The sequence below is a fragment of the Diabrotica undecimpunctata genome, chromosome 9 (genome assembly GCF_040954645.1).
Source record: "Diabrotica undecimpunctata isolate CICGRU chromosome 9, icDiaUnde3, whole genome shotgun sequence".
Lineage (NCBI taxonomy): Eukaryota > Metazoa > Arthropoda > Insecta > Coleoptera > Chrysomelidae > Diabrotica > Diabrotica undecimpunctata.
In genome coordinates this window covers 91,646,370-91,887,840 of record NC_092811.1, presented here as the reverse complement: position 1 = coordinate 91,887,840, position 241,471 = coordinate 91,646,370, and the positions used below count along the sequence as shown (strand labels likewise).

The 241,471-nt window shown below is 32.9% G+C and overlaps 2 protein-coding genes across 12 annotated transcripts; both read right to left on the bottom strand.

The window, feature by feature from the left end:
- Nucleotides 1-12,283: 12,283 nt before the first annotated feature.
- On the bottom strand, nt 12,284-206,554 carry LOC140450289 (uncharacterized). Of its 11 annotated transcripts, none has more exons than XM_072543823.1 (9): nt 206,447-206,554; nt 73,247-73,385; nt 38,437-38,607; nt 27,156-27,476; nt 19,767-19,969; nt 19,292-19,689; nt 15,584-15,858; nt 13,570-13,825; nt 12,284-12,568 (listed from the first exon to the last, which is right to left on the bottom strand). In XM_072543823.1, exons 2-9 carry the CDS (start codon nt 73,295-73,297, stop codon nt 12,462-12,464), a joined length of 1,782 nt encoding a protein of 593 aa, XP_072399924.1. In that variant the 5' UTR covers nt 73,298-73,385; nt 206,447-206,554; the 3' UTR covers nt 12,284-12,461. The 11 variants fall into 11 exon arrangements, with proteins under 11 accessions (XP_072399924.1, XP_072399923.1, XP_072399922.1 ...); XM_072543822.1 differs by lacking the exon at nt 206,447-206,554 and adding an exon at nt 187,159-187,307; XM_072543821.1 differs by lacking the exon at nt 206,447-206,554 and adding an exon at nt 168,661-168,836.
- A 12,831-nt stretch (nt 206,555-219,385) lies between these two features.
- Nucleotides 219,386-220,231, bottom strand: LOC140451231 (zinc finger MYM-type protein 1-like). The gene has a single exon (XM_072544965.1). The coding sequence runs from the start codon at nt 220,229-220,231 to the stop codon at nt 219,386-219,388; it is 846 nt and encodes a 281-aa protein (XP_072401066.1).
- Between the last annotated feature and the right edge of the window lie 21,240 nt (nt 220,232-241,471).

Here is a 241,471-nt window from a genome sequence, read left to right as displayed (position 1 = left end):
GCACTGTTCCAAGCCACATCTGTGATCTATAGGCTACTGGAAAGCAAAATCGAAGAGGAGAGGACATTCTCAAACCTCCTGCTGTAATTGCTTACAACAAAGCTAAAAAGGGGGTAGATATATCAGATCAAATGTCTGCGTATTATACTTGTTTGAGAAAATGCCTAAAATGGTATAAAAAAGTATTTGTGGAGGTTGTTTTGGGCACAGCTATGGTAAACTCATGGATCATTTTCAATGACTCAAACCCAAACAAAAAACTTCACATGTTGGAATTTAGAGAAATAGTTGCACGTGGGTTATTGTCGGATATTTATGAAACTATGGAAGCAGTAGAACCCACACGAAAAAAGTCTCGCAGCAGTATGACTATTTATAAGCTGGCAAAATACGAGGGAAAAGTGCGTAACAATCGTAAAAGGTGTGTCTCTTGTTACGAAAAATTGCAGGAAGCTGCTGGTAGTGCTTATGCCAGAAAAAAAAATTAAACGTGTTACAACTTTTCTTTGTGGATATTAGTAGGCTTGTTACCATTTTTTGTTTTGGTTACTTAGTCGTTAGTCGTTAGTACCTATACAGGGTGCGTGCAATTAAATATATATCATTGTCGCTGCGTAATCGATCAACTACTAGAAAAGTCATTCTCCTATATAATTTTGAAGAAAAAAGGGAGATTATTGAAAATGACCTATTTTAAACAATTTAAAAAAGAAATAAAAAAAAACAGTTCGATATTTTAAATTTAGTTGGTATAGTAAAAATTCTTGGTTATGTGGTTGCAAGAAAAATATATTGTATATTTGGCCATGTCTTCTGGTTTCTACAGAAAAAAATGGGTCGACCAGCGGCGGAGTCCACGATTTAAATAGTTTCAGAATTTTAAAAAGAAGACATGAAGTTTCTCCGTTACATGTAAGATGTGTAGAAAATTTGATCCAGTTTGGCAAAACAAGAATCGACAGTTCTATTAACCAAGCTTTTAAAGCAACTATTGCTAAACATAATGAAATTGTTAAAAAATAGATATATCGTTAGCACGCTTATAGATGCCGTATGTTTTTTGTCCAAACAAGAATTAGCGTTTCATTTTAAGGGCGATGACTCTGATAATAGAGGCAATTACAGGGAATTGTGAACATTAATTGCCAATAAGATCAAAAATTTTGCCAACATCTAGAAACATCAACTTTTGTTCGAGAGTTTCAAGTGATTAACAAAACGATATTATTGAAGCCATATCTACATTTATTATTAATGAAATTTAGTCAGAAATTACCGAAGCAAATTTGTAGATGTTATATTGGATGAAGCACAAGCATAAAAAGTGTAAATTTAAAAATATTTAGTGTACACTCATTAACCTCATTATTAAGTTTCAAAAAAGTTTTGTTATTTGGTGAATCGGGTGACGTAATACTGTTCAATCACAAATTAATCGCTTAATTTGTAATCTCACATTATTCTTAACTTCTTAATATTTTATAGTTTCACCGTGTATAATTGAAACATTGTGAAAACATATCGTGTAATATTTTAATAATTAGTTCATTTACCTACAACGTAATAAATGGCCGAATAATATATTTTCCAATTGAACTTCCTAAGTGTTGCAATTACGGCCTAGATTAAATTGTACTGTAAGCTCATAGTTCAAAGTTTGCTAGTATGATAGAAGCAATAACCTTTGTGCTGAGATATACATTATTTGTGAAACTATAAATTGGAGGTTTGAGCTCATTTGGGCGCAGTCTATTATAGAAAGTTGCCTAACCAATATCTATAGTGAAATTAGTAGTAGCTGTCAATAAAACCATAATTTTACTCCACGACTTCAACATTTTATTGTATTATGATCGTCGATCGAGAAGAATCGGACAAAGGGGCATTCTAAAACGATTTGATCCTTATAAGTACGTTCGAATCTGTCCAAATACAAAGAAATAATGCAACACGTAGAGAGAGGGTCAGAATTTGACTCATTGAAATCGACACGCACCGACTTAACGCGTTCGGTTAACATTGTAAGCATCAATTTCCATAACAACCCACTAATACATCAGTCACTTAAGTTTGCAACTGCATTACAAGTGGATACCACATTAGTCAAACTAGCTCAAGCAGTAGGATTATTGAGAGAAGGCCTGAGCTAGAGGGCCCTGCTAGAGGGCTCCGCCGATAAGGAGGAGACCGCCGATTAATTTTTTTATAAAGAAACTGTATGTGATACTTATCCGTAAAGAGTAAGCGGCCACTATACTACTCGCGAAGTTGATCGAAGTTCAGCGAATAGGAGAGTGTAGACAGGTACCTCATGCGACTTCGCTTCGCCTCGTTCTACTTCCGTTCTGTGTCGGTTTTTCGCGTCCGAGTCATCAAACGTCCCGAAGTTCGAATGCGAAGTGTCACACTACATTACTCGACTTCACGAGTATGTAGAGAGTCACCTCGCCTCGATTAACTTCACTTCGACACTTCGTACAAAGAACTTCGATCGAGAGTGTAGACGGCGTTTTACGAAAGTTCTATCAAACATGTATCAATCTGTTTATTTTTTGTAAGCATCTCAAATTTCTTAATTATATTATAATGGACGAAACTGTTTATAGATTAGATATAAATTTTATCATACCTATTTATCGCCTTCACAGAAAACTTTAAGTACATTCCTAATACCAACAGTCTTGCCAAAATCACTCACATTTTAGTCACTTATTTCGACTTTCTACTTAATGAAATTTAAGTTACAGTTTTGTAAAAACTAGAAGGTAACAAAATATTTAATTTTTTTGATAGGACAATCAAAATAGCACACAAATTTAATCTTACATTTGTCGACTTTATTTTTTACGATTCCAGGTATTTTTCTGCTCTGTTTGTTTGATTACTGCGTCCAGAAATAAGTGTTCTATTTAGATTTTTTCCAAAAATTAGCAAAAATAAATTAGCTTTTACATTTTAATGTTTTTAAATACATTTAATTGTCTTATTACTGGATGCAAGAACTAGTATTTACCATGACATCAATTTGTATTTTATGCTTTTTCCTATGATTTTTTTTTACTTTTTTTTATAAACATTCGTACCCAACATGTGAAAACAGATAAAACATTGTGACTATTCAGAACTCTAGAAGTTAAGAAATACTGATGATAATTTCTATTCTTTAGTATACAAGTGAGATTCCTGAATACTCCTCACGACAAAATTCCTTTTTTTTATATATCACTAACATTTTTTCACTTTTTTCACTTGATGGTATAATTTTAATAATTACTCTATGTTTGTTTCTATGGCTCCTTGTTAGGAGGCGGCATTTGACCGCCTCTTGACGGGTCGACGCCGACAACGGGATAGAGGCACGAAAAGAAAAAAAAGATGCCCCCATTGATGATTAAATTTAGCTTCTATAAACGTAAATGCCTCATATACATTACAAATGTATGTTCAAAACCAAAAATACAAACTTTTTCTTTGTATCAGCTATAGTTTTCGAGATATAACATAACCATCAAATACTTAAATAGTCTTACATTTCTCGATATTCCACCACTATAATTGCAATATGTTTATAAACGAACTTAACAAATTCTAAGACAAATGCATACTAATGGCTTCTAATTAAATTTTACTTAGCGCTAATTGCTTCTTAACTATTATCCGATAAGTGAATAGTATTTTCTCTGAAAATGCGTTAATAAGTTCTTATAAAATCGACTGCATTCCATTTTAAAAATTAGTTTGAACTTAGTTTCTTGGCAAGAGTTTGTTATTGACAACTGAGAACCATGGCTTCTACAAGCAGGCGTTGTTGTGTGAATAACCCGGACGTTTTTTGCTACATATGTGGCGAGTACGTTGTAAAGGAAAGTAGAAAACAAGTTTATGATTTTATAAAAAGGGCATATCAAGCCTATTTTGGTGTAAATTTAGGAGATAAAGATAAATCCTGGGCTCCACACGCAGTACTCAAAACTTGTCCTAAAAACCTGCGACAGTGGACGAAAGGACAACGAAAATGTTTAAAGTTTGGTGTTCCAATGGCATGGAGGGAAACAAAAAATCATTTTGACGATTGCTGTTTCTGTCTTGTAAATATAAAGGGCATTAATCGTAACAATCGACATACGTGGACATTTCCTAACCAGGATTCAGCAATAAGACCAATTCCACATTAGCTTGAGCAGATACACATTCCAATATTGAGCAGTCTACCTAAGTTACCAGAGGATAATGTCGAAACGTTATCTGATGAACTACAGACTAATAGACTTGAGAAAGACGACAGTGATTTTGAAGAGGATTCAACACGTCCTGAGCGCTTTACTTAGGAAGACCTAAGCGGTCTTATCAGAGATTTGAACCTTCCAAAGGATTTTTTCGAGTTGCTTGCGTTCAGACTAAAGGAAAAGAATCTTCTTCACCCAGACACCAAAAATCATACTACCGTAATAGAGAAAAAGATTTTTTCCCTTTTTTGTCTCAGCAATTTGATATGTGTTTTTTGTAACAATATCAAAGGACTGTTAGAAAAAATGGGTGTATCGGAGTATACACCAGATCACTGGTGTCTTTTTGTCGACAGTTCCAAACGAACTTTAAAGTGTGTCCTACATAATGGCAATAAATATGGAAGTATACCAATTGGGCATTCTACAAAAATGAAAGAACAATATAAAACAATATCGCTGGTGCTAAAAAACATCAAGTATGACCTACATCAGTTGGAGATCTATGTTGATTTTAAGATGGTGAACTTTCTCCTGGGACAACAAGGCGGCTATATAAAATATCCTTATTTCCTGTGTCTTTGTGATAGTATGGCTAAGGACCAACACTGGAGTAGAAGAAAATTGTGTTCTAGAGATTCTTTACTTCAAGGAAAAGCTAACGTAGCTAACGAAGAATTATTTAACCGAGAGAAAAGAATATTACCTCCATTACATATTAAACTAGGTCTAATGAAACAATTTGTAACAAACAATTTGGCCCTAGACCAGAATCCGACCAGAAAGAATACTCGTCCAGCAAATTCTCTGCACTTAGTATAAAAATTGAAAGCCGGAATATTTGTTGGGCCTCTAATACGACAACAGATTCGCATTTTACAGAATCGATGACTGAACTTGAATGTAATGCATGGTGCCCTTTTGTGAAAGTTTTGGAAATTTTTTTTGGAAACAATAAATCGGAAAATTACCAGGATATAGTAGAAGAAATGCTTAACAATTTTAACAAACACGGTTGTCATATGAGTATTAAAATTCAGTACCTCCACAGCCACCACATACCGTTTCCCAGAAAATCTTGGTGACCTTAGTGAGGAACAAGGGAAACGCTTCCACCAAGATATCAAAACGATGGAAGAGAGGTATCAGGGGAGATGGGAAACTAACATGATGGCGGATTATTGCTGGAGTCTTCAAAGGGGCCGTCCTTTTAAAACGTCCGAAAGCCTTTTAACTAAAAGTTAAGTTTTTTTGGCAGATATGTGTGATGATTTTTGTAAGTATATTGTTGTACAATAAATATCCTACTTTTTATTCGTGTTTTGTTCATTTGATGGGTAGCAGCATTACATATAGGTGGGTAGTGCTGCGTTAAATTACCCTGTATGTTGGACATGTGATATGTTGTCGTATTTTCTGAAAACGATATGATGGAGCAAATCTGGTGGCATTTTTGGATTAAGCAGACCCAAATTACCTAGAAACAGTAAAAAAAATTTCGGCAGCAAACTGTGTTTACCAGTGAATCGTAATTACTTGGAAGTTTTTCTACGTTCCCCAATTAGTTAAATCGATTCACTGGTCTGCAAAGAAAATCCTCCTTTCACAAATTTTAGCATACATTTAAAGATATAAATGTTCTAAACCTATCTCTGTTGACCGATTTTTTATATCATGACTAAATTTTCTATTATTAATTTTTTCTTCAAAATATTTAAAATTTATGATTTTTTAAATTTGTTTTTTGCAGCAACACTATAAATGGTGTATATACGTACAAAATGGGATTTAACTAGTAGTAAAATAAAGATAGATAGAGTTGTGAGTTTTATAGTGATACATTTGCGCATGCGTAGTTTTTGCTCAGCTAGTTTTTTGACTTGATAGCAGCTAGGTAAAAACTTATCTTCTTTTTGTTTACGTTTTGTATCGAATATTTTGTTAAAGTCCATATTTGTACACAAAGTCCATGTTTTTTATATGTAATTAAAATATTTTATTTGTACTTTATGTATTATTTAAGAGCTGATCCAATAAATCTATAATAGATATATCAAAATTATTATAAAATATATTTTTTTAAGTTATAAAATGCAGCGAATTTGTAAAAATTCTGCCGACTGTTTTTGAAAAATTTGTAATGAAATTACCCTGAAAACACAAAGAATTGTAGTAGATATGGTAAAGAGAAAAAAGTTGGTTGCCAAAATCAAGCTGTACCGGTTGCTCAAGAACGTTAAGAGGTTGGCTTAAAGGAAGTCACAAATATATGCCGTTCGCAATGTCAATGATTTGGAGTAAACTCAGATTAAAAAAAATGTATGCTACTTTTGTATAATATCAACAGGAGAATTTTCGATGCAAAATAAAAATAAAATTATACATCAGAACATCACATCTGTAAAAAGACCAGTTCCTCATAGTAAAGGTCCTTTACATCCAATGCGTCCAAAAAATTACGAGAATTTACGAGAAGATGGATGGAAAAATATTTCTGGTCTACAGACTTAATCGGGTTTTCCTTCTGAATGTACTTCTTCATATTCTTACACTTTATCTGGATTTTCAAGTTCATCAAAAGATCCTTACTTTCTAAAGCAATCCGATTTGAATGACCTTCGAGTTTGAGTTTTAAAGCTATCAAAATCTAGGGATTAATTACTTAGATCAAGATTAAAACAGTGGAATTTATTGAACAAGAATACGAGAATCTCATGCTTTCGCACAAGGTAAGAAAATTTTACGAGTTAGTTTCCAAACAGGATATTTGGTGTAATAAAGATGCTGCAGGGCTTCTTCAAGAACTGAATTTCCCAGAAGAATTTGAAGAATGAAGACTTTTTAGTAATGCTTTTAAGATTAGTTTGAAAGCTATTTTACTTCACAATGGTAATAGATACCTTTTAGGGTCGCTTGTGCATACAACAAACATGAAAGACAATTATACAAATTTGGAGGTATTACTTAAGAAAATAAAATATTCTCCATACCTGTGGAGTTTATGTGTTGATCTGAAAGTTATAGCTGTACTTACGGGCTTACAGGGAGGATATATTAAGTTTTTCTGTTTTTGTGTGAATGGGACAGTCGTGCAAGAGATAGACGTTACGTAGTGAAAAATTGGCCAAAAAGAAAAAGTTTAACACCTGGAGTTAAAAACGTAACTACAAAACCTCTAGTAGGCATTAGACTAGAACATTTCCTGCCACCACCTCATATAAGGATGGGACTCATAAAAAATTTCGTAAAAGCTATAAACAAAAATGGTATCTAAAGGATTTCAATACCCTAAATCTAAATTTCTCGGAATCATTGAAAAAAGGAGTTGAAAAAAGGAATTTTTGCAGAATGGAGCAGAAAAGAGAGCTTGTGAGGCTCTAATAGTAATGTGTCATAATTTCCTTGATACGAAAGCTGACAACTACCGAGAAATCATTCAAGAACTTCATTATGTTTATGAAGATCTAGGATTCAACATGTCACTCAAGATTTATTTTTTAGATTCGCAGTTAATATTTTTCCTGAAAGTCTGGGTGCCGTATGAGATGAGCATGGTGAAATATTTTATTAGGATATATTACACATTGGAAGACGCTACAATGGGAACTGGCCAGCAGCAATGCTCTTGATCGATTCTTTTTTGTCTATTGGTCGATTTGCAGAGAAACTCCAATTGAAGAAATATAAAGAAAGAAAACTACAAAATAACTTGGATATAGATAGATTTAGTGAAATTTTCATGACCTGTACCTGAAAAAATAGTATTTTTTATTGTAAAATTTAAAAATAGTTCTTTATAACTTTTTTTATAGTTAATACTCTAAAAATATCATTTTTTGATTAAATGATTTAAATATAAATATAGATCTGTAATAATTTGTTTATAATTAATTTTTGTTATATTAACATATTGTTTTCACGAAGATTGTGTAACCCATCAAATGCTTCAAATATTTTGTTACGCAACTTTATAATGTATACAAAAAAATTAATTTTGAAAGACTACATTTACTATGTTTGCTAAATCGTAATACTGAAACATACATTTACATTTGTACTGTGTACCTATTTTTCCTACAATATTTGGTAAATAAAACTCTGGCATGGAACATTAATTTTGAGAAAAATCTGCTTTTCAATTAGGGGCTCTATCACTATATTTTAGAATTCATAATCTGGATGTTAGTATAAGTATATTTATAAAGCTATTAAGTCCAAACAATAAATATATTTAATAAACTTGTCAAATATTGTTCTCTTAAAACATATTAATGGTACGATGGCATTTTTAAATTCATAGTGCGTACCATCAAACGTTTATTGCAGTAAATGAAATGACAAACTAAGCATTTGAAGTACATTTAAATCCTTGACTGTTTCTAAAATATTGGCATTCTTGGTATGATAACATACCGACTTCCGAAAAAGACGAAAAGTTTCAACCGTTACTAATTTGCTGAGGCAATTTTCCTTGTGTCCTCGTCTAAACCAACTTTTCACCTCAGTCTTGCCTGCCATTATTTTTTCTCTGTCTCATTTCCCTCAGAAATTAATAATAGCCGAACCCTATTACGAGGTAAAATCAACGGTGGGGATTACAAGTACAATAAACAAACTACTTTGCTAGTAGAATCAAGATTATGAGAGTATAAGAGAATCGGTAAAGAAATGGGAACATATTTTTTTACATAGTATTTAAAAGCTTGCTATTCTTTCTTATATAAGGCAGACTGTTATGGTTTAGTTAAGAATAGTAAATTACTTATTTGTTAATATAGAACCAGCTGTGTCTTGGTTTAGGAGTATTTAGGATGAAAGTTAAGGAACTCGCATGAATCAGTTGAACAAGAAAGTCAAGCTTGACAAAAATCCATATCACATTAGGATCAAGAGTAATGAAAGGTAACGGTGACCAAAACGAGGTCCGAACTAACCTTCGTGTGACCACAACCAAATTTGTGCAACTAAGTAATTCTGAAAAAAGTCTCATCATCATCAGCCCATAGTCGTCCACTGCTGAACATAGGCCTCCTCGAAAAACCTCCATTTAGATCTATCTTGCGCTGCTGCAATCCAGTTGGTACAAATCCTCTTTATGTCGTCAGTCCATCTTGTGGGTGGTCTTCCCGGGTTTCGTCTATCCGCTCTCGGTCTCCACTCCAAGATTTTTTGGTCCAACTATTATCCTTCATTCTAGCGACGTGTCCTGCCCACCTCCATTTAATTTTGGCTATCAGAAAAAAGTCTATCAGATCCTAATGACACAGAAGTGGAAGTGTAAGCAGGCTACGAAGCTAATAGCAAAATCAGATTCAAGTTGGATGATGTGGTTGCTTAGCCGTAACAGGAGTAGCCTGAGAATGATCATTAAAGTGTATATGGGTTTACCCCTTATTCAACAATCACTTTGAAAAGAAAGGTATTTTGTAAGATTTCACTTATCCTAGATGTCTGGAGAAAGGAGGCTTAATTTTTCAATTTCTCCTCTCTGTGGGAGGAAGGATAATTTAAATTTTTATCTACATCAATTCAAAACAAAATTAATACAACTTCTCTTCTTCCTACAAAAGAATTCTCCTTTTGTTTCTCGTTCGTTTCCAATTACCAGTGGTTACGAAATCTCTAAGTCAGTCTGTATTAAATTATACTTTGTCTTTTAGTTTTATCTTCCAAACAAAATACTTGTTTTGTCTACTCTGTATTTCTCATACATGTCTATCATTTATCTGCATCTTTCTATCTTGTTAAAACCAACCGGTTGAAACTCTAAAATTAGTCTGACTCTTTAGACAACTTAAATATTTAATCTGTATCTGACTTTTTATACAACTTTATTCTAAATTTTCCAGAGTGTTGGTCTTCATATCTAGTATCTTTGTTTCTTAGAGGGAAGAACATATTTGATAATACTCCATCAGGAAATGTAATCCAGGTTTTGGAAGAGCTAATTACCATAAGTGAGGAAAAGGTTAAAAAAGCAAAAACATTGTTAAAAAATTGTCGTGCTACTGGTCGTGAAGGAATACCTCCAGAATTGAATGAGAAGCTTGTACCACAGACATGGAAAGAACGATAGATAAAATTGATACACAAGCAAGGTTAACAAGACTTTAATAGTTACAGAGGAATAAGCGTAACCAGTACGCTAAGCCGACTATTTGGAAGAGTGTTAAAAGAACTCATATGCGAAGAATATAATTCGTATGAATCTGAGTAGCAAAATGGGTTCAGAGTCGGTAGATCCACAATAGTACAATAGACAACATTTTAAGTATAACCCAACTAATAGAAAAAAGGCTTTCAAGAGCACAAGAAGTACATTTACTAATAGTGGATTTAACGAAAACATGACACACTACCTATTAATAAACTGTGGTAAGTCATAAAGAAAGGCTTTTAGTCACTAAATCACTCAGAGATTTAGTATATCTCCAGTTTTATTTAACATTCATATTGATGAGACCCTGAGACAGTGAAAACTGTTTACTCTACACATGTAATTACGCAGATGATCAAATTGTTAGTACACAGAGAAAGGAAGATTTAAAATATAGGTCAAAGAAAATAGTGAAATTACTTTAATACAATGCAATATTAAGACCAGTATGGGACATGGGTAATCATATAGGATGAAAATATGTCAATTAACCGAAAAATATAACGCTAAACTATTAAGTACTAAGATGGACTTTTGGAGGAGAGCCGCAAGAAGATTTCGGTCAGAACATATAAGAAATGGGGGTATTAGGAAATAAATGGGATTACATAGGAATAAAATAGAAGACATAGAAAAACAGTGACTTGTATAGTAGAGAGACGTCAGAAGAATGGAAGAAAGCAGCATCTCCAAAATATATTAGACTTGACCCCAATAGAAAAATAAAAATGGGGAAAGCGACAACAACAAATATTAGGGAAAAAAGACTGCCAAAATAGAAGGGAGTGACGATTAGTAACAGAAAGGCGTATTACGCTGTAAAAACCGTTTTAATATAATATATTTTTGTTCTTCTGTATCTGTTGGTAACTGTAAAACATTCATCATTATTTTATGATTAGTACAGTGGAAAGCCATACAGTTTTTCGCTTTCCCCTTAGCATGTTAGTTTTCTCTTCTACTTTTAAAACTGGATCATTCTTTTCTCTTTAATTTTTTTATCATAAATGAAACTATAATTCGTCTGATATATTGTTTTTCTACTTTTGAAAATCAGGCAATATTTTTATTTCTTCCAAAATTATTTCCCACCTGTATGGGCATGAATATTATTTTGAAAACCATAAAAAATATTGCTTTTTATTACACATTCATTCTTTTCCACTTGATAACCTTTATTTAGAACGTATTTCAAATTATACGTTGTCTTTGTAGTCTCTGATGCATCAGTGTTTTTCTTGGTATCATTTTTAGTTGCTAGAGCTATTTTATAATTCTTACCTTTCACTATATTGGCACATCCATTATCACAATCTTCAGGATCAATATTTGTGAAATTTAATGCAATACATCCAATATACTTATCTTTACCCTTTTGAACCTTTCTTTATTCCAGTTTTCCGAATTTGTCTTTAATATTTTTAGATTTTTTTGCTGAGGATAAGGATTTTAAGGGAGTCAAGTTCTCCAATGGGCAAAGATTACGGTTGTACTATCCTCCACCTTTACTACTAGTTCTATTAAGATAGTGGATTATGAAATATATTTGTCATTCATCTTTGGTTATTCGGACGGCTTGCCTATCTTCTAATATCTTGTTGAATACAAATTTGTCTATACTATAATTATTAATAATATTATTTCTTCAGCGTCCAGTGTGGAATAATTCGCTATTCTTATTACTTATTTTGTTCAAACAAGGTCGACCGTTCTCTAATTTTACAAATACTTCAACGTTTTCATTAAGAGCAGGGATTGAGCCTGAATCATCTGGTTGGTAGTTTAATATCCCATCTGTCGGGATACCATGCTAAATATAAATGATTATAAAGGTTGATTTTTTCTCAAAACTAATATTCCTTACGGTAATCAGGTATTCGAATTTACTATAACAAATACATATTTACTAAAAATATATTTTTATACAAAGAATTGTAAAAAATGAATCAAACAAATAAAAAATACCGGGATCAAGAACCCAACTAAACTAAACATACTCTTTGGCATCTATATAATAGTAATAGAAAATATATGTGATATTATAGAGTAAAATGGACTTTTTTCGGACTTTTCGTACGTCAAGACCTCGGTCTGGGCACGTTTTCTACAAACTGTCCAATATAATTTCCTCTTGGAGAATAGTTGGCCACGACGTATGTCTGCCCCCTTTTGTTCTTTGCAATACCTATAACAAAAATATCATTTGTATTAAGTATTACCATAAAAGAAATCAAATATAGCTTTTAAAGACATTATCATCATCTGTCAGCCTCTTGCATCCACTATTGGAGATAGGTCTGTACCATCCTATTCTGCTTGTGCTTTCTGCATCCAATTTCTTGATGTTTTTTGTAAGTCGTTCATCCATCTTGTTGGTGATTTACCTTGGTGACTCCTGTTTTCTCTACGTCTTCATTCTATGAGTCTTTTGCTCCATCTATTATTATTTAAACATGCTATTTGGTCAGCCATCTTTGCTATGGCATCTGTTGTTTTAGTCCTCTCTGTTACCAAACTGTTTGCTATCAGATCTCTTCTTATTATCCCCAGTATCTTTGGATTACTCTTAATTTACTGGAAAATAATTTTAGTCAATGTTAATGTTTCGAAACCATATGTTAATTTTCGGAACCATATTTAAATTTTTTATTTAATCAAATCGCTACCGTTCTTTTCAGAATATATCGCATTTTACCAAATGCTGCCCACCCCAAATCTATATCAGGTTTAATGGCTTTTTCCTATTCTAATTTCATGTCCCAAGTAAATGTAGCTAAAAACCTGATGTAAGTACGTTGTTGCCACCTTTTCTCATAACATCTCTTGAAACTAAATTGGTCATGCATTTTGTTTTTTTTGAAAGTTTATGTTCAGGACGACTTATTCTGTTGCCTGTTTTAGTATTTTGTTATTGCATATATGTTTTATGAACTTGTTATGAACTTGACGTGTCTATAATCTACTTGACTTTCTTCTAATACTTTTAGTATTGCCAGCAATTACACGATATCAAAAGCTTTCTTGAAATCAACAAATATCAACATGAGAGGTTTATTATACCCAACGCGCTATTTCAACAACATTTTTAGTGCTTGTATGTGGTCATTTGTTCCATAGCCTCTCCTAAACACAGCTTGCTCTTTAAGCTGATACAAATCTTAGAAATTTTAAAAAGATACAACTTACCTATTCCTAACTCCTTACTATCCTTCCATATGACTTGAGTAAAGTGTAAAGATCCCTGGTTAACTTTTTCGACTCCGAAGGTGTGGCGTTTGACTTCATCGTACCATTCCTTCACTGCGTCTCTGGCACTTGGTGTGTGGCTGTAATCTGAAGAATACACAGAGAAAATGTTTTCTCCGTATTGAGAGTTGGCTCTATGTTGTAGACTTGCTGTTCTCGCACAGGTATCAGCCCATTCTTGGGCATGTTTGCACATCTACATAACAGAAATATTATTTTGAGATTGGAAGTTTAAAAAATCACAATGTATTAAAAATTTAAATATTAATAAACAAAACTGGTAACAAAAATATTAGAAGAAATGAGAAGAGATGAAAAAATGAACCTATAATAGAAAATATGCAATAAAAACAATTTAGTTGGTACGGAAATATCATAAAACAATTCAATATTAAAAAGAATCTTGAAAGTATACAATATTTAAAAGGATCTAACTACTCAAGACGATATGGTCATACAGACTGACAAATGTCAAAGTTCTGTCCATTGTTTTGATTCATGTTTTTCCTTATTTATAATATTGGGGCATTTAAATATATGTATATATATATATATATATATATATATGTATATGTGTATATATATATATATATATATATATATATATATATATATATATAACCTAGAGTTAAGATTAATACTATTACAAGAATTACTATTACACTCAACAGTATTCCGGGTTTAACCGCGTCCATTATCATTGCGCCGAGCTTTCGATATCCTCTTTGATGTCTTCTTCAGGGCTTCCGAGGTTTTAGTCTTCCGAGCCCCCAGAAACTACTACACCGACCACTAATCAATGCATTACAGCTACTTTGGGGACAGAGGACGGTTCATTTATATATCGATGGTAACATAATTTGGGTGGAGGTTGGCGTGGGACTTAGCGTAGTGATTGGTGCGGGGATTAGCGCGGGGAATGGCGCGAACATTTCTTACAGTCGGAATTTGATTGGCGGGTGGAACGGACGATATTTTCTTTATGAGAGGTCTTCATGTCGAAAGTAACCGTATGCCATCATCTCTTTTATTGAAACAATTTGGCTTTTTTCAATTTCTATGGCTTCTCGGATAATTCTTGGTTTATAGAAGCGGATAGGGGCTATGGTTAAGGCAACCAGGCTAAGGTTAAGGTTATTGAGATATTAAACTTTTTATGTACTGTTACACCATTACTGCTACTAGAAAATCTGGACTGGAAGATTTTCAGAAGCATGCTTGAAGTGATCTTCCGAGAAACCAGCGTACGAATTACTGTGTGTTGCATTAACCCGATGAGATCGTATCCTTCAAAGTCAGTAGACTGTTATTTCTTTCTAAAGGGTTCATGCAGAGCTGAAGAGTCCTGTAGATTCCGCCATGCTGTGCCTACATATAGAGTTGCTGATCGGGACGGTCAGATTTAAGAGGGGAGCAGTGTTACGAACATGCTTTCGACATGGCCCAGGTAACGCTTGCATTGCATCTCTAATACTCTTCGAGAAGCTTCGTGATGTATCGAGTGCGAGAGAGAATAACCGGTCACGTAGGGGAATTGGTGGGACTACGCCAGAATATTCTCGAAAATATTACTTTTGGTATATATAGGTAACAATGTTAGAAGTAGAGTTTAGTTGTTAAGATACTATCGAACTGTAAACTTATAAATAAATATATGTATATAAATTCGAACCGCTCGTTTTATTTAATCTCGCTACAGTACCATGGATATTTTGGTTGAGTTTTTGTTTAGTTGAGATCAATTCCTTCGTAAATGACGTAAAAATGCCTTCGCTAGGTTCCTAATATAAAACATTCTCGCTTATTAGCATAGTAATTAGGTTAATGTTAAATCTTATATGTGCAATATATAGTAACCCTGTCAATATTACGATATTTGCTGAAGCAGAAACAATATTATGCTCCACAAAAAACAAGAGGATGAAAGAGTAGCAGAATTAGACAGCATGCTTACCTCTTCATTTAATAATAAATCCTGGGTCCCGTGCCGTCTTCTATACTCGTTATGAACTTTAAGAGCTTCAAGAACGAAATCGGAAAAACTTCCTTGAGTGGACGAACCAGAAGGAGAAACAAGAGATTTGGATGATGTTCCCGGACTGGTTTCCTTCTTCGGCGACGAGGATCTACCTCCTGAAAACCAAGTAGGCTTTACAGGAGGAACATTTTCTACGTAGTGACCTACAAAGTTTCCGGCTGGAGAATAATTGGCAACAACATAGATGCTACCTAAAAGAAAGTATTTTTGTAAGTGTTATAGGTCTGTACATACATACACATACACACAACATAAAAGTATAATTTTTTTATAGAATAAATATCTTAATAATGTAAAAATTATAGACCAATTTTCATGCTATCAACCATTCCTAAATTGTTGGAAGCTTGTCTCGGCTATTGTAAACATGTTTTGATGAAAGAATAGCATGGTTTTAAATCAGGCTGACTTCAACTATACTATAACAATTTCTAATTGAAGGTAATTAATCTATAAATTGAACTAAGAATGAACGGCAACAATGCTAAATGTCAGGTCAGAAGTAACTTATTACCGGCACTTACCGGGGTTACTTTTATTGTGTACTCTTCGCCAATGTGGATGAGCGAAAAGTAGCACGGTCCCATAAAATTTGCCCCCGTAACAATACAACAAAGGCCTAAATATTTTCAGTATATAGTAATCAACCATAGAGTGTAGTTGTGAATTGCTGGCTTTAAAATATTTGGCGATAATATTGTGATAAAGTTTACAGTTTTTATAACATGGTCGAATTCGGAATACGATTTGCTAAGTAAGTAAATATTTGTTATAATGTATACAAAAAAAAATATTCTTTTTGTGTTTACTTGTAGAAAACAAATTTATATTTCAATTTAGATTTATAAATTGGATAAATTATTATTTCATAACTAGAGTTAGGCCATTTGATTTTAGTGTACAAAATATTGTACGACAGGAAAATACCATACTATTTATTTTTAGGGGCTTGTCATTGCAGGATGCGCTTAGTCTGTTAGAAGACGATGAAAATTTAGTAGCAAATGTAGATAGTATTACTTTGATGTTTCCAATAAATGCATGTGATGTCCTAACAGACGAAGACTCTGGTGATGAAGATATAATGTTGATGGATAATTTACCTGGGTCGCAATTACGAGCTTCTGCTGAAATAAATGTGCAAAATAATGACGGTGACCCATTAGTAACCGATTCTCAAGATAACATTTCATTACCAGAGCAGGGAGAAAAAAGAACAGTTAAAGGGTCTAAGAAAAAAAATCTACCACTGGGTAAAAGAAGACATTTAGATGGAAGACCAATGTATCATTGTAAACGAACTTCCAGAACAACATGATTTTAAGAGTCCCCTTGAATGGTTTTCCCTTTTTTTTATGAAGAACTCATACACCTGATAACGTCAGAAGCTAATCAATATGCTTCACAGAAGAATCGCCAACAAGAAGTTCGAGAATATGAAGTCAAAGCTTTTCTGGGAACTCTCATATTGAGTGGGTATGTAAACATTCCTCGCAGGAGAATGTTTTGGCAACGTGACAGAGATGCTAACAATCAACTTGTGACAGAAGCTCTTACGAGAGATAAATTTGAATTTAGTATATCAAATTTTCATCTGACAGATAACTGTATCTTAGAACAAGGAGATAAATTTGCAAAAGTCAGGCCTTTGTTTGTAAATTTGAATAAGAAGTTTATGAAGTACGGACCTTTAATGACAACGCATTCTGTAGATGAAGCAATGGTTCCGTACTTTGGAAGCAATTATGGGTTGGTACATCACGTCTTGGCTATATTTAGTGGTTTAAACCACACCAAGGATCATCAACTAATATTAGTAAAATTTATACCGATTATGGAATATTATGATGTGTTAAGGAAAAAATGGCTAAATGAAAAGTTCCACTTGGTTTTTGATAACTTTTTTACCTCTATTCCCTTCATGGAAAAACTAACAGAAAAAAGCTTTTTAGCCACTGGCACGGTTAGAGAAAAATGTTTCCTAGGAGTACACTTACAAGATTCAAAAATTATGAAAAAAGAAAAGAGAGGGACATATGACTACAGAAAAATTGCTGATCAAAATATAATTGCAGTAAAATTGCATGACAATAATTTAATAACGCTCTGTTCAAACTCAGCAGGACTTCAACCAATTCATCTTGTAAAGCGGTATTCACAGAAGGAGAAGAAGACGATCCAGGTGTGAAACAAATCAGACAATCTTCCTCTGTAATACTAGTAATATTTATCATTTCAGGTAGAACAATCACATCTCAAAAAATGGTATTTTTCATTGATCAATCAATGCATTGGCATGGCTGTTCAGAATGCCTGGCAACTTTATCGTTTGCATGGAGGAAAACTGGACCAGTTATAATTTGGAAGACGCATTGCAACATCATTTTTACAACAAAATAAAAAACCTACTTCCTATTCTCGAGGTCGTCCATCAGCCAATGAAAACATGGATATTCGCTATGATCGACTAGACCATTTAGTAATTCCACAGGAAAAACCAACTCGATGTGGTTTGTACCAATAGAGCAAAGATGAGGTGTTCAAAATGCAAAGTAGGCTTACATGTTAAATGTTTTGTTTCATACCACACTGAAACATAATAGTAGTTTATATGCCTGGTGTACCATATTTTGTACAGTATTTTTTTTTACTTATTTTTCATAAATATGAAAAGCCAATGAAAACATGGATATTCGCTATGATCGACTAGACCATTTAGTAATTCCACAGGAAAAACCAACTCGATGTGGTTTGTACCACGATAGAGCAAAGATGAGGTGTTCAAAATGCAAGGTAGGCTTACATGTTAAATGTTTTGTTTCATACCACACTGAAACATAATAGTAGTTTATATGCCTGGTGTACCATATTTTGTACAGTATTTTTTTTTACTTATTTTTCATAAATATTTTGTTTTTACGATAAATATGTTTTTGTTAATTGATATAACACGTAAATTTGGAGAAAAATATTAAAAAATATTTTCATGTACGTTTTAGGCATATCTGGGTTAATAAATAGATTTTATTATTTTTATTAACTTAAAATAGTTTTTGAGGTAAGTAAACAACAGACAAATAGCAGAATAATATTATTGATGTTTATTTTTTGTATAGCATTAAGAGGGATGCCGTAGCGGATCTAAGTAATGTAAAAAGAAAGAGGAAGATTATGTCGGTAAAAGAAAAGCAAATTGTTTGTAGTGTGTATGAACATTTAAAAAATTCAGTTCGTACAGTGGAAGCTGTAGCTCAATGTTAAAGAAAAATTTTGTGTGCTTTATTATTCATTTTTTCTTTTTTGAGAATAAAGCGCCAACCCTCGAATCCATTAGGATAAAGATAATGAAGAATGATCTTATGCCAAAAATGAGCAATGAGACGTTAAGCATAATAATAAAAGAATATTAAAATTTATACATGCCAAACGATTTTGTAAATCTGTTTTAATAGAAAGAGAAGATTTAGTCTCATCGCGACGAAGATATCTTCCATTTTCATGGAATTCCAGGAATAAATAAATATTTATTACATAAGATTCATCAAGTCGATTACTTTTACAGTATGTTTAATGTTATAGAGAAATTGTAGAAACTGCACAATCGATCAGAAAAATTATGCTTACCTTGTGAGTTTTTGGCGACACCAACTCCTAAAAATTCACTAGACTTCCAGATTACTTGGGAAAAATGTCCCGATTTTAAGTTACTAGGTTCTCTTCCAAATGGATGCTCTGAAACTTCTTCGTACCAAGTATCCACTGGGGTATGCCCATTGACAGTAAAGTTCAGATCGGAAGAATAAATGCAGTAAATGTTTTCTCCATAGTTACTGCCAGGTCTGTGTTCGAGTATATTTCGTTGGGCTAGATAGGCCGCCCATTCTTGGCTATATTTACAAAGTTTTTTGTCTAGTTTAAGAAGTGGCACTCCGTGGCGTTTTCTATAGTTGTTATGCGCTTCGAGGAAATCCTCTTCGAAGTTGCCTTCTGTGGGATTCTGATTTACCTTTTGTGTGAAAGACCTACAAGAATATATCGTTAACAAAGGAAAATATCAAGGTAACTATTAAGTTGTTAGTAAAAAGATATAGGATTTTACCTTGTTGAACCAATTGACAATTTACCAACGCTTTCTGATAGATCTATGTGATTGTTATTACTTCTGAAACCTCCCACAGGTGGGACATTTTCTGCAAAGTGGCCAATTACGTTTCCAGCCGGTGCATAGTTAGCCACTACAATGATCTTTCCACCAGATTTGGCAAATGCCACTCCCAATTCCCTAGATTCTTTCCACACCACCTGAAATTATGAATTTTATGATAAAACGATTAAGCTATAATGACTTAATATGAAAAAATTACATCCATAACAGACGGAAAAGAGCAATGGATAAGTTATTTTTTTTATTTTCCAAGTAAAGATTTGCAATCTGTCCTGTTTGGACAATATTCAAATTTGATAATTTAAACCGAGAAAATAACATGAGCGAAGAATACCTGTCAGTGCTGGTACCTTCCTTATTAATTTTAACTAAAATTAATATTTAATTTTTTTTCTTATATTCTAAACAATTTACTTATGAAATCGATCTGGTAAGTCGAAGGGTTTGTGTCTCTTAAGTCTTCTCACTTTCCTGCTGTTGTCCGGTAGGTTTACCGCACTAGAATTTGGGTGAATTTCTAACCGCTTTAAATGCCTATCACTACACTTTTTTATTTCTTCGCGCACAATACTCACTGAGAGATCACGATGTATGACTTCATTAGGGACGTAGTATGGTGCATTAACAATCTGCCTAAGGACCTTCGATTGGAACCCACGATTTCAATATTGGATTCGCTTGCACACTCCCACAGTTGAATGCCATAGGTATAGATGGGTTTTAGAATTACGTTATACACTAATAAGTTATTTTCCAGTGATAGTTTAGATCTTCTTCCAAGTAGCCAGTAAAGTTGTGTTAATTTTAGTTCGAGTTGTTTTCGTTTATTGAAGATGTGGTTTCTCCAAGTAAGTCGTCTATCAAGATGAATACCAAGGTTTTTTGCACTATCGGATTGCGGTATATCTTGATTGTTTAGTTGTACAGGTGGACATATCAGAAGTTTAGTTGTAAACACATTAAAAAAAAAGCAATGGTTCTAGTCGGTTTTACCATTGCTTCTGACCATTGTCAACCTTTGACAATTTAAAACCTCGATTTTTCTAAGTTCTCATACACCTTTCTTACACCTCAGTTGTGACTACTTCTATTTCTCATAGAGAACAGTAATACGTTTGTTCCTCTAAAGTCTAAGACAATATTTTGCCTTCACTCATGACAGGTGTTCCGCCCATCTTAGCATATTTGTCTTTATGAAGCATATTGTTTCTTGCAGACCTCTATGTTATATAGATCTCTCCAGGTGCCCTTTAATATATTACAAGCAATCTTCGTAAGTTTCTTCATATATTTGGGAAATAGTCCATGGGTCCGATCCAGATATTGGCAATGGTAGACTATTGTTAGTTTGGTTTTGTAGCTTAGATGTGAATAGCTCTATAGCATTAGCTCTAGTATTCGGAATTGATCATACTATGCCTTTTTCTTTGTTTATTGATGCCCATAATTTTTGCGGCAGTTGAGAAGATAAACATTTCTTTTTTTTTTCGGTCGATGCGTGCGATTAAGTCCAGATGATCAATATACGCCATAATTTGCGTTGACTATTAAAAGCAGTTCTATTGTATGGCTTGGCATCTCTCACAAACTTCTTCAATGTTATATTAAAAAAACTGGATGACTTTTGTCACCCAATCTTTTTAATCTGTACTCTGAAAAAAATTTTCGAAAGGCTTTGGATGACAGACAAGAGACAATAAGACTAGGTGGAGAAGTAATCAACAATATCAGATACGCTGACGATCTTCTTCTACGAGTTCTTGCAGAAAATTTACAAGATCTCCAGACATTAGTAAATCTAGTCAGTCAAAGAAGTTATCGGAGAGGCCTTAAAATTCACATTTTAAAGACAAAGTGAATGGCGATTGGAAAGATTAATATAGATCAAGGTCTGCTTTTGCTTAATGGAGCGACCATTTTAAATATCTTGGCAGCTGGTTAAAATTAAATTGCGAATCTGATGAAGAGATAATAACCAAGATCGAATTATCACGACATGGATATTAAAAACCATAATGCTTAATAAATTATAAGCATTCGAATTGTGGTGCTAGCGACGGATCCTAAAAATATCATGAGTTTCGCACACTTCCAATGAAGATGTTCTTAAAACGATGAATTCAAAACGTCTGCTCATAAACATAATAAAGGGGAGAAAAGCAGACTTCGGCCATATAATTAGAGGACCCAAATACTATCTACTTTGCCTTATAAAACAGGGAAAAGTAGAGAGAAAGAGATGGATTGTTCGAAAGAAACTTTCATGGCTGCGTAATATTAGATAATGGTAAGGTACCGCAGTAGAAGAATTATTGCAGCAGCCGATAGAGAAAGGTTTCAGCAAATTGTAAACATGATGACGGCCAACGTCTAAATAGGGACACAGCACTTAAAAAATAAGATATTAAAAAGGAGACATACGTCTCCTTCGATACTCCCTACATCGTCCCTTTATACTTTTTCAATGCGTTTCAAAGGTTTACAAAAAATCGCTTTGTATGAATATCCTAAAAATAACTAACTAACCTAGTATTTGAAAACTGGTGTACCTTGGTTATGTAATGAGAGGAATCCTAAGAAAAAAAAATTAAATCAACTAAAAACGGGAAGCTATTGGAAGAATGAGATTGTAAGAATGAAAATTCCTTAACTTAGACATTCAAGAGAGTGGCTTAATATGAGCTCCAGTGTATTATTTAGGGAATATAAGTAAAATGCAAATATTAACATCCCATATACTATTTTTCCGATTTTTACCGAGAAAGAACAGTAAGGTATTTTTTTTACTGATTCCCCAATATTATTATAATCATTGGTCTATTATAGCTCTTAGAGGGCCTTAGCCTTCTCAAGTTTATAGTGTTACACTATCCTTGATTTTCAAGTTAGAAGCACCTATCTTCTCAGCATCACTCAGTATCACTCCATCTTCTTCTGAGCTTTGGTGTACTTACCAGTTGCGCAGTTGCGATTTTTTTTATCATATTTGAATATAGTACCTGGGTTACATGGATACATATACTGCCCGTTGCAAACAGATTTTTTTGATTATTGAAATATAGTTTTCTAATAGATAATATATTGCTATTATTGCAAAGAACAGGAAAATGATGAAAGAAATGCTAGAAAAATAAGAGAGAAAGGGGAGGTAATGAGACTAAGATTAGATCAAGAAAAGACAAAAATATTAGGGTTTGGGAAAAAGCTAATGAAAGAAAAAATCAAAATAGAAAGTTCTGAGTTTGAAGAAATAGAATACTTCAAATACCTAGGAGTTACAATAAGTAAAACCGGAGAAAGGAAGTCCGAAATAAAAGAAAAAATATTAGCAGCGAATAAAGCTTATTTTGCAAACAAAAGATTACTTAAAAGCAAAACACTGACTAAGAAAACTAAAATGAACGTTTACAACACTATAATTAGGTCAATATTATTATATGCAGGAGAAACAATGACGATGGTTAAAAAAGATGAAGAAGACTTTAGAATAGCAGAGAGAAAGATTATGAAAACCATACTGGGATCAATCAGAACAGAGCAAAATAAATATAGAAGCAGAACAAATGCAGAGATTAAGGAAGAACTTAAAGAAGACATCGTGACTAAAATAAAGCAATGCAGAAATAGGTCACATTTAGCGAGCAGGAGATGAGGCAGTGACATACGCAATGATAGAATGGAATCCAGGAGGAAGAAAGAGAAGGGGAAGACCAAGATCAAAGTGGCTGCAACAAGTTGAAGAAGACCTCCAACGGTCAGGAGTCAGAGAAAGGAGAGGAAAAACTAGAGACAGGAAAAAATGGAGAGATATCGTCAAGAAGATAACATAAACAAGAGGGACTAATCCACCCAAGAAATATGATCTAGAAAGCATCCGCTGTTTAACCCCACGCTGGGGTGTAAAGCCATTATATATATAATATAGTTTTTACTAAACTTTTGTTTTGATACTTTCAGTAACTCAAAGTTGTACTTGTTCCATTTTCATAAACCACTTCAAAAATTTTGCGTAGTAGTCGTTTTGCTTTCAAAGATAAATATATGGTTTCATTAAATTTAGTTAGGATCTATGCCTATGATCCATATATTGTGCTATCAGAATGCTGTACAGTCTTATTCTTGTTTTTTGAGATAATATGTCTACGAGTAGGATAATTCTTTTCTGATATTTTTCCTGATACGTCGTGATGGGTATGGGCACAGATAGATAAACTTCCTCGCAGCATCAAAGTTTTTGTCATTATTATTTACTGCAGTTTACTGATTAGTATTTAAAAATCTTAAAAAATATATACGAAATAGCTGACTGCGTTGTTTCAAAATATAGAATAACATTTGTAGAAAAATATTGGCCTCTAGTTTGTAACCTACATAAGTGGGAGCCTCAAATCATATCACATTGGAATGGATATTCAAGGAAAGTATGTCACCGAAATTGAAATCGATCCTCAAATGTTTAAGCATGCACGTGACCGTATTCATGAATGATATAAGCAAAACTTAAATTTAAAAATGTTTTATAGAAAAAGTGTCACGTTTTGTTACCATCTTTTAGTATGAATCTGCAAATAAAAGTTATAATAGAAATTAATAGCAGTACACAGCAAATAGTTCTGACATTAACTGTTATTTATGCGGCGATATGGTAATAGTTTATAAGTTTAAATTTTTTACAAAATTTATTTAGTCGAAATTGAAAAAGGTTTTTATACCTATTTATTATACTTAATGTGTCAAATATTTGGTTTCAGAAAGCGACAAAAACATAATATTTTTAAATATGCAAAAGAGCGAGAGAATATAGCTAAAAATCAAGAATAGAAATCATAGAAGTAATTGAGAATGTGCAACAAGAAATAAAAAGAGCCATATAACATAAAAGAACAAAAAATCGACAGAAGTTAACCAAAATTAATACATAATACTTAAGAAGAGAGGGAAATAATTACATAAGATTCAAGAAAGCGAAAACGTTTAATTTCCTAGAATTATTGATAAATACAAAAAATAAAAACAAGAACTGAAGATGCTGGATGACGGAAAAGTATATGAAGCTATGTAGGGTGTTCACCGTATAAAATGGGCAGCTTGGTTAAGAAGACTGCCTTCCATCATAGAAGTCTGTCTTAGGTTCTACAACTTAGGAGCAGGGCTTAGATATAACGGAATATAGGAGGCTCATGACACGAGTGGACAGAACAAGTCTATTGCGAGTGGCATGCGTCTACAGGACTGTGTCTGCGGCAGCCTTGTGGGCCATCATTGGATGTGTTCCGTTGCATGTTTTGGCGGAGAAAATAAAAGATCTCTTTGAGAGAAGAGACCCAAACCTTACTATGGCCGAGAGAAAACAGGAAAGGGAAAGGTCAATTGAAAGATAGCACAGCATGGAGGATGTGGCACAGTGGACAAAGATGCTGATCCCAATCATAAGATATTGGGTCGACTGTGGCCACAGGCGACTGGATTATTTCCTAACGTAGGTGTTCACAGGACACGGGTGTTTTAGGGCTTACCTCTCTAGGTTCGGAAAGGCTGATACAGATGAATGCCTATACTGTGGACACTCAGACACTGTGACACATACGATGTTAGAGTGCAACAGATGAGTAGTAGAAAGGAACAGAATGGAAAGAGAGACAGGTGTGAATTTTGTTACAGGGAGAGACGGTTCCCCAATAGGAAGAGGATGAGTAGGAAAACCACGAAAACGATGAAACGACAACTTACTGGAGGCACATTGAAAAACAGACAGTCATGTCTATATAAAAATTGGAAGAAGAGAAGAAGAAGAAGAAGGACATGCACAATGAGATTAAGAACCACAGAAAACCAGTCTTCCCCATACTTTTGCATAAGTAAGGGTAGGAAGGGTAGCTTAGCTGACTCAAATGGATAGATGGCTAGGTGCTTAAGCCAGGGAGCGCTAAATGTATATATATATATATATATATATATATATATATGAAGTAAATGTCGATAGCGTCTTCTTCTTCTTTTTTTTATGTAGACATGACTCTGTCTGTTTTTCAATGTCCTCCAGAAAGTTGTCGTTCCATCATTTTCGTAGTCTTCCTACTAATCGTCTTCCTATTGGGGAACCGCCCCTTGCGGTCTTTACTACGTTATTTGTTTTTTCTTACCCAGTTCTTGATGTTTTCCACCTTGCATCTACGTCGTATATCTGTACTTCTAGCTCTGTAGTGCGTAGTAAATGTCGATAGCTTCTTCTTCTTCTTTTTTTTATGTAGACATGACTCTGTCTGTTTTTCAATGTCCTCCAGTAAGTTGTCGTTCCATCGTTTTCGTAGTCTTCCTACTAATCGTCTTCCTATTGGGGAACCGCCCCTTGCGGTCTTTACTACGTTATTTGTTTTTTCTTACCCAGTTCTTGATGTTTTCCACCTTGCATCTACGTCGTATATCTGTACTTGTAGCTCTGTCCCATAGTGTCTTACCATAAATTGATTTAAGTGTTTTCATCTCTGCTGTTTCTAACATCCTTTTTGTCCTCTCTGTGTCAGGTCGTGTTTCTGCCGCGTATGTCATTATTGGTCTGATGACTGTTTTGTAAATTCTGCCTTTCATTTCTTTCCCGATATTTTTATTTCTCCATTTGTTTCATTCAGGCAACCTGCGGATCTGTTTGCTCTATTCACTTGATCTTCCACTTCAGTTTCGAGATGTCCATAGATGATGTCTAGATATTTAAATTCCATCGTTTGTTCTATTATCTGAGCTTCCAGCTCCAAATTAGATCTTAGTAATTTTGCTGTTATAACCATGCATTTTGTCTTTTTTGGGGAAAATTAACATGTTAAATTTTCTGGCGGTTATATTAAATTGGTGCAGCATACGTTGTAAATAATTTTAACTTTGAGAGAGTAGTATTGCGTCGTCTGCTTAGCAGGTTGTTCTAAGCAGCACCCAAAATGGGTCTTATCGTAGAGATAAACTGAAAAATTTTTATGGCCAAAAGGTGCTATTTGGGCTCAATTCGCTTTTTAAATCCTCAAATATATCAAAAAATACAAAAGTGAGTCTTTACAAAAGAATATTACACTCAGTCCTAATATACGGCTCAGAGACTTGGAGTCTAACAAAAAGTAATGAACAGATTATAATGGTTTAAAAGGAACGTACTGACGAGAATTTAGGTGATTGAGAGTGGTGTGTGGAGAAGACGACAACTTCTATAAACTGTGCAGAATATACAAGGTGCCACACAATACCAATTACATTAAAATAGGACGTCTGGATAGAGAAAGAAAAATAGTGCAGTTCAGCGTATTACTTAACAACTCAAATTAATTCGTTACTAACCTGTGTGAAGTGTCCTGATGCTAAACTATTCGGTTCAACCCCAAACGTATGACATTTGATCTCTTCATACCAATTTTCCACAGCTTTCCTTCCGTTAACGGTAAAATTAGGATTAGATGATTGGATACAAAATAAGTTTTCTCCGTAGTCTCTATTATTGCTATGTTTTAAGACACTCTTTTTTATCAAATTATTCGCCCAATCTTGGCTAACTCTACACATTTCCTTATTGAGCTTTAATGGAGGGACGCCGTGCTTAAGTCTATATTCATTGTGAGCTTGAAGGCACTCTTGCTGGAAGTCCATTTTGGAATTCTTTTTCTAGAAATGAAAAAATAGCAAAAGTTAGTTATAAGCTATACCAATAATTTAGAACATAACTAAAAAATATTTGTGTTCTATAATGAATTAACGAGTGAATCAGATATAAACGAAATAATTTTCTTTTAATTGGTAACGGTTTTCATAGTAGGCAAGTTACAAGAATTTTTGATTAATATCTTTTTGTTATTCAAAATTTGTAGTTATAGAAAGAAAAGTTAGTACAAAAGACTCTTCTGGTAAGGTCGTAAAAAAAAATCAAAATTAATATCGATTAATAGTTCTTTTCTTCTTCTTCTTCAGGTGCCATCTCCGATACGAAGGTTGGCAATCATCATAGCTATTTTAATTTTTAAGACAGTAGCTCTAAATAGTTGTTTTGAGCTGCATTTAAACCATTCTCTCAGGTTCTTAAGCCATGAAATTCGTCTTCTTCCGATGCTTCTTCTGCCATCCATCTTTCCTTGCATTATGCGTTGCAGGATGCCATACTTCTCGCCCCGCATCACATGTCCGAGATACTGTAGCTTTCTTTCTTTAATTGTAAGTTCAACTTCCTTCTCTTTTGTTAGTTAGGTTTGTTATTAGCCTTAAATCTCTTTCATCTAGGTTTTTATTTTTTAGAATTTCCATGAGTCGGTCATGTTTTACTTTATCACAAGCTTTATTGTAGTCTATAAAACAGACGTAAAGAGGACGGTTAACATCCAAACAACTTTGTGTCAGCACGTTGAAGGAGAATAGTATCTCTCTGGTACCCATACCATTGCGAAACCCATATTGTGTGTCCAGCTAATATCCAGCTCCAGTTTAGAGTGAATTCTGGTGTGGATAATCTTCAACAGAATTTTCAAGGTATGTGACATTAAGCTTATGGTTCGATAGTCACTGCACTCTTTGGCATTCACTTTCTTTGGCAAACACACAAATTTGGCAAAAAATAGTTCTTTTGTCTTTGCATAATGGCAAATGACAGAAAGTAATCAAAATGCTCTTAGGGTAAGTCACTCACTATATATTTTTAAACAAATAATTAAAAATCCAAGGGGATCCTTGTGAAAATCCTGATTTTGAAAAGGAATCATAAAATATGTCGTTTATCTTCTGCTCGTGAGCATATTACCTAGTAACTTCCATGGTAGACATTTTACTGTCCACTCAAGATTTCATCCTACACATTGTAATAAACGAGTACGTGTTTACAGATGTCCCGGAGAATGACAATAAAGTTTAAACTCTTACTGTTACCTAATAATATGTTAAAGGGGATATTGTACCTATAGCTTGCGATATTTTTCGTACTTCATACTAATTTAAGATAATTCGAAACTACACACTGATCCACTTTCATAAATGTTGTAGAAGAGCCCAATCTAGCCGTTTTGAGAACCACTGACCAGGTGCTCTGCTACTCTACGACAGAGTAAGCGAACAATGTAGACTAACATTAGGCTCTATGAAGTTTACTTTTCTTTATAAAGCCGCCGTTTTTACTAGCCCCACTGCCGCATAAAACACATGTATTGTACAACGGGGTTTGCATTAGTGTATAATAGTTAGCTAGGGTTTTGCACTTTTGGTCTGTCAGTTTCTACTCGACTATTCAAGTAACTTTTGTGAGTTCGACAAGTAAATTTATTTTCCTATTTTTTGTGAAGTATAACCTACATAGAGTAAGTATCTAGTAAGTACACTAATCTTCTTATGTTTATTAAAACCATTTTTCTAAATACAAATCACACACAACTAATTTTTTATTTTTACTTGATAAAAAATATATGATTTTAAAATACACCAAAAATGTATGATGAATGTCGACATTCACCAGAGGATATTAGAAAATATGATTTTTAACTTATAATTCGAACATGCGCCATGCGACTTGGCGAATGTTGACATTAACTGGTGTTTCTCGACATTCACTAAATTTCAGGCTTTCACTGTAACATAATATACATCTTAAAGAAACCCCTTGCCTAGACATATATATATATATATATATATATATATATATATATATATATATATATATATATATATATATATATATATATATATATATATATATATATATATATAGGTACTCATTTTTTGAAAAAAATAATACTATTACCTTAAATTTTTATTGATATTAAAATCGTCATTGATATTCCTTTTAATACTTGAACTGTAAGTAGTAGGTTCTAGAAAGTGCCTGTTACCGATAAGTACAGAATTATAAATGCAGCTATTGTTATATTTATGCTATCACTTAACTGTCTCCGGAAATACCTAATAAAAATTATATTTATTGCCAGCGATAATAAACAAATATACACTAAGAAACGTACATTTGTACTGGTTTCTCTTTCATTTAAAATTGTAGATTATATTACCTTTCTTTTGCTTTCAAAAAAACGAAAATTTTTAAATAAAGCAGCATTAAAAAAAGGTCTGTAAGATAAAATATGTAAAACGGACATATACCACAAACAACTCGAAAATGATTTTGAAAAATGGAGAAAGTAAGAAAAATTCCAGAAAAGAAAAAAAATCACCAACGTAGGAAACAGGTGAGGAGCAGATTCTAACTCAAACCTTTGTTTAAGAGAATCCCCTTCGGTAATTTTTAATCAAACATTCAAAATAATTGCAACGTGTAACATAGAAATGCAGGAATGTTTTTAAACCAACGTCGATGCTTCTATTGTTCAGATGATAACGTTAATAGCAACAATAGCAAAATAAAAGGACCCTTAAAGAACAAAAAATATATTGTATTAAAGGAAGCAGAGATATTTGAATTGAAATTAAACCAAGAACAGACAAATTATACGGTCTGGAAGACACGCAACAAACAATCAAAAATCAAAAGTAGTTTGGAAGATAACTAAAAAAAGATACTGATTTCAGATCCGAAGAAGTGGAGGAGTTTGAAAGTTAATTATTTGGGAATGAATATATCAAACAAACATGAAGAACGTTAAATAAAGGCTAGACTAGATGGAAACCAAAATATGAGCAATAAACATGTTAATGAAGTTCAGGTGTCGAGGAAAACAAAAAGAAGAGTTTACAAGATATTAATCAGACCAACATCAACATACGGATGTAAAACCTGAGAGACCTGGTTATCGAAAATACCTGCAATAGATCTTAAAAAGGTTGGACCGATAAATGTTAAAATCAATTGACGGAGAAACTAATATAGGAATTGGTATAAAAGAAGAAGTAACTAAGAAAGAGAAACTATATACGAAGATGTCACATTATAAGCTCCATCAACTTCTAAAAGTAGATCAGTTAGAACTTACGATTACCATATATTTACTATATTATATTTTGATTATAATTTTGGTAAGTCTTTTTTTGCAGTATTTACTTTGAGCTGTGGATTTATATATGAAAGTGACATAATTGAACCATTAAAGTTCACAAAGATAAACCATATCAACATAATAAATGGCGTTTCTGATATCCAAAGACGATAAGGGTAGATGTGGTGATAGAATTCAATGAGGTGGAATTCAATGAGCCTTGAGGAATTCTATGAGAAATTAAATATGACTATTATAGCCAGGGCTGACAAAGCAATTGCAAATAAAATTAAAAAAAAAAAACAAAAACGATTAGTTGACGGAATAAATACTTGATCTAATGAAGCAATGGAGACAGTACAAAATACATCAGAACCAACAGAAATACAAGGAAACGCAACGTAACATAAGAGCAAAAAATTAAAACCGCAATGAAAAGGTGGATGAAATATCATTGTGAAAAATTGGAATCATTACAAGAAAAAGGGACAGCTCCAACCTACACAAAAAGGTTAAAGAAATCTCGGGTGCACACAGAAAATACACTAACCTAAAGAATGATCAAGGAGACTACGTACATACCCAGTAAGAACTAACTAAAATCTGAACAGACTATAATTCGTCTCTCTTTAACACTTTCGCTGATGACTTCTATGATAGATGAGTTGCCGGGTGCGGCATTTTTTTTCTAAAAATTTTAATATTTTGGGGTTTATAATTGCTTTAGTACTAAACTGAAGCCCATATATAGAGAGTTTAGTTGCTTTTTATCAATGTCACGCATGCGTGTCGGGCGCACCTAGGTATAAATTTTTTGCCGTGTGCTGACTGACACGCATGCGTGTCAATATATTTTTTACTACTTTAAAAGTTTATTAAAGACAATTTTAAGAAAACTAAGTAAAAACAATTAAAAGCAAAACAAAAAGTAATAAAAACTTAAACACTACATGAACAATAAAAAAACTTCAAATTCATAACATACATAACTACGTAATTTGTTTATATGTATAACACAAAATGTTGCACTATTGATGGTAATCGTTAAAACATTCGACGCATAATCCGGGCTCTTCTGTACATTTTTGCCAGTGGTAAAGCGTCATTTTACGGATTTTCTTGCCAGAGCACACTCTACATCGCTTTCTTTCTGTTTTTCCTTGTTTGTCCTTGGCCAAAATTTTGGTAATAATGTGGACTGTTTTAATTGTCGGCCTTAGCTTGTTATTCATCCCAATGTTTAATAGTTTTTCCAAAACTGACAATCGGTAGTCATAAAGGCTCATCGGACGTAAAACAAATTGTTTATGTAGCAAGTACGAATTCATTAGCATCAAGTGTATCTCATGTATGCCCAACTTCTTGTACCATCTTAATGATTTCACAGGGGTAGTAAGAGTTTAGTTGGTCTTGCCGATCGACACCCCCATATCTCTAATTAATTTGGAAATGACATGACCAAATTTGTTTATAGAAGGAATAGACCCAGAGAAAAACCTACTGCAATTTTTAATTATAATAAGCATATTATGCATACTCTAGCATGTCCGAATGCCGAATGCCGTCTCATTGGGAAATTCTGAAAACGACAAACATATTTTAAATACTTTGTGCCTTAGTAACACGCTAACAAGATGTGAACTATCTGCTGCATACGCTGTATTTAAAATGCTCTGTTAAATTTAACTGGTCAGATGTCACGCAAGTATGTCGTCAGCAGCTGGCAAAATAACTTAAAGTCACGCATGCGTGACTTTAATGAGGTGAAGGCCTTAGCGCAAAATAGAACCCGATGGCGCGTTTTCACTGAAGCTATATGCTCCACTTAGGAGTTCAAGAACCTTATATATATATATATATATATATATATATATATATATATATATATATATATATATATATATATATATATACGCATCCGTGACATCAGTAGTGAAAGTGTTAAAGATAATAGACCGAATTGCTCAACTACTCTGTTACACCTGGAGAATTTCTCCGGCCCTTCCATTATTTTTGCCGAAGTAAAGTACGCTGTAAAAGTAGCAAAGCTGAGAACAGTTGCTAGACAGGAAGCTATAAAACTGTTGGAAGATGACATCAACATGTTGGTAACAAGTTTTAATGCCATTTATAACACCTATCATATTCTAACAGATTAGTTTTATTCAACATTTATAATGATCCCTAAGTCACAAAGAGCTCCAAATTGCAAAGACCACCGACTAATCAGCTTAATGAGCCATCTCCTTAAATTATTTGTTTGCACCCTCCATACAAGAATGTTCAGAAAGCAGGGAAAGCTAAGCAGCGAGACACAACTTGTTTTCAAGAGCGGAATAGGTACACATGAAGCATCTTTCCGCTTGAGTAAAATACACGTGCCAAGCAACTTCACAGGTAGAGTTATTTAGTGTCAGTTTTAACTAGTCTGATTAATTTTTTAGTATACACAAATGTTCTATTGCTCGGTACATTTTAACACTATCGATTTTATCGTATGCTTGTCCAAAATCCACAAACAAAACATGCAGATGAACTTTACCTTCGTCACAATTTGTCTGTATCTCTTTTAAGGAGAAGACTTGGTCTGTAGTAGATCTGTCCTTTCTGTAACCGGCGTGGTACTCTTGCAAGATTCTTTCCGAAGAGTAATTTAGTCTTTTTCTCAATATTCTTGCCAAGCTCATTTAAGGATAAAAAGATCAATTTTCATAACTGCGTTTTTCTAAGAATATCTTGTAGTTACTTTGTACTAATTAAAAAAACTGAGCTTGTAATAAAGAAATGAAGACATTTAGGAAAATTTAGGAAAAGGATATATATCACATTCCTTGATTATAAAAAAGCGTTTGACTCCGTAAAATACGATGCAATCATAAAAATGCTACACAACGCCAATATTGACAAAACAGAGTTATCAACAACTTATATTGAACCGAAAAACCACGAATGAGGCTAAACAAGTCAACCAATACAGAAAAAATTGAAATTTTAATATATATACGACAGGGATGTATTTTGTCTCCTGTGCTGTTTAACCTCTACATGAATAATGTTTTTGCAGAGGCACTTGAATACTCTCGAGTGTGGTATGAAGGTCAACGGGTACCCTATAAATAAATTTGTTACGCTGACGACAGCTTCTGATTTATATTTTTCTATTTATTTATAAACGCCAATAAAATATATAATGAGTGTTTTTTTAAAAATTTTTAGGTTAAGTAGGTAACTATGCCAATTTTATAAGATTGTTAACCTTTTTATAATTTGCATATTATCTATACACCGATATGAATCACTTTAGACATATACTATGTATTTTCAATTACATACTTTTTCATCCACTTAATTTTTCAGTTTAGAATGATGTGTTTACAAGTTGTTATTTTTCACTAACAACTGGTTGTCGTTATCGTAAAATTATCAAACAACAACCCAATTAAAAACTGTTTTTTATTGTTATCTTGAAACATGGATTTTCATTATAAAACATGCTATTTTAATCATAACAAGGCTAAAAATAAAAAATAACGCAAAATTATATCATTGATAGGCGAAAAGGGATTAGTTATATACATTTCATAATGCTTGTAAATCCGAGTCAAACGCAACGAATAAACTGTTAAAATTCGAAATTTGGGTGAATTTTTATGGTTAATTACAATTGTTGAAGATGTTATAGGCACCATGTGCTAAATCGCACAAACTTATCTTGCAGAACAAATTGCTGTGTGAACTTGTTACCCATAGGTACACTGTACATTTTCCGCCATCACACGTCAAACACAACAAATACACTGTAAAAATCAACACAACAAATACAAATGACATTTGGCTGAATTGTTGTGCTTAATAGCAATTGTTAAATATGTTATAGACCCCATATAACTGCGGTTAAATCGCAAAAACTTAACTTATAGAATAAATTGCTGTGTAAACGGGTTAACCATACATTATACATCTTTCCGCGATCACACGTCAATATAATCACTAAAAGAAATCAAAATAACCAATAGAATTTCACAAATCCAAACGGTGGATATAAAAAGGTCAGAACGACGAAGTATTCATTGCCAATATAGAAGAACATGAGACATTAGGCTCAGAAAAAGAAGTCAAATGTATAATAGATCAGAGCAGAAACGTATTTCTAAAAATTAGGCAATTTTTTACCACACGAGATCTTGATCTAACTCTATGATATCACATGATAAAGTGCTATTTACACAGTATCCTACTACGTGGCATAAAAGCTTCTTCTTCTACGGCACTACAGCCCAAATTGTACCTTGGCCTCCTTTATATGTTACCTTCACCATTGCTTGTCTGCGGCTGATCTTCTCCATACACGGACTCCTAAAAGGGTTTATGCGTCGCTGTTTACTGTGTTTTCCCAGCGCTTTCTTGGCTTTCCAACCGGTCTCTTTTCCTGCAATCTAGCATTCAGTGCTCTTTTTGGTAGCCTATCCTCTCCCATTCTTATCACATGTACATTGCAATATTTGTATTCTAATGAAGTCTGACAGTGGTGCTTCCATATAAAGTTGGTAAAGCTTGTTGTTGTATCGACTTCTGAAGATTCCGTTTCCCTTCCCAGGTCCTAGTATTCTCCTCAGTACTTTCCTTTCGAATGTGTAGAGTTTGCTTCTGGATGTTTTTTTCAGGACCCATGCTTCGCTGCCATAGCAGGCTATTGGTCGAATTAGGGTTTTATAGATTCTCATCTTTGTATTTCCGTCGATATTTTTAGACCGAAATATATGGGAGAGGGCAAAATAAGCTCTGTTTGCCTGCGTTATACTCTTACGTATTTCTCCATTTTTTGATCCGTCGTCATATATTTCTACTCCCAGGTATGTAAACTTTCCAACCGTTTCAATGTCATATTCATGTATAATATTTTGTGGGACTATATTTCTTCTAGTCTGTATCATTATTTTTGTTTTTTCTGTGTTAATTTCCAGACCTAGCCTTCTTGTTTGCAATTTTAACTCTGCGTATTTTTCCTGTGCTTCTGTTGATGTTCTACTCATAATATTAATGTCATCGGCATAAATGGCCAGTTGAACCGTTCGGTCGATGAGCAGATTTCCTCGGCCAGTTTTCATTTGCCTAACCGCATACTCCAGTGTCAGGTTAAACAAAGTTGGGACCAGCCCATCTCCCTGATTTAGTCCCTGCGAAATTTTGAAGTCTGTCCGGTGGTTTTGTATTCATACACATGCCTGAGTTTCATCCATTGTGGCTTTAATGAGTCTAATTAGCTTGTGTGGTATTGCCAATTCAGCCAATATATTGTAGAGTTTTTTCCTTTTGACTGAGTCCTATGCCTGTTTTGAGTCTACAAACAAGTTGTGAACATCAATGTCATGTTGCCATGATTTACTCAAGATCTGTTTAACTGTCAATATTTGATCCAGTGTCGATCTTTCCCATCGAAAGTCCGTCTGATACTCTCCAATAATATTTTCTGCTAGTGGTTGGAACCGCTGGTTTATAATATACGTGAGGACTTTATATGCTGAACATAGTAGAGAAATTCCACGGTAGTTTTTGCACTGGAGTTTGTCTCCTTTTACTTTTGTTTACTTTTTTTCCAGTCATCGGTTATTTTCTCTTCTTGCCAAGAGCGTGTGGATGTGACTTGCTAGGTGGTCGCCACCTGCCTTATACAATTCTGCTGGTATTTCGTCAACTCCCGTGGCTCTATTGTTTGTCTGAGCCTTAATAGCTTCGAAAACTTCCTCTATGGTTGGAGCTTCTACTCCATTCTCTACTTCATTCTCTTCTACGTAGTTCGAACCCATTTCATCTTCCATGTCTTCTTGTTTACCAAGTAGGGTCTGAAAATAATGCTTCCAGGTTTCTGTGACTTTCTGTTGGTCACTGATTATTTGCCCACTTTCATCTTTACATAGACTTGTTTGAGGTTTATACCCACTTTTTATCTTTTTTTAGGTATTCGTAAGCCCCTTTAATTGCGATTTTTTCTAAATTTCCTTCCATCTTTTCTATTTGTCCATTTTCATAGGCTTTTTTTTATTTCTACAGATTTTATCTGCTTTCCGTGTTGCGACTTCAAATGATGTTCGTCTTTCCCGTATTCTTCTTATTATATACATTTTGTGTACTTAATTTCTTTCCTCTATTGCTTGTCTGCACTCGTCATCGAACCATGCTCCTCTTCTCGCCTTTTTCTTGTTTCCCAGAGTGGACGCTGTTGCTGTCAGTACTGATGTTTTGATATTATTCAATTTGCCCTCTATAGAGTGCAGTTTTAGCGTCCTTTTTTAGCGTAACTCATTTGCGACTTCTTCTTCGAACTTCTCTTTATATTCCTGAATCTTCAGTTTTTTCAAATCCAGTTTGTTTGTTCTTTGTTGTCTTTCGTTTCTTTGTTTGTTAACTCTGCATCTAAATTTGGTTTGAAGTAAAAGATTGTCTGATCCACAGCATGCTCCTCGTCGTGTTCTCACGTCTGAGATTCTACTGGTTGCTCTTTTGTCTATCAGCACATGGTCGATTTGATTGGTTGTGGTTCCATCTAGTGAAATCCATGTCATGTTGTGTATGTATTTATGTGGGAAACATGTGGAACTTATAATCATGTTTTTGGTTATAAGTACATAAAAAGGGCATAAAAGCTTGGACGTCGACAAATAACCCCTTTGCGACGTCTGGACAACTTTGAGATGTGGATATTCTGCCGCATTCTAAAAATTCCATAGACTGATCATGTTAGAAATGAAGACCTATAAATAGAGACCATGAACTTGTGGATATTAAAACATGTTACCTTAGATATAATATTCAAAGGAGAAATATAACTTTAATCAACTGAAGAAATGAAATGAAAAGTAGAAAACAAACATTGTTCTGGAAGACCACAAATCACATGGTTGCTTAACATTGAGGAATTGACAGAAGTAGACCTCTACACCTTAATAACGAAAGCGCAAAATAGAGATGATTTTAAAGAAGTTATCGCCAACCTCCATTAAAAACGACACCTAAAGAAAATAGAAGAACAAATGAGCTAGAATGTAAAATGCTTAATTTTGCTTCCCCTCGTTTCAAGACTTTCTTTGATCTCTGATCGCCATAATTGATATTCTCCAAGTTTGTGCTGGGCGTCTACTCTTTATTGTTTTTTGGAGATTTTTAGGGCAGTCTTTGCAATAGATAAGTTATTTTTGTGAAAGGTGTGGCCGATTCAATTTCACTTTCTGAACTTTATTCATTCTCTATACCCTTATGTTCTGTTAAGTATATTTGTTAATAGAGACCTTCAGTTTGTCTATAAGGATTTTTGTCACTTTCCAGGTTTCACATTTATATAGCATATGCTGAAAGCTAGCTGAGCTTTTCGTACTCTCATACGAATATTACTGCGAAAATTATTATGTTTATAACTAGTTCTTTTTACTTTTTACTCGTAAGTATCTATGGAATATAAATTATAAGCCTATATTTGAAAATTTGAAAACATTTTGGTATTCAAATATTATGGAAAATGTAACGATGTACAGCAATTAGTTATGGAAACTGAAAAGCTTTAATTTTAAACATTCCCCACAGATCCTATATTCGCATATACGTTTATTTTAGATTTATGTTATAGTAAAGTAGTAAAAAAAACCAAAGATCTATCGAAAAGAACTTACCTTTACGCTAGGTTTTGTGTTTGACCTTAAAACTTTATCTGTTAAAGCTTCTATTATGTCTGGAGGGCACTTTTCTTCCGTATCTTTCTTTTCAGTTGTGATTTTGCATTCAGTCCTTTCTCCCCTGAAAGTTTCGATTGTCTCTCGCGTGATAGTCTCCAATTTAGGTTCCTGAAAATGATGTTGGTTGTTAAATACTTGATTAAGATAAACAGATATGTTAAATTAAAGACATCCTCTTTTCAATACTACAGAAATATTGACTAGAAAAAAATAAAAAAAGTTTAAGGTCTAGAAGATTATTTATCATCTTCAGATTAGGACAATTAATGAAAAAACTTCTACATATCAGCCGAGAGTTCCCGAAGAGTGTTGTCAGTTTGTAGGGTTTTATAATGTTCTAAAAACTTTACGATAACTTAACATAAAAACTTAACAAACGAAACGAGAAAAAAACCACAAGAAAAACTGAATAAGAGCAGTTATGTTCATTAATTTATTTTTTGGGTGATTTTTATTTTGACCGATGTGGGATGTATTGTTTAAGCATTGGTATGTATTGCTTAAGCTCTTTCAAGGACCAAACGACACTAGTATACTTTCGGTTATTTGCTGTCCAATGTTGTGTCATGGTTCCACATGAGGCTTGCTTTCATACGTGTGTTTTTTTGGAATGCAGTACGATTATCGAGGAAATTGGTGAAAAAAAAAAGGTTTTAAAAAAGGATTTAAAATTTTTTTTATAGTTTATTCGGAGAATGGACCACTTAAGACTATTATTAAAAAAAATAATAAGGGATACGAAACTTCTTATTTGTCCTCTATGGTGGTGTTTATTTGTTCTGTATGATGGGAGAGTGATATATCTGGCTCAAGTTATCAATGTCGGTTCTTTTATTTAGGGAAGTGGTATGTTTTAGAATTTGGCACATTTCAAGGAGGGATTGCTTATGATAATTTTGTTGTTATGTGTTGTGAATGCACAGTATTTTGGCATTCGTGAAATCGATATCGATTTAGTTGAAATGGCATGTTGTACAAGGGCACAAGATGGTTTAGAAATCCTAATGTCGCTTTTGTGTGACGTTAGTCGACGTTGAAGAGAGCAGCTGGTCTGGCCAATGTAGTAGGAGTTGCTCTCTGCACAGGGTATATGATAGACGACATCAGTTTCTTCTAAAGGGGCAAATGGAGTTTTTGTCTTCGAAAATAACTTTCCTACGGTTCTGGTGTTTTTTAAGGTTATTTTGACAGGTAAGTTTTTAAAAAGTCTGGTAAGCTTGTACGTGAATTTTGGAAAGTATGGAAGCGAAACATATTTTGTGGTTTATTCAAGGGTGATCGGGGAATTATTTATCTGTATTTCATTAATAATAGACCCTAATGTTAGCTCGTTGGGTGTTTCAGTAATAGACTGCCCATAGCTTTTGGAATAAAGAAATGTATTGATGAAGGACGCGGGATAGGAGTTATATATGAGAATGGACTTCAGTAGATTGAGAGATTCTTCTTTGTAAAGAGTGAGTCTCAACGTGTGTACTCTAAGGCTGAGGGCTTGTTTGGAAACAACCTGTAACATTCCATTTATTTGTGGTTAGGTTTTTATGTAAATAGATCGATCTTAATTTAATAAAAATACATTGTGAACTATGGATACTTCTCATCATGTATCGAAAAATTTGTTAAGTATCTACACAGATAATACTTTCTTTGTTTTCCACCCGTCACTGAGTTTTTTGTTATAATTTGGTTTACTCTGATGATGTCAATAATCATTGACGAAAGCTTAGTTTTATTTTGCTTCCTCAGGGATAAAAGGGTATCTCCCAGCATTATCACCTTTTCACTGCATATGTATATATATATATATATATATATATATATATATATATATATATATATATATATATATATATATATGTAGATATATAAATATATAGCAAGACATCTGCTGTCAAACGTTATAAATATGATTATTAAACGAAAAATCAAACAGCTCAAATTTCTGTAATAACACCTCCTAAGGTTATGATTATTTTAATCTTCGTCACGTCACGGTAAAAACCACATTGGTGAAAAAGCCGTGTAACTTTAATCAACAAATCAAACTACAATTACGTACTTTAAGCATGACTGTCAGATCATCAAGAAGTTCTCACGATTTTGTGTAATAGACAGTTAATTTCTATCTCGTGAAAGTAATTTACAATTCGTATAGGAAGCTGGTCGAATTTTTTGGTACAGAAACTATGTCCTCGATCAATCAAACATTTGTTTCAGATAACGAACTAGAGTGTCGTAACAATGACATTGTTTTTGGTCTAGCGACTGTAACAAAGTTGTAAAAAGTGTGACGTTGGTAGTTTTTTGCACTTATTTAGTATAGAATTAAAAGAAATAAAAGTAGGTTTAAGTGTATTCTAACAGCTGCATGGATTCTTATATAATTTTTATTGTCATTATTGCCATGTTCCTTCATAAAATTCAATATGAAAATAAAATTAAAGACCTAATAACAAATGGATCTTATACAAAATTAACAAACGATCCAACGAAGCCCTTGAACAACAGAATCTATAGAACTTTATTTAAGTTTAAAGATTATTTAACATATTATTAAAGAAGATTAATTACACCTCATTACCGCAAGAAGGCTGATTTTTATGGGGTACCGAAAGTTCATAAAGGGAATACACCACTAAAGGTGGGTACACATATGCGAGCCGAACTGTTCGCGAACTGCTCGTGAGCTGTTCGCGAACAGTTCGTTGAAAATATGTTTATGTTCGATTATCCAATACCCTAAGTATCTAATAACAAACCGAGAATTAATTTACTTCGTTATTCTAAATATTTCGGTATTTTGTTTACATTATCTGTTATTAATTTCTCTCGTTACTTTTGAATAAGCCGCGCTCGTTCAGCAATTTTGTTTAACCGAATGATCTCATCGCACACACACACGCGGTGATCAACCCTGCCCCTAGGAACATGTGTATACCAATGTAAGAATGGGATCCACATGTCCGAAGATCAAACCGGTACACTTCGCTAGTCGAAGTGGTACCTATCTGACCCCCAGGCTTTTCCTCCACCCCTCCTCATCGTGTGACTTACGTGAGGAGGCTTATGATCTGAAAGTTACTTAAGGTGCCCTGGGTAATGGAACATCCTCTGTTTTTATTGACTATGGTTATGCCACCTAACTGTAGGGGTAGCCACATGTAGGCTTTTCTCCCTATTATGATCTCATCGCACACTTAGCAGAAACAATTTATAGTTTCGAACACCGTCCAAATTTAACTGCGAACATTCTTTGTGTTCGTCCCAAAAACCGACAGGCCGTGGTTCCTGACGGGCAGCGACGACAACCATTTGCAAGACAAAATGACACATATATAAAAAATACTATTTTTACAATACATTTTTTAAATAAATTAACAAATATTGAATTTAATTCAAATGATATTTTATTTTAGTAAGTTTTGACATAGTTTATTTACAAATGTGCCATTAGATAATATTTTAAAAATAATTACAAATAATAACAAAATTACAGAATGATGATACTAGAACAAGACTAAATTGTATTTTCTACTAAATAAAGAATTCTATAAACAAAATTTTGGTCTAGCAAAGGGCTCCGTTCTTTTATATGGTGTGGAGTCATGGATCTTAACTGAAGCATCACTGAAGAGACTCGAAGCATTTGAGATGTGGTGCTATAGACGCATGTTGAGGATTTCCTGGATAGACAGAGTTACCAACGAAGAAGTACTACATAGAATGGGTAAAGAGCACGAACTAGTCATAACCATAAAACGTCTCAAACTAGAATACCTGGGCCATATAATGCGCAATGAACAACGATACAACCTACTTCGGACCATACTTCAAGGTAAAGTCCATGGGAAAAGAGGTCCAGGACGAAGAAGAATATCCTGGCTGCATAACCTGCGAAAATGGTTTAACTTAACCACTACCGGACTTTTCAGGGCAGCAGTCAACAAAGTCAGAATAGCCATGTTCGTGTCCAACATCCGTAACGGATAGGCACCATAAGAAGAAGGGGCTCTAGTTTATCTCCATTATTAGTTAATATATTTATGGAAAATTTTGAAACAAATATTATTTCTAAACAAAATTTAAAACCCACAGTATGGTGGAGATATCTAGATAATGTATTCTCAATATGGCTTTATAGATCAGAGATATTGGACACATTTATAAATTATATAAACGATAAAGAACAGACAATAACATTTACCATGGAAAAGGAATATAATAACATACTACCTTTAGGCACTTTAGGGTAGTAAACCACAACATCAGTATTAAAAAGGGAATCAGTAAATCTCAAATATATAAATATGTATATATGTATGTATCGGAACATAAACATAGGATTCAATGGAAGGGTTTAATTATAGTCCAAAAAAACAGATGGTAAAAAGAAAAAAATCAAAGAAGCGGCACTAATTATGCCAAAGAGTATATATATATATATATATATATATATATATATATATATATATATATATATATATATATATATATATATATATATATATGAATTACGTCGAAAATTCCTTGGCAGAGTGCAGTAGGATCTGGTTACCCATATTAAAAGAGGAAATTAATAATAAGAAAATGCCACTATTAGTAAGTCAATAACATATTGAGGATATATCATTTATGTTTATAAATAACATACAAATAAAATCAGAGTCGGAAGTTTATTGAGAGTAAACTAAATATAGGATAGAAATAAATGAGGTTTTTTCCTAGTTTTTCTTCATGATATAGTATTTTTCATATAAAAATCCGTACACGTCATTCAAGATTTACGACGTCAGAATCCCACAGCGTTGAAAAAAAATTCGGGATAGTTAGTAAGTGAGGAATTTTTAAAATGTCACCTATTTGTCAAACTATTATATTAACAGTAAATACACTTAGTTTTAAGATTACTGCAACACACTTAAATACATAAAAAAACATTTTAATACAAAATTATATATTCTAAATTTTAAACTTACCACTTTTAGAACATTAATAATAAAAACGTCCCGCCATTATGTCTTGTTCAAAATATTCTACCTTATATGAAAGCCTATCAGCTTTCTACAGACTATTTAGTTGTTTTGGCATAGCACAACCACAATACCCAACAATAATTAGTTTTTAAGGCTATTAATCTAAATTTAATATGTATTTATAAATACAATTTATTAATATATAATATATTATGATCAAATTGTGTAAGAAATCAAAACATAAACAAAATTCTTACTCTAAAAAGCGGCAACATTTTAAACAATTTTACCACACGCTGAACTGTCAATATATTTAATTAAAATTATTATTTTGTGGAATATTAGACTTAACGAGTTATTTCATAAAATTTATATTATTAATAATGACAAATGTATTTGATTATTTAATCAATATAATTATAAAATTCCCAATATAATGATGATTACATTTTTCTGATTATTATACCATGTTGACGCCTATGATACTCAGTTTGGGTTCCGCAAGGGACTGGGAACGAGAGAGGCATTGTTTGCTTTTAATGTCCTCTCTCAAAGATGCTTAGATAGGAACCTAGATATTTATTCCTGTTTCATCGACATCGAGAAGGCATTCGACAGGGTCCGACATGAAAAACTAATAGAAGTACTGAGAAACAAAGATATAGACAGACGAGACTTACGAATCATTATCAATCTGTATTGGAATCAAAAGGCCAATATAAAGATAGAAGAACAAAAGTCCGAAAATATAGATATAAAGAGAGGAGTAAGACAGGGCTGTGTTCTGTCACCATTACTGTTTAACGTGTACAGTGAAGCCAAATTCCAGGAAGCGATAGCGGATCTGGGTGATGGAATCTCTGTAAACGGAAGAATAGTAAATAACATAAGATTCGCTGATGACACCGTTATAATGGCAGAGACCCTGGAATCGCTACAAGAATTGGTAAATAGAATTAACGATTATTGCATTATATACGGACTAAAAATAAATAAGAGAAAAACTAAATTTATGATTGTCTCAAAAACGCAACATGGAAATGAAAGATTAATGATAGAGCAAACCCAAATGGAAAAAGTAGAGACATATAAATATCTGGGAACCTGGGTTGATGACAAAAATAACCAAAGCAGAGAAATCAAAGTCCGAATTGAAACTGCAAGGCAAGCATTTGTGAAAATGAAGACAATGCTTACCAACAGAGACCTTCAGTTGCATCTCAGATTGAGGGCTCTAAGATGTTACATATTTTCTATCTTACTATACGGAATGGAAGCTTGGACATTGAAGAAACAACACATAAGAAAAATAGAAGCGTTCGAAATGTGGTGTTACAGAAGAATATTAAAAATTCAGTGGGTTCAAAGGATTACCAATGCTGAGGTACTACGACGTCTAAATAAGGAGTTAGAAATTATGAACAGCATAAAAAGAAAAAAACTAGAATATTTGGGTCACATAACCAGAGGAGAAAAATATGAGCTGCTGAGAATTATTATGCAAGGAAGGATCCAAGGAAGAAGAAGCATAGGAAGAAGACGCATCTCCTGGCTGAAGAACCTTAGAGATTGTTTTATCTGTAGTTCACTACAACTTTTCAGAGCAGCAGCCAACAAAGTGACCATAACCGTTATGATATCCAACCTCCGATAGGAGATGGAACTTTAAGAAGAAGACGCCTATGAAAGATCGAGCAGTTCCGTATGGGTTTCGTATTATTAGCTGTGTTAGGAAAATTTGAACTCTAACGTTGACGTTCTGGAAATTTTAAATACAAGTGACGTGACTTTATATAAATTGTGACGTGCACGCATTTTTATAAGAAAAATACTATATACAATGGAATCACTAACGGGAGAATTTTACTGTTATCATTGCATGTGGTTGTCGTTTTAAAGACAGATCACATGCTACGATTTTTCTAACGGATATTCTCAAGTTAAAGTTGATTTCATGTAATCGAATGAACTATCTTACAATAAAGTCGTTCCAGGAACGCAACTCAAGAATATTAGCAATATCATTTTAAAGTCTTCTACTTTAAAATGTATAATATTATGTCTGAATTGTCAATATGAATGAGTCAAATAAAATTAAATTATTAGTAGAATTTTTCACCAAGTAACAAAAACAAAATTTGTTTAATTTATTAACGTTTATATTTTGAGAACAATTTCCGAAGTGGAAATGGAAACATTAAAAATTAATCCCAACTTATTCCCAACGAAAATGGGAACTGCATTAAGATACCACAAGAAAATAGCTTCAGAACACTATTTAGAATAAATATAGGTATGATGTCTAGAAACAAATTGATCGAGAGTAGTGAATCGATGTGAAGGACCGCTATTTCGTGACGCTACCTGTGAAGCTAGTTCCATGACACGTGCCTCTATCTGAATTTTAACATTGGGAAAAAAGTAATACGTCAGTATAGAAGCTTCGATTAAAAAATGTGATAAAGACAAACGGAAAACTACAGAGGTATGAACATGTTAAATACAAGTCAGAAACTTACAAGTCTGAAAGACTTAAAAAAACGTTAGAGGGAGTACAGCTATGTAATTAATATTTTATATAATATACAAATTCTCCTAGACGTCATAAAAACTAGAAAATATCTAACGAAACAAAAAGAAGAAAGTCAGAATAGACGAGCAGTTTACATAACTTATAGACACTGGTAACGGAATACGACGGGTTAAGCAATATGCTATTCAATTTAATGGTGGATGAAGTCATGAAAAGCTTATAGAAATAAAAATAATACAAAATGGGATACAAAGAAATTAAAATACTGTGTTATACAGACGAAGCAATATTGATAGCCCACGATAAAAACAGTTTACAAATAGTAGTCCAGAAACTTAACACAAGATCAAAGTAACTTAATATAATAACTTAATATAAGAACTAACCAGATACAGATTAGAAATTAATGACGTCAGCATGCAGCAAGTGACAAAGAAAAATATCTATAATAATACTGTCTAGCTTTGGTGAGGTGAATAAAAAAGTAAAAAATCAAGTATAAAAGATTATAGTCCATTTCCATCATATTGATAGCACATTATGTATGCAAATCCCTAAACTGTTGATACGGGTGACACAATGAAAAATAGATATTTGTCAACAAGTTTACAGAAGTATATAGAAAAACAATTTTAAATTGAGTATGACCATCAGGTATAAAGGTTGAAACAGAATAGAATACAATAGTTTTGAGGGTTACTAATCCCTAAATAAAGTTGCCAGTGTCGGAGTGATGGAGATTAACAGGTACTAATGAATTTGCAAGAAATGTAAGATGTTTATTTTATTGGTTATATATAGACTTCGGCAAATATGCATATTGCATATTTTGCATATTGTGCATATTTTATGCAAATATTTCATATTTTGGCATATTTGTATAAAAGTTTGCATAAAGTGCATAAAAGTTCAGATTTTTATAGTGTATTTGAAAATTTTTAAACATACCAATTTATTTCAATTCTTGTATAAAATTTTGTAGTCATTTTAATCAAGAAATGATCTAAGTACGTAATCTCTACAGGTACAAAACATTTACAATTTCAAAGAAGATCAATTTAAGTAGCCCTCAACATTCTTAGAAAGTCTCGGTCACTGAGGCATTCAGTTATTGGATAATCGCTAAGGGTTCGCTCATTTGCATTTTATGATCTAATCCCCAAATCTATCTACAATTTATTGTATCTTAACAGCAGGTAAACGGCTAATAGTTTTGTTCCTAATTTAGGGATTTTCCAAAATCTCCCAGTTTATTGAATTAGGTACCTAAACATTTCTAATTTGATGCTCAGATTTGTAAATCATTTTTGTTTTGATATTCAAAGCGTAAACACTCGTTGTGCGTAACAAAAAGGAAGATTGTGATTTTATAATGCCTAAAACAACCAGTGTTTTAACTTGGATTAAACCTTATAAAGAGCTGTCTATGGATATGGGAAAAATCTACTGTTCAGTCTGTGGCAAAATTGTAAGTATCTAATATTTTCTATTAAATATCTAATATTTCATACATACAGGGTGTTTCCAAATGACACTTACAACGTTTGACTGTAGATACTTCTCGAAAAATTGAACAAAACGATATAGTTAATGAGGGGTCAAACTTATTTACTTTTCGAGATACAGGGTGTTAAAATTTAAAAAAATTAAATTCTTTTAGTTAATAACAATAACTTTAAAACCAATAAACGTATTTACTTGAAATTTAGTACTCGTAGGTTGTTTTTAAATGAAAAATAGCTTCCTTTAGTGAGAAAAAATTGTCCATGGTACAATACAATGGTGTGTATTTAGAAAAATTTTTCACCTTTACTTTTTTTTATGAAGTCAGCTATTCTAAAACATAATTATTTTTATTGTAATTGAATTAACAAAAAAAAACTTTTGTTGAATTTTAAAATAAGTTATATGATGTACTAATGGTTAGTAACAAAAACTAATTTGTGGATTAATACTGCATTTAAAACACTTAGCGAGTGTTTTTTTTTCCAAACCAGTTATTTGATTAACCAAAAACACCTTGTATATTTTTATATTTTAAAGGTTGGGTTAAAATAAAGGTTTTTATTTTTATTTATAGATAGCATGTGAGAAGAAATTTCAGATAGACCAACATGTGAGAACTGCTTCACACATTGCAAAAAAAGGAAAAATAGGAGGAAAACATCAAATTTCATCAAGTTTCCAATCTACTTCAAAAAAATTAGATGAGCAAGAAACTTTTAATGAAGACTTGTGTCGCGCATTAGTGTCTGCAAACATACCGCTTTCAAAATTAGCAAATGTAAATTTTAGTTCTTTTCTAAAAAAATATTGCAAACTTAATGTTCCAAGTGATCGGTCTCTAAGAAGAAATAATGTGAACGGGCTATACTCGTCGGTGTTAATTAATATTAAGGAAGAAATTGCAGATAATTATTTTTACATATTTGTAGACGAAAAAACTGATTCCTCAGGAAAGTATATTGCTCATTTATTGATTGGTGTTCTTAAAGAAGATACCTTACCAAAATCTCATCTTATTTCATGCCAGCAACTTGAGAAAACAAATGCTTTAACAATTTCGCGTTTTATACAAGAAACATTAGCAACTTTTTTTCTTCCGACAACTATTCCTTCTAATAAATTACTGCTTATTTTATCGGATGCTGCTCCTTATATGGTGAAAGCAGGACAAAATTTAAAAATATTTTTCCCAGATTTAATACATGTTACTTGTGTAGCGCATGGATTACACAGAGTTGCAGAGGAAATACGAAAAAAGTTTCCTCTTGTAAATACCATGATATCCAGTGTCAAAAAAGTATTTCTTAAATCTCCTATAAGAATTCAACTTTATAAAGAAATGCTACCTAACATTCCTCTTCCACCACAACCTATTTTAACGCGATGGGGAACATGGTTAGAAGCAGCTAATTTTTATGCAGATCATTTTGTTAAAATAAAGAACATAATTGATACGTTAACAGATGAAAGTTCCCAATCTCTTATGGATTCTAAACAAACTTTTCAGAGTAACTTACTTCAACAAGAACTTTCATTTATAAAATCAAATTTTAGTTTTGTTCAAAAAACAATTACTCAGTTAGAATCACCAAAACTATCATTGTTCGAAAGTACAGCATTAATAAAAGAATTTGCGTCATGTTGTCGGAACGTTAGAGGTAATATTGGAAAAGATATTTTAAAAAAATTTGAAGCTACTATGGAAAAAAATAAAGGTTACCATATTCTTTCTGAAGTAGTCAGTGTTCTAGCTGGAAATATTTCGGAAACAATTAATTTAGAACCAAATGTTTTGGTTAGTTTGAAAAATGCTCCCGTTACATCAGTTGATGTTGAACGAAGTTTTTCCATATATAAATATATGTACTCAGACAGAAGCCACAAGTTTTTGTTAGAAAATTTTGAACACCACTTGGTCATTTATTGTTACCATAATTCTAAATAAGTTTATTCATACTTAAAAATGATGTAGTTACTTAAAATAAATGTAAATCTTAATGAATAGTAGGAAATATTTAGTTATGTACACTTTTTTTTTAAATAAAATTGTTACTATTTTACGATTTTTTTATTTATTTGTATGCATATTTTGTAAAATATTTGCATATTTTCGGGTAAACACGTGCATATTTATGCGCATATTTTCTACATTTTTATTTGCATATTTGCCGAAGTCTAGATATATAAAATAATTTGTGGCCGTAACAGGGGCCGATTTATAAAAAAATGAATATTATTTTAATCAAATTCCATTTCAGATTCACTGCTTTCTTCAGAATCTAAGGAATCTTCAACTCCAATGTTAATTATTACTGGTTCCAGCATTGCATCAGTCATATTATCCAAATTACACATTTTATTTTCTTCCTTGTGAGCATGACTAACAGCATTTTTCCAATTTTCTGGAGTTACTTTTGATAAGGAATGTTGTAATAATTGTTGTAAGTCTTCTAATTTAAAAGTTTTGTTGTTGCGTCCGACTTCACCCTTTACTTGAGACCATATATTTTCTATCGGATTCAGATCACAGTGGTATGGGGGTAAACGTAAAATAATTACATCACGGTTTAATGCCATTTCATCAAATATATATTTTTTATAAGCTGCTTTATGTTGCCTTACAATAGGTAATAATTCCTTTTTTGTCGAATTCTCCTTGTACTCAATTGCGTGTTTATCCAACCATTCGATTATCTCTCCTTTTTTCCATGCCGTTGTTGGCAATTTTTCTGCTAGTCTTGAATGGTAACCAGCATTATCCATGACTATGGCAGAATTTTTTGGAATTAAATCCAACATTTGCTCAAAATATTCTTCAAAAACGTCAGCAGTCATTTCCTCGTGGTAATCTTTGGTTGATTTTGAGGCAAAACTTAATAATCCACCATTAACAAAACCGTATTCGTTTCCAATATGGGTTATTATGAGTCTGCGTCCTTTTCCAACGGGAATATTGTTTATTCCAGTAGATACACCTTCGATGAATGCCTGACGGGAACTTTTCACATTTGTATCAACCCATAGATATGGTACAGTATGACCTTCATTTAACCAAGTCTCGTCCAAATAAAAAATTGTTTTCCCTTCTTCTCGGTACTTTTTAATAGTTCTTAGATAATCTCGTCGCCAACATACAATGTAATCTTTTTCAATTAAAACGGATTTTCTTCTATTCTTTTGCCAACGAAATCCCATCTCTCTCAATAGTCCCCATAATTTCCTGTTGCTTATGATTAGTAACTCTTCGTTTTCTCTAATCAATGTTTGGATTTTGTCCAATGTTGGAAATTCTTTGTTAAAAAAAATGAGTGGACGCTGCGTCTGATCATGTTTTTATGTATTTCTTCAATTTCCAAGGGTTTACTCCCTCCACTCTTCTTGGGAGATGAAACAGTTCCTCCTTTTCTTTCTTTTAGGAATCTATAAATTGTTGCTTCTCCAACCCCTGTCATATTTGAACACATGTTAACGGTTTCACGAACATTACTTAAAGGGCGTTGATGTACAAGTGCATAGTGTACATTTAATATTATATTTTTCTCTCTTAGACTGAAGGCACCTTTAAAACTACACTTAACCGGGATAAAACCTGTTGTCGACGTCATTTTTAAATGCAAATAACAAAATATCGACACCAAAAACGTAGGTAGGTAAGACATGAACAATGTACATCTACAAACTAAATGGAAGATGCAAACAATTTCTAATTTATATTATTGGCATAAGCTGTAATGTGGCATAAAAACTACTTAAACTATCATTAGTGAAGCCTTATCAGTAATTCCAGGTAATCGTTCAAAGAAGGTATTCTTTTTGTTTGAGGCGATAACTTGTATAGAAAACAATAATCACCTTTAAATTACTGTTTACATTAATTTATTTCGTGAAAAATTGAATTCTCTCGTTAATCACCCTTGTATAATTAACAATAATCGTGTGGCATATATACCGACGTTTTTTACGCACAAAAAAGGTATAGTGAGATTAGTGGACACTTATTTTACAGAAGATCACTCTCTTTTGCTTGGACGTTTCTACTACTAAACTGTGTTTTATTGTAAGAAATTACCTAACCCATCAAAATGGAGAAGAACTGCAGAGAAAACTTCGAATGGGCTGGTCGAAGCCCTCTGCAGAGCACCTAGGGAGCAGATATCGGTTAATTCTTGCCAAGCCCCTAACCTTGTTAAGGTGACACTTATAAAAGAGAATGAAATGAATGAAAAAAAATTTTGATAACGAGTAGAAATTTTTATAACGATTCTTTAAAAAAAGATCTTTTAAATTTTTGCCGACTGAATAAGTCATATACGATTTACAAGAAAATTTAAAATTAGCAGTGTCTGACTTGAAAACTACTCCCTGTATTTTGTCCAATAAGCACGCTGGTAATATAAAGTTTAAATGCCTTTTATAATGCATTTCTTAGAAAATTAAATTCTTGTTATGTTATTAAAATTAACATACTACGAATGTTCGACGGTATTGTCCATAACACGACGTTTTTCGTTGGCAGTTTCCACTTATTATCTTCCAATCAGGCGTAAAAATGTAATGCTCTTCATTATATTGATATTCAAGGTTTCATAATTATAACCTCATCTATTTCAACCATACAAAATTTTCGCGACATTTTTGAGTAATTTGCGAAGTTACAGCTTCCTGTGTCTTTTTTTTCTTTGCATCCCTATATCTGAAGTATCCAAGGAAATCAAACTAATTGAATTACGTTCAGAAAAATATTTAAGAAATTAAAGGGATCTGTTTAAAATTAAGGTTAAAAATAAGCATTTAGCGTACTCCAGTAAAAGTTTATTTTTAACAATTAAAAGTGATTCTACGAACGATCAGTTATCAATAGATATGAAAGAACAAAATCGGTATAATCGGTATATATAGATTTTGTGGAACAATGAATAATAAAATTTAAAATACGGTTTCCGATTTTCTTCATAGTATTACATATTATTTGTATTATGCGATTGCACCAAGAGATAAGTATGTAGTAGGATTCTTAGTCAGTAATTTACATAATTTGTTTATAAATAAAAAGGAGAGATTGGTTTCTAAGACAACTGATAACAATAGTTTCACTTTGGGGTATTCCAAATAGATGTATGACGTCCATGTTTGTTGTCAATCAAAAAGCGGGTGGTATGTTGTATGACTAATAGAAGCGGTAGGGAGGAGACAGAGAAAGAGTGGGAAAGATATGTTTTTTTGTTAGAGTGTGTTGATTGGTCAAGGAAGAGATTCTAGAAAATGGTATGAAAGAAAACGAAAGGTTTGGTTTTGACAGGAAGGAATTTAAAACATGAGTTCGATGCCAGTTTTGGAAGAGAAAGATTGTTTTGATTTTCTTCGTAAAATTATTAAAGTAAAATAAATTTTGGTGTTTGCTGGTAAAAAGTGAAAAGTGAAAAAAGTTGTTAAATTTTTGGTAGCAGCCACGCAGTGCAAAGCAGATATTTTCAAACACATTGTAAGGATTTTTTTATTAAATACAACAAATTATTTAAGGCGAGGCTGATGATGTCTTTTTAAGAGGCCACCAGAACCAGAAAGTACGTTGGACTAGGGTTGAGAACAGGAATCCCTGTAAATTTGCAGATTAAATTTTAATTTAAAATTTTCAAAAGATAATAATATGGAGATAGAGATATTTGAAAACTTATCGGTTTGTGAATAAAAACGATTTTGCTAATTTGATTTCTAGAATTGAAGAGCACGTTAGAAATATACTGTATGTTTTTTTTTGGATGTTTACAATTTAGATGTCACATTTACAGTTTTGATCTAGTAGAAAATTTTATTCATTTTATATAGCAGGTATATGAATTGTGTATTGATTAAGTATATTGATGTATCAAAAATTCCACTTAATTTATTACATCCTGTCACGACGGTAAAACTCCCTTGTTAATACTGGTGTAAGTTTCTTTCGAAAACTATCTTACCGATTTTTCTATCAGATGTCGCTATTGCGTCCATAACGAAGCCATTTTATTGTTGCTTCCTAAAAGACAGAGAAGATTATTTTTCACGTTAAGAACGGCTATAAATAACTGTTCTGATGAGACTTATTAAGTCGAAATACGTATCAACAGATACATAGACGCTTTGAACGTGAAATCAAATCTTTGCTGTCTTTTTCATTTTATTCGGATCTACTCTGTATGAGTACAAGAAACAAATTCGTTATGGATTTCTGCTTAGTTGATAGACATGTCGTGGAATGCAAATTTTAGATTTCCCATGTCTCTATTAACATCTTTATCAACGTCTGTTATACCTTGCATTTATCGAAGGTTCAGATTAAAGCAGAAATCTGAATTTGTTTCGAAACTATCTTACCGATTTTTCAAAATTTTACTTAAACAGTATATCAAAAATTTATAGTGTACTTTCTTTATATTGTATGTATATTAGGTTTTTCTATTTAAATAAAGATCTATCGATATTATCATTATAAATGAATAGAAAATAAACTATTGGAAGAATAAATTTTTTATTTCTAAGTAATAAAAAAAAACTCTTTAATTAGGTAGCGACTAAAAGAAATTAAAAATACTAAGAGGGAAAAATAAAGGAAGGGATCATAAGAAAACAATGAAGAAATAAAGGAGAGAAATCAAAAAATAAATTAAACAATGATGTAATGATGAAATACCAAAACTGAGCTAAACTTACCGACTGATAGTTTATGAAACAGTACTATTATTAGTAGGTAACTTAGGCAACGCACTTGAATTCAACTACGAGCAAACACTTCAGAACTACGTGTGACAATAAAATCCATATTGGTGAGTTATAAATTCACTATTGTTATCAGATGAAGATATCATAAGTAATAAAGTTACTAATTGTTTTGTGGAAATGATACGTACGTGTATTACAAAAGCTTAATGAATCATTCATAATAATAGATGAAAAGCCGGTGAGGAAAAACGTAAGAAATAACATTAAAAATTCTGTATGTTTTAAAAATAAATCTAAATGAAAGGTTATAACTCTTCAATAGGTCCTGAATTAGATTTTTAATGAATTTTGTTTTATGAAAATTTGGCTATCATTTTTTATCGGAACGGAATTATCATATTTGTAATAAATAAAAATGTTGTTCGGTATCAGTAATTTGAGAAAAATTTGCAATTTTTTTTAATTAGAAGGATGTAATTGCTTACTAAAACATAGTTTTTAATTCCAAACAACTTTCCATTATAACAATTTTCGATATTGTTGAGTATACTCTTGAGCAAAATTCAAATCTTTTGATATACTATCAGATTGAGAAAATTTGATATCTGATGGAATGTTTGCAGCTTAGTTTTTAGAACGTGCAGAGATTTTTATAAAGATTAACTTTTTTTCGTAAAATTAATGATAAAAAGTTTCCTACGTGATTCCAAGTTACGCAGACACGCTGTATATATTGTTATGATCCCCAAATGTAAAATAAATAATAAAATATAGAGAAAGGGAAGAAGACGAGCAAATTATAAAATTATGTTAGTTATACATCTAGATATACGGTTTTATTTTGTGTTTGTGTGAAATGCCATAGACTTTTTGAATTTTAGAATTATTGTGAATTGGGACTTTCCGAATTATGTAAATTAGTATATTTAAGATTAGTTTTAAGCAATTCCAATGAAAAGAATATGTTTTATTGAAATAACATCATGGGACATATCTTTACCTGTTTTTCAAGGATTACTTTTTGTAATCAAAAAACAGGTCATTAAAGGTAGAAATTTTCTTTTTTCTTGTATGTTTTGTACAAAATTATGGAATTTGAAAGTATATTTTTGAGAATTAGGTTTTTGTGTTTTGAATGGGAAAGAGAGAACGGTTTGGTTGGTTAAAAAGAAATAATGGAAAGGAAGTCGAAAGGATCGTGATTTGCTGTTTGACTTTAAGCGGGAGAATATCGAATCCAGGAGAAGAAATATAGTGCCGATTTTTTCTTGAACGGTGAAAGAAAATTTTAATTTGTGAAAAATCGTGTAAATAAAAGTGAGGACAGTGCTACTATTTGAATCCTGAGTTGGAGAATTGGCAGTATAAAAAGTTTACAGTATTTGTAAGTACAAACAAATTACTATTCCTCAGGAGATTAAGAGATAATTAGAATTTAGCAGTCAAAAGAAAATAGAAACGTTTGTTAGGATTTTTTTTTATTAATTAATATTTGAGGGGGAGACATTACGTAATATTTAAACTTGCTGGGACTCACCCCCCGTATCATCACTTAAATATTTTTAAGTTACTTCCACCTTTTTTTTGATATTTGGATTTTCCTCTTTTTACTAATTTCAGAAATTTATAACACATGATCCTTAAAGTGATTAGTTTATGAGAAAAATAAATACAAAAGCAAGAAGACTGGATTGAAAAAAATTTATTTTTTTATCAATTTTAGTACAAACATTTATAATAAACATTTCGCTACCAAAAACTATTACAATAATTGTTTAAAATGACTGCCATTCACTTCCATACAATAGTACAATCTATTTTGAAATTCTTCTCTGACATTGCTTAACACGTTTACATTTAGTTGTTGATATTCATCCTCTATTCTTTGTTGTAAATCATCCAGAGATGGTTGAGTAGCATAAATTTTTGTTTTTAAATACCCTCATAAGAAGAAGTCTAGGGATGTTAAATCCGGTTACCTAGGTGGCCAATTCATCACATATCAAAGGAAAGATACAAGAGAAAACTTGAGGCAACGAAAATGGATTTCTGGAGACGTTAACTGGAAAATCTAGACTAGAAAGAGTAACGAACAACAGAATAAGAGAAATTATGAAAGTAAAAAATACAATAGTAGACGATATTGGTACCCGACAACTCAGATGGTACGGTAATGTACAGAGAATGTCTGAAGAACGTCTCCTAAAACAAGTCTTAATTTTGACCCCTGACGGTTGAAAAAAAAAAAAGAGGAAGACCCCGCCTTAGTTGGAGAGAAGGCATCAATAGAGAAATGAAAGACAGATATATAGAAGAACACTTATGGACGAATCGAGAGGAGTGGCAACTGGGTATCGGAAGACGTAGGAGAACGTTGTAAATATATATATATATATATATATATACATAAGAACTACTGGATATTAGTGACTGTCAATATAAACAAACAACACAGTTTATTAGGGTTGCAGTCAGAAAATTGGCCGAGATGTTAATGAAACACTCTTATGACTTTTTGTCTAGCTTTCGGAATGGTTTTATTCCTTTTTCAAGACACTGTAATAAGAAAAAAAATGTAAAAATTTATAAAATATCACAAATCTTCAGTGCAACTTACTAGTCGTTGAGATTATTTATAATAGCATAGACACTCAACAGTATTAACACACATATAAAATATAAAATAGTGGACAAAATACATTTTAAAATTCTTTAAAATTTAGGTACAGATAGTAAAAATTTAGTTTGTCATCTTTTACTGGTGTGTTTTAACTCTGACACATAGAGAACAAAAAGAAAAAATCCTATGATTAAAAAGTAATTAGGTGTACTTAATATTATATTTCTTTTTAAGAAATACTAGAGGCCCATCTTAGGTGATTTTAATTTTTAAACCTGTCTTAATGGTACGGTCTCTCTCAACCGTAAACTTTAGGTGTTCACATTGGGCGTTAAAGGTGTTTAACACATCAGTTACTTTGTTTTCAGGGACCGATAAAATCAAATCATCAACATATCCTTAAATAAAAGGTATGTGAAAAGGTATCTTTTCTTTACACGTTGTTATAAGTTCATCCAAAACAAAGTTACATAGTATGGGGGATATTTTGCTGCCCATTGGAGTGCCAAAGATTTGTTTAAAGAAATTACCATTGAATAAAAAGATGTTAGAGTCAAATATAAATGTTAAAACTCTTAAGAAATCATCTAAACTGATCTTGGTATGAGATACGGAGAGATGCTGTTGCAGTTATTTTTGATGCTGTTAAGAATAGAATCTAGTGGTAAGTTTGTAAACAGTGACACAACATCTAAACTAATCAGTATATAATTATTCGGAACTTTAACATTGTTAATGAAGTTACTAAACGGTAAAGAATCTCTAATATAGAATTCATTGGATTCGTTGTAGGCAATTGTGAGGATATCTGTAAGGTGTTTAGCAAGTTTACTATTAGGAGCATCAATGGAAGAGATAATGGGTCTCATTGAAATAGTGGGTTTGTGAACTTTAGGCAGTGTATAAAACCTGGGTGCAACTGCATTGTAAATTTTCAAGGATTTTGCAACTTCTGTTGTTATGGATTTGGAAGAAGCTAAATCTGACACCAGTTTGTTTGCCTTTTGTTGGAGGGTGCACACCGGACTATTCTTAAGTTTGATGTAACTTTTTGTGTCATTTAATAAACTATTACTTTTTTCGATGTAATCATTCTTATACATTGCCACTGTTACATTTCCCTTGTCACTCCTAACAATGTAAATTTCTGGATGTGATTTTAAAAATTGTTTACACTCATTGTATATTGTGTTCAAAAAATGTCCTTCTTTACTTGTTTTGTGTAAAAAGTTAGTGATAACATTAGTGCTTTGAGAAACTCGATATCCGAGAGAAGAGAAGACATTTTGAAATCTCTGGTACTAGGAAATAGGCAAAATTTTGGACCCAAAGACAAAAGTTTTTTGACATTATAAGGAAAAGTGATGTCAGTTAGATTTTTGAACCATTTTTCTTGAAATGTTATTTTTGAAAATTGATCTACTTTTATTTTGTTAAATTTTTTTTGTTGTTTTTTCTAATTTGGAAAAAAACTTTATTGTATTTAATTTTTTGTCTTCTATAGAATTCTTGTGGTAAAGGAACATGTAAATGCTGCTCTATTATATTTTTTAATTGATGTAATTTCTTTTCTATGTATGTAATATCATTTATTGTTACTGAAATTTCTAAGTTAAAGACTTTGGTTTTTAAATTTGAATTAAAGTTTTGAATTTTACTACCTAATTTACCACCTTTATGATGTAATAAGTTATTGATGTTAAACTTTCCATTCTCTATGTGTCCAGGAAAACAAAGATTTTTTCTACATTTCAGAAGGAAAATCCTTCTGTTGTTGAGTAATATAAGCTTAATGTTGAACTTGGCCCATTGTTTAAGGAAATCTACGCTAGCAGAACCATATCCTCTCCGGATGTTCTCAAAAAACCCCATCATGTAAATACAAGAATGAATTACTGGATATTAGTGACTGTCAATATAACAATTGTCTTCAAAAATTGTCTTTCTCATAAACTAATCACTTTAAGCCGATTGTATTATACATTTTTGAAATCAGTACAAAAAGGATAATTCAAATATAGAATAAAAAGAGGGGGAAGTATTTAAAAGGTCTCCCACTTCAAGAGCACTGTATGAAACTGCATAAAAATAGTATCATACAGATTATTACATTATACCAAGTAAAGAAGGTATAAGTCACTGTAAGGGCAGTAAGATAGTGAGATAGCAAGAAAACAAACGGAGATAAATATACGTACTCATTAAAAAAATTATAATTTTAATAGCCACCTGAACCAAAAGTACACTTTATTATAAAAGAAAAATATAAAATTGTCGATGTAAAAACTTACCACCCCACAGAAAAATTTGAGGAAATACATGTTATTAACTATCCAAAATTATTTAACAATATTATTAATCTGACACAAACACATGCAACGTACACGACTAAGTCAAAGAACTAAATGACAATAATTATTGTTTTATTCGGTTTGCTACAATTTCGTGATTCACAATTTAATGGGCATGGGAAAACAACAGTATATAAATTATTGTTTAATATTTCGTGTTTTTGCTACATTCTTTAAAAAACATGAGTCTCCCCTTAGTACCCAATAGTTTGTGACGATTCCTCGTAAGTGGGAATAACGTTTAAGAAACTCCATCGGAAGATTCATAATATACACAATGTTAAATAATGTAATATGAGTCAGCCAAAACAAGTTTATTTGCATATGAACTAGACCGAAACGAAATGTTTCTATTTTTTGATTTAATTATCGTTATTCTAATATATTAAAATATGGACGAAAACTAAGTGAAAAAATAGAATAAAAATGTGTCGTAAATTGCTATGTAAAAAATATAATTTATATGTGAAAGATACAGGGTGATTCAATACTGTAATGAAGCTCAGTGGACCCGCTATACCTAATAATACACTGAACGGCAAAAAAAGTGGCCACCCTATTAATTTCCGAAGAAAGCGCAGATAAAAGGTGGTAAAACTTGGTTTCGAAAATTAGTTTACGGATTTATTTATCAGATGTCGCTATTGCGTCCAGATCGAAGCCATTTTATAGTTGCTTCTAATATGACAGAAAAGATTATTTTCACGTTCAGAGCGGTTGTGAATAGCCGCATCGAAAAATCCTTTTAGGGTGAAATACGTATAAGCGGATACACAAACGCACTGTACGTGAAATCAAATCTTAACTGTCTTTTCTTTTTGTTTATGTATATATCACGAACGCGTGTTTCTTTGATATTTTCTTTGATCGTTTTCGCTTAATATTGCGCTTCAAATAAACATAGATTTAGATCGCTGAGAAAGTATTGCGGGGAAGAGAATTACATCACTCTCGGTAAGGCCGGCCGCTGTTAAAGGCGTTTAGTTTTATTGGAGTCGGAATTTTTCTTCAAATTCGTAATTTTTTCGTTTTTCGTCTTTTGTTATGGAAAATATGTGGTTTGGTGAGCAGTTAATAGTTACAGTTTAAGTGAGGTTGGGGAGAATCTTTGAAGAGACAACACGCGGCATGGGTCGGTGTTAAGAAGCCAGCAAAATTTGTTGAAAAAAGTGAATTATACTCAATGTAATGTGTCAGTTTTGAAAAGAGTAATCACTGTTTTTGTTTTTATGCCATCTTTCAACTGAGAAATTTGTAAAACAGCGTTTCCAACAAATTTGAGAGATATCCACATGTGTTCCAGTTTTTAAAGAAGCCGAGTTTTCAAAGTTTGCATCCCAGGGCCCAGCTTCCATCCTTGTTTTGTTTGTCTTAAGTCATTCCCGGCTATTTCGCAGTGAGAGATGCAGGGAATCTCCAGTTACAACCCCAGAAATTTTAAAGAAAAAAATTAACACTTAGTGAAATCTACTTTTTTTGTTGAACTTTTAAAGTAAATATAGACATTTGCCATAAATAATTGCTTTCATAACAGGTTAAGAAAATGTAATAATTAAAATTATTAATGTTAGGTTGTGGTTAAGCTGTCATATTAATTATTCCCAAAGTTTAGAATTTAGTATTCACATATGACAGTTAGCTTTATTTTTTATTTGACAGTTGATACATCTAATCATATTTGAGAGTTTGTTTTGTTTTTTTTTAAAGAAGGTTAACCTCCATGCACAGTTTCATTTAAAAAGATATTTTTCATGTGTAATAATTTATTTCTCCTACAAAATATTGCCCATTAACAATTGTAAGTTTTTGTAGTATCTCCAACTTCTAGAGTTTGTAAACGGATAGAACATAGTAAGTTTATTTTTTTGTTATTTTGTATTTATTTTTGTAACTATTTATATAGTACTTTTTGTACTATTTATAGTTCTAACTCTTCGTGGTGAGATAACAATAAATATTAAATTTTTTCCCTAAACCATTTTGTTTTTTCCTTAAAAAAAAAAGTTTCTAACCCCTTTTTGTGTTTTTAGGAAGGAAGAGCTTTTTCTTTCATCCGGGAGGAAGATTCTTTTAAGCGGCGTCTTTATTTTAAATAGCTTGAGAACCTTCTTGTGTTTTGTTTGTCTAGGAGACTCATGTAAGTACCCCTTTTGTTTTATTTGAGTAGTTACCCCATTCCAGTCCCCTTGTCATTCAACTTATCCACGATCCAGCTCACCAAAAAAAAACCTGAGTAGCCGTTCACAAACGTTCCGGATTGTTTTGCTTACCCTATCTCTAGCCCCGTAATTTCTGTCCCCAATTTTCAACTTATATATATATATATATATATATATATATATATATATATATATATATATATATATATATATATATATATATATATATATATATATATATATATATATATATATATATATATCAGGACATATTCGCTGGCTTTCCGTGTTTGAGTTTGTACCTTCCCGACTGTCTGAAGACGTAGGGCATACAGAAATAATGTTATAACAGTTTATTGATACACATTCATACACGGAAAGTTTGACGAATTGTGTTCGTTTGCTCAGGTGTCAAATTGTTTTTAATCACAACTTCTTCACATGCAGTTCGGAAGGCTCCGATGTCGTCGGCATTACTCGAAAGTTTCTTACCAGTAATTTTTAGATGTCCAACTCCATGATGTCGTTCAAGTTGTGCAACCAACCCTTACATGCGCTAAAAGCGTAGTGATTTGGTGACATTCCACGATGGAAATGACGGGTTTTTTCATACAAGATTTCACCACTCACCGGAACATGCTTTCTCCGCTGTTGTAGAAACCACATGAATAACGGACTTTCTACTTTCGGATATTTGGGGGGTTTGATGATTTTCCTCTTCCCTGGACCGCTTTCCGTTTCGGTGACGAACTTTTCGATTTTTTCTTTGTTCTTCTTAATGTCCATAATGGTAGATTTGTCAATACCGAACTGTCTTGAAATGAAACTAGCTAATTCCTTGCTGTATCAACTTGAGAATTTTGGTCTTTTGTTCGATAGCCAAAGTCATGTGTTTACGTGGAGCCATCGTGTTACGAAATCACTAACAGAACTAAATAATATGTAGGTGGAAAAGAAAAGTAAAAACCGATGTTTGTCATGTTGATTCATGTCAATTCAATCATGGGGGAGGCAGGGGGAGTCGTACGACCTTGGGTTCGGATTAACGCGACCGTACTGTCTGTGAAGTACTTCTAAACAAAGAGAACTAACTGACTACTCTGTGCAAAGAATTCTTGCAAAAAAACAGAATGCACCCTTACCGTATTCAATTGAACTAATAATTAATTCAGGAAGATTTTGAAAAGAGAATCGTATACAGTGAATAGAGATAAAATCAATCAACAGAGAGATTTCTTCGATAATGACTTTGTTCACCGGGATTAATCTGTTTACGCTTGGTATACTAATCGCTTATTTAACGCTTGCTAACACAAAATTTTAAATAGTATGCCACAAGGCCAGTGGTCAATTAAAGAAGAAGGAAACATTACAGTATTAATACAACCTCAAATTATTATTAATCACTTCTCCTTAAATTGGTTTAGCATCGAAGATGAAAAATTTTATTGGAAATGTTTTATTTGGCGATAATGAAATTATTCCGCCGGTTATAAATACACTCTTTGATTTATGTGAATTTCTTCGTTCTATTATTTTATACAGCATACTGTTGTATTTATATTCAATTTCAATATATGCCTTCATTACAAATTAAAAAAAATATCAGTTTTCAGCGGAGATCAAGCGATTCAGTGTAACAAAGTCTACGATTAATAAAATGGCGATCGCTTAATCAGCTACTGATAGTTACTGAACACTGGAGGTGTGCTTATTAGTTCTTTTAGACGAACTAGTTCAAGAGAACTATTTCACAAAAATGAACTAGTTCGCGAAAGAACTATTTGTAAGACCGAAATCGAAATCCAACCCTAACATAACTGGTTGGCAGATGTCTTGTCTCAATCATCACACAAGCTCGTTTTCTTCGGTTTTCAGTCAGTCTTTCACTACCGTACAAGTAGTTTGGGTTTGGAACCATTTCTTTCGATCGTATGTTTAGTTTTAAATTATTATATGATTAGTTAGTTTTTCTTTATAATAATTTATTTTCTTAATCAATCCCAAAAGATGAGTAACAGATGAAATAGAAGTGAAGTTTTTTATGGGATTATTTTGAGAAAAACGATAAAAATAAAAAATCTGCACAATGTAATTACTGTTCATGTGATATTAGTATTGCAAGTTTATGTTATTGTCACATTCATAAGAATTATTATCTGTTATCTGAGGCTAATCGGCATTTCTTTTTTTAAACTAGTCTCATTCTCAATCTCATTCACAAAATAATAAATATATGATCTCATTTATTCATTATTTTCTTCTTTAGAAGTTAAGACACAATTTACAATGCAAATCGTTCGCAGTGAACTAGTTCTATGAAAATTAATGAACTAGTTCAATTAGTTCAGTTGAAAGAATCGTTCATTTAAACTATTTCGATGGTGAACTGCACATCCCTACTGAACACATAAAATAATCGTTCCGGGTTACATGTACTATTTGAAGATGAAGCTACGTTTCACAAAACCGGTTTTGTTATAACAATAGACATATCTTTCATTATTATGTCAGAACTAATCCATACCACATACAATCAACCTAGATGGTCGCTGAACGTGTGTGGAAGTATTTTTGGTAACCAGGTCGTGGGACCATATTTTTTTGAAAAAAAAAACTACTTAAATAGCCGCTGCGCTATATCTTAAAGCAGAACCATCGAAACCTACAAATCTGAGTGTTCTACTATATTTTCTTACTGCAACTATACCAGTAATGACGCAATGTTGAGGCAATACCTCTTATAAAAAACATTGCGAACCAAAAAGAAATATAAAAAGTTGGTTGTTGTGTCTCAAATTAAATATTTAAAGAATATATTAGGATTTACCAAATACAACAAAAAATACAGATATTTTAGAAGAGTCCCAATAATAGAAATATTTTCGTATATAATATCCATCGAGCAAAAAGAGAGAAGAGGGAATGTAAAGGTAGTGGGGGCAAAAATGATGTTAGACGGGAAGTGCCATTTTGAGAGGCCACATTAAACAAGGAAAGAGAGTCATTTTCCTTGTTTAAGAAATCAAATTTAGTTGGGTTATGTTATTGTCAAATGCCACATGAAAGCTTATTTATATTGAAGTTTTTTAACAATTGTGTCACATTTTGGACTTATCGTTATTATTTAATTAAAACTTTCTCGTCTATGATTCATTCTGAAAAATATTTTATAGCTACTTTAAATTTGGCGCCTTTGCATTCCCGGATATGTCCTCTATATTAAGAAACCACTTTTATGAATTTTGGTCTCCTTTTCATAACGATTAGATTCCCTCTTTTCTCTTTTTGCTCGATGATAATACATATCATAAGAGAAAAATGTTGCCTGGCAATTTTCGCGAATTAAATAATTTTGATAGTTAAATCACCAGACGTCAGTCGAGTTCTGAGATTTTCGATCAACTTCTGGTGGTGACTGGAATCCAGCTGCAGATATGGTTTTAGAGAGCTTGAATTTGAGTGACCCGTTAATTTAATTAACTCCTGTTCAGAAAAACCTTGCTTGAACAAGGCTGACACAGCTGAAGATCGATGATAATGGTTTGTTATTTTATGTTTTTGTGTCTATTTCAATTTTTTCAGCTGACATTTTTATCCACTTAGATACGGTGTTGATTCCAATGTTTGAACCAAGATCCATCCTTTCAATTGGGGTGAGCGGTAAGAAAGAGTCTGTGCAATAAAATCTTTGGTCCCCTTTTTTCCATTAATTTCAAAAATAATCTAACTGGGCATACATTTTTGTTTGATGAATTTCTTACCAGCCATTTGCTGCTTGCCAAACTCTTCGAACCGCCTTGATTTGTTTTGAAAAAAATGCTGTTGTATTCAATTCGTCCCGTAAATTCTACTCCATCGGGGGTTTCCTCGACGTAGCTTTGCTTGATTTTTAATAGTTCTTCGGTGGATAATGCTTTTGAACTGAGTTTTCTTTTTTCTTGAACACTTTGAAGCTGCCTCCGCTTGGTATCTCTGGCCAATCTTGCAAACTTGAAAGATATATCTGTGAAAGGGTCGATTTTTATGCCTTACTCCATAAAATATTTTTCTTGTACCATTTTTGCTGTAGTATTCCAGATTGACTTTACAGTCTTCGCTATTGCCTTTTTTCATGTTAAAGGCATAATCTTCGAGAATTTTTGTTAGTTCCATTATGGTAGCATATCTTTCAAGCGTAAAAATTCTCACCCGTAAGAACTCCGAAAATTGGGTCCAAATAGAGCTTCTGGACCTCTGCCTGTTCAATAGGACATTTTCCGAAACCAATTTTTTGATTTCTTCACCTGACGCATCCAAATCTTGATGTTTCGTCTGAAATCATTCCATCTGTCTAAAATTGATTACGCCTTAATGACGTTTGTCAAACTGACAACAATAGAATTACCAGATACCTTCGTGACGGATCTGTCATAATTTTGTCTCTGAGAAATCACTGACAGGAAAGAGTTTTGTCAGTAGGAAACGTGGCGTTTGACGTTTTATCAGTTAAAAATAGTCTAGTGAAATACTCTTTATTATTTTTGGGCCATTGTTCCGTTATTCTATTATAGGTAAAAACAATACTCAAATGATGAGTTAACAACAAGGCATAAAATATATGAGAGCTTATATGAAATATGAGAACAGAATAGACCGTTGCGTAGATTTTTTAAAAACATTTTTAATAAAATAAAGTTTGATCTCTTTATAGCAGGAAATTAAAAAAATATATATATCTAATGCGAAATAACCTTAATTGTATCTGATAATATTACAAAAAAGTAATATTTTATACGGCGTCACATATCTTAGTTTACGATCTAAAAATAAAAATGTACTAATTGTGATTTGGCGACAATCCGTTTTATTAGGAGGATTAACCCTAGTATGCTACCTTCACGTACATATTAATCTTTATCTTTTTTGTATTTGGTAATATATCAATAAAGGATTATTACCATAATTGTCGTGTCATTAAGCTGATTTCATTTGTTATACATGTGTGCACGTGTACAAATTGTGGAATTCGTGTATAACTTAAAAAATTGGAAAAGTCACAGGAACAGGATAGAGCTACGATAATAATCATTCATTTTAGTCATGGTGCATCCCAACTTCGTTTCTCACGCGTCTATGAATGACAGCGTGTGTTATACTGCTCAAAATCATTTTTAATGCACTGCTTGAAAATAAATAGGAAACAATTTTCGTAGTACTCCTGGCGACCTAAAATTGAATTAGATTTTCGGAATGACGAACACTTTTCTAAATTTAACGTTTACGAAGCTTTCGACAATTTATCAATAGTTTCCCAAATAACTACTACTTACTAATGGTTTTTCAAAACGTATTATTAGGTGTTACAATTTTGAGTTGTATAGAAGATTTGGAGAACCTGACGTTGTAAAATTCATTAAGGTAGCACGCCTCAGATGGATAGGTCATGTAATCAGACGAGAGGAAGATGCCATAGTCAGAAAAGTTTTTGACCGAAGAGGGCCGATCGGACAACGAAGAAGAGGAAGACCGAGACTTAGGTACCAAGACAACCTAGAAAATGATTTGAAGTCTATCGGAATTAGAGCATGGAGAAGAGTTGCCAGAGACAGGGGCGAATGGAGGATTGTTCTGAAGAAGACTTTGGCTCATAAAGAGCTGTAACGCTACTGATGATGATGATGATGAGTGTCATGTGATATGTCGTTTGTGCTGTGTAGCGTCCTTTTGGTAGTCGCTTTGTTTATCTTAATATATTCGTTAGAATATATTAGAGAAGATCGATAAAGTAAAATACGCAAAAAATTAATCATATAAGGAATTGGGGTACACCTAGAAGATGGAGAGAGACTAAGAGAAGACATACAAAAAATGATGGAATAAGAGCTTAAACTGAAAATAGAAATTAAAAGTGCGTTTATGATAGGATACTCGAAATGTATAATAAAAACAAAGGGCTGGGAAGACAAACAGAAAATACTGCAAGAAAAAGGTAAAAAGGTATACCAGAAATTTGAAATAGATGACAGGGTGCTGAAATGGAATGCAAAAGAATAAACTCACAGAAATTGAAAATATCCAAAAAACTAGAAAAAGAAGAATGGATGGATGAAAAGGGAACAGACAATGCAAACGAAGAGAAAAATGAGTCAAGGTATATTCAGAATAATAAAAAAAATACAAAAAAAGAGAAAGAGAATTAAGAGAATGACAAAAAACATTGGAACATGGAACGTGAGGACGCAGCTGGAAATAGGAAAAATGGAGGAACTAGCGACGCAGTTAAAACAATACAAGTTATATATCGCAGGAACTCTGCACACCAGATAGGGGGGATATGGAAAAATCAAAAAGGAAAATTATACATTATGGTATATAGGCGAAGAAAAACAGGGATGGAACATGGAGGAACGGCTTTTATGGTGATAGGGGAAACGAGACATAAAGTTATGGAATTTAAACCCATAAGTGAAATAATATCATACATAAGAGTGAACAGCAAACCAAACAAGTTGTCCATAATAAATATCTATGCACCCACAGAAAACAGTAATGACTTGACAAAACAGCAGTTTTATGAAACACTAGAAGAAAATGCAGAGAAAATTCCCGGGAGAAGATATATGAATACTTATAGGAGATTTCAACGTCCAAATAGGCAAAGAAAATTGCTTGAGAGAGGTTACAGGAGAAAACTCAATACATGACACAACAAACAATAATGGAGAAAGACGATGGAATTTAGCAGCGGCATTAAACATGGACATAAGTAGCACGAGATATAAACACAAAGACATACACAAAATAACATGGATGAGACCAGGAAGTTTGGATGAAAATCAAATAGTCACACAAACAATCGATAAATGACGTTAGATCTCATAGAGGGACCAACATCGATTCGGACCATATGCTAGTGATTACAAAATGTAAAATAAAAAAAAAAACAAAGAATAAAAGGCGAAAAGCACAAAGAAAACGGAACGTAGATAAATTGAAAGTGTAAGAAGTAAGAAAAAGATTTGTTCAAGAAGTAAATACAGGGATGCAGTTCAAAGAACAACAAATGGAGGAACAGTGGAAGAAATCAAACAAGGAATAAACAATGCAGCAGAGAAAGTGATTGACAAAATGCAAAATAAAAGAAGAAATAATTGGTTTGACGATGAGTACAAATTAGCAGTGAAAGAAAAGAATAAAACAAGATTGAAATGGTTAAGCACAAGCAAAGAAGAGGAACGAAAAAAATACAAAGATCAAAGGCAAAAGACAAAAAAATTATTTCAATAAAAAAAAACAATCAAAAACTAGAAGAAATTATGAACGAGATAGAAGCAGAAAATAAAAGATACAACTCAAAACAATTGTAAAAATATTTAAAACTAGGTAACCGAAAACGGACAGCTAATATAGCTATAAAAGCAAAAAAATGGCAGAAGTATTTTGAAGAAATATATCAACAAACGTATATAGAAGAAGAAAGAGAAACAATAACGAACACGAAACAAGATGATGAAGAAGAAGAATTGCCCTATACAGAAGTGAAAGAGAAAATATGCAAACATAAAAACGGAAAAACAGCGGGAGAAGACGAAATATGTGCAGAACTTATAAAATACGATAAGAAGGCACTATACAGAAAGATTTTTGAACTAATACAGAATATATAGAGCAAAGAAATAATGGCCGAAAAATGGGGGAAGGGAATTATAGTGACAATCTTAAAACAAGGAGACCATAGAATATGCAAAAACTACCGAGTAATGACTGATATAATTAAAGACATATTAACAGTATATACAGAACAAAGCTTAGGAGATTACCAATACGGTTTTAGAAAAGGAAGATCCACGATAGAAGCTATACATACCCAGAAATGACAATGCGATATTCCCAAGCAACAATAGACACCGGAAGAGAAAGAATGGACATAAAAAAAAATAAAAAATGGAGTAAGACAAGGAGATGAGCTCTCAACGGTACTATTTATTCTATCACTAGACAAGATAATAAGAAAGTTATCAAACGCACTATAAACAAGAATGCAGTACAAATAATAGGATATGCGGACGATATAACCATAGTAGCAACAGACAAAAGAACATTAAAGAAAACCTTATAACAAATAGAAAACGAAGCCAAACTGATAGGAGTGAACAACAAGGAGTGAAAATAAATAAAAATAAAACAAAATACATGAATATAAGCAAGATTAGGAACCTATCTTATGCTGCTGGTTTATCTTCTCGAACTAGAGTAACTGGACCGCTGCTTTTCCGCTAAGACCGAATTGTCAGATTAAATTTTACACAAGAACATTTGGCTTGGACAATACAGGACTGAAGTCGTGTATTGTTTCCGATAAATCGAGATTCTGTCTTACGGGCTCAGACACGCGTGTGGCGAAGTCCATGCAAGAGATATGCTCAAGCATGTGTTGCCGAGTGACTTCCAATTGGTTGAGGGTCAGTTATGCTATGGAGAGGCTTATCGTTTCACGCTCGCACGAAGTAAATCTTTATCGAGAATGGAGCAATGACTGCACATAGGTACCTGATACAGGTTCTAGAAGACTATGTTTTTCCGTTTATGGTTATTCTTGGAGACAATGCAACACTTATGCATGATAATGCCCGGTCCCACACTGCTCAGATAGTGACTGAGTATCTTGCCGAGGTTCAAACCACACGAATTGTTTAGTCTGCTCGCAGTTCAGATATCAATCTCATAGAATATGTTTGGATGAGATAAAGAGTCATGTGCCAGTCCCCAAAAATTCAAGAAAACTTCGCGACATATTGGTGCAAAAATGGAACAATCTTCCGCAGAATGTGATCCAAAATCTGATCCAATGTATACCTCGTCATTTGCAAGCTGTTATCACTGCCAGAGGAGCGAATACTCGCTACTTAAATTTTTTTTTGTGCCAACAAAAATCACATCAAATTAAAATTGTGTCTTTTCAATATTTAGTATGTCAAAGGAAGATTGTTTATTTTCATTAATTTTAATAAATTTTGAAGGACAGTAATGCTGTTTTCTTTACGCAATTCATTAGTAAACTATGTTACAACTAGAAATTAGTTAAAACAGAATAATAATTTTAAAATAAATTACCGGGTTTTAATAAATAAATAAAATGCCGATCATAAAATAAATTTTATGCTCAGCAGTGTATGTATATATATATATATATATATATATATATATATATATATATATATATATATATATATATATATATATATACAGGGTGAGTCATAACTATTGGGACATAGAGTAAGGACAGGTTAATTGGACCAAAATATGGCTATTGGGCCAAATATACCTTAATAAAATGTTGCTGAGAAAAAAGCTACAGGGTGTTAAAGTTAATTTTTGTTTTTCGTTTTTTGCTAATAGTTTCCCTGTATATTTATAAATTGCTATCAAAATTGGCACAGAGTCATAATCTTAGACAAGAAATAGTATTTTATTTACAATTCCACTATCAAATACCAAACTAATAAACAAAGTTGCAACTAATGTAAGGTTTTCGTTTTGACGATAAATCAAAACTTAACACACTTTAACTTTTTTCGGACGTTAAAAAAATATTATTCTGTCCCCTTATAAGATTAGCTGCATTTTGAATGTATCTCCAAAGTTCGTCTCGTGTATTAATTTCATTCTCGTGGGGACTTCATATGTCCCCAAAAATAAAAATCTAGCGGGTTGTACTCAGGACTTCTTGGTGGTCATTGAAAATCACTGCCACTGCCAATCCATCGTTGAGGAAATACGTCATTAAGATGATTTCTAACAGCTAATGAAAAATGAGGTGGCGCTCCATCCTGCATAAACCACATTTTTCTGCTTACATCCAGTGACAAATCATCTAAAATATCACTAAGAGTATTTTCCAAAATAATAAATAAGAATCTCCATTTAAATTCGGAGGAAGAACATAAGGCCCTAGTAGTTGGTCGCCTATAATGCCACACCAAATATTCAATTTAAACTCATGCTGAAAATGTCTAGCTTTAATAGCATGCGGGTTTTCTTCTTCCCAATAATGACTATTTCGCAAATTAAAAACCCCTCGTCTGGTAAAAGTTGCTTCGTCGGTGAACATAATATTCTTAATAAAGTCTCTGTCATTGCGATGTTTATTCAGAATACGTTGGCAAAACTGTAACCGTCGTGGAAGATCTTTTGGAAGTAAATTTTGAACAGGAGTGAAGTGATAAGGATGGAGGTTCTCTTTTCTTAGAGAACATTAGAATTCTAACAATAGACCACTGACCTGTTGCTGCTGATAGATGTCGTGAACTTATTTCAGGATTTTCATCTACTCAAACCAAAAGTTGATCTTCTTGATTAGGTGTGATTTGTTTCGGTCGACCAACCCGATTTTTAGTATGAAATGACCCAGTTTCACCTAAACTACGATATAATCTTGCAAAAGTTTTGTAATTTGGTTGCCTTCTGTTTGCGTATAACATTCCATACCTTCTGGCTGCCGAGCGACCGCAAAAATTTTCTTGTGCGTATACGCAAATGAAATCTCGCATTTCTTCATTAGTAAAATGATTGTGACGAGGCATTTCAATAAAAAAAAGTAATGATTACTTTTAAAAAATGCAACATTACACTACACTGTCACATCAAAAATAATTTACTCTGAACAAATGACATTTACCAACAACAATTATCTGACAGTCCAAAGCATACTTTTCATAAATGAAATAATATTTGAAATCCTTTTTTAAGACTCTAAGCAGTTCGACTGCATTTTTATCGAAAACGGTTGAAATTATCATGTTTAAACAAGAGTACCAATTTTACGTAAAAATGATGTTTACGTCATATTTTCTAATAAAAATTACTAAAAAGTTTCATCAGAAAAAGTTTAGACTCAATTTGATCATTAGGAATAATCCACGTGGCGCCCTCTATGAAAAAACGTAAAATTGTAAATTAAATACTATTTTTTGTCTAAGATTATGCCTCTTTGCCAATTTTGATAGCAATTTATAAATATACAGGGAAACTATTAGCAAAAAACAAAAAACAAAAATTAACGTTAACACCCTGTATCTTTTTTCTCAGCAACATTTTATTAAGGCATATTTGGCCCAATAGCCATATTTTGGTCAAAATAACCTGTCCTTAGTGTATATCCCAATAGTTATGACTCACTTTGCATATATTATTGATATTTTTTAAACAATAAAAATTAAGTTTTCAATTTCTAGCTAGTCACATATTACGTAAAAGTGAAAAACGAAACTTTTACCATGTATAATTTTTTTGTAGGAGCATTATCTTTCGAGTTATAGGAGAAAATATGTGCGCGCGAAAAAATTCTCGATTTTTTTCAGATTTTGTTTGCAACTCACGTATATCGTAATTGTTGATACAAGGTAAATCCTGAAGTGATTCTAGCAAAAAAATAGACTCGTATAGAAAATGTCCCTTATGGTCTACTTTTCGACAGATTCCGCCAGGACTAAATAGTAAAGAAAAAATAAGAGATGCTACTGGATTTTTACGATCTGTGAAGAAAATGAACGATGTAAGAATAAGTACGAGAAGTTTAATCTGAATAAAAAATGAAACAGATAACTAAAATATAAAATTATGAGACGTACATTAAATAAAAAAAATTTGCACATATTTGATGAATGTCAAAGTTCTGAATGAAAACAACCATTTAAAAATAAAAGTAAAGTAAACTCTTAAATTAAAGTAAAAATTCATTTTTACCTTAATAATATCTGTAACCTGCAATATTGATTAATGCCAATAAAAAAAACAACAAAAAACAACCGAGAATATAGTTTATGTTCATAAATAAAATATTTAAAATTAAATTTTAAAAAGAACTGTTTAGCTTTTATCAAAATCTATAAATTTTTTACTAAAACATGATGTAGCTAACTCACCTGTCCGTCTTGTATGGAAGCAAACGTCCTTTGATCAGTCTTCCTTACCATAACAATCCTACTAGAGCCATCATGGCCATGTGCGGTTTTTCTGAACCTATGGAGGTCTGTCAAAGATCCAGGATATGTAGGCTTCCTCCTGGACAAAGAAATTTCCATTGGATAAAGTCCGCACATTTTAACACCAAAATAATAGTCATTAAAGTTCATTATAACAATTTTTTTTTAAATTAGTCACTCACGTAAATGAAGAAAAGCGTTATAATTTTGATGTATTTCTAAAAATGCGAGTACCTAATGTTGTTTACATAGTTGGGGACAAAGTATTAGAAACTATTGTCCGTAATAGTTAACTGAGCAATAATATCACATTTGACACCATTTTAATTTACTAAACCAAGTACTCCTATCTAGTTTTAAAAAGTTAAACGAAGAAGAAAACAAGAATAACTTGTCATATAATGACGCAAACTATCTATCTATCCGTCTTGTAGTCTATGGTGTTCATTGCTTAACGTATATTTCATAGTTTCATTTATGTACATATTCAGAAAACGTCTACTTCCGTAATCGAATACAGGCAAAGATAAATGTAAAACTAACACAGTGTGTACCAGCACAAAGCGGAGTCAGACAGAGTGACTCGTTAAGTCCACTTCCCTTTAATATAATAATGGACGAAATAATACAAGCAGTACGTAAAGGTCATGTTTGCAGAACGGGGAACAAAGAAATCAAAATATTATGTTATGCATATACAAGATTAACACACATCTTCAATACAACAGCCAAGAACTACAATATGATAATATTAGCAGAAAAAACCAAATGTATAACACCATCTAACATACCCACCACGATGTAAAATCGAAATTGATGGGAAAATAATAAAGCAGGAAGCAAGGTTTAGATACCTGGGAATAGGTATAACTAGTTACGGAGATGTTGAAGAAGTACGACAACAAAGACACGACACAAAAACAAGAATCTATAAAGCAGCAATTAGACCTATGTTAACACATACGGCGGAAACAAGACCTGACACATTTAAATCGAGACGACTACCAGAAACAACAGAGATGAAAATACTTTGATCTAATATCAGAGAAAAGTCTGTTGGATAGGGAGAGAAACGAAATAAGAAGAGCATGCACTATAGAAGACATAAATGGATGAATTACAAAACCGAAACAGGAGTAAAACGAACAGATTACTAGAATGGCAAAGGATAGTATAGTACGAATAGCACGAGATAAGTCATCAAATGGACGAAGAAGTATTGGCAGACCAAGAAAAACATGGTGCGATGATTTAAACAATTTAGGAGGCTAGTATTGAAGAAGAAACAGACTTTAAAGTATACATAAGAGCAGGAAGAAGAAGAAGAAGAAGTCTTTTACTTATTTTGTATCTTTTTGTTTATGTAATAATCTCTTTATCTAATGATATCTCTTAGAAATTGCAATTCCATTTGTTTTTTGTCACCTTCACTTTTATTACCTTTTATTGCATATTTTATTTTTGTAGTATCTGTTTTTCTATTGACTCTATTAGTTTCTTTGTTTCTTTTACATACATTTTCCTGATCTATTTTTACATTACTCTTTGCTTTAGCAGTTTCTTTATTGATTGTTTAATTATAATTGCACGATTTTATCAAATATCATTCTTAAACCATCAATCATTCTTCTTTTCCTATCTGGTGAACAAAATATACTAACTTTTAATAAAGCAGAATTTTTAAAAGTCTATAAAATTAGTTAACAAAAACCTATTAACAATAGTTTGTGAACTTGATATTTTGTTAAAAAGACATTGCAAGAATAGACATGAAAAAGAGCAAAGTCAAAGAGCAGGTCTCGTCCTACTTATTCAAGAAAAATTATGTAGCATACCCAACAGCAGAATGTAGGAGGCGTTGATTGCCAATACTAAATAAAAAAGAATATAAATTGATATAAGGTTAAATGCTCGAATAAATGAACTTTAATAAAATAAAAGGCAGATATCGAGCACAGTTTATTAATTAAATCTTGCCCAAGTACTTTCGCTTCCTAGAGGCTACATTATGGTTGGCATCAGGAGAGAAAATGAGCATCATTCTCTCTCCTGCATTGCAAACACCACTGTCATTAGAATACAAAGATTTCAATAGGCCTGATATGTGATAAGAATGGGAGAGGATAGGCTACCAAAAAAAACTGAATGCTAGAATGCAGGAACGAGACCAGTTGGAAAGCCAAGAAAGCGCTGGGAAGACACAGTATACAGCGACGCATAAGCCTTTTTAGGAGTCCGTGTTTGGAGAAGATCAGCCACAGACAAGCAAGGGTGGAGGCAAAAAATAAAGGAGGCCAAGGATCAATTTGGGTTGTAGTGCTGTAAAAGAAGAATAAGAAGAAGAAAGAAGACCTTGGAAGAAAACCAGCATCTCAAAAAAGTGAAAAATGAATGAAATGTTATTAAACAGGTTTTAAATATTCTATATTTTTTTGTGTGATAAAGTCATAAAGTTAGTTTATGCGTATGGCCGTCAGTTGATAGAATTGTTAATCGAAAAGTTTGTCCGACATTTTGTCATATTTTGAGATATGCCATCTTTCTCAAAAACACGATAAGAGAATACAATACGTTCTGTGAAAAACAATGCATTATTTTAAATTGTGTCAGCCTTGTAAAGAAGTTGAGGTTATGTTTAAAATGAGTTGCAGTATACTTTTGAGTTATGTGAGTCTTTTAAAAAATAATTAGAACTTTTTGAAGTTTGGAACCCAAATCTACAAATTATTTCGACCTATGACGTTCTTAAAAAAATAAATCCAGTTGAGATAATGACAGATTATAAAAATGTTTCGAGTTAGCTGAATTAGCTGGGCAAATTATCCCCTGGGATATTACCCAATCAAGGAAGAAGAAGAAGAAGAATGTTTCGAGGATTTGGGGGTAGACTCATGATATAGTTGACTTCTGTTAAAAACAATGAAGAGAGTGTATTATGGTAAGCTAAAAAACGAATTTTCAAATGAAGTCAATTATTTTTACATTACTTGTCTTCATTTGACTATTACAACTATAATTTACTACAGCTTCTTTGTTCTTAGTTTTATGTGACAAATCTATATCTGTAAAAAAATACGTAATACAATTTTAATAAAGAAGTGAATTATCTCCTCCCAACACTGAACATATATTTGTAGAAAAAAGTTTAGGAGCCAGGGGGGGGGGGGGGGGGAGTTTGAGTATGCACTTTTATTTCTCGTTACCTTGATGTTTTTTTTATGTTTTTTGGTGTGTAGCTTAAATTTTTCGATGGTACCAGGCTGAAAACGCGTTATATAATTCGCTATTCAGCTATTCACAATTTAATTGTTTAAATGATTGTATCTCCTAAAATGTTAGAGATATTTAATTTTACCAAAATGAGAATTGTTCCTTAAAAAATGTTGCTACCTAGGACCCCATAGAGAAACTTTGTCTCAGGGTCAGCAACCCTTGGGAGTCCTACGCTACCATGCAGTAAATCTGTTTAAAACTTTAACATCATTGAAATTTATCAAGAAATATGTAATAATTAACAGATTTAATATCATTTAATAATGATAATAACAAGAAAAATGGCAGAACAATTAAGAGTAACTCAACGGGCCATGGAGAGGCCATGTTAAATATAAGCCTCAGAGACAAAATTCCTAACACCGAAATACGTCGAAGAATTAAAGTAACCGACATCATGGAAAAAATAGCGACACTGAGATGGCAATGGGTAGCACATGTAGCAAGACAAGACACCAACAGATGGTCTCACAAAGTGACATTCTGGAGAGCTCGAGAAACAAAAAGAAGCGTGGGAAGACCCAAAAAGAGATGAATAGACGATATAAGTGCTGTAGATGGAAAGCAGTGGATGAGAATTGCAAAAGATAGAAAAGCGTGGAAGCAATTGGAGGAGGCCTATGTCCAACAATGGATAAATGAAGGCTGAAGAAGAAGAAGAATATCATTTAAAGGGTTTTAACCCACATATTTAGTTGCTTCACTCATATATACCTGGCAACTGCACTAACGATAAACTTATTAGTCCGAAAACATTCTGTGATGTAGTCCAAAAGAGTATTTTTAGAATTTAATATATACCTTTTATAAAGGAATTTTTTTTAATAAAAACTTTTTAGATTGTTAAAACACTATGGGACATAGCTAGAAATACAGATGTACGACGTAGATGCAAGGTGGAGAACATCAAGGGCTGGGTAAGAAATAGAATAGTAATAGAGTAGTAAAGATAGTAAGAGACTGTTCCGCGTCCCCATGCCCAAAAACTTATATTATCGGTCAAACTGGTAGAACTTTTATTAAATGTATAGCAGAACACAAGAGGGCTTTCAATAATAGAAAAACAGATTCTACGTACGCACTTTACCTTCTAGACCAGTGGCGCACTCATGGGGGGTTGGGGGTTGGGGGTTAAACCCCCCCCCCCTCCACCAGGATCCTATTCCGACAGTGGTACTCACACATTTTAAGGAGTCCAAATGGTGGTAACATTATAAAAAAAATTTCGGTGACCAACCAAAACCCCCCCAGAGGCAAATTCTAGGTGCGCTATTGTTCTAGATCACAATCAATCTTTTAATGATGAATTTCAAATTCTTCAAATTCAAAATAAAGGCTTTAAGCTATCTTTATTAGAGTCTATAGAAATTAAAAAATTAAAAAATACAGACATAACTGAATGACCAACTTGAGACAACCAACAGCTCTCCTCTTCAACTAATTTAAGGCTATATAAGTAAACACATACCAAAAATAGATCACTTGAGAAAGGCACTCTGCCAAAACAGCTGTAGTGATAATAATTTATAGTTTTGTGAAATTTTTAAAACAAGTGTTTATAGTGTTTGATTGTTAGATAAAATGAATTTCCATCAAGTAACGGTCGAAGGCACCACTTATATTAAAAAAATATGCTTACACTGAAAAAAAATATTTTTGACATATTTAAAAATGCCATCTTTTGCTCATAAGAAGTACAAAACTATCTCAAACGCGCAAATTTGGTATATAACAGAATTTTTTGTAAGAAATCAAAACTTTTTGTCATATAGCAAATTTTACAGATCTTCGATAGTTTTGTAGTTTCTCTGAAAAAAAAAAGATGGTATTTTTAAAAATGACAAAAATATTTTTTTATTGTAACCATAATTTTTTTCAGAATTATTCACGAATATTATATTAAAAATATAAATAAATTAAGAATTTTTTCAGTAAAATTGACCTTTTCCCTGTTATTCCATGTTAAGTTTTTAAAAATTTTCGTTAAATATGAAAGTTAAGTCTAAAAGTATTGATTTTTCGAAAAAACTCTATAAAAAAAATTTTGCTTAGGATATATTTTCCATCGATTCTTGAGATTATTTTCAATATAAAAGTTATAATCCCAGGTAGCCCAGTCTGGTTAAAAAAAAGGTGGAAAAATGTTTCGCAGATATCTGAAGCTTTTAAGACATAGGTGGGGGATACTAGATGATGAATAGATGAAAAGATACTCCTAGTTTTACCTTGCGTCTTTTTAAGCAATAATTTATGGTCACAATTTGATTTTTTGTCTATAAATTTTTTCCCTTATATTTTAAATAAACAATATTTATGTCGTTTTTTTATGTCAAGAATATCTTTATTTTCCCGTTTTTTTAATTAAACTTGATAAATAATTTACAGAGATATTTGCAAAAAAGCAGTTTTTTTGCACTAATTTATAAATTTTATTAATTTTTTTATTAACAAAATAAAATGGTATTAATACATTTAAACATCAAGGAATTACCATCTTTTAGATTTGTGCGAAATTTCCCCCCGATCAGTCAAATATTTTATTAGTTATTTAATTTGTTTATCCCTAAGGCTAATTATTTAAACTATTGAGCTTGCCCTATGCATGATGCTAGACATATTCAGCAAATTTTATAGGATTCTTTAAGACTTAGACTATCTCAGAAGTTAAATGCATATTGAGTTTTCATCGAAATTATTTACAAAATAAACGTTTGAAAAAGGGGTATGTTTTTTACTTATAAACAATTGTAATAACTTCTATATTTTTCAAGCTACAGACTTGTACGTACAACCATTGAATAGCTGGTAAAAAAGCTCACATTAAAAAATAAAAAACCTTCTATGACCAATAGGAACGAAGTTAGTGACTATTTTTAAAAAAATCATATCTCCATTGGTTCTAAATATTAAGAAGTAAAATTTGCACAAATTTTGAATGAAAATCTAAACTTTACACTGAAACTTATAGCTATAAAATTTATCTAATTTTTCGAAACGACGGTACTTTCGAAAGATCGACATAGGAAAGTGGAGAGGATATCTGTTTCAGCTCCGTTTTTTTTTTCGGCATCGGAACTTCAAATTGCAACACGTAGGAAAAATTTACATTATCTCGGCTTCCTTTGCAGCTGCAAGCCTCTTTTTTTTTATTCTGGGTTAGCTCGTCGAAATATAAATAACTACATAGTTTTCACTGGCCGGAAAATATGAGAAAACTCGGAAAAATTGAGTCCATTTGAAATTCACCCTAAATAATTACTTTTTTTAATTTGCTCGAATAGTCTGTCGCAGTATTAATAATGATGACATAATTTTCACCTCCCATAAATCTCGGAAAATCCCGGAAAATCAACATATGTTTTTTCATTTTATATCAATGATGTAGTAATACTTATATATTTTATAAATTAAATTTCAGGTAATTTTTTACACCTTATATTATTATATTCCTTATATTAATTATAATTGTTTGTATTTTTATAATTAACAATATTGATTTTTATTCTATTTTTCTTACAAATATGATATACAATATTAATCTAATCTGCCTTACTGCTTTGATAAAGTAAGTCGATTTTTTCATCACTTGCCTTATTAAATTTTGCAATGTTTATTGAACTTTACTTTTTTTTATTTTCTTTACATACATTGGTTTAAAAGTTAAAATTTGGTTCATTTATTCGACTTCACTGTCAGGTCTGAACCTTTTTGTTGCAGGTTGTTTGTCTTTACTTATTAAGTCAGTCTTTCCATACATTAACATAATAATGGGCGATCTTAATACCAAGGTGGGTCAAGGTAAGGTAGGAGAACAAGTAGAAAAATATGGGCTTGGAAACAGAAATGACAGAGGAGATCGATTGATTCAATTTTGCCAAAGTGAAGACTTCGTAATAACAAATACCTTTTTCAAATTACCTCCTCGACGGTTATATACATGGACATCTCCACAACATACCAAAGAAAAAATAGTGAGAAATCAAATAGACTACATTATGATAGCAAGGAGGTATCATAATGCTGTTAAATGTACTAAGACGCACCCAGGAGCTGATATAGGCTCAGATCATAACCCGGTAGTTACTGTGATAGAGGCGAGACCAAAAAAGATTAGAAGACCACACAGAAAAGCACTATCTTTAAATAAACTTAGAAACAAAAATATACGACAAGAAACAGGAGAAGAAATAAATGAAAACCTCCGTTCAGTGCAGCAACAAATTAACGATACAAACAACGTTAACCAAAAATTAAAGTACATAAATACAGCTATACAAACCGCAGGAAATAAACATCTTACAAAAACAACAACAAAGAATAGGGGGTGGATGACACAAGATATACTAGACTTGATGGAACAAAGAAGAAAGATAAAGAATTACCCAGACAAATAAAAGAAAAAAATAAATACATAAAAAAGAGAATAAAAGAAGCCAAAGAGGAGTGGATTAAAGAACAATGTGAAGAAATGGAAATGAGAAAAAGTACGATGCGTTCAATATGCACAAAAAAGTAAAAGAGATAACAGGAAGCATAAAGAAATGCTAAATAGGTAAACTTAAAGACAAAGATGGAAATCTTATTGTAGATCTAGAGAATAAAATAAAAAGATGGACAGAATACCTGAATGAATTATTTGAAGACGATAGAAACAACTCAGATAATAAATCCAACTGCCCAGACATATTGAAAGAAGAAGTAGAAGTAGTACGCAATAAAAAACGCTAAAAATGGAAAAGCAAATGGACCTGATGAAATTTCTACAGAACTGTTGAAGCTTTTAAATGATAACTCCGTAACCTAATATTAAATTTTGCAGCGAGGAGCTAAAACAGTTTCCCCTCCACTTTCCTATGTCGATCTTTCGAAAGTAACTCCGTTTCGAAAAGTTTTAAGTTTCGAAAAATTTGATGAATTTTATAGCTATAAAATTCAATATAAAGTTTAGATTTTCATTCAAAATTTGTGCAAATTTTACTTCTTAATGTTTATAAACAATGGAGATTTAATTAACAAAAAAATTGTCACTAACTTCGTTCCTATTGTTCATAGAAGGTTTATTTTTTTTGTTAAATGTGAGTTTTTTTACCAGCTATCTAATGGTTGTACGTACAAGTCTGTAGCTTGAAAAATATAGAAGTTATTACAATTGTTTATAAGTAAAAAACATACCCCTTTTTCAAACGTTTATTTTGTAAATAATTTCGATGAAAACTCAATATTCATTTAACTTCTGAGATAGTACAAGTCTTAAAGAATCCTACGAAATTTGTTAAATGTGTCTAGAATCATTCATAGGGCAAGTTCAATGGTTTAAATAATTAGTCCCAGGGATAAACAAATTGAATAACTTTTAAACTATTCAACCGGTCGGGGGAAAATTTCGCACAAATTTAAAGGACGGTAATTCCTCAATGTTAAAATGTATTAATAACATTTTATTTTGTTAATAAAAAAAATTAATTAAATGTATAAATTAGTGCAAAAAAACTGCTTTTTTTGGAAATATCTCCGTAAATTATTTATCAATTTTAATTGAAAAAGCGGGAAAATAAAGATATTCTTGATACAAAAAAATGATATAAATATTGTTTATTTAAATTATAAGGGAAAAAACTTATAGATAAAAAATCAAATTCTGACCATAAATTATTGTTTAAAAAAAACGCAAGATAAAACTAGGAGTATCTTTTTATCTATTCGTCATCTAGTAACCCCCACCTATGTCTTAAAAGCTTCAGATATCTGCGAAACATTTTGCCGTGAAATCGATGATTTTTGTATGGGCTAAGGGTAAAAGCACACTTTGACATAGGTAGATTTTGTTTATTAAGGTATTTCCTAGCTACTGTTAAAATTTCAAGAAAATCTGTGCATGCTGATGGAATTCGAAGCTAAACATCTTGGTACACTGTACACTGCACACTGCACTACAAACTTGGTGTCATCTAATGGTAAGCGAGTTTAAAAAAAAGTAATTTTATATTATTTTTTGAAACTGTGATACCCAAAGGTTAGACAACAACAAAACAAAGAATGGCAAACTAGATAAGTGTCACTAGTAATGTCACTTACAAAGCATAAATGAAGATGAAGATGATGATAGAATCGTATAATTAAAAATTGGCTTCTATATGTAAAAATCGTAGATAAACAGTAGCAAATATTGCTAAATACACTGTCAGTGTGGATAATTACAAAAAGCAACTTAAAATTCAAAATACACAAAATGCTATAATATTCAGCTAATACCCGAAAACGTTAATGCAACAGTGCACAATTCAAAACAATTTAAAAATTTAATAACGCAACCACCTAACATATAATATTGTCCATTACAGAACTAATTAATGAAAGAAAAATGAATTACACAATAAACTATTTGAAATAAAGCAAAAACACAAAAAACACAAAAATACTAACATTATCAAAACATAAATAAATAGATAAAAAACAATTTTGTTTTTTTTTTCAAACTACCACAATTACTTTTATCCTCTAACTATGCAAACAACATTTTAAATGATTTAAAAGTTAAATCGTAAATTTCAGCATGACAATGAATTTTTTATAACGAAAACATTTCGAACTACACTTCGAATCGAATTCTTCACCGAAAACAATCTACTCTTTTATTATTAGACATAGTTGTGTGTTACACCGAAGCAAGTCTACACTCAAACTGTGCATAAAGTGTGAACAACATTAATACTTTTCCAATCTTTGTTCCATTTTAGTGGCCAAGTGTAACCAATATCACAGAATAGCACGGCAGTTGGACGGTACGATGTTTGTTATTAGACAATACAGGAGTACTGCAGAAAGTATAATTGAAATAGGTATAAGTACGATAAAGTTTTATTACCTGCTATTTATATTTAGTACAATTTTCTGAAGCTATTAGTGCCATATTATATGGTTCAATGTAATTTAATTACATTAAATTAACTAAATTTCTGAAGTATCAAAATAGGCTAGATGTTAATTTAAATAGAACATAACTTGAAAGTATGGAAGAGAAATATGAATACGTAAAAAAATGCATCTACAGCTGCAAAAAAAACCTAATAGACTACAAGCCCATGTAGTCTATGTTGTGAGGATGTGTTGTAGTCTGTGTTTCTTTGCGGATTCTTGTTCAAAAATCTTGATTTTCGGTGATTTTTGCTATAAAATCAATGTTTAAACAATGACGTCGTTATTTCAAACTCATACTTTTAACATAAATCCATATTTTCATACCAAAATTTCAATTTTTTTAAGAATTTATTCTGAAACGAATTACTTAACATTTTATTTTTTGTTTGTGGGACTATAAGGACCAGTATACAAAAAGTATAAAACAGGTTATTTATTCAGGATCTAAGAAGGTTTTGTCGTGCCAGGAACATTTTGATCAATAGACAGTAGTTCCAACAATAGGGATGATCCACAACACTGTTCAACAAACCAATCTGAATGGTATACATCCTAGTATCCAGTTCACGATGGAGGTGGAAACTAATTCATTCCTACCGGTTTTGGACGTTATCATAAAGAAAATCCAATCCCAAGGGTTTTATCACTCTATTTATCGAAAACCCACCCATACCAATCGTTACTTGCATGCCAACTCTCATCATCCACGTTCACAAATTAATTCAGTCATTAATACCCTTGTCTCCAGATCAATAAGCCTTTGTGATGGTGCAAATAGAACCGCTGAGTTCTCTAGTTTAAAACAAGCCCTTATCTAAAATGGTTACCGTGAAAATCACATCAATAGGAGCATCCACAGACATCTGCTACTTAATTTCAAACAAAAGACTCAGACCCTCATCATACAAAACCTTTCCTTCCTTACATCAAAGGTGTCACTGACAAAATCGACAAAATTCTTAAATCGAGAGGAATAAAGACAATATTTACCACTCAACAAAAACTTTCATCTCTTGTCCGATAAATCAAAGAGAAACAAACAACACGGAGTTTATGAAATTCCTTGTGCCGACTGCCCCCGATCCTATATAGGCCAAAGAAATCGTAGAATCTAAAATAGGATTTATGAACATTCCATTTCTATTCGCAATTCCGACTCAATGTTAGCTCAAATTGATTTTGAAAACTCCAGAACCATAGCCCCATCCGCTTCTATCAACCAAGAATTATCCATGAAGCCATAGAAATTGAAAAAAACCAAATTGTCCACTTGGAGACCTCTCATAAAGAAAATATAATCTGCTTCACCCGTCAATCTAAATCTTACTGTCAAAAATGTTCGCGACAACCCCCGCGCCAATCACCATGCTAACCCCCTCGCCAACCTCCACCCAAACCACGTCACCATCGACGGTATAAATGGATTGTCCCCCAGTACAGTTATGCATTGGTTAGTGATCATTATAGTAGTGTCTGAGGGCTAGGAGACTGACACCTCAGAAGCCCTGAAGAAGACATCGAAGAGAATGTCTAAAGCTCGGCGTAATAATAATCGACTCGGTTTAACCCGAAAGACTGTTAAGTTTAATATTAATTGACGACTTAACACAACCAAACTTGGAAAAAATAAAATCATATCCTTAAAATGTAAACCCAAAAAAGCATAACAAAAGCCCATCCTCAAATTCCAAACCCAAAAATAATTTTAGGTGATATGAATTGCCATCATCCGGCATGGGGAAGTCATAAAACTGAAAATTGAAAATTTTCAATTAAGCAGTGACATAAACTCTGACATTAGGTCCTTAAATAATATTATAACAGAACAGAACATTAACTAATATCGGTAAAACTAAACTCTGTAATAGACAACCAGTGCCTTGGTGGATCAGCGAAATCGCACTAGCTCGATCTATAACAAAACGTGCGTTTAATAAACTTAAAAAGCATAATACGGAAGAAAATTTACTTAATTTTAAAAAAACTCAGAGCACGATCGAGATACCTCATAAAAAAAAGTAAAAGAAATACATGGGAAAATTACGTCTCTTCTATAAATTCATCGACCCCTTCAGCTGTCATCTGGTCCAAAATTCGTAAACTCAAAGGTTCCAACTCTTTTAGACAAATAAACTCATTAACTCTTGGTCAAACACTAACTACTTGTAACAAAGCTATTGCAGAAACATTTGCTGATATTTATCAACAAAATTCTAGCAATAATGATATACCTCAGGAAATGTTATCACACAAGGAAACTATAGAATCCTCTATTATCACAATAAACGATACCAATGATCCTTTAAACATTGCTATAACTCCTCAAGAATTAGAATTTGCTATTTCTGATTTAAAAAAGGCCTCGGTTGGACCAGATGACATACCACCAATATTTATAAAAAACTTGCCATTTACAGCTATACTAGTTTTACTAGATTTATCTAATATTTGTTTTCTAAAACATAAATTTCCTGATCTTTGGTCCCAGGCAGTAATAATTCCCATCATCAAGCCAAATAAACCTAAAGATAAGCCTACTTCTTACCGCCCCATCTCGCTTATCTGTGTAAAATCTTAGAAAAAATTTTAAATCTTCGTCTAGTATGGCACCTGGAAAATAATAATCTCCTTTTCCCATATCAAAATAGCTTTCGAAGAGGTAGATCGACGTCAGATAACCATGTTACTTTACAAACCTCAATTAATGAAGCTTTTGCAAACAACCAAAAATTGATTGCTATTTTTTTTGACATAAGCCAAGCTTTTGAAAGAACCTGGAGACACTGCATTTTAAAAAATCTAAGCGATAAAGGGATTCAAGGTAATATACTAGCATTTGTAAACAATTTATTAAATAATCGATCAATAGAAATTAGGATAAATGGCCTTAAAACCTCAGCAAGAACATTAGATAATGGAATCCCTCAAGGTTCCATAATAAGTCCAACATTAATTTTAATTTCTATCAATAGTGTTATTCATGAAATTAGAGCACTAATTAAAGCAAGTCTTTATGCAGACGACATCGTCGTTTATACTAAATCAAACAATATAGAATTGGCTATTAAAATTTTACAAAATTTTTAACTTGAATTGAAAATTGGACGTTAAAAACTGGGTTTAACTTCTCCACATTACATCATTTTTAATAAAAACAGATCTCGGTATTCAACTTACCTAACTTTAAATAATTTAGCATTAAAACAATCAGAAGAAGTTAATTTTCTAGGTTTAACTTTTACCAGAACCTTAAATTGGAACTTGCATATCAATAATCTACAACATTCCTGTCAATCTAGCTTAAATATACTCAAAATTATGTCTAATAAAGTTTGGGGCGCAGATACTAAAGTATTAATAAATATAAATCACTCATTAGGAGTAAACTAGATTACGGTTGCATTTGTTATAACACCGCAAGCAAAACTACCTTAAAAAACTTAACAATATTCAATCTACAGCTTTGAGATTGGCACTTGGTGCATTTAGAACTAGTCCCACTAGTAGTTTACAAGTTCTAGCTAAAGAACCACCTCTAAACATACGACGACAACAATTATTACTAAACTATATTACCAAAATTTCAATTCAAAAACAACATTCTCTTTTCTCTTAAATTTTCCACCCTGGCATCCTCTCTTTTAAAAAGACAACAAACTGTATTCCTCTAATAGAAAGAATAAAAGTCATAAATTTTAACATGGATCAACTTAGTCCATTGCTATATACAAATGCAATCTCTCCTCCATGGACAACCCGCCTACTGACCATTGACCTAACACTAAGAAAATATCCCAAATCATATACAAACTTCTCGATAATTAAACATCTTTTTGCAGAAATCATATCCCGTTACCCCAACTACTTACAAATCGTTACCAACGCCTCTAAAACCCCAGATGGACATGCTGCGGCTTACTATCCTGACGAAGAAAACTCCTACGGCATCATACACTTACCTACAAATTGTAGTATACTCACAGGCGAGACCACAGCTATATTAAAAGCCTTAACTTTTTTAAAAACGAGTAACACGATGAAGTGCGTCATCATTACAGATTCACTTAATGCGTTATTGAAATTAAAGCAAATTTTTACAACAAATCCCATTATACAAGCAATAGAAAATGAATTAGAAACACTTCATTCCATGGGAAAGAACATAGCTTTCAAATCATGAATGTGTTGCTTGTGTGAGTCCATTTGGGTACCATCGCACACTGGAATCTGGGGAAATGAAAAAGCAGATCAACTAGCAACTACAAGCCGTATCAACTTAGAAGATATTACAAAAATTACAAAATATCCTTATTGTGACATGAAACATCTGACTAAAGATCATTGCAATATTATTTGGCAAAATTAGTGGGAAAATTCAGTAACCAAATTAAACCCAATAAGCCCAAAGGTGAACAGCTCTTTGAATAACCCCACAAGTAGAGGAGATCAAGTAATTATAAACCGTTTAAGAATTGGTCATACTGCTGTCACACACAAATTTTTATTCAGTAAAGATCCACCGCCACTTTGCAATAACTGCTTCACTTCATCGACAGTGAAATACTTCCTGCTTGACTGCCCATGTTTTCAAAATCAAAGAAGAATGTATAGAATTCTAGACGACCTCAAATCCATCATGACAGATAAAAATTTAAATGTATTAAATTATTTAAGAGTTATAAAATTGTATTATACCATTATGTACATAATCATATTAAAACTATTGTGTTTGTCATCCCACTAATAACCCTGCGTGGTTGATGTGGTATAAGTGTTTTAATTAAAAAAAAAGCCCATCCTGTGTAACAATATAACACATAAAGGTTTGGAGACTATTCTGGCTATATATATTTTCCTTAATTTGTCTTATATCTCCCATTATCATAAAATGACACACACAAGTCCTTTTCGTTTATTTGTCAACTAAACATTTTGGCTCATTTTTCCTTAATTGCTTTCACTTTTATTGCGAGTCAGGTATTTTGAAACATTTTATTTCATGACTTCATTTTTTTTTAATTATTAAATATCGTACTTCTCTTGTAACAGGACGAACTAGCCGCAGGTCACTTTTTTAAATATCGATATCGTGCAATATGGGAATTACAATGTTATTACTTTCTCACATGATTCAAGAAAATTGAAGTATCAGTTACAAACTGGTGGAGTCATGACATATAAGTTGGATATAATCCACATGAAACCTTAAACCTAACACTGTAGAAGTATAAAGTGATCATTATAATATACATTGCTTATTCTATTCTTAGCGATATATTGTTCCCGATTTATGAATTATTTGCTAATATCTTTGTGGCAAGTTTGTTTAATATCTCATAAGAATATAACACACATTTTAAAATCAATTTTGTATGAGACATTTTCATTTACAAAAATATAATTTTTAAAGTCAACAAACTATATATATATATATATATATATATATATATATATATATATATATATATATATATATATAATTAAAAGTAAAATGTAATGGATTGTTTCGCAAAACAAGAAAACAAAAGTGGTATATCGAATACAAAATAGTATTTCTGACTATTGGTCGTCTTCAGTTCGGTGCAGTTAGAAAGTTAGAAAAGAAGCATGTTAACTTGGGAAAAGATCACTACAGGAGCAATGCGACCAATTTGTGACATTAGAGTTAGAAGACCCTGATGGTTTCCAAAGCAACAACTAACAATATCCACGTAGAAAGCTACAGCTTCCTTAGGAAAGAAATACCAAACATTAAAACGTTTAAAACAAATGGCAAAAGGTTAATGCAAGTGAATATTAAAAGTAAAATGTAATGCCATGTCTCGCAAAACATGCAAACAAAATAGGTACAAAAAAGAAAAATATGTATACGTCAGTTGACTACCATTTAAAACTGGGCACCATTTTGACTATCCAAATGTCAAGGCAAGAAAATAGTTACAAAAAAGAAGAAAAAGATGTGGTATAAATAAAAATAAAAATCATACGAATTTGATAATTACTAGTCTGACAGGAATTATGTCAAGATAATTTTATGTAGTCTAATGAACTATCATCCTCCAATAAAGTCGTTCCAAGAATGCATGTCAAAAATATTGAGTCCATCTTAAATTCTACCATCTGGAAGTAAAAATTTTAATGATAAATACGTGGTTTATTTCCCAAAACTATTTGAAAAAATAATAATTTGCTTAATCATTATTTTATATAAATAAATTAACTTACAGACAATTTACACTTATAATAAAAAAACAGAAACAAAACACGTGATGTGAACTAATCATTGTATTTAATGCTTCTGCTATCCTTAATAATGGATTGTTACCAATTGCAAAATAAAATTATTTTTATTTCATAATTATATATTTCATATTTGATACAATTAATACAATATGATCAAATTTATTGCATTAATTTAATAAAAATTCAGATTTATGATACGCCTCCTTACTATTTCAAGATTTGAGTTTTTACAACAGAGGCGGCACCTATAGGACCGCTGTAAGAATTTTTGCCCCCTTTGCCTAAAAACTACACCTTACAAATTTGAAAGAATGTTTTAATTATAATTTAAATATTGGGTTTATATGGGATTAAGCCCCAACTGACTGTAATGAAGATTACATTTTTAACTACAAATTTGACGTTTCGATTTCAGCTCCGGAAATCGTTTTCAAAAAAAGTTTATTTAAGAATTGTGTTAAAAAGTGTGTATAACCGAAAAACTTGTTGAAAAGATTATAACCAGACTTAAAAAAAGTAAAAAATATGCTCATAGGTATGCAATAATTTACAGAAAAATATGCATTAAATATGCATTTCTTCTAAAAAGTGTGCATTAAATATGCATTTCTTTTAGAAAATATGCATACTGCCAATGAAAACATTTTACATTTTAATAATGGTATGGTAGAGAAATAAGGACACGCATTGAAATTGCAAGACAAGCATTTATAAAAATGAAAACAATGTTTGTCAATCGAGACCTTCCTCTGAATCTGGGGATAAGAGCCTTAAGATGCTACGTGTTCTCGACGTTGTTGTATGGAATGGAAGGCTGGACACTAAAAGTTGATAATATAAAGAAGTTGGAATCATTTGAGATGTGGTGTGGTGCTGTGGTGTGGAGCTAGAAGGATTTTGAAAATACCATGGACCCAACGAGTTACAAACGCAGAAGTGTTAAGAAGGCTACAAAAGGATTGCGAGGTCATAAAGCACATCAAAACAAGAAAGCTGGAATATTTAGGCCACATCACCAGAGGTAAATACATACGGAGCAGAAACCTTAACTCTCACAAAAACATCAGCCGAAAAATTGAGAAGGACACAACGAAAGATGGAGAGATCAATGCTTGGAATAAGCTTAAGAAATAGAATAAGAAACGAGGAAGTTCGTAGACGAACCGGAGTGGAAGACATTATCTAACATATTAATGCAAAGGCAAAAATGGAGATGGGCAGGGCATGTTGCAAGAATGAAAGACGACACTTGGACAAAAAATTTGCTTGAGTGGAGACCACGGGCTGACAAGCGAAGCCGAGGAAGACCCCCAACGCGATGGACCGACGACCTCAAAAGAATCGTGACCAATTGGATAGCAGGGGCGCAGAACAGAAGCAGATGGAAAAGTCTAGAGAAGGCCTATGTTCAACAATGGACAACTAAGGGCTGATTGATGATGATGATGACCAGAGGTGCGAAATATGAGATATTAAGGCTCATAATGCAAGGTAAAATCAAGGGTAAAAGATCCATAGGAAGACGAAGAATTTCCTGGCTGAGAAACCTAAGAGAGTGGTATAGTTGCAGCTCAGTAGATCTTTTTAGAGCAGCCGCCAATAAGGTACGGATAGCTGTGTTTTTTGTTGTGTGTGATTTGTTTCAGAGATTCGGAATTTTCATCCGTTAAAGCGTCAATTATCTTTTAAAATCTACGAAATCCGAGTCTACAAAGTCTGAATAGTAAAAAGCGGCTTCCAACCATGTTCCCCATCGTGTTAGAACGTGTTCTGGTGAAACTGAAATATGTGGAACCATTTCTTTATAAAGTTGAATTCTTATATGTAGAAGATTTGGGGAATACCATTTTTATGCTTGATATCAGGGTGTTTAAAAAAGAACACGTTCTTCTAATTTTTTCCACAACTCTGTTTATTCCATGTACTAAACAAGTAACGTGTATTAAGTTGGTATTTTGTCCTGTCTTGACCATAATATGATCAAAAGCAATAATTTATATTGAGTAAGAGAAACGTACACGTGTTCATTAGAATATATTAACAATTATATGTATTCAGAGCGATAAAAAAATTTTTTGTTGACATGGGGTTAAAGGAAAAGTACAGTTTCGTTAAAGGTTTTAAATTTACGAAAATTGAAATGTTACTAGGTTGGGGTTGAATATAGTTTAGGTCCTATTAGCCATGGGGACGTGCCGTATCGGAGATGAGAACTTCCTAATACAGTCTGTTCTGTGTTGAGTGGCAGCGAGCTCGGGCTTACAGTCTCAGACCGACACAGATTTACCTGTTTTAGCCGAAAATAGTTTCAAAAGTTTGGGAATGATTGCCTTGTATGTATATTTTATATATTGTAGCCTTCGCCAGTCTTATTCGTTATCCTTTATTGTCAACGATGTTAATTCGCCATTCAGTATTTGCGATTATCAGTATTCATAAAATTTTGAATAATTTTTCAGTTAACTGAGCAAACTATTTTCACATCAGTCGACATATCGAGGAAGCTGTTTACTGTTGTTAATCTCAACAGATCTGGTTTTTACAAATAAAATTTGAAGAAAATTCATGGCGTATACATACAAACGTCGTCACAAATTGTTTGAACATCCCTTTTTTGTTTTTGTGCCTCCATTTATTTTAGTTGATATTTCTTCTTGTACGAAACGTGATGTTGTTGCAGAGTTGGCTTTTTCTAATTGTTTGCATGATATTCAATAGGATATTGGTAAGATCTGATCGCTTAGAACGCCAATCATTACATGAGCGATATACAGTTGACATAGTTTCTCTTTAGGGTCTGTTCATTTGGAGCATTTAATTTACAACATTTTTTTTTTAAGTTAAGTTTTCATTGGATAATTTTTAAAGCGGTATATTTGAAGAGATTAATGCACGGTACAAGTTTTCATTAAAATTTAAAGGATTCTGTTGGTTTCCTTCTTTCGAACTTATCCGAAAAGACTTTTAAACGAATAGATTTTTTAATATAAATAACTACACTTAGAACCGATTTCATTATAATCTCAAACTAAAGGCACCAATAGAAGAAATTCAATTTAAGTATTTATTTTATAATAAAATATACATAAATAGATATAGATATTATATTAAAATATAATTATATTGTTCTCGTTTTTATCAACGGTAATTAATCATTAAAATATTGTACATAACATCTCAAACATAATAAAGTATTAAATATTTAGTACTTAAATTTTTGCTACAAATTGAACAATAAACTTTGTCCATATCCATAGATAGCTCTTTGTAAGGTTTAAGTTTAAGTAATTTTCGGTATTTTAAAATCAAAATATTTAACAAATTAAACAAGCCCGATTGACGATGCAATTCTATTCATACCCCACGTAATTATAAATATATATATATATATATATATATATTTATGCATTTTATCCAATTTTTGTATAAACATGCAAAAGCCCCATATATTTGCATAAAATATGCAATTTATGCATTTTGAATACTTGTTTAGTCGAGTTATGACCTTGTTATTCATAACCTCTTTAAAGCTTTGGCGGTTATACACTTTTTGTAACTGTAAATAAACAAACTGTGGTTTGAAATCTAAAAAAATACATCATAATAATTATAATTGACCTTATGCGTACTGATAAACGTATCGATGGACAATAGTACACAACATACAATACCGCTATTTAAATTAAACTAAAATTTTTTAAAAACTAGCCTTAAATGACGATTACTAGGAATGAGAATTAAGTAAATCCTTCCGTATTGAATATTTTCTGTTTACCAGTGAAATCAGACTCAGTTGCCTGGAAAACATACGTCCGTATTAAAAACTCTAACTTGCCTGTATCTCACAGAGATATAGCTCTAAATATACTTTGAGTGTGATTTCATTCGTCGGACAAAATCCGTAAAATTAATTAAACAAAAAATTATCATAAACATTTTATTATGGTAAAAAATGAGATTATCAGAACAAATCTAATTTTAGATTCCTAAAATTTTTGATAAAACACTTCAATTGATGATAAGATCATTCCAATTCGGTAGAAATTATTACTATGCTGATAGTTTTCAGCCTATTATATTCAAAAGTAACATAATTATTTTCAAATTTACTTCATACAGATGCCGCTTTATTTATTTGCGATGATACATTTTACTACTTACTAATTGAGAATAAGTGAGTAATACTTTATCGATAAATCTTTATCGTGTCAGTTAAAAATTATAATTTATTTAGAATTATGAAGGAATTAAGGCTATTGGAGAAATATTATCGACATTTTAATATTTTGATAAATATTTACCACAAACATTTTTTGATTTGGCCGCTGTACGTACAAATCAATATTAAGTACATAAAAATGGTAATCTATTAAAACCACATGTAACTTCTAAGGAAATTAAAAAAAATTTTCGAATACATGCAGGTATTGGAGGCTCCAACTATCCAAGAATACGTATCTACTGGCAATCAAATGTGATGTCTAGAACTCGTTTTTTACACTCCGCACAAACTTCCACGTTGAAGATGAAAACAAAAAATAAAAAATTAATTAAAATCCTTTGTAAAAGGTATATATTTAAAACCCAAACTTGCTATGTTAGACAAAACGTTTTCGGAATCCATCATTCCATCATCAGTGTCTAGGAGTACATGAATGTAGCCACTAAATATATGGGTAAAAACCCTTTAACAAATAATTAGTTACATTTGGTTGACAGTATTTCTTATAAAATATTAAGATGTTAAAGTGCAAGAAATTGGAATTGACAACAGAGATCTTTGAATTATCAGAAACATTTACTACAATCAAACGGCCAAAATCAAAATAGAAGACCAGTTAACTGATAAAATTGCAATAGAACGTGGAGTACGACAGGGCTGTATTTTGTCTCCATTGTTGTTCAACAGTTATTCTGAATGGGTATTTAAGGAAGCTTTAGACGGTTGTGCGAAAGGAATACTAATAAACGGTGAATGGTTGAATAACATTAGATATGCAGATGACACTATAGTTTTTGCCGATAATCTGAATGACTTACAGATATTAACAAATCGCATAACAGAAGTCAGCAACAGATACGGACTAGCTCTTAACATAAAGAAAACCAAATTTATGACAATTAGTAAAAAACCAATACTAAACGCTCATCTTACAATCAACCAACAGAATATCGAAAGAGTCGAGCAATATACATATCTAGGCACCAATTTAAATAGCCAATGGGACCACTGAACAGAAATTAAACAGCGAATAATAAAAGCAAAAGCAGCATTCGTTAGAATGAGAACCATTTTCAACAGTCGAGACATATCATTAAAAACAAAATGCCGTCTATTGAACTGCTACATATTCACAGTTCTGCTCTACGGAATGGAAGCATGGACACTGACTGTTGCATCTATGAATCGGCTCGAAGCTTTCAAAATGTGGTGTTATAGGCGCATCTTACGTATATCCTGGGTTGACAGAGTTACTAATGTGGAGGTCCTGCGTAGAATGGGGAAAGAATGTGAAATTCTCATGACCGTCAAAACTAAAAAGTTGGAATATCTAGGACATGTAATGAGAAATCAAGAACGTTACGGCCTTCTCCAGCTGATTCTCCAAGGGAAAGTAAATGGTAAGAGAGGACCGGGAAGAAGACGCATTTCCTGGCTTCAAAATTTACGAAAGTGGTATAACACGACTACCACTGAACTGTTCCGCGCTGCAATAAATAAAGTAAAGATAGCCGTGATGATCGCCAACATCCGGAACGGATAGGCACTTTAAGAAGAAGAAGAAAGTTACCGTTGGATTAGGTAACATGGCGACATATGACTCCACGTTGAAGTTGCTAGTCCTGAGTCGGTGTGTCTACGAGGACTTCATGAAAGCAACTGACCATAGCTTCTTCTTTCAACTGACCTTCAGATTAGCGATGGGAAATAGAGATAACAAGAAAGACTTTTCACTTTTATATTGGCAAATTTTGTACAATTAGGAACTGCAAGTCTCATTGTCTATTAAATAACAAAAAGGGATTTTCTATTGTTATTTTGTCCATTTTTAACTTAAAATTATATATTATTGAGATCTTAACGAAACATTTTGATATACAATATATAATAAGTATACAGATCACGACATTGTTTTATTGACCATACAACACAATGGCAATTGCAGTTGCCTCAAATCTAAACGGGCTCAAATATTTACAACTTTTACAGAATGAGATCATTCCGGCAGTTCGATGCCTTCTCGTTGATTTTCAGGAGGTTGATTTCCAACAAGATGGGTGTTCAGCTCACAACTCTAGAGCAACTATTGACTTTCTCAATCAAACGTTTCCTGATCGACTGATAATTACACGTGGTACAATTAAATGGCCCGCTAGATCCTGTGGCTTAGCGCCTAGCGATTTCTTTTTTTTTTGGGGTTTTCTCAAAGAAAACATTTATAGGCATCAGTTTGAAAGGGCCACAAACCTAGTCGAATTAAGGGCAAAAATACTTCATTTCTCTGCAAGCATTACACCAGTCCTACTCCAAAATATGAGAAGAAATCTGTATGACAGATTTGGTTACTGTTTAGCACAAGGAGGTGGAATATTTGAGCCCTTAATTCATTAATCTGCTTTCCTAATATTTATTGTTTGTTAGGTACATTTTACGAAGTTTGTAGGTTCTTAATTAGGTAGTATTTTTTATGTTTAAGTTTTGAAGAATTTTATTGTTTTTTTTTATTTCTTATTCTGATTCTTATTCTGATTTTTTTTCTTCTTTTTTGTCTTATTGTTATAAGCTTTGTCCATAAAATTTGTACAATTTTCAGTGACAATAAAGCATATTACTTATTTACTTACTTATTTATTTGTATTGCTATAAAGACTAAAAAATAACCAAAAAATTTGTTTTAGAGCATTATAATAAATATACTCTAGAGATGGGATTGCAATAAATCTTAATTCCTATGGTCAACAAAACAATGTCGTTATCTGTATATATGTTTGAATTATGTGTTAAGTTATTCAATAAATCTGCTGTCAACATTTTTGAATAAAATATCGTCTTTATAACACTTATTTTTACTCAGAAGATTTTAAGTCCCAGAGTATACAATTGTGACTATCTAACAATATTTTTGTGGTGTTTTTTATGACACCAAAGCACACAATTGTGAGGATCTTTGAAAAATTCTGAAAAAAAATGAGTGTCATTTGCAACACAAATACACTAAAAACAAGACATTGATATTCTCCTGCAATACCTAATCTTGTCGTGGGTTTTTTATTCATGCAAGGCAACGCTCGTCCTCATGTGGCTCGACAGGTTATTGGTTACCTAAATGATATTGATATTCCATTATTAAAGTTGCTACCTAACAGTCCGGACATGAATCCTATACAGTATCTATGGGACTATCTCAAAAAAAAGATTCGAAGTCGTAGACCCCTATTGCCACTCACAACCAACTCATTGAGACCGTTATTGAAGAATTGGAGAATATTCTGCAAGCTTTTGTTTAACATTTGATGTCAAGCATACCTCGACGCATAAATACAGTCATAAGAAGTAGATGAGGGCCTACACGGTATTAGTGTTGACCCAGATGCATTTTATTGTGTTACTTTACTGATTTTTTTCTTTTTGCGATTTGGAGTTATGCTAGCTTATTTACGCATTTCCGGCAAAAACAAATTTTTAAAGAAACAATAAGGCAAATTAAGGTCATGATAAAGTCATGTTGGACTTATTTGTAGGTGTTTATTATTAGGTGAGTACAAAGTGCAAAAACCTATCCAAGCGCAGATGCAGATACGGACCATATTCTATTACTAGCAAACGTCAACATTAAACTCAGAAAACCGGAGAAAAAAGTTAAAACCACCAAAATAAACATCAAAAACCTAAAAGACGACAACTGCCAACAGCAACTAAACGCAGAGATAAATAAATTAACTGTAGGAAGCGTTGAATGGACAGATATGAAAAAAGCCATACATAAAGCAGGAAAGGAGGTCTTAGGCGAAGAAGAGAAAACCACTAAAAAAGACTGGATGACACCGGAAATAGTTGAGCTAATAACTAAAAAAAGAAAATACAAAAATAAAGATGAAAATAAATATAAAACCATCAAGAATAAAATCAAATATGAAATCAGAAAGGCTAAGAAGGAATGGATGAACAAAGAATGCCCGGAATTGGAAAAACTCAGCAACAAACACGACACCTCAAACTTACATAAAAAAATGAAAGAACTTACAGGCAACACCAGACAAAGAAGAACACTCATAACAAGAGATAATAATGGAGGAATACTTACTGAAGAGAGCAAAATAAAGAAAGTATGGGAACAATATATAATCCATCTGTTCCATGACGAGAGGGAAAATGAACAAGATATAGGTGAAGAAGAACAATACCTACAAATTTTACCCTCAGAAATAAAGAATGCCCTACAGAATGCAAAACAAGGAAAAGCACCGGGTCCAGTTGAACTGTTAAAAGCCTTAGATGACGGTAATATAAAGAGACTCACCCGAATTCTCAACCACATATATGTAGAGGGCAACATCCCGGAAGAATGGCTTAAATTGATATTTTTACCTCTACCAAAAGACAACAATCCCAAATCATGTAATGACTATATATTGATAAGCCTAATGTGCCACCCTTTAAAGATTCTCTTGAAAATTGTTTAAAACAGAATTTATAAGAAATGTGAGGAGCAGATAGATGAAACTCAGTTTGGCTTCAGAGGAGGCATGGGTACAAGAGAGGCATTATTTGCGTTGTTGCTGAGGTTTGTTTCTTGCAGAAATGTCGGGAATATAACAAAAGTGCATATGTATGCTTCATAGACTTTAGGAAGGCCTTTGACCGAGTGCAGCATATGAAGTTAATAGATGAATCAAAAAACATCAATTTAGACAAAAAAACATTGAGTTTATTAAGGCTATATACTGGAACCAGAAAGCAGTAGTAAAGGTGAACGATATAGAAACAAATAATATACCGATTGCGAGAGGGGTTAGGCAAGGGTGCGTCTTGTCTCCGACGCTTTTCAACGTGTACTCACAAGTCATATTCAGAAAAGCCTTATGGGAAAGAAAAGAGGGAATAAGAATTGATGGAGAAATCATAAACACCATGAGATTTGCAGATGACACGGTAATTATGGCTGAGAGTATAGAAGAACTACAAACTTTACTAGATGCAATAAATAGTGAATGCATTCAAATGGGACTTGACATCAACACAGATAAGACCAAATTTATGATAGTATCAAGGAGTCCAATAAATAATGAACAACTAACTCTTGGTGGACAGCAAATAGAGAGAGTGACAAAATATAAATATCTGGGAGCTAACATCAACACAGAATTAGATCCAGACCAAGAGATCAGGGTACGAATAGAAATGGCAAGGGCAGCGTTCTTAAAATTCAAGTAATTGTTTTGTGACAAAAATCTGAATACTGCGCTGAGACTGAGGTTGGTTGAATGTTACGTCTGGTTGCAACTATTGTACGGGGTAGAAACATGGACATTAAAAGCGCAAATAGTTAAGAAGCTTGAAGCCTTTGAACTTTGGATATACCGGAGAATGTTGAGAATTCCATGGACTGCCAGGGTCACCAATGAGGAAGTGCTGAGAAGGATGGGTCGAGATAAAAAATTGTTGAGAACAATAAAAGTACGCAAGACTGCATACCTTGGACACATACTGAGAAATGATAAATATAGTCTTCTGCAGGTCATCATGCAGGGTAGAGTCGATGGCAAAAAGGGAATAGGTAGAAAGAGGAAGTCATGGCTGCGAAATATTCGAGACTGGACAAACATGACTGTAGACGAATTATTCTACGTTGCAAAAGACAGAGAAGCTTTTAAAAAAGGGGTCACCAACCTCCTTTAATGGGGACGGCATAGGAAGAAGGAAGAAGAAGAAGAAGTTTATTATTATTTCAATGTAACTTAGTTTTATTTTGTTTTCATATTGTAAATATTTAGATTAATTAAAGTTGTGTGTTAATTTTGTCCAGGAGTTTATGATACAATTCCCAAAATTGTACAATTGTATTAATTTTCTATCTAAAATTTAGAAAACATTTATAGAGAATGGGGGTAATAAAACAATCACTTCAAATTGGTTCGTGATCAAACAATATCGTTTGGAACAACCTCACAAATTACAATAATTAATAGAAATTTTTTCATTACTTTTACTGCTTAAAAGTGACGGTGAAATATGCATCGTTATTACAGTTATTAAATAATTATAGTAATAAAAGTAGGATCCTTTAACTCCCCGGAGAGCTTCAAATTATAACAGAAAGAATTTATGTTATTATCTAGAGGTAAATTTTAATATCTTAATGTAAGATCCATTATTGCAGAGGAAGTATCTATTTCTATAGATCTGATTTCTTTTAATTAACTTTTGTTGCTATTTCGTGAACATTATTACATGAAAGGCTATATCTTTACTATGAAAATCTTAAATTTAATGACCTATGTCAATTATTAAGACATTAAAATACTACAAAATAAATAAAGAAAGTGTGACAAGCAATAAAATGTATTTTTAATGAAAAAAAAAATATTTTTACATCTCCTTTTCTGTGCCACTTTTCTATTTACTTTTATACAGTTATACTAAAAAATTGTTAAAATTCCAAATAGGTAAAGTTAGTTACAAATTTTTAAAACGATCTTTAAAAATTTTGTTCAAAAACTTTTTGTCTTCTTCTTGTTTAAAATCTTTGGAGGTAGATTGGTAATTATAGTACATTTCAAGAATTTGCTACTATTTTAGATTGGAGATAAAAGCTTTGAATTAAACGGTCCCCTGAGCTGAGAAAGTTAATAACAAAATCTCTCAATATTTGAAGAATTTGTTATTGTTGTTAAGAAACTGTTTTAACTAATAAACTATTTTATATCCATTTAGAGCAGCGTTTCTCAACCTTTTTCCACTTGCTACCCAATTTTCCATAATTATTTTCACCGTGCCTCCAGTCGTACAATAACAATATATGTATGCAATAATAACGTATCTTGAGTAAGCACAAAATGACCGTACTCCCCGAATAGTCACCCTTAGTTTTTCGTTACATTAGGTTTAATTTTAAATTCTATACAAAATTTAAAGGTACTTTACTAAATGATGGATGATCTTGGAATTTTATTTAGGTAAAGACATTTGGAAACGTCTAAAGATCTTTAGAGACTGGTGACCAGAATAGCAGAGTATGGAAAAGAGTATGGTCTAACAATGAATGTCAAGAAGACGAAATTTATGAGAATATCGAAAACTCAAAGAAATAACGGGAAGCTTCTAATAAACGGAACCAACGTCGAACAAGTGGAAAAATATACATACCTGGGAACAATGATTAACTCCACAAATGATTACAATCAGGAAATCAAAATAAGAATAGAAAAGGCTAGAGCAAATTTCAACAAAATAAGAAGAGTGCTATGTACCAGGGATTTAAAACTGGAACTAAGAGTTAGGTTGGCGAGATGCTATGTTTTTTTCGACTTTATTTTATGGAATGGAATCTTGGACCTTGAATGCGACATCAATGAAAAAACTGGAATCATTCGAGCTGTGGGTGTACAGAAGAATTCTGAAAATATCATGAACAGAACACGTCACAAACAAAGAGGTTCTGGTAAGGATGAACAAAGAAATTGAAATTTTAAATACAATAAAAACAAGAAAATTAGAATATCTTGGACATATTACACGTGGAGAGAAATACATCTTGCTCCAACTGATTATGCAGGGAAAGATACAAGGAAAGAGAAGCATAGGGAGGCGTAGAATGTCATGGCTGCGTAACCTGAGAGAGTGGTACGGATGTACATCAAATGAACTTTTCAGAGCAGCCGTCTCAAAAGTCCGAATAGCTATGATGATTGCCGACCTCCGCCGCCGAGATGGCACTTGAAGAAGAAGATTTGGAAACGCTTCATAGTGAGCACATTAATAAACCCCGAGAATTCTTCCAGTTGAAATTAAAATCACATAAGAAGCAAAAATCATTAAAAAAAAATTTTTGACTGTGAATGAAACAGCTTTACTTGCCTCTTATAAAGTCTCATATCAAATACCCAGAAATAAAAAACCTCACACTATTGGTGAAGAGCTCATTTTGTCAGTTGTAATTGAAATTGTATAAACTATGTTTGGTTAGGTTAGATTAGGAGATAACTTTGTCAAAAAATTTGAGTATATACCTGTATTACATGATACTGTTGCCCGTCGAATCAAGGATAAAGCTGAAGATGTACAGGATCAGCTACTCGGGAAGTTGCGCTTTTTCGGGAACAAACTCTTTTCGATTCAGCTACGTTCGATTTTATGATGGCATATCAGTAGTAGAAGAACTACTTTTCTCCAAATCAATAGAACTGAAAGCAACATCGCTCGCATTATTTGCTATCTTAAATGATTATATAAACGAAGCAAAAATGGAATGGAAGAATTGCGTCGAAATATGCACCGATGGTGCTCGTGCAATGTCCGAAAAATTTCAAAGTCTACAAACGCTTGTGAAACACAAGTCTCCAACGTATATATAGACATACTGTATGATCCACAGCATCCTGTATAAAGAAATACAATAATTAGGGAAAAAATCAAAACAGCTAAGGAAATCTATTTTAAAAAATGAAACAATGTAAATAGATAGAAGAACTAGAAACAAAATATGATATGATAAAATATGATATGAGAAAAAAAATAAGAGAAATGACTGGAATGGGTCGAAATAGACAGCAAGGACACATAAAAGACAAAAAAAAACTACTAATAGATTTACCAGAGAAATTAGAACGATGGGAGGAGTACGTTATAGAAATTTTCCAAGATAATAGAGGTGAAACGCAGAAAATGCAAGAATTAAATCCTTTAAAGAGACATAAGATTACGATAGATGAAATCAAATATGCTATTAAAAACTCTAAAGACAATAAGGCAGCTGGATTAAATGAAATACCAGTAGAACTAAAACTAGTGGAAGAGGATAGCTTGGAAATATTGGCAGATTTATTTAACACGGTGTACGATACGGGAATAATACCACAAGAGTGGCTGAAGTCAGCATTTATAACCATCTCTAAAAAAAAAGCAGCAAAAGAGTGCTCTAATAATTGGACACTGAGCCTCATGAGTCATACTTTAAAAGTACTCTTGAAAGTAATACATAAGGGAATATACGAAAGGCTAGAGGAGGCTATTAGCGAGACACAATTCGGGTTTCGAAATGGAATGGGTACTCGATAAGGACTATTTACCATCAACATATTGATTCAGCGATGTCGGGATGTAAACGTTGATCTACACGTGTGCTTTGTTGACTAAGAATCGATAAAGTAAGACATGAAAAACTAATATAAATACTTATGAACAATCTGTAGAGTAGTTAGACAGGCATGTGTTTTATCGCCACTTTTATTAAATTTTATTCTGAAGAAATTTTCCAAAACACGCTCAATAATAACAAAGCGGGAGTTACCGTTAACGAAAAATTAATTAACAACTTACGATATGCTGACGACACTGTGATCATAGCAACGAGTATGGAAGGTCTACAACATATTATCGAAAGCTGAAGTATGAATAGTGCTGAGATGGGAATTACTATAAACGTTAAAAAAAACGAAATACATGCTAATTACAAAAAGACCACAAAACATACATCACCTATTGAGAATCAATGGTAACGTGATAGAAAAAGTAGAACAATATCAGTACTTGAGACCTTTGGTCAATGAAACCAATGATCATACTGCAGAAAGAAACAGGCGAATAGTGATTGCCAGATCAGCATTTATACGAATGAAGCCACTCCTAACGTGCAAAAATCTAAATTTGGAGATCAGACTACGTACCATTCGGTGTTATATATTTTCAATATTATTATATGGAGCTGAGACTTGGACATTAAAAAATGCAATTTAAAAAAAAATCGAGGCTTTCAAATTCTAGTTATACCGCAGAGTATTAAAAATATCATGGACTGATAGAATTACAAATAAAGAAGTACTGGAGAGGGTTGGTAAAGGAACAAAACTTATCACCACTATACAAACCAGAAAACTGGAATACGTAGGTCACGTGATGAGGGGACGAAAATATGAAATTTTGAGACTCATAATACAGGGAAAGATTAAAGGAAGAAGATCTGTTGGCCGAGGCAGAACTCATGGTTGAAGAATCTACGTGATTGGTATCAATGCAGATCGATTGATTAGTTTAGAGCAGCAAGTTCAAAAATAAAAAATTATGATTGCCAACTTCCGTAGGTAAACGGCACTTTAAGAAGAAGAATGATCCACAGAGAACCTCTGGTTTTCAAAGAAATTGATTTCAGGTACTTTCAGACAAGAGTCTGCAGCTTAGTTCTCTTCATTGTAGGCAGGTGTATTTTGACTGTAGTATATCCAATAAAGAATCTGAAGAGTCTGAGCTGATTCCTACTTTCCACAGTACTTAAGCACTATTAGTGCATGTTCGTCGTCATACTTTCCCAGTGTTACGATTAAGGATTCTCGATCTCAGACAGTTATTGCAGTGGCTGAGAGTCTACCTTAGGGCTCCTAAGAACCCTTATAGCCACGTGACTATCTGTGTATATATTAATTTGCCGAAAGTTCGAAAGCACTCACGTTGTTTCTCTTGCACAATGCCAATGCAGGATTTTATGAATACACTTCTACCACTACTGAATATTCTTACACCCAACCCTTCCGCAGTTTTAGACTCCTCTGTATACCAGGCATACCTCTGTTATGAGCGTAAATAGACAACAAGATTTAATAGGGAGTATATATTAAACCAGATTTTCGAAAAATATTGGGGATTTGTCCCTACGATACCGCATGATAAAGTGTTATGTATATAGTGTACTGTTACACGATATGTCAGCTCGTTACGACGTTTAGAGAGCTTGGAGATGTGGGTATTTCGTTGTATGCTGAAAATTCCATGGGCTGACCGCGTTAGAAATGAAGAAGTTTTAAGGCGTATGAATAGAGAACGTGAACTCACAGAAATTGTCAAGAAGCGTAAAACGTCTTATCTTGGACACATATTTAGACACGACAGGTATAACTTCCTTCAGCTTATTATAGAAGGGAAAATAGAAGGCAGACGCGGCCGGGTAGATGCCAAATGATCTGGCTGCGCAACATCAAAGATTGGACAGGATTAGACTTTCAAAGTTTAATAAGGAAAGCCCAAAATAGGGAAGACTTTGCAGAGGTCATCGCCAACCTTCGCTGAAAAGACGGCACCTAAAGAAGAAGAATTGGGGATTTAACCGAAAAACAAAATGAGGACAATTTTTTTATATGACAGATCTTGAACCCTTCTCGCCAACGTCTAGTAATTCTGATATGGCATATAAAGAAGAAAAACGCGTTCATATGATTAAATTGCTATATTTTTGTCAGCTTTGCGAAGACCTTGGTACCTTTATTTTATAGATGGTCATTGAGGATTGAAATGCATTCATGCTTATTTAGAAATGCAAAACTCAGAAAACGATTCACTGAAATGATCTGTTTTACAGCTTAATATTTTAAGAAAAATTTATCTAATTTTGGAAATTTTTCCATTTATTGAACATACAATTTCGTTTCCACATCTGCGTCAGTTTTAACCGCCGTTGCCATCCACGAGCATGTCATAAATATTAAAGTGTTCATTTGTACAGAATCTCTTGAGGATAAGAGTTATATTGCGTAGTTAGCGACTTTACATATGAGATAGACGTTTCTATTATGGCCTTCATATCTATACAGGTGTAGAAAAAAATACAATTTAAAGAATGTTGTAAATTACAATTTATTTTCTGTTCCGAATGATAGTTTTTATTAAAACAAAAATCATAATTAATCTTGTCTTAATTGTTACAGAGCAGTCAATACGTTTTGATAAAAAAAAGATAATAAAATAAGCGCTAGGAAATGTACGTGAAAGATGTATATGAAAGTGACAATTCAGAATGGTTGTACGAAGAAATAAAAGAATCAAAAGAGGGACAAAGAAAGCTTATCAAAAGTGGCTAGTTACTAAGGACTGCAGAGATAAATATAATGTAAGACTAAACAGAGAAGTAGAAAAAAGGAAAATTGAAGAATGAGAGGAAAAATGTGATAAGATAGGGAGATGGTAATAAGGAACAAGGGTTTCACAAGCGTGAACACCATAAAGATCTAAGAAAATATGGAAATATACAATTAATAAGTAGTAAAAAATGGGAAAAACACTATAAAGCGCCATTAACAGAGAATATAAGTCAATTTAAAGTAGAAATCGGCGAAATAAACTCAATGGAAGAAGAAGGAGTAAAGAAAATAAGGATAGATTAAAGGAGATTAAAGTTATATTAAGAGGAATGAAAAATTGCAAACCTTCAAGAAAAATTCCCGTTGAACTGGTAAAATATGGACCAGACGTTGTACTGGAAATTTTAGCATATTTCAGTAGTAGTAGCAGTAAAGCAATAAACAGCCCAAGACCTACCAAATTTTTGCAGTGGGATGGATCTCAAAGAAACTTCTTGCATTCGATTCGTATGAGTGTCAGGAAATTTTGTGGACAAAAATAATGATATGGAAATGAAAATTGCATTATTGAACAAGAAACACGTATTTTTTAAAATGCATTTCAAAGTGATAACAAATGATAAATTTGTAATTCAGAAATAATTGACGGAAATGAGTTTAATAATACTTCTCAGGAGTTTTTGGGGTCACTCACTAAACACAAATATCATAACAGCAATGGTCTCCGAGATACCTGATGCACCTGAGCACCGTCTTTTGGAGTTTTGTGGAAATTCGATACTAAATCAGTGCAAACTTCTCTTCACTCAAGGATTTTTGGGGTTGCAACACTCTAGTATTATGTCGGCGATGGTTATTGAGGCATCTATTGCCCTCTTTTTTTTAGTTTTATGGAAATTCAATACAAAATCAGTGCACACTCATTACTCGGTGATTTTTGGGATTGCTGATCACGAATATTATGACGGTGATGGTCGCAGATGCCCTTGGTGTTCAGGACGGGCCTCGTCTCCGGGATTTTTGTGTAAATTTAATACAAAATGAGTGCAAACTCGTTACTTGGGGGTTTTTGTTGATTAGCTTGCACAGATTTTATATTGAATTTTCAAAAAATTCCAGGAGACCAGGTCCAGGTACACTGGGTGATTCGGGGAATAATATTCATGTTAAGTGACCCCAAAAAACCTAGAGTAGTAATATTGACCTTATTTCCGTCAATTATTTTCGATTTACTTTCTAATTTTTCATCACTTCGAAATGCACTTTGGAAAACGCATTTTCCTTGTTCAATAGTGCAATTTTCATTTTTACATCATCATTTTTGTTTACAAAATTTTGAGACTCATACGAATCGAATGTAGAAAGATTTATTGAGATCCATCCCACTGCAAAAATTTCGTAGGTTTATTGCTTTATTGCCTCGCTTACTTAAAGAAGTTATATATACATATATATATATATATATATATATATATATATATATATATATATATATATATATATATATATATATATATATACATATACATATATATTCCGCCAAAAAAGTTTAATATAAATTATTTCTTTCTGGCCCTTAAGAATATTAAGGCTAGAATAAATATTAAAAAGAAATTTGTAAATACAGCTTACTGTTTAAGAAAAAAAATGTTAATTGCTATTTTGTTTTTACTTTTGTAAAAAGTATACAGTTTACGTTTAATTTAAAATTGCGTATTAAATATTGAGTATGAAAGGTCGTGACAATATAAATTTAAATTTAAAGAGAGAACAAGTGGTTAGAATAATTTCCCTCATTGAAGACGGAAGGAGTCAGAGATATATGGCAAATTTAGTGGGTGTAAATCAGTGGACAGTATCACGAGTGGTAGTAAGGTACCGAGAGAGTGGTCTTTATGAAAGACGAGCTGTAACAGGTCGGCCAAGAGCAGCTACGCATGTGGACAATAGATTTTTAGTCCTTCAGGCTTTGCGTCAAAGACATGTGACCGCAAGTCAACTTCAACATGATTTAGCCGAGACTCTAAATGTAAGTGTGTCTTCAGAAACTATTAGGCACATCTTAGACAGTCTGGAATTAGGGCCAGAGTAGCTGCCACTGCCACGAGACTTTCTCCGTTTGGCTCGCGGAGATAAGAATACGGTCGAGGTCAGAAGGCCCTGCCTGTCGTAAGAGGCGACTAATGGGTAGGAATTGAGAGGTGGAGAGCCATCGCTTGAGGTGTCGGGTTTGTAGAAACGCACACGGTCGCTTAGGCGACACGGTCACCGGTCTACATTCCTAGTATCCGAGACAAGACTCTCGTGGGACCACTCTACTCTTATTCCAAGAGAACCTGGCGAGGTTGAATGAGCTGGGCCCGTACACACCTCTGTTGGCCTTGTGTCAAGCGTGGTGTTGGTGCCCCGGCACGTACCCGTCAGGAGATTTAAGAGTGGTAGAGGAGAGATCCTCGGCGGCGACCTATCCACGTGCGAGGTGGAAATTCCTCTGCCTGCGTCGCCTACCCGCCCGTTGGTGGGATAACGGGTAGGTGAGGTAATCGCAACACAGGTACTACTGGGAAGGTGGAGCCCCACGAGATGTTCCTTGTGTACGCAGCGTGGCACCTTCATTTTGGTGTCGGTCTCGTAGGGGCAGTGGAATCGTTAACGTTCGTATAGCCGGAAGGCCAGGTAGACCAGCGTCCTGCCAGTTTTTAAATTGGAGGGCACAAACGCTTAAAACTCTAACCATACCGTCTAACATTTGCAAGAGAGCACGTAAACTGGAATATCGACGACTGGACAGTCGTCGATAACATTTTCAATGTAACCTAAGATCGGCGACAAACTTTGGAGGACGATCTATTATGCTCTGGGGCGGAATATCTCTTAGGGGTCAAACCGAATTGGTACAGCTAGATAAGGATCCTTAAGTACTGATAGGTACATTAGAGAAATTTTGGAGATGCATGTTGTTCCTTACGCCCCATTTATTGGTAATGACTTTGTTTTAATGCATGACAATGCACGCCCACACGTCGCAATAATCGTTACTAAGTACCCTCAAGAGGTAAATTTACAAGTTTTGAGTTGGCCAGAGCACAGCCCGGACTTAAATCCTATAGAACATGTTTGGGACCATCTTTACAGAAGGGTGAGATCTGGTAATGTGACTCCAGCTAATCTTTAGGACCTGCAACGGTTGTTTACCGTAGAGTGGGATAATATCGATCAAGATTATCTAAGAAGATTAATTGGAAGTATGCTACAACGTTGTCTAGATGCTATAAGAGCTAGAGGAGGCAATACGTTTTACTAAATTATCATTACTTTTGATTTTTATTTTTTGTTTATTCAATGCTGTTTGTGCGCTTACTTCTAATTTATGAAATAAATTAAATAAAACCTTTGTTTTTCGTACAGTAAACAGTAAAAAATCTATGTTTTAAATTATTTTTAATAAAAAATTTGCAGTTTCATAGGTGATGCGATACTTTTTTGACGAAGTGTATATATATAATATATATATATATATATATATATATATATATATATATATATATATATGTATATACATATATATATATATATATATATATATATATAAAGTAGTTAGGTATTATTGACTGACACGTTATGTAAAATAAAGTTTTATTTTGGGGTTGCAGATACCATATTTTAGCATATCCTGAAGAAGCAAATAAATTTTGCGAAAGCTAGATAAAGAACAAAGAGTTTCACTTTCCTGCCCTATTAATGACTGCAACCCCAAAATAAAACTTTATTTTATATATATATATATATATATATATGTATATATATATATATATATATATATATATATATATATATATATATATATATATATAAAGAGGCGCAAAGTGCAATAAAGAGGGGTCAAAAAGTTTTAGAACCATGCAAGATCACAAAAGGCTTTAAACAGGGATGTTGCTTATAGTCTACCCCTACAATATTTAAAAATATACATGTAAGAGGCATTGGAAGGCTGTAGAAAAAAGTGTGCAGGGATGGGGATAAACTTTAAAGATTGCTGCTTGAAAACGTTATTTGGTTACTATTATTATAAGAGGACATTGATTATATCCTACGAAAGCTTAAACAAGAATATGAACTTTGAAAATTGAATATCAACATACAAAAACAGGGTATCTGAGAATAAGTAAAGAACAAGAAAAACCAGATCTAGAATTAAGAGATGTAAAACGTGAGAAGAATATAAATATTTAGACAGCATAATATCAATTCAAGGAACATCAGAAAGAGACATACAATATAGAGTACAGTAAGGACGGAAATGCAAAAGAATTCTCAATTCACTTCTTTGCTCAAACCATATTAAAATGAAAAAAAAATCTCAATATATAGAGCAGTAGTAGAACCAATACTAACTTATGGATTCAAATGTTGTCAAATGTCAGTTTAAAATAGTAGAAAAGAGAATACTGTGGAACTGGATTAAAAGACGCACAAATAGGATTAATTCAACATCAGAAAGGATAGAAACAAGGCAATTAATATGACATGGATACGCGAAGAGGATGGGGGATGTCAGATAGCCGAAAAAGCGATTAATTATGAACCTACTTAGAAAAGAAGGCGAGGAGGACCAGCATTAATAAAGATCAGAGAAATAAAAGCACCAATGAGTCCACAAGACATAGTGCAGAGTTATACATTTTTATGCTTGTCTATCCTTGTGTAATGACGTTTTTACCAAACTGATTATTTACACTATATTTGCATTATAGTATATTTCATAAGTGTAAACAGTTACAAAGGTAAATGTTGATAATGTCGCAATAGACAACTATAAAACTAAAAAAATGAATGTATTAGAAAAGTAACTAAGCTATAAGGAGAAGGTACATATATTAGAAGAGACATATTATAAAGCCAGTGAAGAAATATGAAAAAATGAATAAAACCTGACAGGAAATATAGAAGTCTTTACGTACCCACCATTAATTTCTTCATCATAATATAATCCTTCACAACACTGGATCCGTATCATCATCACGATAACTACACCAAAAACTTTAATTCTAATAACCTAAATCCTAATTCACTCTAATATTTTATTGTTATATTTTGTATAAACAAATTTTATTGACAAAAAATACACAATGATATCATTATAACGGTAAATCTATCGATAAGGGAGATTACTTGACAATTACATTTTCTGACGAATTTGACAAAGTCCTTTCCACTATCGTACTTTGGATTAGAAATAAGCAATATATTAGTCATTGGATTATTTCTAGTGCCTGTGATTGTTATCTGCTAGTTTAGTTCAAACGAAAGATTGCAAGTTTTCGGAAAATCGAATATATATATATATATATATATATATATATATATATATATATATATATATATATATATATATATATATGTAATAAGATAAAATTATTACTGATTACTAGACATTATTTTTTTATTTAGAAAATACAGTGCGTCCATTATAACGTGTTATTACCGGTGGCTACAGAATTACAAAATTAATTTTTTAAAAATGTTCCCTAAGATATAAAAAAAATTACAATAATATTTGCTGAAAAATTAGCGCCTTATAAATTACTTATCCTGTTTCACATAAATGTGTTCACATTACATGTTTCACATATGGGTGGATCACTTTTAGACAATAAATATGAATGAGTAAGTCTCGTATGTCCAATTCGTAGTCGAGTTATTACCAACTGAACTGTTTTCTTCTGTTCCTAGTTGAGGGTTCCCAAGCTGCAACACCATTTTTAATTTGCTTCAATGATGTTTGTGTTTATACAGAGGCAGGAGAATCCGATGATATAAAAATCAAACTTGAGAATATATTAATAACATCAGACACGCGGACGACACGGTTGTATTCGCTGACAGTTATGAAGAATTCCAGGAGTTAATGAATAGGATCACAGAAGTAAGCCAGATATATGGACACTAAATATTAAGAAAACAAAATGTATGATGAGCTCTAAGAAGAAACATTTGAACGAATCAGTCAAACGGTCAACAAATAGAAAGAGTTAACCTAACGTTAGTGTGGTGGAGTCTAATAGACCCACTAGTTCAAATATCTAAGCGCTATTTATATATACCTACTCCAACTACGCTATCGCCACGAGTATCTGCCTGCACCTGCGTTGAGTCGAGATAGTCAATACAATTTTAACCATCGAGCAACACCTGGGTTCTTAGACCCCACTAGACCAAACAAGAGATATATTTTTTGTGACTGGTAATTTTATTTTTTTTTTCATATTTAAGTAATTTATTAACTTATTTGGTCTAATATGTACGAATAAATAAAACAAATTATTATTAGTTAGTCTAATAACCTTAGTTAAATAGTTAAATAGTTAAATATAAATTAGTTAGCCTTCTAAAAATTGCAAGGCAAAACAGACGTTGATAAAGATGTTAATAGAGACATGGGGAATCTAAAATTTGCATTCCACGACATGTCTCCTCAACTAAGTAGAAATCCTTAGTAGATGTCCACGTCAGATTAAGGCAGAAATCTGAATTGTGTTTCGAAACTATTTTACGGATTTATTATCAGATGTCGCTTTTGCGTCCATATCGAAGCCATTTTAGTGTTGCTTCTTAAAGACAGAAAAGATTTATTTTTCACGTTGAGAACGCCTATGAATATCTGTTCTGATGAGACCTATTAGGGCGAAATACGTATAAACAGATACATAGACACTTTGTACGTGAAATCAAATCTTGACTGTCTTTTTCATTTTATCAAGTTCGTTTTACCAACTACAAATAGACTTATGACTTATTTAATCGTCGAATAACTATTTGCTGACTTATTTGTTATTGTTGAATATGGTCCTTATTCTTTTATTTTTTATCTAATAATTAATACTGATATAACAAAAATTATATTACAGGTATAAGATGAACGATTGGAAAAAAAATAAGCTAAGCTTTTAGCTCTCTATGAAGAATGTGTCTACTAAGGCTGATACAATAAGCTCAGGGAACCGTATAAAGTAGAAAGCGCACAAACTGATGAACCTAATGGTGATGGATTCATTGAAGAGGATGCGCATTCTTCTTTATATTATCTTGGAAAAGACAATAAGGCCAAGTGGTACAAAACTCCAAAAAGAACTTGTCCTAACCTAAAGACACGTAAACAAAATATTGTAATACATGTGCTATGCGTTTGACCACAAAATTGGAATGGAAAGTCAACAATAGAGTGCTGAAAGCATTTTTTAACTGATAATATGATCAGTGAAATTGTCATTCACACCAACATGAAGATTTAGGAAACGTTCTTAGCATACTCGGAAAACAATAAATATAAAGTAAAAGAACCAAATCGTCAAGTATTACGTACTTTATTTGGCCTTCTTTATTTAGTTGGTTTTTATCGTTCTGGTCGACAAAATTTGGACAACTGATGACACACGAGTTATGTTTTTTAGAAAGACCGTGGCACTATATAGATTTCGAAGCCTGCCTACGTTTTGATGACGTCAAAACTCGTGCCGAGCGAACAATAATAAGATAAGCTTGCTCCGATTAGAGATATTTGGTCAGTTTGTATCAAATTCGAAAGCTGCTTTTTTAGCAAGTGAGTATTTGACCATCGACAAAAAGCTTGAATCTTTTCGGGCAAAATGCTCTTTTCGCCAATATATTGCGCCCTATCGCCATTATCGCCCTATGGTATGCTCCGTATCTGACCACCGTTGACTTTGATGGGCTTTTTACAAAAGGTCGGACTGTGCCATCTAATATGTTTGGTTTCCAGAATGATTAATCAGTAGTGAGTTATATGGGCAAAAGAAAAACAAAAACTTCATTCTTTTTTCCACGTTCCACCATGATGATTCCATTGATAGGAATACAGGAGAACAAAACAAGCCACATATACATAGTTACTTTTTATAATCTAAAAAGGGAGGTGTAGACATTGTCGATTAGCTGTCAGCAACATGTGATATATTAAAAAAATGTCGCAGATGGCCACTTACAATTTTTTTCTCCGTCGTAAATACGGCCGCTATAAACGCTTTCAGATTTATCGAAATAACACAAACAATCATAAAATGACAAAGCGTACTTTTATTAAATTACTTGGAAAGAAGTTAATAGACGAGCAACAAGAAATAAGACTACAAAACGAAAGACCACCTCGTTCACTGCATAAACTTACCACCAGTAGGAGTGCGCCTGTAAACAGTGAAGAAAAACCTAACAAACGACGATGCGAAATGTGCCCATAAATATCGGATAGTGTAATGTAAAAAAAATAATTTTTTAGGGAGAAAAGAGTTTTTAAGCCCCTTATTTCAGTAACGTTAAACGTTATACGTTATTCTGCTCATGCGCATTAACAGAAAAATAAGGGATTACTTTATTAGCGGATAAGGTATTCCCTTATTTAGGTAGAAATAAGGGTCACGTTATTAAGGAATTACGTATTTGTAATGTTGTCAAATGCCATATATCTAAATCGTAAAAAAACGAAAAAAAAGTCATATGAGCTAAATGTCATATGATTTGGAATACGTAAGGACCGAGTTAGTCGAGGAATATCCCTTTTCTTAAATCGAAAATTTAATTCACCATATTTGTCTTTAAATGTTTCCACAAAACACAAAATGTGGTCTTGTTGCAAAAGGTATTACAGGATCAAAAATATTGTGAAGAATTAAGCCTCCTATCAAATTGTGATCTATTAGTTCTCCGTGTTTTCGTCGTCTTAATCTATTTTCAATATATTCTTTCATTATGGCAAATACTTAGGTGGCAAATAAAATAGGTTATCGAACTGCCGTTTTATAGGTTACGTTTGTCAAATGTCAATTAACGTTAATTTGTGTTAGCGTAAGTTCTGAAAGCATTCAAAAACGATTTTAAGTAAAAACGATATCCCTTATTTCCTACTCAATGCGCATGACAAGTATATCGTTTTATGTTTAACCCTTAACCACTGACATGCGGTATGCCATACCGAGCCGAAAATATATTTTGTTGTAAAACGTGTTTTATAAAAGATTCTTAGAACACCATCTGTGTACCTTCAAGTGGGGTTTAATTGTACCTGCTCTCAACTGCTGCAGTTTTAGTACACGTTTAGTCTTTGAGCTACGTTGACATAAAGTTTTCTTGCGGTATCAAGTACCGCATGTCAGTATTTACGTTTCTATAGTTAAAAGCAGTGTAGTGTATTCTTTTGCTGTTAGTATGGCAGCAAGTTCATCCAGTTGTTCTAAATTTAGCCGCAAAACTGTAAAGCTTTCAGATGATAATTTTGAGGCTGTTTTATCTCAATGGGCTGACGAAGTACCTAGTGATTTAGAATATTTTAGTGATAGTGATGTTGAGGATGTAAGCGAAGAAGTATGTATTGAAAGTTCACACGACACCGGAAGTGAGCAGTCGGAAAGTTCTGAAGACGAATATCATTTAAATGATAATGGTAAGTCATATTTTTATGGCAAAAATCGTTTTAAGTGGTCTACTACAGCACCCTCAAAAAATGTAAGAACTCCGTTACACAACCTTGTAACAAAAGTACCAGCTGTGCGGTCCAGAGATGTAAGAAACGAAACTTCATCATATTTTTTTAATTTTCTTATTTCTGAGGATATAATACAAGAAATACGTAAATGGACAAATAATAAATTACGTGCAATTCGTGAAAACTATAAAAGAATGAATAGACCAGAACTAAATGAAATTGATGAAATAGAACTAAGAGCCTTTTTGGGATTGCTTTTATACTCATCAGCTTTCAAATCCAATGACGAAGATATAAATTCTATATTTGCTACAGATGGCACTGGTAGAGATATATTTAGATGTGTTATGTCAAAAGAAAGATTTGCAATATTTCTAAAATGTTTACGTTTTGATAACCCTCTGGATAGAGAAGAAAGAAAAAAGATAGATCCAACAGCAGCCATTAGTAACATATTTAATATATTCATATCAAATTGTCGAAAACTGTATTCCGTAGGCACATGTGTTTGTATTGATGAAATGTTGGTCGGCTTTAGGGGAAGGTGTAGGTTTAAAATGTATATGCCTAATAAGCCTGTGAAATATGGCATTAAAATAATGTGCCTGACTGATGCACGAACAAGTTACTTATACAATGCCTATATATATGGAGGCAAGGACACTGACGAAACTGGGTTATCTGAGGAAGAAAAGAAGATGAATAAACCAACTCAATCTGTTCTTCGGCTTGCTAAACCTATTTATGGAACTAACCGTAATATCACAGCTGATAATTGGTTTAGTTCTATAGAATTAGTAAAGCAGTTAAAAGTAAAGAAGTTAACGTATGTGGGAACCCTCAAGAAAAATAAACGGGAAATCCCTCCGGAATTCCAGCCACACCGATGTAGGCAAGTAAATTCAACTACTTACGGGTTTACGAAAAGTTTATCCCTAATTTCCCATGTGCCAAAAAAATCGAGGGCTGTTTTACTTATTTCTTCGATGCACCATTCAATAGGCACGGATCAGATTACTGGAAAACCAGAAATTATAGCTCATTATAATCGTACAAAAGGAGGTGTCGATACTTTAGATGCCAAGTGTGCCAAATATTCTGTAAAACGTCGTTCTCGCCGATGGCCACTTACTATTTTTTACCGCATCATTGATATAGCTGCTGTTAATTCGCATGTTGTGTACCAATCACTACAAGAAGATAATATGGAAAGGCTAAACTACACAAAGGAGTTGGCGAAACAATTAGTTTTACCTCATCTACAAAGAAGACTCGAAAATCCCAGAATCCCGAGAGAATTATTATGTGGTATTGAACGAATACTAGGACAAAAACGCCAAAAAGAAGCAGATTTTGAAGAAAGGCTAGAGAAAAAGAAGACGTGTTACTTATGCCCAAGTGCATTAAAGCGAAAGACTTTTTATGTGTGCTTTTCTTGTGGAAAACCAGTGTGCTTACAGTGTACAAAGAAAAATTGCGGACCTTGCGCGCAAAATGACTAGTTATTTTATTGTAATTTTTGGTTATTGTCAGAATTTTGTATTTTAGTTTCTCATTAAATTTAAATCATTAGTCTGTTTCTTTTAACATTATTTTACCATTTGTTAGTCACAAGTAATCAATTTTTCTTGTAATTTAGTTTATAAACGATTTTGTAGTAACGTCCACCATTTTTTTAAATATTATGCATGCATTCATAATATTCTTGAAAAAGTAAAGTTTATTTTACTTGTAGCAGTATATTATGCTACAGCAATGTGAAGAATCATTCCCTAGTTGATATAAAAACAAATACAGTGATATAAGATAAATTCATATTAAAAACAAAGGAGAATAGGCAACGGTATGACATACCGCATGTCAGAGTCTACGTCCTGAAACATCCACGTCAGTAGTTAAGGGTTAACGTACATCAAAAAGTAGAGGGCCTAAAAACTCTCTAATATGTATTCCGCATTCCGTTATGACATGTAAAGATTGCAAAAATGGACAAGCCGCAGATAATGCTACCAATTAATTTGATCTTTCTATTCATTTGTTTATTTACAAATATAACGTTTTTCATAGTGATTTGTTTTATTAAAGTAAACAAACATACAATTTTCAATATAATTTTGGAGCTACAGCATTTCAGATAGTTGGGTCTACAGACCTAAGTCGCTGAAATCAAGTACCAGACTAACCCAGGGTTAAAGAATATGTAAGCAACCTCAATAAAAATTGGGACCATTTCCTACCATTTCCTACAAATTAAATGTAGGATATAGAAAGGAAGATCTTCCTTTCAAAAAATAGCTAAGCTATTCAAATGTCATGATTATGAATACCTATAAAAATCAGTTTACTACGATGTTATATATTTCCTATATTGTTGTAGGAAGTTGAGTCGTGGACTATCACAGACGCTACCTGCAAGAAAATTGAGTCTTTCGAAATGTGGTTTTATCGTCAAATCCTAAAGACATCTTATACCGACCGTTTTATTACCTAAGAATGTAAAAAGAAAAAGAATTGCTAGGAAGACGAAGGATTTCCTGGCTGACAAATCTAACGTACGTGGTTTAACACAACAACCACAAATCTTTACAAAGCAAAAGAGTGAAAAGTGCAGATTCCCATTATGGTCGTCAACATTCGAAACGGATAGGCACTACAAGAAGAACATGTTTGAGAAGATTGTCACTCGTTTTTCCACTTGTACCGGGTGGTTCAACAAGCCGATCTCTCGGCTATATATCAGAAAGCATTCATGTTATAAGTTTAGGAGAAAAAATTCCTTAGTAAAAGTGGCCAAGGGAAATCGCTAGAAATAACTTTCAAGTTTCTGGGTTAGCCGCTAGGGGGCGTAACCTGTGAAGAAAACTTTGAAAACCAGTTTTTTGGGAAATATGCCCGATTATACCAAGTGTTGAATAAGTAAACTAGAAAGAGGCCTAAATTCTGCACAAAGTTGTTTAAGTACTTTTTTTTATTTTTTTAAATAAAGGGTGGGGAAGAGTGGGAAAGTATTTGTGGATAAATACCTATAACGAAATTAGTGTCATTAGAACGAGTGTGGATAAATTAATTTACATCTACTATAAAATAATTGCATTTAGATTTAATTGTCATAGGTAGAGGGTACTTTCGAATAGAAAAAATTAAAATTTGTTTTTCTTTAAAATGTTTAATGGAAACTCCTATTTATTGTAAATTATAATGAAACTGGATTAAATTCGTAACAAAATGGCGCAAACCGCATGTTAATAGCTTTTGTCGAACTCGAGATATGAATGAAAACGCATAAACATAATTAAGTATAGTATTGACTCACCCTGTATTATAAATTAAATTGAAAAATAAGTCAGTAGGTACTTATAGCAGAACAATCTTAATGTTGATAACTATTTTGACCATTGTTATTTCATATGATTAAAAATAAATTTTTCGAAACTAAGTTGGCTACGACAATGAATTTGACGGGGAGTTCATATTGTTTATTTATTGACAGCAGTCAAAACATTGTTAAGAAGTATTATATTATGATTCGAATTGAAGATTGCACTTTTTTTAATAGATATTAATATTGGTAATATTAGTAATTAATTATCAGTACTAATAATTCGTGCAAATGCAGAATTGTATGATATGATTGGAGTTACGTATATTTGACGTATATATTCTGTAAGATATCCTGGCAGGAGACATTATGACAAAGAAGTATTTGAAAGAAAGGCAAGAAGATTAAGAGCGACTGGTAGTTTTTATCGTCCTTGTTTTAAACGACGTAGAAGAGGTATGACCGAAGATAATTCAATCAATGTTCTTGCTTTAATTCAACAGAATCTACATATAAGTAGTCGGCAAATCTCTATAGAATTAAACATACCCAAAACTACTGTTCTAAGGATTTTAAAACATCACAGGTTGGTTTTTCACATTATAAAGTGAACGTTTAGGTCAGAAACTTGGAATTCCCTTTAAACTTTAGATTCGACTGTTATTTTAATATTCCGATAAAAACGGCAACACGCTTTTATCCATTTATCCATTTCTTAAAAATACTTATGCACGATTTATCTTGTGAAACAATTTTTCAAGATTTTTCGAGTTTTAATAAATATAGTGGTTTCTTTTTCACCAATATTTGTTGTTCTGTTTTGTAGACAGCATCCTTATCATGTAGTTCTCCACCAAGCTTTACATGAGAGAGATTTTTTACATATCACGTCAAAGATTTTGTGGACAGACGAGGCTACGTTTAATAGTGCGGGTGGTGTTAATCTGCATAATATGCATTATTGGGCTGAAGAAAATCCGCACTGGATACATGAGGTGCAGGTTCAAGGTAGATGGAGTCTTAATGTTTGGTGTGGTATAGTTAATGGAAAGATCGTAGGTCCCTATTTCTTTGATAGAACTTTAAATGGCGAAACATATTTGGATTTTCTGGAAAATCAGTTTTATTGGAAGATATTTCCTTACAAACAAGAAGACGGGTGTCACAACATGACGGGTGTCCTGCGCACTTTTCCAGGCGAGTTCGAGATTATTTGTATGCAAGTTATCCAAATAAATAAATTGGAAGGGGAAGTATATTTTATGAGCAGCTAGATCTCCAGACTTAACATGTCTAGATTTTTATCTGTGGGGAAGATTGAAGGACTTAGTGTACCAAACTCGACCAACCACGCGAGACGACATGAAACAGCGCATTATAAACGCAATAAATAGTATATCAACAGCTGAGATTGAAGCAGCTGTTATGTCTACGCGCGAAAGATTACATCTTTGTGTGGACAACGATAGAAAACAATTTGAACATTTAATTGGACATTAAGTATTAATGATCGAGATATTTGTATGATCTTTCACATATTTAATTTTCAGTTATAATAAAGGGTGAGTCAATACTATACTTACTTATGTTTATGCGTTTTTATTCATATCTCGAGCTTGACAAAAGCTATCAACATGCAGTTTGCGCCATCTTGTTACGAATTTAACCCAGTTCCGTTATAATTTACAATAAGTAAGTGTTTCCATTAAACATTTTGAAGAAAAACAAGTTTTAATTTTTTCTATTTGAAAGTACCCTCTACCCATAACAATTATAACTAAATACAATTTTTTTATAGCAGATATAAATTAAATCATCCACACTCTTTGTAACGACACTAATTTCGTTAAAATCGGTTGATACAAGCCAAAGTTATAGGTATTTATCCTTTCCCACTCTCCCCCACACTTTATTTGAAAAAAATTAAAAAAAAGTACTTGAACAACTTTGTGCGGAATTTAGGCCTCTTTCTAGTTTAATTATTTAACACTTGGTATAATTGGGAATATTTCACAAAAAACTGGTTTTCAAATTTTTCTTCACAGGTTACGCCCCCTAGCGGTTAACCCAGAAACTTGAAAGTTATTTCCAGCGATTTGTCTTGGCCACTTTTACTAGGGAATTTTTTCTCCTAAAGTTATAACATGAATGGTTTCTGATATATAACCGAGAGATTGGCTTATTGGACCACCCGGTACAAAACTCATTCTTAATAAAAGCTTCGATATTGCTCGTGGTATCTCAATCGGAATATAAAGCAATTTCACTTACGCACTAGTCCGCTCTTTCATTGCATGAAATGCCAATATATGATGGTATCCATATAAATCTAATACGTCTAGAATTTTTTTCAGCCTGATTTTCAGCCATGAGTTTCTCAAAAGAACCTTGGGATAGATCTGTTTAAAGGTTTGAAGATCGCTTAGTGAGTCACTGAAGTTAACTGAGTTAGGAATGTCATGGAATTTGTATGTAGGATAGCCCTGAGCACTGCTTACAGCTCAGCTGAGAAAATCGTAGCGTAGGTTTAAAGACGAAATTGATATCGCTTACGAAGATATTATTTTGAGATTTAGGAAACGGCTTATGTTCTGTGACCTAAAGAAGATTGAAGTGCTCTCACAGAAAATAACGAGATACTTAAAATACATCGACAAGACTATTCGGAGCTTAAAAAAGGAAATTTAAAAACATTAGGGAATAAGGAGTTCACATTAGTAAGGTCGTCGTACCAAGTTAACCTTCAACTACTTCTTGAACTCTTTTGACAGGCTTTTAAGTGAATTGCGTCTACCAGAAGTATTTCTGACGAGAAAATTACAAACACGAACAAATCTACAATTACTACAAAAAACAGAAAGTCATTGGTACAAGACGGAATATTGAATAAGCTCTTCAAATATGAAAAGAAAGTATCACCATCGAGATGACAAAACTTGTCTAAAAAATAATATTATAATGCAAGATACCAGATGCATGGAGAAATGATACAAATATTCAAAAAAGAAGACAAAGGACAACCCAACAACTATAGGGTATACATCTACTAAACACTACATTCAAGCTTTTTAAAAAAGTTTAAGCAAACTGAATTACACAATAACACTATTGATAACATTATAGAAGATCGTGCGTAGACGCGTAGATGTCGTATTTGTACTAAGACAAATAATTAAAATGGCCATTGAATATAATAATCCAGCATCTTTATACTTCGTAAATCTAATAAAGGCTTTCGATCGCATTAAGTCGAAGATGGCTTATATCTATTATATGAAACACATATACCTTTCAATATTATGCAAACCATAGAAAACATCCACTCCCATAATCTAATGTAGGCACATATAAATGGAAAACTAACACAGCCTGTACCAGTATAAAGCGGACGAAATAATATAAGCAGAACATCAAGGCCATGATTACAGAATAAGGTACAGAGAGGTCCAAATAATATGCTATGCAGACTACGCTGTACTAGTTGCCAAAACGAAAGAAGATCTCCAAATATTAACGCACACTTTCAATACAGCAAGCAAAAATATAATATGATCCACTACGATGTAATATCTGGGAAACCAGATTAGCTATCAAGATATTAAAGAAGAGGTCCAAAAAGAAGTCTTAAGAGCAAACAATGCGGTGGGATCTTTATGGATACAATCTGCAAGAACAAGCACTTAAGAAAAGACATACAAACAAGGATCTATAAAACAGCAATTAAACCTATAATGACATACACTGCAGAGACGAGATCTGACACATCCGAAACTACTATTACAAATGACAGAGATGAGAATACTCCAAAGTCTATTGGATGGAGAGAGAAGCGTTAACATAATACAAAACAAATCATCAAATGGTTGAACATCTGTTGGAAAACCAAGGAAGAGATGGGGTTATAATTTAAACAATACACGAGGTTAATATCGAAGAAGAAACAGGCTTGGAAGTCTATTTATAAGAAGGAAGAAGAAGAGCTATATTTATGTTAAAATATCCAAAATGATTCTTTATTCTACTTGGGTTTATTTGAATATTTTTACATAAAAATCTTTCAACAAAAATAATACAAAAATAAGTTTTGGTACTTACACTTTTTTTATTTAATATAATGGTATTCGTACATAGCCAACCACTGGTAATTTTCTTATGGTATTAAACAGTATAGACAATAGATATTAGACAAATCATTTAAGACAGATTATAATTTGTTAGAATTTCCAAAATATTCAGGTTTGAAAATTGTGGTATTTTATATCAACTGTAAACTGATAATAATAGGTACCTACTTGTATACTAATATCAGAAGCCCATATCTTATCTAATTGCTCTCACCTAAATCGCTTTGAAAAGAGTACCAAATAACAGTTAATAGTTCTAGAATTGTAAGAAACTTACACTTAATGTACTCTCTTTTGTTATTTAATTAATTAACACAGCAACCATCATGAACGATGAAATGATTCGACTAGAGACGACCTTCCGCAACTAAACATTTATAAATACTTTGTGGTTAGATGATATGATTAGCGATATAACTATTTAAAAAATATGTAACATATCTTTACAGGATATTACGCCGATAGCTATGTCCTGAAAATAAATAAACTGATTGTTTGTATTTTGGTTTCTGCTAAGGGAAAATTTTAATGTTATTTTGATTTAGATAAACCACTGTTTAAGAGCATATTTAACGTTGTCAAAGCAAGTAATTGAAAATATATACTAGATAGAAAGTTCTAATAAACTATAGGTGTTATCTTTAGAGTTGCTGCTAATTCTTGTGATCGGCAGGATTGAATTCTTTCAAGAATCAGGAACTTGGTCCTCGAGAACTTCTAAGAATCGAGAACTTTTTGGAAAACTGAGAATCAATATTCATTTTAACGTTATTTTAAAATGTATATTGATTTCTTCTTTTTCCTCTTATTATTTTAAGACAATGTCTTGTTTTTCAAAGTTGTAGCCTAAGCTGGAATTCAAATGTCTAACTTTCACACCAGCATATTTTTCCGAGTGGCCTGCTGATGTCTGGTTTCTCTTCCTTTGCAATCTTTGCAAGTCTATTATCACAAATAATATGTGATAATATACAGGGTGTTCCTTCAAGGTATAGATAGAAGGCACCACGTCGAGCAAAAAAGTCTTATAATATTTTTTTGTAAATGCAACCGTTAGACCAAAAAACGAAAACACATTTTGGTAGTGCAGTACGAAAATTTAAATATAGACAGTCACAACTATGATAAACAGATATTTTGGAACAATCATGTTTAGTGTCACCGCGAAAAGGCGAACTCCTAATGCTCAAACTTTTGTGAATGTTTCTAAAAAATTATTCGAAATGGGTTCTGTTATACCCAAAAAAAAAATTAAGAGCAAGAAGGATCTATCGATTAAATACCGAAGACGACATTTTAGATGCTGTGGAGATAGCCACCAACGGTGGCTAAAATTGTTGGAATGTTGAAAAACGTTCAGAGAACATATTTTTAAAGCCTAGATAGTATTGTCTTCATTTGTTTTACATACATTTTTTGGATATTCTGTAGCACAACGGAATTATCGACCAATGTCGCACTAAAAACTCACCCTGTATGTCTTACTTCGGTGATCGCCGTTGGGCAATTCTACCTATTTTATTATACGAACATTATACACATAGTTTGTTTGTTTCCGAACAGATTACAATAAACATTTAATGTCAATGAAAAAAATATCTAAACAACCCTTTTGGAAAATGTTCCTTTTAATTTTCTTAATGCTTTTATTCTCGACTCTTTTTCACCCCCTTATCTTTATACTTTATTTCCATTCCCTTACTTAGATTAAAAAATTATAACTGTTTATTTCTTTGGTTCAGCTGTTTTTAAAGTAGAATAACCGCGAAACGTTAAACGTTGAATTAAGTTTTATCCTTTTAAATACAACAGCTTACATCACCTGTTGAGTTTTTGTTTCAGTTTGTAATAAAACTAAGCATCTGCTGCATGACGTTGAACCTAATGAAAAAATTTCTCTAAATCAGTGACTATTTCAGTGGGTATCCATCTAGCGTGTAATAAGCTTGGAAAACAAACTTTATTGTCGACGATTATAATTAATCAACACACTGAATGAATGCAAGAAATAGGTACTAATCAGAGTAAAATCTAAGCTAGGGGAAAGTGAAGAAATCCAGACCCTCTTTAAAGTGATAATCAACTCCAGTGATAAATGATATGTAGATAAGATAACTTTGCATGCCTCTAGCTACTCTTATTCTTAATATTGTTTTTTGAAAATCGCAGAAAAACAAGTATAAGAAAGTAAACAAACAGCAACAATTTTTAGAAAAGGAAAAGCATAAAGAAGTGTTCGACAAAATACCAAAATTTAATAAAAATATTGTACTAAGAGACATTAGAACTAAGTTAGGAAAGAAAATAAGGTAATAAATCATTCATTTTATTGTTTTATTTTACATTTTCTTCGATATATGACAAAAAAATGGATTATTGCTGAAATTATGTTAAGAAATAACTCACTTTAAGAAATTTCGTTAAAAACCATTGAAACTGTTGAGATTGACAGTTTGCTTTTTTCCTATAAATGGTTGGATTGGAGCAACACTGAAAGCATTCTATAATCGAATAACAAGCCAGGCAGTACGCCCCAAAAGGCATTATATATTCGCGTCTCAAAACGTTCTTCATATACAGCAATAAAATAACTTTTGAACAAAGTATTTTTGTAATTGTGCTACATAAAATAAAGTGCTTTAAAATAATAAAATATTATTTACTACAAGTTCGACTTAGAAAAAATACTTTCGACAAAGGATACTTCAATCCAAGTCTTCTTATTCAGCCAGTCCCATCCTACGGCTCGCTACTTATGTTGTAGAAAAGATACAAATCACAACAAACGGTATCAAACCCCTCTTCTTATGTATAAGCAAGACAATAACCCTCACCAAAAAATACGATCCAGAAGACATAAAAAAAGAGGAAATGAAAATAATCAGAAAAATCATCGGTTCTAGACAAAGATATATATATAATTTCTGGTCTAGAAAATTATATCTGGATTACAGCCCCAGTTACTTTTGTTTTTGTTGCGGAATATTAATATATATATATATATATATATATATATATATATATATATATATATATATATATATATACTCCACTGACTCAGGATTTAGCATCAAAAATAACAACACTATTGTGGCAAAGCTAAATCATCTGTTGTATATGGATGATTTAAAATTAATAGCTTCCACTCGAGACTACCTAGATCAGATGCTAAAAACTGTAGAAAATTTCTCGAATGATATCAGTATGCATTTTGGACTAGACAAGTGCCGTATACTAAATATAGTCAGAGGAAAGGTTCAGCCCGGAGGTTTCGATATGCAAGATGGCCAAAACCTCGAGGCAATGGGTGAAAATGATATGTACAAATATCTCGGAGTAAAACAAGCGCGGAAAATTGACCATAAACAAATGAAAACTGAACTAACTTCGGAGTTCGTGCGAAGAGTAAGAGAACTAAATCGGTCATATCTTAATAGTAAAAATGTGTTTAAGGCATTAAATAAGTACGCCTTTTCCGCGCAGAGCTACTCGTTTGGTATAATAAAGTGGTCAAAAACGGATATAGAGGGTCTTCAGCGGAAAGTAAGAACACTTCTCACAAAGGCGCAAAACATCATCCACGCAGTGCAGTATAGAGAACAACATTACCGCGGTATCAAGGGGGAAGAGGACTACTTATGAATATAGGTGAGCAATTGGATAAACAAATTGTTAAATTAAGAATAACAATAACGATAAAACACTGAAAACTTTGTTTTCAAAACTTCCACAAAATTTATTTTAAATTCTTATCACTACAGCTGTTTCGGCTAATTGCCTTTCTCAAGTGATCTGTTTTTGGTATGGGTTTACACTTTATAGTCTCTAATGAAATAGGTTGAGGAGGGGAGAACTGTTTGTCTCAAGCTGGTCATTCAGAATTATATCTGTGTTTTAAAACGCTTCTCTCCTCCTCAACCTATTTCATTAGAGACTACAAAGTGTAAACCCATACCAAAAACAGATCACTTGAGAAAGGGAATTAGCCGAAACAGCTGTAGTGATAAGAATTTAAAATAAATTTTGTGGAAGTTTTGAAAACAAAGTTTTCAGTGTTTTATTGTTACATAAAATGAATTTCCATCAAGTAACGGTCGAATCCATCAATTATTTAAGAACTTATTTTCAGGTACAGGCTGAGACATCTAGTTTACATCGAGCACTTTGCGCAGTAGATGATACAACGTCGCTTACACTAAGGTAACAAGAAATGCGCATAAACCACCTGGCTCAACAAGAAAAAATGCGCACCTGGATGAGTAAACCTCTGCATGGGCGACATCTCAATGAGATCAGCCAATTATATGTCGACAATACAGCGTCGAACTATTGGTTGACATCAGGAAAGATGTTTCCCAAGACAGGGATTCCTACTTGCCATTCAGGATCAGGTTATTCCAACTAAAAATTACCTGAAATATTGTAAAAGATCCTCAAGTTCAAAATAAAAAATGCCGATATGGATGCCAAGCCCAAGAAACCATACAACATCTTACCGGTGGCTGCCAGGCATTTGTCGGTACTGATTATAAAGAACGCCATGACTCAGTAGGAAAGATTATCCACCAAGTACTAGCTGGTGGCGCATAATAGACCGGATCTCATACTAGTTAATAAACTTACTAGGCAAAAAACACTTATTGATGTGGCGATACCCAACACCAATAATTTACGTGTTAAATACAACGAAAAGATCGCCAAGTACAGAGATCTAGAAATACAAATCAGGAGACAATGGAGAATGGAAAGTACCCAGACAGTACCTATTATTCTATCTACTACTGGTGTTATTCCCAAAAACCTCACAGAGAACATAAAACAGCTAGGTCTAAATGAACATCTTTATAAGGCCATGCAGAAAGCTGTACTCCTCGTGACCTCCAGATGTGTACGAACATTTTTGGGAGATACTCCAGCAAACCAAGTCACCTAGGCCTCGATAACACGAAAAGAGTCCCACCAGAGCTCAATCCTTTTGATAATGTAGGTGTCTTGGATGAGTGAATTTTCCCCTTAGAGGGAGTGTGAGCCATATGGCTAAATCTCGAGTACTCAAACAATGAAGATAATTATTTTGAAACAGTGGATCTTAATAAAAGGTAATTTGTTTTCAATAATATAATGGAATTTACACTTCTGTATCCAAATAGTAATACCATTAATGAAGCTAAGAAAAAAGTCTTCATTTAATGGAACTGATACCCACTATATACCATGCATTTTACAAAAACCTGAGATTTTCAGCTAAAGCAGCCAAAGGTGAAATAATTGGCCCATTTGACGACGAAGAGAATAATTAGAGATTCTATAATTGGTTTCAAATGAGTGTAGAGTAATAAATCATGAAGTGTCATAAAATTTGCCTGAATTTCGGTGTCGTCATGGGCATAGGCAAATGGACGGATGTCAACTTCGTCGTCAAAAATTGATGTACCTCAAAATATCATATTTTGGATATTTTGTGATAACCAATTTTATTTAATTTTTCGATTAACTTATTCTTCAAACTCGTATTCCATTATATGGTCATTAAAGCTAATTACATTTTTATTTATAAAAACAAATTCACTTCCTTACTGAACGAATAAAAGCATTAGAAGAAACTGATAAGGGTATGACGCACCTCCTAATATTACTAAGAACTAAAATAAATCAACATGAAGGCTAATAACGCGTAATGAGGTTTTACTTACACTTTCATTATAATCCCTCTTTTATTTTATTATTATCATTCGACATTCGACATTCGAGTTAGTAATTGTTACTACACCAATTAAACGTACAGTAATATTGTGATATAGAAATAGTGAAAAAGTTATAAAATGGCGACATTTACTCCAAAGAAAAGAGGTGTAAAAAATTCTCCGCTATCTGTTAGTGAAAAAGTTATAATTTTAAATGTATATGATTGCATAAAACACGATCACCCTAGTTTGTCTGTGCAAGAAAGTGTTGAGCGATGTGCCCGAATGACTGGAATTGGACAGTCCACGATTTTTAAATTATTGCGAGAAAGAAAGATATCAGGCCAGTTAAGTCCATGCAAGAGAAAATCAGGAAGACCAATAAAAATCTTAGGTGAAGACACCAAACGTGACATTCGAAGAAAAGTTCATTCGTTTTATTTTAAAAAGGAAATACCCACCCTTGACAAAATACTAATGGAGATAAGCCAAGATAACGATATTCGTTTGATATCCAGAAAACTTTTATGGAAAACTTTAAAAAGTATGAATTTTTCCTGGGAAAAGCACAATCGAAAGGCACTATTACTGGAAAGTGATGAAATCATTTGCTGGAGACGAAAATATTTGAGAACTATAAAACAGTACCGCAGAGAGCACAAGAAAATTTTTTATCTTGATAAGACGTGGATAAACGAAGGTTATATAGTCCAAAAAATGTGGCAAGATAAAAATGTAACAAGTGCTCGCCAAGCTTTCATAGAAAGCCTTTCGACGGGTATTAAAGTGCCTTCGGGAAAAGGGAAAAGGCTTATAATTGCTCACATTGGAAGCGAAGAAGGATTTTTAAAAGAAGGTTTGTTAAGCTTTGAGTCGTGTCGGACGGGAGATTATCATGAGGACATGAATTCGGATGTCTTCGAAGACTACTTCGGGGAAATGTTAAAATTTCTTCCAGCTGATTCGGTCGTGGTTATGGATAATGCAAGCTACCATTCAAGGCGCATAGAGAAGGTACCAACTTCAGCTTGGAGAAAGCAAGAAATTATTAACTGGCTGTCAAATAAAGGTATTCAGTTTGAGACGAATTCAATAAAGAAGGAACTACTAGCCGTAGTAAAACAACATAAATCTCGCTTCATAAAATATGCCGTAGAAGATGTAGCAGAAAAGTATAAAGTAACTGTGCTACGCCTACCGCCATATCATTGCGAATTAAATCCCATAGAACTTATATGGGCACAAGTTAAAGGATATGTTGCAAGGCACAATACCACATTTAAAATGAAAGATGTCAAGGTATTGTTTGATCAAGCCATTATGGAAATCACATCAGAAAACTGGCAAAAAGCAATCCAGCATGTTTTAAAAGAGGAAGATAAAATGTGGGAACTGGACAACTTGGTCGATCAGGTGGTTGACCCTATAATTATAACACCAGGGGATGATGACAGTTCTTCGGATGAAGACTATAGTGATGTAGAATTGTAATAACGTATCCAGTAAAGTTTTTGTAGTTTTTGTGAATAAATTGATTTAAACTCCCCACAAGTGTTTCAATATGTAAAGTTCATTCGTGTGTGTTTGTGAGTATTTCCCGATTTCGGTTCGTATATATTTTATTGTTACATTTTATATTTTTTTAATAACACTGTTCTGCTGTATTACATTTTTATTTCCTTTAATATGATTTTTAAGAATGCATATTCTTTTGTCAATTAACCCACTAGCGCGCCTCTGGCTCAGTGTTTATCTGTCGATAACAATGGACTAATCCCTTAAAACAGGGTGATACCTACCTGCTCTTTATGAAACGACAGAATTTTGCAATGCGGACGGAATTTATTGACGGATTATTGACGGATTACCCTGTAGCGCTTTTGAATACTTCATGAGATTTTATTACTCTACACTCATTAGAAATAGATTATAACTTCTAATGTTTTTATATACATTCTGTTGTAATAAACTATTTGATGTAATATCGATTGTATTATTTTGTAAGATAACCCATTCACTAATTAAAAATAATTTAAACGCAAAGTAAACCACTCCACCTTAAAAAATCGAATATAGTTGTTTATCCGAAATTTTGAACCAAATTTATCGAATAAGTAATATCTAACATATTTCCATTTATAGTGGATTTCCTAATTTTCACTTTTTTCAAACCTACTTTGTAACACTAATATTGGCGATAGTCCATTATTGCACTTTTAGCCTCAATTTACTACTAAATTTATATTTCACTCTTTTTTTCTTCGTCTATACTTAACAAATATTGTTTATTTATAATTATCAATTGTGTTCATATAAATTCGTTCAATACTGTATCATTAATTGATCACATTTGAGTCCTTAATTTTTATCGTTCATAAAACGAAACCATTCTTATACAGCACTACTTCCCCCATTTTTTATGATAAAAGTTTTTCAGAATCCACTAAAAAACATTGACCAGCTAACCCAAAAAAGATCAGAGCGTAAATGAGGGGAGATTAAAATTTTGTCATGCTGAATTATTCAAAGTGCGAAGACGTAATATAAAAACAAAAATAAAAAGATCAGCTGTCATTGATTAACATTTTAATTTGGTTTTTTGATTGAGATGTTTGTTAGAAAGTCTTATCAGATTATTATCTTCATTTAAAGATTAATGAAAATAAAAGAGAAACAATGGTATATTTATATAACAACAGTTAAGAGTTTTAAAAAGAATATTCTTCTAGAGGAAATGGCAATTGTGCAAGAATATAAAAAATAGTCATTGTTCAATGAAAACAAGTTTTAATTATAATATTTTTGATTAATAAATCCGCCAGATAACATTATTTAAAGTTATATAGCGCATCCGTTTTCCTCAAATGTTTCTTCTTCTAGTCACATGTGTTGTCAATACGTTAACCGTTCATTTTTCGTTGATTAAACATACGCTTAAGCTTCTTTGAAATGTCAATACTCCCTTACACTCTAGTAAGGGATATAGTAAACCGCTCAACACGTGGTTTCAGTATGATACTTCTTTTTTCGTGCCTGCTCTTTTCAAGACCTTTTCGTTACTAGCATGCTCTTTCCATAAATTTTAAGTAACCTGCAGAGAGTTCAGATTCAGAACAGTTTCTGCAGATTTTAACAAAATGGGCCAGATACAGCATTTAATAAATCCTTATCGTATCTCCAAGTACCGGTTTTGTTGCATTAATTTTTTAAGTCTAGCAAACGTTATTTCGGATGTTCTGATCAGAATAATAACCTCCTTGTTTAAATATTATTTGAAATAAATGTTAGCGTGTGTACACTTAAACAGCAAAACTTGTTCCAGTGTTTCGTTGTTTATGTGCAGGTTGACAGCCACAGAGTGTCGACTGATTACCATTATTTTGATTCATATTTATGTTTAAATTTAATATCTATACTGTTATTCGACGCCATCTTTCTTATTTTATAGATGATGCATGTTATTTATAAGGTTTTCAATAATGGTTACCAACCAATATGGTCTGCAATAATGAGAGAGTCATAAATACAGAGAGACAAGTTTAGATATACCGAAATAAGACCGAAAACAAAAGTCAAAGATATAGCGAAGAAGGTGGTAAAAATGAAATGGGATGGTCACATAGTCATATATGATGATAACAGATGGACACAGAGAACCCTGGAGTGAAGACCAAGAGACACGAAACAAACCACATGGAGAACTCCAATGAGATGAGTAGGCGACGTTAAAGCAGTGGTGAGCAAACATTGGATGAGATTGGCTTAGTAAGGAGAGAAATAAAATCAATTGCGAGATATCTATATTTAGGAATGAATTAATATCGGTTAACGAAGAAAGAGGAAGACAAAAATATTTCTCGTAAGAAAAATAGGAGTTAGAATCTGGAATCTAGAAAAGTTAGGTGCTAGAATCAAGTAAGACCAGCAACAATCTATTTATGGCATAATTTGTGTTCTGGGCGGTACAGTTATCACTACACAGGTACAATTCACCAACACTAGATACCATTGTCATTGGAATACACATTATTTCTTCTGAACTGAAGAACAGAACTCTATAATTCAGCGTGTGGGTATTACAACTAATATTTGACAAGTGAATACACATTCACGAAAACGTTACGCCCCACAATCGATACACATTGAGATTTTTATTGCAGATTTTCCCAATATTTAAAACTTTACTGTCTAACTAACCTGCAAAGATTAACTTTTTTGCTTTCTATATATATATATATATATATATATATATATATATATATATATATATATATATATATATATATATATATATATATATATATATATAATGTATTGTCCAGAAGAAACACACATATAAGTAGAAGACGTAAGAGTGTTAATAGGACTGGAGTGCGGAACTGACCACTATATGGTAAGATCAAAATGTTACCACTACACCTGAATGACAACCAACCAGTACAATTAAAGCTGAAAATAAATCCACCCAAATAAATATTGATGCACTGCGAAATGGCCACTGCGAAATGGCTCAACATCATTTTTATATAAGTTAAGGCTTAGCCAAAAAGTATCAAACCTGACCTACACCTTAGCCCCGAATACCTATATATATATATATATATATATATATATATATATATATATATATATATATATATATATATATATATATATATATATGTATTCAGGGATTCTACAGTATTCACTGCCTTCCCTCGCTTAACCGTTTCCATCTCTCTCTGTTGTCCCATTCTCCATCGTTTACTCATACTTCGTTCGTCCAGGATTTTCGGGGACTCTTTTCCTCTATCCTATGGATCTCCATTCGGTTATTCTCTTTATCCATCTGCTGTCGCTAGTTCTTTTTACATGTCCTTCTTCTTAACATGCTATACACCAAAGTGCGTAGGCGACTATCTCATTACTAGAATTCTGTTCTTGGCGGCGTGACACAGCTCGCCTGTATTGTGTATTCCTGTCCATTCTTTAATATTTCTTAACCAGGATAATTGTTTGCGGCCGGCTCCTCTCCTACCTTCGATCTTCCCTTGTAGGATTAACTGTGGTATTTCATATTTTGCTCCTCTCAATATGTGCCCAAGGTAACCAATCTTGCGTTTTTTAATTAATTTAAAGAGTTCTCTTTCCACGCCGGCTCTCTTAAGGACGTCATCGTTTCGAACTCTATCCACCCAAGGTATGCGCATCATTCTTCTTAATGTCCTGTCATGTCCATACCACTTTAATCTTTTTTGTTCTATATATATATATATATATATATATATATATATATATATATATATATATATATATATATAATATATATATAATATATAATATATATATATTATATATATATATATATATAATATATATATATATATATATAATATATATATATATATATATATATATATATATATATATATATATATATATATATTAGTATGTCTGTTTCTATTGATGTTCTTTCATTCTTGTTAATCTGCAGCATCTTCGCAGGCATTCCATATCTGTTGCTACTATCTTACTGCTGTTTTTCTTGTTTATAATCCAATTTTCAGCCCCATATGTCATAATACTTCGCACTAATGTTTTATAAATCTGTGTTTTTGTCTTCATATTTAGGTATCTATCCCACAATACTGCGTTAAGTTGTCAGATTGCTGTTCTTGTTTGTCCTAATCTTTGCTTAATTTCTTCCTCTGTTGTTGCCTTTTTCGTGAATATAAACCACAAGTATTTGAATTTATCGTTTCCTTTGATTGTTACATTGTCGTCAATCTGTAGATCTTCTATGTCGTCTTCACTTGTAGGTACTCGGTTTTCGCGAAGTTAATATCTAGGCCAGCCTTGGTATATTTTTCTTCTAGTTTCTTCATCATGTAACTGAGGTCTTCTTGGTCTTGTGCAATCACTACTTGATCGTCTGCAAAGCTTAACGTAGCCGAATACCTATCAAGAGATAATAAATAAAGTCAATGAAGCAGCTTATGAAGCACTAGGCACGATCTAAAGAAACAAAAAGGATACTCCATTGTGGTGGACAAATTACATCTCTTTTGCAGTACACAACAAGAAAAAAGCATATCAAAAGTGTGCAAAAAAATGACCCAGATGAAAGACGAACGTACGCAAGATCAAACATAGAAGTAAAAAATCTAGTAACTAAAGCAAAAAATGTTTCTTGGAAAAGTAAATGCGAAGGTCTCAACAAATATATAGGGTCAACAAGATAAAGACAATCATGGAAAACGGTAAAAAACGTGAGAATAAAACAGAAAAAAAATGACTAAGATAGATTTAATAGAAGAAAGATCTTGGATCGAACATTAATCACAACTTTTGACTGAAACAAGACCGCAATTCACGAACACCATTACAACAACATATGAAGGGGAATACGATGAAATAAAAGTACAGGAAATCGAAGATGGAATACGAAATTTAAAAAATCGTAAAGCAGGCGGACAACAAGGTACACCGAATGAATTATTAAAATATAGCTCACAAGTATTGCGGAAATTACTAGCGTATATTTTCACCTTATTCTATAAAGGACATGAATTACTACCGGAGAGGACAGAAGCACATATTAACAACATCTACAAAAAAGGAGATAGAAAGAATTGTTCAAACTACAGGGGGCTAAGTGTCATAAATTCACTCTTAAGACTCTATGGAAAAATAATAAAAAATACAATTAAAAAAACGTGATAGATGTACAAGAACAAAATGGCTTTCGTGCAGGTAGATCCTGTATAGGCAGCATATTTTCTCTAAAGCAGGTTATGAAGAAAAGATTAGCCTACAATATTTCAACTCCTGTAGATTTTATAGATCTGACAAAGGCATACGATAGTGTACCACTTTCAATGCTCTTGGTACAAGTGAAAAAACATGGAATAAATAAAAAAAATATAAAAGCAGTATTTTATTCATAAGCAATTTATTCATCCTAAAAGATCATTTACATGATATAGGACAAGTCGAGTAAAAAATATAAATATTTGTAAAACATCACAATTTCAGAATTGAAAGATAGAAAGTACATAGGATTAATTATTTACATCACCCAGATATTCACTTGCACTAGAAACAATTTTGCAATGGAAAAGATTTTAATTTACTTCGAAATTTATTTAAATTCGTTTCAGATTTAATACTGCTGGGAAGATTATTGAAAAGTCTTATACCCATATAATACTGGGATTTTTAAATCGTGCTGTATTATGTTTTGGTACTCTGATGAAGTCATACTTATAGTTGAGTACTAGTGATAATCAGAGTTTAAATTAAAAGTAGTTATATTGACTTTTATATGTAGTATACATTTAAAAATATATATAGAGGGTGCTGTTAAAATGTTGTATTTTTTTAAAAATATTGTCGACATAAAATGCCTATATGGTAAATTAAAAATTAACCGAATTATCCTTTTCTGAGAGATAAACACTCTTGTAGCATTCACAGCACTACCCCAAAGATTTATATTGAAGGCCAAGTGAGAATACATAATTACATAATAAACATTCAATAACTGTTCCATTTTAAGAAAACTTTTTAATTGCAATATTGCGTAATAACTACTATTTATTATTTTGCAAACATGATTAATTTGAGATTCCCAGCTCATGTTACTATCAAGATACAAACCTAAAAGTTTGGTGGAAGTTGTAGAATGAACCAGGCTATCATTTACTTTTATAGAAAACTGGTAACTTGAATTTGATCTATAGGAGAATTGTATGCTTGTGGTTTTTTTAGAATTAACGATCAAAGCATTTTTTTACACCACTCTGTAAAATCTTCTAATATAGCAATAATTGTGTCATCTGCATACATAAATATGTTATTTGAACTAATATATCTGGGCATATCATTAATATAGCATAAGAATAATAATGGCCCCAGTATTGAACCCTGAGGAACCCCAATATCAATATCACCATAATCTGATCGTGATATGCTTAGAAAACTGGAGGAGGAGTACACCAAAACATCATGTTGCTCATTATAGCATTTTTGATGTAAGACTGTAACGAGAAGGGTATTTCTGTGATCGTTACACATTTAATAAAATCGAATTATGTCTTGCCATTTTTTTTTCTTTGTATCCTCTAGTTACTTTGGTGTATTAATTAAAGAAATCTCTGTAGATCGTGGCTTATTAAGCCAATTATTTTTCACTTATATATTTTACATAGATTATCTTCTATTATTTGATTTTGGTCATCTACTTCTTAACTTTTTGTAATACTTGACTTTTATCTAGAATTTTCATTTATTCATACTGCATTAAAATTCCAAGTAAACACTTGGAACTTGGATAAAACAAACGAATTTAAACGATATTTATCAATAAACTGCATAAATCAAGGTTAGGTCTTACAAGAAACTTAATTATTTGCATCATTACCTCTAACAACCAGAGCTTTTTCAAATCGTTTCTTTTAGTGATCCGATGCATTAATAGTGGCTCAATACTCTGGATCGACTCCTTTTATAAGTATAATTTCACTATTTGAGAGAGTGAGTCATCGTTTAAAGGCCCAGAAATGCGGAAAGCTGTTTGGAAATCCAGTGACGTACACTTACTTTTATTTTAACGTTAATTATATTTTATTTTTCAAATATTAATGTTCGAAATAGGCCACAATATATTTATTTACAAGTTTTTACTGACGTTTCAATCTCTATATCCAAAGACCGCTTTCAAAGATATAAATGATATTTATATTTATTTTATTTGTTTATTATTATATATTTTTATAATCTTATATTGTTTATTTTCTTTTTTTTTTCTATCTTTAAAAACGGAATAGAGATCGAAACGTCAATGTATTAAACATGTAAATAGATATATTGTGGGTTATGTCCAACCTTCTCCCTAAAAATACAGAATGCCACAAACAAGCAGCTATAGAAAAATAAATATATCTGTCATTTGTATGTTTGAAAACGGTCTCCTTATAGAGATCGAAACGTCCGTAAATTAAACATTTGAATAAATATATTGTGGCTTATTCAAAACATTATTTCTAAAAATACAGAACGACAAGCGAAAAGCCATAGAAAATAAATAGTACTATCATTTGTATAATTGAAAACGTTCTCTGGATATAGAGATCGAAACGTCAATAAATAAACATATGAATAAATATTTTGTGGCTCATTCCCTACATTCCCCTAAAAATACAGAATGCCACAAACAAAAAGCTATAAAAAAGAAGTAATTTTGCAGAAAGTTTACTGATACCAACCGGCTGTCGCGGAAGTTACGCTAAAACGTCTTTTGACGTGACCCGTCCTTAAAGAGTTACACAATGAAATTGTTTTAAAACAAATTTTAAGACAGTTTCCACACCACCCCAGAGGTATGTCTTGTGGCGCGATACTTTTTTTAAATGGGTGTTCGCCAAGAGCCATATTGTCTTATTAAATAAAATGAACAAAACACTTAAACAGTATAAAATAAAACAAAATAAAATCCTATAAAACAAAATAAAATTCTATAAAAACAAAATAAAAATAATGTTTGATGTGTTTAAACACAAACACTATACACACTTACTATGTTCTTCTCGTTTTTTTTTTGTTTTTGGTTTTTTTTTATGCTGATGTTCTTATTAAACTATTAGAAAATATTATTCGCTGTCTAAACCTGAAGATGCAGTGCTGCTATCGCTGTCATTATCTTCACCACCTGGTGTAATTATAATTGGCTCTAGTAAAACTTTGATATGAGTGTCAAGTTCCCACATACGATGTTCTTCTTTAATTATGTGGCCTATACATTTAGCCCATTTCTCTGGAGTTACATGGAGGATTGCTTTAATCAAAAGTTTCTTAATTTCGTTTAATTTGAACGTTTTGTTATTGCGTGCTACTTCTCCTTTCACTTGCTCCCAGATAAGTTCAATGGGATTAAGTTCGCAATGATAAGGTGGTAGACGCAGAACTTTGACACCATAATCTTTTGCAGTTTCATCTACAGCATATTTAAGATATTTAATTTTCCTTAACCGTGCAATGTCAAGTAGCTAAATTTTGAGCATTGATTCTTCGTATTCAATCCCCTTTTCTGTAAGCCATTCTTGAATCCTCCCTTTCAATTTCTTTAATAATCACCTATTTTTTTCGACTCAAATTGAAGAAAACCATCATCAAGAAACCCTGTATCACTTCCTATATGGGTGACGATTAAACGCCGTCCCTTTCCTGATGGAGCTTTTAATCCTGTATATCAGCCTTTTATAAATGCTTCGCGTTTACTTTTGACATTTAAATCTTGCATAACTTTTCCAATTGTATGACCTTTTCCAACCTTGGTTAATCCAGGTTTCATCCAAATAACATATTTTGCGTCCAGTGCTGCGAATTTTGCGTATTTCTTCTAAATATTTTCTTCTCCGCACAATAATTTTATTTTTTTCTAATAGCATACTTTTTCTGTTGACTTTTACATATCGAAAGTTCATTTCACGCATGGTCCTGGTTAAGACTCTACGAGATACCTTGGGTAAGGAGTCATCGTTTTCGAGCTCTTGAGAAATATTTTTCAGTGTTGGAATTTCACTCCGAAAATAAAATGAATGAATTTTTCGACGTATAATATTCCTTGTCTCGTCATCCAAAACAATGCTTTTCCTACCTCTAGTTTTACCTTTTTCTTGCTTTTTATTTTCCGATGTATTTTTAAGTACACGATAAATACAGCTAACGGATACTTTTGTTAAACTGCTACAAATGTCGACCGCTTGGCTTTAATTCCATTTTTCTGCCGACAATTCCTTCATAAACGTTTCATATTATTACCTTCTCTTCGGACGTTAACATTTTCCGTCTCTTTTGCGGCATTTCATTTTTGGAATCAACATCAGAATTTTGCAGTCTTCTCTTGGAACAACTCGGTTTTTCGTCCAACTCCAATAAAACTCAAACCAAATAATCACAGAATATAACTAAAAATTTACTATAAAACGACAAACTATAACACTCGTATTATCAATAACACGTTTTATCAATAACACAAACTTGTCGCATAAAATATCCTACCCTCAGAAACGCCAATGTAACTAACCTATTGTTGATGGGCACTCGCTCGACAAAAACTAGTTTTACGGTTTTCTGTGGATCTGAATTGAAACGGGGTTCCGTCGCTAATTCCAAAGTTGCCAAACGATTGAAAAATATTGTTTTAAAATATCGATTTTTATTTTATAAATTTAAATATGTAACGAAACGGAACATATAAATAAAATTTATTTCATTACAATTTTGTGCTTAATTTTTACTATTGAAAAAATAAGGTTTTTTGTATTTTTATGACGGTAATAATCGCTGCGTGGAAGAATATAGGTTTTGTATGACCATAATTACTACTTGTGAACAAGAATTGGCTACACTGTAAGACAACTTCTGGTCAAGTCTACTATAGAGAAGCACAAATAAATATACTACTTTATATATTCTGTAATTTCTTATGAGGAAACGCAAATTGCAATCGAGAAAACAGGCAGTTTTCGAGGGCCGCTGTGTACATTTAAATTTGAGGATATTCGGCGTTTAAACTATAAAATCACTCTTCTAAATTGAGGGTTTCTACTTTAGTAATTTATTGTGTCGTTCCAATTTGGTACGTTATGTGATACAATTTATATTTTCTGACCACTTTTTCCTTTTATTCTACTTAAGATTTAATTTTAAGTAGTGGTTTCACCTAATTGATTTAAAATTTTATTAAAAATGTTATCTTATATTTTTCAAATCTTATGTTTTATTCCAGTCTCGTGTAAAGAAATAAATTCTTCGATTCCTGTGAAGGAATCGTTTCCTATGATACCAATCTTTCAGTTTTAGCTCATCTCTACTCTAAACTAATAAAATTGGATGCAATTATCTAAAAATAACATTGTTTTCTTTACAAGACAACATGATGTTTAACTTTCGTAAACAAAATAATTATGGATAAAATTAGTCAAGCAAAAAGTAAACTTTCAACATTTTTTCCTGTTTTTCCTAAGTTTATTAACGTGTATTAATCTTTATTATGTTTGCATTGAAATTTCTTTTTATGGCGCATATGCTTACAATAAATATTGATAGTCGGAATGTGGCAAATTTGAAAATATACTTAAGATTGTATAAAGTTAGTTTACCCAGCAAAAAAAAAAATAAGAATCGGGGCAATATTAACTACAAAACGTTTGCCATTTTAAAGATTCTCTGGAGATTTTTACACAAAGAAATTGTTAAAATGTAACACCAGCAGCCAAACTGACATCGTCTGAAGTCTCTGGTATCTTTCCATATAGGTTAGATGTGTTCCATGCTTCAGTATCTTTTAATTAGCTTTTATAAATAAATAAAGTAGTTTGAGAAGCTCTCCGTTAGGGAGATAATAGAAGGGATTAGTTTTGGCAAAAGTTACATATATGTATAAGAACCTATACCTACATGTAACTGGTGATTCATTTAGAGGTACTTTTTTTGGTGTGGATTTAATAGGATATTCTGCATGAATCGTGCCACCTGATATTGCGATTTTTTCCAGTATTGTTGCATTTCTTCAGGGAAATACTTAGACCAGCACAGCGTCTAGAAATTATTCAGCTGTATTACGAAAATGTGCGTTCTACGAGGAACGTGTTTTGTGCGCTGAGAGCAACTTATGGTCCACATAATCGGTCTACTGAACGCACAATTCACTATACCATCAGTAAATTTGAAAACCAGTTTTTCTTATTGGATAACATGCGTCCAAATAGACTACATTCAGCACGTACTGAAGGAAGTATAGCGGCGGTAGCGGAGAGTGTACATATTTTACGTACGGATCTTGGTTTAAAAGCATACAAAATTCAATTAGTGCATGATCTGAAGCCGACCGACCTTCCGAGTCGTCACCGTTTAAGTCGATGAGCTCTTGATAAGCTTGTAGAATATCCTAATCTGTTTTCGAAAAAAATTGTATTCCAATGAGGCTCATTTTTGGCTTAATGGGTACGTGAATAAACAAAATGCCTATATTTAGGGTGATGAGCAACCCAAGAAGGTTCAAGAGTTGCCATTATGTTCAGAAAAAACAACTATTTGGTGTGGTTTATGTGCCGGTGGAATTGTCGGTCCATCTTCTTCTTTAGGTGCCGTCTTCTTAACGAAGGTTGGCGATGACCTTTGCAAAGTCTTCCCTATTTTGGGCTTTCCTTATTAAACTTTGAAAGCCTAATCCTATCCAATCTTTGATGTTGCGCAGCCAGGTCTTTTGTCGTCTACCCAGGCCGCGTCTGCCTTCTATTTTCCCTTCTATAATAAGCTGAAGGAAGTTATACCTGTCGTGTCTAAATATGTGTCCAAGATAAGACGTTTTACGCTTCTTGACAATTTCTGTGAGTTCACGTTCTCTGTTCATACACCTTAAAACTTCTTCATTTCTAACGCGGTCGGTCCATGGAATTTTCAGCATACGACGAAATACCCACATCTCAAAGCTCTCTAAACGTCGTAACGAGCTGACTGTTAACGTCCAAGCTTCCACACCGTGTAATGGTACACTATATACATAACATTTTATCATGCGGTATCGTAGGGACAAATCAAGATTACGGGTAGTGAGTAACTGTTGCATCTTTAAGAAGGTGTTTCTTGCCTGTTCTATTCTACATTTAACCTCTTGTTCTTGGTCTAAGGTTTCATGTATCCAACAGCCTAGATACTTAAACTTTTTCAGTTGTTCAACTAGATTTTTGTTGACTAGCATGTTTATAACTGGTGTGTGTTTTATTCAAATTACCATTGTTTTGGTTTTTTTTACATTCACCTTAAGGCCGTATAGTTCTCCTTCTCGCACTACTTTGGTTAACAAAATTTGTAGTTCTTCTTCACTGCCAGCAATCAGTACTGTATCATCGGCATACCTTATATTGTTCACGATTTTTCCATTGACTTTTATTCCTTCTTGTGCTTCATCTAGAGCATGTGCAAAGATGTCCTCTGAGTACAAGTTGAATAATAATGGTGATAGTATACAACCTTGTCTAACTCCTCTTTGGATGTTTATGGTTTCAGTATCCATATTTCTTTAAAACAGAGCCGGCAGAATGTTACTGTGGATGTAGACCGTTATCGCGCCATGATAACGGACTATTTGGTGCATGAAATTGACGCTCGTGGTCTTGACGAGATTTCGCTCCAACAAGATGCGTCAGCCATACAGCCCGTAAAAGCATGGCTTTACTGCGAGAACGATTCGGTGAACAATTTATTTTACGCTTCTCACCAATGAATTGGCCGCCTAGATCCTGTGACATCACACCTCTAGACTATTTCCTTTAGGGCTACGTAAAATTTAAAGTCTACATAAATAAACGGACTACGACTGAGGCATTGGATGCCAATATAAACTAGACTCATTAGTCAAATACCAATCGAAATACTCGAACGGGTCAGCGAGAATTGGAACTTCAGAATTGACCATTTTAACCGCAGCCACGGCCAACATTTAAAAGAAATTGTCTTTAAGAAGTAATTTTACAGAATGATTGTTTTGTATGATACTAAAGATTTTCAAATAAAATTAATTTTTTCATTTTTTTTTTTTTTTCGAAAAAACTACCTCTAAATGAATCACCCATTATGATACCTACAACTTGAAAATAATGGATTTAGAATTTTTTGAAAATAAAAACTACGTTTTAGTGCCATTCATTTTAAACATCTGCTAATAAAAACACGATTACAATGTGAGTAATATTATTTGATAAAACGGTACCAGAAATAGTTCACATTATTTTTGTGATTACCAATGAATCGCCCAATTTGGCTGGATTATTTATACATAATCTGAATTAAATTTTACGATTCTATTTTAATCAGGGCATAACATTAAAACCTTTTTATCTTTTATTACTGTTATTCGTTCCTTGATAATACAAATATGTAATACAAATTAGAATTAAATAAGCAGTAAATTTCTTTTTGATACCATAAATCAATTGAAGTGGTCCTTTAAAAAGCTATAAAGTGTTTTATGAGTAGTTGTTAGCACCTAATACACAAGTGTTACACCTAATATAAAAGTGTTTACCTTTACTGGTCGATAGTTTCATTACTTATTACAAAACATATATGTATACAATAGGGAGCCCATATTTTTTAATATTTTTTAAATCTTTTTACTTCTTTTAATATTTGTTCTATAGTTACGAATAAAGTAAAATAAAAAGCCAATTATAGTGATTTTTGTACGCAGATTTTAACAGGACACATTTTAAATACATCATGCACCATGGCATTTTCACCCTATAGTAGAAGCCACATTTAGAATGCAGTGTTGGTCTTACGGCGCGCAGCGATGCCGCTTATGTCTGCACAGTGGTAGGTGTGTGGTAGTTTGGCGATAGACTAAGAAATCATGACCGTACGCGCTTCGTTTAAAAAATTGTTACTCGTTTATTTAACTTAGTTGAATAAGAGAATAAACAAAACAAACAATCATTAATAATAAACAGTTATTTCTATAAAAAATGCCTAATAACATATTATTGAGATGTGTCTAAGAAAAGCAAGGGAATGTTATCTTTTTTAGTTAATGAAAATTAATTATTAAAATAGGTTAGTTGTTAATGGATATATCAGTCAAGTTAGTTATCTGTGATGTTGTATTGTTCTTGGTATCTGATTTAAGTAAGAAGTGGTATATATCGCTTAGATTCTTAATGCCACTCTTAACATTGATGGAGAAATCGTTAAGGAAAATATAAGACATTTCAATGAACTCTCTTTTAGATTTATTGTTCTCACGGTGGAGAATTGTAGTGTTAGTATAGTCCATGAGATGAGACTTCACCCTGACCGCTGTGCATTAGTCAAACATGTCCATTCCACTGGTCATCTCGGATCTCTTCCGGAAATTTCTTATAATCATACGTTTAGTTTTGTTGGTAGAAATGGTTATATTTATTTGGCGACTTATTTGAAAGAAATGAAAGAAATGTCTCTAATGATCATCTTCTGATTCGGCAATAATTGCTGTATCATCTGCGTAACATACCATACCAATTCTTTTGCCCATTTTGTATCCGAGATTGAGAGATGTTACTTTGTTTATAATTTTGCCCATGAGTAGGTTAAACAAGAAGGGGCTTAAACCGTCGCCTTGTCTAATTCCTCCCGGTGTTGGAATATTTTCAGTGAATTGGTCTCCTGCTCTAACTTTGGTTACATTGTTGTTATTTAGGTTATGGACTATCTTTGTTATGTTGGTCGGTGTTTTATTTTCTATTAATATATTTAGAATGTCTCCCAGGTGAACCCTGTCAAACGCCTTCGTCAGATCAATGAAGTAAGTATACGCTGACATGCCGAACTCTATAGCTTTTTGTTTTATTTGTTTTATTATGAATACTGCGTCTGTTATAGACCCTCTTGTAAAACCTTGTTGTTGTTCAGCATTACTGATTTGCCTTTTGAAGTTTCATCGTTATATTTAACAGGGTTATTCCTCTGTAGTTTTATGGTCAAGTTTTTATTCCTTTTTTATATATCGAGATTCTGGTGCTCTTATGCCATTCCTCTGGTGTTTCTGTGTCGTTTAAGATTTTGTTAAATAGTTGTGACAGTTTACTTGCAAGTTCAGGGCCTCCATAGTTTAAGAGTTAAACCCATTAACCTCCATTGGGTATACCATCTGTTCCAGGTGATTTTCTGTTTTTTAGCTTCTTAATCTTTGTTTCTACCTCTTCGTCATTGATTGTAGCACTTATATCTGCTTCGTATTCGTTTATATTCAGCGTTTCTTCAGCATCATATAGCTCCTTAAAATGCTGTTGCCATGTCTCTATAGGTACTCCCTTGGTCTGCACGAACTCGTTAACTGGTTTTTTCCTATTCCGAAGCATTTGCCATACTTTCTTCTGGGCACCATGTAGGTCGTAGTCCATGTCGCTGGTGAATTTAGCCCAATGTTCTCTTTTGATGGATTTTAGTCTTGTGTTTGCTTCGTTTCTTACTTGGACATATTCTGCGAGAGCTTCTTCCGATTGTGTGCTTTTATGTCTCAGGTAGCATTTGCGTTTTAATTCAGAGAGTTCTTTTACCTCTTGACACGGTCAAGGTGTGGTTTATCGCCCTCGTGTTAATTTTCCGCTTTCCAATTGCTTCTTCTGCTGCTTGGTTGATGCATTTCCTGATTTTTTGCCAAGTATATTCTACTCCCCATTCTGGTTGTAACTCGATCTCTTTTAGTTTACAGGTAATCCTGTTCTCATAAAGGAGTTTTGTACTCTCTGTTGCTAGAGACTCTATATTGTGTTTTTCGATGAGCATTGGGGGTTTTCTGTTTCGTTGTGAACGTTCTAGTAGCATCTTGCATAAAACAAGGTTGTGATCGGTCCCCAGGTTAGCAGATGTTAGGGCTCTGACATCAAGTACTTGTGACGGTGTTATCACTCGATTTGTATTGATGATGTGATCTATTATTGATCGCTGGCCTCGATTGTTGTTAAAAGTGTATTTATGTTGGTCTTTATGAGGAAAGTATGTATTGTTGATTCTCATTTCATTTCTAGGGCAAAAGTCTATTAGCGCTTCGCCGTTTTCATTAATTATTTATTCGTTGTACTTTTGTTTTATACCTGGTATGACATCGTTTCCGATCCGTGCATTCCATTTACGGTGTTTTGTAGTTGCTGATAGAAATTTTCAGTTTCTGCTGTGGGCTTAGATATGTCTGGGGCATATGTGCTTATCAGGTGTGTTGTGATGTTACGCATTTTTATAGAGATGCTGAATAACCTATCGTTGATGTATTCGATATCTTCGATGCTTTGCGTAAATTTATCGTGCAGCAAAATTCCGACTCCTGAATGTGCTCTTTTTTATTTAGCTTTTCCGCTGTATATGAGTGTAAACTCTCCGTATTTTGAAGTTCCCTGGCCTTTTTTCTTTGTTTCGGAGATTGCGCAGATGTCAATATTGTATTTCTTCATTTCTATTATGATCTCCTGGTCTCTTCCGTTCCACGACGTTATGTTTCAGCACGCGATTCTTGTGATGGGGTGTTTAGGTTTTCGTTTACCAATTCGTTTTTCCGTTGTCAAAGAGCGTGTCGTCATCTGATAGTTCCGTCCGGTATCCGAGGCTGTATCTTCAGTTCTGTAAGCCAGTACGGATACTACCTACGAAATGTGATTTTTAAAAAAGCTGGTAGGTCCTTATCATCCTTCACTCTATTTATTATGCTATCGACGGTTGGTGGTATGTTTTCCAAAAAAAAATCATGGAAAATTTTTCTTGTTCGAGATGTCACTTCCTCACAGTAGGTATTCTGACGTGAATTGGACTGGAAACTGGCTTTCTTTCTTTTTTGTATCGGTTTCAGTTCGCTTCGTCTGGCCTCTTCGCGAATGTCATAGATTTTGTGAACACCCACACCGCACATTTTAGAAACTTTTTCCACAGCAATAATAAAGCTATCACCATTTTTTAAGCTCAGATGACAGTTTTACTTGCACACTAAGGGTCATATCCAGTTTGAAATTCACGACAGATACTGGTAACGGCTCCATGAAGTAGGTCTCTGATATAGGAGATTTTTCGATACTGTTTGTCCTTAAGTAGTAATCAAAAACAAACAGTTTCCAAACCACACAAACTTTTTCGTGTTCTGTCAATGTTTCTTTTACAGTTTGTCTCTCGATCTGTAAGAATCGTATGCTATCGTTTCAATATATTTGCGCTTAAATATTCTAGAGATTTTCAGTTGGTTAAAGATAAGTGTTTTTCAAGAATATCGTCTATATTGCTTTATATCACAGTTCTTTGGCATATCAAAGATATCCCAAGATAAAGTTGTAGGTTACTGTAGGTGGTTTGTTACTTCTTCTCACTTCATCCTACACAATACTTATACCTCATCCAGAAACTAATGTATTTCGGATGTTTCCGTTCATTTTTCTTTCAGCATTCTTTTTTATTATTCCGTTTTTGCTGTACTTCTTCATACATCTTTCTATACAAGATTCTTGAACGTCCCTTCGTTAGTTATTCTATGTTAATTCTTTTTATGTGTCATGGTTTATTTTCCATTAAGGGTGGTCTGTTATGTCTACTTTTGCTTATTACTGATCCATGATCTGATTAGGCGAGCATTAGATATGGCGATTGTTAACATATTCTTTCAAAAGAGACAAACTTAACATACAAACGTGGGCAAAATCACTATCAAATAGATTATTTCATGACAAGAATAGAAGACATATGAAAATATAAGGACTGCAAGATAATACTGTGAGCTAACAAGATAAGTTACTTGTGGTGGACATCGAAGTAAAAAAAGCGAAACGGAACCAAAATATCAGAGGGAATCATCAAATGGTGGATGTTAGAAATTAAGAAAGATCTATCCAGGGCAAAAATAGTGCAAAAATGGGCTGGAATGTAAAAGAAAGTCATAATGAAATTTGGAGGAATATGGTTAGTATTATTAGAGATACCGCTATTGAAATACTTAAAAAAACTTTACAAAACAAGTTTGAGGATAAAGGGAAAAAATTAAGGAGAACAGATACCTATGTACACAGTACAGTAATGTACAAAGGCAGCAATTTATTATTTGTAAAAGCAACTCTTTGATTAAATACTATTTAAATGGGAATAAGCCACAATTAAAGGTTAAAATACGTTTATTGACGTTTCAATTTCCACTTCGGAAATCGTTCTCAAAATACAAACATTAGTGAATTAAACAAATTTTGTTTTTTAATTTAAACAACAACAAATAACAAAATTTGTTTAATTTACTAATGTTTGTATTTTGAGAACGATTTCCGAAGTGGAAATTGAAACGTCAATAAACGTATTTTAACCTTTAATTGTGGCTTATTTCCATTTAAATAGTAATTAATTTAAAATGCCACAAGAAAATAGCTTCAGAACAATATTAAGCAACTCTTTAGTTATAGGTCCAAAGTTATTTATTTCTTCTGTTCGTATTTCGTGAAGGGCAGCCACTGTATTATCTTTTATATGATGCATCGTGTCTTTCAACTTCTATAGGCAAAAAGATTTACCTAAAACATCCTTTTTTTCGTCGTTGTTTCGTTAGACTCTCACTTTGTTCGTCCTTGATATACCTACCATATCTTCCTACCGTTCTTCAGTAGACGGTGAGCGATCTGATCGGGTGTGACTTCTGTCAGGTTGGGTGCCAGGGTGAAGAGATCGCTGCCAAGATTCCGAGTCAACCTCCAAGTAGGTCTGCTGATTGGTTTTATGTCCAGACTCGTCACCAGCTTGCACCAGCAGATATCGCATGTCGCACATCCTCATCCTGGTTCTTCGCCATTGAAAACTGTCTCATTATAACCTCACGCGACGTTCTGACTGTTGAAGTCACCCAGTATGAGTTTTATTGATTGTGGCTTAAAGATATCCGGTTCTCCAAAGGAAAAGTCAGCATTTGGCGGTTTATAGATAAACATTACTATACAGGAGTTAAGAGAAAACCTCGTCAGAACCTCGGTGTCATCTCAGTTTGTTAAAAATCTGAAAGTTACATCGATATTTCGTCTGACAAAGACTGCGCTACCATATCAATCGTATGGTTTCTCCAATATAAGCTTTATACCACCAATTCTTGCTCTGCATGATGCAGTACCTCGATGGGTTTATTGAACTAGCAGGACATCGACACCATGGTCTCTGCAAAAATTAGACAACACACCTTCTTTATCTGCCGATAGGACTAGCTAAAACGCATTAGTTACGAGAGGCCCATTTTAGAACACATAATAGCAATTATGTTCACTTCTCTGGCAGTGAAACTATACAGATGTTGCCATTTTGGTATCACCAAGATGTCTGTGTACAAAAGTCTGTCGACGAAGACCACTTGAGAAAGGCACTCTACCGAAACAGCTGTAGTGATAAGATATTAAATTTTGTGGAAGTGTTGAAAAAAAAAATTTCAGTGTTTTATTGTTATATAAAACAAATTTCCATCAAGTAACGGTCTAATCTATCAAGTTTTTATCAGTTTTTTTTTTCAGTATAACATATTATTTGCCAATATTTTGTTAAACTTTTGCTATGCTTATTAGGTGCTGTATTTTCGATGTTACCCAGTATATAAAATAATTATATATCCTTAAATCTTAAAATTTTTGACTGTTTATTTACGTTTCAAAAATTATAATCGAGACACATTTTCTTCCGACCTTAAAGAAAATTGCTATTCTTTTAAAACACACTGCAATTCAAATTTTTCTGTTCCAAAAGTTGTCACTTTAGTGTCCTTTTGTTAAATACCTCTTCTTCATATCTCCGGGTTTTTAAATTAAATATGACAGTAAAGGAAACTTGTATTATTTAGCATATTGAGGAGACAGGCAGTCGCATTTTCCTCCCTTCTAAAAAGCTTTCATCGCGAATATCTACCCTCGTTATTGTGCTTTTCCGTTAGACCGGAAATAAAAAAGGAATTGAATGACTTCTACTGTAGCTATAGTCTGATTTATTTATTGTTTCGGAATAAATGCTAAACATCAGAGAGCTTCTTTCTATTAGAAGAGCTAACGCTGCGAAAGAGCACAAATTTCTATACTTTTCAGTTTTTATAATACAGGCAATAAGAAGAAAATATTTTTTAATAAGTTAAAACATAACAAATGAAGATACATTTCTAGAAACTGCAATTTCTGCGATAAATGACCGCACACCAAAAACGTACCAAAAGCTTTTTTCTCAAAAGTACTTAAAAAAATTTTAACGTTGTTTTATAAACACAGAAATTTTTCGGAAAGGCGTTAAAATTTAGCGATAATATTTAATATTATCATGTGATCCATTGCACTTTCTTGTACATTAAGTAGTTTCAGCTTTCTCGACGCAGTGCTCTGTAATACGAAAACATGTATCTACATTTTTTGAACAAGGAATTGCCGGAATTATTTTAAGTAGTATACGTGAGAAAATGAAGATATCTTTCACGATTTCCAGAGTTAAGAAGCTAGATTTTATTTTCTGGGGCTAAATATTAACAGATTAAGGATCAGTCTACATAATTATATATTTTTTTATGGCCAACCTAATAAAATTTCACCTAATTTTTGTGGTTAATGATTGGCTCAAAGAATCACGAATAATTTACAAATTAAAGCAATTTTTTAGTCCTCCCTTGAGAATAACATAACAAATAGAAAAGTTACTATACTGGCGAAAAAGTGGAATGGCTTAAAATTTAACAGATAATGTATCTTAAAAACGAACCAAAAAAAATATGTAAAATATACAGCACAGGACATGGGTTTGTTTTTTGAGGCTGATTTAAGCAAGAAAACCAAGGGCCGCCCATCATGTAATGTTACATTTTTTTATCATAAAAATTGTATTTTTTATTTAAAGTTAACTTTGACATGATTTATCACAAAAACTTGACTTTGTGGTTTATTCACCTTTGCCTTTGAGCTACTCAATTACCTGTTTTATGTTAAACAAAAGCCCATAAAGGTCATAATTTGTTATTAACCAAGGGTATAACACCCCTGCAGTTCTAATTTTGGTGAATTATTTTTAGTATATACATAATATATAAAAATACATATAAGAAACAAAGAAATATAGACTTAAATTTAATATTCTTTTAGAACAAAACAGATATTTTGAGAACGATTTCCGAAGTGGAAACCGAAACTTCAAAATAAACGCATTTTATTAAACTTTTGGTTAATTCCCAGTAAAAATAATAAGCTATAGTCTTTAACTATAATCGGGGTTCTAATTTGTTTATATATTGTTTATAAGTGAAAAATGACAGACAATCTTTTGAATATTTTATATATCATATACTATCATAACTAAATTGACTAAGAATAACGCCTAGATATCTGTATGAATGAAAGTCTTCGGAAAATTTTAATTTCCTTGGTCTAACTGAGAAGCGTTGTTTGATAATGACGCTTTTTGACTTGGACATGGAAACGGTGCATAATATAATCAAGAACACAATACTAAGTTATTAGCACGTACTTCATTTTAATAGGAATGTTGAGGTAATCTAGTCATTTAGTGTTTAAAACTGTCTTGCCTCCTTGTGGTGCATTATGGGTAAACTAAATTAGCAACAACATTGACCCACCAGACCGTCTTTCAGATCTCCTGTCGAACACACAAAAAACAACCATGCAACAAACAAAAAACGGTTGTCCTCAGAACCATCTGTTAATGAGTATGCTAAATAAACATTAAAGGCTTAAGCCGAAGCTAAAGCGAATAGATCAACAAGCATTTTGTAGAAAACAACAATAAAATAGCCACAGTTTAGGAAACACATACTGCTGACGACTTCCAACTGAACAAACAAAGTCAAATTTCAGGATATAGATTAGGAACCTCATTTTATCACCCACAATGTGCGATTGCCACCAATTTCTCCACGGTAGCAACATTCAGCTTTAGAGTTATCAACTATTTTATTATAATGTCTTTTTTGTATAATGTTAATCAATGTATCAATATATATATATATATATATATATATATATATATATATATATATATATATATATATATATATATATATATATTATCGACCGTCTAATAGGTATATAAAAACTAGTGAGAGGGGTATCAGGGTTTCGGCCCAGGGCCCATTGAAAGGTTGAAAGGATCCACGAATGGGGTGGAAGTTTTCTTAAATCAAACATCCCATATTTTGATCTTGTAATGAAAATCATTTTATGATACTTTATTATCTTTTATTAAACATTCCCTATACCTAAATGCTTTAGTTTGTGAGTTATTCGTAGTATTTTGAGCCAAACATTAATTGTAACAAAAATTTGGGGAAATTTTATCAGGGTGGTCGTGAAAATATCTATCAAAAATAATTTTTCGATAAAAAAAATACGTAATAATTTAGACTGATTTTTTTTTGTTAGTATTGGATGAAATATCAAAATACCTAAGTAGTTAAGATTGTTGGTGTGTAAAATATTAAAAACTCAATGTTCTACCTAGTAATTGGCTATGACTTTTGACACTGACCCGCTTGGCTATCTGACCGACGTATTTTTACACTTAACTTGCTTAAAATGTTTAATATTACATTTACATTTAACAAAATTCCTGTTGCTTTGTTACCATTATTAATATGAATTTTTTTAAGAATTGGTATGGCTTTTGTGTCAGGGTATAACAAAAATGTGCTACTGGCATTAAGAATTTATTATTAGCAATTCCCAGATAGACGATAATCAAAAAGAAAAGTTTACTGAACAGGTTCAACAGACTGGACACGTAAGTTACGAAAATTCTGATTGACCAAAAACTATTGTAAATTAAGGAAATGAATTAAATGTAATCCTTACTATCATTGAGAATCCACATATTAGGACAAGGGAAATTGCACATTCTTTTCAAATTAGTAGTCATATAGCCCAGTCTGGTTAAAAAAAAGGTCGAAAAATTTTTCGCAGATATCTCAAGCTTTTAAGTCATAGGTGGGAGTTACTAGATGACGAATACATAAAAAAGTACTCGTATTTTTACCTTGAGTTTTTTTTAAATAATAATTTATAGTCACAATTTGATTTTTTGTCTATAAGTTTTGTCCCTTATATTTTACATAAACAATATTTATATCATTTTTTTATATCAAGAATATCTTCATTTTCCCGTTTTTTAAATTAAAATTGATAAATAATTTACCGAGATATTTGCAACAAAAGCTGTTTTTTGCACTAATTTATAAATTTTATTAATTTTTTTGTTAACAAAATAAAATGTTACTAATACATTTGAACATCGAGGAATTACCGTCTTTTAAATTTGTGCGAAATTTCCTCCCGATTGGTCAAATAGTTTAAAAGTTATTTAATTTATTTATCCGTGAGGCTAAATATTTAAACAATTGAATTTACTCTATTAATGATGTTAGACACATTTAGCAAATTTCAGGGGTGGGGTGGTTGGCTAAAAATTATGTCATCATTATTAATAATCAAAAAAAAATAAGTTTTTACGGTGAATTTCAAATAGACTCAAATTTTCCGATGTTATCCAAAACTATGTAGTTATTCATATTTCGACGAGCTACCCCAGATTAAACAAAAAAAGAGGCTTCTGGCTGCAATGGAGATAATGTAAATTTTTCCTACGTGTTTCAATTTGAAGTTCCGATCTCGAAAAAAAAACGGAGCTGAAACAGTTACCCCTTCCAATTTCCTATGTCGATCTTTCGAAAGTACCTTCGTTTCGAAGGGCTGTAAGTTTAGAAAAATTGGATTAATTTTATAGCTATAAGTTTCAATATAAAGTTTAGATTTTCATTCAAAATTTGTGCAAATTTTACTTCTTAGTGTTCATAAACAATAAAGATATGATTTTTTTAAAATTAACTCTTAAAGAATCCTATGAAATTTGCTAAATGTGTCTAGCATTATTAATAGAGCAAGTTCAATAGTTTAAATATTTAGCCTTAGGGATAAATAATTTAAATAACTTTTAAACTATTTGACCGATCGGGGAGAAATTTCGCTCCAATTTAAAAGACGGTAATTCCTCGACGTTCAAATTTATTATAATAATAACATTTAATTTTGTTAATAAAAAAATTAATAACATTTATAAATTAGTGCAAAAAAACTGCTATTTTGCAAATATCTCTGTAAATTATTTATCTATTTTAATTTAAAAAAACAAGAAAATAAAAATTATCTTGATGTAAAAAAATGATATCAATATTGTTTATGTAAAATATAAGGGAAAAAACTTATATACAAAAAATCAAATTGTGACCATAAATTATTGTTTAAAAAGAACGCAAGGTAAAAATACGAGTACTTTTTCATCTATTCATCATCTAGTAACCCCCACCTATGTCTTAAAAGCTTCAGATATCTGCGAAAAATTTTGCCGTGAAATCGATGATTTTTGCATAACCAGACTGGGCTAATAGTCTAGGAAGGATGTATCTATATCATGCACAGAAAATGAATAAGGTGCATCCATATTATGCATAAGTGATTAAGGAACTATAATAAAAGAGCAAAATTTTGGAGGTGGGCGCACGAACAAACTCAGAATGGTGCATATTTCTTGGAGTTTATTTCTTGCATTTTATTTTGAGATACTACTACTCAGACGCTACTTTCCACAAGAATAGTATACAGACATAATTTCCACTATTACTCAACTTCTAATCCACATCAAATTCTCATCCAGAGTCAAACAACACGATCATTAAATGTTTGGGCTGCAATTCCTGAAAATTTACATTTTGTATGATCATCACAAATGTATGATCTACATTTTTTGAACAACGAATTGTCGGAATTATTTTAAGTGGTGTACGTGAGAAAATGAAGATATTCTTCACGATTTCCAGAGTTAAGAAGCTAGATTTTATTTTCTGGGGCTAAATATTAACAGACTAAGGATCAGCCTACATTATTATGTATTTTTTATGGCCAACCTAATAAAATTTCACCTAATTTTTGTGGTTAATGATTGGCTCAAAGAATCACGAATAATTTACAAATTAAAGCAATTACGTATAAGGTATCCTTAGTAAATAATAAAGTATCATAAAATAACATTCTATGACAATACTAAAATACAGGGTATTCCATTTAAGAAAACTCAGAAAATATTCATTCCAAGTTTCTACCAACCTTGTATACAAAAATTTAACATTTCGCTATTTTAATACTTTTATAAAATAGTAGACTATATTAAAAATCTAAAAAACTTAAATACATTTTTTGATGTCGAATATCTACAACTCTATATTGTGTTAATTTGCTACGAAATTAATGAAAAAAACGAAATTATCTTTTTAACTACCTCGTATAACACTACCAAATCGTTTACTAAAAAAAAAAAATCGGTTGCCTGTAAAGTCGGTTTTACGGGCGAAGATTTTACGTGACAACGTCTTTTTCTCGGTAGAATATTTATTGATATGAATATTATTAAATTGCACAATAGGAACAAGGAATTGAATGAAAATAAGAATTGCACAAATTTTAACTATAGAAATATATTTTGTTTACTAAAACATTGTACATGTAAACTTAAACTTAACTAATTTCTATTTGAGTGATTTTGTTGAGGATAGGATGATGATAGGAGAAATATGAAATGAAAGGAAGTGTTTCTGCTGTAATGTGTCTTGAACGCCAAGAACGCTCGAGAAAGACAGAGACACAAGCACGCACCGATTCAACGCGCCTAATTCTCTAGTGCTGCGCACGCAGCGGACCGATTAGGTTTGAGTGGGAGAGAGACGCAAGGCATTCGCCGGTCCGGCGGGCCTCTCTCTCGTTCGGTGACTCATCGTAACAGACGTGAGCGGGCGTTACACTTTTTCATGAATGACTCCGAGCCACAACCTAATTTAAGACGTTGTCACGTCAAAACGAAAACATCAAGAAGAGTCCAAAAATGTAATTTTTTTTTTCGTATCTCTTGCGATAAATGACTAAATAGACTTCCTTGCACTAATCCTGCACTGTATATATAAATCAAGCAAGAAAAAAGAAGAATAATAAAAATTGAAAATCACATAATTAAATAAAAATTCGTTACAATGATTTTAAAAATTCGATGAACAAAAACTCATAGGGAAGTATACAGAAATTTTTAGAGATCAATTATTATATACTTACTCAATATTAATTTTAAGAATTTTATAAATTTCGTTACAATGTAAAGTTAACCCTTTTTTATGAAGTAGTTTTTAACATCACTACTAATATTACCTACTATCTTTAACGGAAATTAACTACAATTTCAGTATCAAATAAATTAATTTTGAAGTTTCGATTTCAATTTATGAAATAGTTCTAAAAAACAGAAGTGGAAATCTAAGCCACAAGAAAATAGGTTCAGAACAACACCACTCATAATAAACATGTTTATCAACCCATAGTGGTGAATAAATTAAAATCCGTCATTTGAAAAAGATGCGTTGTATCGAAACTATCGTAAATTTTTAAATAATTTTCGTGTAAATTTAGAAAATAATAATGTTCTCTAATTCATTCATACAAGGAATTACTAGTGGACCAATTGCAGGTAGAATCTATTAACGACTTAAAAAAGTTTGTTTATTAAAAAAAATCCGCTTTATTCTATTTCTCTAAGCACTCCTTTTAAACAAAAACTGAAAAGAGTAAACTTCGAGGTAAAGATAACCTGAAATTAATAAACTGATACATCAACGTACATTTACCCTCATTAGTAACTCCATCAATATCGTTTTATCACCGAATTATTTAAGAAGCCGCATACACCGGCTTCGCTTCCGCATATAACCCACGTTAACCCTCTTCACGTCATTCCGACCACCCGAAAACCGGAATCCAAAAAGGACAAAAAACAACTCACTACGTATAGAAAAAGACACGAATACATACCTCGGAGTACTTGCAGCTGACATGCTCCCGTTTGTGTGTTCAACGATCGATGTTGTTGCAGTAAATACAGTGATTTGGGAGTCGAGCGACAGACTAAGGGTTGGAGAGCTTTGGAGAATTTTCTTCCACGTTATGTGGGGACGCACGCGCTGCTATTGTGACGCAACGTCGAGAGGAAGTTTCTTGCGGACGCAAAACGGGGTTGTCGTCGCTTTAGGATGCTCGGTGAGATGATTTGATGACCGATAAGGTGTTTGTTTGGTTATTTCACCTTGGGGAAACGAGATTTACCGGAGAATGATTCAAAAATACGTTATCCGATAAGTTATACACAATTTATAACACTTACATACGAACTTAAGGTCATCGAAAAGATATATTTATCATGAAATATACGAGCCCTAACAACTATATATTGGGAAAAATTAAAATATATAACAAATTAAGATGTTTGACTATGTAATTTACCTCATGGACAAAAATATAGCATATTTTGGAATTTTCAAATTTTTGTTTTTTCAAAATAAATTCTGGTCAAACAAGTCGTTTATTGGAAAATAGAGTTTATTTTAACAATGTTTAATGAACAATTTTAAGTTTTTATGCGGAGAAAATTGTGGCAAATAAGGTTATTTTACTCTAAACTTAAATGATAATTTAAATTGTTTAAAGTCGTTTTAACTGAAAGAAATGCATGATCAGTAACGAGTATTCGGGACATATTAATTTTGGACATATCCTTGGGAAATTGCATTTCATTCATCCTGTGCAGCAAGCCGAAGCTGCTCTATCGTATTTGGAACGGTATTTCTTTGTCGTATGCTGCGTTTTAGGTGATCCCACATGTGCTCTATTGGATTTAAATCCAAGCTAAACGGTGGCCAATCCAATCTTTGACTTGGACCTCATCAAGATAATTACTCCTTATGGCTGCGGCCTGTGGTCGAGAATTATCGTGCATTAACGTAAATCTTTCATATCCAATGTAACCAACATATGATAAAACATAATCTTGCAGGATGTTTTAAACGTAAGAATCACTAGTCATCCGTCCAATCACTTCCACAAGTGCGGTACGTACCTCCCAACTAATACCTTCGCAAAAAATTATGCCATTAACTCCAAAACTAACGGTCTGGGCGAGACTGCGGCTGGCGAATCGTTGTCCAACTCTTCTGTAGACGTAGTTTTGACCATCTGGCTTCCATAATAGGATTCTGGTCTCATCAGTGAAAAGAACGGTTTTCCAGTGGTCGATATTCCACTAAATATGTGTTCTTGCAAATTCCAAACGACGAGCTTTATGATTCTGGAGAAGACGTGGAACTTTGGCGGGGCGTCTGGGCTTTAAGTTTGCTTCTTTTGATCTTCGTCTAACTGTTTGTGAACTCACATTAACTTGCCTAACATTGAATAGCTCATTTCTGAGGTGCATCGATGTCAATGAACGATTTCGTGTAAAATTAAGAACCAAAAAACGGTCATCAATTGCGGTTGTTCACCTTGGACGTCCTTGACCAGGCCTTTGTATAAAATTTTCTGTTTGCGGTACCTTTGTAGAGTATTCGAAACTATAGATTCAGTTCTGCTGAGACGTCGTACGATATCTTTTTTTGTACATATACTTCCTCGTACAAAATTACAATATGTGCTACTTGGGCTTCATCGCAGTGTCGAATTGGTAGAATACTTATTTTAAACTTAGTTAAATAAAAACAATATTTAATTAAACTTAATAAATTAAACTAAAAATAAACGAATTAGTATAATTTTTGCTTTACGTGAAAAAGGTTTTTTATGATAAAATGTACGAATGACAACTAACCAGTTGAGTATATCAGCCTACTATATGAGTATTATCAGTAGTCTAAAATTATTTTGAAATAACAGTAACTACAAAAAAAAAATTGGAAAATTCCAAAATATTCGATATTTTTGTCCATGAGTGTATAATAATTATAATAATAATGCTAAATAAACAGTATTTTAAATGATAAATAATCATAAAACGTAGTTAATATTGTTTTATACAACCCTTCGAACGCATTAATGTCATTAGAATTATTAAAATATATAAAAATTATAGTGTATTTTTATGTATGAGAGAGTAATAAAACAATAAATTATGTATGCAAATCCCTAAACTGTTGATACGGGTGACTCAATGAAAAACAGATATTTGTCAACAAGTTTACAGAAGTATATAGGAAAACAATTTTAAATTGAGTATGACCACCAGGTATAAAGGTTGGAGCAGAATAGAATACAATAGTTGTGAGGATTAGTAATCCCTAAATAAGGTTGCCAGTGTCGGAGTGATGGAGGTTAACAGGTACTAATGAATTTGCAAGAAATGTAAGATGTTTATTTTATTGGTTATATATAACCAATAAAAGTTTAATAAGTACCTACCTATTTGCAAAATAAAGTTTAATTCTTTAGATAAAATAAAACGTTTTATTTTATCTGAAATGAGTGCATTCCACGAAGTAAGGGTTTCAACAATCAAAGATTTAATTCTTTAATTCCAGGAATCTACGACAGTAATTGACTAGATAATTACTTTCTAAACTTATTCCACAGAAAATGTGATAGTGGGTTTTTCCATTTTGTAGGAAGGTCCAAGTGGCGTATTCAAAATTCTTAACAGTTCACTAAAAGTAGGTACTTCAGTTGCAAGGTGCAGTTTATTGTGTATACTAGTGTTATGGAAAATTTGGAAGTGACGTGTAAACGCCGAAAAATTGGTCCTCTAACAGTTAATGAAAAAACATTAATATTTAATTGTTTTAAATCATTTACAGACAAACGTTTATGTGAAAGTGTTGATGAGACCGTTGAGTTAGTTAGCAGTACACTTGGTGTTGGGAAATCTACGATTTACAGAGTTATTAAAGAAGAGAAATGTGGTAGTTTTCAAATGCCACGTAATGCTCCAGGGAAACCAAAATTTCAAATAGAATATCATTTTAAAGAAGGACTTCGACGGAAAGTGCATGAATTCTTCTTTAGACAAGAATTTCCAACATTGGATAAAGTTCTTGTCTCAGTTCGAGATGATAAGGATTACCCAGAAATGAGTCGAAGTACGTTATGGAAACTTTTAAAAGAAATAGGCTTCCGCTGGAAAAAGAATCCCAGAAAGTCTATTTTATTAGAAAGAAGCGATATTGTCATAAGGAGAAGACATTTTCTAAGAACCATAAAGGAAATGAGAAACCAAAAAAGAAAAATATTTTATCTTGATGAAACATGGATCAAGAAGGGTCATACACCAAATAAATTTTGGCAGGATGAAACTGTTACAAGTCAAAGGCACGCTTTTGTAAATAACTTATCTACTGGTTTAAACCCACCATCAGGAAAGGGACGCAGGCTGATAATAGTACACATTGGCAGTTCAGACGGTTTTGTTGAAGGTGGTTTATTAACTTTTGAATCAACTCGTACCGGTGACTACCATGAAGACATGAACGCTGATGTCTTTCAAGAATGATTCGAACAAATGATAGATCTTCTTCCTAAGAACTGTGTAATAGTAATGGATAATGCAAGTTATCACTCCAGACGTATAGAAGGACTGCCCACAACCAAGTGGTTAAAAAAAGACTTGCAGAATTGGCTGAGTTCAAAAAATATTACGTACCATCCCGGATCTATAAGAAAGGAACTTTATTCGTTGTGTGCCCTTCATAAAGAAAAATTTAAAAAATACGAAATTGATGAAATTGCCAAAAATCGTGGAATGACAGTACTTAGATCCCCACCATATCATTGTGAATTAAACCCAATTGAACTGGTATGGGCACAGATAAAGAGTGAAGTTTCAAGAAAAAATACCACTTTTAAAATTCATGATGTTAAACAGTTGTTTTTGGAGGCCGTAAATAATGTAAAACCTGAAAACTGGGAAAAGGCAGTAAATCACACTATTAAAGAAGAGGAAAAAATGTGGAAGCTGGACAATATTACTGATAAAATGATCGAGCCAGTTATTATAAATCTTGGTTCTGAAAGTTCATCTTCTGAATCTGATTTGGATTTGTAACAAGTAGCTGTAAGTTTTATATTAATATTTTTATTTATCTATTTAACATACCTTAGACGGTTTTAAAAACTCTTTTTCTCTTTTGTAATTTTTAAAAATTAAAAAAAATGTGAATTTTTTAAAACCCTTTTTAATGTAGGCCAGTCAGTTCTAATATAGTGTGTGATAAAAGAGGTCACTTTTGTTTACATACACATAACACTTTATAACACTGAAATAATTCATTTATTTTTTACAATTATTCAAAGTAATTTTTCAATTAATCTTGAGCACGCCCATGGAGTGGTCGGAGCTACCAGTTAAAATTATGCTAATTACTCTCTCGTTCATAAAAATAAACTATAGTAACAACTAAATAGTGGGACAGTATGAAGTAAGTGCGAAAAACCAAACAAGACAAGTATGCTGCGAATACAATGCAGCGGCGCAGTCCAACAAATTTTACTATATTCTAGTTAATTGAAAATTATTGCAACAGACTGTGAAGTGGCAGATGAATTTAATATTCTCAAATTTACAGTTTGAACTATAATTAAGTATTATTTGGAAACAGGAAGTATCTTAGATAAAAAAGGTAAAATCCGAAACTAATTTCTGATAGAAATAGGAGAATACTAGTAAAGGTTTGCAAAAAACGTCGGAGAAATACTCTAAGGCAAGTTACAGCTGAATGGAATTATGAAACTGGATTAAATCTGTCAAGAAAATGTTGTGTGACTCACCAAGCTTAAAATATTTAAATGAAAAAATTACCGATTTATCAAAAAAAAAAACAAATATCTTTAAAAACTTTGAAGCTGTAATTCAAGTTACTAAAAAACTAACTGATAATTTGCCTGTTTTCATTGAGACACAATTTATTAACGAAAAATGAGGGCAAATTGGACTATCTCACAAAAAAAAATGACCAGATCCATAAAATAAATAACCTTCCAAATCCTGACAATGTTTTAAAATCTATAAGGCAGATGGAACAAGATATTTTTAATATATGGTCAGTTTTTTTCGGCTGTTCTGATGACACTATCAAAGTTCAAATCCAAGATTCAAATTCAACTGAGATTAAGATGGGGATAGAGAGGCTCTCTTCAAACGTTAGTAAAATATCTAATCTAATGGGTAATAATACCAACAAATTATCTACTATACAAACGAAAAAAGATGTATTAAAGAAAAATACATTTTATGCCACCTCAATTACCCAAACTGAAGCCCCTCAATATTTCGAATTAACAGAGAAAAAGCCAAAAATTACAGAAGATAAATGCCATTATTTGGTTATAACCAACTTAACCCCAATTTACACCCCTATACAAGTTGTTCACTTTATTAAAAAGAAGCTGTGTATCAAGGAATATATTCAAGATGTCGACACAACGAGTGGTTCCTCATTCAAAATAGGAATACAATCTAAAACCTCCATTGACTTATTATTTAATAAGGAAGTTTGGCCTCCTGGTGTAAACATTAAATGGTCTACAGAATCTTTATATTCCGAACCAACGTATTCATCTGAGTCAAATATGAGTCCGAAGAACATCAAAATACCGGTTAGCTTGGGAAATCCAATTACCATTTTAAGCAACAACAAAAGTGAAGCGGAAAATACAAAAATAGTTACAGACAAGCAAGCCATCGAAATTTACAAATCTAAGAATGCTTTACATTCTCATATTAACTTTATTAAGAATTATACTTTGGAACCATCGATAAATCTGGATCCTTTGACCCCACCAAGAGTTAGATTAACCAATAACTCAAATAGTCGATATCTTTTAGCAAGATTAAGAGAACCGGATATACTACATCTTGCTTTTGTACACGACCAACCTGGTTCAGTATGTTAACAAGGATTCCCCAACACAAGCGTTAAACACTTTTTGGCTTCCGAAGAAACTGCTCCTCCCACTAAAACTGGAGATCTACGAAAAATCCTTCTAGGATTTAACGGATTTAACAATTGCTAGGTATCATCGTCCAAGTTCAGCTCATGGTGGCACCCTAATTATTTCTACAAATAATCATTTCTCTCCTATGACAAAATATGACTTTCTGTTGAATGAGCCCTTTTTGAGTTTTCATTGGTTCAGGTACAACAAGACTCTTAATCTATACATTTTTTGCATTTATAGATCACCTGATTCTTCCACGGAACTATTTTTTCAGAACCTGTTAAATTTGTTAGACGACCTTGTCCAATAAAAGCAGAAAGATTCTTCTATACGGTGACTTGAATATTAATTACGCTATTGCATGTGCTACCCAATTATCCTTGGTCAATATATTCGAATCGTATGGTTTCACAGTGCACGTTAATTCACCCACAAGAATTACTAAAACAACATCTACCATAATTGATTATATGGTCTCAGATTTCTCACACCTTGATGTACGCTCTACAATTATTAATACCAAGTTTAACAATGTTAAAAAACAATCCTCGAAAACTCAAAGTTTAAGTAGCATTTTTACGCTCAGAACTTTCGTAAATTCCAAAATTTGTGCTTGACTTCTGGGTGGCACTTTCCCTCTGTGGACGTGGACTACAATTTCAATAATTTTTTAGATAAGCTCTTTTCAATAAGACATTTCCTTTAATTTCAATTAAATCAAGACATCACAAACCCTGGACTACCAAATGTATCCGTACATCAGCCAAGAATATGCGTTCACTATTTTACATTAAGAAATTTACTACCAACATCTTTGTCACTAAATATATCTCCAAGTACAGAGGAACCTATCTAAAATTTATCAAAACAGCTAAAAAAATGTACTACCAGAATCGTCTGTGAAGCTCTAAAAATGTTGCAAGAGAAACTTGGTCCATAATAAACGATCTTCGAAATAAAACTAACACAGCTTACACATTTTCTCTTCCAAACCCTGAAAATCTAAATGAATGCTTCGTTAATATGAGTAAAAATATAACATCAACTATTTCGCCACAACAAGATTTCCTATTTCCTATCTCCCCAATTTATAAAGGTCTCGAATTCATTCTTTATAAGACCAAAAGATAAATCTGAACTGATCCAAACAATCAGTAGTATCAAAAGCAAATCTTCCTGTAGTACTGATGGACTATCCATAAAAATTTTCTTAAATATCCCAAATAATGTGTTGAAAGTCGTGGTCTCACTAATTAACGATTCCGTTAAAAAAGGTATATTTCCAGAGTGTTTAAAGACAGCCATTATTACTCCTCTTCATAATGGTGGTGAAAAATCTAATGTCTGCAACTATAGACCTGTTGCCTTACTACCAGTCCTATCCAAAATTATTGAGAGAGACTTATAAAAGCCCGACTTATGTCCTTTCTCGTTGAAAACAACATTTTATCACAAAGTCAGTTTGGATTTTTATCTAATAAATGTACTACATTAATCTTTATACTGCCACTGTTTTTTATGACTATGCCAAAGCTTTTGACTGTGTAAATCACGACATTTTGATAAGAAAACTAAATTTTTACGGAATTCGAGGTATTTCTTTGAATTGGTTCCAATCTTACTTGAGGAATAGGAAGCAATTAGTTAGAGCAAATGATACTGACTTTAGTTACAAAAGCATTGTATGTGGAGTACCACAAGGTTCAGTACTGGGTCCTCTACTTTTTCTTATCTTTATAAATAACATCACTAACTTAAAAATCGATGAAATTTTTTTTCTTTTTGCTGATAATACCAGTATTACCTGGAGTAACTCTAATATTGCAACTCTTCATGCAATAACTTTTGATCTACTTAAAATAAAAACCTGGTCCGACTCATTAGCATTATCCTATAAAGGAGCTCTTCAACCCTTGTTTCTTAATAACAGCTAGATCAGTATCGTTGATTCTGTAAAATTTCTTGGTATTTTTATAGACAGCAACCTTAAATGGTCCCTCCATATCGATTTGTTAAGTAAGAAACTAGCGTCAGCCTGCATTGCAAAAAGATCGATTTCGAAGAAAATCAATTTAGCATCTTCCGAAATAATATATTTTTCTTTGTCAGAGTCTCATCTTCGATATGGCTTTCCTTTTTGGGGTTCTAGTACCGCTGCCCAATCTGATGTTATTTTTAAATTATAAAAAAAGAGCAATACGGTATCTTTTTGGCTTCAGTAGAATAACACGTTGCAGAAGCTACTTCAAAAATCACAGGATTTTAACTCTTCCCTCTTTATATATCCTAGAAACTGTTTGCTTAATTCGTGTTTTTCCAGCAAGACCTAATCATGACTACTCCATCAGAAATTCAAGCTTTGATGTGTATTTACCGATCCCATTCACTGAGTTAGTAAAGAAATCTATATTATATTCGGCAAAAAAATTATACAACCATCCCCCTTTGCAACTTAAATCTGCAACTTCTTTCCTTAAGTTCCGTTAATTGACAAAAACCTATCTATCTGAAAGTTCATATTATTCGGTGGAAGAATTTTTTAACGAATAACTAAGAAATTAGAGAAAAAGAGCACAAAATCGCAAAGAATGGGGGAGTTTAAAGGTGGCCAATGTCCAGCAGTGTACGTGATAAATAAAGGCTAGATGATGATGACGATGATGATGATCTAAAGATTTGCATAATTATACAAAAAATTGAGCGTAGGTTTCTACGATTATAATATAGGTGTGTAAATAAGTTAAATTTTTTGCAATCCTACTCTTAAATATAGACAAACGGAAAATAATCAATCTGACTATCAATCTGTCTCAATGTGTCTCATATATGTGATCAATATGGCATAAAAAAGCAAACTGTTTCGGACATAAAAAAAACAAAAAACGGACAAAAAACGAATGAAATTTGCACGTGAAATTCACTAGAAGAAGCAATCTTAAAATGGTACGGCCAACAACCTTCTAGTGGGGTACCGGTCCGGGCAGTCGAATTGAAATCTGCTGCAATTAAATTAGCAAACCATATGAACATACCATTCAGAGCAAGTGATGGATGGCTCTGGCGCATTCGCACAGAGCACGGAACCATAAATAAAAGAATTTACGGCGAACCTTCAAGTGCACCAAAAGAAGAAATAGAACCCTCGGTTAGTGTTCTGGGGTATACCATACCCCAGGTACTCCTTTTATTTCTATAAAATCGAAAGTAGATGAAATAGCGTTTTCTAGCGTCTAGTAGCTGTAGTTTATACATGTTTTCTCACGATGATCTTGTTACCAGATGTACATACAATTTCAGTTTGAATTAGGAGTTGCTCAAAGACGGTTGGGGTGTGTGATACCCCGGTACACTACTGTTGTAACTACACTACTGTAGATTTGCATATTTTTGATATTTTTTCGAGATGTACTATGATTTTTATTTTTCTTTCAGCAATACTGAATTATAGAATAATTATGTCTTACGAACAAGAGCAGGAAAGGTTAAAACGTTTATGGGCGAAGTTTGGCAGTATTTCTGACGATGATAAATCGTTCATTGATAGTGAATCTGAGGAAGAACAAACCGCATTAGAAAGTCAAGATACAATCATATTGAACACACAAAAGGGAGGATTCTGAAGAAGTGGAGTCTGACGAAGAGAGTGATTGGGCCAGTTTCTGGTACTAAACGTTATATTACTTTCGATAACTGGTTTACCAGTTATCCGCTCATGATCAATCTACTTCAGACTCATCATCTTTCATCGGTTGGGACAGTTAGGAACAACAAAAGGAAAATTCCAACAGCACTTCTGAACACAGAGGAAGAGAAATTCACAGTTCAAAATTTGCCTCCAAAGAAGATATAACGGCTGTCTCATATGTGCCAGAAAAGTCAAAAAATGTAATCCTCTTTTCTACATTGCATCATGATGATAATATAATTGAAAAAACTGGTGAAAATAAATTACCTGAAATTATCGATTTTTACAATTCAACCAAAGGCGGTGTAGACACATTGGATGAGCTATCTGCTAATTACAGGGTACCAAGAAATAGTCGTCGTTGGACTTTGACACTATTATTTTGGTTTTTGTTTTTTGTTTATAAATTTTATTTATAAATTAAAAAGACGAATTTTTTTTAAAGAACTGGGTATGCAGCTGATTTCTGAGTTTCGAAACCAACAATGACAAAACCCTTCCTTGCGTCGACCACTACGTGATGATCAGCAAACAGAGGTACATCAGTTGGGACCTAAGCGACGTAGGACAAGACAAGCAGTAGATGTTCTGTTTGTCTAAGAAATAAAGATAGGAAGACTTTTTACATACGCATGCGATGTGATACTCCAATTTGTTTGGAACACGCAATAATGACGTGTTCAAATTGCGACAATTTTGAGGAGAACTTTTTTATTTTTTAATGTATTTTGGCGAACATTTTTGTCTTTAGTTTGGAGAATCTTAGGCTATAAGGTTATTTAGAGTTGTGTGATCAATAAAATTTTTCATAATATCTGACTGTATTATTGTTCACTCGTGTTTTTTGACTAGCATAATTGAAATATTTTGGATAAATGATGTGTACCATTTAAATATAAGACTTTTACAGTACCATATTTATTTGAATCATAAATAAGTAAAAAACCAAGATTAACCATTTTAAATGATTAAATTTAAAAATTTTAACCTCCTGCGTTAATTAATTTGGGGTATGACATACCCCAGAACACCTCTCGTGCTAATTTATCTAGGCACACTAACGCAGGGTTAAAATCTCAGGTTTACAATAATGACAAAACTGGTTTGTTATGGCGTACTTTGCCTGAAAGCACACAAGAACAATCAGCAAGGACAGGATCTTGGCATAGCTTTGTGCTAACGCCGATGGATCGCATAGATTGACTCCTGTAATAGTTGGCAAATCTCGTAAACCTAGAGTTGTAAAAGACAAAATGTATCATCTGCCAGTTTCATATTATAGATCTAAGAAGGCATCGTTCACCTCAGATATTTTCAAATATTGGTTTTTCAAAGAACTTGTACCTTCAGTGAGAAAATTTCAAGAGAAGAAATTGGGAATATCGCCAGCAGAAGTAAAATCTTTATTGTGTAAAATATTCTACGTTCAGAAGATGGCAACTTTAGCTGTATATTTTTGCCAAAAAATGCAAAATCGTTTATTCATCCCATGGACCAGGGAATAATTTTGGCGAGCAAACAATTATATCGCTGAAAGTTGTTAGACGAAGTACTGGTTGTATTGCACGATGGAGATAATGCAGTAGATACAAGAGGGCAGCGTACCTTGCAAAACTTAGGTTCTTACAATTAAAATTTTTTTTTTTAATTTTGCTGAAGCAAGAAGTAAAGAGCAAACATTAAAAAATGGTTGGAAGAATTTGTTTGATGGCCAAGATGCAGACGTAGATTTAGAAGGGTTGGAAGTTGCTGATTTCTGTAGGACAATACATCTTTTTTTGATTTATTTTAAACATATTTCTATATAACGGACTTTCAGCTTTAACGGACACTCCGTCCCTCCAAGTAGTTCGTTATATCGAGGTTTTACTGTACTGATATTAAAGCTTTATGTTATGCCACACGATATTTAAGTTTGCAGTATAAAAGCAACACTTAGCAATAATATATGGGATGTAATTTATTTATTTTGTTTCAACGCTGTTCAAAAACCTAGTTTATTTGTTTTAACAAATTAAACTCCGTCGTTAAGATCATAATGTCGACATTAAAAAATTAATGTATTTTATAATGAATTGTTTATTCTTAAAGAATTATTTGAAAAAAACCTGAAAGACCGCAAAGAAACAGCTGTACAATATATACGTATTATCTTTGTAAATATTTTATAAAAAAACTAATGTCAAATGTAGTAATCTCTTTACCTTTTCATCATGACCAATGTTCCGTAACTGTTTTGTCCTCAAATGTCACTTATCACACGAACGTTGCAACTGGTAACTTCACATTTTTGATCAAAAACTGACTGAATGCGAACTATATATTTTTCCAGGCACTTAAATTTACGATATTTGTTGAAAAATCAGAAAATAACAATTTCTAGTCACGATGGTATCGTATAATGAGTTATAATGTCTGTTTACGACCTTGTAGTGCATAGACACACACCTCGACGAGGATATTGCAAAAAGCTTAAATTTTTTCGACGGATTTTTATGTCCACGTTGAAACGAATCGGCATTTATTTTTAATGAATGATAAACAACAGTTGTTTATTTATTTCTAATATAATATTATTTAACTTTTTTCAATTGTAATAGATTGTTGAATTGAGAAAAAAGCTGATAAATAATAAATAGGTTATGAATTGGTTTTGATTCAAATGGATGAACACTTTAGTTTTGCCTAACATTATTACATAGAAGTTAAATTAAATTAATAATAAAGAATAATTTAGCAAAAACTAGTTATTGAGAAATTAAATTATCTAATTTCTTTCAAAAATACAGAATTACATGTCAAATAAAAATACGAATAACGATATTCTAAATGAAGGTATAAACAAATTGAAGTGAATAAAGTAATATCAAATTTAAAAAAAAAACGACTTTTCTTGTTTTGTTGGGCCTCCCAACACTAATGTAGCTTTTAGTTTATCAAAACTATCAGTAACTTAACATACAAAAAAAAATACCAGCGGATAAAAATGAAATCTCACACTACAGTGCTGTTTGTCAATCCAGCATAAATATGACACCTTTATCCACTAATTATATATCTAGTAGGCAGTTGGTTGCTAGTGTATATGTATACAAACTTATCTTCGTGTCTTCTCAGCTTTGGATATAAGGTAATATAATATATAGACTCAAAGTGGTTCTTTCGCTTAAAATATAATGCACCCAATATCTTCTTTCTCTTCGTCGACGTCGATGTTTTAACCTCCGATACAAAACCCATAAACAGATTGCCTAATCAACTTCAATTTTCGACGACTATGACGCTACAATGCTGTGTTCTCGTAAACTCGGAATAAAAAAAGCGCGAACATCTGATTATCATCGCGCGTTAACAAGCTACAAACGTGCGTTGTCGCGCGAATGTAAAATTAGCCTAATTGTGACTGTTGTGATAGGAAACTACACAATTATCAATTTGCTATATAGTACCCTGAAACTTAAAACTAAAATTTTGCAATAACGCTAATAGAAAAGTGTGCAGAGTATAACAAGCTTATTTTTCTTACATTCGTAGATTATGAAAAGGCGTTTGGTACTATAGATCGTCATAAAATGCTTCGAGCATTGGCTGACTGCTGCATTGACTACCGATATATCGCCTTGATTAAAAGTATTTACGAAACTGGTACAGCTTGTGTCCGTCTTCATGAAGATACCAAGAAGTTTCGAATAGAACGTGAAATTAGACAAAGTGATACTATCTCCCCTAAATTATTTACAGTTGTTCTTGAATATATGTTCAAGCAAATGGAACGAGAGGATAACATGGGAATTAATATAAATGGGGAAGATCTGAACCATCTAAGATTTGCCGATGATATCGTTTTAATATCTGATAGAGTTGATGAAGCTATAAAAATGCTGCACACGCTCTATAAAGTGTCAAAAATAATTGGTCTTAAAATTAATACCTCAAAGAAAAAATTTATGATCAACTTTGTAGTCAGCGGTAAAATTCTGATTAGGAGCCATAGCATCGACCAAGTAATAGCTTACAAATATCTAGTGCATGAGATTCGCTTAGGTCGAGATAATCAGACAACTGAAATACAAAGAATGGGCTGCCTTTGATAGACTGAATAACATTTTCAAGTCTAATATCCCAGTTTGTTTAAAAAGAAAGGTTTTTAACCAGTGTGTTTTACCGGTTCTTACATATGGTGCAGAAACACTGACTCTGACAAAAAGAACAATAGATAAAATAAGAGTTGCACAGCGCGCTATGGAAAGATCAATATTAGGTATTACCATCAGAGATAAAGTACCAAACCTAGAAATAAGAAGAAGAACAGGAGTCACAGATGCAGTTGAAAAAATAGCCATAGCTAAATGGGCTTGGGCTGGACATGTTGCCAGATTAACGGATGATAGATGGACCAGAAAGATTCTGGAATGGCGACCAAGGCAAGTGGCATATCGAAGCAGATGATGAGCACCGACTAGATGGACGGATGACATCAAGCGCATCATCACAAACTGGATGCAAGAAGCTCAAGATAGAAATAGGGGAAAATTTTACGGGAGGCCTACGTTCTTCTTCTTCTTCACGTGCCATCTCCGCGATGGAGGTTGGCAATCATCATGGCTATTCTGATCTTAGATGCTGCCGCTCTGAATAGTTTAATTGATGTGCATCCGTACCATTCCCTCAAGTTACGCAACCATGAGATTCTTCTTCTTCCTACACTTCTCTTGCCCTGGATTTTCCCTTGTATAACCAATTGAAGTAGGTTGTATCTCTCATTACGCATAACATGCCCCAGGTATTGCAGCTTTCGTGTCTTGATGGTTTCCAATACTTCCATTCTTTTGTTGATTCTTCTCATGACTTCGTTGTTTGTTACATGCTCGGTCCATGATATCTTCAGGATTCTTCTATACACCCACATTTCAAATGCTTCCAACTTTTTAGCAGTCGATGCGTTAAGTGTCCATGCTTCTATCCCATAAAGCAGAGTCGAGAAAATATAGCACCTTGCCAGCCTAACTCTCAAGTCCAATTTTAGTTCTCTTGCACAAAGTACCTTTCTCATTTTATTGAAGTTTGTACGTGCTTTCTCTATTCGAACTTTGATTTCTTTGGAGTAATCGTTTGTGTGATTAATTATTGTGCCAAGATAGGCCTACGTTCAGCAGTGGACAAATATAGGCTAATTGATGAATTGCTGACACTTAATAAACTTAAAAGATGAGCAACTCCTTACGGGGAGGTTATGTACAAGAGTAATAGACCAGCATTCCTATGTTTGATAGAGTAAAACTTATGATAGAGAGATCCCACTAAATATTATAAAAATAAGTGAAATCGTCAAAACATAAGATGGACTTCAGAATATATGGACAGTTTACGGAACGTATAGATACAGGCAATGGAATAAGACAGGGGATTTCACTAAACTCTATGCTATTCACTGTAATCGTAGATAAAGTCATAAAGAGCGTCAATAAGGGACGAGGATACAAAATGGAGAACAACGAAAATCAGAAGATGAAATATTCATAGCTCAAAATGAAGATAGGCTTTAAAGACTAGTTCACAGATTTAATAAAAGAGCAAAATAATTTAACAGGACTACTCCACCTCAGACAATTGGAAGAATAGTTATTAGTAAGGATTCAATAAGATGTGGACTGAAAGTCGATGGAGTTAACATTGAATTGAATTAATGAAATTGAATAATTGAAGTAATGGAAATAAAGTACTTAGAAATTAGACTTTCCATCTATGGGGACGTTAATAAAGAAGTAAGAGATCCAATACAAAGAGCAAATAGATGAGCAGGATACCTTAATAACACTATATGGTGAAACCGATACATTAACTGCGAGAAAATCAAGAAGCCATAGGGCCAGTATAAGACCAATAATGACGTACGCGTCATAAATAAAACATGACACAGCCAAAACCTAGAAATTACTGGAAACTGCATAAATGAGAACACTCGGATGAATTACAGGAACGGCACTGAGGGACCGAATAAGGAGTGATGAAATTAGAACAAAATGTAATGCACAGGGTATAAACGAGTGGACACTAAATATGAAAAAAAAAAAAGGATGGAACAATCACATCAGTAAAATGGCGGACACAAGAGTCGTTAAAGTAGCGAGGGACAAACCATCAAGTGGTAGAAGAAGTATCGGTCAACGCGCAAGAGATAAAGCCATAATTTTCTTTATATGAATATATTACTTTAAACTATAAATGATGTATCATTGATGTGTTATTAACTTAGTAATGTTGATTGGTTAAATTAGTATTAAAAATCAGAACCATATTAAAAAAACTGCAACTTTTGTATATATGTATTGTCCATACACCAGTAAATATAGGCAAAAATCCTATAAATAAATTGGAACCACTCACCATGAACAAAAATAGTCAACGTCAATTTATGATGCGTAAAATCCTGAATAAATTATACCTAAAATTACTGATAGCGGTTGTTGTGTCTAATAATAAATAATCAAGATACTAGCACCAGTAAATTAATATACAGTACCATTTCTAGAAATATACGAACTTCTATCAGTTATAAATATCGTAAGTTAGAAAACCGCAATATTACCGGAGGTTTTTGTTAAAAAACTCAGCTGAAAATATATATAGAGTAAGGAACAAACTATTTTTAATAAATTTAATTTTTGGTATATGTAATAATTATTTCCTTTTGCGTGACTAAATGATATATTTTTAACTTAAATTAACCGTCTTAGCCTCTCTTCATCTATTTTTTGGCATTAGGATTCTTAATCACCTTAGTACTGAAAATACACATACACATATGAGTCTCTTAAAAGGAATAGATAGAAACAGTCTTAAAAGGTTTTAATCTTTTTTTGTGCAAATTGTTTTATATATAAACAATACAAGTTATTAGAAGACACAAACGTGAGAAAGTGATGATAGGTGCACAAAAATGCCACTAAGAAAAAATCAGACAAATATAAAACTTCAGGGACGAAAAAAAAGACAAGCAGAGAAAGAATATAGGCAGATAGGACGGGATAAAAGATATTTTTGAAAAAAAAAAAAAGAACATTTGGAACATCAACCCAAAGAACCAGAGGAACCTAAAGAGAAAAATTTTAATTTTATAAGGAAATCAACCAGAGTAAAAAGGAATTTAGTTCTAGATTAATTATTATAAGAAATAGGGAAATATGACATAAAATATATGAAGAGAAAAATAATATACCGACTGAAGAACAAGTGACCAAGGCAATACGAAATCTCATATAAACTGAGTTTCTAAAACACGGCACACACAAACTTACACCATATGTAGCCTAACAGAACTAATTTGAAGGCATATTATGAACTACCAGAGTGCTGAAACATAGTTGTATCTATTCATAAAAAAGAAGATCAAACAATTTGGGAAAGCTTTAGGAGAATTACTCTACTAAACATGTAATAAAAATATATCTCATCGTGTTTATGGATGCTATAAAAATGTAATAGCAGAGTACATTTCGCAAGGGAATATCAACTATCGATCATATCTTCTTCAAGTACCATCTCCGCGGTGGAGGTCGGCATTCATCATAGCTAGACTTCGGCAAATATGCAAATAAAAATGTAGAAAATATGCGCATAAATATGCACGTGTTTACCCGAAAATATGCAAATATTTTACAAAATATGCATACAAATAAATAAAAAAATCGTAAAATAGTAACAATTTTATTTAAAAAAAAAAGTGTACATAACTAAATATTTCCTACTATTCATTAAGATTTACATTTATTTTAAGTAACTACATCATTTTTAAGTATGAATAAACTTATTTAGAATTATGGTAACAATAAATGACCAAGTGGTGTTCAAAATTTTCTAACAAAAACTTGTGGCTTTTGTTTGAGTACATATATTTATATATGGAAAAACTTCGTTCAACATCAACTGATGTAACGGGAGCATTTTTCAAACTAACCAAAACATTTGGTTCTAAATTAATTGTTTCCGAAATATTTCCAGCTAGAACACTGACTACTTCTGAAAGAATATGGTAACCTTTATTTTTTTCCATAGTAGCTTCAAATTTTTTTAAAATATCTTTTCCAATATTACCTCTAACGTTCCGACAACATGACGCAAATTCTTTTATTAATGCTGTACTTTCGAACAATGACAGTTTTGGTGATTCTAACTGAGTAATTGTTTTTTGAACAAAACTAAAATTTGATTTTATAAATGAAAGTTCTTGTTGAAGCAAGTTACTCTGAAAAGTTTGTTTAGAATCCAAAAGAGATTGGGAACTTTCATCTGTTAACGTATCAATTATGTTCTTTATTTTAACAAAATGATCTGCATAAAAATTAGCTGCTTCTAACCATGTTCCCCATCGCGTTAAAATAGGTTGTGGTGGAAGAGGAATATTAGGTAGCATTTCTTTATAAAGTTGAATTCTTATAGGAGATTTAAGAAATACTTTTTTGACACTGGATATCATGGTATTTACAAGAGGAAACTTTTTTCGTATTTCCTCTGCAACTCTGTTTAATCCATGCGCTACACAAGTAACATGTATTAAATCTGGGAAAAATATTTTTAAATTTTGTCCTGCTTTCACCATATAAGGAGCAGCATCCGATAAAATAAGCAGTAATTTATTAGAAGGAATAGTTGTCGGAAGAAAAAAAGTTGCTAATGTTTCTTGTATAAAACGCGAAATTGTTAAAGCATTTGTTTTCTCAAGTTGCTGGCATGAAATAAGATGAGATTTTGGTAAGGTATCTTCTTTAAGAACACCAATCAATAAATGAGCAATATACTTTCCTGAGGAATCAGTGGTTTCGTCTACAGATATGTAAAAATAATTATCTGCAATTTCTTCCTTAATATTAATTAACACCGACGAGTATAGCCCGTTCACATTATTTCTTCTTAGAGACCGATCACTTGGAACATTAAGTTTGCAATATTTTTTTAGAAACGAACTAAAATTTACATTTGCCAATTTTGAAAGCGGTATGTTTGCAGACACTAATGCGCGACACAAGTCTTCATTAAAAGTTTCTTGCTCATCTAATTTTTTTGAAGTAGATTGGAAACATTTAGCCATTGAAGTTTGATGTTTTCCTCCTATTTTTCCTTTTTTTGCAATGTGTGAAGCAGTTCTCACATGTTGGTCTATCTGAAATTTCTTCTCACATGCTATCTATAAATAAAAATAAAAACCTTTATTTTAACCCAACCTTTAAAATATAAAAATATACAAAGTGTTTTTGGTTAATCAAATAACTGGTTTGGAAAAAAAACACTCGCTAAGTGTTTTAAATGCAGTATTAATCCACAAATTAGTTTTTGTTACTAACCATTAGTACATCATATAACTTATTTTAAAATTCAACAAAAGTTTTTTTTTTTGTTAATTCAATTACAATAAAAATAATTGTGTTTTAGAATATCTGACTTCATAAAAAAAAGTAAAGGTGAAAAATTTTTCTAAATACACACCATTGTATTGTACCATGGACAATTTTTTCTCACTAAAGGAAGCTATTTTTCATTTAAAAACAACCTACGAGTACTAAATTTCAAGTAAATACGTTTATTGGTTTTAAAGTTATTGTTGTTATTAACTAAAAGAATTTAATTTTTTTTAATTTTAACACCCTGTATCTCGAAAAGTAAATAAGTTTGACCCCTCATTAACTATATCGTTTTGTTTAATTTTTCGAGAAGTATCTACAGTCAAACGTTGTAAGTGTCATTTGGAAACACCCTGTATGTATGAAATATTAGATATTTAATAGAAAATATTAGATACTTACAATTTTGCCACAGACTGAACAGTAGATTTTTCCCATATCCATAGACAGCTCTTTATAAGGTTTAATCCAAGTTGAAGCACTGGTTGTTTTTGGGCATTATAAAATCACAATCTTCCTTTTTGTTACGCACAACGAGTGTTTACGCTTTGAATATCAAAACAAAAATGATTTACAAATCTGAGCATCAAATTAGAAATGTTTAGGTACCTAATTCAATAAACTGGGAGATTTTGGAAAATCCCTAAATTAGGAACAAAACTATTAGCCGTTTACCTGCTGCTAAGATACAATAAATTGTAGATAGATTTGAGGATTAGATCATAAAATGCAAATGAGCGAACCCTTAGCGATTATCCAATAACTGAATGCCTCAGTGACCGAGACTTTCTAAGAATGTTGAGGGCTACTTAAATTGATCTTCTTTGAAATTGTAAATGTTTTGTACCTGTATAGATTACGTACTTAGATCATTTCTTGATTAAAATGACTACAAAATTTTATACAAGAATTGAAATAAATTGGTATGTTTAAAAATTTTCAAATACAGTATAAAAATCTGAACTTTTATGCACTTTATGCAAACTTTTATACAAATATGCCAAAATATGAAATATTTGCATAAAATATGCACAATATGCAAAATATGCAATATGCATATTTGCCGAAGTCTAATCATAGCTATTCGGACTTTTGAGACGGCTGCTCTGAAAAGTTCATTTGATGTACATCCGTACCGCTCTCTCAGGTTGCGCAACCATGACATTCTACGCCTCCCTATGCTTCTCTTTCTTTGGATATTTCCCTGCATAATCAGTTGGAACAAGGTGTATTTCTCTCCACGTATAATATGTCCGAGATATTCCAATTTTCTTGTGTTAATTGTATTTAAAATTTCTATTTCTTTATTCATCCTTCTCAGAACCTCTTTGTTTGTGACGTGTTCTGTCCACGATATTTTCAGAATTCTTCTATACACCCACAGCTCGATTCCAGTTTTTTCATTGATGTCGCATTCAAGGTCCAAGATTCCATTCCATAAAACAAAGTCGAAACAACCTAGCACCTCGCCAACCTTAGTCTTAGTTCCAATTTTAAATCCCTTGTACATAGCACTCTTCTCATTTTGTTGAAATTTGCTCTAGCCTTTTCTATTCTTTTTTTTGATCTCCTGAATGTAATCATTTGTGGAGTTAATCGTTGTTTTCAGATATGCATATTTGTCCACTTGTTCGACGTTGGTTCCGTTTATTAGAAGATTCTCGTTATTTCTTTGAGTTTTCGATATTCTCATAAATTTCGTTTTCTTGACGTTCATTGTTAGACCGTACTCTTTTCCATACTCCGCTATTCTGATCACCAGTCTATGAAGATCTTCAATATTTTCGGCTAAGATCACAGTGTCGTCCGTATATCTAATGTTGTTAATGGGAAATCAATTTACCTTTATTCCAGCTATTTCACCCACGGAGTTTTTTCATATTTGGTTATGGATGACTTTCAGTAGTAACTTTAGCACATGAGACATCAAGCTAATGGTGCGGTAATCGCTGTATTTTCTTGCGTCTTTTTGGGGAGACAAATAAAAGCGACGGTAACAACTCTTTAAGTAATACGCCTGAACTATAAATTTGGTTCAAGAGTGTCACTAAAACATCAATGTGCTTTTCATCTAGAATTTTTAGGATTTCTATAGGAAGCATGTCAGGTTCAGGGCTTTTTCCACTCTTCATTATTTTTAATGCGTGTAATATTTCTTCTTTTGTAATATATGAACCTATTTCTTCTGACGTAAGTTCTATGTGCTCCAGATCTCCTCTTTCTTCATAGAACAGTTCGTCGATATATCTTCGTACTTTCTCGTCCGTCTGTGTCATAGTAGTCCCGTGTCTATCCAGAAATGCACCAGTAGGATTTTGTTTTCTTAGTTCTACCAGTTCTTTAACTTTCTTGTGTAGGTTAAACAGATCATATTTATTCTGAAGGTCTTCGATCTCTTTGCAAACTTCTTCAAAGTATTTTTCTTTTGCCTTCTTTATCATCTTCCTGATCTCGTGTTTTATCTCTCTGTATTTATTTTTGTCTTTGTTTTTATATGCTTTGATATGATCGATGATAATCGATCATATATGAACATGCAATTAACACCCACCATTTTTTTGTCGACTTTAGATGTACATATGACAGTAACAAGAAATTAATTTAACGTAACTAAAGTAAAGTTGAATATTACCATATACTTAATATAATTAAAGAAAGTATGTCTCTAGACAATCTATTATAAGAAGAGAGGAGAGAACATAATATCAAAACCCTTTTACTTAAAAACAGAAAATAAAATTTCATGTATCCTATTTAACATTATTCTGGAAAAAGTTGTAAAGGAATCGGGGCTAATAACAAATATTTCATCTATTCATCTATAATCACAATAATTAATCCCCTGGCATGGATTAATTAAAAATAACAAATCCCCTGGCGATGACGGAGTAGTAATCGAAGCCATCAAACTAGGTGGAAATAAAATTATCCAGGCTTTGCCCAAGCTTTTCACCGAATGCATCTACCAAGGAAAAACTCCTTCCCAGTGGAACAATGCAGTCATTGTTTTGTTACACAAGCAAGGAGACATAACAGATCTAAAAACTACCGTCCTATCAGTTTGTCCTCACACATATATAAACTTTTTACTAGTGATAAAGAACTTGATAGAAAAGTCTGCAGAATACAACAAACCATTGTCACTGATATTTGTGAACTACAAGAAAGCATTCGATACCATAAGCCATAAGAAAATATTAAAAACATTGACAGAATGCCGAAAACACCATCGCTACACAAACATAATCAAATATATCTACCAAAATGCCACAGCCAGCATAAGACTATCGGAACAAGAAACAAATAATTTCTGTATACATCTAGGAGTGCGGCAAGAAGACACTGTCTCTCCAAAGTTATTCAAGACGCTTTTAAAGCATACTTGTAAGAAGGCAGACCTGAACCAGCATGATATCCACATAAATGAGAGAGGCTCAATCATTTGAGATTTGCAGATGAGATTGTATCACGCTTCCTTGGAGGTCGGACTAAAGATTAATATGAACAAGTCGCAAATAATGACTAATCTGGTGCTAAATCGAAATATTGCTGTTGATGGAAGGTATATTGTGCAGAATGCATCGTATAAGTACTTAGGACATGAAATTTGGATCAAATTGGACCTACCCATATGCCTCAAAAGGAAAATCTTTGACCAATGTGTGTTACCTGTACTTACTTATAGAGCGAAAACATTAGTACTAAAAAAATAGGTAGTGAAATATGATTTCTGTGACTCAGGGAGCTATGGAGCGCCATATGTTGGGCGTCTCTCTGAGAAACGGAATCACAAACGAAGAAATTTGTCGTAGAGTAAAAACAGATTCCATCGAAAAAATCGCGTTGCTAAAATGGAACTGGTCAAAACATGTTGCAGGATTATCAGACAACCGATGAACAAAACGAATTTTCAACTGGAGACCAAGACAAACAGCACTGCGGAGCAGACGTCGCCCACCAACCAGATGGACTGACGACCTGAAACTTAGCAGTTAGAAGGACAGAGCAGTAACTGAATGCAAATCGCAAAAGACAGAGACAGATGGAAAGAGCTGAGGGAGACATATACCCAGCAGTGGACACATACAAGTTGATGATGATGATGTTGTTAGTTGTTGCTCTGGAAGCCATCAGGGTCTTTTAACGCTAGTGCCACAAATTGGTCGCATTGTTCCTATAGTAATCCTTTGCAAAGTTAACATTAACCTTTTATAACTTAGTTATACCGACTGATGACGACCAAATAGTCAGAAATACGTATAGACGGTTGCCTTCCATCGATATATTTATTTTGATTTTTGTTTTCCTGTTTGCGAGACATTCCATTACACTGTATTTTACTTTTTAGTTTAATTTAAAAGCTACCAAGTGGTGTACAGAGTGTCCGTAAAGTATGGAATAAATTCGATATTTCCTAAATGAAAAGCCTTTTTAAAAAAATCTAAAACACGTCGATTTTTAAATTTAATGTTCTACATTCTACAATAAAATTTCATTATATAAGATGATACACATTACAGTGATGACGTCATCGGCTCTTTTTTTAAATAGAACACCCTGTATTTTAGGACATTTTTAGATCGATAAAAATGAGCTGATTCCAAAAAAGAATACTGGGGGTCTAACGGATATAATTTGAAAGATATGCGCTTAGAAAATTAGTTTTTATTGATTTATAATATTAATAAATTATAAATAAATTATAATAAATAACTTGAAAGTTATCCAGTAATTAATACATGACTTAATCTTAAATGTTCGAATTCTAGCCCTTGCCGTATTTGACAGTAACCTAAACGTAACATTCTTTAAATGACCCCACTAAAAATAATCCAAAGGATTGAGGTCTGGCCACCATTCAATATGTCCACGTCTTCCAATCAACCTGTTCGGAAAAATTTCGTTTAGGTACCTTCGAACATCTAAAGCATAATGCGGAGGCGCACCATCCTGTTGAAACCATAAACTTTTATTAAAACCTCCAAGATTAATTGTACTGGGGAATAAATTAACTAAAGTAGGTACGAGATACCAACTTAAAAACTGAAAGTATGCTGGCCCGTTTAAATTACCTTCGAAATAGTAGAGTACAATTATTTCTTACAATGCCAGCCCATACGTTTACCTTTTGAGGGTATTGTGTATGATGTTCCCGCATCCAGTTGGAGTTTTCTTTTGCCCAGTATCTATAATTCTGACGATTGACCTCGCCATTTAATTTGAATGTAGCCTCATCAGAAAAAATAATATTTTAAACCAAAAGAGGGTTTCGGTGGCTGTTATCCATCATTATGTCGCAAAATTGTATTATTTTATCTGGATCATCCTCGTTTAATTCCTGTACAACTGTGCATTTTACTTACTTTACTTACTTTTACGTACTTTGTGTACCGTTGTTTTGCAAACATCGAGATCACTACTAACCTTACGAACATAAGTGTGCGCATCTTCTTCAAAAGCAAGTAGAACATCTAATGTTGTAACATAATTTACAGAGGGACGACCTGATTTGCCTGCATTTTCAACCGTACCAGTTTCTCGAAATTTCTTTTCAATCTTACCTACTTTTGACTGCATGATGGGTATTTCTGAATATTTATCAATAAATAAATTACACACTTTCATCTGAGTTCGCGATTTGTCTCCATACCCAACCATCATGAGTGTTTCAATTCTTTGCTTTACACTCAAATTCATTCCTACTTCTACGCACTTCTAAGCAATAATACAGAACATTCACGAATTAATATAATTATTGTACTACTTAATTGTTATTGAACGTTCTATCTATCTCTCTATCTATAGGCCTCCTCTTCCTTCTTCCACGTCTCTCTATTGTAGGCAGTTTCTATTAACTTCGGGCCTGCGTGTTTCTTCAAGTCATCTGGCCATCTCATTTGTGGCCTTCCTCTTTTTCGTTTGTATTTATATGGTCTCCAGTGTATAATCATCTTATTCCATCTGTCGTCTTTCTGTCTTATGGTATGTCCAGCGAACTTCCACTTAAGTTTTGCTATCTGCGTTAATACATCGGTCACTTTTGTTTTGTTGCAGATCCAAGTATTTCTTTTCTTGTCTGATAGCCTGATGTTCAGCATTTGCCTTTCCATGGCTCTTTGGGTCTTTGCTATTTTTTTCATGTTTTCCTTTGTAAACGTCCAAGTTTGAGAACCGTAGGTGAGAACAGGAAGTATACATTGGTTGAAGACTCTTGTTTTTAAATATTGGCGTATATTTTTATATACTAAAAAATAGAAAATACCCCCAATATTGAACGGTACTAAAAATAATCACAGTTTATGAAAAACTAGAAGTAGGCTACTTTTTTGCAATTGATAATAAATAATTTATTTTCTAAGCGCATACCTTTCAAATTATATCCATTAGACCCACGAATATTATACTTTTTTCAAATCAGCTCATTTTTATCGATCTAAAAATGTCCTTAAATACAGGGTGTTACATTTAAAAAAAAGACGACGACGTCATCACTGTAATGTGTATCATCTTGTATAATGAAATTTTATTGTAACATGTAGAACATTAAATTTAAAAATCGACGTATTTTAGATTTTTTAAAAAGGCTTTTCATTTAGGAAATATCGAATTTATTCCATACTTTACGGACACACTGTATATTAAATTTTTTCAAGCCCTTCGTATTAAAAAGGGTTGCGATGGAAGGGCTGGAAGATTGTATCAAATGCATGCAAATACAATCTTTAAACAATCATATCTAATTTAATTTTTCGTTTAAAGAAATAAAAAAATCAAAGTCATCAGTAAAAAGCTGTTTTTTGCACTCTAGCATTTTTCTGTATCTTTTTATTAATTGAGTTATTTGGAAAAAAAGGGAGATTTTTTGAGAAATTCTGGAAATAGTGTCTTTATTTTAAACTCAGATTTTTTTTTAAACTATACTTTCTAAACCAGTTAAACTTCCAGAATGTAATTTGCTAGAGTGGCTTGTTACTTTATGCGTCAAAAAAAATACGCGGACTTTATTTTAGTTATAACTTACTTTAATTTTCATGCAAATCACTTTTACCAGTGGTCATTTTAAAGATTTTTTTAAGATCTTTAAATAAGATGATGATGATGATGATGATGATAGTGTGTTTGGCATGGAAACTAGTCCTTTTGCCACAGATTTTTAAATGATTTATGTTATGTTTATCAATTAAAAACTTAATTGTACTAAATTTATATTATATATCCGGATGCATATAAGTGATTACATATGAGATCTTTAAATAAGTTTGTATAAGTTTTCCATGAAAAACTTAATGTTTCTTTTATTCGATGAATAAAAGTTTACTTTCGAACGGTCATCACTTTGTTGATATAAAAGTTACAGTAATAACAGAAAACAAATCTTTTTGTTTAATAAGCTTCATTTTATATCCAAACAGTTTTTCCGATCAAATCTAAACTTTTGGAGTTATTAGCGAAAAACCGTTTAAAATATGCTTTTTTTGGCGATTAATTTGTAAACTTTCAGTAACGAACTCCAAAAATATTAACTTTTGGTAAAAAACTCTAAAGAACGTTTTTGTCTTAAAATTTACTATTCTAGCGACTAGCATGGCTTTTTTATACACTTTTTCCACTCCCAAGTTGGGATGATGACCACCCCAGAGGAAAACCACATATTATTACCATAAGGTAGATTTGGATCTTTAATCTATCTTTAACTACTATCAAAATTTCAGGCAAACCAATGCATTTAAAAAAAATTCAGTTTTTCCACTACTTTTACCGTCATATCCTGGACTATTGGAACAGTTTATCCAGTCAAAAACGTGACAAAATGTACATTGGAGAAATATATGTAAAAAAGTATATAAAAAAACAAGCTAGAATTAGCTCAGAATAATCGCAGTTGTGCTTACTTGACCGATTCACCGATTAAGTGATACCTGAATATACTCAGCCTGTTTCACGGAAATAAGCTACAGATTTTATGGCTCACCATCTCTTGCACGACTACGAAGCATTATATTGTAGGCTGACAACAGTTTTTGGAAATTACCAAGTGACTCAAGAACCTTATGGTACTCATTCACTAGATCAGTACAAGATAGTACGGAGGCCCAGAATTATGGACTGGGTATCATGAATCAAAGGAAGATGTACACTAAGCCAATTGCTTATGGAATGACCGGTATGTAGTGGACGGATTCCAGGCAGAAATACGCGCCTCAGAAAATATTGCCCAGCAGTATCTGAGTAGATATTTCTGTACATAGGTCTATAATCTTGGAGACAACTAAGTAAGTATAAAGGACCCAAAGTCTTATGAATTAAAGCTCCTTCTGAACTAAAAACAATCCAAAGTTTGAAAAATGTTTAGCTGAAATCTTAAACTGAGTCAAAAAGATATTAAATGGATGTGTGTTCTTAATGAAAACTATTCCATGATGTATTGTTTCAACAAGTAAGAACAATCGTTAATGCAAACTTTAAAGAAAAATGGTGAAACATCATATGCGACTGCTGAGCGTTGTTTTCGAAACCGTTTATGTTCCTGGAAGTAGCTACTCTTGGGGTAATACTACTTGGGGTAATTGCAAAGGATCAAGTAGTTCTGCGAATACCACAGCCGACTCCAAGCCCGGATAAAATGTGGAGGATGATTGGCAAGGTTAGCAACCTACCAATCGTAAAAACAAATACTGTTCAAATAAACAATGTGAAGCCTTGAAACCAGATCGATAATATAAAGATGACCACGGTAAGAAATGAAGAAAAGAGAAAAATATCAGATCACTCATCAAAAAAGACAAAATGCATGGTTGCATAGAGCTGGCGGGTCAAATAATAGAACAAGCAATGTTACGGACAGCGATACGGAAAGTTTGAAACAAAAGTGGAAGATCAAACAAATAGAGTAAACAGAGCCACAGGTTACCTGAATAAAATAATGTGGGCAAATAAAAATATCGGGAATTAAATAAAAGACAGAATTTTCAAAACACTCATTAGACCAATAATTACATACGCAACAGAAACACGACCTGGCACAGAAAGGACAAAAACGATGCTAGAGACAGCAAAGATGAAAACCCTTAAAAATCGATGGTAAGACACTACGGGACAGGAGAGTACAGATATACGACGGAGATGCAAGGTGAAGAACATTAAGGACTGGGCAAGAAATAGAGGAGTAGAATAGAACGATGATATAAGCTTTCTTCTTCTTGTAGTTCCTTCTCCTATCGGAGGTTGGCTATCATCACAGCTATCCGTACCTTATTGGCGGCTGCTCTGAAAAGATCTACTGAGCTGCAACTATAGAGCTGCACTCTCTTAGGTTTCTTAGCCAGGAAATTCTTCGTCTTTCTATGGATCTTTTACCCTTGATTTTACCTTGCATTATGAGCCTTAATGTCTCATATTTCGAACCTCTAGTAGTGTGGTCTAAATATTCCAGCTTTCTTGTTTTGATGTGCTTTATGACCTCGCAATCCTTTTGTAGCCTTCTTAACACTTCTGCATTTGTAAATCGTTGGGTCCATGATATTTCCAAAGTCCTTCTATAGTAACACATCTCAAACGATTCCAACTTCTTTATATTATCCACTTTTAGTGACCAGCTTTCTATTCCATATAACAAAGTCGAGAATACGTAGCATCTCAAGGCTCTTATCCTCAGCTCCAGAGGGAGGTCTCTATTAACAAATATTGTTTTCATTTTTATAAATGCTTGTCGTGCAATTACAATGCGTGTCCTTATTTCTCTACCTTGGTCATTGTTTTCAGTTACCAGGTTCGCAGATATTTTTAGTTACTCACTGTTTCTACTTGTTTCCTTTCGATATCTAGCCTTTCTACTGTATGTTGCTTAGAAATAATCATGCACTTGGTTTTCCCAACGTTCATTTGTAGTCCATATTTTATACTGACTTGATGTAATCTATTTACTTAACGTTGCAGTGCTTCTAGACTGTCTGTAAAAACAGCGGAGTCGTCTGCGAATCTTATGTCGTTCAAGATTTTTCCGTTTATTGATATACACTGTTGTCCTTCTGATATTGCTTCCTTAACAATAGCTTCGCTGTACATATTGAATAACAATGGGGACAGCACGCAACCCTGTCTAACACCTTTTTTGATTTCTATAGTTTCTGTATCGACGTTTTCGATTCTAACTTTTGCTTTTTGATTGCAGTACAGATTGACAATAACCCGTATATCTCGACTGTCCACATCCTTTTCTTTTAACAGTTTTACGAGTTTCTGATGTCGTAGTCTATCAAAAGCATTATGATAATCTATAAAGCAGACATAGAGATCCTGGTTCATATCTAGTCGTCTTTACTCGATAATCATATATCTTCTTTTATTGTTTTGTATAGTCTTTCATGTATTATTTTGAGAAATATCCTAAGTATGTGGCTTATTAAGGAAATTGTTCTGTACTGGGAGCATTCTCTCGCATGTACTATCTTGGGTAATGTTACAAACGTGGACAGCAACCAATCTTCGGGTATTACTCCTGTTGTATATACTTTGTTGAACAGATCTATAAGTATATGCAGTATTTCTTTGACAATGCAATTGGTTCCCCAATAGAAAGACGATCAGTAGGAAAACTACGAAAACGATGGAACGACAACTTACTGGAGGCACATTGAAAAACAGACAGTCATATCTGCACAATAGAAAAAGAAGAAGAAGATCTATCATGTACATTCCATTCGTTATGCCATCATACTAGATGCTATATTACAAAACGTAAAGATATATAAATCGAACTGTAAAGATATATAAATCGAACTTTTCATAATGTGGTACATCCCATTTGATCAAAACCTTATTCCCTGATCTTAAAATCACTTTCTTGAAATATTTTTTGACACATCATGCACAGATGCACAGTACTTTTTAAGAAATTAAATGCGCTGGTAATACATGAAAAGCTACTTCTTTTGTCATGCCTTAAGGCTTCAATTTACATAATCAAAACTCCAGATTAATTTAGGAAAGACATTGACAATAATAATAATAATCATGGCCACAGAAAACCCAAAATCACAACTATTTAAATATTTAACTGAATTAATTCAAAAGGTAATAAAAATTCATAAAAATGATTTGACCAATTACAGTAGAAATCTATTAAAAGGAAGTTATAAAAAATGTGGCGTAAGTGATGGATTACTTAATATTAATTTTATAATTTTATTTAAATATTATTAGCGCTTAAGTTACAAAATATAATATTACAAATATGAGTTAAATACTATCTATTTTAGAACGACAAACAGAATTTCCATTTCAAAGAAAACCTTTAATACTCACATGTTGTTTTCCTCCTATCGATTCCACAATATTCCCACGTCACTTCACACCGCGATACACGAATCTAACTAAAATTTTACAACCCGCTGACAATATTTACTTTTCTTTGCGTTAAACACATTAAAATTTAATAAAACAAATAGGTTTGGAATTATGTTTTCTAACTGATAAGAGCTGTAATCAAAATCAGTGTTTAAATAGTAACTTCCCAACACTGGGTAACTTAAATTGCATATGTTAACTACTGTTTTTTAACGAATAGTGTTTAAAGTTGTCCTTCACAATATAAACAATTACGAGGAATGTTTGGAATGTTAGCTAAATAAAACAAATAGACAAATAATTTAAAAATGCAAGCTGTGTAGTATTTTGTTCTCAAGTTTTTCTAAAATAATATGCATTTCAAGAGTCACTCAATACTTCAATAGTGAAAAAATAAGAGTTGAAGTAGTGACTTAACTTCATCAAATACTTTTTTAAAATCCTTTATTGAATATATCTAGTACAATCTTAATTGCATTCAGAGATTGCATGCTTATTTTTTTACTATTTTTGAATTATTGTACTTGGAACTAACAAGCAGAATGTGTTCGGGTTTAACGCACCAATATGCACATCACATCATTGCCTAGTGATCTCAACATTGAGGGCTAGAATTTCAAACACCAGTCAAGAAAATAAAATGTATAGAAAAGAATAGAATGTGCAAAAGCAGAGTTATGCGACAATTGCAGAACGGTACTCGGAAAACATCACCACCAGGCTAAGGAATCAAAATGTAAATGAAGAAGGCCAGACAGATATACACTCCTACTGGACCAGAATAAAGGAAGACATTGAAGCAGCAGAAAAAGATGAAATATTAACAAGTAGTTTGTACCTGTAAAAATCGTTGGTTTGACGATGAATGCAAGAATGAAATAAAAGAAAAAAATGAAGCCTACAGACAGATGCTTACCCGACGAACTAGAACAACTGTAGAGAATTACTAGACAAAGAGAAGTAACACAAAAGAAAAAAACGAAACCACTTAAATAAGGAACTTAAATATATATAATATTGGCGACCTATTAACAACAAGGAAAGATTTACGGATTAGATGGGCTGAATACTTTAACCAGGCACTTAATATAGAGGAAGAAGAAGACTGGAAGACTAAAGAGATGCGGTAAGGAGAACAGACGAGAGGAAAGAGAAACCACCAACGATTCTTAAAGTTATAGGAGCAGTTAAAAAACTAGCCAAATCACCCGGAATAGATAATCTCCCAGCTGAACTATATAAAAAGGTGGCCACGATACCATAATGGCATTATAGCAGCTTATAACAGAAATATGGACACATAAATCCCTCCCCAATGATTGGAATATTGGAATACTTTGCACCATATACAAAAAAGAAGATATCTTTGAATGCTGAGGAATTACGCTTTTAAATGCAGCGTACAAAATATTTTCCACAGTATTATGTCATCGTATGGCACCATATGCAGAACGGATAGTAGGAAAATATCAGGCTGGTTTCAGAAGTGGTAAATCGACAATTCGTTCAATGTATAATAAATCAGTGCAAATCCTTGGCTATGGTAATGATATTAATATTGTTGGAAGAACAGAAAACGCTGTATGAGAGGTGTATGTAGAATTCAAGAAATCAGATACAAAAATAAATTTAATAATAAAGATCAACAAAACGAAGTATATGAAAATAAGCACGCAACCACAAATCCTACAACCACTTGTTATAGAAAACGACTTAATCGAAAAAGTGAACGAATTTGTATACCTGGGAGCGCTCCTTAATACTGAAAATATTACTACCACAGACATAAACCACAGAATTTGCAAGGCCAACAGATGCTATTTTGCTATTTTGAACTCAACGTTCTCCTTAAATTCACAATTATATCGAGAAATACGAAAATAAAACTCTACAAAACAATAATTCGCCCAGTCCTACCATATGGTTCAGAGACCTGGACTCGAACAAAAAGTAATGAAAGCATGTTAGGATTTTTCGAAAGAAAAGTACTAAGACGAATCTATTGAGCAGTAAATAACAATGGAGTGTGGAGAAGACGATACAACTTCGAACTTTATAGAATATACCAGGAACCAGATATCGTATAAAACATATTAAGATAGGCCGTCTGAGGTGGATAGGGCATGTAATGCGGATGGAACAAAATGTCCCAGCTAGGGAAGCGCTCTTTGATAGACCCATTAGTCAAAGAAGAAAAGGAAGACCCAGAATAAGGTCCCTTGATAACATCGATGAAGACATGAGAAATATGGGAATACATGCTTGGCGGAGAAAGGCGATGGATAGGAACGACTGGAAAGAAATTCTAGAGCAGGTTAGGATCCACGTTGTGTTGTAAAGCTGAATGATGATGATGCACATCACAAGATTCAATACTTAACCTAACTTAAATTTACAATTATCACACATATACTTGTTCATACATCTATACAAATTCGTATGATATGGTACATTTTAATTTTCTAACTTTCTAACGGACTGAGAAGTTTCCTCTCGTGCTTTTTGCGTATTCTTGGATGACGTCATCTATTCATTTGATGGACAAATCATTATGAGTTTCTTCGTTATTTAGGTAGCGGTAAGCATTTGAAATCTACTTCTTCTTCTTCAAGTGCCATCTCCGCAGCGGAGGTCGGCAATATCATTGCTATTCGAACTTTTGAGACGGCTGCTCTGAAAAGTTCATTTGATGTACATCCGTACCACTCTCTCAGGTTGCGCAGCCATGACATTCTACGCCTCCCTATGCTTCTCTTTCCTTGGATCTTTCCCTGCATGATCAGTTGGAGCAAGGTGTATTTCTCTCCACGTGTAATATGTCCGAGATATTCCAATTTTTTTGTTTTTATTGAATTTAAAATTTCCATTTCTTTGTTCATCCTTCCCAGAACCTCTTTGTTTATGACGTGTTCTGTCCATGATATTTTCAGAATTCTTCTGTACACCCACAGCTCAAATGATTCCAGTTTTTTCATTGATGTAGCATTCAAGGTCCAAGATTCCATTCCATAAAATAAGGTCGAAAAAACATAGCACCTCGCCAACCTAACTCTTAGTTCCAGTTTTAAATCCCTGGTACATAGGACTCTTCTCATTTTGTTGAAATCTACAGATTACAGGAATAATTCAAAATGTAAAGGATAAACATTTAAAGGTAGATAAATTAATCAAGGAAAGATAATGGATGACAGATGAGATCCTGAAACTAATGGACGAACGAAGAAAACGCAAAAATGATTCAGACATATATATAACATTAACTTTAAATATAACAATAAAAAGAAAAATCAGAGAAGCGAAAAAAAAAGCAATGGAAAGATGCGAAAAAATTGAGACTCTACAGTCAAAGTACGATAGTTATAATGTACATCATTACACCCCATCTTGGACAAATAGAATAAAGTAAGAACGTGGAAAGAATAATTAGATAAACTGTTGGAATAACAATTTTGAGCTAGAAGAAAATGATGCACGAAGAATATTACAGCAGGAATTTTTTTTTGCAATAATACAGCTAAAGGATGGCAAAGCAGTAGGCCCCAATAATATACAAGCAGAATAACTCAAAATGGACAATGAATCAATAGCAATAATTACAACGATACTCAGCGACATAAACAACTTTGGAGAAATACCAACAGAATGACCGAAGTCTGAGTAAAAAAACCAGGAGCCAAAAAATGCGAATACCGTACGATAAGCCTCATAAATCATCTCCTCATACTGCTCCTAAAAATAATCCATGAGATAATTTACACGCTGTGTGACAATCAAACTTCCCTCAACCAGTTTGGGTTCATAAATGCTGTTGATCAATGTCCGGTCATGTCAAAAACTTCAATAAAATAAATAAGTTCATAATTCCAAACAGTTTACTGATCAGCTATAACTATTTACTTAAATGTTCAAAATGATATTCACCAACGTCACCAACGTTCACAAACGTAAATCTTTATTTTTAAATAACCCCGCATGAAGAAGTCCAGGAGAGGTAAATCGATGTTTTAGATCAGGAGATCTTATTTGGAGAGAAAGATCATCGATTTAACTCTCCTAGAATTTTTCATATGGGGTTATTTAAAAAGAAAGATTTATAATATCATTCCAGTTTCATTTGAAGAACGAATACAACGAATATTTCATGAATTTGGTCTAGTAGCTCCTAAAATGTTCTAAAATGTTCTTCGTAATTTCGAACAGTGACTTTATGCAGCGTATGGAAGTTGGTGGATATCATTTTGAAAATTTAAGTAAATAACTATAGCTGATGAGTAAACTGTTTGGAATTATGGATTTATTAATTTAATTTGTAGTTTATTTTATTTACGTTACATTTAATAAAGTTTCCTGTTAATGTTGCAAATTTCATTTTAAATTTTTGACATAACTGATACTTTTTGTCACACTTTTAACACGTTAAGTGCCGATCTATTCTGGAGCCGCTTACTGTTTTTGATACTTAGACGTATATTTATTAGTTTTTGGGAAAGTTAGAATAAAGTAAGTATTTTTAAACTAAATGTACATATATACAATAAGGGTTGGTAGTGAACGAGCCAGAGCGTCACAGGCGCTCGGCTCTAGTATTTGTATACAGACACCATACATTTATTTACTAATACAAAATAAAACAAGAAATACAAAATAACATGAAATATAGATATATAAAACAAAACTAAGATTTAAAGCTGAAATATTTGACAGCAATTCAGACAAAAACCAGGGATATTGGAACAGGTTTTGCATTCGTAAATTGTATCTTTAAGGATATTTCGTTCGCTGAAAGTTTAACAGCGTTTTCTCATAATTTCTCCCTTTAGATCTTTAACCTTTCGTTTTGTTACTGTGATCTTTTGTAACATGTTTGGTTTCAGAATTATTAATTTTTAAAAGTGATCTAACGACTTCTAAACGAAATTCTTAAAGACCGATATTTTTTCCAGAATACTTGTTGTATAGTATTTGGGCATTTATAACCATCATCTGCATAATATATTATATTATATATATTTATATAAATATATATATATATATATATATATATATATATATATATATTATTTTTGTTAGCCATCGTACAGTTTTCCGTTGACACGGATAATAAGCAAGCATCTGGTCTTGTCGGTCAATATCAGACATATTTTTATTATAACTTATAAGCTCTGTTTTCATTACTTGCTGACCTCTTCTTATTGTAACTTGTTGTAAGGTGTTTTGACATTCTGTTGTTAAATAATAAACGTCTCTCTTATCCTTCCATTTGCCAACTAATACCCCTTTTCGGCAACGGGCAATTGTTGCACCTTTAGCAAGCTTTTCTTGTTTTACTTCTGCAGGATTATTTCTACGGTCAATTCGAAGAGTTCCTATGCAGTAAGTTGAAATCTCAGTCAAATTTTTGGCTAAATTAAAGCTGTTGTAAAAATTGTCCATGTAAACGCAATGGTGTACGTTTAGTTTTATTTCTAAAAGGTGCAAAACCACTTTATTGGCATGTTCCTTCCCACCTGAATAATCAAACATTACAGAATAAACTAAAAATTTTAAAATTCGACCATTTGTTTCGGTCAACATATACAACTTGATTGCATATTTATACTTTTTGTTTTTTAAGTATGGTCTAAAATTAAGTCATCTTTTATTGACTCATCTAAGTTCAAATTACGATTAGGATAATAAACTTCTATTAAAACGCAGTATGACCATAAATCTGTTCCGGCCCATAAAAGTGAAAAAAATTGCATTAGCAGAAAGAGTATCTTTCGTTTTCCAATAATCCTCAATCCTAGACAATGAAATGTGACCCATATGTAAAACCAATCCTAAAAAGACCAGAAGTTCTTCGGGAGTCAAAACTTTCCAACCGAAAATTCTAGAATGTGTTGCCCTTGCATTAAACAAGAAAACGTACTTGGCATACCTGTTAGTCTGATCACATTTTTGCTGCAAACATTAATCTGTAAGTAGCATTCGAAAAAAGTGAACTGGATTATTATCGGAAACTTGTATTAGTAACTCCTGGTGTTTTAAAAAAGGAAAATTTTTCATACAATCTCTTCATTCTTTCATACCTCTTCATAAGGGTGCTGATAAATATAATGTCCGCAACTATAGACCTATTGCCTTACTACCGGTCACATCCAAAATTATTAAGAGACTTATAAAAGCCCGACTTTTGTCCTTTCTCGTTGAAAACAACATTTTATCACAAAGTCAGTTCGGCTTTTTATCTAATAAATGTACCAGCGTTGCTACGTTTTCTGTACTACATGAGGTCTATCAAGCACTCAACAATAATCTTTATACTGCCACTGTTCTTTGTGACTATGCCAAAGCTTTTGATTGTGTAAATCACGACATTTTGATAAAAAAACTGAATTTCTACGGAATTCGAGGTATTTCTTTGAATTGGTTCCAATCTTACTTGAGGAATAGGAAACAACTGGATAGAACAAATGATACTGACTTTAGTCACAAAAGCATTGTATGTGGAGTACCACAAGGTTCAGTACTGGGTCCTCTACTTTTCCTTATCTTTACAAATAACATCACTAACTTAAAAATCGATGGAAATTTTTTTCTTTTTGCTGATGATACCAGTATTACCTGAAAGAACTCTAATATTGCAACACTTCATGCAATTATAACTTCTGATCTACTTAAAATAAAAACCTGGTCCGACTCTAATTCACTCTCTTTTAACGTGAATAAGATAGTAGCATTATCTTATAAAGGAGCTCTTCAACCCTTGCTTCTTAATCATAGCCAGATTAGTATAATTGATTCTGTAAAATTTCTTGGTATTTTTATAGACAGCAACCTTAAATGGTCCCTTCACATCGATTTGTTAAGTAAGAAACTAGCCTCAGCCTGCTATGCAATAAGATCTGTTTCGAAAAAAATGAATTTAGCATCTTCCAAAATAAAATACTTTTCTTTGTTCGAGTCTCATCTTCGATATTGCCTTCCTTTTTGGGATTCTAGTACAACTGCCCAATCTGATGTTATTTTTAAATTACAAAAAAGAGCAATACTGTATCTTTTTGGCCTCAGTAGAATAACTCATTGCAAAAGCTACTTAAAAAATCACGGAATTTTAACCCTCTCCTCTCTATATATCCTAGAATCGGTTTGCTTAATTCGTAAACACCTACATGTTTTTCCAGCAAGACCTAGTCATGACTACTCCACCAGAAATTCAAGCTTTGATGTGTATTTACCGATCCCATTAACTGAATTATTAAAGAAAACTACATTATACTCATATTCTACAAAAAAATTATACAACCATCTCCCTTTGCAACTTAAATCTACAACTTCTTTCCTTAAGTTCCGTAAATTGACAAAAGCCTATCTATCCGAAAAACCTGATTATTCACTGGAAGAGTGAATAATCTTTCATCTTAAGAAAGTACAGTACGTTTAGGTACAAGCAATAAAGTATTTATATATATATATATATATATATATATATATATATATATATATATGTATATATATATATATATATATATATATATATATATATATATATATATATATATATATATATATATTATATAATATATGTATATTTGGGTATCACATGCAGCAGCTTAAATTTATTATATCTTTAATCTTTTCTTTTCGAAGAAATTAAAGTACTGCCCAGCTTTCGTCACTTCTGCTACCTGCCAGGTGAGTATTAATTCTGAAGCAGTTTTTGTCCCAGCATTCGTTTTTCTTTTTGGTTATTGTCCTTCGTACCTCTCTTCGAGCTGTTTGGTATTTTTGTTTACTTTGATCTCTTTTTACGTCTAGAAATGTGTTGTCTTTATCACGTTTGATTTTTATTTTCTCTTAGATTTCTTTATCCCACCAATAGGGCTTTCTTTGTGCTGTCTTTTCATACTTGCCCGACGCTTCTCCTACTGCACTCTTTAAACATTCTTTTATATTGTTTTATTGGCCTCTACAGAAGTCTTCGCATATGAATTTTTCATGTCGTTTTTTGTACAGTATTTTTGAACTTTCGTTGTTGAAGGTTTCCAATATGTGCTTAATTTCCAGAGTTGTTTTGTTTTGCTCCTGCGCATCTTCTTTCTTCTTGGCTAGTCGAAGGAGGGATTATTTTTGCTTTTACCAGGTGGTGATCACTTCCACATATGCTTTGTCTGTATACTCGATTATCTTGCACCTTGAGCTTTGTATTTTGTCGAGTTATCACATAATCGATAATTGATTTCAACTTTCTTGTTTGTTATACCTAACTACTTTATGTATTTTTCGATGCTGAAAAAAACTATTTAGGATTTGTAAGTTGTTTTGGTCGTGTATATTAAATAATCTGCCTCCGTTGTCATTTAGAATGTCTTCCTCGAATTGGCCAACTATATCTAAACTATCTTTAAACTTTTTTTCTGTCCGAGCGTTTATGTCTCCTACCAGAATGATTTCTCTCGCGCTTCCTATTTATGAGATTTCGTATGAGAGTTTCTCAAAAAACTCATCTTTATCTCTTACTAGAGTATTCTTATTTACGGCGTAAGCTTCTATAATGGTGACTTTACTTCCAAGCAAGTTTAAATTTAGTTTAATGATGCGCTGGCTCACTGCTTCCCAGGGTGTTATGTATCTTCGTAGTCTTTTTCGAATAAGTATCGTAACTTCTTGCTGGCTTGAAGTTCTCTTACCTCTGCCCCTTCTTTTCGGACTTAGTAAAAAATATTCATGTTAGCTTTTTTAGTTTCTGAAATTATCGTGAATTTTTTGTTAGATACCTTGAACGGTCCATAATTCATAATCCGTTTTCTTAGCTTGAGTCGTCTTTGTTTATTTAATTGTTTCCGAGGCAGGTTACTGATAGTTTTAACGTTTGTGGTATTTAACGAGTATCTAGTGGTTAGCCCGATGCCTCAACCCCATCCAGGAGAACCAGAGCATGGATTTCGAAGGGTCCCTCTCTAGACTAGTTGCCTTTTCTATGGCTTAAACAGATCTGTCTTCCATTGTTTTGATTTTATACTAGCCCTAAAACCAAAAAGCTGCCACAGCCGCCCTCCAGACCATTGTTAAGACTTTCTTCTTCGCCATGAAGGTCTTTGTCGCCTTGATCCGTGACCCTGGATGAGGGAACCTTAGCAGGTACTAATTGTCCGGGTCAGGAAACACCTGGAATCTGCTGAAGGCAGGAACTGATTTACTTCCCCTGATAGAACTATCCAAAAGGAGTTCTTGGCGTTACATATCCTACCCTATTTCAAGATCAAGAGATAAAAAAGTTATATATTATCAGTTTATACCAATATTCACGGCAAGTAAAAACAAATGATGCTATAAATCTTGAGCGAACCAATAAAATGCTTCATTAAAAAATCATTATTTGAAGGTGAGATAGAAAGAAGAAATCCAATTGCAGAAGACTAATTTATAATCCAACACGGCTATAATTGTTGCTCAAGACTAGACAGATTCTGTAATGAATAAATAAGAAATAAATAGCAAATGAAGAATACCAAATCAGTTAGTTAATTTACAAAACTAACCTTTAAAAACGTTAAATGTAAAGTACGAATTCAGGGGTACTGTCTGAACTTTTTAAAACAAATAACGGGCTGCGCCAGGGAGACTCTCTCTCCTCCATACTGTTCAATCTGGATCTGGAGAAAGTAATACGTATGTCACAAATCATAACCACTTTTTCAATATATAATAAGTCAGTGCAAATCCTTGCCTACGCTGATAATATCAATATTGTTGAGAGAACAGTAAACGCTGTAAGAGAGGCGTATGTAGCATGAAAAGAATCAGCTACAAAAATGAGTTTAATAATAAACACCAACAAAATGAAGTATATGAGAATAAGCACGCAACCACATATCCTACGACCACTTGTTATAGAAAACGACGTCGTTGAAGCAGTGAACGAATTTGTATACCTGGGAGCCCTCCTTTAACACTGAACATAACACTACCGCAGAAATAAACCGCAAAATTTGCACGGTCAACAGATGCAATTTTGGGCTCAATCTCCTCCTTAAATCCACAATTATACCGAGAAATACAAAAATAAAACTCAAAAATAATAAGCCCAGTAATAATATATGGTTCAGAGACCTAGACTCTAACAAAAAGTAATGAAAACATGTTAGGATGTTTCGAAAGAAAAGTGAGTGATCGTAGATGAAAACAAAACTATCTAATAAAACAGAATATGAAATTATTGGGGATATAACTGAACTAGTAGAAGAATATTTATATGGCAATGTCAAAGATTGTAAAGAAATGGCAGAAAACAAAGGGTAGAAATCCTAAAACACACAGAAATCTTAACAACTAACTAATTGTCTTTCAGATTTAGACCGTGTCTTTTTTGAACGATTTGTATGTGGTACATCTCAACTCACCTTTGTAGTTTATTTAGGAACAGAAACTATTGTGAGGGAATTCGTGCACCGTACCCCAATACCGGTATTTCGTTTCTTTCCATTCTTTTTAAACGGTGTTTCAAATAAAAAAAATAAAAATGGCTATAACCAATGCTGACAAAGCAATCACATTCAAAATAGGAAGAAATCACCAAAACGAGTGGATGACGGAACAGATATTTGACCTAATGGAGCATCGTAGATAGTACAAAATACATCAGAACCAACAGAAATACAAGGAATTCCAAAATACGGTAAGAACAAGAATTAAAACTGGAAAGGAAACCTGAGTGAAAGAACGTTATAAAGAATTTGAGTAACTACAAGAAAGGGAGGACAGCTATAAACAACATAAAAAGGTTAAAGTAATTTCAAGTGTATACAAGAAAAACAATTAAGCTCGCTTAAAAAATGATCTTTACGGACTATGCTTCCTTTTATTTTACGGATAATAGACCCAATATGCCAACGACTATCCGACCCTTCCATTATTCATACCGAGGTGTAGTACGCTATAAAAGCAGCACAACTAGGCAAGACTACTAGATTTTATGGCATTACTACGGAAGTCATAAAACTATTAAAAGATGACAACATTGACATGCTGGTAACAACTTTCAATGCCATATGTAACACCGACAATATTCAACGGATTGCCATTATTCAACCTTTATAATGATCCCTTAATCACAAAAAGCGGAAAAAAGCAAAGACTAACTAGTTTAATAGGCCATTTGCTTTAAAGTATTTCTTCGCATCCTCCACACAAGGATGTTCAGAAATCTGGAAGAGCTAAGCAGCGAGACAAAATTTGGGTCAAGAGCGGACTGAGTATACGTGAAGCAGCTGTCTGCTTGAATACTCTTGTATAAAACTGCAAAGGACCAACGAAAGGATATTTCATCATATTCATCGATTATGTAAAAACTTTTGATACCATAAAACACAATGCAATGATAAAAATGCTACTCAACGCTAACATTGACGGCAAAGATATAAAAGTTATCCAGAATCTCTATTGGGATCAAAAAGCACGAGTGAAGCTGAACAAATCAATGAGTACTAAGAAATTTGAAATTTTTAGGCGTGCGACAGGAATGTATTTTGTCCTTATGCTGTTCAACATCTATGTGGAGAATGATTTTGCAGAGGTTAAGTGTGCTATACAGGTAAACGGGTACGCGATAATCACAGACAACAAAAATGAATAAAATAAATACTGTAGGAAAACTGTAGCTTTCCTATAGTAAAAGATAAATGCTGGAAAAACTTAATGCATGGCAATAAGAAAAAACGAACTTTTAAAAGTACAACTACAATTAGAAAATACTTCAATCGAGCAAGTGAAAACATTCAAATACTTAAAAATGATAAAATTAATGACCAATTTGATCCTTAACAAGAAATAAAATGTCGTACCAAATAAGCAAGACAAGCTTTTATTAAATTTAAGCCACTACTATGTAACAACAATATTTCCTTCAATCTCCGCTATAGGATGGTTAAATACTGTGTATGATCCATATTTTTATAGGACAGGGAGACATGAACGTTAAAAATACCCTCCATTAACAAGTTGGAGGCCTTTAAAATGTGGACTTTGCGAAGAATGTTCCGCATACCATGGAGAGATAGATGGAAAAACGAGAAAGTCCCTCAACTAGTTATTCAAGGAAAGATTGTGGACATGAGAGGAGTAGGTCGCAGACGAATGTCGAAGCTACAAAATATAAACAACTGTACAGGCATAAATAACACTAGCGAGTTTTTGCATGCTGCTAAATACAGTAGTGTGACCTTAAGATAAATCGTCCACGCACCATAGGTATACGGAATACGAAGTATCGGTTGTTGATTTTAATCTCGAGCTACTTTTAGTATCCAAGTTACCGGAACCAATCTTCTCCTTCTCCTGAATAAGTTAACTACAAAGATGTTGACATGTTAACTATGACTATGGCCGTGAAAGCATCCGATTTCAGAAACTAAACAACTTGCAAACACTGTATCTTTTATTCCCAGTCAACACTTTTAATATATAAAAGGTTTATGAATTTTATACATACAGTTTTCCTTTCTATAAATATTTCTGCACTTGGATACATGTAAAATGAAGTTAAAGTTAAAGAAAAAAGTTAAAATATTAAATAAATTAATGTGATTACATGCTACACAAACCTCAAATATGACTAAAGAAAAATAAAGCTTTTTAAAACGAAATTTTACGAGTATTAAAAATGATTTATGTTTTAGAACAAACCAACTATCCCTCGTATCGTCTATTAGCTATTTCACATGTATCAATTGCGGATTTTTTCGACACTCTTCCCGTCGCGACTGACACTTATCTTTTTTTATTCGCTTTTGATAGTGAACTGTTGATGGGAAATGTGGAAGTCCATATCGTTATTACAATGAAGTGATACACATTCGGAATAGAAATCAACATATGCAGTTCGCATATTGAAATTATTATACAGGTCAATTTCCTATTGCTAGGGTCAACATTGTCAATAATGAATCTATAATTAGGTTATTAAGGACGAATAATATTTACTATATTGCTGCTTGTAGTTTATAATAAACATATTAATATTTATGTAATTAAGCAAATATTTTTCTTTTGTTTTATTACCAAACACAAGAAAGAGGCAATGGATAGTAACGTACCTACTTTTACTATTTCAACATATTGAGTTACTATCAAGTTTTTGGTGAACTAGAAACACATTAAGACACTTCTTTGTTTAGAATTCCTGACCTTTTAGTTAACCAATTAACTAAGAAAAAATTGCGCATAATGAAGCGCATTTTAGATTAGAAATAAAAGTTTAAACATGATCATAGTGAGTTGGTGAAATTCCTGAGTGGTAGTTTCATCAGAGGATCTGTAGTCAGTTTATCTGACTTCAGTTATCGAAAATAACAAAAATATAAAGTTCAACCAACACGATATAACATTCATACAGGCACTACTTCAGCTATTGACTTATCAATCTGTGACCCAATATTATCTCCAAAATTTTCTTGGGACGTCATTCCATTCCTATATGGAAGTGATCATTTTCCCATAAAAATATCGTTCGAAATCAATAATGAAGCAGAAAATACACATCCATTCCCAAAATGTAATTTAAGGAATGCCGATTTGTTCCAATTTAGCAAACATATAGAATCAAAACTACATATGTTAAAACTCGAATTATTACAACCAGTAAACCTCTTTCATTGTGGAATCCGGAATATACTCAAGCAATTAAAGATTACAAAAAAGCATTCAATAAAATGAAGAAAAACAAAACAACAGATACTACTACGGAATACAAAAAATTACGAGCTCATGTAAGGTACGTCACTAAAAAAAGTAGAAAAAAATCCTGGCAAGAGTTTCTATCAACTATTAATACTTCCATGCCTATAAGTAGTGTTTGGCAAAACGTAAGAAAGATATCTGGATACAATAATTATAAGAAGATTCCCTTCCTATACGACAACAACCAAATAATGTCCTCCAACAAAGAAATTACTGAGCTTTAAGCAACACAATATGAAACTAACTCTAGTAATAATAACTACTCTCGTGAGTTTATTCATAACAAAAAAATGTCCACTGAAAAGGAACCAATTGACTATGTAGACCTTGAAAACAATCCGCTCAACACTTTGTTCACCACAGAAGAACTTGTAAATTGTCTAAATACCACTAAAGATTTCACACCAGGACCAGATAATATTCCAGTTAGCTTTCTCCAAAACCTTCCCGACACTGCCAAAGTATACTTCCTTAAACTTTACAATAGGATGTATACTAAACACGAATTTCCCTCAAGATGGATGGACGCTATAATTATTCCCATATTGAAATCAAACCAACCTCGCTTCTTCTTCTTCATGTGCCTTGTCCGTTCCGAACGTTGGCAATCAACATGGCTATTCTGACTTTGTTTAAGGCAGATCTGAATAGTTCAGCAGATGACAATCCGAACCATTGCCGCATGTTTTGGAGCTACGAGTGTCTTATATTAGCCACGATATTTATTATGTCTCATAACGTGACCCAAGTATTCCAACTTTCTTTTCTTTATACTTATTCCTACCTCTCTCTCTTTACCTATCCGGCGTAGTACCTCTTCGTTGGTCACGTACTCAGTCCAGGATATACGTAATATACGTCGGTAAGCCCACATTTCAAAAGCCTCTACTTTTTTCATCAATGTTGCGGTCATTGTCCACGCCTCCATTCCATATAACAAAACCGGGAATACATAACATTTCAGAAGTCGAATTTTGAAAGGTGAGGTGAGGCTTTTAGAGGTGAAAATTTGCTTCATGATAGTGAATGATGCTTTTGCCTTTTCTACTCTTATACGTATTTCCTTTGCTTGATCCCAATTTGGTCCATCCAATGGAAAAACATCCATTTGGTTTTTGTGATATTTAGTCTGAGTCCGTATTGTGCACTTGTTTTTTGTATCTTACTCATTAGGCAACTCAGTTCCTCCATGCTACTTGCTAGAATGACAGTGTCATCAGCATACCTTATGTTATTAATTATTTCTCCATTTATCTTTATGCCTTCTGTGCTTTCCTCCAGCGCTGTCTTAAATACTTCTTCTGAGTATATATTAAAGAGAATAGAAGACAAGATACAGCCCTGTCGTACCCCTTTCTTGATCTCAATTTTATTGGTCAATGTACTTTCACTTTAGCTGTTTGACCCCAATAGAGACTCGCTATTGTTCGAATGTCTCTGTAGTCGACTCCGATCTTATGGAGAACTTCAATTATCTTTTCGTGCTTTACGTTATCGAATGCTTTTGCGTAGTATATAAAGCATATGTACACGTCTTTGTTCATATCTCTGCAGCGCTGGATGAGTACCTGTAGACAAAAAAGTGCTTCTCTTGTCCCAAGAGAATTCCGAAACCCAAACTGCGAATCTCCAATGTTATCCTCGCATTTTTTGCTTATTCTGTTGTAAATAACCTTGGTGTATGCCTTCGAAATGTGGTTAATTAGACTTCATCACCCGATGTTGATCACAAGACTTTCCTTTTGGTTTTTTCGGTATGGCAACAAAAGTTGACTCTAGCCAGTCTTCAGGAAACTCCCCGCTGTCATAAATATTGTTAAAGAGTCTGACGAGTGAGTCTAGAAATTGACTGTTTATTTCGCACAGCATTTTCAATACTTTCCCGTATATGTTATTGTTGCCTGGTCTTTTGTTATGTTTCAGACCCTTTATAGCATTCTCCACTTCTGATTTTAGAATAGAAGGGCCAGTATCATCATTGCTCAGTGTATACCCACTAGGACGGTCATCATTAAACAGTTGTTCCACATAAGTTTCCCAGATTCTAACTATTTTGTCGGGGTCTAGTTGTAGATTTCACAATGGGAGGATCCAATCAGAAGATTCAGTCAAGTACCTAGGAGTCCATCTTGATAGGAAACTCAACTTCACGAAAAACACGCAACAAATTAAGGTAAAAGCAAATATTGCAAATAAACTAATACTTCCTTATATTTTTAGGTCCAGTACACTAACGAAGATACCAAGCCTACGTTAAATCGGTAATATTGTATGCTGTACTAGTATGCGCTCCACCTCGAAAACCAACTGGAAGAAGCTAGAAGCTACAGAAACGTCATGCTACAGTATCATCGATGGGTTAATATGGGATGAAGGAATAACAAATCAGATAAATACTTCACTATACACCACTGAGGGAGGTGGCTGGGAATAGGACAAGACACTTTCCCACCAATCCACAACACCATGAGGGGTCCACATTAAGACTTGTTTTGGAAGGCGTTCTTCAGACATTCTCTGTACATGACCGTACCATCTGAGTTGTTGGGTACCAATATCGTCTACTATTGTATGTTTTACTTTCATACTTTCTCTTATTCTGGTGTTCGTTTCTCTTTCTAGTCTAGATTTTCCTGCTGAACGTCTCCAGAAATCCATTTCCGTTGCCTCAAGTTTTCTCTTGTATCTTTCCTTTATTTTCCATACTTCACTACTGTAGGTAATTATACTTTTAATGATTGTGCTATATATATTGTGCTTTTTATTATTAGAGATTGATTGATCCCAAAGGATACTATTGAGAATGTAAATTGCTTTTCTTGCTTGGTTGTTTTTCTCCTCAATTGTGTCGTCTACGGTGCCTTCTTTTGTGATGATCATAGCTAAATATTTATATGTGTTGCAATGTTTGATAACTTATCCATCTTCCAATATGAGGTCCTGTTGTTTTCCGCCGTTACACATATACTCGGTTTCTTTGGTAATTGATTTCAAGTCGAAGAATAACCTTTACCAGAAACGCCAAATATAATAACTGAGGAAAAGACCAAAATCTCCCAAAACGACGTGAAAGAAGGAATAAACAAATTAAAAAACAGAAAGTCACCAGGAGAAGATCAAATACCAAATGAACTCTTAAAATATGGAGGTGATTACCTTGTACAACAACTGCAACTTCTTCTTAATAAAATAATCACCACGAACAGAATACCAGATGAATGGAGAAGAGCGTTCATGGTGATGTTCTTCAAAAAAGGAGATAAGAAAGACCCCAATAATTATCGAGCAATAAATCTATTAAATACAACACTCAAATTGACAACAAGAATAGTAGCGACAAAAATAAATGAACGAATATCTCTGCAAGAGGAACAGCAAAGATTTTGGACAGGAAGATCATGCACGGATGCAGTTTTTGTAATAAGACAAATAAAAGAAAAGTCGCTGGAATACAACAAACTAGCATATATGTGTCTGATAGATTTGAAGAAAGCGTTTGATAGAGTGGGAATTCGGGACTATCGCAACCTATCAAATATGAAACTGGCATTAGACAAGGAGATTCGCTGAGCCCATTAATATTTAATCTGATAATGGATGAAATCATAAAGAAAGTTAAAAAAGAAGAGGATATAGAATGGGTGAAAAGGAAATAAGGATAATATGCTACGCCGACGACGCCATAATAACAGCCGAAAATGAAGATGATCTACAAAGATTAATTAAAGAATTCGAAGATACGGCGTTCATATACAACATGGAGATCTCAACAGAGAAAACTAAAACGATAGTGATATCAGCGGAATAAAGACGATGTAAACTAGTCGTAAATAACAAAATAAGAGAACAAGTCATGGAAACTGAATACTTGGGAATAAAACTGTCAAGCTACGGAAAAGTGGAAGAAGAAGTACAAAAACAAGTGAACATGGCAAACAGAGCAGCAGGATGTCTCAACAACACAATCTGGAGAAACAAATACCTCACAACGGAAACGAAAACCAGGATATATAAATCAACAATAAGACCGATAATGACGTACACAGCGGAAACAAGAGCAGATACGGCGAAAACACAAAGACTACTGGAAACAGAAATGAAAGTCTTACGAAAAATAACAAACCAAACTCTAAGAGACAGAGTAAGAAGTGAGGAAATACGAGCGAGATGTGATATAGAGGAAATAAACGCGTGGACCAAAAGAAGAAAAGTGGAATAGAATCAACACATCGAAAGAATGACAGAAAATAGAATAGTACGAATAGCAAGAGACAAATCGCCAAATGGAAGAAGATCATTGAGACGACCGAAGAAAAGATGGTCAGACAACGTCAATTAAGGCTAAAAACCGAAGTAAAACAGGCATTTTGCCTATTTATAAAGTAGGAAGAAGAAGAAGAAGATTTCAAGTCCTTATTTTTTATACTCCTCGATTAATTTTCGAGTCATATACTCAATATATTCTCATGTATATGTATCTTATGTATATGTATCTTATGTATATGTATCTTCTCATGTATATGTACTATACTTTCATATGGAATAAAAAAATTGATTTTTTAAATACAAGACCCAAGTAACCCCTTAACTCAAAAGTAAAGCTGATTATAACTGTAGACTTTCTTTTGAGCAAAAGTAAAATAAAATTCTGAGATTTCAATAAAACACACTAGCGATGAATCACCAAACAAATATTATACACAGTGATGTTTTAATATTTTTCTAAACAAGTGTACCTTTTGAAATTCTGGTAATTGGCTAAACAGGTTATATTCTTTAAAATGCATAGCACGAACTGTCGTAGTATTAATAGTTGCAACTGTGGAACTGTGGTAGTATACGCAAGGAAAGTTACATGCCAAACTTTTAATTAAGTCAAATTTGATTTTAATAATTAAAAATTAAGGAATGGTGTTGGAAAAACTAAATTTGCCATTTTAATTGCCTATTTGTCTTATTTGTAAAATTATTATTAAAGTTTTCAAAAAAACATGTAGAGGGTGAAATTTTTTCTATGGACAAAACGAAATAATGTTTTAAAACCAGACCTGATTTTTTTCTAGTTTGAGTAAATAATTTGATTACGTGGTAGCATTGTAGTGTTTGACCAAAACATGAGAAAAATCAAACTTAGACTTCAAAAGTTATATTGAATAGAAATTTTTCTCAATATTCATCTCATCCTGTATATTATTAAACTAGTGGAGCATTAATGGTCAATTGTTATTCCTAATAGAGTATGTATAGTTTCTCATAATCCGTTCTGTATAATTTTAATACAGGACGGATGTTACAAATTATTGTTTTCAAAATTTATTTAAATTGTTAATATTACATTTGAATTAGAAGTAATATTAATATGTCAAATGAAAATTACCTTATATCTTTTGGATCAATTATATATAATAATAGGTAATGTATTTATGTATTTAAATAAGCATTATGAGAAAAAATTATCAAGGACACATTATATATAAATAATACTATTCTAAAAACAGATCTGAAGAAACTAGGCAGTTAAACTTACCTTTCTTTAGAATCAGAATCCCGGCCAGAATTTCAAGACGTACTGGATTTCAGCAGACTAGATATATGTTTCACTCGTCAACTTAATACTTCTTGACTCCTTTATAATCTGTAACAACAATACAAACTATCGGATCTTTATGACTTTAAACTAGCATTTCTTATTTGCATGTCTAATTGATATAAAAAAACAGAACCTCAAGTTCACTAGAACACAGAAACTACAGAAAACATCCTACAAAACGAAACGCTACATTTAACAGAAATTGCAGGCGAGGCAATGAAACCCAAAAAAGCCCAAAACCTGTTAATTTTTTACAGTTAGATGGATCTCAATCTCAATGAAACTTGTAGCATTCGATTCGTAAGAGTGTCAGCAAATTTTTCATAACAATGCCCCCCCCCCCTAATTTGAAAGAAAAATTGGAATAAGTCTACGAATTTGCTCGTAAAAGTTTAAAGCTTTAAAGTGATAAAGCCAATGTAAGGCTTGTATGCATGCTACTGGTACAACTTTCGAAAGAGGTGACCCAGTATGGTTATACAATCCTACAAGTACGAAAGGACTTTGTCCGAAACTTCAACTCAAAGTTAACCAAAGGTAGTTTATATCGAGAGACTAGCTCCATAACATGGAACTGATCCACCTTATTGGCTTCAATTGATCCCTGATAGTTCGGTTATTCGAGGCGAATAACTATAAAGGAGCGAGCAGTGTTGCGAAAGTTCCATAAGATCTACCCCACATGGAAAAGTCCGTTGATGAAAAAGAAGAAGTAGGTCGAGAATATTCAAGATGATATTGAAAATTTATAAAATGTCTAGTGAAGTTGGGAATGTCAAAAAATATATACAGGGTGGTCCTTAAGTAATTAAACAAACAGAAACCGTAGATTCTGCACTTTAAAATATTACGATTTAAGCCACCTTGCTTTAATAAAATGTTGATATTAAGAAAGATAGAGGGTGTTAAAGTGAAAATTTAAAATTTTATTTTTCGCTATAACTTTTACGTTTGTAACGATTTTTGGACAAAAATTTGCAGTTAAATGCTTTTTAGTAGGATAAATTATAATTTTATACTTACTTTAATGTAAATAATAGAGGGCGCCACATATGCCACATGTGTGGCATAAATTTGCGCTTAACTTTTTTGCTCTTTAAGTTAGCTTTATTTGTGTTAAAAAATATTAAAGATACATTATTTTTACAAAGAAAAGGTATACTTGTTAGTAACCTGAAAATTTAACCGTTTTCGAGATAAATGCATTTTATAAGTCAGCTCCACAAATTTTGATATATGTGCGGTAAAGCACTGAATACCTGTAGATAAGAATAATTTATAGTTAATTCTTATTAAAATAACTCAGATAATGATAACTAAGATGATAATGTAACATCACAAAATGCTTTGCTGAACGTTTAATTGGTCGTGGTAGTCATATTTCTTGGCAATGTGGTGAGATATTGATATAATTATTTAGTTCATAAAAAATCCGAAAAGAATACTTATTGTTCATTACGTAAATTGTTTACCCATTTTTATTAAGACAAATAGAAACTAGAGCACAGGTATTGAATAACACATATGTGTCCTGTTTCATAATACTTTTGTTACAAATCTAACCTGAAAGACTCAGCATTTTTACAAAAACATCATCGTTGTCCTAATAACCGATATTGTTATAAATATAGTAAACACACAGGCAATTTAGTTCAGCATAATATTAGTTCGTTAGTAAATCATAATAGTCCATTTGTTCGAGATGTAATTATAGTTACTCGTAAGCTGTAACGTAATCATATAAAAAGGTAACTTCATCGATAGGTTATTCCGTGTGTGTATATAAGTAACCAATGAACGAGATACATCACAGTTTAACACATTATTTAACTTCTGCGACAAATAAGATGTAGTTCCATAATATAGCATAAGATTTGGATATGTATCCAAAATAATATATTCATCCATTATACATTATAGCCACCACGTAGCCCCGAATTTAATCCGCTTGATTTTGGTGTATGGGGCGCATTAAAACAACGTGTCTATAAGAATCCCATAAACATTCGCAACCAACTATGGAAAGAAATAAATACTGCAGTAGATTCTTTAGAACCAATGATGCTATTTAATATGAGACGATCTTTTATGGAATATATTGACAAATGAATTAAAGAAAATGGTGGACATATCGAACACTTACTTTGACAAAAAGTTATATTATTTAGTTTAACTATTTCTTAATTTGGTTTGTAAACAAAATGTTTTGATTATGACTTTAATTCAACATAAAACGTAAAATGTTTGATGTAAAATCCTATTATTCTGTTATTTTGTCAAATAATATTATTAATTATCCTGCTGATATATTTATTTTATTTAATATTGCGTTAACTATTAACTTTAGTTAAAGGTATTTTATAACAAAATTCAGAAGTATTAATGTTTTTGTCTATTTTTTCTTCGTTGCCTGAAGTAATTGCCTTAGATCAGAATTATGCAGCTGATTTTTAACATGCGATTATCTCGAAAACTGTTGAGTTTTGAAGTTATTAACAAGTATACCTTTTTTTGTTAAAATAATGTATCTTTAATATTAGTTATCTCAAATACAGGCAACTTAAAGAGCAAAAAAGTTAAGTGCAAATTTATACCACATTTGTGGCATAAGTGGCGCCCTCTATCAGTTATATCAAAGTGTGCATCAAATTATAATTTCTCATATTTAAAAGTACCCAGTTGTAAATTTTCATACATAAATATTTATAAACATGAAAGTTATAGCGAAAAATAAAATTTTAATTTTGCACTTTAACACCCTGTATCTTTCTTAATATCAACATTTTATTAAAGCAATTTGACTTAAATCGTAATATTTTAAAGTGTAGAATCTACTGCTGCTATTTGTACAATTACTTAAGGACCACCCTGTATATATATAAACAGATGTTTATGACAGTAGTATTTTGAGTTTTAAAGTTTATAGTTAGTCAGTCAGTTAAAGTATTGTAATATTGTTGGTATTCCGAATAAAGCTAATTTAAAAGAAATGTAACATTGTAACAATGTAATACTGAAATTCATTATTTCTTAATTTATTTATCGTGTTTTCATCTTATCTGTTGTGAACACTGTCAAATATTCCTCATTCAAAAACTGTACTTATTTTCGGTATCTCTATTTTCTAGAAGAACCTTTAAAAATAAAAATAAAACTTGATGTAAGCATTACATTACCATTTCTATTGTTTTCCAGTAATGTCTAAATAAAAAATTGTAATATATAGCCTGGCAGCTTTCCACACAGAAAAGTTTAATCCCTATAGATAGAGTATGTAGGTCAAAGACCGAAGTAAAACTGAGCGTTACTTTTTGCGGTAGAATAGAGCAGTTTTCATATTTCATGTCTATGATAAAAGTTAACGATCTAATAAAATCGAGGCCAACATCATGAAATCAGTTTCTTTGGGGCACGAATACATTTAAGAAAGATAAGTCGAATTGTGGAAATATATTACAATATTTTAGACGCGATAATAGTTTTCTATACAGAATATTTCATTATCTATAAAAAGGGAGACAAAACCAAGTGCTATAATTTGGAGACATCTCCCTATTTATTGTTCTAAAGCTATTTTCTTGGGGCATATTAATGCAATTTATTGTTTTTGTTGGGAATAATCCACAATTTTACTTTAAAATAAGTTTATTTGACGTTTAGATTTTCACTTTGGAAATCGTTCTTAAAATACAAATCATTAATAAATTAAACAAATTTTGTTTTGGTTACTTAAAAAAAAATCTAACAATTTAATTTTATCTGGCTCAAATATTGACAATTTAGACATATATTATACATCCGTAAAATAGTTTCGAAACACAATTCAGATAACTGCCTTAATCTGAACCTTCTATAAATGCAAGGTATAACAGACGCTGATAAAGATGTTAATAGAGACATGGGGAATCTAAAATTTGCATTCCACGACATGTCTCCTCAGCTAAGCAGAAATCGTTAGCGAATTGGTTTCTTGTACTCATACAGAGTAGATCCGAATAAAAATAAAATTAAAAAGACAGTCAAGATTTCCTTTCACGCAAAAATAGTCTATGTATCTGTTGATACGTATTTCGCTTTAATAAAGCTCATCAGAACAGTTATTCATAGGCTTTCTCAACGTGAAAATTAATCTTTTCCTGTCTTTGGGAAGCAACGATAAAATGGCTTCGAAACATACGCAATAGCGACATCTGATATTAAATCCGTAAAATAGTTTCGAAACACAATTCAGATAACTGCCTTAATCTGAACCTTCTATAAATGCAAGGTATAACAGACGCTGATAAAGATGTTAATAAAATCTTTTCCTGTCTTCCCAAAGACAGGAAAAGATTAATTTTCACGTTGAGAAAGCCTATGAATAACTGTTCTGATGAGCTTTATTAAAGCGAAATACGTATCAACAGATACATAGACTATTTTTGCGTGAAAGGAAATCTTGACTGTCTTTTTAATTTTATTTTTATTCGGATCTACTCTGTATGAGTACAAGAAACCAATTCACTAACGATTTCTGCTTAGCTGAGGAGACATGTCGTGGAATGCAAATTTTAGATTCCCCATGTCTCTATTAACATCTTTATCAGCGTCTGTTATACCTTGCATTTATAGAAGGTTCAGATTAAGGCAGTTATCTGAATTGTGTTTCGAAACTATTTTACGGATTTAATATCAGATGTCGCTATTGCGTCCGTTTCGAAGCCATTTTATTGTTGCTTCCCAAAGACAGGAAAAGATTAATTTTCACGTTGAGAAAGCCTATGAATAACTGTTCTGATGAGCTTTATTAAAGCGAAATACGTATCAACAGATACATAGACTATTTTTGCGTGAAAGGAAATCTTGACTGTCTTTTTAATTTTATTTTTATTCGGATCTACTCTGTATGAGTACAAGAAACCAATTCGCTAACGATTTCTGCTTAGCTGAGGAGACATGTCGTGGAATGCAAATTTTAGATTCCCCATGTCTCTATTAACATCTTTATCAGCGTCTGTTATACCTTGCATTTATAGAAGGTTCAGATTAAGGCAGTTATCTGAATTGTGTTTCGAAACTATTTTACGGATTTAATATCAGATGTCGCTATTGCGTCCGTTTCGAAGCCATTTTATCGTTGCTTCCCAAAGACAGGAAAAGATTAATTTTCACGTTGAGAAAGCCTATGAATAACTGTTCTGATGAGCTTTATTAAAGCGAAATACGTATCAACAGATACATAGACTATTTTTGCGTGAAAGGAAATCTTGACTGTCTTTTTAATTTTATTTTTATTCGGATCTACTCTGTATGAGTACAAGAAACCAATTCGCTAACGATTTCTGCTTAGCTGAGGAGACATGTCGTGGAATGCAAATTTTAGATTCCCCATGTCTCTATTAACATCTTTATCAGCGTCTGTTATACCTTGCATTTATAGAAGGTTCAGATTAAGGCAGTTATCTGAATTGTGTTTCGAAACTATTTTACGGATTTAATATCAGATGTCGCTATTGCGTCCGTTTCGAAGCCATTTTATCGTTGCTTCCCAAAGACAGGAAAAGATTAATTTTCACGTTGAGAAAGCCTATGAATAACTGTTCTGATGAGCTTTATTAAAGCGAAATACGTATCAACAGATACATAGACTATTTTTGCGTGAAAGGAAATCTTGACTGTCTTTTTAATTTTATATATTATACAGTTTAAAGTAGGGGACGTTAAAATGATATTGTAAATATTTTTTCCCCGTTCCTGGGACGACTTTATTGGAAGATAGTTTATTCGATTGCGTGAAGTCAGAAAAATCATAGCATGTGATTTGTCCTTAAAAAGATCCATCACATGCAATTATGACTGTAAAATTCTTATTTTAGTGCCATAGTGAATCATTTTGAAAAACACCAGGAAAAAACCTCAATACTATCCCGACATGGTAAGTATTTGGTCTTACATTTAGTTTACTCTGATTATTAACAGCAAAATTTGATTTTATATGTATGTTATTTTAAAACACAAATAATGTATCTTCGATATGTTATTGACTTACTAATAGCAGTATTTTATTTCTAATAATTTCCTCTTTTAATATGGGTAACCACATCCTACTACATTCTATCTACGAATTTGCGACGCAATTGATCTGATTAATATCTTTGGCTCGACAATCCTCTGTGGATCCTGATCTGCTCTAAGATTTGTCGCCATTCTGTTCGGTTTTTGGCAACTGCCATCTTCTGATCTTAAGTATCCGTATGTCGGTCTCAACTCTATCTAACATCCTAATTCGTGGTCATCCCCATTAAAATAATTAAGTCCTTACTGATTTTTCTCTTTCTACCATCTTTTTCTCTTAGGACTATATTTAAATTATTCCGTTGAACTTCTATGTTCATTTTCCCATGCGTGTTTACTTATTTGAGATCTATCAAATTCTCTGTTTTAGATATAAGATTGAAATTCACTTATTCTAATATTTAATGGTCTTGATGTTTCACCTAAAAAAATGTTCGCATTCACAAGGTATTTTATAAATACAATTCTTTGTTCTTTTTTGTTCATTGTTAAGTTTATTTTTAGATAAAATAGATCTCAATGTGTGTTATTTTAAATATTGTTAAAACGTTGTATTTATTTCCTGTCGTTTTAAGTTTTCCGACAATTCTTTTATATATGGTATTGTTTAAGATATAGTTTTAGTCAAATTTAAGAACAATGGGGCTACACACCGACGCAACTATCATGGACCACCGTTTGAAGCAAGTTTTGCAGTCAGCTAAGTAGAGGAAGATAAAAATATATTAAGCTCCAGGCAAGCCTTTATGGAAGGTTGGTCTACGGGTATCTCCCCACCTTCTGGTAAAGGCAGTAGATTAATAATTTCTCACATTGGCAGTAAAAAAGGATGTGTTAAGCATGGATTGTTGGAATTTCAGTCCAAAAGCACAAAAGACTATCACGAGGAGATGACAGCTGATGTTTTCGAAGAGTATTTTGAGCAGATGATTGAACACATACCACCAAATTCAATTATAGTATTAGATAATGCACCTTATCATTCACGACTAGTAGAAAGACTTCCAACGACTACGTGGGAGAAACAGGATATTCTTGACTGGCTGCGAAATAAGTATCTGCCTTACGAAGATGGAATGGTAAAAGCAGACTTTTAAAAATTGCCGGCAACACAAATCTAAGTTCAAGAAATACGTAGTTGACAAAATGGCGGAAAGGCGAAACATCACATTCGTTAGACTTCCACCCTACCACCTAGAAATAAATCCAATTGAACTCATTTGGGCACAAATGAAAAGTTATGTGGCTATAAAAAATACGTCATATAAAATACAAGCTGTACGTGAATTGTTAGACGAGTCTTTACAACATATTACAGAACAAAACTGGAAAGATGCAGTAAGACATGTAATAGAAGAAGAACAAAAAATGTGGGATCTTGATAACATAATTGATGCGACCGTAGAGACACAACCGCTAATTATTAACCCTCAAGACGACTCGGATTCCGAAGTTGATCCTATTTATTTTGAATTTGAATAGTTTTCTAATCGTAATTATATAAGGTAAGTAATAGTAGTTGTAATCGTAAGGTATTAAAGGGGAAAGGAGCAAAATATCGCCTGTCAAAATGTTCAATGTGTTTTAAATGTATCCATTTTTTTTTCAAATCCTGAGAAAACTAAAAAGCATTTTTGAAAAATTTAAAGGCAGAATGAAATATTTATTAGAATAAATAAAAAGTTTCTTTTGCATGCAATATTTTCAATTAAAAATTATACTATATTTTCTCTTTTATTTTCACCCCTGTTACATAACATATTAAAATAAACATTGTAGAATTTTTTATGGACTTTCTGCTCTCAGTAATAATATAATCTTTCATTCTGCGTTAAATTTTTCAAAAACATTTATTAGTTTTCTCCGGATTCGAAAATAAAGGATACATTTAAAACGCATTGAAAATTTTGCCAGCGACATTTGGGGCCTTTCCCCTTAATTAAATAAATGTATTTTTTACAAATGGCAAGAAACTTTTTATTTTTGAATAAAATAAAGAAGTTTTATTAAAACAAAAATACAATTTACATAAGTACAATTTTTGACTGCTGTATTGTATTCCTTCAGATACAAGGTGGGTTAGTCGAAAACATCTTAAACCGTCAGTTTCAGGTTGGTTTTTACTATTATATCGTATTACCTATCCTCTCTGTATTTCAGTTCTTCAAGAAACCATTAATTTTGACCCCGAACACTTGAAATAAAACATTTTTAAAAGCACAATCTTGAGGTCTTGTCTAATTTATATATTTCTCAATAATGAGATGCATACACAGCTTTAAAATCCAATATATTCGGTTTTCCATCTGAACTTATCCCTTGGCCACCTACGTTATAAGATTGATGCTGTCATCGAATGTTTTAGTCTATGGACTAGTGCCCACTCCGACAGTAGCGCACCTAGAATTTGCCTCTGGGGGGGGTTTTGGTTGGTCACCAAATTTTTTTTTATGATGTTACCTCCATTTTTAGTCCTTAAAATGTGTAAGTAACAGTGTCGGAATAGGGTCCTGGGGGGGGGGGGGGTTTAACCCCAAACCCCCCCCCCCCTCGGTGCGCCACTGCACTCCGATGCGCATGGCCCAGCTTCTATGCAATGTTAAAAGATATTAAGCAGCTCCTAATTTATCTCCTCTATCGATCCATTGCCGTACCCATCATAGCTTCTTTTTATTAATCACACACAGTTCCTCATTTATCTCTTCTGAAATAGTCGATTTGCTTAGTCAGTTTATTTCCTTTATTACGTTGTAGGTTGTTTATCTTGCAAAACACAACTCACTTGTGAACTGTACTTAAACAAGTTAGTGCGAACAATTTTTGGGCAGTAGTGTGTATTTTAGTTACTGAATTACTCGCTACTCGACCAAAATACTGGCATAGTGCGAGCTAGGCTTAACGCGAGAACCAAGCAGTAGCTAACCAGAATTCGAGAAGATTGTATGTTCGATCTTGCACCGAAGATGTCACTTTTCCTCACGATAGTACCACGCCAAGCCCCTTTGTGTCGCGACGTCGGCCGCCGATCTTATTTGCTGCCATCGCTACCTGCCAGCTAACACATTTCAACAAATGGGCGTAGGAAATTTCGACACTAAGCAGGTAGCGACTAAAATTTAATGGCAATTTTCGACACCAGCCCCAATTCCCGTTTTTATCTTACAGGTATATTCGACACCAAATAAATATAGCTGCGACATAAATAAAATACCATAATTAAATAATTTATTTATTTTAATAAAAGTAATGTGCATTTTATTTCTTTATAACGGTAATAATATCTAAATATAATACAACTAGTACCTAATTTTTGTACATTTTACCGTTAATATACTTTTATACAATGATTTATTTGCTATTATAGGAATGATAAGATACAGCTTTTATAAAATCTAACCTACGTATTTGTTGGGATCGTAGTTTATCCATCATTTTCTCCAAAAATGCCAATTTAGCCTTAACAGTAGTATCTTTGATTTTTGCTGGTATATGTAAACTATTTATTTTGACATAAGTGTCTACTTGAAATTCTTTTAACTTTTCAATAAAAATAAAAATAGAAGGATGTGTTGAATAAAAAGAAGAATTAAATCTCGAATGAAAGGATTCACAGGCATTTGTGGTCCTCGCAATAGACGGATTCTGATTAGACCATATGTGTGGTGGAAATAGAGCGCTATCGAAAATATAATTTTCCAGTAAATAATCTGCATATATATTAAGTGTTGCGTTTATAGGTTTATATGACATTAAATCATAAAGAAAGCATTCTTCAACTTCTGCTGGATTTAAATAAGTTAAACCAAACGTATGCCTTAACCATTTTCCAATTTCTGAATTTGTATCCTTATATTCTTGTACCAAACCCAAAGGTTGAATTTTTTTAAACCAGTTTTGGTGTAAGTGAAAACGGCATCCACTAATTTTTGCATTAGGCCACATATACAATAAAGCACAGTGAATTGCTTTTTCAAAGTCCACAAATATTTCAGTTGGCTCTAATGATAATTGAAATGTTTCAAAAATCTTAGACCTTAATAAAGAAAATAAATTTTTGTATGTCATTGACAATTTGTCCTTTAACAAACAGTATGCTAAAGGAACATAATGTCCATTTTTCAAGCCATGTATAGTAAATAATTGTAGAAAATATTTGGTATTGAATGAAAATGTACCATCCATATACAAAGTTTTTAATTTACACAACAAACGAATATTTGTCTCGCATGAAAATACAATTACATTTAATTCAGGATGATTTAAAAACAAAAAACTTTCATTGCGACAGATTTTAGGAGAATAATTACTAACCGCGTTATGGACTTCTGATATGCTTCTTGGTAACGGACCTGGTAACAGTTTACGACGACAGTTGTAAATGTTCTTTCTTATGCTAGCTATGTCAGGAACCGTCAGCAAATTGGCATCACACTCAGCAACAGCAGTTCTTGTAATTTTGGCAGGCTTTTCCGATATGTCCTCTTGGGCTTTTCTTTTACATGCATTGGTTACAATGGTCCTCACAGCCTATTGTAAACACTTTTGCGAAACACTTAGTGTTTCTTTGGATGCAGCGTCAAAATATCTCGCCGCTTTTTAACACTTTCTGTTTCGAGAACGAATGATGCTCCACCACTAATAAATCTCGACCACGGAACTTTTTATCAAACCTATTTTTTAAATATCCGTATACGTGCACAAGTCAACGTCAAACAAGAAATAAATTACAACTGAAATAATTTAGTCACAAGTACACAAGTGCCACGCCCCCCGCCGTGACAATAAGTATTGGGAAAACCCGATTGTCCTGCTTGGGTGCAAATGTCCATCGCCGCTAATTACCTACCTACCTACTTTACGCCGCGGTGTCGAAATTTCCTATAATAAAATTTGACCCTTCGATTACCCCAGGTACAAAGACAATTTGGTGTCGAAAGTTCGCCCGCCGCAACAAATGGCAAGTGCCTTTCTTTGTACAGATAACATTTACGAGTCATGCCAAGTGTTTTTCGATACTTTACAATTATATATTTAATTATCTATTATTTTGATTAATTAATCGGCGATTTTAATACGTTATACTTAGTCACATTACTTAAACACAGTGGCGGATCCAAGGGGGTCACGGGGGTCATGACCCCCCTCCAAACAAAATTAAATATCAATCAAATAACCTAAAAAAATAATTTAAAACCCATCATCAACCTTATAGCAGAAAGTTAAGAGTTGAAATGATTCAAACTCATTTATTATAGTGGTAAGTGTAGAATTATGCGGAAGCTTTTTTACATCGCTCTTTTAAAAAATCAACAATTCTGAATACAGTAATACCTAAACTAAGGCGACCTCAACTTCCGCGAATTCAGAGTTACGCGATTTTCAAAATTTGTCATCTCGTCATAGTCAAAATTTGTCATCTCGTCATCGTGCCAGAGAATCGTTCGATTATCAATGAGATAGAGTTACCACCCACAAATTATTGCTCATTCAACATACATGACATGATTTTCGCACTAAATCAGCACATTTTTATTTTGTATTAGGTATGTCCTATATAGTTTTGTCTACGAATTCGTTGTTTGTAATTTGAATATGTATAATTGTTCAGACTGTGTGCTACATTTTATAATTTATCTATAATAAATATCAAAGTGAATATTGTTGTTGCATTAGCTCTGTCTGATACGTTAGTGAATGCAAATAAAGGAACTGGGGGTTGCTGTCCAAGGTATTTGTGAAACTCGTTGGGTTGAAAGGCTTGAAGGTCATCTTCAGTTCCATGGCGAATCAATTATCAAAATATACAACGCTTTTGAAACAACGTCTACGTGGAAGGGCTGCAAAATGTCAGCTGATGCATTTTCATTTATGCAAACTATTAGGAGCCCATAATTTCTTATTTCAGTAGTTTGTCTTAATGATGTTTTAGGTACAACTGTATCACCTAGTCGTCTTCTTCAGTCACCAAAATTAGATCTAAAGAAGGCTACTGAGACCATAGACGACACTAAATGCATTCTTTAAAATAAAAGATCAAATGCTGAATCTGTTTTTAGCAAACTTTACTATGAAGTAAAGGAAATAGCTGAACAACTAGACATTGAATTGAAGATGCCTCGTATAGTTTCTCGTCACACCTGTCGTCAAAACCAACCTGCTAACTCTTACGATGAATATTTCCGATCTATTTGGATAGGTTTAAATTAATCGTTTTTAAAATACCTAGTTTAAATTGACAGTCTTTGATTTTTCAGTATTAATATTTTAATAATTTTCCTTTGGTTTAATAGTCTTGAACACTTGATTTTACTGTCATAGAGTATGTGGTTTAAATTTTTTTTTTTGGTTTAAGTTAAAGACCCCTTAATGTTGTACCCTTCTTTGCACCCGTAAGGTATTTGGGTTTTAATAACTTCTCATTGATTTAATATAATGCTTAAAATAATTATTGAGAAAATGGTTCCCTTCCATGAGGCACAACTCATATCAATCTCGTAAAGGTATAGTAGCCTTGTATTTCCGTGAGACTGTGTAAAAATATCTGTAATAAAATCATTCAATAAAAAAGTACTCTACCAGGAGTCTGTAAAATTATCAATGACTCAGACGCAGGGCCGCCCAGAGCCAGGCCGGGCCCCGGGGATGAGACCCGGCCGGGCCCCCCTCCCAAACCCAGTTGAACAAAAATTCCCAAAAATCTGATAACTCATAAACTGGGATATGTAATAGGGAACACTCATGCTATTAACACAGGAAGGAAGAAAATTAAAACAGTTTTAACAATTAAACTTTGTTTTTAATTATTTACAATAGAACTGTTAGTTACAACATAACTTTTCTTGCTTTCATATCCGCAAAGTTTTGGATCACGTGGTCGAAATCAAGAGTTTTTGCAAGTTTCGACTCTATGCTTAACAGTCCCAAATCAGATAATCGTTGTAGACCCATAGTAGATCTTAAACAATTCTTAATTCGGCTCAAAACACTAAATGATCTCTCGGCCTGAGCAACGGATACTGGTAGGCAACAGAATATGCGAAGAGCAATGCACACATTGGGGAAAAGATTTGTCACATTAAGGGACACGAGCTTGTTCAAAAGTTTTGCTGGTTTCAGCGACGTATCTGAGAGGTTTGATTTACTAACAGTTTTCAAGTAAATCATTTCATCAACTAGATCCCTGCTTACATCTGAATTGTACTCTTCGGCATATCTTACACAACTTTCTGAGATCGTATTCTCGTCCATTTCGTTATACTTCCATAAAAATGAAAATTTCATTTCGATTTCTCTCAGTGCTGTGAACCTCGTTTTCAGGTTGGCCACCAAAACATCAATTATTGTGTAAAAAACTTCTGTTTTGAAGCGTTCTTCCGGGGATAAATTTAACATTACATCTTCTGTAGCTGTTTCATCGTGAAAAGTCTTCCTCTTTCTCGCACGGGAAGTGGAGAGTTCCGAAGTGGAGAGTTCCGGTTTGATACCATAAGCATTTGCAACATGTTTGCATTCAGACAATATCTTGTCCCAGTTATTTCTGAAGGCACTTAAATCATCAATTAGGCTCTCTATATTACTACTCTTAACATCCAAAGTAGCGTCCATAGTTTGAAGTAGTTGACTTCTGTAGTTGATGGGTACCAACACTTTCACCCAAATTGACGCCATGAGGATGCACTTGAAGGTGTTAAGATATTCTAAAACCCCATTGATTGTGGCCCAAATTCAATCTGTTGTAAAATATTTTAATAAAAGGAATTTTTTTAAATTTGCTGGCCGGGCCTGGGCCCCCTTTGGCCCCGGGCCCGGGGATTTTGCCCCCCCTGCTCCCCTCTCTGGTCGGGCCTGCTCAGACGTATAATAATACATACAAATTTTAAGATTCCACATGATATTAACATTCAGACGTGCCTGGTATAATGTTTTAAAATATGGGCGGGCAGTCAACCAATTAACTTTTCATCGAACTTATGATAAGTCCACGTGGACTAACGGCCAATGAAAACATCTGACATCGCTGTTATGACAAATCATAATGCATTATCTTTTGTCGGTAGACTTATTCATACTTGGGGTAAGATTATATCAATATTTGACTGAATTTGCGGAGTCATAAAATAAGGTATCAGCATATCAGGTTTCGACCGTCCAGTGAAGGGACGGAGCACTTTTTAGTGCTTTTAGAGCAAATTTTTATAATATTTTATTTTTAAATTGCGGATATGACCAACAGATTTTTGGGAGACAAGAATACTTTTAATATAATCATAACTGCTACAGCGTTCAGTTAAATTCAAATATCAAATAGTGCCCCGCAAGTTAGTTTGGTAGTGACTTTTTTCAGTGTTCTTTCTACGAAAAACTTTTTACATTTTACATTTTTTACTTTTTTTGGATACGTTTTTACGTGATAATACGTTTGATACTTTTAAAATATTGCGTCCGTGGTGCCATAATAATTCTGTAGCTGAAGAGACAATGGATCCCTCTAATCAATTGGAAGATTTACAAAGGCGTGTAGTAAAACGTAAGCGACATTTTCAATACCTTTCTGATGATGCCAAACGTATGCTAAAAAATGTTTATGAAGGACTGTGTACTGAATTGTCTAACTCAGAGGCAATTGCAGAAACATGCTTTTTAACCAGAGTGCCCAAAGCAACCTGCTACAGACACTAATGGAAAGTACTAGAATAATTTCTTTAAGAAACAATTATATCAGACAGAAAACTGAGTATCGAAAAATAAAACGAAATATTGTTTAGATAAGATAAATTTATTTAGATGAGACATGGTATGATACTCATGACACCGTGAAAAAAAGTTGGACAAATAATAACAAAAAGTGTTTCAATTCAGTACCGCCCAATAAAGGAAAGAGGATTATAATTTTACACTGCCGTCGAGAAAATGGAAGGATCCACGATTCATTATTAATATCTGCAAAACAAATTAAAGACGCGTCTCTGGATTATCATGATGATATGGAAAGTTCAATTTTTGAATCATGGTTTGAAAAATCTCTTCTTCCGAAATTACCCAAACACAGTGTGATTGTCATGGACAACGCATCATATCATTCAAGATTAATGAAAAAAACTCCAAATAATAGTTGGAATAAATTACAAATTCAGGAATTTTTGTCAGGAATTTGTAAAGGAATATGTTGTTGATAACTGTGCTCGTAGTAACGGGCATACTGTGCTTAGACTTCCTCCTTATTATTGTACATTGAACTCAATAGAGTTAATATGGACTCAACTTAAAGGAAATATAAGGAGAAGAAACGTTGCTCCTAAATTTTCGTCTACTATTCTCCAGTTAATTAGAAGAGAAGTTACAAAAATCACAACAACCAACTGAAAAAATGTAATAAAACATATGATCGGAGTGGAAAATGACTATGTTAAATATTTACCAGCATTAACCAAATTAACTATAAATTTAGATGATACGAGTGATACTAGTGATAACAGTGACTCTGAGTAGATAGTAAGTACTTAATTCGAATTAGGTGTTAGATGAAACCTTTATTTCTATTGTAATTGCAGATATTCTCATTTTGCTTATAGATCTTTGAAAACAGGATATAAACACACTCCTTGATGGGACAAAAATTATTAACGTTTTAGAGGAGTATGTTAACTAAAACTGTCACTGTCACAATGGCAGTTGCCAAACTCGTCCGATACGTCTAAAGGTGGGAAAATAAGTAGAATGTAAATTTATAGGTTTTTATCGCTCAATCTCCCACCTCCACTAGTTTCATTTCTTTTTATCTCATAACTTAATTTGTTTTCCATCTCTTGCGTTATTCTGTTGGTTATTAGCGAGCTCATCACTGTATAGTTTAATATAAATATACAATAAAACTTTTTAAAATACGTTCACCGATAATAACCATTTCCTATTTATTATAATGACAGTAGTAGGTACTTTATACTTATAATTTTTCAGAAATTAATGTAACTTGAATTGACTATTTCATGTTGTGTTTTTTACAATACATAATTGAGACAGCATGGCTAATAATAAGCAACCAATTATTCAGCCGAGTACTACAAGTATTGGTAAACAAAATTTATTTTTGTAAATTATAATTTTAATCTCGAGTAGATGATAATTATATATATTTTTTCTAATTAAAACAAAAAAAGGTCGTAGAAAAGGTCACTCTGGGCAAACTTCATCATCGTGAGTAATAGCCATCATTAAATGCTTGTTGAATAATATACTATTATTAACAATGTTTTATATAGATCATTTTACAATAAGTTGTGTTCAGTTGAGTCGATTAGTGTTATCACTCCCAAGATATATCACAGAAGTTAACAACACCGATATTTTTTATTTAAACTTTATAGAAAATGAAACTTTTTGGTAAATAAAATGAAATAAAAGTAAAAACTTTTATTTAATTTAAAATTAGATATCTACGCTACTGTTCAATAAAGTAGGGGTCATTCTGACAGTGTTGCCATTTTACTAGTATTTTATTCGCTCTGGTTCCTATAAATTTTCTCACGAAATTACGTGCCGCCTATACAAAAATCTAAATCCTGTATCAAAATCACCCTAAAGACTCATGATCCCCCCCCCTCTCAACAAAAATTTCTGGGGATCAGCCACTAAAAGGTGCAAAAATCTAGATCCTATATCAAAATCACCCTCAAGACCCATGACACACCCCGACAAAAATTTCTGGATGCGCCACTGCTTAAACAACTATATTAAAAGCAAGAGTAAACACCGAATTTTTAAAAGAGTGGTGGAAAGCTGCTCCCTTTATGGCTCATGGACGTGGTTGACAAATAAAAAAATTAAACATAGAATAAATGCAACGGAAATTATGTTTTGGAGAAGATGCTACAGATTAACACTAATGGACAAAGTGCGAAATGAACGAATTATAGAAGTAATGAATGTGAAGAAGACACTAAAGAACGAAATAGAAAAAACGAAAATTTCTCTGGTATTCACATATGCGAAGGATGGACGAGACAGAACTACAGCTGAGAATTTGGAAACAGAAACCACATAGAATGAGGAAAATATGACATCCTAGATTTCAGTGGAACGTACAAATAAAAACAGAAATGGAAAAAAGATACCTCACTAAAGAAGATATGTATGAGAAGAAGAAATGGCGATAGGATTGGCAAGTAAGTATACGTGCCTTTGCGTATACAAAGTGCCTTTGAACTCATGTCCCTTTATTCACATGACAACAAATGGTATAAAGCTTTTCACTCGTGAAAAAATTAGTGCTATATGTAGGCTTCTTGTATAAATCACAATTAAAAAAAATGATTATTGTATGAAATGCTTTTTATAATTTTTTTTCTTTTTTAAAGCCATTACTATGCAAACCCTAATTGAAAATTCCTACATATAAAACCAGAAAAACGTTTCCAATATTATCATCAAATTAAATTGATCGTGTATCCGGTCGAGGTAATGCAGTTCCATCGGGAATCAAGTCCAATGTCACTGTGTCAAGGTCAACGCCGAACCTATAACATAGGTACACAAAACATAATTATAATGGAGCACGCGATAACTTTTTAGATTCTACGCCACTTGTGAAAAATCAATTATGTATATACATTAAGCAACGATAGTGTTGTGACTGCTGTGGAGTTTAAATTTCTCCGTTCCGTCGGAAAAGGGTATAAACACGCGAGTTCTACGTCCTGGCATTTTGTGCCAGTGTACCACTTACACAAAGAATGTGTAGGGTCTTTCGTAAAGTTAATATATTGATTGTATCGTTACGAAATAGTGAAATATGTAAAGTGACTGACATAAACAAATTGCATGGCAAATACACTATACCTAATAAATATAGGAAACATTTATTATTCACAAAAAAAGTTTATTTAATTGTTATTATGAGCTGACATAAAACGAAATCCCTAAAATCAGAAGAAGTGTCTTCATTTATTATACTGATAATCCAAACATACATGTAGGAGTAAAAATTGGGGAAAAAATTTCTAGAACTAAGCATTCTTTGGAGCACTCTGAGTATATTCCTTTTCATAATAGGGGAGAGTGGTCCACAGTGAGACATGTTTCACAATGAGGCAATGTATTTTCATGCATGTAAATGTGTAAAATATCACACTTAGTAATTGTATATATAGGGTACAGTGAGACAATCCTTAGTGGAACAGAGTGAAAAGAAGAAAACTTCTTTGAGCTAGAAGAAAAGCATGCGCTGAGCGACCGCCAATACGGTTTTAGGGCCAAAAGGTCTACCATAGATGCGGTCACAGAAGTAACCTCTTTAGTTACGCAGGATACAAAGAGATGGGTGGGATGGCTCTCGTCCTGCTTGACGTCAAGAGTGCCTTTAACAGGGCATCATGGGAAAAAATCATATCCAGGCTGAGAGAATTGGGCGTTAGTGAGTACCTGGTCAATGTAATTGACAGATACTTTAATGACAGGACCATAAGAGAAGAAGATACCAGCATCAGTTTCTCGCAGGGTGTTCCGCAGGGTTCAGTACTAGACCTCATCCTCTGGAATGTCCTGTACGACGGGGTGTTGAGGCTACAAATGCCAAGGGGATGCAATTTTGTAGCTTTTGCCGATGATCTCGCACTGGTTGCGAATGCGAGTCAGAAAACGGACATGGCTAATGCAGCTAACACAGCCCTGCGTCGCATTAGTAGGTGAATCAGAGAGAACGATCTACAGCTAGCACCTCAGAAAACTGAGGTGTTAGTTCTCAAAGGAAGCCGGGAAAAATCCTCTCTTTGCTTTATAGTGGAAGGTGTGGAGGTTGCACCGGTTAAATCGATTAAGTATCTGGTAGTCTGGTTGTCGGAAGGACTAAGGTTTGGAGTACACATCCAAAAGACGGTAGAGAAGGCGAACCGAAATCTGGAGGCGTTGATACGGCTGATGCCAAACATTGGAGGCCCAGGTAGCACCAAAGGAAAGATGTTAAATAGAGTTTTCCAGTCGGTGGTAACCTACGCTGTGTCCGTGTGGTGTAGCGTACTAAACACTGCGAAATACGCTAAGCTGATGGAGACTTCGCAAAGGCGAATGCTCCTCAGGGTATCTAGCGCATATAGGACAGTTTCAAATGAGGCTCTATATATCATTGGAGCAACTAGAACAAGTATAGAGAATTACCAGACAAAGAGAAGAGAAGAAAAGAAAATACACAGAATAAAGAAACGAAACCACTTAAAAAAGGAACTTCAATATATAGAAAACCTCAACAGAGAGAAAGAATTCAGAACATTCTATAAGAAAGTTAACATCAACAGAAAAGAATTTAAGGCAAACACAAATCAATGTAGAAGTTTAAATGGCGATCTCTTAACAACAAAAACAGACGTGCTAAACCGATGGACGAAATATTTTAACCAGATACTTAATATAGAGGAAGAAGAAAACCCGGAAGACGAAAGCTGCGAGGTAAGCGGAGCAGACGAGAGGGAGGAGGATCCACCAACGATCCTGGAAGTTAAAGACGCTCTAAACAAACTAGCCAGAAACAAATCACCCGGAATAGATAATCTCCCAGCGGAATTATATAAAGAAGGTGGCCACGATATCATAATAGCCCTACAGCAGCTTATAAAAGAAATATGGATACAGAAGTCCCTTCCCAATGATTGGAATATTGGAATACTTTGCACCATACACAAAAAGGGTGATATCTTTGAATGCTCTAACTATCGAGGAATTACGCTCCTAAATGCAGCGTATAAAATATTCTCCAATATACTATGCCATCGTATGGCACCATATGCAGAGCGCATAATAGGACAATACCAGGCTGGTTTCAGAGGTGGTAAATCAACAATTCATCAGATTTCAACCCTAAGACAAATTCTAGAGAAAACACTGGAATACGGTGTAGACATGCACCACATATTTATAGACTACAAGGCAGCCTACGACTCTGTAAATAGAAGAGAATTGTTTAGAGCAATGATAGACCTAGGAGTACCAAATCAGTTGGTAAGTTTAACCAAACTAACCCTTGAAAAAGTTGAATGCAAAGTACGAATCCAGGGGGAACTCTCTGAACCTTTTAAAACAAATAACGGGCTACGTCAGGGAGACCCACTCTCCTGTATACTATTCAATCTAGCTCTGGAAAAAGTAATACGTACGTCACAAATCACAACTACCGGTTCAATATATAACAAATCTGTGCAAATCTTAGCATATGCTGATGATATCAATATTGTTGGGAGAACGGAAAACGCAGCACGAGAGGCGTACGTAGCATTAAAGGAAGCGGCTACAAAAATGGGTTTAATAATAAACACCAACAAAACAAAATACATGAAAATAGGTACGCAACCACAAACACTACGGCCACTTGTTATAGAAAATGACGTCATCGAAGCAGTTAACGAATTTGTATACCTGGGAACGCTCGTCAATACTGAAAATGACACTACAGCAGAGATAAACCGCAGAATTTGCACGGCTAATAGATGCTATTTTGGGCTTAATCTCCTTTTTAAATCTACAGTTATATCAAGAAATACAAAAGTAAAACTCTACAAAACAATAATACGCCCAGTCCTAACATATGGTTCAGAAACCTGGACTTTAACAAAAAGCAATGAAAACATGTTAGGATGTTTCGAAAGAAAAATACTAAGGCGCATCTATGGAGCGGTAAATAAAAATGGTGTCTGGAGAAGACGATACAACTTCGAACTCTATAGGATATACCAGGAACCAGATATCTTAAAACACATAAAGATAGGACGTCTGAGGTGGGTAGGCCATGTAATGCGGATGGAGCAAACCGACCCAGCTAGAAAAACGCTCCTTGATAGACCTATTGGTCAAAGAAGAAGAGGAAGACCCAGAACAAGATTCCTAGATAACATAGACCAAGATATGAGAAATATGGAAATACGTGCTTGGCGGAGGAAGGCGATGGATAGGGACGACTGGAGAAAAATTCTTGGGGAGGCTAGGACCCACACAGGATTGTAAAGCCAAAATGATGATGATGATGATATCATTGGAGCGGTGATACCGATCGTTTTGTTGTGTAAAGAGCGAGCGAGGGTGTATGCGAGGAGGATGGATGTAAAAATAGATAAAAATGAGAGAGAAAGAACGATGGTAGAGTGACAGAGAGAATGGGCGAATGAGCGCAAAGGCAAGGTGGACGAAGGAGCTTATTCCCGATCTGAGGCCGTGGTGGGAATGTAAGTTCAGGAAACTAGACTACTTCCTGACGCAGTTTCTGACTGGACATGGTAGTTTTGGCACCTTCATAAATAGAATAGGCAAATCTGTCCCGGCAGACTGTACTGTTTGTGGATACCGGACGCTCCCGCCCACATTTTTAACTGCCAGAGATGGGCGAATGAGAGGGGAGATTTCGAGAGGCAAATGGGTTTCGGGCTGGATGAAAGAAACGTTGTATATATAATGTCGAGAGAAGAGAAAGAATGGAGAGAAGTACACTGTCTGATTTCTGGGGTGATGAAGAAAAAGGAGCAGGAGGACAGAGGAGGAAATTGAGCCAGGTATCTGAAATTTATGGTTATGAAATTTATGGTTAATATTATTTATTAGTTTATGGCCTAACGTTTGAAACATTTTCTGATTTGCGGTAACAGGTATGGTTATTTATAAATTTTTAGTTTTTTATTTTAGTTGTTCATTGAGTGGCAAGACTTTCTCTCTGGAACGGTAATTAAGGTTTTAGCCAGAACACTTCAAAAATTTCGTCATTTTTAAAGTTTTTCTAAATTTTTATTTCATATCAGAAAAATCGTTAAAATTGTTGGAAAAAAATCATGGTATAACTGACAGAAAATCGAAAGATTCTACAAATTAGATTTTACCTCAAAAAATTACTAAAATTTTCATTTACGAAAATTTTTTTGGAAAATTTTGAGGAGAACTCTACTTGACGCTTTTCAGAATAGTAACAGAAGCGGGCATACAAATTTTCAAATCAATCGGTATAAAAATATTATAATAAAATCAGTTTGAAAATTGTTACCGAGACCTAAAATGCGCAGGCAAGTGGTACATTTGACCCTGTTTTATGGCTCTCTGTACCAACCCAGCTGTCCGCCCTTTTGGATTTAGAGTTTTTAGGGGCTAAATAATGAGCCATGAAAATGGCGGACATATTACTTATCGTTAATTTTTTCCCAAAAAATTGCAACTTCACCCCTGTCCGCCACCCCTTATGTATCCACTCTCGTGTCCGCCCTTTGGGATTTCGTCTAGTTATACCAAGATCTTACTCTGGGCAAATTTTCAGCCATATTATCGATCGTTAATTTTTTCGAAAAAAATTACAACTTCATCCCTGTATAGCCACCCCTTGTACCACGAGGGGCATCCGCCTGTAAGGCAAAGTCTTAACCCAGTTACAATGAATATATTCCAATAGAGAAATGTCATATTACTGATCAGTTCAAAATTTCGGCTCTATCTCTCCGACTATTAGGCATTAGGCAAGCTCCTCTTTATTAGATATTTTGAGCGGTGTTGCCAATCTCATTCCTCTAGATGTTTTTCAAATAAAGTGTTAACCATAAAATATTTACAGGAAAGAAAGGAAATAACTACAAACCATTAAGTTTATTTTTGTTATTAGTCTGTTGTAGTAGATTATATAGGCAAATATCCGATTTATTTAAAGATACGAAGAAGATGTAACTCTCAAAAAGATCCGCAAATCGGATTATTACACGGCAATTGGCAACATTGACTTTAGGCGGCGCTATAGACGTCCTAAAAGGAGACAGATAGTTGAACGATATTTTATACAATGTCTATCACCGGGTATAGATTTATTTTTGTCCAAGTTTTATATTGGTCCACTATTTCAAATGCAGTTCAAACGGACATATATTAAATTGTATGTTCCATTTTAAATTTTTTCAATCTGTATATATCTGGGATAGATGTATACACTAGTATCCTACTCGGCCTAAAGATGCCAGGGTGTCTTGTTCCGTGACGTAGATGTCCAAAAAAGATTTACCCCACCGTTGCGTGTCAGAATTCAATGGATACCTTCTTAGGCTCTTACTGGAATCTGGTAATACGGCAATAAAAAAAAAAGACTGAGATGCGTTTCACTGTACCCCGTCTACGACGTTAGTTGGATAATACAAACTCATACTATTTGTTTTTTTTTTGTAGATCAATGCAAGGAATAGAAAAAAAAGATTAACATTGCTTCTTTTTCTGACAGTCAAATAAGAGAAGCCTTGGAATTAATCACAAAAGAAGGGTTTTTATTGCGAAGAGAAGCAGAACGAAGGGAGTGTCATTTCAGACTTTAGCAAGGTAAATTGTAAAGGACATGAGAATCGATTAGGTTTCACGTAAAAGATTTAATTTTTTCAATAAACAATAATCTTTCTATTTCAGATACGTGAAAAAACAAAGGAATAACCCTGGTACCGAAGTGAAAATGAGATCCCTCTATGAATGCCACCAAATTAAGCCGAAAGAACAAGAATTTGCACTGGCAAAATACCTCGGAATCTGCTCAAAAATGAACTACGGCCTAACAACTCTTGTATGTCGCCGTTTGCATATGAAATGGATAAAAAAAATGAATATTCAGATTCCGAATAATTGATCAGAAAATAGAGATGCCGGCTTAGAATGGATGAGAGGATTTTTAAAACAATCAACTAACTTGAGCATCAAACAACCAGAAGGACGTAGTCTCTCGCGTGTTACATCTTTCAATAAACATAATGTTTCAATTTTCTTTGATACATTACATAATGTCTTCAGCGGGCACGAAAGCTTTGCCGATGGCTCTAGAATATGGAATCTAGATAAAACTGGGACGACAACTGTGCAGAAACCAAAAAAGTGATCGCTTGCAAAGGAGTTAAACAAGTAACTAGTGCCGAAAGTCTTTAGTAACGACCTGCTGTTTCATAAGTGTTTCATGAAACACGATTTCACCAACTATTTTATTTTTTAGGGCTCATTTTAAATCGTATATGCTTCGTAATGCGCCAATAGGTAATTTGCGACTTGCAACACCTTCCAGATGGATGAACAGCGAGTTGTTTGTGGGAGGTAGGCGTTATTTCATAAACCATATAAATTCCTCAATCAAAAATCCAACATTCCTTTTGTTCGATAACCACGACAGTCATCTTTCAATTGAATGTGTGGATTTAGCCAAATCCAATAGAGTGACTATTTTAACTTTTCCCTAAGTTTAATACAATCTTATACACAGACGCCAGTAAAGATGAACATGGTACAAGCTGTGCTGTTACTACAACAAATGAAACAATAGCGTCATTTCGCCTCCCTACTATCTGCAGTATACATACAGCGGAATTATATGGAATAAACAAGGCGCTAGAAGTCACACCAAAAAGCAGCAAACGTATAGCCATATGCACCGACTCTCTGTCATCGATACATTCACTAAAAACCCTAAGATCACAACACCCTATAGTCAATAAGGTACACGCTCACTGTCATCAGCTGTTAACTTCGGGCACCTCAGTCTCCATAATCTGAGTTCCTTCGCACGTAGGTGTTATTGGTAACGAGAAAGCGGACCAAGCGGCGAAAGAAGCTAATTGCCCTGATCATCCAGTCGAAAGGATACAGCTCCATCAGGACCTAAAATATCTCTTCAGGCAATCAGTCTTGGAAAATTGGCAAGATCAATGGAGTAGAAGCACATCCAAATTACATCAAATACAACCAATAATTCGACCACTGCAAATTCCCATACAAAAAAGAAGAGACAAAGCCATAATCAGACGAATAAGAATAGGACACACTCGTCTCACGCACGGTTACCTCATGAGTTCTGGAAATCCACCAGTCTGCGAACGCTGCAACAACACGCGGCTTTCCATACAGCATATCCTACTTGAATGCAGTACTTTCAGCTCCACCCGACGACGGCATAACATTAGTGATACCCTTAGTGATATACTTAGTTCACCTGGTTCAATGAACTCTTTGATTATTTTTTTAAGAGACTCTAAATTATATAATTTAATATAAAATATTTACGAATTTTGTAAAAGTACCAAAACTGTAGCTTAATCATATATTGTAAATACCGATTTTGTTTGTTCCCGTGTCAATGACCATAGTTGTCGAGACACGTAAATTTAAATAAAAAAAAAAAAAAAAAAAAAAAACTTTTCCCTCCCATTGCAGTAATAAACTACAAACATTAGATTTTGGCGTTTATTTTTCATTTAAGGCACCCTATAACAAAGTTGTCGACTATTAGCTCATGCACTACCCCGGAGTTTCAATTCCATATACGATATACCAGAATGTATTACGAGTGCATTATTTACATTTCAGCATGACTTCGATTAATGTAACATCAGGATTCCGCAAATCGGGTATTTTCCCTTATGATCGGGATGTTTTTGCAGAAGAAGATTTTCTTCCTAGTTTCGTCACAGATCGGCCTTAACAGTCAACATCTTCAAATGGTACTATCGAATCTCTAGTTTCACATTCCTGCACAAATGACAAACATAGGGAAAAGGATCCTACATCGAATCTTGATACTGTGATAGCAAAATTTACTATTGACCATGATTCTGAAGCAACCGTCATGATAACAAAATCGTTTTCGAGCCCTCAAGAGTTTCGAGGCAACCCCAAAGCGGCTACAAGGAAACGAGTGCAGAACAGAAAACGCGAAAAAAGTTTCATTCCAACAGACACTCCAGAAAAAATTGAACTTCAAACAAAGAACGCTGAAAAACGAAAAGATAAAGCTAAGACAGTAAAAACACGATTTATCGAATCCGAAAATAGTTCTTTAAGTGACCAAGCAGAATCCCTGAACAGCTTATCTGAATATGATGCCCATCTTGATGCTTCAATAACAGGATTTGAAAGAATTGGATAGAAATGCAGTAATTGATGACTATGTTATTGTAAAGTTCTCAAGCAAAAAGTCAGTAAAATATTTTGTTGGCAAAATGTTGACTAATCTTTCCGATGATTTTGAATATGAGATCAATTATCTGAGAAGAAAAAATAAATCGAACAAGTTCTTTTATTCAAATGTTACTTTAGTGTTTTATCGCAAGATATAGTGATGATTTTACCTGTACCAGTGTTATATGGAAAAACAAAGAGACAAAATTTTTTTTTTATTTACATAAAGTACCTCCACAACTATAGCCATTAGTACAGGAACAATGATATTATAAATATATAATAAAAAATGAGAACCAATAAAAATGATATCAATTTCATAGATGTCTATTAGGTTAGGTTAGGTTAGGTGTAGTTAGTGTGGTAGAGTTGAGCGATTTTTAGAAACTGTATAGTTTTTGTGATCTCCGTGAGGTTGATGAGCATTTCCTTAAGAGTAGGTTGTAAGTCCACTGCTTTATACAGGTGGGTGAATTGTTTGCAGCGATGAGGATGTATTTTACAGTCAGGTAAACATCGCAATGGTGGCAAGTTGGACGAGTTCCAGAGGACATCAAAAAACCATGTGTAAGTTTGGTATGGTTGATTCGGAGCCTTCTAATAGTCGATGCTTCTCTTCTTGTTAGGAAGTCCAGGGAGAGATAACCAATAAACGATTGGACTTCGTGAAGAGTTGTCTAGCTCTTTTGCCATAAGTTTTGCCAAGTATTCTCTACAGGATTTTTGAAAACAAGTTTGAGATCGTTAGCTAGTTGAATTAGGGTGAGTCCAGTATTATGGTTGGTAGCTTCTTTGGCAAAATGATCTGCTGTTTTGTTACCAGTAATTCCAATATGAGAAGGCAGCCATATGAGAGACACTGTTTCATGGTGAGCAGAGAGATTTTGGTATATGTTTTGAACTAATGGGTGGTCAGTGAAAATTATATTGACTACATGGATAGATGAAATGGAATCTGAACAAATGGAAATATGTCTGCTTTGATGGGAGATGCATTTAAAAGCCAACAGAGTACTATATAGTTCACCTGCGTAAATGTTTCATGTTAAGGGTAACCTAGATGATATTACAAGTTCATGTTTAGTGATTACTGCACAGCTAACACCAGTGGTAGTTTTAGAAGCATCGGTATAGAGAATTAAATGATATGACTTTTGTTGTATAATTTCTAAAAATACCTTCTTTATAAGAATGTTAGAAGATTCATGTTTGTTAAATATCGTGAGTGAGGTATCTATTGAAGGGAGATTTGTAGCCGATGGGGAAAGTAAAGGTAGAGGAAATGGACTAGTCAGAAGGAGATCAATATTTTTAAGTAGAGCAAAAATTAATTGAGGTATAGGTTTTATGATAAGGTGTTAGATATTGTTAGTGGAATAAAGGACATTGTAGTAGTTAGGGAATGAACAGGATTAAAGAGATTTGCGGATGTTGATGTAGCATACGAAAGTAGAAGAGATTGTCGTCTTAGAGTAAGAGGAGGTTCATTATATTCACGGTACATACTCTCGATAGCACTAGAGCGAAAAGCATCTAGACATAGACGGAGAGCGCTGTTGTAAACAGAGTTTAATGAATCTATGTCAGATCGAGCGGCAGGGAAATAGATAAAGCTACCGTAGTCGAGCTTCGATCGGATGAGGACTGTATAGACTCTTAATAAAGTAGTTTAATCGGCAATCCATTGAAGATGACTAAGGGTTTTAAGAACGTTCAACATTTAAAATAATTGGTTTTAAGTTCAGAGATTTGATTCTTCCAATTTAATCTTGAGTCAAATATTAAACCGATAATTTTACATTGATTAACAATAGTGGAGGATTGTTAAATAAAATTTGGAATAAGGGAGTGGAAATCCTTCTGGAAAATTTTATTAATTTGGTTTTGCTCTAAAAGAGTGATACTCCTAGTTCGTTAGATCTATCTTGAAGTAGATTTACTGCACTTTGTTTAAGTTTACATGAGATGGGGACAGATTTACCATGGCAGTAAATGATTAGGTCATCAGAGTATTGAACATATTTGATGAGAGCAGGAAAGGATCAGCTAGAATGTTTTTTACAAATGAGAGAATAATAATATAATATAATAATATTATTACTATTTAAATTATAGTGGGGGAGTTTGTCAATGATTGCTTTTCTGGAGATTGAATCAAATTCCCCTTCAATTTCAAATATAGTTGCTACGACATCTTGTTAATTATTAATTGCTTGACAAATGTGTGTTTGAAGAAGAACAAGGTTATCAAGAGTAGACCGATGACGATTGAGCGTCGCGAATAATATTATACTTTTCAAGGAACCAAGTGAGTATTTTATTTATAATTTTTTCAAGAAGTTTGCAGGTGATACAAGTAAGACAAATCGGACAAAAAGATTTACGAGTTATAGAGGGTTGGTCATGTTTTTTAATGGGAATGATTATAGAATTGCGCCAAATATCTGGGAATTTATGTGTGTTCCAGATAAGGTTATAAATTTTGAGAAGTTAGGATAGAGATGTATTGGAGAGATTTTTTAAATATATATAAGGGATATCATCGGGACCAGCAGTAGATTTTCTACATGAAGTCAAGGCAAATTTTAGTTCATGTAGGGTAAACGGGCCGTTCATAAACGTAACATCGTGTGGAGTTGGCGAGAAGTTGGTGAAAGATTGATTGTGTAAAGAATTGGGTGGGGGGAGGGGGGAAATATTTTTGTTCAGTTCGAAGTGAATTTTGGCGCACTACATGTTCCATGAACGATGTCTCGTTGTGGACCACTGTGCGTCTTAGTGTGGACCACTAGGGTCCACACGGTGTGCAACGTCAAAAAGATTTTTTTACACTTATGTTTTCAAGTTCAAATCTATTTCTGTTGTGTATTTTTGTAAAATTAAGACCAATTTACAGGTTACAGGATTATTTGTTTGTTTTCAATACAGAAAAAGTTGTGAAAAATCTCAAATGACTAAAAACCGTCTCACTGTGGACCACTTTGCCCTACATTCTCTTTTTCCTTATTGACAAATTTCTTCGGCGATTGAGTATAAAAACGTTTGTAATACAACCCATTATCAAAATTAGTGAAAGAACTTTTTACACATATTTATTCAACTAATTTTTGTTAAGCATAATTATTGACGTTTGCAATTTTAAAATAAAACAGCGTGTGCTTAAAATATCAGTCAAAATACATAAAAAATTCAAAATCTACTTGTAAAAAAGTAGTTTACAATTTAAGTTCCATTTCTTATCAAGGAAGTAATAATGCCTACTATAAAGGAACCACTAGTAATTCAGTAAATTTGTACTGTAAAGTGATACTAGTAGGAAAGTTTTGGGGAAGTTCTGAATTTTTCATTCCATATGTGTTTTGGGGTGCTAAATCTGAATTTGAGGTTTGCGGGCAAAATTTAGTGACGCAACATTTAAAAAACCAGAGGAAATCGGTTTTTTTTTGCTTTTTTCCGGTTTTTTGCTTAAAACTCGAAAACTGTTAACTTTTAGTAAATGGTCTGTTTACAGAAATTAAAGTACTTAAAGTTCTGTACAAATGTCACTATTTTGGTTAATGTACAGACGAACCGTTCGGTCTCAAGTGCAAGTTGAAAATTGGCAATTTGTACCGGTGTGACTGCAAAACCCACCTTAGATTTGTATTGAAAGGTTTTCAGTCAATTTCCCCTAGTATTTAAGTTAATTAAAATAAAGACCGAGTCACACGGATAGTTCACGTTTTGACTCAAATATTATAGCTAGATTTTAAAAAATCAAAATAACTCAGTTAAAAAGCAGTTAAAGCCGCTTTACATTCCAAACGGCAACAATGTGCTAAACTGTTGTAGACGTATACACATACTACATGTGTGTACGTGTAGCGTAGACAAAACAGACAAAACTAAACGATTTAAGATATAAACAATACGTATCTTCATCATTCAAAAATAAGACCAACATTTCCTCATTGCCCCCAACTGAAGCTGCTGCACGAGAACATTCACTGAGAGTTTACTATCAGGTGCAGCAGTGGTTATCCGGTCAAGCCACACCTAACGAGCAACAAAAAGACCCAAGTGAGTGGGGATGGCAAAAAACTAGTAGTGGTCTTGTGCCAGTACCAACTACTTTGGACCCTGCACCAAACTCAATACTCCGGTACATTTCATGTAAATGTAAAAAGGGCTGTCAACGCAATTGTGGATGCAGGTAGGCGGGACTCCATTGTTCCCCAATATGCGCATCATGCGAAGGACTGTGTAACAATGTTGAGCCCCCAGAAGACAGCTCTGACATAGACGTAGAAGAAACTGAAGAAAGAGAGAGAGGTATGTTGGATCTGACAAGTTATTTTGTAGTCATTTATCTCTCCTTGATATATGATATGTGTCTCTCCTCTTTTTATTTTCCAGTAGAACGACTCCCGACGCTGACGATGGAGCAATCAGACCCTGAGCCAGGACCCGATGCCATGGAAGAACCTCAGTACGATGCGGAAGGTATGTTTAATCTCACAATCTATTTTGCAATCTTCATCTCTTCTTGATAAATGACTTAACTTTAAACTTTTATTTTCCAGAACAAGCAGAACCAGGACTCATCGTTATCGAAGAACCTCAGCCAGGGCCTTCCAAAAGACAACGGCTCATATAAATTTTGCATATTATAATTTATGATCATAATAATATATGATCATAAGTAACGAGATTTTAAGTTTTATTTTGTTACAAGTTCTACCTACCTACTGAATTTGCATAATTTTTGCCTTTTTTCTTTTTAATTACTTGTGTGGAAAACCAGGTGACATTCTCTCGAAACCCTCGAAAAAAAAACTAAATACTGGTATTTGTAGAAAATTTCAAGAACTTTAATTTCTGTAAACAGACCATTCACCAAAAGTTGATAGTTTTCGAGTTTTAAGCAAAAAACCCGCAAAAAGGAAAAAAAACGGTTTATTCTGTTTTTTTTTAATGTTGCGTCACGAAATTTTGTCCGCAAACTCCAGATTCGGATTAAGCACCCCAAAAAACATATGGAATGAAAAAATCAGAACTACCCCAAAACTCTCCTAGCAAAAATACAATTTAACTGAACTATAGGATACAAAAATTAAAGAACTTTAAATCGTCAAGGCTACAGTACAAAAATTATATTATTACCTTAAGTTATCTGTTGTTTTGTTACACTTTTCACGAATTTCACACACTAAGGAAAATCCGCGTATTTATAATATTTTTTATCAAATAGTGAATCATAGAATTGAGATTATTTCAAGTTCATCTTAACAAAAACAAACACATTAAATAGTGAAGTCATAAAAATTGGAAAGCAAATATAAATACAATTTAACTACCATAACATACACTTAACCCTTGAAAAAAAAGTGTTATCAACGTGGTTTTATTAGTAAGTCAGTTTTGTAGATAAACACAGCGATTGGCAAATCACAAACGGTAAAGTTCCTGTCTGTAATGACATTATGCATGCAATGTTGTAATGAACTGCAATTGCATTGTCAAAAATTCAACTCGTTTTCAAATTATTCATAGTCTATTTCAGCGTTCGAGACATATATGTCATTAAATTATATGAAATAAATAAATATAGAGACCTTTTTTTAGTAGCGGGGCTAAATAATCTATTAAAATTATTACAAAATGTGAGAACATAATTATACACTATTTATAATAATTTAACTTTGAAATATAATATCGCTATATATAATATAATTTACCAAATAGCATGGGATATATTAGCCCCAGCTGCTGGATAGAAAATAAGTGATGAATGCAACAAAATTTGTTTTTATGAACTAATAATATAGGTACTGGATTTAGTAGATAATAAAAAAAACGTGAATACTCACTACAAATATATATTTGGCGGAAACATATATAACTTCGTGGTTTCTAAACTGTAATTCTATTCATTGGTTTTTGCATGTTGGTTGTGATCTTAGATACTCAACAAAGCGCTTTCAATATTAATTGAAAAGTAACCGAGATAAGTGATCTAAGTGTCAAAATATAAATTTTGTTTTTTTTTTCTCAATCAACATGATCTATGTTCCTATGTCAATGTCCCCCTAAGAGATCTACTTACCAACTTCACTTTATTTTTGGTTGCAAACGAAGCTCAAAATGAAACCGCCTGTAAGTCTGGCATCATGATCTTTTTTAATTGATCTAAGTGCCAGTATTCAGGTTGGCGTGTTGTCATTAAAATCGATTGTTATTGTCTATATACTCGTATTTGTGTTTTAAAGTAAATACACTCTGGGCCAAAATTAACCGGCCACTTTAAAAATGGGTAATTTTTGATGTCTTATATCTCCTAAACCTGTATTATGTGATTTTTTTTAATATGTTATAGCCTTATTCCTTGACAATATCGTTATAGACTAGGCGGGATCTGTAGAAATTCAGACCATAATGGACATTTTCCATAGGAAGCTATTTTTTTGCTGGAATCCCTTCAGGATGTACCCAATATCGATAATCACGATATGCGCCAGTCGCAAACCCTGTGCTAAATTTTTTATTTAACAAAATCTGAAAACAATTGAAAATTTCTCATTTTTTTGCTCCTATTTTCATTTATAATTCGGAAAATATTGATCCTAGAAAAAAATTATAACAAGTAAAAAGTTTCGCTATTCAATTTTACACAATATTTCGTTAGCTAAAAATTGAAAATTTAATGTTTATTGTTAAAAAAATAGCAATAATTGGAAAAAAAGTACAAAAAAATGAAGTTAATCCTTTAAATGTTTTCGACTTTCTAAACTTGACTTACAAGTTCCATATTCCGCCTAAAAAGACTTTTTAATATGTTTAAAACGTGTGCTAAATTTTGTTAAGATCGGTCGGATAGGTTTTGCATAATAATTTTGCAATCCAGCCTACTGGAAAAAAATCGCAAATTTTCAAATTTATAGTAGGCCCTAAATAAGGCTCTCAGATAGTTGCAAATTTTTTTACATATAAAGAAAGGCTCAAACTTTTAAACACTTTTTGTAAAATTTAAATCGGTTTACTAGGAGAGCCTAGAAATTTTTTTTAAAGTTTTAAACATTTTTTAGGCTTATAAACAAATTGAATAACTTTACGAGCTTTAAACATATCAATTTCAAAATTTATGAGGTTGTGATACAACCTCTGCATTTTTTTATCAAGGAAAAAGCAAAATTGTTAAATTGTTTACAACAAATAATGATATATCGCAAGAAGCAACCATTTTTAATGAAAAAAGTGCCACTAAGGAAGAAATTAAACGCAGCGGATGTAAAATTATATCGGCATTGTATATGGGCCACTCAAATTGCGATTTTACATTGAATAAAATTCGCTACTTGTGCTTTAATAAAGCTTGCAAAAATAAAAATTTTCAATTGTTCATGCTGCCACCAACACAATCTGCAGCTGAGCAACACTCGTTTCGTGTATATTTCCAAGTACAGCAGTGGCTTGGAAATAACCTGAATGCTACTGAGTGGGGGTGGGAACTAACTCAAAATGGTCTTGAGCCAATACAAACTGAGCAGGTATTACTACCTGACTCACTGATTATTCAGAAATATTAGTTGCAAATGTAAAAAACTTTGTTCAAAAATGGATTCCTTAGATTTTCTAGAGGCACAAGATAAAGCTACAGATGAAGGAGAAGAAACATTAAATTTACAGATCGAGGATGAAGATATTGAAATGGAAAATAAAGGTTTTGAGAAAGAAATAAGACCTGAAGATTCTTGTCCTTCCAAAAAAAGAAAGACTTAAAAAAAAATTATTGAGGATTGAGTCAAAATAAAGTTTATTTATGAAAAAAAAATTTTTTTTTCGTTCGCCTTTGTTTTAACAATTTAAATTATTTATTAACAATTTATAAATACATATTTGTTTACTAAAAGTAACAATTTACTTCAATGTATAAATTGCATGCAATTACTTGTTTAACGTACAATTGTTTATTGTAAATTTCGCAATTTGCAATTAAAAATGGTATTTGAAAATATGATATTTGAAATCCTTGTCGTCCGAGACATCAATTAAAAAGAAAAGAGCAAAATTGGTTAACAAGAAGCCGAAATAATGCAATTTTTAGCGCGCGCTATGATTTTGAACTCGCCGATTCACATTTCGAGTGAATGTCCCCCACCACCGCCTCTCATGCATTCCGAGCGACATTTTACGCGAAAACGGTTTTTTATTTGTCGTTTTTGTGGATGTTGCCATGAAGCGCATTACGTAAAACTTTTCATATAAAAAGTACTTGACAAGGCGAGGGTACTTGTTTAAAAACGAGCCCTCTATCACTTATGGTTACACGGCAAATGTATGCCAACTTTGACCTTCAATATCTCGGCAAGCAGTAAACCGAATGTATCTTTTTTTTTAAAGAAGCGTCTTTTAATATTCTTTAAGTGTATAAATTTTTAAATTAATATGTTTAAAGCTCGTAAAGTTATTCAATTTGTTTATAAGCCTAATATATATATAAAAAATGTTTAAAATTTTAAAAAAATTTTTAGGCTCTCCTAGTGAACCGATTTGAATTTTACAAAAAGCGTTTGAAACTTTGTGCCTTAATTTATATGTAAAAAAATTTGCAACTATCTGAGAGGCTTATTTAGGGCCTACTATAAATTTGAAAATTTGCGATTTTTTTTCCAGTAGGCTGGATTGCAAAATTATTATGCAAAACCTATCCGACCGATCTTAACAAAATTTAGCACACGTTTTAAACATATTAAGAAGTTTTTCTAGGCGGAATATGGAGCTTGTAAGTCAAGTTTAGAAAGTCGAAAACGTTTAAAGGAATAACTTCATTTTTTTTGTACTTTTTTTCCCATTATTGCTATTTTTTCAACAATAAACATTAAATTTTCAATTTCTAGCTAACGAAATATTGTGTAAAATTGAATAACGAAACTTTTTACTTGTTATAATTTTTTCTCTAGGATCAATATTTTCCGAATTATAAACGAAAATAGGAGCAAAAAAATG

Coding starts and splice junctions, on each gene's coding strand:
- LOC140450289 (XM_072543819.1), bottom strand. CDS start 110,828: ATGATGATACGGATCCAGTGTTGTGAAGGATTATATTATGATGAAGAA. Junction 38,608..73,246: donor CTTCCATACAAGACGGACAG/GTGAGTTAGCTA, acceptor CATCATTTTCAG/GAACCTAAATTGGAGACTAT. Junction 12,569..13,569: donor TAGTAAGGAGTTAGGAATAG/GTAAGTTGTATC, acceptor TTTTTGTTATAG/GTATTGCAAAGAACAAAAGG.
- LOC140451231 (XM_072544965.1), bottom strand. CDS start 220,231: ATGGCGTCAATTTGGGTGAAAGTGTTGGTACCCATCAACTACAGAAGT.